We start from the raw sequence: 287,898 nt of genomic DNA, 5'->3' as shown, positions 1-287,898 counted from the left end.
AGGTTAGAAAGACTACTTTAGAGGTAAGAGGAGATTTACCTTAATATACCTGTCTGTAAAATGGGGATAACTTGTTTATCTACCATCTAAGAGGTACTGAGGTTCAGTGTTTGTAATTTGTAAAAAGCTTTAAATACTTAAAGCATTCTAATTAAATTATAAGAATTATTTAAATTCCAAAACATTCCATTTGGAAATAAAACAAAATGTATGTGCCTTCTTTTAGTTAGGATTAGTTATTAACTGTTACAATATTCATCAATTTTTATCTTCAAAACATTGTTCAAGCTGTAAATTGAAAGGGAGGTTATTTTTAGATATTACATTATTAAATATTATATCTTTGTAATTACTAAAAACTAAACTTCAAAAAACAAACTGGACACTATTCAATTTCTCCTTCTAAGACTAGGGAATTCTGATATGAAAAAGTGCCCTGACTTCAGTTGGCTGGCCATCTTGTCAGAATGCAAATCACATGAGCCAGCTTGAATAGGCAGCAATTAAATTGCAGGTATATCAGGACATGCACTGTCATTCTGTTTAGGAGTATTTGGCCATCAGCTTACACTTTTCACAAAACAATCGTTGCTAATATCCTTTAATCAACTATCCTCTCTAAATTTGCAATACTATAGGATTCAGACTATACACATGTACACCTGCTGAAAGGCAAGCCATGATGATAAAGGCCAGAGAAATGGATAGCAGATACAAACTCATTCCCAAGTTCATATGGCAGTTTGTACAGATTCCTCTTTAGACATGTAACGTATCCTGTCCAGTTTGAGGGGAATGTTTTACTGATCTGTAGTTGAGCCCTTTGACCTACAGAAGCACATGAGCCAAACAACAAGGCCAATGCAGTGTGATATTACCCCCAAAAAATTGGCTGGAATTTTTTTAAAAACTGGTTCAGAACTGAACTCAGGGTGCCATTCATCCATGCACATCTTCTGTTGTTCCTGTTTATATAAACAGGAGTTGTGAAACTCATTACATTCCACTTTAAAAATTTACCCATTAGTATGAAACTTCAGGGGTTTTTTTTACCTCTTCTTGTCCAAATTGTTCCATAGAATCACAAAAAACTTCACTGTCTGAATCACTTGTCAAATGCTGAATTCCTGAGACCTCTTCAACACTGTCTTCATTTGCACCTATACATAATCGATACACGCCCAAACAATAAATACAATAAGGCCAATTCTGACAAAGAATAAGGAAATGACTCAATATTCAAGTGAGCTACACTTGACACCATTTTGAATGTGGTAATCTTGTACCACAGAGTAAAGATTAAGAATAAGAGTTACATAGTTACAGGTTATAAAACTACTTTTATTGAGGAGAAAAAATAAGTTCAATAACTGGATGCTGCTTCTTTGAGTAGATGCAGCTGTGTATTCCACTTAGGTTGTGCACATTGGGGCTGGAGAATTTTACACAGCAGTACCCATAGAGGGGTGGTGCTAGCTTCTCGTGGCCATAGCCCCTCCCCTGACTAGATGAGGTGGCTCTGCCCTGACCCCCCCCTCAGTTCTTTCTTATTGTCCGTGGCTGGAGTCAAGGCTCTGAGGTTTGCAACCTCACCATACTCTATTCAGTGACTTCTTTTCCTAGTAGTATATAGTTCATTAGTAATCCTAGTATAGGATTAGTTAGACTTAGTGTTACTTGTAGTTCCAGTGTTCCCTCATGATACCCTCACCAGGGTTTAAACATGGTCCGTCACGTGTGTGGGGGCAATCCCCAATAATGAGCAAGCGGTGCTTGCTGTGTCTAGGTGAAACCCACATCAAGAGGTGGTGTTCAATTTGCAGATTGTTCACGAAGCAGACTGAAGTGGCGAGGAATCTTCATCTGAAGCAGCACCTGCTCGAACAGGCCATGAAGTCTGCTTTGGCACTGAGCCCCTCGTCAGATCACAGGTTGCCCTCTGGTTCGGAGAATGCTGCCACTTTGCGTCCTAGAGCTGGCGCCTCTCTGAAGAGACAGAGGAGTCATTCCCCATCGAGTTTGCCAAAGTCGCATAAGACCATCTGAGTCCACTCCGGGTCCCATAGGGACTAGTCTCCCTCCTCCAGAAGGAGCATGGATCAGCACAGTTGAATGGTGATGCATGGGATGGAGCATCAACCACTCCCCAGCACCATGCAGGGAGGTCAGAGATCCTGTACCTCGATTCCAGTTCTGGCCCCAGTACTGACGAGGGTGATGCCAGCACCAGCTGCTTCCCCAGTGGTGGCGTATCAGGCAGAAGTGGGTGTCCTCTGCCTTTCTGTCCCAACTTCTCTCTTGGCCCAGAACTTTTTCAGGGCTGTGTCCTTTATAGCCCTGTTGGCAAGGCAGGCTGCTGAACCTATGAGTCTGTTGGCGATGTACCCCGATGTTTCCCTAACACACTCAATAGAAATGGGGCCAGTACCGGAGCTGGCACAAGGGACCTCCTCAGCACCAAGGTACTTCTTCAGTACCCCCTGGCTGGCACTGCCAATGTTGCTGTGGCAGCAGTCACCACCCTCCACTTTGGCACCATCAGTTACTTGGGTACCGATGCTAACTTCGGTACCCAAGTTCGGTCAACATCGCTCCCAGCACTGGAAACAACGAAGGCATACTCAGTGCCAGCATTACTGTTTCCACCATCAGCACCAGCCCCCTCTTTGTTCTGGGCTACGGAAAAGTCAGAATGGCTACTCGCACCCTTAGGGCTGGCCCCACCACAATCCGCCAAAGGCTGGGACTCCTTGGCATCTGAGTCAGGCTCTTACTCTTCCCACTCTCCATTGCCTGAGCGAGGGCCGTTCATGGAACACTATGGAGCACTATGGGTACCAGGACTGGTTCTCCTCTCATGGTTGGGACACAGGCTCTGGCCTGGCACTTACAGGTCACCAATGCCTTATCCATAACAGTCGCCTTCATGGAATCCATGGGCCACTCCTCAGTCACAGAGGTCCTACTCCTTATCCTGCTCAAAGCCAAGATCACTGGCCAGGTCTGTAGTTGTGACTGGCGAACCTTCCCCTCAAGGAGCCTCGAGAGTCATCCCACCCAGACTCAGTCCTGGAGCAGGATCGGCTCTGGCACAGTTTACACAGTCAAGATGTGGCAGTTTTGCATCAAGGAGAGTATCATGCCAATAGCCAACCACTTGCCTGGGGTTCAGAATCATCTCACAGACCATCTCAGCAGGAATTTTTCCCCAAATCATGTGTGGTCTCTGAAGACAAGCATCCTCCAGACTATCTTCGTAACCGGGGCATTCTGACGATCGACCTGTATGCTAAAAAGGGACAACAGGAAATGTCACCTGTTCTGCTCTTGAGGAGGCCTCAGTCCAAGCTCCCTGTCCTATGCCTTCCATCTCTCAGCTGGCAAGCGGCTCCCTTCTATGCCTTTCCCTTGATCCCAATCATCCCACAGGTCATCCTAAAGCTGAAAGTGGACTGGACTAAACTCATCCTCATTGCCCTGGCATGTCCAAGGTAGTGCTGGTTCTCCAACTTTCTTGTGCTGTCAGTTCAGCCTCCCATCCCTTCCTCTCTATCCCAACCTACTCACTCAGAATCACAGCCCACGTTGCACCCCATGCTCAGCTCCCTGCATCTCACAGCCTGGCTGCTGCATGGCTGAATGAGGATGACGTGCAGTGTTTAGCAACTGTTCAGCAGGTTCTACGCAACAGTAGGAAGCCCTCTACCAGGATGGTCTATTCGGCAAAATGGAAACAGTTTTCCATGTGGTCATTGACATGCAGAATTCAACTGAAGCTGGCTTCCATCCAGAACATCTTGGAGTACCTGCTGCACCCTCAATTGTCAGGACTTGTGCTTCGTTCATTGAAAGTGCATCTGGCAGTAATATCGGCATTTTATCCCCCTATTCAGAGGAGATCAGTCTGCTCCAATCCCATGGTAGTAAAATTTTTAATGGGGCTTTTTTGCCTGTATTCTCCGGTCCAAGAGCCAGTTCCTCTGTGGGACCTTAACATGGTCCTAGCGGCACTGATGGGACCTCCATTTGAGCCCCTAGCGTCTTGTCCCTTTCCACTATTGTGTCAAAAAGCTGTGCTCCTGGTAGAAATAACATTCACAAGGGAAGCGTGAAACTTGCAGGTTTTGATGGCAGGGCCTTCTTACACACAATTCTCCAAAGTCAAGGTGACTTTATGACACATCCAAATTTTTTGTCTAAACGTGGTTTCTCAATTTCATTTGAACCAGGTGGTATAATTACCTTCGTTCTTTCCTAAGCCGCATTTACCTCTGGAGGAGCAGCATCTCCATACATTAGACATCAGGTGATGTCTAGCTTTTTATCTGGACAGAACTAATCTATTTTATGCTTTGTCTCACCTGTTTGTGGCATATGCAGATCATATGAAGTGTCAAGTGTCTCTTCACAGACAAACTCTAGATGGATAACATTCTGTATCAAGAGTGCATATGAAACAGCTTCAACTTCTCCCCCTCAGCAGGCACAAGCTCATTCAGTGAGAGCACAAGCAATGTCAATAGCATTCCTCAGTGACTTTTCCATATTGGACATTTGTAGGCCTGCTACCTGGTCATCCATCCATCCACGAACCGTTATACCATTACTGATTCTTCTAGGGTGGATGCAACCTTTGGCAGGGTGGTCCTACAATCCTTGTTCAGGCAGACTCTCTGCCCTGCCGGGGGGGGAGGGGGTGGAGAGAGGAGAGGGAGTGTACGTACTGCTTGTGAGTCACCTAAGTGGGATATGCGGTTGCATCTACTCAAAGAAGAAACATGAAAAATGTGCATCTACTTAAAGAAACTGTAAGCGTGATTCTCCAAGATGTGATGCAGATATTTGCTGAGAAGCACATTAAGCTTTCATGGGGCCCTGGGCCAGACCAAGTGGGGGCCCCTCCCCACACCTTCCGCCGGCAGTCCCTCCCACCCTCTTGCAAGGGAAATGGAATTGGAGCACGGGGGGCTTGCCCCACTCTGCATGCCCGGCACTCCTGCCACGGAGCGGGGTCATGGCGTGGGGGCTTCCCGAGCACCTGGCGGGCAAAGGGGGTCAAGCTGCCGCGCCCTGACCCCACTCCCCAACCGGAGCGCCGGGCATGCAGGTGGAGGGGGCAAGCCCCCGCACCTTAACCCCACTCCCCAGCAGGAGCGCCATGTGGGCAGGCGGATGGGGGCAAGCCCCTGCACCCTGGAAAAGTGTATATAAACCTGGACTTTAATTTTAATCACATTTAATTTTCTTTCTTAAAGGTTCTGTGGTTAAAGAGCACCAGCTGCAGCTCTCCAAATCCCTGAAGTAAGCTTTGTTCAGAGAATATGCAAATGACAATGTACTCATGCGAGGACAATACCTTGGTGACCACTGTTATTAGTTTTTCCCATTAGTTCTAGGCTTTGCTCCACTTTCTTTATTTCTTCCTCCACATTTAAGCCATTCAGGACAGATTTAGTCTGGATGCCATTCTGCATTTCTGGAATAAAGTTGTCCTTATAACAGCCATTAGTGACAATACTTTCCAAATCCTTAGTTGCTGCTGATTCCTGCTTTACATTCTTATAGTCTGTGAAAGAACAAGGAAACCTTGCAAATAAAAAGCCATGTGACTTATGGTACAAAACACATTTCTCCAGATAGTTGACTTTCTGATCTGCTGTGTATATCTTGTATGGTCTGAATCAGATTTAGATTACATTTTTACTTGCAGTTAGGTTCACAGGGTTAGTTCTGTGCCTTTAAAAAAATAAGCTTAAATGCAAAAAAATCCTAAACTTTCATTCTACATAGCAAGCAAAACAGGTATTTTTAAATATAAAAGTAGCAAATCCACTGTAGCCCTCATCAGTTAGTAAAACTAAGAGGATTATTAGTTTTCTCATAGAAAAAAATATTAACAGCTAAGTTCTAAATGCATAGTTTCTCTTGATTTTCATATGAGACCTGTATTTTCCTAAAATCCCCACAAACACACACACACAAAATGTCCTAACTGAAAAACTTTCCTTTTATCTTTCGTTGAAGAAGAGGAATAAATAGGATTTTTAATTCTATGGTTGTATCCCATGCGCCTACATGCACTCACAGCCACCCACAAGATAAACAGGTCCTAAACATAAAACAGAATAACCATACACAGCACACCTTAGGCCCTCATCTTGTAAGCTATGTGCAGAGACACCCCTAATGAAATTAATGAGGCTCTCTATATATGTAGGGCTCTGCCTGTATGAAACAGGTTTTAGGGTTGTTGTCCTTAGTCCTTCACCTTGTAGTTCAGGTTGAAAGGTGATCCCATTCTTCATATGTATTCTTCCGTGCACTTTGTATAAAACAAAATAAACCTACTGATGTATCTCACACATGACATTCAAGATTTACAGCCATTTAGGGGAGTAATACAGCCCTTTGTGTTTGAAAAGGTATAATAGTTCAGGACTAGAAACTACACCTTTTTCACTTTGTTGTATTTCTTTTTCCTCTTCTTCTTCATGACCCTCTTCCTCTTCCGATTCTGCTCCACTGTCACTGCTCTCAGCTTTACCATTCACAGCCTTTGAATTTGGTGTGGAAGTCATAACATTACCAAGGTCTAAAGACAAATTTTAAAAACACAAGAATTTTAGTATTTCTTTTAAAGCCACAGTTTAGAATAGTGTTCTTTAATAGCTATTTATAGAATTTTCAGACTAGAACATTTCTCCAATATGCTCAAATTAATTCCACCCTATCTTATTTCATTTTTTAAATTATCATCCTCCTTACTGTCACTCACCACACAACGTCTGTGTGTAACTGCAGATGAATTGCTTCCTCTGAATCAGATCAAAAATAGACTAGGAACTAACTGGCAAAAAACACTATTCTTGCTATGCTGCTAACATCAAAGAGGTGGAAAATATTACCCCGTGTATAGCACTGCAGCAGTAAAGATATAGGGAAGACTGAGATGACCATTCTGTTCTAAGCCTATGCTTCTATATTTCTCTAAAAGTTCCCGTTGGGTTTAAATGTCTCAAGTTTTCTCTCAGCCCAAAAGTGAATTTTGGAAAGAAGTTTAGTAAAACCCCATTCACTCCTATGAGTAGTATAAATGTGAAGAGGATACAGTTTTTCACATTTATTTTGGCATTCTAACACAAATGGCTTATCTTTACTACTTCAGCTCTACTATACAATAAACTTAGACATCAGTGAAATCAATTGGGTATTCTCTTTTAAAAACAACAGGAAAGTCAATTGAGAATATTCTCTCAATTCTAACACACTGGACATATATTAAGACATACATTGATGTCAGGCAATAAAAGTACAAAATAATAAGGGGACAGAGTTACAGTGGGACCCTTAAGCTTTTGAACTTAACATCAAGGCTGAATTCTTGTCTGTTTTAATTGTCAGCCTTATCACTATATTAGCATAGTTTTTACATTAACTTTGTCAGAATCATGAAGGATTAATTCTTTGAGTTGCATAATATACAATTACATTAGACATATTAAACCTGCACTAATATTTTCTTTGCTGCAATGTAATTTAGCGTTCAGAATTTTCTACATAAACTAACCTTCAGGTGGGGAGGGAGGGAGGCAGGCTGGCTAGCCGCACTCCTATAGTTTCACGAAACTATGGCCTAATTTGATCACTGTCAAGAGTGAGTGAACATATGATCTCTTGCTCCCCATATTCCTATTCAACAAAACTCGCTTGTAAGGAAACCTGTTTTGCAAAATGGAAAGTCCCAGCATTTCCCCAATATATTACTGAGGAACTGTGCCCCATTTACAGTGAAGTACAACTGAGGATATTTTATATTGGGGCAGGGGAGATAGGAAGGCTAATGACATTTCTCAGGTCCCCTGCAATGTGAACAGGAGCAAAAGGCAGGGAAGCTTTCCTGCTACCACCTTTCCCCGTGAAGTAAAAAGGTGCAACCAAGTACCCTGCCCAGTCATGTAGGATCTAAACAGGGAATACATGGGTAGGAGGTGACTCCATGCATCATGTTTTTGCTGAGATCAGGAGAGGGAGAACTAAAATCTGGAACCTTTGACCTATACCAGGATTGCTGTAAAGCCACAACCTCACCATAATGACAGGTTTCAGAGTAGCAGCCGTGTTAGTCTGTATCCGCAAAAAGAACAGGAGTACTTGTGGCACCTTAGAGACTAACTCTAATAAATGTGTTAGTCTCTAAGGTGCCACAAGTACTCCTGTTCTTTTAACCTCACCATAAGTGCATTCTATGGTATTTACTCTTTTCTTTTTGTACTGTAGAGGCTTGCCATAATTAAGCATACTCTCTCTTCAGTGAACTCTAACCCCAGCCAGAACAAATACTAAGGAGACCTTAACCACTTGGGATGGGGGTTAATTTGGGCAGTATGTTATCAAAGCTGGAATTAGGGAAGGACACCCAGGTAATAGCTATACTCTTATGAAAAATGCTATGGAATATCTGAATGATCAGGACCTTTGTTTACTTCTCACCCAAAAGGTCACGTCCAGCAGCATAGTGCTCCCTAAGATCATGCTGAGGCAACAGTTCAATGCTGAATCAGAGGAAGAGCACCACACATGATAGCTGGTCATCACCAATACTTCTGTAGTACCCTTGCTTTGCATGCTTTTCATCAGAGGTGTCCCACCAAAGTCCTGATCGGGTCCAACACTATTTAACTTAATATATCTCACAAGATCAGAACCCAAAATAGTATGGCTGCTGGCATCCTCCACCTTATCCTGTACCAGCACCAATGTAACAATACTAACTTTGTACATGATAGACTGAAGAATATAATGCTATTCAGTAACACTGGCCAGAGCCACTGGACAGCATCCGGGGCTCACATGCCATAAGAGGGTCCTGGCTACCTCTTGAGGAATGTGTTTTTATAGTAGAGGGTGAAGTGGCAGAGAGCTTTTTAAACCTGTAGGTCACTTTGTGCTAAGTTTGAATTTCCCCCCTCCCACTTTTGCATTCTCATTACCCCAGTCAGACTATTAGTAGCCCTTCATGCTGCTCCAATGCCCCTGGCTTGGGTGACAAAACTCCTCCTGATTTATTTTCCTCTTCTCACTCTGCTTATAGTACCTATAGTTGGGTGAGGAGAATCAGTCAAGTAGGATGTGAACCAGCAGTGCAGGAGCAGCATAAAGAACTACAGGAGGGGCAATGGCATAGAACAATTGGGAGGGAGTATTTAAGTGGGGAGCAGGACTGTAATGAAGGGAAGAAAGGGGAAAAGGTATACGAGTACAAGAAAAAGGCACAATGTCTTGCCAAACTTCCTGAGCCCTACACATTCTTCTGTCAGCTATACAAAACACTAAAGCAATTTTGGAAGAGTAATACAGTGGGCACATTCCTAATAGGAACCCCATTATGCTGCTGTTTTGGGATGGTGATACAAGCCAAGATTCTGGCTTAGCATGGGCAGTGTCCTTTTATCAAGAGGACCTGGTATACCTCTATTCACATCCCATCCTCTGGATTTTTCCATGCATCATTTCAAAAAGCTTAAATAAAATATTTTGTCTTCTAGATTGGTAAATTTTTCTCTCATGAAACTATGACAGTCATAAAGGTTGTTGGAAACCCATCAATGGCAGTTTGTGTAATACTGCACGTGCTCATTATTGTCATCTCATTAGCATTATCTTCATTAATAACTGGCTGTGTAGGCCCCACACCTTAGACGACAGTGTTTTTATTATTCCCTTGGGACAGGCCATAAAATATCTTCTGCTTCCTCATACTATAGCACCAGGATGTTAAATAATCTTTGATATGCTAAGTTATGTGGCCTGCAGTCATACCACCTTATGAAGTGACCCCTCAGCTCTCCTAAGCTAAGCAGGTTCAGGCCAGCTCAATTCTTAGATGGCAGACCTCAAAGAAACACCCAAATGCTGCAGGATGTGATCTTGGTAATTGAGTACGTGGTATTGTTTTCTGACCTTTTGCAATCATTACAGATCACATAGCACTTTGCTTCTGAAAATGAATGCTTAATGGTAGTGTAATTGTGTAGCTTGGAAGTGAACCAGGACATTTTGCCAACTTAAATTCTCTCTGCATTGCCTACAGAATTGTTTGCTTCCTTTCCTGAACTGCATCCTTCTAATGTCTTTCAATGAAGGGTGGTGTGATTACAGTGTCTATCACTTCTCATGAGCTGTTGTGAGGCTTAGCTAATCTTTGTAAGACCGGTGGATCTTTGGATGAAAAGCATATAAAAAGGTAAAGGTAGTATTATTTGTGCAGTCCATGGGACAGGAACAACTGAAAATTTGACATCATAGATGATGGTGTCAGAGTGATACCTAAGCATGTTGTCAGAGTGCAACTCAATCTCCTTCAAGCTCTACTAATACAACGTGCAACTTACAAAGGAAGTTTTCATGGTTGTGCTCTCTGCCCAACACATGCACAGTGTAGCAGCTGGCTGTGCAATCATCTGCTCTACTTATTGCAATTGTCACCACAAATAAATGAGAGACAAGAGAGGATTTTATCAAACAGAGACAGAACAAAACATTTTGAGCTCTAGCTTTACATTTACCAGTGTTTTATCCACTCCAGTTTTAGATGTGGCTTTACATTAACCAGAAGTGCCTTCAACACTTCCCATGAAAAATTTATCCCAAAGGTTGCTGGATCTTCTTGACAGTAAAATTTCCCCAATATTCACCCTAATTTTTCCCTTTTCTAATTTATTCTTCCTAATCTTAGTTATACGTTATAAAGTGGTTTTCAAACTGCGGGTCACAACCCAGTACTGGGTCATGGAATGTAAGGCACTGGGTCACGGCGGCTCTGGTCAGCACCGCCACCCAGACTGTTAAAAGTCCCATCAGCGGTGCTGGCCAGCTAAGGCAGGCTAGTCCCTACCTGTTCTGACACTGCACTGTGCCCTGGAAGCGGCCAGCAGCACGTTTGACTCCTAGGCGGCGGCGGGGGGGGGGGGGTCATGGGGCTCCGCGTGATGCCCCCACCCTGAGCACTTGCTCCGCACTCCCATTGGTCAGGAACTGGCCAATGGGAGCTGGGGGAGGGAGGGGACGGTGCCTGCAGGCGAGAGTCGCACACGCACCTCCGCTCAGGAGCCAGACCTGCTGCTGGCCATTTCCAAGGCATAGCGTGGTCCGTGGTGCCAGGACAGGCAGGAAGCCTGCCTCTGCACCCCCACTGACTGGGAGCTGCCCGAGGTAACCCTGCCCCAACCCCTACCCTAATCCCCCCCAAACCCAGAGCCTTTTCCTGCACCCCAAACCCCTCATCCCCAGCCCCACCTCAGAGCCTGCACCCCCAGCCAAGAGCCCTGACCCCCTTCTGCACTCCAACCCTCTACCCCAGCCCTGAGCCCCTCCCAAACCCCAAACTCCTCATCCCCAGCTCCACTGTGTCACAGGCATCAACAATTTTCTTCAACTTGGTTGCCAGAAAAAAAGAAGTTGGAAAACTACTGCCTTATAATATAGTAAATAATCACTCTCTCTCCTTGGTGTTTATACCCTTGAAATCTTTGGAGACTGATCCTGTCCACACTCCTCCTGCACCGGAGGCACACCCAGAGCGGTTCTTATACTACACACAAAAAAGGGACTTATTTGAATTCCAAACAGCTATTTGGTCAATCACATTCATGTCTTTTTAGTCACTGTTTTTGAGCATTCACAAACAGCTTTTTGTTGGTATGAATGCTGTAGGAATGGCTGTTTGTTATACAAATACCTGTACTAATATGCAACAAAGCTATTCAGAGGAGATATCTGAGTCTGTGTCACCTTTCTGCTTTTAGTCTCACCAAGTGCAGAGAATAGGGACACCCACTCCTCCCTTACTTGCGCCATTCCCTCTCATAGAAAGAGCCTTGGACTTTCAGAAATGTCCCCCTCCCCCAATCCCATTGAGGGCAGACTAGTACCAAGTAGGTACCTAAAATCCCTTCTGGGTGGGAAAGATGTGATCTGTGTCTGGAGGGTCCACTGCATCCAGATGGGCAGGGGGAGAGGCACAATTGCACTCCATGTTTTGCACCAGAAAAACTAAGGAATGAGGAGGAGGAAGAGAGAGTGTAAAGTCTGTTTTAAAGCAACAGAAAACTGGATCTCTGGGTCACCTACACCCCAGTCACTTCAATCTGTAATGACTGAGTAGCCTGTATCAAAAGTTGTTCCCCCTGCACTAGGTGAACAAAGGGGGAAACAAAAGTCAAATTACACGTTTGTACATGGCTATCCCAGGCTTACTAGCTAAAGGGCTTTTTACAATGCGCAGATTAATCACAGCCTCATGGGTTACACAGATGATTTCTTTTCCATACATATTTGAGGCCCCGCTTAGAATCATGTTTTTGCTTCTACAATAAGGCTTATGTGCATGAAGCACTTTACCTCATGCTGTCTGGATACATTTCTAACACCAATCAAAGACAGAACTGTTCTTTTCCATTGCCTATTATACATAGACCATTTTACTATTTGGTCTTTGTTGCTGTCCTTCATAAGCACAGCCTTTAGAGAAACCTATGCTTTCACATCATGCTACCAGAGCTAATTAAGTACAAACCTGATCTGTAAACTATAATGCTCTGCACTTACACTATACAGCATATGCACAGGTTCACTAAACCTCCTTTATTAATGTTAGATGAAGGGGCTTTTGACTATCAGCCTCTCTTGTAGTGGGCTGAACAGCTGATTCTAGACAGAGAATCTTGGGCCAGTGACGGATTATTAACAGTGACACCAATTGTTGACTCAGCATACCCTGAAGCAGAAAACAGCCAGGCAACTGAGGCAAGACAGAGGAAAAGATTAGGTTTTTCTTTTAAACAAGGCAAGAGAAAGGAGGAGGAATGAAATTTTCCTCTTTGCACTTTCTCCAAAGCCGTTTATTTTAATATTTTAACATATTGTTATAGCACCACAGTGCGAGCAGTGAAATATTCTCTAATACTGCACAAGAGAATTGGCGTGTGTGAGAGAGGGTGGGAGGCTCAGTTTCTCAGGCCTTACTACACTGGAGCCATTGCTGGTTGGTCACCCTTGAAGCTACATCAGTGCAAACTCCTAGTGCAGACAAGCCAAGATGAGATTTGCACAATTGGTGCCCTAAACTGGGATATACCATTCTGATGTCCACTAATCATGCCTTTAATCCTTTGTTTTGTAATAAGCTCATCCTGCAGAGAGTAACAGCATAATAGTGGAAGGTTTTAATTCACATATTAAATGCTAACTGCCTTCCTACCACTACCCCAGTGACAAAACATACTGAATACAACTCTAAAGCATAAGAGGAAACAGGTTTAAAAGACATCCCTCACACACCAATCCTAAATTTTTATTCCCACTCTGAAGGTGTTACTCTGCTGTGGTGCAGCTTCCCATCCAACCCACTCTGTTAAAGCATCTATAAACTCCATGGTAACACAGGTTGCAATTTCTCTTATCTTCTGGCAAAGCTTTAGCGCCATATAAATACTTCTTTCTTGGGTTACATGGTATAGCCACAGGGTTGTCATAAAAATCCTAAGAAAACAATTATAAACAATCATGTTTGACGGCAAACACTGCAGAAATAAATCAAACATAAAACAAAAAAGATGTGGAGGATGTTTCACAATGAAGAAAGCAGGGAAGAGTGCAACACTGAAAGCACCACTACAAATAAAGACTGGTGCAACTGACATGAAAGGCTTTCTGAAAAATACAACTACTTAAAAGCAAAACTTAATCATTATTACTACCTTCTGAAAGCAAGTTTCGTTAGAAAAAATAAATACATGTTATGAAAACAGAATCACTTTTTTCAAGTGGGATTTGTCTTCCCAGGCTTGCCTACATACACATTTCTGCACCAACAACTGTCTTCCAGACAGAGATATGCTCTCCAAGCATACCCAGGACTTCAGTGAATACTATTATTACTATAGCACCTAGGATCGTTAAAGCCTAAATACTGAATGAAATGTAGCTGAGAAAATAGCTTTACAGCCACCTCTGTAGTTGCATCGATGCAAATTTCTAGTACAGGCAAGGGTAGCTGTGATTTACACTAGTGTTCCCAGAAACTTGGGTATATGGCAACAGTGCAAATCATGACTTCCCTTACCTACAGTAGGAGCTTGTACTGGTGCAGCTGTCAATGGTTGGTATCTGGACAAATTCCTGAAGACAAGTACCCTTTAGGATGACAGGGCTTAACAGTACTACAGTGGTACCATGTTCTGCTTCTAAGGGGCGTGTAAAGGTGAGTGCACTTCATAATGTTATACAACCATGTGGTGCACAACCTCTAGCTGCACTGAAGTCCACACCAAATTTTCATATAGGTTTATATGGGGTTTTAATTAAATGTAAAGGCACACAGTTATTTTTAATTTATAAAGCACTGTAAGTGTACAAAAATAGCATTTTAAACAGACAATGTGTTGCAGGGTACAGGGAAAATTCTATCAATTAGGAGACTGCTTCACTGAAGCTAATTTCTTGCGGGTCTGGCTAAAACTTTGAGGTGGCTATGAACATTATGAAATTGAGCTGATTAGGTGACTGCTGTTTGGATTTATTCAGATTCACAATAAGAAGTCTTGTTCACAAATAAGTAGTCTCAAAGAAGGTTATAGAAATGAGCCAGCTTTGTAACTCGGAACATCTGTCACTTGCCCAGCATTTACAGAAAATAAAAAAAAAATTCTTTCATGAAACCTGGATCAGATAACTGTAATTGAATCAATTCTAGCTAATTTTTGACTTCAGTTCCTTCAGGCTCAGCTGGAAGCGAATCTTCAAAAAACTTGAACTCTTTTGTCCTTCTAAAAATCTCTGAACCATTGATCAATGTTATTTTAAACACTAGAACATAAGAATGTCCATATTGGGTCGCAATCAATGGTCCTTCTAGTCCAGCATCCTGTCTTCCGACAGTGGCTACTGCCAGATGCCTCAGAGGGAACTAACAGAACAGGCCAATTATCGCATGATCCATCCCATCTTCCAGTCCCAGCATCTAGCAGTAAGAAGCTTAGGGACATCCAGAGCATGGGGTTGCATTCCTGACCATCTTGGCCAATAGCCATTGATGGACCTAGCCCTCCATGAACTTACCTAATTTTTCTTTGCACTCAATTATACTTTTAGCCTTCATAACATCCTCTGGCAACGAGTTCCATAAGTTGACAGTGCATTGTATAAAGAAATGCTTCTTTTTGTTATAAACCTGCTGCCTATTAATTTCATTGGGTGACCCCTTGTTCTTGTGTTATGTGAAGGGGTACTTCCTTATTCACTTTCTCCACACCATGCATGATTTTATAGAAACTTCTTGATCTATTCAGCATAGGGCTGACTGTCACATTTTTTGAGCATGTTAGGAAGTCAGAAAATGGAAAAAGTCATTTATCAGAAGCAGTAATATTGCAGCTAAAAACAAAGACGTCCTTCACCAATGTCTGCCCTCTGCTGCTACAGCAGCTGCAAACAAAGTTGCTCACTCCCTTTTAAAACCTTAACAGCTGCAAGCAAAGGGTTCACATACTTCTTTGAAGTTTAGCATTTTTATATAACTGAAAATATTTTGGTGAACTGTTGATAGTCAAGAAGTGACTTAATACTTGCAGAGGAAGGAATACTCAGAGCCCTGCAGAGTTAGCGGCAGAATGAGCCTTCAACATAAACAAACTTCCCAGGATAAATGTTGCTAAGACTCCTTGATCTGTTCAGACTATCTACTTTTCAGGTAGAGAGTCTGGTTGTCTACTTTCCTCCCACTACCCACGCTGGCTGGTATTCCACTTCTCCAGAGGTAAAGGGTACTAGCCCAAGGCTGTGGATTGTATTCCACAGACCTAATAGGTTGTCTTCTGTGCTGTCCAAACATATTAGATAAATGTTGATTAACTATATTACTACTGGTCATTTAAACAGAAATAGCCAGTTTCAGGCTTCAGAGTTAACTCTTCAGTTAGATGAGATGAGGGAGTTCACACAGTTCAGAATCCTCTGTACACTCAGGAAGACAGTACTGCAGCAGTTCACATTTGGAAGGTTTCCTTTGCAAGCACAAGGAGCAGAAACTTCAATGAGAAAAAAAAGTCAAAAGCTTAAATTCTGCAGTAATCAAGGCCATCAATGAGCTACAGGAAACACCTTGGCAAGCCAAAGTTGAGGACCATGATTCTGCTGCAAGCTTTCACTAATTCAAGAGTTACATTGATGTGCCTTTGAGGGAGACATGTCCAGTTTTTAGGCAAAGATAACTGCCTTAGTACTGAGATTAAATGTTGTATCTAGCTAGGTGAAGATAGCTACCCCAGTTCGTATTTCTATGTTTTTTTCTAGGTAGTTCCTGTAGCTTTGAGTCCAGGAACTACAATTCCCAGGAAGCACTGGGGACAGGGAGGAACAAAAGGAGAAAGAGGAGAAGAAAGGAACAGTGTGAGCTCTGTGAAAGAGTGAGGGGAATAAACCTCACCTTTGCCGTTATCATAGAACCATAGGGTTAGAAGGGACCGCAAGGGCAGGGAGTTAGACTAGAAGACCAAGATGCTGGATTTGTTGAGTCTAAACCATCGAAGACCGATGGCTATCCAGCTTCCTTTTGAAAACCTCCAGCAAAGGAGCTTCCACAACCTTCTTAGGCAGTCTGTTCCACTGTCCTTCTGTTCTTACAGTTAGGAAGTTTTTCCTGAGATTTAATCTAAAACTGTGATGCTGTAGTTTGAACCCATTGCCTCTTGTCCTGCCCTCTGTGGCAAGAGAGAACTCCCCCCCCCCATCTTTTTTATGGCAGCATTTCAAGTATTTAAAGAATGCTATCATGTCCCCCCCCAATCTCCTCTTTTCCAAACAAAACATACCCAGTTCCTTCAGCCTTTGCTCATATGGCTTGCATTCCATCCCTTTGATCATTTTTGTCACTAGCCTCTGGCTCCTTTCCAGTTTCTCCACCTCCTTTCTATACAATGGTAACCAAAACTGGACACAGTACTCCAGTTGAGGCCTAACCAGTGCCAAGTAGAGCAGTACTATTGCCTCCCATGACTTCCATGCTATTCCTTGTTAATGCCTAAAATTGCATTTGCTTTTTTTGCAACAGCACTGCTGATTCATGTTGAGGTTGTGATCTACCACAATTCCCAGATCCTTCTCAGCAGTGCTGCTGCCAAACCATTTTGTATTTGTGCATTTGTTTTTTCTTCTCTGAGTGTAGAACTTATATCTGTCTTTATTGAATTTCATTTTGTTGACTATAGCCCTGTTCTCCAATTTATCAAGATCCCTGTGAATTTTAGCTCTATCCTTCAAAGTGTTGGCAAACCCCCCTTAGCTTTGTGTTCTCTGCAAATTTGATCAGTATGCTCTGTATTCCTACATTCAGGTCATTAATAAAGATGTTAAACAGTACTGGGCCCAGAACAGATCCCTGTGGATTCTCACTTGAAACCTCCCTCTAATCTGACATCATTTCATTAATAGTTACTCTTTGTTTGCAGTTGTTTAACCAATTATGTATCAAGCTTCCCGAGTTTTCCTTAAAGAGGTTCAGGTTCAAAAGAAACTGGCGATGAGCATAGAAGACCCACAGATAAACAGAACTCTGATTTATCTAAGTGCCTCATGATTCCCTGCTGCTCTGACATACTATTGCTGCTCTCAATGAAACTCCACTGGCCTGTAGCCTGCTGCTGTCTGCAACTGCAACTTGCTGAAAAGACATACAGTAACTCCTCACTTAACGTTGTAGTTATGTTCCTGAAAAATGCGACTAAGTGAAATGATGTTAAGTGAATCCAATTTCCCCATAAGAATGAATGTAAATAGGGTTAGGTTCCAGGGGGATTTTTTTTTGCCATACAGTACAGTACTATAGTTGGGAGGTGCCCCCGCCTTACCCCACACAGGCACAGCCCACTGGCACTGGAGACAACGAGGCAGGCAAGGAGGCTAAAGGTGCTGTAAGCTAGGAGAAGCACATTGCACAGCAGCAGCTTCCCCTACTCTGCAAGCACCAGGGGTGGGGGCTCAACCCTTGGCCCACCCACGCCACCCCTTCCCCCAAGCCCCCACCCTTAACCCGCCTCTTCTTCCCCCCCACCCTCCCCCTTTACTCCACACACCGCGTCCTCTCTCCTCCCCCGCCTTCTGCCCGCGGCAATCAGCTGGCTTGCCCGTGTTCAGGAGGCAGGAGGGAGGAGCGAGGACACGGCGCGCAGGCTCCCCTCCCTCCTGAACACGGCAAGCCAGCTGATTGCCGTGCGTAGGAGGCAGGGGAGGGAGGGGGGAGGTGCGCCGCATCCTTGCTCCTCCTCCCTCCCTCCCGCCCGCGGCAGTCAGCTGGCTTGCGATGTTCAGGGGGGAGGAGCGAGGACTCAGCGCGCTGGCTCCCCCCTCATTCCCCCGCCTCCTGCCCGTGGCAATCAGCTGGTTTGCGGCTTTCAGAAGGCAGGAGAGGGAGGGGGAGCCTGCGCACCGAGTCCTCGCTCCTCCCCCCTCCCTCATTAACGCTGCAAGCCAGCCGATTGCCACGGGCAGGAGGGGGAAGGTGCTGATCCGCGGGGTCTGCCAGCAGACGGGAGGCACTGTAGGGGGGGGAATAGGGTAGCTGATAGGGGGCAGCCAGCTGTGGACAAAGCAGGCAGCCAAACAACATTATAACGAAGCATTGCACACCTTTAAATGGAGCATGTTCTGTAATTGAGCAGGGATGCAAGATCGAAATAACGTTAAGCGAGAGGACGTTAAGTAGGGAGTTACTGTATTTAAAGGGGCAGTGTCTATTTTTTCATAGTCCTCATTTTTCTCAGCTAAAGCATTCCTCTGCAGTTCTGAATACCCGCAGCTGCACAAAAAACAAGTACAGGTCCAGTCAGCCATTTCTGTGACCAGCATTTCTTACCAGCTGGTTCTTCTCCACGTTTCTTGCTCAATTCACTTGATGTCTCCAATTTGCTTCCACCACACTTATTACCATCACGCAAGTTTTGCCTCCACCATTCTTTATGCCTATCCCAAAAGATCCTCTGCTCCCATGGAAACAATGGAAGTCTTACTTCAGCAACTATACGCTTGCTATAGAAACTTCTGCTTACATACAAGAAAAGCGGAAAAGCTTACTGCTTTATTGCCTTGGTCCTGATGGGCAACAAATCTTCAAGCATCTCCCTCCTCTTACTGACATACTGCAAGATGTGACTCCATATGATGCTGCTCTCTGAGCCCTGGATGATCATTTTGATCTTCTACTAAATTGTTGAACAGTTCAAGTTCTACTCCTGCATAAGGGATGTTTCACGAGCCCATCAACCACTATGTAACTGCATTACATGAGCTGAATGCAACCTGTAAATTTGCCAGTTTTACAGATGAAATAATCAGAGACCAAATTGTCATTAAGATGAACAGTTCCAAGATTCGTGAACAACTCCTCATGATAAAAGGCCTTATTTGGAGAAAACCATAGAAACTGCCTGGCAAGCGAAGAGCACCATACATTGTGCTAAATCACTTTCCATGACACCAGATGTCTTCCAGCCTGCAGAGGTTAATGCAGTCCAAGATGACAGCACGGAAAGCTTCTTAGTCTGTACTCTCAGTGCCTATTGCCCTCCCACACACCACACTGCTACCAATGCTACAGGTGTGGTGACCCTGGTCAGAGGCAGATTTTCAAGCGTATTCTGCCAAGAAATCAGGATGCAAAGGGGGGGGGGGGAAAAAGGACATTTTTCTAAAGTCTGCTGACAATTTTGTATCTAGAATTCTCACAGTTGAAGATGATGGTAAACTGAATCCCAAGGGTGTTTTGAATATGACAGGAGATCATTACACCACTCCACACTGAGTTGATGGCCATGTAATGATGACGTTAGTGGATTCTGGTTTGCCTTACACTGTAATTACCAACCAGCTCTACCATGTGCTTTGCGCCAGCTCCCAACTCGAACTGCATCCTCCAGACACATACCCCAGAGGGTATGGTGGATCTCCCATCCATATCAATGGCTATTTTACAACTATCCTTGAGTCCAAAGGCCATAATGCACAAGGGAAAAAATCTATGTACCCCAAAAGGGAGTTTCTATTTTAGGATGGAATCAAAGGGATCTTCAGATGACATTAGATCCAAATAGTAGAGAACCTGTCCTACAAACTAAGGATAGGCTACAACCAGAAATCATCTGACTTTCCAGAAGTTTTCACCGATACCAAAGATGTTGCCAAAAAGTTCAAGGACAAGAGCCTGCTAAAAAACAAACAATGCAATGCCTATGTAGCATAAAGTGCTAAACATACCAATTGCACACAGACAAACAGAGGAAATTCCCAAACTATATAAAGCAGATATCGTTGAACTAGTTGATTTATCAGAATGAGTTTCTCTTCATTCTCATGAGGAAGTATAACGGTGCTATCTCCATATTTGTGGATTTGATAGATCTAAACTTCAGCACTGTTGTGGATTGTCATCCTCTGCCCAACCTTGGTGAAATGCTGCTCAACTTAAAGGAGGCAAGAGTCTTTATGACCCTTGATTTAGTCTTAGCTTACCACCAGATCCCCTTAATGGAAGAATCCCACAAGTACACATCTTTCATCACTCCAGAAGGTCTGTTCCAATTCAAAAAAAGATGCCATTTGGGTTAGCCTCTGCAGCATCTGTATTCCAGAGAATGATGCATTGGATCTCTGAAGAGACAAGGGGCATTACTTTCAAGATGATATTGTAATGTATGGTAAAGATGAATCCAAATAAGATGTCATCCTAAACAAGGTTATAGAAAAACTTCAATGACATGGACTTACCATCAGCAAGAAGAAAAGTCAATTCCATACCAACTCAGTGACATAACTCGGACATACAATCTCTCAGAATGGCGTACAACCAAAACCAGACCCCATGAAAGCCGTGATACAACAGAGCCCAACAATAAGGACAAACTTTGATCTGTCTTGGATTGTGTACTCAAAGTCTACACAGCAATTTGCTATGAAAGTAGTTCCTTTGCATCATTTCCTAAAAAAAGGATGTTATGTTTGAATGGGATGAAGTGTGCAAGAACAGCTTTAACAAGATCAAACATGCAATTTCAACCAGGCCAACTCTAAGACCCTTTGATTCTGAGAAGCAAACGATTGTCACAACAGATGCTTGTGAGTATGGTCTTGAGCCACACCTTATGAGGATGCAAGAGAGAAAGATGAATGGATTATCATTGCACAAATCTCAAGGAATGATCACAGTCTCAGAGTGAGCAACAGCCATGAGAGAAGACAAGGCACTTCATGATCTAAAGACTTCCACAGTCCATGGATGGCCTTACAGGAGGATGACATCAGAACACTTACAACCATGTAGAAACATATCACATGAGCTGCCCCTTATAAATTAATAGATTGAGACTTCACCATCTTTTGTGCCTACACTTCTGAAAGAATGATTGATTTTCCTGGCACATGAAGGAAACCTGGGAATGAGTACAACCAAAAGACTACTGCAACATGACTTCTGGTGGCCAGGGATGGATGAGCAGCTTGAGGAAATAATCAAGAATTGTATGGCTTGTGCTAGTACTGATAAGTTATAGAAACCTCCAGCATCCCTCTCACACCAGTTGACTAGCCCAACTGTCCATGGGAGAAACTGGCTCAACATAATGGGACCATCTGACGATTACCCTGTTATGCAAAGGTTTCCCATAATAATGGTAGACCATCATTCAAAGCAGCTGGAAGTTACATTCACTGGAATGGTTACTGCTGAAATAGTGGTTAACTTCATGTGATCAGTCTTTGGCCGAGAAGGATTTCCCAAGGAATTGATAATTGACAACAGAATGCAATTAACCTCTGCTGAAATGCAACACTACTTCAGTAGCAATAATCTCAAGCACAAAATAGGGTTGTTTTTTTTATACCAGCCAAGAGTCAATGGTGTAGTTGAGAGAATGAATAGACTGGTGAAAGAAAGTCTATAATTTACCAGTTTGCAAATGAGACCATGGAAAAAAAGCTTTACGTGTAACACTGTTTGCTTACAGGACCACTACAAGGGTGAAGAGTATCACCCTTCAAACTGTTAGAGGATGTAAGGCCAATACGTGACTTACTATCTGTCAAATGCTTATTCGGTCTCCTTTTTCAACCAAACCTTCAGGTGAAACTATTCATGAATGTGTTAAGAATAAAAAGGAGAAATACAGACAGTATAGAGATCATAAGAAAGATGCTAAACCTCACAAGTTTTAAACTGAAAATTTTGTTCATGTGACGCTCCCATGCAGAGTCAAAAAATGGTGCTCTAGATATTCCTGTCATCTGCAGGTAACAGAAATCTGAGGAGATTCTGCTGTATCCATCGATGGAAAGAAATGGAATATTTCAAGATTATCCACAGCTCATCAGCTAGCTGCTGAAGAAGAGAATCACGATTTCCACCTTGGACCAGAGAACATCAAGGACACTGATAGCGATGGACAATCTATACTAGTAGGAATTGCTCCCTCACTTAGTCTCATTCCTGCCTCTCTGGTTATTAGAAGTGTTAGACAAAGGAGACTGCCGAAAAGATTGGAAGACTTAGTTACTGGACTTAAGTGATGGTTTGGAAGTGACTGTTAAAAGTTTTACAATTATTATTTTAAAGGGGACTGTGTGTTGTAGCTACCCAGGTGCACATACAAACACTATCTGGGGTAGCTAAGTTTTGTTCCTAGGTGGGTCCTATAACCTTGAGTCCAGGAACTACAATTCCCAGGATGCATGGGAGAAGTGGAAGGAGATGGAAAGACCGAAAGAATGTGAGCCTGGTGAAGAAGTGAGGGAAATAAACCTTTGCTGTTATCAAGCTTCCTGAGTTTTCCTCAAAGTGGAACAGTACAAAAATTAAAATGGAAGAAAAATGGAGTGGGGGGGACGACAGGACTCAAAGAAGGCAGAGTGGTCCAAAGGCTAAGACACTGGACTCAGATTATTGAAAGAATAGTATTGTAAGTACTAATTGGTATTTATAGCTTATTACTAAAATATTAATTTCTTCAGTGGACTGGGGAGTGAGTGACGGAAGGATTTCTTCACATCCCCAATGTAATCACTTTGTGACAAAATTGAAAAGAAATTCACTATTAAGATTCTGAATCTAAACCTATACTAAAGTAATTCCACGTTACAGAGCTTCAGATTTGTGCATGCTATGTACCACATCTGTTACAATATTAATAGAGCCAGATAAGGCTGAAACTTGAACTTCAATTTTGAATTTTCTTGATATGGTTAGTTTGCATCAATAATGTTATTTAAATGAAGATACGTTTTCTGATGTTAACAAAATATACTTGTTGGAGTAACAAATTTAGGATCCATTGTATTTTGGTCCAGGTGATCTAATTGGTCTTTTTTGTCTTTAGTTTCTATGATTCTCTGTTAGTTTAGATTTAGCTACTTTTTAAAAAGTGGCTTTTGGCACTCTGTACCATAGATTCCAAGTGAGTCAATCCTTATTATGCAGATCACTGACCTGAATCTGCAGATATTCTGTTACAATCTTGCCTGTCAATCCAGCTGCCAGGCAAGCTCATTAAATACCAGACCTGAAGCATATGCAGTTTTAGTTGAAAAAAGTGACCCTGCTTTTAAAGTGGCCATTTAAAAATTCAGCCATTATTTTTTTCTCTAAAAAATGAAAAAACTATGAACATATAACTGATTGGCTTAAACCCGGGCAATTAAAGCCATTTTTGAGTTGTAAAAATGCAAAAAGCACTTAAAACCAGATTGCCAAGTTATTTTAAAAATGTATATAAAAATTAAACTATAGAACAGATCAATTTTTAAAAAAAAATTCCAAACATAGGCTACATATATCCAACTTTATCTTGAAACTTTAGCCAGGTTTAAACTCTTAAACCAAGATGGAGACAGACAACCTTACCTGTAATGTTTCAACAGTCTAATTATCAAAACATTTTCATAGAATCAACTATGAACTACAACAATGTTGCAAAATAATAGTTTCCACAGTGCCTTTTTACATAACTGAAATTACTAGGTTTGCCACCTGTCAGATATTCACAGACTGTTAGACTAGTCCCTTCTCCCTTGAACTCGAGCATTGGGCAATGCAGACTGCAAGTACAGGGGAGGAGATTACAGGTCCTTTATTATTTGTCTGTGGAATCCCATGCATACTTGTACTGAGGTATAAATAATGATTTAAAAATTTGCAGGAGAGCAAAAAAGGTTACTCAAGCTGGATGAAAGAATAAATAAATAGACTACCAACTACAGCCCCCAGCTTGCCTGCACAGAATTTAAAAGGCCGTTCTTATAAATAGAGAGGCAGAAACTGGATTTTTTTTAATTCTCTCACAGCAAACAGAGGCTCTGCAGTGAAGTTTTCCTCTCCAGCACCGAAAACATTTGGTTAAATTCCAAACATGCTATTGGACCTTCCTGTAGTGTTTTTATTTTTAAATAAAAATTAATGGTGACAAACCCAGAAGTCTCAAGTGTTGCAGGGAATTACAGCACATAAAACAATGAAACAGATGGATTTACACAGAATTTATCATTCCTACCTTCTAAATATTTAGAAACTTTCTCCAGTCGGACTGGCATATGGTAAAGGAATGAAATAAAAAGATGCAACATTTAGCTTTAAATAACTATTTATAGAAATTAAACTGAGAATGAAAAGTAAGTTAGTTAAGAGAGTCTGAATTTTTGATTATTATTTGCAGTACAAAATAAGGAGGAGGTATTTATTCAAACCTGATGTTAGGCCAGATCCTCTGTTCTTTTTATCCTCTACTATTTCATAGAATGGGCCTATCACTTGTAGTAATTCTTCAACTTTCTCCGTCATTGGCATACTCTCAAGAATCTGTACGAGTCCAAAATACAAAATGTCTTGTGAAACAATATATTAATGATTCATTTTATTTTACTTGGTGCCAAATTTCCTGATGTTCACTGCAATACTCATATAGCAATAACATGTAACAAAATAAATTTTATAACACCCTGTGCAACTCTGCATTTTAACATTATATAGCAACTCCATTCACCAAATAATAGACCATAATCTCAACCAAAAGCAAAACAACTTCAGGATTTTTAAAGCACTGTTTATTGTAGTTAAGGGACTCCATCAGCATATCAATTACAAATTCCAACATTCATTATCTCAGCCATTTCAAACTAAATCAGGCAGAAGTTTGAGACAGGTGGGTGTGATCATGTGCAATGTGCTTTTTAATCAGTTTTTCTTTGGAGAAAATGAAACTGAGGGAGCTCCTTCCAAACAGAATGTTCTTTTCATTTGACACATCCCATCCTCTTTTGACTGGGTGCAAGCACCATGTTATGAGGTGCCCATTGTGTCCTTCTAATTTACCAACTGCATATATAAAGAAAAAAGTAAAGCCACTGTCCATAGCAAAAAGCCCCCAAATCAGAGGGACAGAATCAAAGTAAGGACAGTCCAAAAATCACATGATCAAGACAGAAAATTAGGGTCCAACCCTGCTCCCTTGAAGTCAGTAGGAGCCGGAGCCGGTTTTCAGTTTACTAATCCAACACACCCTAGCACCAGAGCAGGCATTCATATCACAGCAAGGTGTGCAGTCAAACAGACATTAGACAGAACAGAGATGGCAGAGAAGATGCTGAAACTGGCAACTAAAAGTAATAAGCCTGCCAAATCTTATCACTAATTTTCAATTTTCTAATTCATTTGGGTGGCTTTTGCTGATTCCCCCTTTTAAGCAATTGTGACGTTGCACTCTATAGGATTTTATGAAAATATGCTAATGTAACTGGAATATGCTTCATGCAAAAGGTCTCTTGTAAGATATCATTACTAAGTTTATAATCTACTGAGTGTGATCATCCTATTTGTATAAATGTATCACTCTTGTATCTGAAACTAGAAATATGAAATATAACTCTCAGGGCCTATTGTAATTATGCAAAGTGTGGGCCATTAATGGTGGTTTGGAATCTTGACTCCCATTAACCAAGACAATTGACTGCAGATGGGTGTGTTTTAACTGTAAGTCTTCCTGTATACGTGTGTGCTGGCAAGTGGGTAATGAAGTCTTACAGTGACATGTGATCATGTCACCTGAACTGGAATCCATCTTTAACCTGGTGCTTTTCCATTGAGGAGGGGGGCGGGGTGGAAACCCAGAGGGACAAAGGATTCCCACCTTATGCAAAAGATATATAAGTGGGTGGAACAGAACAAAGGAGGGCCATCATGAGGAATCCCCTAGCTACCACCTGAGCTGGAACAAGGACTGTATCAGTGAAAAGGATTGTGCCCAGACTAGGAAGGCATCCAGTCTGTGAAAAAGACTTATTGAAACATCTTTCAGGGTGAGATTTTATCTGTACTCAGTTGTATTACTGTATTAGGCTTAGATTTGAGTGTTTTATTTTATTTTGCTTGGTAATTCACTTTGTTCTGTCTGTTACTACTTGGAACCACTTAAATCCTACTTTCTGTACTTAATAAAATCACTTTTTACTTATTAATTAACCCAGAGTATGTATTAATACCGGGGGGGGGGGGGGAAACAGCTGTGCATATCTCTCTATCAGTGTTATAGAAGGTGAACAATTTATGAGTTTACCCTGTATAACCTTTATACAGGGTAAAACAGATTTATTTGGGATTTGGACCCCATTGGGAGTTGGACATCTGAGTGTTAAAGACAGGAACACTTCTGTAAGTTGCTTTCAGTTAAGTCTGCAGCTTTGGGGCAAGTAATTCAGACCCTGGGTCTGTGTTGGAGCAGACTGGTGTTTCTGGCTCAACAAGACAGGGTGCTGGGGTCCCGAGCTGGCAGGGAAAGCATGGGCAGAAGTAGTCTTGGCACATCAATTGGCAGCTCCCAAGGGGGTTTCTGTGATTCAACCTATCACAGCAATAATTCCAGGAAAAGATGCAGGCAGTAGTGGCAGCAAACCCTCTTCCTGTAAAACAGCAGCAGTAGCTATGGTAAGCCCTCCTCAGTCAAGGCACCAGGCAAGGTAGCAAGTAGTGGCAAAAGAAGCTACAGCAAACCATCTACAAGCAAAAGCCCCACACAGATCAGCAGCCATGGCAAACCCTTGACATGCACAACTCCAGGCTGACTGGCAGGTGGCAACAAAAGCAATCAAAGCTAGTTTTGCAAACCAATCACAAGTTATCAAAAAAGCAACACTCCCATTAAAGAGTAGCTTCAGCAAGTTTCCAATCCATTTTGAGCATAAACAGAACAAATTATTCTATATTCTGAAGGGGGAAACATGTAAACTGCTCAGATACACTGCTGGAAATTAGCAAGAGAGATCAGATACCTTTTACCACCTTTTCTTTTATACAGCTGTAGAAAATTAAAACTTTGTCACAGCCTACCTTGGTTTGCAGTGCATTTACATCTACATTCTGTGCTTTCAACTCAACTGAAAAAATTGCATCAAGCTTAAATATAAATGTCACTGCTGCTCCTCCACACACCTCGCAAAAACCACCCACATAATCTGGACAGTTCTCAGAATCATACTGGGCTTTAGCCACAATAAATTTGAATAGGAGTTGTGTGGTGAAAGTCCTTTTGAAAATGTATGTATACAGGTGAGCACTATTGGGGTGGAAGGACTATGGCTCTTGTCTCAGTCTTATTTCAGCCTTGGCAGTAGGGAAGCTACAAAGTAAACCCGATCACTAATCTTGTGTTTGGGTCAGGTGGGTGAATTTCACCTGCCCAGCCACTCCATACTCTTTCTGCACAGAGCCAGAATCAAAGGCTCTTCCTGGTGGGTGGGAGTGGGGGGGTGAGGTGGGCTGCCCTATACGACTTGTGGGCACACATACATGTGTGTTTTATCAGGTTATCCTCAAAAGGGAGAATAAAAATATATAAGATAGATCCATTTTAAACTTCAGCTATGGCAGCTCACTGGTGCAACATTTATTCACAGAAAGTCAACAGGAAACAAAACTAAGCCAATAAATAAATAAACTAACAACCACCATCACCAACAAATGCAAACTTCTGGAAAAAGAATTACTGGTTAAACAATACTAATAGCTAATTACTTTAAATTGGAGAATGTACTGTTATTTTTAAAATACCCTTTTGCACACAGCAAAGTTGGATATTTGGAAGATTTGGAGACTCAGAGCCATAATACAACAATTCACACTGCAGTCATTCCAGAGCAGGGGGCCTCAGTGCTAGAGAGGGTTAAATGAGCACAGGTACTGTAGGAGGCATTACTGGGATACCTTTGACTTAGGGTTGCTAACTTTCTGATTGCAGAAAATCAAACACCCTTGCCCTGTCCCAAGGCCCCACCCCTGAGGCCCCGCCCCTGCTCACTCCCTCCCTTCTCCCTCTGTCACTCACTCTTCCCCACCCTCACTCACTCATTTTCACCAGGCTGGGGCAGGGTGCTGGGGTGTGGGAGGGCTCCAGCCAGGGCTGCGGGCTCTGGGGTGAGGCCGGGGATGAGGGGTTTGGAGTGCAAAGGGGGCCCCGGGCTGAGGGTTTTGGAGTGTGGGAGGGGGTGCAGGTTCTAGGAGAGAGTTTGGGTGAGAGAGGGGACTCAGGGCTGGGGTGCAGAAGGTGGTGTGGGCTCTGGGTAGCACTTACCTCAGGGGGCTCTCGGAAGCGGCCGGCATGTCCCTGCGGCCCCTAGGTGCAGGGGAAGCCAGGGAGGCTCCATGCGCTGCCCTCGCCCGCAGTTCTCATTGGTTGCAGTTCCCGGCCAATGGGAGCTGTAGAGCCAGTGCTCAGGGCAGGGGCAGTGGGCGGAGCCTTCTTGGGGACTGCAGGGACATGCCAGCCACTTCTGGGAGCCACGCCTTACCCCTGCTTCACCATTGACCGGACTTTTAACGGCCCAGTCAGTGATGCTGACCAGAGCCACCAGGGTCCCAGTTTTCGACTGGATCGCCCAGCCGAAAAGGATGCCTGGCAACCCTACTTCGGCTCTGTCTTCCATCCTTAGCAGCAACTGGAGGAGGCATTGGGCAGGAAGAGGGATGGGTGTTTAGTTTATTGCATGGGTGGTGATGAAGCTTCCCCTGGGGGAGGCTAACTCCCTGTCCTGCCTCTTCTGCTGTGGCCACCACTCACACTCCACCCCCGCTCTGCCATAGGTCCCCACCCCTCCCTCAAAGCCCACTCCCCTTCCCCCGCAAGACCCCCTCACCCCTTCCCCTCCCATCCCAACATCCCTCCTCACTTCCTCTACCCCCATTATAACTGCTGCTCATGTCTACTTTAACTGTGATTCCAGAGGCTAGTAAGGCACCTGAAAAGTCTAGGGTTTTTGCAGATAATAACTTAGAAATTAGCTGACAAGAGTACCGTATCTAATTCCTATATAAAGAAAGAAAAAAAATATACACAAACACCAATTAAAGCCATATTTTAAGTTTATATGTAAATTTAGAACAATCAGGAAATAATACAGTAAAATATTCCCAATCGTAAGCCTTGAGGTATCAGTTTTGGAGCCTTAACACAGATATCAGAAAGACAAGTTTGATACTTTTTACACTATCTTTAGTAGAGCTAAATAAAAATAAATAAAATCTAATTCCTTTCTCTAACAGACACACTGTATTACTGCCATTATCGCCTCTAGTTTAGTCAACAGTTTTTCACTCCACTAAAAACTATTTTAATTTTCACTTACATGATTAAAATTTCTCTCTTTTATTAAGAAGGGAATTTATTTTTCTACTTATTTTGGCATTTATGTTTGCCAATCACAATCATGTAAGTGACTAACATTTAACTCCATCATTACTATTAGTGTCAGACTTGTAACCGCATTTATTTTGGTACAAATTTTAAGTTACTATACAGTGTCTAAAGTTATGTGTTTAGATCAGTTTTTTCTTTTTTAAACTGGCATTGCTAAGGTGAGTACAAGCTAAATTTACATTCTAGAAGGATGCTATTATTGGACTGTACCACTTTAAATAATGAATGACAAAGCATAATATGGCAATAAAAGTAATAATGATCATTGCTCCAGCCAGGACAGGGTTAGGCATTTTAGAAATTACTACTCAAAAAATAAAATTTAACTTTGAAAAGAATAAAATTACAGAGAATATATATTTCAGTAGGAAGTACCAAGAGATTACAAACAACAATTATAATATTACAAGTGAGAGAGCATGAGGAGGCGGGAGAGTGGGAGACGGTGAGAGACACATAGGGAGAGTGTGTGTGAAACTGTGAGTGTGCCAGAGTGAGTGTGTCAGCGTGCTGTCTCTTTAAGCCGAGCACCCAGGAGCATGAATGCTTGTTCAGCAGCAGCCACAGCTCCCATTCCTGACCCAAAAGGAACCAGCACTGATAGGCTCCTTGTCCCCCCACCCCAGTTCAGCAGACTCCCACTCGGCCACAGCCACCTCTAGCAGCAGGTGAGCTCCCCCAGCACCCTGCCACCCATGAATCAGCTTCCCAAAGAAATGGAGACTGGCAAATTTTGAGGTGGCTATAGCCCCACAAACCCCCGCCCCCAGCAGCATGCCTGGCCAGAATTCTTGGGCTTTATGTGGATAGAAGGGATTTCACCCTAAGAGATTGTTTGCTATCAGTTTATCTTATGATAACCTTCAGAGGGCAGTACTTTCATTTAATTTTACTATTTACAGTACTGTTCGTTGATAGTTATTTTGAAGAGAACAGGCTACTTCTATTAGTTATTTCAGTGGGTCTTTTGACAGTTAAGATTATGAAGTAATGAATGGCCAAATTCTGCATTACTCGCTCAATTAAAACTCCCATTAAAATCAATGAGAGTTTTGCTTGAGTGAAGACTACAGAATTTGGCCCACTATCCTTAAAAAAAAAAAAAAGTAGTAATTAAAGAGCAAGAATAACATGGTGGTTGGTAGAACAGAAATAAAATGTTATAAAAACGCTTTAAAGGAGGTTAATAGCCTGACTTAGAAAAAAAGCTAGCATAGTCTGAATGAAAACTGCATGCTCTGTCCTTAATACTAACCTGGCTATAGTTACATTAAATTACATATTTGTCCATACTGCAGCTCAAAGTATGTAAGATCGTTCACTGTTTCAGAAACCTCCTAAAAGGGCTGCAGTCAAAAGACAGGATGAGTTAAGGACAGAGTGGCAGTCTTAACTCTGAATTTGTCCAGCTACTTTAAGAATTTATATTATGCTCATTAAGATAACTAGGAACAGTTATAAAAAAAATTTAAAATCTCTATTCCCAACACTAGACCAGAAACATTTGTTTGGGTCTAAATCAGACTCCTATACACTATAAATACAGGCAGTTTCAAATCTAGGTTCTAACTCAATGGCCTCCAAAGTTCAAAGATGTTCAGATCCAGAGTTTTGGTTCGGCCCATTTTGTTAATTAACTCGTTCATTAGCCCGTTCGTTTATAAGCTGAACCCCCAAGATGGTTAGGTAAAAATAGCAAAAACTGTATGACCCTTTCATAAGCCAACCCTATATTTCAGGGGTTGGCAAACTTTGGCTCCTGGCCCATCAGGGTAAGCCGCTGGTGGGTCAGGACCCAGCGGGTCGGGACGTTTTGTTTACCTGGAGCGTTCACAGGCACAGAGGCCCTCAGCTCCCAGTGGCCGCGGTTTGCCATTCCCAGCCAATGGGAGCTACGGGAAGTGGCACATTGGCTGGGAACGACGAACTGCGGCCACTGAGAGCTGAGGGGCTCTATGCCTGCAGACACTCCAAGTAAACAAAACGACAATGTATTAGATATTCAATTCAGTGATTCCATAGAGTTTAAAACCATCAAATTTTGGTGTAGACCCATTTATAAGCCAACCCCCGCTCTTTGATGAGTCACTTTTTTACCAAAAACATTCAGTTTATGAACGAGTATACACGGTACTTTAAGACTCTTCCATGCAAGGGTCCCACCAGATCTCAAACTAGAATTCAGATGCAAAATTTACTGCAAATTCAGCTTTTTTCCTTTGGGATCTCTCTCTCTCCTTCCCTAGTTTGTTTGAATCTCCTGCAGTTTCAGTTCCAGTCTTTCACTACAGCTCACTTGCCAGAGCTGCATTGTATTTGGGCCTGTCATTTAAAACATTATGTCAATGGGTTCCCTAGAGCTCTTAAATGTCAAAACTATCACCATCAGACAGTTTAGGGTTAAGTTAATTCAGCAAACTCACAACAGAAATGAAATCCGATCTGGAGCTTTGCTAGCAGTTAGTGAAATATTTTCCTTATTTTTCTAATGTTCTAGAAATAAAGATACTTTAGAAGATAGACAGATTTGAATTACTCTTACCTTTTTCATTTCTTCAACATATGCTATCATGGCTTCTTCTTTGGGCATATCCCCCAAAGCACTCCAAGCATCCCTAGGAATGAAAACCACGGACATCTTCAGAACACCCATGGTCTGCCTATATTTTTCAGTCCAACGTTAAGGAAAGTCTCTCTTATTATGTCTGCAATTTTGTGTGTAAAAAAAAAAAATTTAACTTGCTGATTTGGGAGCATAATCAGGTAATTGGGCATCTACAGAGAGACAGCATGATCCAGTGGATAGGGGACTGGACTGTGAGTCAGGAGACAAGTTCTATTCCAGATTCTAACACCGACCAACTCCTTGGCATTGGACAAGGTCAGTTTTTAAAAGATATGGGACCTTCAAAAAGGTATTTTTATATTAGCCATATACATATTGCTGCTGATGTATAAATACAACTAGAATTATGTACAGGTCTATTTAATCTTTTCTATTAAGCCTTATTCCAACAGGAAAGTAGCAGCCTAAAAATAAAATCGCTTACTTATCTCTGACACAATATACATTATGGGTTTGGGGCCATATTGTATCCATTCATAAAAAACACAGGTGTACCAGGAAACTTTGAAATTCCAATGTCAATTTCCTTGCAAGCCTTCCCTGGGGGGATGGGAAGAGGTTTGCGGAGTGTTTTATTAAATTTAAATGGAATAGATGGGCTAACCTAATTAGTTTAATTTAGTTACTGTTTAATGTTAAACAGTGCTGAATAAGATTGGTTTACAGAGACTTTAGTCTGCTTAGTACTGTGGCAAACACACTATTAAAAATTAATAAAAATTTAAAAGAAAGATAAAGAACAGTAGGAAAAACAGTAAAAATATTTGAAATGTAACGTATTGAATAAGGCTTTTATTTTAACAACATCCATTTTTCTTTTTCTCTTTAGCTGGAGAAAGTTTTTAGAAGGAAAAACAAAAAACAACACCCTTGTTTGACAGTCTTAGATAGTAGATCAGAGATGGTAATAACTGTCCTTTGGGGGAAAAGAAAAGAAGTTAGTTGAGATGGATTGGAGCTGTTGTAGTTAAAGTCCAATCTTATTTTATCCCAGGTGGTGTTCATCCCAGCGGGAGCCAGTGGTGATATCATCTGGGTCCCCCTCTCTGGCCTGATCAGGATCTCTCTCAAGATCAGGATAATGGAGGCCCAGAGTCACAGGAGATGGTGGGAGTGGCTGTGAGGATGGTGAAGCTCATTCCAGTAGCCAATTTTTTTACCTAAAGTCTCTTTCCTTAAGGACCCAAAATAGGAGTGATGGGTGAAAATTATTTTGTCCCCCACCAGAGGCCTAATTTTTGACACACCAGTTTTGGTTCACTGATTTCTGGTTCTACATTTTTCTTATTTATCCAGCATGATCTTAACACAGTCCTTCAGTTATATCAGTATGCCTTGTTGCTTGGACTAATTCAATCTGGCTGGCTAGCTCCCTTTCATAACTTTTCCCTGTCAACAGTTGTTATATGTTAGTGACATTTTATTCACTTAAGCTCATAATTAGAGTAAATTTGTAGATCCAATTATTACAGCCGAGGACAGGGAGGAGTCTCCTACCTCCAAGGATCCCTGAGATACAGGAGGAAGAGAAATCCCATCGTATGCAGAGCTGGCCTTAGCATTTTGGGGGGAGGGAGAGGGCGGGGGGGGGGGGTGCATACATGTCACTGTACACAGGGAGGGTCAGCAAAAGTTATTCAGAGACATTTCAATTTTAACTAACTAACTTTAAATAAAAAGCAAGCCAGGGAGTGGTTGATTTTTAGGCCTCTTGCTATAGAAGTGGACCTCAGATGTTTGAGCTGGGGTCCATATATAGTTGCCAATGTTTTTTTAAAAAGCCTTTCAAGGTATGATTGTATCAACGTAGGTTTGGAGACCATAGTTTCCCTCCCCCCAAATGCCGAAGAGCTTGGTGTGCACATTGATTAACTTTAGGATTTGTAAAGCGCTTTACCAACATTAATCATCATGATTGCCTGTGAACTAGGCAAGTAGTATTATCTTTATTTTACACACTGGAAAACTGTAAGGTACTGCAAACATAGAGTGATCTGACTAAAGCCACAGAGGAATCTATGTCAGAACTGGGATTAGAACACAAGATTCCCTTACTCTCAGTCCTGTACTTAGTTCATTTGATCCTGTCTTTCCTACTATTAAATTCTCCATCCAACTTGTAGTAAGAGCCCAGATTGTCTGTTCTGTAATGGAACCATCTCAGGACAGGCAAACAGAGGGAAGGAACTTGTTGCCACAGCCCTAAAAGCACTACCCCCCTACGGCTGCAAACTGATTTGAGCTCCCCTAAATTCTGGGGAGAGGAGGAAATGGACAGATCTCGTTGTAGTACCTCTGCAGTAAGCAGCATCCTCCTCAATTTTAGAAGCAAAGGGAATGTCCTCTCCCCTATTTCTGAGATACCATACATCATTTAAATGTAAAGGCTGGAACACACGGGGAAAATCCACAATATACATACCAATTTCATTATCAAGGGAAGGGACTTTTTGAAACACAAACACACACACACACACACACGTACGTAGGTTTTGTTAACTGAAGTCTTTAAAAAGAGAGAAGATGCTCTTAGACAACGTTTCAGTACAAATAACCAAACAATCTCTCATACACAATTACCATTTATATCTACCAATAGGATCCCAGAATCCAGGTCTTGGACTGTTACAGGGTCCTTGGGTTGCTTGCTTATAAAAGCTATAGAACTTGAGCATCATTTCATTCGTTGGCTGGAATGAACCTAGTGAAAACATATTTTAAAATCAGTGGAAAGTGACATTAAAGCCATTTAGTCTCTTTTACGCATTGTTAATATTTCTGTGGGAAATTAACCTGCACTTCTTATAACTCACAGTATGATAAAGGGTCAGATCCTCAAAGGCACAATTCCCCCTGGAGTCAATGGAAATGGTGTGGTTAATACATTTTTGGATTAGGCCCAGAGTGAATATTTACTGATTGAGGGAAAATTTCAGACCTAGTTTAAGGGGCTGCATGATCAATGACATTGGACTTTAAGCTCCACGTTCAGACAGAGGATCTACTAAATAAGTCACCTTGACCACTTTAAAGAGACACAATCAACTTCACCACATTTGTCTGGATTTTGAAAAACTATTTTTACTTAGAACAAATAACATAATTGACAGATCTGAGATCAAAATGTTTCACTATTTCTTCAGTTTGTTTACTTTAGGCATTTGACAACACTTTCTGTACAGTCACTGTTTTCTCAAAAACTGAAAACACTTGTACAGACAGGAAAATCTGATTATTTGGCTGAGGGAATTCATGCTCAGGCATTTCTCCTGAAACAACTTTTAAGTTGAAATCTATTCAAGTTTTTTTTTTTTTTTTTTAAAGCTGATAATTATCCTTTAATTTTTGCCCTCACAAAATCAATTATAGTTTAAACCAGTATGTGGTGAGTTTTTGGCTTCTCTGTTAATGGAAGATAATCAGTGTCTATCTGATAATAGCAACAAAGAAAAACTCTAGGGGGGAAAAATGTCTTGTCCTCAATTTTTGAAATTCTTCAAGCACATTTAATAACTTTCTTTACTCTTCAAACTAACAAATTCACAATGATCGCTGTGAAGTCATAGAATCATATTAGGGATTTCAAGAAGGCAAGTACTTTCTCCTACTTTTGCAACAAAGGTGGAATGGGAATGAGTAGGATAGTAAAAGCTACTTTGTTTACATCAACAAACCACCTCCTACACAAACAAAATGCAGGCTTAACATGCTCTGGAGGGACAAAGAAATTTGTTCCATGGCATCAGGAATGATTAAACAAATTTTGAACTGATCGGGAAAAAATATTAAAAGCAAATTTTAAAACTTGATCTGCTGGGCCCCTGTAAACCCTTACAGTACAGTATTTATTGAATCACTAATCGCAAATATCAGAAAATTGTAGATGATGCCATGTCTTTAAGTGGCTGAACAAATAAGTTATGAATAAGCTTTTGGGCCTAGAAGGCCCATGTAAGGGACAACTCTGTCACCATGTTTAATGGCTGGTGTCACTCATCTGTCAGTAATTCCCTAGCCCTGCTGGGGACTCCCTTGCATTCCGGCTGCCTGCCAGGTACCCTCGTTTAGAGCTCTAGAGGGGGCAGTGGGGAGGATGTGGCTGCCCTGGCAGAGCTGCAGTGAAGGGGGTCAGGTTTATCTTGTCCTGGCGGGGAGAGGGAACAGCCAGTGATTGCTCTCCTGGGAAAGTGGCAAGGCTGTAATCGACCTGCGCTCCAGACGGCAAAAGAGCAGGCGAGCGTCCGGGTCCGCAGGTTTCCTCTCCTCCGGCCGGTGTAGTGAAGGATACTGCTCCTCGTAGGAATGTGCTACCGGTAGCACTTTCCTATACTTGCACTGACACAAGCCTTCTAGCCCCGCTCACTTACCATTTTTGGGCAAGCTCTGAATCACCTTCACGGCCGCCTCAAACCTGGTCTCATGCACCGAGCCGGTCTCCGCCATGCCCCCCTCCTTCTCCTCAGCCACAGCCGGGCTCGAGATGTGTCAGCTGGAACCGTGCAGCAGCAGCAGCAGCTTCCCCTCCCCGAGGCGCCTGCATCCAACTGACCGGAGACAGGGGGGAGCGGAATGGGCGACTGCTCCGCTTGCTCCAGTGCCGCCACCCACGGCAGGAGCAGCCCCGCTCGGGAGAAACTGACTGGGGAAAAGGGTCCAACACTCCCCCTACATCTCAGCCCCTCATTCCCACCACCCCTCCCCATCCGCCCGACCCCCTTCCATAACCCAACACTGCCCATTGCCCCCTCCCCACCGCAACTACCTGTGACCTCCCACCTGTCCTCTGCCCACCGCCCCGAAACGCGCCCCCCCCCCCAGCACTACCCCTCGGAGCTCGCCCCGCCCCGAAACGCGCCCCCCGCTACCCCTCGGAGCTCGCCCCGCCCGCACTGCCCCTCGGAGCTCGCCCCGCCCCGAAACGCGCCCCCCGCTGCCCCTCGGAGCTCGCCCCGCCCGCACTGCCCCTCGGAGCTCGCCCCCGGCACTAGGCACAACCTGGCAGTTGAAAAGGCCCACAATAAATAGTCGCCCTTTTCCCCAGCTGTTAAGAGCAAACACGGTAGCCAAGGCAGTGGCAGCTGGTCCTGCTCCTCTTCCCCCCACCGCGCAGCCCCCGTAGCAAATTGAGAGCGCGCGCAGTTTGTCACACACACTACATGGGCACCTACCTTTGCCCAGGGATCAGGCCCTCTTGTAATGTCTCCCAGCAGCGGATCTCAACTCAGCCTTCTGCTTGCTCCCGCCCCGAGGCATTCTGGGAAACGTAGTCCACTCTGCTGCTCCACTTCCGGTCTGGGGCCTTGCCGTGGGCGGTAACCCTGGCTCTGAGTTGTGGTCTGACCAATCAGAAGGCTCTCTGGAAGAGGACAGGAACCTCCCTACTTCAGGGAATGAACGGATGGTACCTTTCAGACTCGCTGTGAGACTAATGATGATGTTACACCGGTTCCTGCGAGGGCGGCCGCCGGTCCCGTAAGGCAGGGTACGCCGAATCCGCGGGACCGGGGACCTCCCGCAGGCCTGCCTGCCTGCCTGCCGTGCTTGGGGCGGCCAAAAAGCTAGAGCCGCCCCTGGACCTTTTGGTCCCAATCACAAAGCCCTTTAAAAACACAACCCTCTCATATCTCAGGTACATACACAAGGCTCACGTCACTGCCTGTACCATCAGTGAATGCTTAAAGTGTGCAGCCGGACACAGCAGCACTTTATACACACCCTAGTTTAGAACAAATAGTAGATTTATTTATTATATTATCTCTGGATTGATAATATTGTAATTTTAATTATTTTTCCAAACCTATTCTGAACAGTAATGATTTAAGTTGGAGGTCCAAACATGGAGCATCTGAAATGCTGATCACGTTGAATGTTGCAAGCAATAAGACAGCAATAAGATTACATGGGCTGAGGAACCAATTTTCTCCTCTCTCCCATACCTTTTATCTTGCCCAGTTTTCCCTTTTGCTTTCCTTCTTTCTTTCTTTCCCTCCTCTGGTGCCCAAACTTTGCTTCCTTTATTTTATTTTTATATATATAATGTGTTTATATATATAATTGTGTGTGCGTATAATATATATATTATACGCACACACAAACACACACCATATCTTGGCTGCCTTACATAGATACCCTAGACGCACTCAGTTTGTTTAACCGCTTTCCACTCTCTCAAATACAGTCTTATTTACACACACACACACACAGGTTCACTGATTAACTTTAAACACATTTATTCATCCCAAACTGCCAGTGTACATACATGTAGCTTTAGAAGTATTAAAGGGATACTGTTAAGTTAAAAATCTTACGGTCAACATTTTCAGAAGCAGGAGCCTAAAGTTAGACTTCCAAATTCTTATTTAGACAAGTAAATAAACTAAACAAGATATCAGTAGAATACCCTCTTACAGGTTAAATACATAACTAAATTACCAAAGTGCTGAGCATCCAGTACTTTAGAAAATCAGGCCAAAAATATACCAAAGCATCTTGTCTTTGTGATAAGAGAAATAATTTATCCACACAGTTGTATGATCAGTCTACAGCCCTTTTGACCTGACTTTGGTATTAAAATCCTCGAACTCCTGTTAGTTCAATTTCCTGATTCAAAACCAACCAAACAAACAAACAACAACCTAACCCACTCACACCCACACCAACTATTGGAAGATAGTTGTCTGCTCACATTATATGCCCTCTGGTGGGAAAGAAAAAACTCCACAGAGAGGGAATTAAAGTAGATCAGCCTTTGCTCTGCTGAGCCAGTACATTCCACTGGATCAACAGCCTTCTGGGCAGGTTAGGGCTTTGCTGGAGAGAAGCTTGTACTTTCAGAGCTACTCAAATTGGACTATTGATATTGGATAAATGAAAATAAGTGTCATGAATAATAACACCAGTGCCAGACCATGTGATATAAGTGGATTTGCACATACAGTTAAGAACGACAGAAGCCCAGACCAAGGGGAACTGTTTGTTTACATATTAGTGGAACTCCGCTTAGGGAGATGTTACGTATACTCTCTCTACAAAGAGAGTTAATAAAAAAAAAAAAATGTGTCCGTTGTGACCCAGGCTGATGCAAAAATTCTATTTATCTGGAAAATCTAAAATGACTTCTGCCATTTACCGGTAATTGATTTGGGGGAAATGCTGTCCAATACTTTTGAAATGAATATTACTCCCAGCCTCTTGCATGAGGTAAGTAAAAGTGATGTTAATGACAACCTGGTTTTTTTGGTAGCATGTTGAGGGTGTAGACCAGGCCACAGACACAGCAATCTCTGCTTTGAAGAGGCATTGTGTCACTGAGAAATCTGGGGATTCAGAATGGGGCACTGAAAGTGAAATAAGGTGAAGGTAACTAGTAACACCATACCCAGAGATAAGGATGAAATAGTAAATTGTTAGAGCCCATGAGAGGCATTAATTCAGCACTGGTGATATAAGCATGGTGTGTGTGTGTGAAATAGCATTAACAATATAATTTTAATTAACAGCACATTTCCACTAGTTTGTGCTATATTTCTTTTATACTTTTGTTGCATACTCATTGTAATGACTTCCAGGTTGGGTGAACAATTAGTAGTTTGGGGGAGCCCAATAAATGTTAATTAGAATCTTTCCCTGCTATCCTCCTCTCTATATTATTTAAATAATATAGATATGATACTTTAACCAACTGTTCCTTTAGGGAACAGTACTACAGGACCTTTTATCCCAAAGGAGCACCTTAGGCTTGGCTACACTTGCAGATGTAGAGAGCTGGGAGTTAAACCAGCCTTCGGAGACGGTAGCAGGAAAAACGCTGTGTGTTTTGGGGGGCATGTTGTCTTGTCAGTTCAGACAGCAGCAGGCCCCCTTTCCCCCCACCTCTCTCGCTCATACACACTCACAGCAGCAGCATTCCACAGTAATGGTTTGCTTTGTCTCGGAGAAGAGAAGCATGCAGGAATGGAGCTTTGAAAGGGAATATTCACATACCTGCAGCCAAGTTCAAAACAATGACAAGAGTGGCCACTTGACTTCCGGGGATTATGGGACATTTCTGGAGGCCAATCACAGCGCAGTAATGCAACACATCGTCCACACTGACACCCATGCATTTCAGCCAGGGTGCAGCAAGCTTTATGCTTCTCATGGAGGTAGATTACCAGGAGCGCTCCAGCTGCAGAGTTCAGGCGCTCTAAGTGCCTTGCCAGTGTGGACAGGAGTTAGGGCACCCGTGGCTGATTTAATGCACTCTAACTTGCAAGTGTAGCCAAGCCCCAAAGGACTGACCCAGGAAGACTGCCCAGGTCAACCTTACTTCTCTTTAATTTCCCATGGACTCCCCTCTTCCATAAGGGAGGGAAGAGAGGAAATGACTTTTCTTTTGTTTGTTTGCTCCAAGAACCTCTATAGGTGTTGAGGGGAGGGGGAGTAGAGGACAGTATAAGGACCTTAAGGAGGACTTGAGGGGACTTCCTGCCCCCCCATAAATGGTGGTGAATGCAGGCATAACCACACCTGATACAAGGGGTTAAAAAAAATCCTTAGAGGGAATAGAACTCAGCTGCTCCATGCAAGATGGAACTGGAGCACTGGTATAAGTGTTTAGCAGACATGCAGCAGCAAGCTGCTCAGCAAGAGCAGTTCCAACAGCAATTGCTGAAGCAATGGACCACCCAAGTTCAGGCCACACAACAACAACAGCTGCTGAGGGAACTGATGGCCCAGCAGTAGAAGTTTCAAAAGGAGATGATATAGCAGATAGTGCCAGCCCTATAACCCCATGAGTCCCAGCAGGTCATGCATCCACCAAGGGTGTTCCCCTGTTAGTACCAATAAAGCTAACCAAGATGGAACTGGATGTGTGGGTGGAGATTAAAGGGGCATGGGGGAGTGTTGCCCCCAAACTGGATACATTGTAGAGACCATGCATGGGAGTGGGGTGCCCAGATTTCTCTCTTCTATTTGGCCCTGCTTCCTCCCCGCAGAGGAACTTTGCGGGAGTGAGCGATGATGTGAGGCATTCTGTGCGTCCTACTCAGTTTCCCCACATGGGCTGCTTAAGCAGAGAGCAGGAGAGCATCTCTTGACCTGCACAACCCAAGTGGGGAAACTGACCTGGATGCACAGAGCGCCTGGTGTTGTTGCTTGCTCCCAGCCACTTGAGGGAGCACAGGAATGTTTGGGGGGGGAGGGGTGACGCCAGGCACTTGGTGCGTCCAGGTCAGTTTTCCTATGTGGGTTGCTTAAGGGGAGGGCAGGAGAGCATCTCCTGACCCTCACAACAGAGCTCCAGCTTGGGGCCATTTCAGTTTTACTAGCCTATAAAATAAGAGATTTTCCCCAGAAACACAGGCGTCTAGACATAGGGGCCACATTCTGATCAGTACTGGTAACATTGTAGCAAGTGAACATAAACTCTGAGCTGCTTCCCAAGCATCTGTGCAATGTACAGCACTGAATATGTCAAGCCCAGGTGATTGACAGAGTGAACAGGGAAGGTTAAATGTTAGTGGAATGCGCTAACGCAGATGGGCAAAGGGGATAGGCTTTAGTGATGGATTTGTTTGATGTGTGCTTTGCATGTTTATGTATCTCTAAAACGAGGGAAATATGATCCAGATTTCATATTGATTCACATGAAAGTGCTCAGTTCTGTTTAGTCAAGAATTTTTTTATGCTAAAATTGATTTTTTTTAAGTGCTAACATGGAAAATAATTAAGTTAAACAAAAATAAGTTTGATTAAATAATGAACATAAACTGAATTCGTGATTTCAAATACACTGTAATTTAAATACCACTAACAACCAGTAAATCTAGAAGTTAGACCTATTCCTATTATTAATAGTATTAAGCCCTTTGCCTCCCCAAATGTAGAAGTCAAACGACGCCTATGGCTGGACAATGACCCTGAAACCTTCCTAGTTACATTTGAGATGGAGGCACTAGCAGCCCAGTGGCCCCAGAACAATTGGCTTTGATCCTGGCCCCATACTAGATGGGTCTGGCCCAGGCATCCTATCATAATCTGGACTTGGAGAGGGCAAGGCTACAAACATGTTAAATTTTGGATTAGCTGGGTATTTCGGAGGAGACCCACTGTCAATGATTTAGAACTGAGAGCTACCCCAGGGGGGCGAGACCCTGGATAGTAGCACAATGGTTGTGAGAACACTGTTGGAAGTAGCTCCATCCAGAGGAGCGATCGGGGCCCTGGTGGCCGAGGCCATTGTGATGGAGCAATTCATAAAAATATTAACCGTGAAAGACAAGGAGATGTTGCTACGGCACCGCCCTGGGACGTTATCTGAAGCTGTAAGGCTAATGGAGAACTTTGTAGGAGCAAAAGGAGCATTAGGGGCAGGATCACCCAAAGCCTTGATGGGGCAGGGGACGGAGCAGCAAGAGACCTATGGGGGTGAGCCAAAATCAGCAACAACTTCCCTGTGTGACGGATTCCCCCTGGGGTGCCATCTGGAACTGGGGTACCACTGAGCCCCCTGACCCACCAGCCTGGGCTCCCTCTCACACTGTGCTGCTGTGACAAGCTACAAAGCCCTCCAGCCTGCACTTTCACCAGCATTCATACAGGTAGGGACACTCCCAGCTGCAGTTACACGCAGGCTCTCTAGCCACCAGCTTCCCAGCCTGGGACCCCAGAGCAGTACCATCCTGCCCTGGTCAAATCTGGCCAGTATACCCGGTCCACCTCTCCTTCAATGTGAAGAGAACAATGCACATTTGTGGTAACCAAGCATAGATTTTTCCCAAGCACTCCAGTCAAAGCTCACTGGTTTAGATTAAAACATAAAATAAGTTTATTAACTACAAAAGATTTTAAGTGATTGTAAGTGATAGCAAACAGGTCAAAGCAGATTACCTAGCAAATAAACAAAAATGCAACCTAAACTTAATATACTAAATAGATTTGATATGAATTAGCAGATTCTCACCCTAAGAGATGATACAAGCAGACTGCAAATTCTTAAGGGCAAGCTGCATTAGCTTTACAGCTTGGAATCCCCAGGTGTTTCATACACAGGCTAGAAATCCCTTTAGCCTGGGTCCAGCACTTCCCTCAGTTCAGTCTTTGTTCCTCAGGTCTTTCCAGCAGTCTTCTTGTGTGGGAGTGAAGAACCACAGATGATGTCACTCCCTGCCTTATATAGCTTTTGCATATGGCGGGAACACTGTGTTCCAAAGTTTCATTCCCAGGCCAGTCTGTGGAAAAATACTGACATCCCAAGATGGATTCCAGCATCATGTGGTCTGGTCACATGTCCTTGTAGAGTCATAGCAGCCATCACTCACAGGCTGTCTGTAGCATTCTCAGGAAGGCTCACCAGATGGGAGATGAGCTTCTCCTAAGGCCTATTGTTTTCCCTAATGGCTCATTGCCCTGAATAGGCCCTTCCAAACCATCTGTCTAGACTGAAAGCATCTGGTCTACTGGGCGTAACCCAGGTGTAACTACATTTGAAATACAGATACATAGTCAATATTCATAACAAAAATGATACATGCATACAAATAGGATAATCATATTCAGCAAATCATAACTTTTCCAATCACATCTCACATGACTTATCTTGTACAAAATGCATCATAATTATGCCATAAACCTGTCATAATAATTTCACTGTGAAGAATATGGGTTGCAGTGTCACACCATGAGGGGCTTTGCCCTGAAAGGGTTCTCCCAGATGATCAGACCTTGGACCAGGGGTAGTCCCAGGAAGACACGGCATTCGGGCATAAACACAACATCATCCGTGAGGCTGGCAAGCACCTCAAACAATGGGAACAGAATCCATAGACCAGGGTCCAGCTGCCACCCCACGACTGGACCCATCCTCACGTAGGAAAGATGCAGGCAGCACCAGACCATTAACATGCTATTCCTATGGGCAGATCGGACACACAAAGAGGGAGTGTTCTCTTATGGAATGCAAATATGCCTAGGGCTAGACAGCAGAAATCCAGGCACGGAAAAAAAATCCCCCTAAGTTAATGGTACCAGTGGTGGTCCAAAGGAAGATGGTTCAAGACTCTTGGATTCTGATTGAAGCCAGATGGTGGTTCAGACTAAGCATATGATCCACCTGTAGTGTGTATATATACGGCAATGTCAAATATATCCCAGCCAACAGGTACAACTGACTGTGGGAACCCATACTGCAGTGGTAACGGTCACCCCAGCCAAAAAATTGGCCTATCCCATAATCATAGAATGAGACTGGCCTTTTTTCTGGCAAGTCATTAATGCACAAGTCCAGATAACAGGCAAGGATCTGGGTCCATCAGTACAACCAGTTCCCCAGAGCTTGGTGAGTCTGGGAGAAGCCAACAACCCTGAAGAAGAAATATTCTGAGCAATTTGGCTGCTGACACCCACAGGGAAAGAAGAGGTAAGCAGTTGGGATCTGGAAGCCATGCTACACAGCGTGAATTTTGTATAAGAACAGAGGAATGACCCTATACTGAGCCATGCATATGAACAACTGATGAGGTAACAAAGCCTCAGCAGGGTGAGTAGTATCCGCACTTTGCGCTCAAGAAGGAGTGCTTGTACCAGTTTGAAAGAGAGCAACAAACTGAGGTGGTGAGGGCCCAACTGCTGGTGCCACACAGTTACCACCGGGTGGTGTTGCAACTTGCACATGGTATCCCATGTGCTGGACAGCTGGAAAGGGAGAATAGTTTCTCTCAGGTATTATCCCGGTTCTACTGGCCAGGTATGCATCATGGGATAAGAAAATACGATTTCTCCTGCCCAGAGTGTCAGCTAGCTAGTAGCAAAGGGGCCCTATGGTACCCTTGGTCCCTCTGCCCTGTATGAGATGCCCTTTGAGAAAATCAGTGTGGACATAGTTGGGCCCCAGAGAAAACTGCCATGGGGTGTCAGTACATATTAGTGATCATTGACTATGCAAACAGGTACCTGGAGGCTGATCCTCTGCGCTCCGTGAAAGCTATGGCAATAGTTCTGGAACTCTTGAAGCTCTTTGCACGCGTGGGATTTCCCCACAAAATTTTAACAGATCAAGAGATCAACTGCACCTCCCAGCTGATGAGTGAACTATGCTCTCTTCTGAAGATATGTCCCTGAAAACCTCAGTGTACCACCCACACAGTGACAGCTTAGTAGAGCAACTTAATAAGATGCTGAAAGCAATGTTGAAATGCTTTGTCAGTGACAACCCAAACAGAGGGACCGGCTACTCCTGCCACTCCTGTTTTCAATAAGAGAGGTGCCCCAAGCCTCTACGGGGTTCTTTCCATTTGAATTGCTTTATGGTAGTCAGTCACAAGAAATTTTGGACTTGCTAGGTGAAGGTTGGGAGGAACAAGATGTAGGGGCCTTAAGCAGGACCCAGCATGCCTTACAATTAAGAGAACAACTCCAAAATAGTTGGAGTAATAGGGATGTTTGCCAGGGAAAATTTGATAAAGGCCCAATGCACACAGGACAGAAATTATAATGGGGGGATGACTATGGACTGTCCACCCAGATGACTATGTCCTGCTACTGCAACCCTCAGCTGAGTCTAAATTAATGGCCTGATGGCAGGGTCCATTCCAAGTGGTCAGGCAGGTGGGGCCAGTGGACTATGAGGTAAGACTACCAGGGAGGAGAAAAGAGATGAATATCTATCATGTGACTCTTCTCAAAACTTGGAAGACATGGGAGGCCCTGATAACTCCCCCTCCATTGGAACCTGAATTTGGATCCCATGTACCCAGCACCAAGAACCGACAACAGTACCAGAGGCTGAGGGGCTCTCCCCTGCACAAAGGAAGCAGCTTTGCCAATTAATTGAAGACTTCACAACAGTATTCTCCACCCACCCAGGGAGAAGGCAGTTGACCCAACACCATCTGGAGACCACCCCGGTCCAGTTGGTCAGGGAGAGCCCTAGGCCATTATCCCACATCCTCTGTGGCACAGTCCAAGGGAAAGTGTGAGAGATGCTGGATATGGGGGTAACTGTTGAATCCAAAAGTAAATGGAGAAGCCCCATATTTCTCATTCCCAACTGGACAATTCAGTTCGATTTTGCATCAGTTTTAGAAAGCTTAATGCCATCTCGAAATTCAACACCTACCCAATGCGAAGGGTATATGAGTTACTGGAGTGGCTGGGACCAGCAAAACACCTAAGCACTATTGAGTTAACAAAAGGGTATTGGCAAATCCCTTTATCCCCCTCTTCAAAAGAGAAGACAGAGAAGAGAAAACAGTTTTCTCCACCCCTTTTGGGCACTTCCAGTTCAAGACTATGCCTTTTGGTCTCCACAAAGCTACCACTACTTTCCAATGGCTTACAAATAGGATCCTCAGCCCCCACCATCTGTATGTTGCAGCCTATGTAGATGACATTGTCAATAGTCCTGCTTGGAAAGACCACCTTAAGCACTTAAAAGTGATACTAAAAGCCCTACACGATGCAGGACCTACAGTCAATCCTGCAAAATGTAAGTTAGCTGTAAGTGAAGTAACCTACTTGGGGTACCACGTAGGAGGCAGTCTGATGAAACCAGGTACAGGCCCTAACAGCGTATCCCATTCCCCAGATGAAAAGGCATGTAAGGCGTTTTCTTGGCCTGGCAGGATATTACAGACCTCATAAAAGGCAACAATGCTAAAAGATCCAATGGGATAAGGAATGTGAGGGCGCTTTTAAGAAGCTGAAAACATGACTATGCTGGGCACCTGTGCCCTTCAGCCCTGATTTCTCCTGGGAGTTCATACAGCACACAGATACCTCAGCTCCGAGGCCAACATCTGAACTCTCACAAGGCTTCAGAAAAGAAGTAGAATAAGAAGTACTTCCCTGAGTAGGAAGCTCTTTCCGAGAGAAAAGATTAACTCAATTATTGAGAAGGAGGCATTAGCAATTGAGTGGGCCATGGATTCCCTCAGGTATTATCTGTTGGTTAGCCCCTTCTCCCTGGTCACAGATCATGCTCCCCTACACTGGATTCATGTCATGAAAGACACAAACCTTGTGCTATAACCCTACAGTTTCAGAGTACAGCACCGGGAGGGGAAGGACTATGCTAATACCGATTTTGTTTCACAGGAGATCAGGGATGGTGACAAACCACCCCAGGGCAACCTTTCCAGTTTGAGGGGTGGGGTATGTGAAAGGGCATGCCCTCGGTCTCCTCTCTGTCAAGGTAACAAGCTCCTCTGGAACTGCTCAGCACCAACCAGGCACACCTGCAAGTCTTGTTCTCTCTGGAGTGTGGGGGAACCTACCACAGGAAGGTCCAGGAATCCCCTTGAGTGTCTGCCGGGGGGAATTTGAGGGCACTCTGATCCCTACACAAGGGTCATGGTGGATTTTCCATCACAGGCAATTTTAAAACTGAGACTGTATGGGTTTTTTGTTTTTGTTTTTTTGTAAAATATATACTCCTAGGAGTTATTTTTGAGGACGTTCTGTGGCCTGTGTTATGTGGGAGGTCAGACTGGATAATCACAATGGTCCCTTCTGGGCTTGGAATCTATTCATCGGTTTCAAGGTCTTCTGCTATATGCTGGATTGGGCCCACAGAGTCTAGAGGAGTTGGAGCAAGAGGGACAGCCAGCTAGCATGGGTAGCCAGCTAGCATGCCAGCCCTCTATGGCCACCTAACAACACACACCTTGTGCACCCTTGGAAGCTTTTGTTGTCCCTGCATATTTTGTTTTTTTGTTGGTTTCCATCCTAGACCTAGCTTAGTTTTCTAACAGATGGTGTCAGTGGCATGCTACATCAAAGTCCAGCTTGAAGATGCCCCTCATTTCATTCATGAGTCAAGAGGTTTAATTAAATTATGTAAGTAAAAGTCAGAAACGAAAGCGTATATGCCTATTGCTCCCTTAAAGGTCTAAAGGTTAGAAAAGACACACAAATGACTCTCAAGAAAAGTGGACCATAGTTTCAGGTGCCTTGTAAGCAAGCTCTATATGCAACTAGTTCCAAGAGTGTTATTTTAGCAAAGAGAACAGGAGTACTTGTGGTACCTTAGAGACTAACAAATCTATGCATCCGAAGAAGTGGGCTGTAGCCCACGAAAGCTTATGCTCAAATAAATTTGTTAGTCTCTAAGGGTATGTCTACACTACGAAATTAGGTCGAATTAATAGAAGCCGGTTTTATAGAAATCGGTTGTATACAGCCGATTGTGTGTGTCCCCACATAAAATGCTCTAAGTGCTCTAGTCGGCGGACCGCGTCCACAGTACCGAGGCTAGCGTCGACTTCCGGAGCATTGCACTATGGGTAGCTATCCCACAGTTCCTGCAGTCTCCGCCGCCCATTGGAATTCTGGGTTGAGATCCCAATGCCCGAATGATGCAAAACAGTGTCGCGGGGGGTTCTGGGTACATGTCGTCAGGCCCCTCCCCCTCCGTCAGAGCAACAGCAGACAATAGATTCGCGCCTTTTTACCTGGGTTACCTGTGCAGACAACATACCACGGCAAGCATGGAGCCCGCTCAGCTCAGCTCACCGTCACCATATGTCATCTGGGTGCCGGCAGACGTGGGACTGCATTGCTACACAGCAGCAGCAGCTAACTGCCTTTTGGCGGTAGACGGTGCAGCATGACTGGTAGCCTTCATCGGCGATCTGGGTGCTGTCAGCCGTGGGGCTGGCAGCCGTAGGGCTGCATTGCTCCAGCCCCTTGCCTTTTGCCTTTTGGCAGTAGATGGTGTATTACGACTGGTAACCCTCAGGTCTTTACCTATTACAAGTTGGATCATCGCACATTAGCAGAGTCTTCCCTGAGCAGCAGATCGTGCAATAGGCCTGAAGGCCATTGTCATCATACAGGAAAAATGTGGCTATCAGTCTTAGTACACTAACTGCCAAGTGCCCAGTATTTGCTGCCAAGCACCCAGAAGATGCCGAGGGCTATCAGTCATGCTGCACCGTCGTCTTAAGATGTAAAAAATAGATTTGTTCTGTATTCATTTGCTTCCCCCTCCCTCCGTCAAATCAACGGCCTGCTAAACCCAGGCTTTTGAGTTCAATCTTTGGGGGGGGGGCATTCTGTGTGACAGTTGTTTGTGTTTCTCCCTGATGCACAGCCACCTTTGTTGATTTTAATTCCCTGTACGTGTACACCATGTCGTCACTCGCCCCTCCCTCCCTCCCTCCCCTGGTCCGTCAGATACTAGTTTCGCGCCTTTTTTCAGACCAGACGCCATAGCTAGCACTGGGATCATGGAGCCCGCTCAGATCACCGTGGCAATTATGAGCACTATGAACAGCACGCGCATTGTCCTGGAGTATATGCAGAGCCAGAACATGCCAAAGCAAAACCAGGACCAGCCGAGGAGGCGATTGCAGCGCGGCGATGAGAGTGATGAGGAAATTGACATGGACATAGACCTCTCACAAGGCACAGGCCCCAGCAATGTGGAAATCATGGTGTTACTGGGGCAGGTTCATGCCGTGGAATGCCGATTCTGGGCCCGGGAAACAAGCACAGACTGGTGGGACTGCATCGTGTTGCAGGTGTGGGACGATTCCCAGTGGCTGCGAAACTTTCGCATGCGTAAGGGCACTTTCATGGAACTTTGTGACTTGCTTTCCCCTGCCCTGAAGCGCCAGAATACCAGGATGAGAGCAGCCTTCACAGTTGAGAAGCGAGTGGCGATAGCCCTGTGGAAGCTTGCAACGCCAGACAGCTACCGGTCAGTCGGGAATCAATTTGGAGTGGGCAAATCTACTGTGGGGGCTGCTGTGATCCAAGTTGCCAGGGCAATGAAAGACCTGGTGATATCAAGGGTAGTGACTCTGGGAAACGTGCAGGCCATAGTGGGTGGCTTTGCTGAAATGGGATTCCCAAACTGTGGTGGGGCCATAGACGGAACCCATATCCCTATCTTGGCACCGGAGCACCAAGCCACCGAGTACATAAACCGCAAGGGGTACTTTTCAATGCTGCTGCAAGCCCTGGTGGATCACAAGGGACGTTTCACCAACATCAACATGGGATGGCCGGGAAAGGTACATGATGCTCGCGTCTTCAGGCACTCTGCTCTGTTTCGAAAGCTGGAGGAAGGGACTTTCTTCCCGGACCAGAAAATAACCGTTGGGGATGTTGAAATGCCTATCGTGATCCTTGGGGACCCAGCCTACCCCTTAATGCCATGGCTCATGAAGCCGTACACAGGCAGCCTGGACAGGAGTCAGGACCTGTTCAACTACAGGCTGAGCAAGTGCCGAATGGTGGTGGAATGTGCATTTGGACGTTTAAAAGCGCGCTGGCGCAGCTTACTGACTCGCTCAGACCTTAGCGAAAAGAATATCCCCATTGTTATTGCTGCTTGCTGTGCACTCCACAATATCTGTGAAAGTAAGGAGGAGACATTTATGGCGGGGTGGGAGGTTGAGGCAAATCGCCTGGCCGCTGATTACGCGCAGACAGACACCAGGGCGGTTAGAGGAGCACAGCATGGCGCGGTGCGCATCAGAGAAGCTTTGAAAACAAGTTTTGTGACTGGCCAGGCTACGGTGTGAAACTTCTGTTTGTTTCTCCTTGATGAACCCTCCGCCCCCCCCCCCCCACCCGGTTCACTCTACTTCCCTGTAAGCCAACCACCCCACCTTCCCCTTCCCCCTTCGAGCACCGCTTGCAGAGGCAATAAAGTCATTGTTACTTCACATTCATGCATTCTTTATTAATTCATCACACAACTAGGGGGATAATTGCAAAGGTAGCCCGGGATGGGTGGGGGAGGAGGGAAGGAAAAGGACACACTGCAGTTTAAAACTTTAACTCTTATTGAAGGCCAGCCTTCTGATGCTAGAGCAATCATCTGGGGTGGAGTGACTGGGCGGCCGGAGGCCCCCCCACCGTGTTCTTGGGCGTCTGGGTGAGGAGGCTATGGAACTTGGGGAGGAGGGCTGTTGGTTACACAGGGACTGTAGCGGCGGTCTCTGCTCCTGCTGCCTTTCCTGCAGCTCAACCATACGCTGGAGCATATCAGTTTGATGCTCCAGCAGCCGGAGCATCGACTCTTGCCTTCTGTCTGCAAGCTGACGCCACCTATCATCTTCAGCCCGCAACTTGCTCTGTTCATCCCGCGATTCAGCACGCCACCTCTCCTCTCGTTCATATTGTGCTTTTCTGTAATCAGTCATTGACTGCCTCCACGCATTCTGCTGTGCTCTGTCAGCGTGGGAGGACATCTGTAGCTCTGTGAACATGTCATCACGCGTCCTACGTTTTCTCTTTCTAATCTTCACTAGCCTCTGTGAAGGAGAAACATTTGCAGCTGGTGGAGGAGAAGGGAGAGGTGGTTAAAAAAGACACATTTTAGAGAACACTCTTTCACGTTAAATTTTGCTGTTCACATTACACAGCACATGTGCTTTCGTTACAAGGTCGCATTTTTCCTCTTATATTGAGGGCCTGCCGGTTTGGTGTGAGAGATCACTCACGCAGTGCCAGGCCACAGATTTCAGCTTGCAGGCAGCCATGGTAAGACACAGTCTTTTGGCTTTTTTAACCTTCTTAACATGTGGGAATGGTTTCAAACAGTAGTGCTCTCATTTCCCATACCAAGCACCCGTTGGGTTGGCCATTTAAAATGGGTTTACAATGTAAAAGGAGGGGCTGCGGTTTCAGGGTTAACATGCAGCACAAACCCAACTAACTCCCCTCCCCCACACACCCAATTCTCTGGGATGATCACTTCACCCCTCCCCCCCACCGCGTGGCTAACAGCGGGGAATATTTCTGTTCAGCAGAGCAGGAACGGGCACCTCTGAATGTCCCCTTAATAAAATTGCCCCATTTCAACCAGGTGACCGTGAATGATATCACTCTCCTGAGGATAACAAAGAGCGATAAGGAATGGATGTTGTCTGCATGCCAGCAAACACCGGGACCATACGCTGCCATGCTTTGTTATGCAATGATTCCAGACTACGTGCTACTGGCCTGGCGTGGTAAAGTGTCCTACCTTTTGCAAAGGCTTTGGGAGTACATCCAGGAGAGTTTTCTGGAGATGTCCCTGGAGGATTTCCGCTCCATCCCCATACACGTTAACAGACTTTTCCAGTAGCTGTACTGGCCGCGATTGCCAGGGCAAATTAATCATTAATCATTAAACACGCTTGCTTTTAAACCATGTGTAATATTTACAAAGGTACACTCACCAGAGGTCCCCTGTGTGCCCTCAGGGTCTGGGAGCACGCCTTGGGTGAGTTCGGGGGTTACTAGTTCCAGGTCCAGGGTGATAAACATATCCTGGCTGTTGGGGAAACCGGTTTCTCCGCTTCCTTGCGGCTGTGAGCTATCTACATTTTCTCCATCCTCATCTTCCTCGTACCCCGAACCCGCTTCCCTGTGTGTTTCTCCAGTGAGGGAGTCATAGCACACGGTTGGGGTAGTGGTGGCTGCACCCCCTGGAATGGCATGCAGCTCCGCGTAGAAGCAGCATGTTTGCGGCTCTGCCCCGGACCTTCCGTTTGCTTCTCTGGCTTCGTGGTAGGCTTGCCTTAGCTCCTTAATTTTCACGCGGCACTGCTGTGCGTCCCTGTTATGGCCTCTGTCCTTCATGGCCTTGGAGACCTTTTCTAATATTTTGCCATTTCGTTTACTGCTTCGGAGTTCAGCCAGCAGTGATTCGTCTCCCCATATGGCGAGCAGATCCCGTACCTCCCGTTCTGTCCATGCTGGAGCTCTTTTGCGATCCTGGGACTCCATCATGGTTACCTGTGCTGATGAGCTCTGCATGGTCACCTGTGCTCTCCACGCTGAGCAAACAGGAAATGAAATTCAAACGTTCGCGGGGCTTTTCCTGTCTACCTGGCCAGTGCATCTGAGTTGAGAGTGCTGTCCAGAGCGGTCACAATGAAGCACTGTGGGATAGCTCCCGGAGGCCAATAACGTCGAATTCCGTCCACACTACCCCAATTCCGACCCCCTAAGGCCGATTTTATCGCTAATCCCCTCATCGGAGGTGGAGTAAAGAAACCGGTTTAAAGGGCCCTTTAAGTCGAAAGAAAGGGCTTCGTCGTGTGAACGTGTCCAGGCTTAATTCGATTTAACGCGGCTAAAGTCGACCTAAACTCGTAGTGTAGACCAGGCCTAAGGTGCCACAAGTACTCCTTTTCTTTTTGCGGATACAGACTAACACGGCTGCTACTCTGAAACCTGTCATTTTAGCAAAGCTTACTTTTTGAAATATGAAATCCAGAAGGAAGAGACAATGAATTTTTTAAAGCATGATAGTCATAATTACGAGGAACTAGATCAGCTTTATGATGAGTCAAATCTATACAGATGAAAAATGGAAAGAAGTTGCCTAAGATATATAGGCCTTTCAATGAAGAGTATATTTCCTTACTGTCTAGAGTACAAAGGCTAATGTATCAAATCTGACATTTACTTCTTAAAATTAATTTCAAATTTTTTATTTAAATTGTGAGGGGAAATTTGTGCTGCTGAAAGGTACCAGATTTGACATGCCAGGAGAAAGAATTCCCTTTGCACAAAACTAATCTGGTACCACCAATAGTTAAAGCTTGCCCAGTCTACCTAAGCCAATCTCTATTCGGAAGGAAGCACCCTATAAGTGAGAGAGTAGTTTAGGCTTCATGAAACTGACAAAAAGGGTGCCCTGTGTGACTGTTTTCCTGTGAGGTTGACATATGTTCCTTAGTAATTGGACTGAAAGTACCAACTAATTTCAGTCAGGTATCCGATAATTATTTGCCGTCTGTATTAACCTGGGCTGGTTTGACTAGGGATTGGGCTCCCTGGTATCCTAGAGTTAAAGGCTCTGTATCCAATTTCAAATCCCCTTTGAGCCATCCAATTCAGATATTCCCTGTCTTTAGACAATCAGTGTTATTGTTTTTGTTTTAGTGTTTTAAAAGGTGGATCCAGTAACAAAATGTAATGTTAGATCTATTTCAAATAATGCTCTTTGGAAAGCAAACATTTTAAAACTTAATTTTGTACAAAGCATAATAATACACCCTCCCTCCCCCAAATAAGTTTAGCAGCATTTGACTCTGTACTGAATCCTATAGTGCTTCTGGAGGTAAAACTTATTTTTATAGCCTTGTAGTGCTCTACTGGATATTGTATTTTGATCCTCACGTTATTTTCTACAAGATGCAAGCTTACCATTGAGTTCTTTTATGAGATTTTTAATAAAGTTAAATTTCTTTCCTGCCTAAAGATATTATTCTTCTACAGCCAACAGATAGTTATACGGGAGCTGCTTAGCTTTTCGCATATTTCTAGAAAGAATGTAAAAAAATCCCAGAAAGTGTGTAATTTCTTCTTGGAGCAGCATAACAGGCCTGGACAAATATTAACCATGTCTCATTTTGACCAGATAACAGGAATGGACTGCTCATAGCACACATTTATTTTCTCATTGGTATAAGCTCCAATATTTCAAGGTCAAATTCTGCTGTCAGTTGTGCTGACAAGCATAATCTGGACTAAATCTGGAGTAACCCATTGCGTCCAAAGGATTTACAGTATTCTGTATTTACACCAGTGGACTTAGTAGAATTACAGTAGAAGACCCCTAAAAGTCTAGCCCATTATGGGGTTAATTTTATGTCAGTTTTGATGTTTGCAGTTCCCATCTTCATATACCACTGCTACTAAAGCTTCGAAAAGCTGATACTTCATGTAATTTTGCCTTTGGGGAATAGCAAAATGCTGTAACTGAATGTATTAGTGTGCTTATTCAATGGCATATTTATAGCCTCAGGAATCTTGTAATACTTCTTTTCAGTAATGACTTGAAAAAAAGTCAGACTAGTATTCTTATTTTTAGCCATGCTCCTTTGAAATGCGAGCAAAGGATGGTTATTGTTCTTTCAAGACAATCTTATAAATGACACCATGGAAATGTTTTCATGACACGTACTTGCCAAAATACAAAACCTGAAGTTTAACTGACAGAGTGGGCTGAACTCAAGAGATTCCCTGCCTATATTTATCATTCTTCATATTTATTCAGGCAGAAAATGTACTACTGAATTTTTTCTGGGAGTTTCAACAACCTAATGTATCAGATTGGGGGCGATTTATTGGAATAAATGCTCCTAGGAACAAGCTCTCAGAAGGATTTAAGACTCAGCTTTAATTGGGTGTCTCAGCTCACCACCACCACCATCTATTCCCTATGGTCACTAGAAGTGTTCTAGCTCTGACACTGTGTGAGCTCTGGTAAAACATCAGACCCCGTCAGAACTGGTTACCAACTGAGCCACTGTTGTCAGCTTTCTACCATAGCCTTTGCACTTGTATCTTATTCACGTGTAAGGTCTAGTACTTGCCTTTATCCAGGAAAGTATATCTGGGCATCTCTGTCAGGAGAGACAGATGACATTTTGGAAGTGTTTCCGTTCCTATTACTGGATCATTTTTGTTTAAGTCCAGTAAAGGAATAGTCTTTGCTGGAGTGAAGTTTGCAGAATAAGGCATTCTCTTTTGATCTTATTTCACTCTGATGTGGGTGGCTAGTAAAATGGATTTCCATGAGAGAGTCATTTAAACCATCTCAATAACAGAAACTCCTAGTTTGTTATTTAAAATCAGGGATGATTTGTAGAGGAGAGAAACGCCTGGCTGGATAGAAAGCTAGAAAGTTAAGCATGCACTATTGCTTTTTCTTTCCCTTGGCATTGAACTGCCCTAGTTATTAGGAAATATATTCAAGAAGAGAGGAAACTTGGTATTTCTTTTATGGCTCTTAATAGGAGATATAAGGTTAATGAGGAAAATTTGGCTATCCTTGTTCCCAAGAGTGGAAAAAAGAGTTCAGTGGATTCTTCAGTTTTTAAAGTAGTGTCCTACTAGTTACTAACGATCAAGAAACAAAGATAACTGAGCTGGAAAGTGTGATAGTTGTCTTTGAATTCTTAATGAAAGACAATCTTTCATTCCAAATACAAATAGAAATAATAGGGTCAAGTTTACTCCATGGCAGATGTGCACTTAAGTTAAGCCCTTAAGTGGTGTGTAGAGCTCTGACCTAGGGGGACTTTGAAGTCAACAGTTAAATCTATAAATGTGCTGGATACAATACAGTGAGAGGATCCAGTTAACAGTGTACTGGAATCAATGTCTGATCTGCTAATTTGGATGGAAAAGGATTCTGAATTCTAGACCCAACTATATAGTTGAGGCTTGTCTCAGGAAGAAGATGTAAGAACCATCCCTGATCCAGGCCTAAGACGAGGAGTACATCCTCAAGCAGGTAGAAGGTTGACATACACTTTCTCTGGCCTTCTCTACGCTGAGAACTGTAGGGAATTCACCAACTGTTGGTCTAGCGGAGGTGCAGCTTGATCAGTATGCACAACAGTGGGAGTGCTGGTATAGACCAACTTCCTGCATTCCCCACCTTCAAAATCATCTAGACCTGCTCAGAGGAGGTTTAGGCAACAGTGGTAAAAACACTAGTGCCCGGCTTACCATTGCTAGCACTAGTAGAGCTGCAGTGGTACTAGACTGACAGTGAGAGCATTCCCTAAAATTCTCAGTCTAGATGTAGTTTCTGCATAAAGGAAGGATGACAGCTGTACATCTTAAGAATTAGACTGGCCCCCTGTAGTGAAATTGCTTTACAGCAACCTGTGAAGGATATTTTAAAAAATTGTCTTGTGCATGGATGGTGATTCTGTTTGTAAAGGCTTTGGGTTTTTTTAACCTCTAGAATAATAGCAATTATAAAAGGAATAGGACCTTTTATTTTCCCTCGCTTTGTTCAAGGATTTATCGGAAACTCAGAGAATGGATAGTTAGCTCTCATTTATAAATAGAAGGAAAGGGGTATTGAATCTTTAGGAAAGATATTTTAGCTCTAATTTAGTAGTCACTGAAGTAAATGACAACAGAGTTTTAAACACTGACTAAAAATCCCTTCTTCTTTCCATTGCTCTTCGCATGTTTCATTTCACTAGCTGTCCAGAATCCTCCAGGCTAGACAGGACCTGAATTTCTAACATAACAAAAAGAGAGTAGTTCTTTGTTATTACTTTGCAGATCACCTATAACTTGTAATGACTTTGAAAAAACGGATTGAATATTAACATCCCTGTCAAATTACAGTGTCTTAACATTGTGTGTTTCAGTCTACCTTTTATTTATTTATTTAGACAGAACCTTTAGCAAACATCCCAGTGTTATATCCCAGGTCTTTTACCTGATATTTCTTTTGATTCTTCAGTCCAACGATCTCATGGTTTTCATAACTGTCTTTCATGGTTCATTTCCACTAAGAAACACTACTGTTTCATTTCAATAAGTTTTCTCAGGCTTTTTAAAGATAATAGATTTAACTTAATATAGCTGTCCTCCCCCTCCTCGCCGCTTTCACTTTGGGCTTGTCTACACTTAAAATGCTACAGCAGCGCCATTGTTGTGCGTCAGCGTAGACACTACCTATGCAAACGGGATTCCCCCATCACTGTAGGTAATCCACCTCCCTGAGAGGTGGTAGTTAGGTCAAAGGAAGAATTCTTCTGTGGACCAAGCACTATCTACACCGGGCGTTAGGTTGGCTTAAATATGTGTCTCAGGGGTTGTGGATTTTTCACACCCCTGAAAGACGTAGCTATGCCAATGTAACATTTCAGTGCAGACCAGCCTAAGATCTTATTTTATTAAATAGGCTCTGTGGTGTACTTTGAACAAGGTGTTGATTGTAGCAGAGGGAATGTGCCTACAAAAAGACAAAATGGTACAGTTTCATGAGCCTTGATATTGAAAGTACAGCAAATTGCCCCATAAATTACTTCACCCCACATTCCTTGTAAAAGGAATAGTGGGTGTGCAAGGAACGCAAGATCATTCCCAAAGTTAAATATGGAATTTAAAGGACAGTTTTGTGAAGTAAACACATTTTGTAAACCTCTCTTCCTCTATCCATTAACTCCCCCTCTGTGCAGCTTCGCCCCCTCCTTTGTGTGAATTTCCACTCCTTTTCAAAGGTTGCATGGGCAAGATTCATTCTGGCATTTCCTAATTTTTGAGTCCTTGACTTCTGAAACTTTAACATTCTTTTAACATAGGTTTTTGTATGTAATACATATATCCACATATATTTACAGAGAAGTGGCACTTGGAAGTCAAAATGAAAGATGTTTCATAAATACCTGAAATGGATAGTGTAGTAAGATGCGGCCCTGAAACATAAATCCTTGTATCAGAGGCCCGGTATGAGGCCTAAGGACTGAACTAAAGTAATGGTCAAGACTTTGTTAACATAAAGCAAAGTTAAACTGTGATCAAGAGGCAGGCCCTGCTCAGAGTCTGGCAAGGAAAGGGTTGATGTTGCAAAAACACACATACCTAAAAGGTACAGGACACTAGAGATATAAATATGTGCCAGGATGGTACCAAGAACACTCTGATACTAGTACATTCCACACAGATAACAAGGAACATGCTGACCCATCCTAAAGGGTCAAAAGGATAATATGATGGATGGAGTTGTTTTGTTTGAACCAACATGTACCAGGTGAGAGGCGGCACCCTAACATGTAGAGGGGTTGTACCTCAATACATCAGGAGTGATGTGTAACTTGTTTGTACTTGTGGATAAGACTGCACCCCTCAGGAGTTGGCTTTGTTCGGCGTAGGGGGCAGTGGTAAATCCTGCCACTGACTGAGCCGGTCCATTGTCAGGGAGCACATATGTACTAGCAAAACTGTAGACATCTGATCCGGGGAGCTAGAGACTGTGTTTTATTTGGCAATAAACCTGGCCAGGTGCCTTCATACCTTATAGGAGTCTGTGGTCATTGGGCGGTTCGCTCAAGATCTGCTGTGCCAGCTATCTGCGCAGAGCTGGGACAGCACACAGGGAGAACACGCACGCACGCACACAGCCGACTATTATCACCATTGGATAGAGCAGAGCACCACACGGTGCTGGTGACGTCTGACAACAGATAATAATTATACATATCATCTCCCCCAGTTCTCTCATCCTAATCCTGACATCTCAATGTTTACCTAACATGGCCCAACTTGACCAATAGCTGTTGCAACATTTTAGGATAAAGTAGATTCCATTCCTTTTTCTTTTCCAGGCATGATGTTCTGAAATAGTTGAGTACAAAATATTTTTTAATTATTTCATGAGTAATTTGAATTAAGTCCATCCTTGAATTAACTATAAATGCATAATATACTTTAAAAAGTTACTATTTTAATATTTGTGTCACAGATGAGGAGAAAATACAATGTATTTTGGGGACTCAAAGTCCTCCAGGGAGTATTACAAATCTGCACAATTCCTTTGAGTTCTGGATATAGTATTTTGATCCTTGATTTAGCTGAAAGATGCATAAAAGCTCATATAGCTAGAACTCTTCCTACTTGCTGCCTGAGAAGGCTGAAGGAATGTAAGCATTGGTGATCACAAGCACAGAAGAAATATGAAGTTGATGATCCTCAACTTTCTGAAGGTTTGGCAGAATAAGGGTTACCTTCATGGGAAAGTTATATGGCATAAGCTACAGGTATGAATTTAAAATGATATGGTTTTACCAATATAACCCCACATGTGGACAGTCATTCCAATCAGAATGCCTTTTTAAATTTGGCTTATGTCTCTCGGGAAGGGCTTCAAGCTAACCTGCAAAAAGCCACTCATATTGGAATAAGTGTCCACATTGGAATAAGTGTCCCGGAGCGGAAGGACCCCCCGCCGCCAAATTTCCGCCAAGGGCGGCAAAATGCCGCCCCCCAAATCCTGCCGCCCTAGGCGACCGCCTAGGGTCGCCTAGTGGAAGCACTGACCTTGGTTCAAATGGTTAAGCCAGTAAAGGAATTGTTAACTACTTGAGTAGTTCTGAAGTATTCCATCCACACATGGGAGGATAGTAGCATTCACAACTACATTGCTGTTTCAAGCCACCAGGTGGCTTTCAGCAGTAACTGCAGCAGCAGAATAAATTACGTTGTCTTGCAGATTGATGTAATTTGCCTCTTTCCCCATTCTTCCTCTCCTCCCCTGGATCCCTGAGGCACAAATCCTAATGGAAGGTCACATAACAAGATGTGTCATTGCTGTGCATAACACTAAGAGTTAATTGAATTGACGCTCTAGTTACCTATGGATGAAATCTTTAAGATAGATGCTGTATGTAAACCTCGCTATTCCTCTGCTATATATGACAAGCAAACATAGGGATACTGAACTCTTACAAGGAAATAAATCTTTATGCAGCCTGAGGCAGATACATGACATGAAAAATTTGAGCCCACAGAGTTAGTTTCCCAAAGATATTAACAACTGAAAACAGGGTCTTATAATGGGAAGTATCAGGCAACCTTCACTATATTCAGTGCTACCAGCTACACCTATAATATAGTGACCTCTCTGTAGTATATCTACTGTATAAAACTTCATCCTAATTTTATTCCATGAATCAGTCAAGATTTTGGTTTTTCTAATATATAAGATATGGCCAAATATTTTCTTTCTTTATGAACAAAGATTACTCACAGCAATGAGTATGATCAGGTACTACGGTGATGGGTGTAGTATTAAGCCTAGACAGACTCCAGCTATATAAGCAAAAGGAATTTTCAGGAGTGTGAAAGTTTCAGTCTATCCAGGTAGAGTGCAGACAATTCCATTATTTTACTAAAAGAAATGGTAGGCATATTCTAATTTCTTTTGCTATTTTGAGAAAAAGAAGAAAATGTAAGGCTAGTAGCTATTTCCATATGTGCAATAATTTTAATTTCATGTTACAAGGATTTTTTAGACATAAGATAGTTTTGTATTTCACTGGGTGCCAAGTTTGTTTTTAAAAAATCCATCCCTCAACTAACTTACAAAGAGAAAAGGAACACACTATCCATAAAAATATATTGTATGAGCCTGTTGGTTATGATCAGATAAATCTAAACATTCAAAGCTGAAGCTGCCATCCAGTAGCTGAACCCAACAGGAGGGCTCTCCGTCACTAATCTGTGCATGCACCATTGATTGTGCCTACATATCACAGAGGAGGTCCTCATTTGCATTAGCTGCCCTCACAACCAAGACATTTTCCCCACGGTGTGTATTCTCTTCTCAGTACAGGTAACTCCCATTAATGTTAATTAAGGGATCATCTCTATTACATTTTGCTACAGGAAGCAATAAATGGTTGCTGAGATTGATTAATATCTGAACCAAAGCTGAGAGATGTAATCACTCTCAGGGTATGTCTACACTACGAGAGTAGTTCGATTTTACTTAAATCGAATTCGTGGAACCGATATTACAAAGTCGAACGTGTGTATCCACACTAAGGACAGTAATTCGACTTTGTGAGTCCACACTAACGGGGCAAGCGTCGACATTGGAAGCGGTGCACTGTGGGCAGCTATCCCACAGTTCCCGCAGTCCCCGTTGCCCATTGGAATTCTGGGTCGAGCCCCCAATGCCTGCTGGGGCAAAAAATGTGTCGAGGGTGGTTTTGGGTAACCGTCGTCATTCAACCGTCACTCCCGCCCTCCCTCCCTGAAAGCGCCGGCGGGCAATCACTTTGTGCGCTTTTCTGGTGAGTGACAGCGCGGACGCCACAGCACTGCGAGCATGGAGCCCGCTGCGACCATCGCTGCAGTTATGGCCGTTGTCAACATCTCGCACCTTATCATCCACCTTTTTCAGAGTCGGATGCTGAGAAATCGGGCGAGGAGGCTACGGCTGCGCGGTGAGGACATTAAGTCTGAGAGGGGCACAGACCTCTCACAAAGCACGGGACCCCGCGTGGTGAACATCATGGTGGCAATGGGTCATGTTGATGCTGTGGAACGGCGATTCTGGGCCCGGGAAACAAGCACGGACTGGTGGGACCGCATAGTGCTGCAGGTCTGGGATGAATCACAGGGGCTGCGAAACTTTAGGATGCGTAAGGGAACTTTCCTGGAACTTTGTGAGTTGCTGTCCCCTGCCCTGAAGCGCAAGGACACCCGGATGCGAGCAGCCCTGACTGTCCAGAAGCGAGTGGCCATAGCCCTCTGGAAGCTTGCAACGCCAGACAGCTACCGGTCAGTCGCGAACCACTTTGGCGTGGGCAAATCTACCGTGGGGGTTGCTGTGATGCAAGTAGCCAACGTAATCGTTGAGCTACTGCTGTCAAAGGTAGTGACCCTTGGAAACGTGCAGGTCATCATAGATGGCTTCGCCGCGATGGGATTCCCAAACTGCGGTGGGGCTATAGATGGAACTCACATCCCTATCCTGGGACCGGACCACCAGGCCAGCCAGTACATTAACAGAAAGGGCTACTTTTCAATGGTGCTGCAAGCACTGGTGGACCATAGGGGACGTTTTACCAACATCAACGTCGGATGGCCGGGCAAGGTTCATGACGCTCGTGTTTTCAGGAACTCTGGTCTGTTTAGATGGCTGCAGGAAGGTATTTACTTCCCGGACCACAAAATAACTGTTGGGGATGTGGAGATGCCTATAGTGATCCACGGGGACCCAGCCTACCCGCTAATGCCCTGGCTCATGAAGCCCTATACAGGCGCCCTGGACACTGAAAAAGAACTCTTCAACTACCATCTGAGCAAGTGCAGAATGGTGGTGGAGTGTGCTTTTGGACGTCTCAAGGGGAGATGGAGAAGCTTACTGACTCGCTCTGATCTCAGCGAAACCAATATCCCCATTGTTATTGCAGCTTGCTGTGTGCTCCACAATCTCTGTGAGAGCAAGGGGGAGACCTTTATGGCGGGGTGGGAAGTTGAGGCAAATAGCCTGGCTGCTGATTACGCCCAGCCAGACAGCCGTGCGATTAGAAGAGCACAGCGGGACGCGCTTTGCATCCGGGAGGCTTTGAAAGCTAGGTTCCTCAGTGAGCAGGGTAACCTGTGACTATTAAGTTTGTTTAAAGAGAAGCTGAACCTGCCCCCGTTTCTTTACCCACTTAATGTTGACTATCCTCTGCAGTTACATACCCCGTTCACCCCGTTCCCCCCCTTCCAACACACTTTTAAAAATAAAATAAATGGAACTTTGTTAATTAATACCGTTTTCTTTATTACGGATTTCGCGGTAAAGTGTTGAAACTGGGACGCAGACTGTGGTGGAAGTGATGGAAAGGACACTTCTAAACTCGAGGAATGACAGGCTCCTGCTCCTAGAGCGGTCCGCAGTGGTGGACTGGTTGTTTCAACGGAGCCTGCCACCCCTCCTTTTCGGGACTCTGTGTGGGGGGACTATGTGACTTTGTGGCGGGGGAGGACGGTTACAGATCCCCTGCTGCGTGGCTCTGTCATCCAGGCTAAGGACCGCTGCATAAGATCTCTAACCGCCCTCCCCCGCCACAAAGTCACATAGCCCCCGCCCCCTCCCCAGAACATGAAAACCACCTCCCAGACTGACCAGGGTGCCTAGTGACTGCAATGTGTGTGTGACCTTCTGCTGAACCTGCCCCCGTGTCTGTACCCTGGTAAAGGTGACTGTCCTCTCCAATTACCAACCCCCTTCCCCCCCTTCAAACACACTCTCCTCTAAAAGAACATGACGGAAACAGTAATTAACAGAAACGTATTTTTTATTAGCAACTACACAGTTAGGGGATGAAACTGGGATGGGGGCTTGGGTGAGGCGGGAAGGAAAGGACGTATCAAATTTTTGGGAATGAGAGCCTTCTGGTACTTGAGCAATCTGCAGGGGTGGAGTGACAGTTTTCATGGCCCCTGCCGCCCCTCCTTCTTGGGACTTTGGGTGAGGGGGGTATGGGACTTTGTGGCGGGGGAGGGCGGTTAGAGATAGACTGCAGCGGGGCTCTGTCCTCCTGCCTCCGGTCCTGCAGAACATCCACAAGGCGCCGGAGCGTGTCCGTTTGCTCCCTCATTAGTGCAAGCAGCGTTTGAGTCGCCTGCTGGTCTTCCTGCCGCCACCTCTCCTCCCGTTCGCTGTGTGCTCGCTGGTATTGCGACATGTTCTCCCTCCACTGGGTCTGCTGGGCTGCCTCGGCTCGGGAGCAGCCCATAAGTTCTGAGAACATGTCGTTCCGTGTCCTTTTCTTTCTCCGCCTAATCTGCGCCAGCCTCTGGGAGGGGGATGCCGGGGTAGGTCGGGAGACATTCGCAGCTGTGGGATGGGAAAAAGGGAGTGAATTCCTCACAAAGATACATTTTTGTGAACAATGAACATAGTCTTTCTCTGTGAAGAAGACCATGCACAGCACCTATCACATGCGCACTCAGGACAAGGTCGAATTTTCACCCTTCGCATTCAGTGCCTGGGGTCTTGCAGTGGAGATCAGACAAACAGGGCAGGACAGCGGAATTCGGGTAGCAGGCTGACATGGTAAGCCGTAGACTTTTGGCTGCTTAAAACTTAATTTATAGCAGTGCCCTCCTTTCACGTTCAAAGCAATGCTCCTAGCGTTGGCCAGTTCCTGCTGCCGGCAATCCAGCAAGCATGAACTCTGCCCCTGTCCCACCTCCTCGTGGCTGTCCCCGGGAAAGATCCCTGTATGCTGCCCCTCTCCCGCCTCCACCGCGTGGCTGTAAACCGCCAGTTACAGTTATGTAAAGGAACAGGCAAGCAGTCCCAATACTAACATTCCCCTAATTCAAAGCAGGTCACCATGAGCGACATCACTCTGATGAGGATTTCTGACACAGAGAAAGACCGCATGCTGCGTGAAAGCCAGCAAAAACCAGGGCCGTATGCCGCCATGCTCTGCGAGGCAATGATCCCAGAGTACTTGATGATAGCCTGGCGCGGAAAAGTTTCCTACCACGGAGGACGCAATAAGGCCGCTCTCCACAGGAACCTCATGCAAAGGCTTTCCAATTACCTCCAGGAGAGCTTCCTGGAGATGTCCAATGAGGATTTCAGCTCTGTCCCCGGACATATAGACCTTATTTTCCAGTAGCTGCACTGGCAAGGACTAAAAAGTAGAGCGCCTAGGGCAAACTAATCATGATAAACCGGACATTGTTAGATTCTTTTGCAGTAGTTGCACTGCCAAGGACTAAAACGTTAAGTGCCTAGGGCAAAGTAATCATGAAAAACCCATTGTTAATATTCCTGTTCTGTTCAAAATAAATGTTTACATGTTTAAAACACTTACCGACTGATCCTTCCCCTGATTCAGGGTCCGGGTTAACGCCTGGGGAGGGTTGGTAGGGGATCTCCGTCAGGGTGATGAAGAGATCCTGGCTGTCGGGGAAATCAGCGTTGTAAGCGCTGTCGACTGCCTCGTCCTCCTCATCTCCTTCCTCATCTTCCCCGTCCGCTAACATCTCCGAGGAAGCGGCCGTCGACAATATCCCATCCTCAGAGTCCACGGTCAGTGGTGGGGTAGTGGTGGTGGCCGCACCTAGAATGGAATGCAGTGCCTTGTAGAAATGGCATGTCTGGGGATGGGATCCGGAGCGTCCGTTTGCCGCTTTGGTCTTCTGGTAGCCTTGTCTCAGGTCCTTGATTTTCACACGGCACTGCGTTGCATCCCGGCTGTATCCTCTCTCCGTCATGGCTTTGGAGATCTTCTCGTAGATCTTCGCATTCCGTTTCTTGGAGCGCAGCTCCGAAAGCACGGACTCATCGCCCCACACAGCGATCAGATCCAAGACTTCCCGATCAGTCCATGCTGGGGCCCTCTTTCTATTCTGAGATTGCATGGTCACCTCTGCTGGAGAGCTCTGCATCGTTGCCAGTGCTGCTGAGCTCGCCACGATGTCCAAACAGGAAATGAGATTCAAACTGGCCAGACAGGAAAAGGAATTCAAATTTTCCTGGGGCTTTTCCTGTGTGGCTGGTCAGAGCATCCGAGCTCGGACTGCTGTCCAGAGCGTCAACAGAGTGGTGCACTGTGGGATAGCTCCCGGAGCTATTAGCGTCAAATTCCATCCACACCTACCCTAATTCGACATGGCCATGTCGAATTTACCGCTACTCCCCTCATCGGGGAGGAGTACAGAAATCGAATTAAAGAGACCTCTATGTCGAACTAAATAGCTTCGTTGTTTGGACGGGTGCAGGGTTAATTTGATTTAACGCTGCTAAATTCGACATAACCTCCTAGTGTAGACCAGGCCTCAGACACAAAAGAGATTATTCCTGATTTACAACAAAAAGTAACATGAAAAATTAAAATAAGCATAAAAAAATCTTGCTTCTGAATAGCAAATTTTCTGCCTTTGAAATCTGTTGGATTGTACCAAATGGCCTGAATATTTTTTTTAAATGTTCCCAGTGGCAAATCCCCCCCAGTCTCTCAATCAGGGCTTTGTACCCACATCATCTGCAGATTCCTCAGTTTGAACAAGGGGTTGGGGAGTGTCAATAAGGGTGTCAGTGGTAATTTGAGAGGGGATGATGTTCTATTTTTCTGAACTGTCTGGTTGAAATTATTTTCTAGTTTAGTAGGAGTGATCCACATCCACAAATGAGAGGAGACTATGCACCTGATCCCATACCTGTTGTCTTCAGTGGGAGTTGAGGAGACTCTGTGGCCCACAACATTGAACCTTATAGGCTCATTGTGACTGGTTCCCCCCAGGGAGCCACCTGGAATTGGGGTACCACTGAGCCCCCCTGACCCATCAGCCTGGGCTCCCTTTACACTGTACTGCTGTGTCCAGCCTGCACTTTCACCAGCACATATACAGGTAGGGACACACCCAGTTGCAGTTACATGCAGACACTGCGATCGGTTCTGCCTGGGAAGGCTCCAGCTAAGGAACTTCCCAGCTACTCGGGCGTGCACCCCGCCTCTGGAGTGTAAACCCAAAATTATACCATCTTGCGCTGCACAGGGAAATGTATAGCATAAGCTCATGAAATTCATCCCCTTCCTCAATGCGGAGAAGAATATACAACAGCTTTCTGCCCCGAGTTATGACTCCCACACATACTGGTTTTAGATAAAGCAAAAACAAGTTTATTAACTAGAAAAGATACATTTTAAGTGATTATAAGGGATAGCAAACAGATCAAAGCAGATTACCTAGCAAATAAACAAAACACACAAACTGAGCTTAACATACTAAAGAGATTGGATATGAATAGCAGATCCTCACCCTAAGTGATGATACAAGCAGGCTGCAAATTCTTAAGGGTCAAGCTGCAGTGGCTTACAGCTTAGAAACCCCACATGTTTCATTCACAGGCTAAAAATCCCTCTAGCCTGGGTCCAGCACTTCCCTCTGTTCAGTCTTTGTTCCTCAGATGTTTCCAGGAGTCTCTTTGGGTGGGGAGTCAGTGAAGAACCCATCACAGTGGTGCAGTGTAAAGGGAGCCCAGGCTGGTAGGTCAGGGGAGCTCAGTGGTACCCCAGTTCCATGTGGCATCCTGGGGGAAACCCATCACAATCATGCCTGTTCCAATTGCAGTCAATTGGAGATTTGCTGTTTCAGTGGGAGTAAGCACAGGCCCTATATACCTGATGCATTTTTGGTTAATGAAAAAATATTAAAGTGTGAAATATTACACTGACTTACTATGTCATCTCAATATTGTGCCAAGAATTATTATTAACACTGCAGAATTACTGTCGAATATGTACCTTTTACTGGGAAAAATACCACACTACTTTTGCAGTAATGTAATGTTATTTAATTATTTTTTCTTTTCTGTTTTATGATGGAAAGCTACAATTCAATATACTATATATTTAAACACAAAAGTGGCACATCAATTAATCAGTACAGAATTACAGGTGCTTTAAGATTGTTAGAAAATTCTGGGCTGCTTAATTTGCTCTGAGGACTTGGGATGCATTCGCGGCCAGTACAGCTACTGGAAAAGTCTGTTAACGTGTCTGGGGATGGAGCGGAAATCCTCCAGGGACATCTCCATGAAGCTCTCCTGGAGGTACTCCAAAAGCCTTGCCACAAGGTTTCTGGGCAGTGCAGCCTTATTCCTTCCTCCATGGTAGGACACTTGACCACGCCATGCTAGTAGCAAGTAATCTGGTATAATTGCATGACAAAGCCTGGCAGCATATGGTCCCAGTGTTTGCTGGCATTCAAGCAACATCCGTTCTTTATCTCGCTGTGTAATCCTCAGGAGAGTGATATCGCTCATGGTAACCTGGTTGAAATACGGGAATTTAATTAAGGGGACAGAGGTGGCCATTCCTACTGGGCTGTTGGCCTGTGGCTGAAAAGAAATCCTTCCCTGTAGTTAGCCAAGCGGGGGGGGGGGGGGAGGGGGAAATTGGCGCTGAGCTTTTCACGTTTGGCTAGCAGGGATCTTCCCTGATACCAGCCACGCGGTGGGGGGAGGGGTAAAGCGATCATCCCAGATAATTGGATGGGGTGGGGTTAGTTTGCTTTCTGCTGCTGCAGGTTAACAGGAAAACCGCAGCACTCAACGGGCTTTGCTTGGTATGTGGGAAAGGAGGGCGCAGAAGCCGAAAGACAATGGCTTACCATGGCCGCATGCAAGCCGAATTCTGTTGCCCGGACCTGCATCTGTGATCTCTAACACCAAAGCCACAGGCACTCAATATTAAGATGCAAAATGCGACCTTGCACTGAAATCACATGTGCTATGTAATGTGAATAGTGTTGTTCACCATGAAAGAGTATAAGCATTGTTCTGTAAAATGTATCTTTTTAAATACTTCTCTCCTTTTTTCCCTCCCTCCAGCAGCTGCAAATTTTTCAAGCCTCCCTCCTCCGTCCTGAAGGCTATCTCAGATAAGGCGGAGAAAAAAAGGACGCGAGACGAAATGTTCTCGGAAATCATGGAATCCACCCGCAATGAAAGAGCTCATTTGAATGAGTGGAAAGACACGGTATCAAAGTACAGGAAAGATGCCAGTGAACGTGAGGTCATGAGGGATGCTCGAGAGGCGGCAGGCTGCAACGCTGGGGCTGCTGCGTGATCAAACAGACATGCTCCGGCGTCTGGTGGAGCTTCAGGAACGGCAGCAGGATCACAGAGTGCTGCTGCAGCCGCTGTATAACCTCCCTCCCCCCTCACCATGTTCCATAGCCTCCTCACCCAGACATGTAAGAACGTGGGGGGGGGGAGGCTCCGTGCACCCTCCCAGTCCACTCCAGTGGACAGCCCAACCAAAAGGCTGTCATTATATTGAATTTTTTTAGTGGCCTTTTCCTTCCCTCCTATCCTCCTCCCAAACCCCACCCGGGCTACCTTGTCAGTTCTCTCCCTATGTTTATAATCAATTAATAAAGAATACATGATTTTTAAATGATAGTGACTTTATTTCCTTTGAAAGCAAGCTGTGATCGAAGGGGGGAGGGTAGTTTGCTTACAGGGAATGAGACAATCAAGGGGGTGGGTTTTCAACAAACAAAACTTTCACACCGTAGCCTGGTCAGTCATGAAACTGGTTTTCAAAGCTTCTCTGATGCGCAGTGCTTCCTGTTGTGATCTTCTAATCACCCTGGTGTCTGGCTGCGCATAATCAGCAGCCAGGCGATTTGCCTCAGTCTCCCATCCCGCCATAAAGGTCTCCCCCTTACTCTCACAGAGATTGTGGAGCACACAGCAAGCAGCAATAACAATGGGGATATTGGTTTGGCTGAGGTCTGACCGAGTCAGTAATGTGCGCCAGCGACCTTTTAAACGTCCAAATGCACATTCTACCACCATTCTGCACTTGCTAAGCCTGTAGTTGAACAGCTCCTAACTACTGTCCAGGCTGCCTGTGTATGGCTTCATGAGCCATGGCATTAAGGGGTAGGCTGGGTCCCCAAGGATAACTATAGGCATTTCAACATCCCCAACGGTTATTTTCTGGTCCGTGAAGTAAATCCCTTGCTGCAGCCGTTTAAACAGAGTAGTGTTCCTGAAGACGCGAGCATCATGAACCCTTCCCGGCCATCCCACGTTGATGTTGTTGAAACGTCCCCTGTGATCCACCAGTGCTTGCAGCACAATTGAAAAGTACCCCTTGCGGTTTATGTACTGGATACCCTGGTGCTCCGGTGCCAAGATAGGGATATGGGTTCCATCTATTGCCCCACCACAGTTAGGGAATCCCATTGCAGCAAAGCCATCCACTATGACCTGCACATTTCCCAGAGTCACTACCTTTCGTAGCAGCAGCTCAGTGATTGCTTTGGCTACTTGCATCACAGCAGCCCCCACAGTAGATTTGCCCACTCCAAATTGATTCCCGACTGACAGGTAGCTGTCTGGCGTTGCAAGCTTCCACAGGGCTATCGCCACTCGCTTCTCAACTGTGAGGGCTGCTCTCATCTTGGTATTCTGGCACTTCAGGGCAGGGGAAAGCAAGTCACAAAGTTCCATGAAAGTGCCCTTACGCATGCGAAAGTTTCGCAGCCACTGGGAATCGTCCCACACCTGCAACACTATGCGGTCCCACCAGTCTGTGCTTGTTTCCCGGGCCCAGAATCGGCGTTCCATGGCTATAATCTGCCCCATTAACAGCATGATCTCCAAATCACCGGGGCCCGCGGTTTGATAGAATTCCATGTCCATGTCCTCATCACTCTCGTAGCCGCGCTACCGTAGCCTACTCCTTGTTGCCTGGTTTTGCAGGTTCTGGTTCAGCATAAACTGCACGATAACGCGCGAGGTGTTTACTGCTGTCTTGAGCTGAGCGGGCTCCATGCTTGCCGCGGTATGGCGTCTGCACTGTTCACCCAGGAAAAAGACGCGAAACGGTTGTCTGCCGTTGCTTTCCCGGAGGGAGGGGGAGGATGTACCCAGAACCACCTGCGACAATGTTTTTGGCCCCATAAGGCATTGGGATCTCAACCCAGAATTCCAATGGGCAGAGGAGACTGCGGGAACTATGGGATAGCTACCCACAGTGCAACACTCCAGAAACAGACGCTAGCCCCGGTACATGGACGCACACCGCCAAATTAATGTGCTTAGTGTGGCCACATACATTCGACTTTATACAATCTGTTGCCAAAAATCAAATTCTGTAAATTCGGATTAATCCCGTAGTGTAGACATACCCTTAGTATTAAAGCTACCTGTGAAACGTGTTAATAAGGATCACTGCTAGAAGCAGTGGCGTAGCCAGCTTCTAAGAGGAGGGGGAGCAAACATAAAAAAGGCGCCGCCCCTTGGCTCCTCCTCTGGCCACGCCCCCCTTGGCTGGCTCCTCCGGCCGCACCGCCCCTCCCCTCCCCATGGCTCCTCCGGCCCTGCCGTGCCACCCCCGCAGCCCGCCCCCCCCCGCTCCTCCGGCCGCCCCCGCCGCCCCCCCCATGGCTGCCGGCAGCGCTGCGGGCCACCATGCTGTGCCCCCCCCGCTCCTCCAGACGCAGCTGCGGGCCACGCTGTGGGCTGCATGCTGCGCCCTCCCCTCCGGCCGTGCCCCCCCCCGCTCCTCCGGCCACGCCCGCCGCCCCCCCATGGCTGCCGGCCGCGCTGCGGGCCGCCAGCCTGTGCCCCCCCTCACTCCTCCGCCCGCAGCTGCCAGCCGCGCTGTGGGCCGTATGCCGCGCCCACCCCGCTCCTCCGGCTGCGCCCACTGCCCCCCCCCCATGGCTGCCAGCTGTGCTGCGGGCCACCAGCCTGCGCCCCCCCCCCTCACTCCTCCGACCACTTTTGGAAAGGCGCCGCTTTTGGAACATGTGCTGAGGGGAAGCAGCTGCTTCCCCTGCACCCCGCTAGCTACGCTACTGGCTAGAAGGCAACCACTCTGCTTTAAGTGGCTGCTTTAAAATATCCCAATGTTTCCATTACAATATTGTTCAACCTCAGTTCTGGCAATTTACCACTGTCATATGAGACTGACCAGCTCACCCTTTCACCACACAAACACTCCTCATCCTGATTAGAAGCTGAATAGGAAGAAGGAGCAGTCTGCCTTATGTGGTTGACTCTGCAGAGTCCTGGCTCCTTTTTTCTCCCCACATGACAAGCCATCTCTTGGTTTTCTCAAATACTGCAGACTGCACTGACTTGACCCATTGGAGGACTTCAGTCACAAGTACTCCTGTTCTTTTTGCAGCCTTTTAAAATGACATTATGAGGGAACTTAGGAGGGGAATCTACCTTTTCACTGGAGACATCTGGGAGTGATAGGAGGAGAAAAACCAAGAGGAAGGGTAAGTATGGAGGGAGGTAAGGCCAGGAGCTGGATGAGGTAGGAGTGGGGAAAGATCTCAGTGATAAGATGGAAAATGGAGGGGCAAAAGCCACTTGGCAGGAGAGTACCTAATTGTGTGAAGCCAGTGAGGAAAGATGAAAGGACGGGGGAGGCAAAAACAGAAAGGAGAATAATGGGCATGGGGAGCAGGAAATACAGTGGAGTAGAGAATGTGAGAATTTGAGAGGACAGAGAATGGGAGGAACAGAGTACTGGGGATTTAGTTGGGGATTGGTCCTGCTTTGAGCAGGGGGTTGGACTAGATGACCTCCTGAGGTCCCTTCCAACCCTGATATTCTATGATTCTATGGTATTGGAGAAGGGAGAAAATTGATGGTGAACATTTGTGGGGGAGCGAAGAAATGGGATAAAAGACAAGACTAGCATGGAGGAGGGATGGAGAGGAGCAAGACAAGTGTGAAAAAAGGATTGGGATAAAAAGAGGGCAAATATGTTAGGGGAGAAAGGTCAAATCAGAATAAAATACTGTAGAACTGTTTATTTTTGTACCTCTTATTTTGTGCATTCTGAAGCCAGCAATTTTATGTTTTATTATTTTTGTGCTCTCCAGCAGCTCAGGCTGCCTAGCAATGACTGGCTTGAGTATGCTTGATCTGCCATTGCAAAGCACTCCTGCTGCCTAGCAACAAGCAATGTGAGTGTCAGTGTTGTGCAGTGGACAGGGCACTGGATTCCAAGTCAGGCAGAGCTCGGAAACAGTGAGCAAACAGTGGTATGATGTACGGGCACCTCTCTGAAGCTACTTTTGTTCTCTGGAATCTCAGCTTTCATTAATGAAGTCTCTAGCTATTATAGTTGTGAAGACAACCTAAAAATATGAATTGAATGTAAGCCAATGCAGAGGTGCCTGTGTGAATACTTAGTGAATACTAAAAGATATCAACTGCCCCACTCATCTCAGTGTGATTTCTAACCCAGAGGCCCACTCATAACTGAAATATCAATATTGTTAACTATTTAATTCCTCCTGTAAGGTGTTGTCCAGGAAAGATTTTTTTTGGTATAACATAAAATCTGAATTTAAACAAATATAGCATTGCTGGTATAACCTTATAGGCAGACACTCGGATTCTTGTATGAGTCCCATTTTTTTTTCAATTTAAACTTTCATTATTTTGGAAGGGTTTTAAACTAACCACCAAAATTCACTCTTGTACCAGAATCAGTGTGTTTACATGGAGGGCGGGGGCAGTTATCCAATGTAACTACACCTGTATAACTAGTAAAGCTTTCCACTATAGGCAAGTCCTAAGAAAGGAGACAGAAGGTCACAGATTGGGACAAATTACTGGGGGTGAAGTCTCATTTTGGTGCCACAAGCAGGTGCTGTTTGGACTATAGTGCCACTTATTCCCTCCCCCCCACCCAATGAAAAATGAGCCAAGCCCAAGGATAAGCTTGTGGGTGTCTTCAACTCCCACTGAGGGGGAATCAACATCGAGAAACCAGATGGAGCTCAGAGAAATGCATCAACATGTTTTAAACATCTACAAAATCTACTGTGAGAACAATCTCATTTAGACAACTCACAAGGACAGAATTTATTTTGTGGGTAGAGCCTGAAGATACCACTACTCTTCCAATCTGACCCCTGGAGTCAGGAGAGGTGTTCTGTCTCCTCAGCTCTGCTGCTGGCTTGCTTTGTGATCTTGAGTGAATCACTTGCCCTTGTTTTCCCTGTCTGTAAATGGGACTAAAATAGTGTCATGGCAGGTTGGGCCTTCACTCCTGTCTTCCTTACAGAAATTGTGCAGACTCCAGTGGCTGTGCATTCACAGCACCCGCTCATTTGAAGTTCCCTCCACCACTACCACAACACTTCCTATGCAACAGTCTATTTACAATATCTACAGTGCTTTTGGCCCTATCCGCTGGACCTGAGAGGAAGAGCTGCCTTCCTGAGACTTCTATGTGACATAGCTCAACTAGCCCTCTGCCACATCCTTCCTGTGCCTCTTTATCAGACTTGGGCTGATGAGCTAATTGGTTCCTTATCCCACCCAGCTGGCCAACCTATCTAATTACCTCTCTCCGCTTTCTCTGGGGAATTAAGTGGCATCTAAGTGACAAGAGGGCTGGCTTGCTCTTTAGTCTATAGCACTCTGTCACACAGGTGGTCCTATAAACATCTTCTTCTGCGTTATTTTTCTTAGTATGCAAGCAAGTTTTGATTCTTGTAAAGACGTGCTGTGTTGTTGGTAGTGTTGGGTTATGCAAGGTTTTTTCTGCATAGAGGCAGATTGGGGAGAGAGGAAACTGTTGTGAGGCTTTTTGCCGTGAGCTCTGACTAAAGTACATTCTTGAGGCACAGGTTGTTCCCTCGGAATCAGCTGGGCATTGGTGTTGAGCTAGGATCCCTAGAAGCTGTGATTGCCCTGCCTGCTCTTTAACTACCTCATTTCACTCATACACTCTAATCTAAATATATCCAGACCTCACATCATGGATTTCTCTTACATTTGTAAAGTCAACCTGCAAGTCCCCAGATGTCTGATATCTTTTGGCACAAGGGCAACACTATGTCAGAACAGGACACTGATACCAGAAAAAGGAGCAACAATAGTGTTATGCTGAAAAGTGTTAATGGCTGCCATCAAGCAGCCTTGATCTGTAGACAATATCAAGCTTTGTTAAAGCGGATGGATGTGGTAATCTCTTTTCTTTCAGGCTGAATGGAAGGAGTGATTAAGTGGCCCTTTTATAGTGATAGCTGGAAACAACAGGAAGCCACCATCCAAGGCAACGGACTGCATTGCAAGGCTGATCAGCTGAGCTGTGACATCTCAGGGGTTTCCCTGATATTGGTGGTAAAATACAGGGGTAGGGATTGATTAGTTGCTGCTACATGGAAAAGACAGCCTGCAGAAAGTGAGAGTAGTATTGAATATGGCCCCAAGAAAGCGGAGTGATGCTGCTTCTTTTGGGCATGGTTACTCGTTGGAAGGTCCAACTTGGATTTTTGAGCAAGGAAACTGCTTGTTGTTTATTTCTACTGTATTCATGGAAACAAGGCTTTGTGCACATTCTTTGAAAGAAAACAGGATTGCATTATAGAAATATCTGACTCATACAATCAATTTCTCTTTCTAAGAGGGATATCCCAGCATCAAGGCCCCCAATATTGGCTAACCACATGGGCTAAAAGAGGGGCAAAAATAACATATTCAGCTGTTTAATATTTTAAGTGCTACTTAGAAAAAGAACCATATGAATGCTGATTTTATTCATTGTTATTACTATTAGTCAGGCAATCTTTTTGTTTGTTTGCTGTTTCAGTGTACTTTAATCCCAACAGAGTACTAGCTCCATCCTACACAACTTCAGTACAGTTCCTTCAGATCTACTGCTGAAAAGCACTATATTCATTCTGAGTATTATTACTATCACAATTGTCACTAATTGGCATCCCTGCTGGCAGTTTCTACAGAGAAGCTGTACTGGATGGGCCTTGAGACTGAACTGCCCTCTGAACTGTTTGAAGTTCCCTGCAGCGGAGAGGGCAATCAGCATGAAGTGAAAGTAAAGTAGCTCTTGAAAAAGGTCTGCTTGAAAAAGGTCTAATCTAGTGAGGCCGGGAAGGAGAGGTGGATGAGGGAGGGATGGGTGGGAAAAAGGTGTTTCAATATCTGATTGTCAGCCTCAGCAGTGGCCCTTTTGTCTCTCCCCGTGTTGTAATGCAGAGCGGATCTCGACCAGACACTGAGGAGCTCGCTCGCCCGCTGCTGTTTTCATTTCCCATTGTTGCAGCGGGCCCAGCCCTACCATGCTTTGAACCAAAGCCGGTGGAAATGAGCGGGGCTGGCAGCTCTCCCTCGAGTGAGAAACTGTGTGAGTGACAGTGGTCACAGGGCTCAGTCTATCAGCCACGGCCCGGCCTTGGCGGGGGAAACCACCCCGCGCCTCCACGCGCACAGCTTCGCCTGGCGCATGTCCAATCCAGGAACTCAATCGCCGCGGGGGGGCAGCGCAGACTACAACTCCCAGCGTGCAGTGCGACGGGCATTTCGGGGGTGGGTGGGGAAAGCACGGCGGCCTGACGAAAGCGAGGCGAGGAGGAATCCCACAATACCAGGCGGGCTGTGTGGGCTCGCCGCCGCCGCTGTCTCTTTAATGCAAGAGGAAGCGATGCGGAGGGGTGGAAAATGGCAGAGCTGCAGATGCTGCTAGAGGAGGAAATCCCTTCAGGCAAGCGGGCTCTGCTCGAGAGCTACCAGAACCTCACCCGCGTGGCCGACTACTGCGAGAACAACTACATCCAGGTGAGCGCGCCGCGCCGGGCGCCTCGCGGCAGGGCGAGAAGGGAGGCGCTGGTGGCGGGTGCAGGAAGTGGGCAGCGAATGTTGCAACAGCCGGAGAAGCCTCCGAGACACTGTATCGCCCGGCAGTAGCGGCAGCTGCCTCTGCTGAAGCGCTCTGATACCTCCTCCCTTCCCCATGCCTTTCAACTTTCTAGCCAAATGCCTCTTCCCCCCCCCCCCCCGCGCCTGTGTCTGGGCGGGGGGTGACTACTCTGTCAGTTCAGCACAGAGGGTGTGTCTCTTTTATTATTTATTTATTGTGACTCACAGCGCCCAGATCTCCCCGGGGTGGGGGAGAGGGTAGATTGTACATGCCTCTTACGGAGGGCTTGTAAATCTGCCTGTTTCAGTCCGAATTCCTCAACCCTCCTCTTCTCCTCCTCCTCCTCCCCCCTTGCAGTTTTGGTTTTGTAGCTGCTAGTGATATCTTAAAGAATCAAACCAACCATTTAAAAAAAAATCCCTGAAGTGCTGGCTTCGTAGGTCACTTGAAATAGAGACCTAGGCATCGCCTTTTTTACCTTTTCGGGGTGTGTTTTCCCTCCCTGTTAGGTGTGTAAAGAGGTGAATTTCAGAAAGGATTTAAGAGTGAGGTTGGCAAATGCTGAATTCTGGGTAGTGTTGAAATACAAATGACACAAACATAATTCTGCATTTATGTTGTGGGAGGGAGGAGGGACCCCCCCCACACACACACAACATATAACAATCCAAGTGGAAATTGTTTTAATATTTGGCATCTAATTCTCACTAAGACTAAATGAATTACATTCCTGGCATGCTGCACTGGCGATCCTGAATTGTTAAAATTAACAGTTTGCATGTATATAGACAGTAATGTGAAAGCATGATATGGTATTTCAGCATGGCAGTTTCTCCTTCTGAGAGGGCAGGGCTGCTTGCTTCATAATTCAAACATCCTATAGCAATATTTTTAAACTGGGTGTCTCTTGCTGCAAGATACAACCCGATTCACTTGTCTTATATCTTTCAATTAATTAGGAGAATTCTTCTACAGCTTGTTCAGTGTTTCCTAACTTCTTTTTTTAACTCTTTTGTGTGTGTGGTTACTTTAAGTACATTTTTATTTTGGCCTTTAAAAGTATTTTCATAGTAATTATCTATATAAATCTGAATATAATTGTGTGCATACAGCTGAATTGAAGTAGACACAGAGCTCTCCCAGATGCCCAAATTAGTTCATGGACAAACTTACTTAAGAAAAGACTATTAAAAATTATGCATTCTAATTTTATGACTCCTCCTTTATAATGTAAATAAACCTATTGACTGTAATATACCAATGGCTAGGACTAGCTGTAACCTACACTTAATTTAGTTTTTAATGTCTTAATATTTAGCATTTATCTGAAACTGGCAGACTGTTTTATTTGTGCAAGTGGAACAATAATTTGGTGGTTTTACCAAACTTTAAATATCCCTCAATGTCCCTTTGTGAAATTACTCTTTTTCAAAATGTGAGGCAATGCTGTTGATATTCGAATTAAAATTGAGGTAGCAAATCAGTGTTTGTTTTGGGAGGGATTTATATCCTTTTCACAATTTGAGGCGATGAGGGTTAAACTGTTTTTATTCTTCAGTTACTTGCTCCACCCAAAGAAAGCTGGTTATATAAATGCTTCAAAGAGGCGAGGTTGCATTTGGGTTTACTCATGGGAAATATGACAAACACACTAGTGTGGTAATTGCAGCACATGTTTTGACCTGTCGACTTTTTTTTTTATATATGTTTCAGGAGAGTTGTGGAGAATCTTTCTGGCATTACATGTTGCTTTCAAATAGTCTTAAACCTTACTGTTTATATAAAAAAAAAATGAGACGTCCTCAGTCATTTGAAATCCATCTAACCAAGAATCACCTTAAGAATCGAGGTCGGCTGTATGCAGAATCAGTATATTTTAGTTTATCCGCATACAGCTGTGTATATCTCTGTCGGAAGGAAGCAGTATATACTAAGGTGAATAAACAGGAGTTAAGTAGTAGTTTTGTGGATTACATACCTAGTTTGTATTCTGTGTAGGTTTAGCCCAATTCATTAAAAGTGGTAAATGAGATGATACTCATCTGATTTTTAGTGCAAAACAGCTTTCCAGCGGTTGTGTAAAGCCATCTGTTCTACAGTTGGAGTAGTGTAGATATAATAATTACAGTCAGTCTCCTGGAACAGTAGTGTCAATGGGGGAGAGGGGTGGGGGGAGGAGGGGCTGCCTCAGGGTTAGAGGATATGACACACAAGGCAGTGTAGGGTTATGAAAATGGGGAGCTATCAAAACAAAACATGTGGTGTTTGTCAATTCAATGGTACTTAATACAAACAGTCAGTATTTTTAGAACTAGAGAGGTATTGCTCCCAACTGCCCTGGATATCACCGGGAAAAGGTAGAGCAGAACTATACATTGAGTACAGTGTTTAAAACACTTCAAAAATGGGATGCTTTATAATTTGACTTTATGTATGTTTAACTGACTCAAACCAGGCTCTTTGAGATTTCTAATAGAACCATGACTACTGGTATCTTTCTTTTTTATGAGAACATTGTGCTGCTTACTGCAGAAGGTGTTACTCTCTTGCCACCTCCTCTGCATTTTGTACACTGTCTGACAGCCTTTTTGACCAAAGCACACAAATATTGTTGCAAACGCTTTTTTGATGGAAGTTCTCAATTTGATATCTTGCATTGTTCCTTCACTGTGGCAAGAATGTAACCTTTTATAAGATTACTGATTTTTTTTTTTTCCCTCTGAAAAGTCTTTTGAAATTGTATGTGTATTAAAAATGCCTGTATGTTTAAGTCTGGAACAATTGGGCTTGATTTCTAGTCCCCCTCCCTTTCTCTCCTTCCTACTTTGCCCTCAACAGCTGATGCTAATCTTTGGATGTCAATGCTATAAGGAACTGAGAAATCGCTACTGGCTACCATGTGCAGTGAAACAAACAACAAAGCAGAAATCCAGAGAGTAATGTATCTAGTCCACCAGGCCGTGTATATGCTGGTTATCTGATAGGAAGGAAGGAAGAAGAATGCTGTGAGACGGCACTGAAAGGAGCCAATGAGGTTAGGAGAAGATTCAAAATACTAAAAGGAAATTTTAGTGTGGTGACTGTTGGGGAGAGAAAAGGGAAAAGACACTGAATGTAGAAGTAGCACCAACTACCTCTTATTATAAATGTTGGGGGATTTTAATGATTTGATTAGTAGGAAACAATATATAAATAACTGTTACATTACTGGTTTCAATTTTTAAGTAGATTTAAAATTTATCTTTAAACTTCTGGTTATGCTTGGAGGTGTTAGTGATTTTGGAAACAGCTAGAAATGTAGTATCTGATCTAGAACCATGGTTCTCAAACTTTCCAGAGTACTGTACCCCTTTCAGAAGGCTTTGTCTTGCATACCCCAAGTTTCACCTCACTTAAACTACTAGCTTACAAAATCAGACATAAAAATACAAAAGTGTCACTGCATACTACTACTGAAAAATTGCTTACTTTCTCATTTTTGCCATAGGATTATAAAATAAATCATGACCTCCAGGTTGAGAGAAACTGAAATACTATATAGAGCCGTATAAAGAAATCATTGTATGCAATTTTAGTTTGTACTGACTTCGCTAGGGCTTTTCATGTAGCCTGTTGTAAAACTGGGCAAATATCTAGATGAGTTGACATGCCCCTCGTTGAAACCACTGATCTAGAAGACATTGTAAACCATTTATTAGCTTGCCACATAATTTTAAAGATGAGGCTTTGATTCTTCAGTTGGGCTATGTGATGTCTTGCCTCTCCTTGTGAAAGGAGCTATCTTAATACAAATAGCTTCTTGGGGATCAAATCTTGTTGTTCTTAGTTGCCTCTTAGTGTTATGTTGGCATGTGTTTTTAAAGTGAACAAAACAAATTCCAACATCAGTCTTATGATAGGTAGCACGTTAGAAAAGGGGACATTTTGCTTGTGAATAAGTATGCTTTTCAATGATGTGCTGTATGATATGAATGAGGGAGAAGGATTTGGCACTCCTTGGTAAGTCCCAAGCTAGGATTGCCAATTTTCTAATTGCAGAAAACCAAACACCCTGTCCTGCCTCTTCTCTGAGGGCTCACCCCCTACTCACTCAATTTCCCACTCCCTCTGTTGCTCACTCTCCCCCACCCTCACTCACTTTTGCCAGGCTGGGACAGGGGGATGGGGTGTGGGAGGAATGAGGGCTTCGTCTAGGGGAGCAGGCTCTGGGGTGGGGCTGGGGATGAGGGGTTTGAGGTGCAAGAGGGGGCTCCAGGCTGGGACTGAGGGGTTCAGGGTGTGGGAGGGTTCTCTGGGCTGAGACGGGGTTGGGATGTAGGAGGGGGTAAGGGTGCCGACTGGGGGTGTGGGCTCTGGGGTTGGACTAGGGCTGAGGGGCTTGGGGTACAGGAGGGGGCTCTGGGCTGGGGCCGAGGGGTTTGGAGTGCATAAGGGAGTGTGGGCTCGGGGGGGGGGGAGTTTTGGTGTGTGTTTGGGGGGGGTTGGGGGTGCAGGCTCTTACCTCAGGCAGTTCCCGGAAGCGGATGGTACGTTCCTCTGGCTCCTAGGTGGAGTCGTGGCCCCGCAGCTCCCATTGGCCATGGTTCCTGGCCAATGGGAGCTGCGGAGTCGGCACTCTGGGTGGGGGCAGTGCACAGAGACTCCCTGTGCTTAGGGGCCACAGGGATATGCCACTGCTTCTGGGAGCCATGCAGAACCAGGGCAGGCAGGGAACCTGCCTTAGCCCCGCTGACCGGACTTTTAACAGCCCGGTCAGCGGTGCTGACTTGCTCTGCCAGAGTCCCTATTTGACCGGGCATTCTGGTCGAAAACCGGACGCCTGACAACCCTAAAGGGTTTGCTTCATTGCATACTCTTCTCTCTTTCCCCCCCCCCACCCCCAAGGGGAAAAAAACCCCAAAACCAACAATAACCCTCCCCCCTTCAAAAAGTGTGTTTTTAATTTAACCCAATTTAACTGTAAAAACACAGCAATTAGGGTTAGCAACTCGAGTTCAACTCCAGGATCCCCCTATAGGTTTTAATTTGGCTGCTAACCAGAGTTAAACATTGTTGCCATGTCTTCGGTACTGTTTGAATCTGAGTTAGCTAACCTGAGTTAAGAACACACTTTTTTTTTCTTCTTCTTCAGTGAAGGCATAAATTAAAATACAAGCCTCAGTTTTTGATTCTGTTCCCTTTCCCATAATCCTTCATGACTGCAATTAAACTGCGAAAATATTGGTGGCGTTGTGTAGCAATTTGGGGATTGTGATTGTGGTGAAATCCTTCTTTGGCAACATGATATAGAAATAACATACAGAGTTAAAAAATACTCAGAATTAAAACTACTGTCTAAGTCCCCAATTAGAAATACTAACTTACCATAGATGTCTCCGACAGTTTCTAGTCTGACTGGGCTTTATTGCTTAGCTTTAGTGAACATATCTGCATTAACTTGCTTATTGGGTGTGGTGATGAAAAATAGAAACGATATAGGAAGCTATGGTCTTCAGTGTTGTGTTGACATCTTCCTTTGAGTTGCTGCAGTTGATAGCAGTACAAGAACTAATGTAGTGAGTTTCCTTCTGTAATGGGTCTATAAAATACTGATTGTAAATGCTGACAATTTAAGTCAAGACGGTGGAACAGTACTTATCTCATGGTCTGGTTAAGTGTAGACAGCTGCATTGTTTACTTCAGTGCTTTTCTGTTAGACTGCTGTGGGAACATCTAGTAATTAAATCAAATGTGATTTTAAGATCACATTCAGAGCCTATAAACTAATGGCTTGAAATACCATGTGAATCTTGTAAATGATGATGATTCTGAGTTCTTTAATGCTGGGGTCACTTTTTATTTTTGTGAATGGACTCTAGCTTTTGAAAGTCAATTGCATAAATAATAAACATGAGACTTTGAGAAGTATGTGCTGAATTGCTTAAATGTGCCTTTTTGGATGTGTTATTTCCTACTGTAACTTCAAGTGTGGTATGTGGAAACCATAGTTCATGCTAAGCTGACTGAGCTATTCTGGAAGAAAGGCAGAAACAAGGGCATAGTTTTTTTAGATTGACCCTTGGAATTCACCCTATTGGAGGAAATTGGAGGTTTCCTTCCTGCTTTGGGGGGGGGGAGGGGGGCAGGGGAAGCTGTACAGATCAGATGTCCTATCCTTTTGGTAGGATGTTTATTGATATGGAAGATCTGATCAAGATGTTCCACAGTTCTTTAGGAAGAAAGTATCTACTGCGTGTCTCTTTTTTTGTTAGTCATCTAACTCTTGTTCTTGTATTTGTGTTCTCTTCTTTTTGGTGTGGGTGACCTCATGCTAGACTTGCTTTGCTTGAAAGAATGGTGGAACATGGCACAGCTTATTTCAGTACAATCAAGTTCACTTAGGAGTTTTGATACAGGAAATTACCTGTTTTAAAGGGATAAACTTCTTAAACAGTCATTAATACAAATCTTGTACTTTCTGAGAGAACTTCTGAACTACTTTTGAGTTCATAGATTTAGATTCATGTTTTCAAAAATGGTTAAAGGGCAAAAGTAAATTGACTGACTTATTATAGACTTTCAAAATGTGTTACAGTAAGACAAAACAAACAATCCACTTTCCATTACACTTAACTATTCAGCACATATATTATAAAAGACTTGAGTCTCAGAACAAGGTGCAATGTCCAAGACACAACTCCAGGAATCCTTCATGTGGCTTAAATTGAAGTACTTGCATTTTTTTTAAAATGCATGTTATACTGTGTGCAAAATATCTTTTTAGAGAGGATAGGAAACAGGACAAAACATGCCTTGCCCAAGTATTAAATGAGAACATAGACTACGATGTCTGTCTTGTAAATAACATATTTGGTGATTTTTAAAATATGGATTATTGGCCTAGTAGATGTAATGGCTCTTCTTGTGTCAATGAGACTCTACATTTTTGCAAAACACGGTTGAATACATACAGTTCTAAAGTGGATATGAGCATTATGGCCATAGTGTAGTTTCTTATTAAATATTTAAGTGGTTATTTAGCATGCACAGGAACCACTTTTCTAAATATAGCATGATCATTTTGTGGGCTCTTTTCTTTTTTCTTTTCTTTTCGGAGGACTGGTTCAGAGCATGGACAAGTTGTCACAAACTTGAAATGTTTATACTTGCTCTTCTAAATTATTTGAAGTGGGGTGGCAAGATTTCCACTTCTGTTCCAGTACTGTCCCATTACCACTTCAGTAGGGGTTATGTCTGTGCTTCTCTATCTAATAATTCTCTACTATTACCAGGCAAAGCAAAGTGAATTGGACTCATTTGTCACTGGGGTTAGGGCCTGCTACCTCTGCTGCAGGAGATGCTCTGGAGAGGGGATTTGAAACGCAGAGGCCTAGTAAAAACATATCAAAGGCTTAGCTTGATACCTTGCTCTCAAGGCTGGAAGGAGCTAGATGCTCTGGAGAGGGGATTTGAAACGCAGAGGCCTAGTAAAAACATATCAAAGGCTTAGCTTGATACCTTGCTCTCAAGGCTGGAAGGAGCTGGAGCACTGAAGTTGGTGTAGTTGGTAGTTCTGAAATCTTGGAGGAAAGAGAAATGCTGAGTGAAAGAGGGAATCAATCCTGCCCTTTACCTCCAGAGCCTGAGGGAAGGACCCTGTGAGGCTCAGAGCCTTTTAGGGTGGGAATGAAACTGGGGTGTGGATTCAGAGTATGAATAAAAAATATTACTTGTGAAAGTTGTGTGGTGAGGCTAGAGAGATGTGTGGAAATGGTCTGTTGTTGAGTACCAGCAGAAATAAAATGTGTGGAAGGGGATGGGGGAAGATGTGGGTGATGAATAGAGAAAATGTAGAAGTAAATAACTTAATAAGCATAAACAAAATATGTACCTATATAATGCCAGTCATTCCAACACTGAAGTTTTATAAGTATTGTTACCTCAGGTCCCCTAAAAACCAACTCAAGGTCACACTTGTATTAGTTTTATTACGATGCCGCTGTTGCGTCAGGTAGAAAAGAGATGGATACTCACACATTCACCGCATTCATACCCTCATGCACCCACACACTTACACAGGTGGAGTTACCGGAGACAGCGTGGAAGCCGAGAAGCCAAAGCATGATAGATCTGGTGTGTCCGCCTGCGGTCATAAATCCAGGCTGGTGAGCAGGTCAAGGAGCAGCAGCTTGTGTGCATGCCTTCTTCCTTTTCCTGGAACTGAGTGGCTCCTGTCACGTACACTGAGTTTTTCTTCTGTGTCAGTCACTGAGAATCATTCCCAGACCAGTTTGTTTCATGCATACCAGGTTCTTCTTTTCTTTACAGCACCCCATGATTGCCTTCTCAGGGCTGATTACATCAGGCACCCCTGGCTCCTGTCTCTGGGCTCTTTTCTCCTTTCAGTTCCTCTCCGCTCAATCCCACATACACTCCCTTGTTCACACACTCTCTGATTGGGTGATGGGATATTACAAAGCTTGGAAGTTCATACAAGTGGTTACTTGAAAAGGTTACAGAGCTTGCAAAGGTTACAAAACTTAAAAGGCTATGCTAACAATAACTGAAGTTACAAAGTCTGCAAAAAGGTTGCAGAACTTAATGATACAAGTTACAGATCTTACAATCGCATTTGAGCGGAGGCTTTACATAACACTAATGAAATCTACCATTACCCCTTTTTGGTAGGGTGAATTATAATCACTTCACAGATGAATAAGTGGAGGCAGAGAGAGGATAAGAAGCTGAGGTCACGCAGGGACTCACTGGCAGATTTAGGAACAGAATCCACTTGTTCTGACTTAGTACTGTGCTCAGAGGGTTCCCCCCTCCCCTCAATAGCCCCCATTACTCTCTCCCTCAGCAGAAATTTTGCATTGCTCTGAAGCATTAACAGACAATGAAATGATACCCCTGGGAAAACACATGCCCCTGAAACTATCATTAAACTCTTTAGCAGTAGTAATTCCTTAGTATCAACAGGAGCCCTCTGAGAATAATTTCTTATCAACAGTGTGGGCTACAGATATAAACTTGTTACTATATTGTGTAGGTATTATAAAAACAGGTAGGTATTTTTAGGTATCTTGGCCCAACTTGCAGTGTATTAGTGAAAAAAATTTTAAGCCTTCAGTTAGACAACTTCCAAGACTTGTACATCAAAATACTATAACATATATTGGTATGAGATGTAATTAGTAACTACTAACATGGTGGCTAGTCTTACAAAAACTTAGTGCAGATGAAAAATCGCTATTTATTAAATTCCTATTTGGAGCACTATATTTATTGTGTTTCAGTGATTCCAGTTCAAATCTGTTCCATATATAAGTTAAAAAAAATGGCTTTTCTAACTGCTAGCTTTGAAAAATTAGCCTGGAATCAGAAAGTTAAATTGGGTTTCTCCTGGCTCATGCCTTCTCAACAATAGTTTTTTTGCAACTGGACCACAGTTAAGAATTCTGTTTGAAGATGTGCCAGCCACCTGCTTTTTCATAGCTATATTTTATCTGCAGAGCCAAATGGGAGTAAAATGTACTACGGATTTTAGTGAAGTAAGTGGAGATGCTTCTCAGTACTTACAGGGAGCAGGCTTATAAAATAAGATGCTAAGTTTACGTACGTTGAACTCTGGCGTGTATCTATTATTATTTTTGGTGGTCCTAATGCTAGGTGCTGTACAAACACAGAATAAATGAAATCCTTGTCCCCTAGAGCTTGGAGGATAAGTTAATATCAGGCTCTATCTCAACACTGTCCATTTTTAAAACCTTCCATGAATTGATTATAGCCTGCCTCGTGGACTGTCTCTTCCTACTCCCCTCCACTTGCTTCCATGAAGTCCTTTTCACCATTAATATGAGAGCGTTCTTGTCCATGACTCCTGGAACAGCATTCTTGTATCTAGGCACCTCATTGCCTCTGCGTTTCATTTTAAAATCTCATCCAAAAATATCTTCTCCCTTGCCTATTTCTCTTAATTACACTCTCTCTCTGCTATTATTTAACTGTAAATCATACTGGGATGCTGTTTAAATTATATGACTGTTTTGTATGGCATCTTTGAGGCAGACTGTTTTTACTACAATGAATTTGAATAATAGCTCATCACATGGGCCAGCAGCTTCTAAAGTGATATATGTTTAAGTGGTGTAGGGATGAGGCTGGGTCCAGACCTTTGCATGGGAACAACATGACACAAAGGGTCCCTGAGGAGCAAACTGAGAGACACAGCATGCTGGTGGAGAGCTTGTTTGTTCATGTACAGCAAAACCTGTACAAAATCACTCTTTATTAGGAAACTTTCCATTTTAAGAGGCAGCTCCATATATTTGGAATATTTTGTGTAAAGGTGGAACAGAATTTACTAGAAATCCATCTTTCTTAGGCAGCTACTCCTTTTGTTGTTGGCCCAAGGGATGGTAGTGACTTAAAAGTAAAACTTACCTTTATTTCATTTGTTTTGCTATGGAGGATCTGGAAGTAATGATCCTACTCTGGCAGTGGCTTTTCAGGTATGATGTTCTCAAGGAGAGGGGGAGAGGAACAGTATTCCATCTTTGTTTCAGTGGGAAAGTCTTGACAGAATAGAGGGTTGAGACTAATCCAAAAGGGATTTTATGCAATATGGTTCTGGCTCACTTGGATTTCCATTGTGAATCCTTATACCAACTGGGCTGGCTTGGTAGTTTGAGATGTGAGGCTAAATGTCAGGCTCAGCTAAATAGAGAGAGGCAACGGATTAATAGGCTTATCCTGGTAAATATCCTGGAGACCTGAATGGTGGGGGATATTTGCAAGTCAGGTTTGGCTGATCCAGTCCTGATAGGGTACTGCTGTTGGATATCTTTATTTTAATGTTTTTACCTATAGAAGATTGCTATGTAAAAGTTTTTGGCGTTAGCTATTCCAGAAGTGCTCAGATAACACATTTAGGGGCTCCCTAAAATAACATGGGATACCAGATTTGGTATTTGGGATCCCTTGAATATGTCTCTTTAAAACATTACTATTGGGCAAGGCCTTATAAAATTCCCTCGGTGCATTTTCCATTGCAATATGTACTGGAGTCTCTCTGCGCTACGCTCTGTTCATTGTTCTTGGAATCTTGAGACTCATTACTGAGGCAGTACAGTTGCCAAGTGGAAGACTTGACTGCATGCTGTCCGAGGCTGTGAGTCTAAAAGAGATGCTTCCTTATTTTTAGAGCCCAGAATTCTTTGAGCATGAGTGCTGGTAAATTCACTATTATTAAAGATATAATTGCAACTTGGGTGCACAGTGGGGTTTCTGGTATTAATGGAAACCATATCACTTGATATGACACAGCTGCTATTCTAGATTTTTATCCCATTCCTTTTTGCTCTTGAACAGCATGACCTTTGTTTTTCTTCTCCATCAGTGTATAATCAATGAAAGCTCTCTAGCACAGTCCTGTGTGTCTGTGAACCTGTGGTGCATGAACCAGTCAGTTAAAAATAAATAAATAAAAATTCTGCTCCTTTGTCATTGTTACTAGTGCATAAAGCATATTAAGATAAACTTTCAGAGTCTTTGGCTACATCTACACTACGGGGGGGGTCGATTTAAGATACGCAAATTCGCGTAGCTGAATTCGACGTATCGCAGCCGACTTACCCCGCTGTGAGGACGGCGGCAAAATCGACTTCCGCGGCTTCCCGTCGACGGCTCTTACTCCCACCTTCGCTGGTGGAGTAAGAGCATCGATTCGGGGATCGATTGTCGCGTTCTGACGGGACGCGATAAATCGATCCCCGAGAGGTCGATTTCTACCCGCCGATTCCGGCGGGTAGTGTAGACCAGGCCTTAAAGTACTATTTTGTTATGCATGAAGGAGGTCTGAAGAGAAGAAGTCAAACAAATGTGCAGCTATACGGTGTCGAAGGGCTGAGTAAAACAAAAATATAGTTGCTGAGTTTTGTGCAGTTCCATGTGTGACATTTCCTGCTGTTGAGGAAAAAGTTGCCGGTTCTCTTCCCTCCCCCCCTCCAGTTTCCCCTCCCTTCCCCCAAGCATGGAAGACCATGTGGGGGTTTCCAAGAGCTTTATCCCTCACAGCCCCCAGACATGCTGAAGGGTTGGAAGGGAGCCAGTGGGGACCAAGGCAGCTGGTTAACCCAGTACTTCACTGACTGGGAGCCTATGGGGTTGTTGGATAGTTCCTAGATGGAGACTAGGAGGTGGGCGGAGTAGCCCGGCAGGAGTTAATGTGTAATAACCTTGGAGGAGTGGGGTAGAGTTTAGAACAGTCTCCTCTTCTCATTTTTTGTTCTCATTGGTCCATGTTCAGTCCCTCAATCTAGAACCTCACTGGCATGGTGATATGACAGATACTGCAATTGAATACAATGTCTTTGGGACCATATTTTATTAAGTTTGAGTGGTATGTATCATTGTTGACCAGGGATTGCATGCTGCTCCAGTTACCAAGTTCTAAAAGCGGTGGGGCATGATGAAGGCTAGTTGATGAAATGTAAGTGCCTACAGAGCAGTACACTGCCTGGGGAGGCTTGGAGGTAATGGTTCAAGCTGGGTTTTCCAGGGTATGCCCACACTGCAGCTGGGAACAAGCCTCCCAGCCTGGGTAGACAGACTTGCACTAGCGAGGCTCAAGCTGGCATGCTAAACGTAGCTATGTGGATGTTGTGGCTCAGGCTCTGAAGCCGGGTGGGGTGGGGTGGGTCAGGTGGGCTTGAGAGCCTGAGTTTCCACCACAGATGATTAGTGAGCTCGTGCGAGCCATGCTCTCACAAGTCTCTGTCCTGGCTGGGAGTCTCTCTCCCAGCTGCAGTATAGAGACCCCCCCAGAGACTGTCAGACAGGAAAAGCTTTTAGTATAAAAAGCCTGAGTGTGTGTGTGTGTGTGTGTGTGTACTGCAGGTGTTAGTGACACCTGGTAGTCCTGTTTTAAAAAAAAAAAAAAAAAAGACCTTAAAGTTCCCTTGTGATGTGTAAGGGTGGGTCAGCATGAGGTAGTCATGAGTGGTTTTGAAAACAGGAAGGGTGGGGGGAGGGGGAGGAGAATGAGCAGAAGATATTAATGGTTTTTAATGGAAATTAACCATAAAAAAAATTTAGAAGGAAAATGCATCCTTTTGAAGGCTGATGAACAGAGTCTCTGGCCATCCATGACAACTAGAAAATCCTTCCTGTGAATAGGAAGTCTAATTTATGCCGTTCTCTACCATAGAAATCTATTTTTGCTAGTCACTTTCAGAAATGACAAGATATAAAACTGGAAAGCAAAGATTTACTTATAAAAGGTGGTTAGGAGAGGGAGTGTTGAAATCCTTGCCTGTCAGCTTTGTTTTGTGTATGTTTTCAGTGTTAAGAACTTGTTTTATAGGAATGTCTTTTTTCTCTTTTATGTAGTACTTAATTTGTATGTTAATACCACTCAGGCTGGCACATTCTAAACAAACACTATGATTTGGTTTGATAACATTTTCCATATAATTTATTTTGCTACCAATATAGTTATTTATTCCCAGTCTACAAACAACCCTGCTTACAAAGCTGTAACAGAGTTTGTAATGGGTTAATTTAATTTAGTACCAGCCTGGCTTGCATCCATTCACATCAAGATAATATTCTCTATCTGTGGTAGCTACCCTTGCCAGCAGCCTAGGCTGGCCTGTCATTGTTTTCCAGTAACGTGTTTGGCGCTCTTCCCCCACCTCTATTGCTTTGTAGGTAGGAACTCCCAGATCTCTTGAAGTAGGACATGGCTAGAGTGTGCTGCTCTGTTTGCATGATCTTTGAGCATGCTATACCATAATGAGGCGCTACATTGCCATTGCTCAGATTGTAGAGAGATTAATCTAGCAGCATAGTTCGGATGGGTGGCTGACCTGTGGTCCTGGGGGAGGGGAGGCAAAAAGCTGTTTGTCTGAACACAACTCATCCATGTTTGTAACCAGACAGATGGGTGGGGGGAGAGGGGGAGGAGAATGAGCAGACTTGTTACCAGATTTGCCCATTACTTTGGGGTACGCTCATTTATTAGGGTTACTCTTCTGGGGGGGTGGGGTTCTGTAATTCTATCAATGTACTGCTTGTGTCACTTGTGCTTTCATATGGAGCTCTACTTCTCCCTTCTGCAAGTCCCCTCCCACTGGAGCGATCCTGCAGGACCTATTTCCCTAGGGCTGGGTTCCTCCAGCCCCAGAACCAGATGAACATACACATATATTAACAGAGCATGTCTGAGTGGACTGGGTCAATCAGCACTCTCTAGCTGACCCTTTATATGCCACAGGTACCGCACTGGAATAGAGTAAGCTTGAGCAGGCTGGGTCGAGCAGCACTTCCAAGCTGCCACCCTCATATGTCACAGGTTCAGCACGTCCCTATCCCCACTTTCACGTTACAGTTGTTCTGGTAGTAACCCATTTGATGAGCAAACCGCAGAGTATTTTTGGGTGCTACAGGGATCTTTAGCTTAGGTAAGAGGAGTGTTGCTGCAGAGTAAATGGGGAAGCCAAAAGCCTGAGGTAGAAAAGAAAATACAGAGAGAAAGCTGGGGTCTCGCCACTTCATGAAGCTTGAACTGGTCGGGGTTCCCAGGTGATGGTGGTAGCTCAGGGTCCTAAGTGCTGGAGACAGGCAGAGCCCTCCACATAATCAGTCAGGAGAAGATGGAGTCCCAGTGGAACTGATGCAGAGTTTGGATCCGTGCATCAGAACACTTACTTGAGTGTGGGTAGGGGGTTTTTTTGTAGGGAAACAACAATGGTTCAAGGGAGAACAGGAGATTTGTGTATGGGTAAACTGATGACTCAAGGGTTTTCTTTAGGCTAGACAATAGGAGCTGATCACTCCTAGCTATGGGCGGTGTTCCTTCCAGGGAGCTCACAATGCAATTAAGCTGCTTTAATATTTTGGTAATCAATCAAGGATTCATCACTAGAATTGGTCTGATAACTGCTGAGCTGGGTGTGTGCAGGCATAAGTTCATTAACATCTGGGGCAGAGACCCCCATCATGCAATGCTTCCCTGCTTTTCTGGTCCCAGAGTTCAGTGCGGTTCTTGCCTTGGAATCTCTGTTCTCCATTCTGTATGCTAATGGAGATGCCTCCTTGTCCCATCTTTCTAGCAGATGAGGCTAGGGGAGTTGCCTTAATACTATCATCCTTGTCAGGAGAGGTTTAGTTGTGTCTCCCACTGCCTTTTCATTGCTTTCTGTAAGTCTTTCCTCTGATTGGTTTTGGTTCAAGCAGAGGCTGCGGGGGCGGGTGTCCTTCATGAGTCAGACAGGCTGGATACTACGCCCTGGTTCCCCAAGAACACAGAGCTGACTGGTATTGGACTGGTTGCAGAAACATAGGCCTGCTTCCAGTATAGACAGAGCGTTACAGGTGTCTGCCATGGTTAGCGACGCTTGTGTTCTAACACTTAAGGGCTCTTTTTGTTGGTGTGGATGGGATAGCACTTTTATAACCATGTGAGGTAGCAGTGTGACAGCCTAAGTCAAGCTCTAATGAAAGCTACCGTAACTCCCCACTTAATGTCCTCTTGCTTAACGTTGTTTTGATCTTACGTCCCTGCTCGATTACAGAACGTGCTCCATTTAAAGTTGTGCAATGCTTTGTTATAACGTCGTTTGGCTGCCTGCTTTGTCCACAGCTGGCAGCCCCCTATCAGCTCCCCAATGCCCCCCCACAGTGCCTTCTACCCACCGGCAGACCCCTATGGATTAGCGCCTTCCCCCTCCTCCTCCTGCCTGTGGCAATCAGCTGGCTTGTGGCATTTTCAGGAGGGAGGGGGAGGAACGAGGACTCGGCGCGCAGGCTCCCCCTGCCTCCTGAACGCCGCAAACCAGCTGATTGTCACAGGCAGGAGGGAGGGAGGAGGTTCCTGCCCCCTGAATGTTGCAAGCCAGCTGATTATCGCGGGGAGGGGGGAGGAGTGAGGACGTGGCGCACCTCTCCCCTCCCTCCTGCCCATGGCAATCAGTAAACTGGAGGATCCCTTAGTGGTTGTGACCAGGCTACCAGGGGAGGCAGACAGTGTGAAGCAGAGGCATTTCAGAGTCAACTGGGCTCCGCAGACTGCCATGGGCCCAGCCTGGTGACCACTGCTAGGAGGCCGCTGCCATCACTTGACTGGAAATTTTGCCTGGGCTTGGGAAGGGGGCTTCACTCAAGTCTGGGTCAGATGGGCAGCTTTGAGGCACCGGTGCACTGCAGGGGCACCAGATATGGTGGGAGGGGTCAGCATAGCTGTATCCTCATGCTGTCAGAAAGCAACAGCATGGTGGAGCAAGTGGAACCTCCCCATCAGCTGCACAATGATTTCACTGGGCTCAGCAGCAAGTAAGAGATGGAGGCGGCTGGGCACCTGGTACCCACTCCCGACTGGAGTGTGCACATGGGAGGGGATGATAGTGAACTGAGGACACCCAATTTCCCCACCCAGAACCTGTCTCTCATACAATCCCCCTGCTTCTCAGTCACCCGGCGTCCATCCCTTCTTGCATCCTCCCAGGCACCCTCCACACCCTACCTCCTTCTCTCCCCAAAATTGTCAGTTTAGCTGGCTGGGCTATCCCCCTCTTGTCTCCTGTGTTGGGGGTACATAAGGGGGTGCATGTGGGACAAGAATCTCCAGAGGGAGGCACAGCTTGAAAGGTTTGGGAACCTCTGCTCTAAACTAAATTTGCTAAATTTTGTGATCATAAGAGAAAGTGGAGGGAGAGAAGAGGGCTACAGCAAACAAAGATTATGGGGCCTGTTTAGTTTTTGTGTTTGCAACTTAGTGTCCTTCCCCCTTTTTATGAGAATAAGGCAGGAATGAATAGTAATGTTGATTAGAATTGACATCAGTGGTGCGATTTGAGGTAGGAATTGAAGGGGAAGTAATACATTTAGCACAGTGGAAAAGGGAGGCTGCCCCGGGCATATGGGCAATGTGATGATGAGTGGCAGAAATCAAAACAGTCATTGCTCTGAGTTGAGAGAGTACACATGTTTATTGGTAGAATAATCATACTTTCCCAGTTACTATTGCGTGATCTATTTTCACACTTCATTCTATACACAGATCCCAGTAACCAAAATATCAAGAATTTTATTGTGCCAGTGTGTATTTACTGTTTCTTTCAAATGTCCTCATTTGACTGCAGTTGGCAGGAAGGTACAACTAGAAATTGTGCTACATACTATCTATATAATATAAAAATATTAATATGGGGAGCAATTTATTCCAGAGCCAACAGGACCACCATTTGCTGTATTGGGCAGAAGATGCATTAACAGAGTAGCTGGCATTGAGACAGTGAGGAAGCAATCTGTCAGTGTCACTTCGTAGATCACTCTCCCATTGGGTGGATCAGGTTGCTGTTGTAATTCAAACAGCCTGGATTACAATGGAACCACTTCTTTAAAAAGGTGACTTACAGTAGAGATCAAAATATCTATTGAACTCTTTAAAGAAGAGTAAGATGGTTTCCTGAACATTGTTATGCCAAATTTTGCTCTCCATTGCAATCCCATTAAGATCCATGGCAGAACTATTTGTATACATAGATGTAAACACTGTATTTTGAACCAACAAGAGGTGATGCCATTTTAGATCTGGTATTGGTGAGGAGTGAGGACCGCCTAGAGGAACTGGTTGTAGAGGACAACCTTGGTTTGAGTGATTATGAGCTAATTCAGATTACCCTAAATGGAAGGGTAAACAAAAATAGGTCTGCAACTAGAATCCTTGATTTCAAAGGGGCTAACTTAAAAAAATTAAGGGAATTAGTTAAGGAAGTGGACTGGATTGAAGAACTCAAGGATCTGAATGTGGAGCAAGCTTGGAATTACTTTAAGTCAAAGTTGCAGGAACTATCTGAAGCCTTTATCCCAAGCAAGGGGAAAAAATTTGTAAGGAAGGGTTGCAGACCAAAACAGGCGATTAAGAGAAAACCGCCTACAAGGAATGGGAAGATGGGATGGATCATCAAGGAAAGCTACCTCTTGAAGGTCAGAAAGTGTAGGGATAAAGTGAGAACGGCCAAAAGCCAAACAGGGTTGGACCTTGCAAAGGGAATTAAAACCAATAGTAAAAGTTTCTATAGCCATATAAATAAGAAAACAAGGCAAGAAGTAGTGGGACCGCTAAGCACTGAGGATGGGGTGGAGATTAAAGATAATCTAGGCATGGCCCAACACCTAAACCAATACTTTGCCTCAGTTTTTAATGAGGCTAAGGAAAAGCTTTGGGTTAGTGGCAGAGGGATAATGGGAGTGAGGATATGGAGATAGAAATTACCACATCTGAGGTGGAAGTCAAACTCAAACAGCTCAGTGGGACTAAATCGGGGCCTGAATAATCTCCATCCAAGAATATTAAAGGAACTGGCACACGAAATTGCCAAATAGTAAGGATTTTTAACAAAACTGTAAACTAAGGGGTCTTACCCTATGACTGGAGAATTGTTAATATAGTTCCTATTTTTAAGAAAGTGGAGGGCGTGATCGGGGAAACTACAGGCCTGTTGAGATTAAACTAATTGTATACAAGGCCTTTGAACAAATTTTAAAAGTAGTTAAGGACGTAGCGCTAAACAGTAATTGAGATTAAAATACAACATGGTTTTACAAAAGGTAGATTGTGCCAGACCAACCTGATCTCCTTCTTTGAGAAGATAACTGATTTTTTATTTTTTTTTTTATTTAGACAAAGTAGTAGATTAATCTACCTAGATTTCAGTAAGGCATTTGATACTGTTCCATGTGGGAAACTATTAGTTAAATTGGAGAAGGTGGGGATTAATATGAGAACTGAAAGGTGGAAAAGGAACTGGTTAAAGGGGAGATTTCAGAATGGCTCATTGTAAGGTGAATTGTCAGGCTGGAGGGAGGTTATTGGTTGAGTTCCTCAGGGATCAGTCTTGGGGACCAATTTTATTTAACTTTATTACTGACCTTGGGACAAAAAGTGGGAGTGTGCTAACAAAATTTGCGGACAACACAAAGTTGAGAAGTATTGCCAGTATAGAGGAGGACCAGAATATCATTCAGTAACTCCTCACTTAGTTGTCCCGGTTAACTTTGTTTTGTTACGTTGCTGATCAATTAGGGAACATGCTCGTTTAAAGTTGTGCAATGCTCCCTTCTAATGTTGTTTGGCAGCTGCCTGCTTTGTCCACTGCTTGCAGGAAGAGCAGCCCGTTGCAGCTAGCTGGTGGGGGCTTGGAACCAGGGTGGATCGGCAGTTCCCTGTGCTGCAGCCGCCCATCAGGCTATCAATTGTTGGCAGTTCATTTGTCCCTCCCCCCACTGCCATGTGCTGCTCCTGCCCTCTGCCTTGGAGCTGCTCCCAGAGACTCCTGCTTGCTGTGCGGGGGGGGAGGGGCTAATGTCAGGGTGTCCTCCTCCCCCTGCTCCTGCACCCCACTTACCCCTTCCCCATATAGAGCAGGGAGGGGACACAGACAGAGAGAGACCGAGCGCTTGGGGCAGTAGCTGCTCTCAACTTCCTGAGCCACTTAAAGACAATGCACTTAAGAGTGGGTCAGCTTACTTAAAGGGGCAGTGTGCATCTCTCTCCCCCACACACAACCTGGGTGTCTGTCTGTCTGCTATGTCGTCTCCCCTCCCTAGTGTTCATGCTGCCTTGTGTGAGAGGCTACATTAACAACAATGTGTTAATGCTTGAGGGCTCAGCCAAGTGCTAGTTCATCATTTAGCAGCAAGGCATTCCCTGGGAAATATCCCACCCTCTGACTTCACCACCTCAACCAAGCTTCACAATCATCATAGTTGTGAACAGTATTAAATTGTTTAAAACTTATACTGTGTGTATATCTATATAATATATAGTTTTTTGTCTGAGAGAAATTTCCCTGGAACCTAACCCCCCCCCCATTTACATTGATTCTCATGGGGAAATTTGATTTGCTTAACATCGTTTCGCTTAAAGTCGCATATTTCAGGAACATAACTGCAACGTTAAGCGAGGAGTTTCTGTACAAGAAGATCTGGATGACCTTCTAAACTGGAGTAATAAAAATGGGATGAAATTTAATAGTGCAAAGATGGGCTAAGAACAAGAATGTTGGTTTGCTATAAGCTGGGAAAGTATCAGTTGGAAGTGACAGAGGAGGGGAAAGACCTGGGTGTGTTTGGCTGTCATCCTGTGATCAGCCATGTGGTGCAGTCATGAAAAAGGCTAATGTAGTCCTAGGATGCATCAGGCAAAGTATTTCCAGCAGAGATAGTGAAGTGTTAGTACCATTATACAAAGCACTGGAGAAACCTCATCTTGGAATCCTGTGTGCAATTCTGGTCTCCTGTGTTTAAGAAAGGTGAATTCAAAGTGGAACAGGTATAGAGAGAGGTTACTAGGATGATCAGAGGAATGGAAAACCTACCTTATGAGGGGAGACTCAAAGAGCTTGGCTTCTTTAGCCTAACCAAAAGAAGGTTGAGGGGAGAGATGATTGCTCTCTATAAATACATCAGAGGGATAAATACCAGGGAGGGAGAGGAGTTAAGCACCAATGTGGACACAAGAACAAATGGATATAAACTGGCCAACAAGTTTAGGCTTGAAATTAGGTGAAGATTTCTAACCATCAGAGGAGTGATGGTATGATACTGCCTATAATGACATGTAGCCGATCTGCGACTGCTTGCACAAGTATCTCCTAACAGCCAGTGATGGGACACTAGATGAGGAGGGCTCTGAGTTATTACAGAGAATTCTTTCCCAGGTATGTGGGTGGTGGGTCTTGTCTCTATGCCCAGAGTCTAAGTGATTGCCTTATTTGGGGTCACAAAGGAGTTTTCCCCCCGAGTCAGATTGGCAGAGACCCTGGGTTTTTTGCCTTCCTCTACAGCATGGGGCACAGGTCACTTGCAGGTTTAAACTAGTGTAAATGGTGTATTCTCTGTAACTTGAAGTCTTTAAACCATGATTTAAGGACTTCAGTAACTCAGTGAGAGGTTAGGGGTCTGTTACAGGAGTGGGTGGGTGAGGTTCTGTGGCCTGCAATTTGCAGGAGGTCAATCTAGATCAGGCCTGCACAACATGCGGCCCGGGGGCCGCATGCAGCCCGCGTGGGCTCACTGTGCGGCCCGCGGGGGTTGAGTAGATGGGCTCACTGTGCGACCCGCGGGGTGGGGTGAGTAGGCAAGTGGCGGGTGCGGGACGGGGGCTGAGTAGGCGAGTGGGCAGGCAGTGGCGGGGAATGAGTAGGCGAGCTGGGCGGGTGGAGGGCTGAGGAGGCGAGTGGGCGGGCAGTGGCGGGGGGGGGCAGGTGATCCGGTGGCGGGGGAGGGGGGGGCTGAGGAGGCAAGGGGGTGGGCAGTGGCGGGGGGTAAGTAGGCGAGCCGGGGGGGGTGGGGGGCTGAGGAGGCAAGCGAGCAGGCAGTGGTGGGGGGTGAGTAGGCGAGCCGGGGGAGGGGGGCTGAGGAGGCAAGTGGTGAGTCGGTGGCTGACCTATTCTACTGATCTGATCTGGCTCCCATCCCCTCTCCCAGGGCCGGCTCCAGGCACCAGCAAAACAAGCAGGTGCTTGGGGCGGCACATTTCTAGGGGCGGCATTCTGGCGCCAGCCATTATAGGTGCCGACTCCGGGGCATGGGGAAAAAGTGCCCTCGCCGCCCCAGCTCACCTCCGCCTCCACCTGCTCCCCTGAGCACGCCGCCGCTGCTCCGCTTCTCCACCCTCCCTCCCAGGCTTGCCACGCGTGAAACAGCTGTTTCGCGCAGCAAGGCTGGGAGGGAGAAGCCGAGCGGCGGGGCACTCGGGGGAGGCGGCGGAGGTGAGCTGGAGCGGGGAGTGGTTCCTCTACCCCCCCATTACTTCCTGCCCCCCACCCTAGCTCACCTCTGCTCCGCCTGCTCCCCTGAACGCGCTGCTGCTCCGCTTCTCCGCCCTCCCTCGCCTGAGAGGGAGGGGGAGAAGCGGAGCAGCGGCACGCCCGGGGGAGCAGGCGGAGCGGAGGTGAGCTAGGGCGGGAGGTCATGGGGGGGCCCGCAGGAAGCAATGGGGGGGAGAAATGCGGCATGCCGGGGGAGGAGGTGGGGCTGGGGATTTGGGGAAGGGGTTCGGAAGGGGTGGAGTTGGGGTGGGGCCGGGGGCAGAGGGGCACGAAAAAGAAAGGGGAGGCGCCCAAAATTTTTTTTGCTTGGGGCGGCAAAAATCCTAGAGCCGGCCCTGCCCTCTCCAAGGGTTGCAGTTGTCTGGAGGTGCTGCCTTCCACGCCTTCCTCATTCACACCTCATTCATTCAGCAGGGCAATTGATTACAAAGTGGGGGGAAGATCTTATTCTACTTCTAGCAAAAAGACATTTTTCTTTTTCCTTAATTATACTACCTTAGGGGCCCGCTATAACAAATTACCGAGGTTCAATACTGCTGTTTTGGTGGGGCGGCGCTGGGGAAGGAGGGTTTGTTTCCGCGGGGCAGGTGGTGCGGGGCGGGGGGTGTTTTGGCAGCGCTGGGGGGGGGTTGTTTCCGTGGGGTGGGCGGCGCTGGGGGGGCTGGGTGGCGCTGGTGGGGGTTGGTGGCGCTCGGGGGGGTTTCGGCCCTCAGCTGTTTTCTTTGGAGTAATATGGCACTCGCCGCTTTACGAGTTGTGCAGGCCTGATCTAGATGAACATGATGGTCCCTTCTGACCTTAAAGTCTGAGTCTGTTTTGTACCTCGATCAAAGCTGGAAACAAAGTGAAACAAATCCCTTTCTGGAGTTCAGTTTCATCCTAGACCCTTCAGTCTGGCTTTCACCCCTTGCATTCAACTGAAACAACTTTTGCTAAAGTCTCTAATGACCTTGTCCTAGCCAAATCGCTGAACCAATGCTCCAACCTTATCCTCCTTGATCTGTAAGCTGCCTTTCTTGAAATCTTGTCCTCCCTTGCCTTCTGTGACTGTCTCCTCTCAGTTCTCCTACTGCCTCTCCAATCACTTCTTCAACATGTCCTTCAGCGGATCCTCCTAATGTCCCTCCAAGGCTCTGTCCTTGGTCCCCTTTTTTTCTTTCTTTCTCTCTCTGCCTCTTATGTCTGAGCAATTTAACCTGCAAACACAACTTCAACTACAGTCTCTCTGCAAATGATTCAAACGTCTACCTTTACTCTAGACATGTCTCCTTCTGTCTAAACTCCTTCAGCCCATCTTTGACCTCTTCTTAAATATGTCTAACAATCAGCTCAAGCTCAACATGGCTAAAACAGACCTCTTAATTCCTGCCCTCCCTACTACCTTTTTTCCTGATCATTGTGGACAACACCACTATTCTACCTGTCATTCAGGCCCATAACATAGGTGTTCTCTTCAACTTGGACCTCTCTAGGTCCTCACATCCAGGCTACATCCAAGTCTTGCTGATTTTGTTCTCCATAACATCTCTCAGCTATCTGGATGGATCGGAAACACCATATATCTTAAACTGTGATCCAGGCTCTTGTCTCACATCTTGATTACTATAATGTTCTTCTCTCTGTACTTGACAAATGCCATCTTGCCCCACTTGTATCTATTCAGAATGTTGCTGCAAAGATAATTTTTCTAGACCAGGGGTCGGCAACCTTTCAGAAATGGTGTGCCAAGTCTTCATTTATTCACTCTAATTTAAGGTTTTGCGTGCCAGTAATACATTTTAACGTTTTTAGAAGGTCTTTCTATAAGTCTATAATATATAACTAAATTATTGTTGTATGTAAAGTAAATAAGGTTTTAAAAATGTTTAAGAAGCTTCATATTAAATTAAAATGCAGAGCCCTCTGGACCGGTGGCCAGGACCCCAGCAGTGTGAGTGCCACTGAAAATCAGCTTACGTGCTGCGTTCGGCACATGTGCCATAGGTTGCCGACCCCTGTTGTAGACTGTTGCTTGGACTGTATAACCCCTCTTTGCATCCCTTCACTGGCTCCTTCTTTATCTTACGTTTGATAAGTTACTTGTCTTCACTTTCAAGGCCCTTCATGATCTATGCCCTACCTATCATCTCTCATTAGGGTGACCATACGTTCCATTTTGGCTGGGAGTCCCCTTTTCAATCCCTCTCCCAGACATCCTGACTTTTTGTGTGTGCGCACGCAAAACTGGGCATTTGTCCCGTTTGCTCTGGCCAACTGATGATCAAATGCCCAGTTTTGCTAAAAAAAAAGTGGGGTGTGCCCTCCTAAGGGGGTGCAGAAGAATGCTTGTTGGGGGGATTGGCGACTCAAGGCGCTGGGCTGCGCGGTGGGGCTCGGGCAGTCAGCCTGTTTTTATTCTGGGAAAGATAAGGCCACCCTCTTTCCTTCAGTATTGAAGGTCAGCTCCCTCTGTTCCTGGTGCCAGGCTCTCTTGCATACTTGTTTAAACTTCTCCTTGTGCCTGGGAGAAGCTCCCCATAAACATCCACAAAACTAACTCATTCTCCTCCTTGAAAACCCTCCTTAAAACGCTGCTCTTCTTTGCTGGTATGTGTACAAAACTTCAGGCTGCTGTTGTGCCTGTTATGCTAACCAGTAGTATCTTGCTGTTTCCTTGTGGTGGTCTCCCTTTGGTCCGTCTATCCATCTGTCATCTAGTCTTATAATTATAATTGTAAACTCTTCACAGCAGGGACTGTGGGGGGGGGGGGTTGGTTCTGTATTTGTACAGCACCAAGCACAACAGGGTTCTGATCCATGACTGGGGCTCTTAATATTTATAAATAATAAATAGTGTTACTGTCCTTTTGGGATTTTTATATTTTTAGGAGGTGTTCTTCCCCCCCCCCCCACCCCCTTTTTTGAGGGAAATGACTGACCAAATGCTAACATTTTCTTTCTGAAGAAAAATGTGCTGGCATCTTGGTTCCAATGTGATTGTGACCGTCTGAGCCTTCCAGTGCTTTGTGGTACACAGGACTGGGGGAAACTTAGTCTGCACTGAGTCAACATTAGCTGTGGTATGCAAGGTATTTACATGGAGGGAGGAGACTCAGGTTTCATCAGTTTCTTTTGTGTAGTGTAGATTTGAGTAACACACCTTTATCTTAAAGAAATTTTATCTGCAGTATTGAAGCAGCAGCTATTATTTCATGCCAGCATCTCTTGGGAGTTGGAAGGAAGTTCAGTGGTGTAGTGATATTGAATGTGCTGTTTTTACTGGCTTTGTTGGGAAGATTTCTTGCTCCCACCTCCCTTTGGTATCTGGACACTAATTCTCTTGTCTTTTGAAGAGTTTTTTTTGTCTGTCTGTCAAGAAAAAAAGCACATCTGAATGCCCTGGGTTTTAGGATTGTTCTAGAATGGCTTTTTAAAACCCTTTCTCCCCCCCCCCCCAGCCATTCCTTTGACATAAACAGTTAGTTATTTCAGTGGTTAAGAGCTCTTGTAACTGCATTTCAGACTTTACTATGGTATCTGGTGGATGGATATATTAGATCAGTGGTCTCCAACCTTTTTTACGCCCAAGATCACTTTTTGAATCTAAGGGCTACCCAGGATCTACCCCATCCCTTCCCCAAAGCCCCATCCTGCTCACTCCATTCTCCCCCCACCCTCACTCTCACCAGGCTGGGGCAGGGAGTTGAGGTTTGGGAGGGGGTGCAGGCTGTGGGCTGGGGCTGAGGGGTTTGCAGTGTGGGAGGGGGCTCTGGGCTGAGCCTGGGACAGGGGGTGAGGGGTGCAAGCTCTAGGAGGGAGTCTGCCCCAGCCCAGAGCCCCCTCCTGCACCCAGAGGTTTGGGGTGCAGGAGGGGGTTTGGGGTGCTGGCTCTGGGAGGGGGTCAGGATTTGGGGTGCTGGCTCTGGGAGGGGGGGGGTCAGGATTTGGATTGCAGGAGGGGGTTTGGGGTGCTGGCTCTGGGAGGGGGGTCAGGGATGGGGGTTGGGGTGTGGTCTCCCGCTGGGCAGCACTTACCTCCAGCGGCTCCCGGTGGGCACAGTGAGCTAAGGCAGACTCCCTGCCTACCCTGGCCCCACATCGCTCCCGGAAGGGGCCAATGCGGAGCTGCAGGAGCGGCCGTGCTTGCAGGTAGGAGCAGTGCACGGAGGGAGACCACCAGCTGTGGGAATGTGCTGGCTGCTTCCGGGAGCAGCGTGGGGCTGAGGTAGGCAGGGAATCTGCCTTAGCGGCAGCCACACTACACCGCTGCAGATCCCGATCGACTGGGAGATCCTCTAGGATTGACCAGTCGATGGTGATCAACCAGTTGGTGACCACTGTATTAGATCAAGTCCATTCTCTCTTCCCCCTTTTCCCTGCCTCCCATGCAAGGGCAGGATATTAGTCCCCTGGAGAGGGGACACTGGATAAGAAACAGATATTACACAAGTGTAGTTAACATACTTATGCTATATTAATAGCTTACTTAACAATTAGTCAATTAATTAGTGTCTGCAGCTTTCAAAATCCCTGTTCTCTCGTTTACCCCTTGGGATGGGCAGAAAGTACAGCAAAATGACAAGTTGTCCTCAGAGGAGAAATCACTTTAATAAAATACTTGAACTTTTCTACTATAAATATTCTATTGCGGAACTCTAAATCACACTGCTGAATTTGTACAAGTTTATGTAAGTCTTTCTAGTTAGACAAATCTCTTTAATTGTGACTTGAAATTTATATGTGCTTTGGAATGCAAGTGTTTATCTTTTTAGTATAGAGAAGCTGGTTTGCTGTGCCTACACTAGGATCTTTCCTCTCCCCTCCTCCCCCCCGCAACAAACAAAACGGACTTCCAACCATTTCTACTACTGACTCAGATGCACTAATGGGGGAAGAGCTAGTATAGGCTGCACCAGGCAGTCATCAGAATTTCACTACCATGTGACCTAACCTTGTTTTAAAGGAGGTCTAGCTAAATAATGGCTATATGATGCTGGTGGCCATCTGGAGTCTTGTCTACATTATGCTTGATGGGACATTTTAGTATAATAGCATTTTATACAAAAAAGGAGGAAGTGGATGCGTAAGGTTGGGTTCCTAAAGCCATTTTTAGGTACCTAAATGTGTCTCCTGATTGTTCAAAAGCGCTGAGCACTTGGGAGCAGCTGTATGCTCAGGACTATTGATGATTAGGTCTTGTACTTAGGTGCCTGAATGTGGATTTAAGAATCTGACCTGGAGGTCTCTTTTTAAAAAAACAAACAAAAAAACCAAAACCCATATTTTGGCCCAGGTCTGAGATGCAGTGCATGTGGAAACCAGCAGAATTTCTCAAATGTAATTCCTATATGAGCACTTTAGTAAATACTTTCCAGGAGTAGTCTAACATATCAGTTTCTCCTGTCTCCTTGTTCCCACCTCCTCTGTATAATATCACTACAATTGTAAATAACCCCTATTTGTAAATGAAAATTAGTCTTATCCAGTTCTGTGGATAATTCTTTTGCCCCTTACTCTGCTTTTAGGACTTGCATCCTTTAAGTCTGTATACAATATGAAGGGGAGGAATACCCTATTCTGTCTGGGAAGCACTTTTTTATTATGCTGTTCAAATCCCTTTGAGCAGCTTCCAGTTAAATAGCTGCTGGAAGTTTCCTTTGGTGCATAGAGACTTGTGACTACTACCCTTGCAATGGCTGACCTGGCTTTCTTCCCCCTTTTTTCCATTTTTTGTGTGGATTGAAGTGATACTAAAATAACTTACTGGCAGCAACAGCAAAACTTAATCACCCACAGAGCAACCTGTATGCAAAGTGTTTTAAAGAGCTTTATGAATAAAAACAAGCCGATATCCACTGGCCACATACCTAATTCAATAGGTAGCGCCTCAATACTTATTTAAAAGGACCTCTGGATTTATCATTCTTAATACTCAGTGTGAATTAGACTTTTGGCTCATAGTAGGTAAACATTATCTAGCGTGAGTGGGATAACTAAACCTCCGAGACACATTACTACAGCTCAGACTCAGAATGCTTAGACCAAGCTGACCATAAGCTGAGGAGAGCTCAGAAATACCAAGGCCTGTTGCCAACAATCATCAGAATCAAAGAATAAATTCTTAAAATTGTAGTCCAGCCTTCCAAGTTCTTAAAAGTCTGATCAGGGAGATGAAGAAGCGATTTGATTGAGACTTTCAAGCTCATTATGGAGACATGTGAGAGTGCTATATCATAAGAAATTCAGTGCTATTGGGGGCTGCATAATGAGCCAGTGTTTTCATTTCCTGGGTGGGGAAGCTATTTGTTTTCTGTGCCATGTGGGATTGCCACCTTGTAGATGTCAGGGTTCAGTATTGATGGGTAGGAGTCTCCAAGCCAATTGCCCAGATATACCTCCTTTCCCATTCTACTGACATTGCAAGTGTATCCCATTCCAATAGAAATGGGAATGTAAACTACAAGTGAGCCTCTCTTCTCCTCCCCCCCCCCCCAGGGTTTAATTTTTAGTGAGTCTTTCAAAATATCTTAGTTAACACCGGCTACCATATTAACAGGTGCTAGCACCAGTTCAGTGTTCCTTTCTCTTCCTCCTGCTTTTCTCTCTAGTCCTTGTATCGTATCATTGCTGCTATTTGTGTGTGGGACCAGGATCTATGACCCAGAGAAGGCGGGTGAGGCTGTCAAAGTCCAGCTATGACCGAACTATTGGAGCTAGGTTGGGACTTGCTTTTTGGTCCTGTCAGGCCACCAACATATGCCATACTAAATTGGCTTTTCTGAAGGAGGCCCTTGCTGTCAAAGCTTAGACCCAAATCTCAGCCCTCTTGAATTCGCTGGCAAAATCCCTTGTGGGACCAGAATTTTGGCCCATAATCTAGAGTGAACAGATGAGTCAGAAAAGGGGCGGAAGACTCTGAAGCTTTGATCTAATCATCTCATTTGTTAGGAAGTATAAATTGTATTCTGTAACTTCCCAAAAAGGCTAAGTAATAGAGGGAAGTGAGTGAAATTACATAAAATCTGGTATATTGACCATTCTTTGTTCCTGTTAGACTAGAGGTTGCAGCTAAGTAGTACTGTGTGATGAAGACCGATTACTTTAGTCAGTTTACATGTGACTTAATCTAATTTGCCTTTAACTGGTTGATGCAAAGCAGGTAGTTTTATAAAGCTATCCACAAAGCTAAAAAAATACCCTTGCATTTTCTTTCGGCAAATACAAATTTGGCACATTGTATTAACTTTACAGCAAAACCATATAAAACTCATATAAATCTACAGCATTCCTATAAATCAGTGTAAAGAGGGTCTGGGCTCTTGACTAGAACACTAAACAACTGACAAGTTACTGGGCACTGAATAATTAATGTCTCTGTATAACTTAGTGATTGGTCAACTGATGTAACCTTGCCATAAGCAGTTGTCCTGTTTTCTTTCTCCCTCCCCCCCCCCTTCTTCTTTAATTGAGGTTGCATACACTCCAACGGATAAAGATGAAAAATACGAAAGAGTACACATTGCAGGATGGGGAAGCAAAATCCCCACTGTCTTTAAACTATCTGATATGAGCCAACTATTCCTTTCCAATGCTGCCACACTTATTGAATCCTGCTGAGCTGCTGACTTCAGCCAAATTAAATCAACTGTGCTTGGGGGAGTGCTTCCTCTTGCTGCAAGTAGTGCCTCTATTTAGTCATTGCTTATTTATGGTAGAGAGATGATGTGGCAGCAGCCTCTAAGTTTTGTTCATAAGGAAACTGGTAGCATTTTGAATGAACTGAAATGGGGAGAAGTGAGAGACTGGGTCTTGAGAAGATAGTGAAGGCATGTGTGACGTTACATCCCATATTCTTCATGGAAATATGGCTATGATTTGGATGTGACATAACGGAGATGTACTTTATGCAAGATGGATCTTAAGATATCATTGGAAAGTTTATAATTTACTGAATGTGTTTATCCAATTTTTATGCATGTATTATTTTTGTATCTGAAGCTGTGATTATTGACCATGTCTCTGTATTTTAAATATGCTATGTAGGATGAGGCCAAACAATATTAGTGGCTTATTGAAGAAATGCACACAAGCAGGAACTGGGTGCAATAGACACCTCTCAGAGAGAGCTTTATACAATGGGGACTGTTTGACCCAGGTCACAGCAAATGGGGGGGAAGATATAAAAGAGGGACAATGACATGAGGTTGCTTGACTCTCCCCACAACAACACACCCCAGAACACCTGAGAAACAAAGACTGAACTGAGAGAAGTGATGGTCCCAGGCTAAGATCTTTAGCCTGTATATGAAAATCTGGGAAAGCCAAGGCAACTTGTGCCTTAAGAATCTGCCAGCCTGTTTATCCCTTTGGGTGAGAATTTGCTAATTTGTATCCTACTTATCTAGTGTGTCAAGCTTAGTTTGTGTGCTTGGTTTCATTTGCTTAGTAATCTGCTTTGTTTTGTCTGCTGTCCCTTGAACCATTTAAAATCTGCCTTTTATAGTTAATAAAATTTGTTTATTAAGCCCAGTTTATGTAACTTCTACGGGGGGGTGGGGAAGTCGTGCACATCTCTCTTCACATGGAGGAAGAGGGTGGATTTTTATGAGCTTGCACTGTATAGAAAATCTGCACAGTGCAAGACAGTATTATTTTGGGTTTATCTTCCAAAAGGGGTGTGCACCTGAGTACTGAGGGAGTCCTCTCACACAGAGCTGACTTCAGTCTGTGGCTGCAGCGGGTGTGTATGCATGTACGTGCTGCAAGAAACCAGAGAGCCTAGTTCAGCAAAGCAGGGAGAGGGAACCCAGGCTGGTTGAGCAGGAGAGGCTCAGTGAAATCCCAGTACGTCAAGTGGCATCCCAGAAGGGGTGTCCAACTAGGCACAGCATGCACTAGTGTTTTTGCAGTAAAAGTGAATGAATGCATTTCTGAGATGCTGTAGAGGGTCACCTGGCAGGATTGGGAGAAAGGTTGGCTGTGTAAAGGATGCATGCCTAAAATTGTCTCAAGGTTGTGAGCTGGAGTAGCTAGGAAGATGGTGGGAATCAGATGAAATGGCGAAAGTTGGGAGAGGAGATGGTTAGAATACTGCAGAGCCCAGGGCCGGCTTTAGCAAGAGCGGGGCCCGATTCCTGGGGGCGGGGCTTGCTGCAAGCCCCACCCCCAGGAATCGAGCCGTGCTCCGGCCGGGGTTGCCGGGCTTGGGTCCGGCCCGAGCCGCGCCGCGGGGGCCGGGCTGGAGCCAAGCCGGCCCAGAGCCGCTGGGGCCTCTGTGCTCGGCCGGAACCGGGGCCGGACTGTGGATGAGGATGGCATGCCCCCAGTCGCTGCTAATGCTTTCTATTAAACCATTGCTAGAAATTAATTTTCATATAAATAAATATTTAATGTAAAAAAGGGTTGACTTCTGACGCTATCTTTAATAGTGTCATCACTCCTGAATATTAAACAAAAATGTGGAGGCAAAAGAGTTAATAATGCAAGATTTTAAGAATGATACTTAAGCAAGCTGAAGTCAGGAAATGCAGGGCTGAGGTGGAGTGCAAACTGAACTCCGATTCCCTGATTTTTGCTATGCTTAATTTAAACTTACTATTGCAAGGAATGTCCTCCTTTTTCTTCTTTCCTTTATTTTCAACTTCTTTAAAGAATAACAAACAAACAAAAGGGGGGGGGGAGGAGAGAAGAGAAGAAATCCAGAATTGAAAGGAAGGGTTTAGAAGAATAGAAACCTTTCCCCAAAAGCGAGTGTAGCTGTTGTGATTCGGTGCTCTATAAATCAATAAAATACAAAGAAACTTGCATTTGCAGTAGGTCATCCTTCTGATGAGACTTCATTCCTTCCCTGCACATTTCACTTTGTCAGTAGAAAATAATTCCTCCTTTTGGGAGGGACCAGGTAGGCATGAATTGCTGCTCTGAAGGGGGATTAGGGGACTAATCTCAGTTTGGCTTTGAACCTCACCCTATTGAGGTGTGGTGTAGGGAAAATTCACAGCTCTGCTTCTCATATTGCTTGTATACAAACACACTTGAAAAGGCAAATGTCACTGTAAGTGCATCATTGTGCTTGTGTCCTCTGTCTTCTCTTCTCCCTTCGCGCCCCGATGTTTAGTTTGGGAAGTGAGCGTTAAGGTGGGTGGTGGTGGAAGAGGCAGTTACCACAGGTAACTGGTGAAGGTTGTCATGGGGAGGGAGAAGCAGCAAAAGTGTAACTGCAATAGCCACTGGGATACTTGACACTTCTTGTTTCCTTGCAGGGAGAAGTCTGAGGGAGATATTTTATTGTTTTGGACCAGGGGTGGGCAAACTTTTTTTTGGGGGGGGGGGGGGGCTGAGGGTCACATCTGGGTATGGAGATTGTATGGCGGACCATGAATGCTCACAAAATTGGGGTTGGGATGCGGGAGGAGGTGAGGGCTCCGGCTGGGGGTGCAGGCTCTGGAGTGGGGCTGGGAATGAGGGGTTTGGGGTGCAGGAGCATGCTCTGGGCTGAGACAAAGGGGTTCAGAGAGCAGGAGGGAGATAAGGGCTGGGGCAAGGGGTTGGGCGTGGGAGGAGGTTAGGGGTGCAGGCTCCGGTTGGTGCTTACCTCAAGCAGTGGCATGGTCCCACCCCCCACCCCCCCGGCTCCTACGCGGAGGCACAGCCAGGTGGCTCTGCACACTGCCCTGTCCGCAGGCACTGCCCCTGCAGCTCCCGTTGGCTGCAGTTCATGTAGGAGCCGGAAGGGGGGATATGCTGCTGCTGCTTCTGGGAGCCGTGTGGAGTGGAGCAAGCCCCCGACCCCACTTCCTGGCTGGAGCACAAGAGCAGGGCAAGCCCCAGACCCTGCTCCCCAGCGAGAACTCAAGGGCCAGATCACGACATCTGACGTGCTGTATGTGGCCTGCAGGCGTAGTTTGCCCATCTCTGTTTTAGACCCTCTACCCCCTCCACATATGTATGACTCTTCCCTTAGTTTGGGACTGCTTCCCCAGCTGAAGGAAGGTTTATCAAATCCTCATTGGAACAGGAATAATTTCACAAAGGCTCTTGGATGCAGGAGCCTTATGTATGCATGTCCTCCTGACGCTCTGCGTTCTCTCCTTCCCCCACTGTGGAATAAACAGCCAACACAGCTGTAGAGTTGGCTTCATAGTAAAAATTTGTGCACTGGGGGACACCCAACTGTGGGAAAATGCTTTTCCCTTTTTTAATTGGCTTGGGTACTGTGAAGAGAGAATTCACTCGTCAGAGGAATTGGAAACTTCTCTCTGGAAGCGAAAGATAGGCGGGTTACAAAAACCCGGCTCCAGAGAATTGATAGTAGTCGTGTCTCAACTTAGAGAATCATTTCTTGGCATAGAACATTTTTACTTAAACAAAACCATCATATGTTTTTAGAGTCTTAGTGGGTTTTTTTTTTTTTTTTCCTCTTCATGTAAGTTCTTGCTTGATGTAGATTTGTTTGTGCAGTCAGAGCAGTTACTCAATCAGGCCTTTTGGGTGAATGAAATTCTAAAAGTAATGTTTTTTGTACTCCTCTCTTCTGGCCTTACAAAAATGACATCTTGTTTGTTTTTCAGGCTCCCGATAAAAGGAAAGCATTAGAAGAGACCAAAGCATACACAACCCAGTCTCTTGCTAGTGTTGCTTATCAGATCAATGCACTGGCCAACAATGTACTCCAACTGCTGGACATTCAAGCATCCCAGCTGCGGAGAATGGAGTCCTCCATCAACCATATCTCCCAGGTAACCTTTTACATATGGAATTGAAATGCCACAAAAAAACTACTACTTTGGGGAACCGCATCTAAAAACTTTCTGGGGTTTAAGGAAACTTGCACTTGGGTGGGTCTTCATCTTAGCAAAAGTAATAATGTTATCTGTGAGTCTTGTAATTTTTCCTCTAGTAATGATTCTATTTGTTCTGCCTCTGTAAATAATGGTTCTAAAGGTTGAGAGTTGGGTAATTATAGGTTTTTTTTTTTTTATTATTTTTAATAATCCCTAACTTAGTTATTAACTCCACAGAAAAACTTTAAAGTTTAAAAAGCAATGTTTCAACTCTAGCTTATGAAATCTGCTAAAATAGTAAAATACATAATTAAGCTAGTTTTCGTTCTCTGGACTCTGAAGAGAAGAGTTCAGTCACTGAAGCTTTTAATCTTCAGGTTTTAAATGGGAAATAGGGTGAGTCTCCTATTCTAGAGCAAAACCGAAAGAAACAACTCTAAAATACTTATTAGTAGCAAGCCAATATTGTCTCATGTTCCTGTTGCTATGATACTATTAGACTCTGCTGGAAAGAGTCTCATTCGTATCCCAGCATTAGCTTATTCATGTAATCAAATACAGTTAACTCAAATATGGGATTTGGGTTGTGCCTTCGCCATGACTTTGGGACCCTCCATAAATTACATAACACATTTTTTGGTGATTTCCAAGACCAACCCATCTCCTTTTAACATTTTGTAACATTGAAACACACAAAATGAAGCACCCACCAACCCCCTTTATTTAATTTATGGACTGTCCATTTCATAGTCTCCTCTTGCCTAGCTGCTTCCCTTGGTTTTTTCCCACATCTTTTCTTCACTCTCCCTGCCCCCTTCGTATATCTTGCTGAGGATCCAACTTCTTGTTGTTGCTAGTTGGTGGGAGCAATTTGCAGTTGCCACCGTTGGAATGGCTATTTGGCAAATATGGTCACGAGGGGGAAAAACAGAGCACTTCTAAATGTGGAGTATTCCTGCAAGTGAGGAGCGTTTGAAAGGTGTGGGGGAGTACTCTGAGGTCCTAGTTTTGGGTTACTTCAGCAGCAGGATTAGTGAACCTGCTGTTCAGTCAGCTGAAAATCATTAATTGACCCAATATTAGAACTATTCAAATATTCTCAAACCCCCCCCCCATCTTGAGCCTGCAAGAGGTGAAGGGTCCATGTGATGTGCATCTAAAGAGTAAGTGGGGGCTTGATAGGTGAGGCCATAGGGATGGTAGGAAAAAGCAGCACTACGCTGGGATTGTCAAGACAAAAGAGTTGGGTTTTGGGGATGACCAAGTGCAGGAGGGAGGATGGGGAGGGATAGCTCAGTGATTTGAGCATTGGCCTGCTAAACCAGGGTTGTGAGTTCAATCCTTGAGGGGGCCACTGAGGGATCTGGGGCAAAATCAGTACTTGGTCCTGCTAGTGAAGGCAGGGGGCTGGACTCGATAACCTTTCAAGGTCCCTTCCAGTTCTATGAGATAGGTATATCTCCATATATTCTATTTGATAGAGTCTAATCAAACACTTCCAGTCCTTCAAAAAGGTCTGGTTCTTGGGAGTTAGTTCTTTACCCAGACTAGTTTACCCAGCTCTAATTATGTATTCACTGCATAGCTTACCCAATAATAGAAGACTATGGAGTGAGACAGCAAGGTCTTGTTCAAGTCAGACCTTTCCCATATACCAAATAAAAAAACTTAATGTTTTTGGCAAAATGAATTTTGAAGGGGTCTCTTAAACTACTCAATACTTCTGTGTCTGTGGGGATTTTGAAACCCTTAGTTGGCCAAACATCCCATATTAGCTGTATATCTTCCTGACCACGCACTTGAGATCAGAACTTATTTCTTCTACTTCACCTCTTCTATCTCCCTCCTCCACCCTCTAATCAACTTCTGGTTGTATTGAGCTTACAAAATGGTGTGGCAATTGATTTTAAAATCTTCCAGCTGCGAAGGAGTTGAACTGTACACTGCCGGAGGTGATGGCACTTCATGGAATATGTAAATACACCTTGAAAATAAAAAGCCTTTCATAAAGTTGTTCTAAAACATTTGCTTAGTTTTAATATGTATTTTGTATGTTTTTTTTTTTTTTTTTTAATTTGGCAATATTAAAAAAGTATCTCCTAATTGTCATCCAGACAGCTAACTACTAGAAGTAAAATTGCTGTAGATATGTTTCTAGTTATATGAAGGATTTAGAAAGATATTTCTGGACCCTCAAATCTCACTTACCTCCAAAAAGAACTGAATGGGGAATAAAAATGTACTAACCTTCTATCTCAACATTTTCTTTCACCACCATATACAGAATACCACACTTTCATAACTTTTGGACACACTCATGTCATCTAGAGCAAAATACTGGTGTATAAGAAAAGCAGTTCCCAGTCAGTATTCGGAAATTTGTGTTTAAACTGAAATTGTTGATCTCTTCTTGATCCATTGATAGGACTAATAGTGTAAAAGCTAAAATATTTGATACTGGCACAAAAGGTGTAACCCTCTGCATTTTGAATTGAAGGCACTATTCTGAATGTATTGAGTCACCTGATACATGAACTGTTTGCTAAAGACTGTGAACAATCAGTGCTTTGTGGAGCTTTGTAAGAGTCTTTAGCAAGATCTCTTGTAGTTTCCTTGGCTGTTGGGTCTTTCCTGAAACGAATTCCAATTATAAAGGAATCTTTTCAGACTCATTTTACAAAATTAAAACTAGATACCAATGATGCAAGTTCAAGTGTGTGTGTGTGTGTGTGTGTGTGTGTCTGTCTTTTTTGTTGTTGTTGTTTTTTTGTTTTTTTAAGATTTTGTTCAAATTCAGTTCTTCAGTTATGTATTTAAAAAAACAAAACACCACACTGTGCAGTCCCTTACTGCCCATTTCAGAAACGGGTCTTTAGAATTTGTCTTCACTTGCCCCACTTGTATCACTCTTGAATATTTCCATTGAAGCAGATCAGATGTATGTATTTAAATTGGATAGTTTTCTAAAGTTCCTTGGAAAGACAAGAGCCAGGCTAGTGTACCTAGGGCATGCATTGTGAAAGCTTCTGCACACAGCTTTGCAAATGTACCTCAGTCATTCTCGGCAACACTTCAACTAGTCATGCGCTTCTCTGGAGCATTGACAATCTGTAGCTTCATTTGTAAAAAAGGTATGGTTCTCTAGTTATTCTGTTCTGTGGGCCAATCATCTCCCCCCAGTCCCATATAACACACAGTGACCATGTTCTTTTTCCAGTGCATGTTTCTGAACTTCTGTAGATCAGTTTGAATATTGGGGCTAGAGCATTATCGAAGTATCACCTGCCTCCTTCTAGACTTTTTGGGTTAAATGGCCTGTTGTGTAATCTTGACTTTAAAAGAATGGTTAAAGTATTAAAGCTACAGGTTTAAAATAAGCCTTAATAAAATATTATCCTGAGCTGTCTTCCCTGTAAGGAAGATCCATAAGCGTAAAGTGCACAGTTTAATAGAACAGCGTCTCTGAAGAGCTGAGTTCTGCTCATGGAGAATTTGATCTCTTATTATGAAGCTTCAGTTCAACTTAAAGGCAAACCAAAAAGAGGGCTTTACACAAACAGATAAAAGCCCTATTTGAGTGAGACTTGACAGGGCTTCTCAGAGGCTCTTCAGTGAGCTGCTTCACTGTTGCTTGTTGTTCCACCTGACTATGGAGATGTGTTTATAGAGCTCTTTGTTTTAACCCTTGACACATGCTTTGAGCTTTGCCACATTACTCCAACCCTTCCATGCATGCTGAAGTAGTAATGCAAAGCTTGTGTAGCATCTTTGGAGATGCTTGCAAAGCCCTTCCAATGCAAGGGAGTCTGCCATGATCACAGTACTAGGCAGAGGGCTGGCCTGAGGATTTTGGGGAGGAATAGTGAGAACACTTTGGGACACACCCAAATTTAACAAATTTACAAAAACACCCACAAATGTAAAAGTATCTTTAGGTCCCCATCCCACAGACTTTCTGCTGTAGAGGCGGAGTCCAGCTGCTATATTTCTCTCAACCTTTGATTGGTTTACTTTGGTTTATATTAGCCTTGAAAACATAAAACCATCTTCTCAAAGGAGAGCTAAAATTTACTCGTCTTTAGAAATGAAAGTAGAGACTTTTTTTCTTTTGTAGTTCTAGTTTTTCCCCAAAAATAACTGGGTCCCTTGGCTATGGGCTTTGGAGACCAAAGGGCAGCTCTCAATAAAGGAAACACTTTATTAGTGAAATGCATTTAATTATGATGGAGAACTTTCTACCATTGCATTTCCACAGTCTTCAAGACCAGATGAATCTGGCTCTTGCTAAGAAGAGTTGGGCTGACAGGGACATCCTTGTTTACTGCGTCAAAACTAAAAAAAAAAAAAAGTAGCTTATCAGAGCTCACATTTATGCAAGGGCAGCTGCAGTATTGGGCGTAGCAACTAGTCTTCCCCCCCCCCCCCCGAATATAAACAGTTTTAAAATAGCTCATTATTTAAATCAGTGCCTATTGAAGTGTAGAGGAAGAAATTGAATCCCTTTCAAGAGATAAACGCATAGGGCCAAAAAATAAAATTAATTCAATGCACAAATTCTTCCTTGACTCTAAAGCTGACTTCAAATGTGTAGAGATGTGACAAAATGGAAACTTCTGACAATGTAATTCCCTGGGCTATGCAAGAAATAACTAGTAGGTCTTCTGATGGCATTAAAAATGTTGCAAGCTTTTAGAACTAGAAATTGAAGGCCTAGATCTGGTTTAAAAGAATAGTGCCTGTTAACCTCTCTTTCATCATTTGTGTACTTGGCTTTTTACTCATATGGTGTTCAGACTCCTTCTGTTTTGTAATGTTGCCTAATTAAAGCCAGTAGCACTAATGGAACACACAGATGCTATTTTTTTCTCTTAAGGCTTCTTCTCAGACTCTCAGCTGTTGGCTTGAGCTGTTCTGCAAATGATATAAATGCTTGGAGGTTGATTTTTCATTTTAATGTATGATCAGCCAGGATTAGCATGGACTTTAAGTTACAGGTAACTTCCCAAGAGGTTCCAGGACTTTAAGCCTACCCAAATGTCCAAAACCCCTCCAAGCAGTAGCAGATTAAGCATTGATCCATTGATTTGTGGATCCAAGTCTTCTTGTCTGTTAAGGCATAAAGCCCAGCTGAACTTAGTTTCTTAGACTCTGCTGGGAGTGTGCTGGAGAGGAGTGGAACAGTCCCATAGGAGATAGGAATTTAAGGTTGAGGGCTGGTTTTAGTTGTACTGTTGCTTCTTGTATGTTTGAGTCAATATGATGTGTTTTATGTATTATTGGGCATGATCCATGGCACAGAACTCAATTTCAAACACCCAAAGCAACAAATGGTAGGAGGGCGGCGCATGTGACAGACCACCTGCTGCTGTAGCTGTGCTTACCACAAATAGCAATGCACAGTACTTCTAAGACCCTTATCTTAGGAAAGAAGAAAGAACCACTTCCTCAGGCTCCAGCAGTGGTGGGCAGACTGATAAGCCACAGCTCTTCAGGCCACACTCTGAGGCTTTTGCCCTGGAACCTGACATTGGGCCAGGGTTACTTGCTAAAGGGGAAAGGATCTCACTTTACTCAAAATCTGTGTTTACCACTTTTTCTGGCTTTTACATGGAGCAAGGAAGGACGATGTTTCCTCCCCATCCCTAAGTTAATATAAGTATGCTGGTATGACTGAAATCAAACCAACAGCCTTTAGGTACACAAGCTTTCTCTATCCATTTATTTAACTAAAAGTAAAGCGAGGTGTTCTCCATTGTGAGGATATTGGTGTGTGAGAATTATAAGGGCAAAATTGAATCTTGCCTCATTTTCCCCACCAAATGAGTAATGGTGGGATTATATGCCAAGTCAAGAGATTCACAGTAGCTTCTCTAGTCTCAGAGGCACTGATTTCTATATCTGCAAGGGGTTATGACCAGACAAAGTATGAACGTGGAAGCTAGTGCATCACAGAGCCTTCCACGTTTCTCTACTGCAGACATGACTACCTCTATGGTTCCCTCTTGAATGCCTCTAACTCAAGTCAACACGTTCTGTTCTATATAGGTTCTCCTATCTCACATGTCCAGTAAGAGTTGTATCACCAAGAACAGCACCTCTTTGCTTGACGTTCTCTTGGGCTAGTTGGAGGGGGACAATGGGATGCAAACTTCGTCTGTTGCTCCTGCACTGTTCGGGGAAAATCCAGTTTTTCTTAAAATCCCTCTCTGGCACAGTAGTCACCATGCACATCTCTGAAACAGCATCCACTGACACTACAGATCCAGATTGATGCCCAATTGGTGGATAACTGTCAGGCCAGCAGCAATTGTGCTGTGGAAGCTACCCAATCTGTTGAAAGTGTATTTGTATTATGGCAGAGAGATTTCTATCTATTGTCACATTTGTTCTTTCCTTCTCCCACCCACCTCTCTCTAATTAGAGCATATTATGGGTTTGGTAACTGTTCCCACTAATGAAGTAATCTTGATGTTGTCACCTACTGAGATGCTATCCAGAACAGTGAGGGGTTGTCACTGCATGCCTTGTAACCCTGGGTGCTTAATTTACTCTGTGCCTGTAGCGCCTTTGTCTGGATGCTCCCAGACAGCATACAAGCTTGCACTAACTCTGCTGGATTCACAGTTGCTGAGTCAGCTTGGCAAGATGACCCCCAACACTCCCAGTTATGAATTTTCCTCAAACCATGTGCTCTGCAATATCCAGCCCTCCACTGGGAGTAAAAATTTTTTTAAAAGATACAGTACCCAGCAGCTTTCCACATTAACGGCTGTTTGATTTAAAGTAAATGTTAACTCCAATGGGTTGGTTTAGATGAAAAGAAAAACAAGTTTCCTAGGATTTTAAGTGTGTTCAGGTATAAAGAAGGAAATTAGAAATGGTTACAAGCAAATAAAAGTGGAAAGTGCTTTCTAGACACTAAGACTTACCTTAAACCAAGACTGTAGTTTTATTAAGCTTCTCATCACGCTGCATTACAGCAAGATGGATGCCCAGCCCCTCTGCTCAGGATTTCCCATTAAAGTCCAAAGTATTCTGTTCCTGTGTCCTCTTAAGTGATGGATAACATGGGGTTCTTTGCCCCTCTCTTTTTTTACTCCTGAGGGCATTCTGCACCAAAAAAACTCAATTGTGCACATGGTATTTTAAAACTTTGCAAAATTCTGCAGATTTTATTTGTGAAATAAATGTGGAGGCTCCAGCATGGCTTTGGGGAGCACAAGCCACTGGCTACACAGAGGTGGGCGATCACTTGCAGCTCCCTTCCGCCCCAGGACATGGAGTCAGCGGTGAGGCTGCATCCAACTCTGACACAGTGCAAGGACTGGGCCTGCCCCAGAAACATCCTAGGGCCCTGCCACTCCATGCCAGGTGTGGGCAGGCAGGCTCAGCAAGGCAAGATCCAAGTGGGGAGGGGCTTAGTGAGGGGGGATCCAGGTGGGGGTTCATAGGGGTCTGTGTGGGGCAATCTGAGTGCAAGTGTTTCAGTGTGGGATCTGTGTGTGGAGATCTGGATGCACAAGGGCTTGTTGTGGGGGTTCTGGGTGCAGAGTGTCCTTCAGCTGTGGGAGAAATCTGGGGGTGGGTCTGACCCAGCCCCATATGCTGTGCAAGAGAAGAGGAAGTTCCATCCTCCCCAGCTGGGACTAGCAGCTGAGCCTGGTGCAGGGTAGGAGCCACCAGCAAGGTCTTCCCCAGTCCCACCCCATAGTGATTTACCTCTTTGCCGGCTGCCCTGGGCACCTGAAACATACTGCTGGAGAGGGTTGCGATAACCACTCTTATGGTTTCCCTGTGATGTTGTGAGGATATTTGGTGTGTGAGAATTATAAGGGCAAAATTGAATCTTGCCTATTTTTCCCCCCACCATTTTTCTGCAGGAGACATAAATTCTACGCATGCATAGTGGCGCAGAATTCCCCCAGAAATATCTTTTATAGTCTAATGAATGTTTGACATAGATTCTTTGGAAAGTTTTACCCCCCACCCCTCCCAAAGTAAAGTTCATTCAAGCTGTGAGGAAGGCGGCATGGAGCTTCCTGGTGAAGGAAGTTCCATGCTAGCTTCTTCCCCGTAGGTGTTTTCAGGAACCAGATCAATTTGCATTTTGGCAGTCTCCTCCCCTGGCCATGATGTGAGTGGTTGTCTTCTCCCCTTTTATGTAAACTGCATTCCCATTGTCTCTTAGTGTACCTTGGAAATACCTGCCACATGGCAGAACTGCATTCCTTTGCTTATAGCGGGGTAACTTCACTCCTGCCTGGCAGACACACTTTAATAACATAATTTTCAATGTTTGTATTTCTGAATTTGTCCTCCATGCAGTAATAGTAACTATCAGTAAATTGTTAGCTTTCTGTTGATATCTTAGTTGACACCTTTTTAAAGAGAGGTTATGGCATTAGTGAGCTGGGGTACACTGAACTGGTCAGGCCTGCTGAAACTTACTATTAGATACCAGTGAGTTCCTTGCCATGCCATGATATAGCAGAAGGTTACATACACAGTTTTGGCCATTACACCTGTTTCTCCACTGAAGAGCTATAAGCTTTTGACATATTTCATATTAAATTCAAAAGGTTGATGGAGTCTTTGGTTTCCTAAAATGAAAGCCAGAAGCCCACTACCATGAGAATTGCCTTGAAAGGGTTTTAGCTGGTAGGTTTTGTGCAGCAAATGAATTTAAAGATTCCATAAACACCTTAATCTTTAATGAAAATCTCTCATCTTTAGAAAACCACAAAAATTGAATGTCTCATAAACATGCTTTTAAGTCAAAATATTACTCTTCAGTTGGTTACTCTTTCTTTTCATGTATCTGATTTGGCTGTTGCTCAAAATTAATTTCCCTTCTACTTCAAGTCTTTAAACAAGTGCTTTTCAAATTTGAACATTGTAAACACCACTAATTTTATATTGGCATGTGTCTTTTTAAAAAACTTTATAAATGGTTGTGATATGGGGTAGAGGAGGAAGGAAATGCTAGGTACCAAGTGAGTGAAATGAGAACTTACCCAGTATGCTATTGGACTTTTTAACAAATAGCCACACTATACCATGCAGTTAATCAGAGGAGCACTATATCTTTCTTGTGCTAATTACAATAGTCTTATGTTTACACCAATCATTTGGGGAGGGAAAGAAACCATTTTGTGAAGCAGTCAACACTTCTGCATTACTATATCATCCAAAATGACCACCCTTCATGACCTGTTACTCAAACAAGTCAACGTATGCTATCAGATGCTTGTGGTCTGAGATGTTAGTAGTAAGGAAGTATATGCAGGGATTTCTATTTGCACAATTCAAAAGAGAATTCTTTAGTGCACCTTGCAGGCTAGTTATATATGGATAAGAAATATTTTTCTGAGAATTTGAACTATACTAAAGAAATCGGTTACTATTGAAGTAATATGATAGGCATCATGATTTCCACAAGATTCCTCACTTCAGTCCCTGGAAAAATCATGGAGCAGGTCCTCAAGGAAACCATTTTAAAGCACTTGGAGAGGAAGGTGACTAGAAACAGTCAACATGGATTCACCAAGAGCAAGTCATGCCTGACCAGCATGATTGCCTTCTATGATGAGATAACTGGCTCTGTGGATATGGGAAAAGCAGTGGACATGATATATCTTGACTTCAGTAAAGCTTTTGATACGATGTCCCACAGTATTCTTGCCAGCAAGTTAAAAAAGTATAGATTGGATGAATGGACTATAAGGTGGACAGAAAGCTGGCTAGATTGTCGGGCTCAACAGGTTGTGATCAATGGCTCGATGTCTAGTTGACCGCCAGTATCAAGCGGAGTGCCCCAGGAGTCGGTCCTGGGAACGGTTTTGTTCAGCATCTTTATTAATGATCTGGATGATGGGATGGATTGCAGCCCCAGCAAGTTCACGGATGACACTAAGCTGCGGGGAGAGGTAGAGACGCTGGAAGGTAGGGATAGGGTCCAGAGTGATCTAGACAAATTGGAGGATTGGGCCGAAAGAAACCTGAGGTTTAACAAGGACAAGTGCAGTGTCCTGCACTTAAGACGGAAGAATCTCATGCACCGCTACAGGCTGGCGACCACTTGGCTAAGCAGTAATTCTGCAGAAAAGGACCTGGGGATTACAGTGGATGAGAAGCTGGATATGAGTCAGCAGTGTGCCCTTGTTGCCAAGAAGGTTAACGGCATATTGGGCTGCATTAATAGGAGCATTGCCAGCAGATCAAGGGAACTGATTATTCCTCTCTATTCGGCACTGGTGAGGCCAGACCTGGAATATCATGTCCAGTTTGGGGTCCCCCACTACAGAAAGGATGTGGACAAATTGGAGAGTCCAGTGGAGGGCAACAAAAATGATCAGGGGGCTGGGGCACATGACTTATGAGGAAAGGCTGAGGGAACTGGGCTTGTTTAGTCTGCAGATGAGAAGAGTGAGGGGGGGATTTGATAGCAACCTTCAACTACTTGACAGGAGTGTTCCAAAGAGGATGGAGCTTGGCTGTTCTCAGTGGTGGCAGATGACAGAACGAGGAGCAATGGTCTCAAGTTGCATGGAGGAGGTCTAGGTTGGATATTAGGAAACACTATTTCACTAGGAGGGTGGCAAAGCATTGGAATAGGTTACCTAGGGAGGTGGTAGAATCTCCATCCCTCGAGGCTTTTAAGGCCTGGCTTGACTAAGGCCTGGCTTGACAAAGCCCTGGCTGGGATGATTTAGTTGGGGTTGGTCCTGCTTTGAGCAGGGGGTTGGACTAGATGACCTCCTGAGGTCTCTTCCAACCCTAATCTTCTATGATTCTATGAAAAGAAATCTGAGTGTTTTACAAGGTTGCCTGTATCTCATCTCATATATAATTATAATTGTGTGTGTGTGTGTGTGTGTGTGTGTGTGTGTGTGTGTGTGTGTGTGTGTGTGTATATACTACTGTTGAATTTTTTTTCTTTAACAGTCAGTGAGTGTCATTACATATTTTATAAAAATCAAACTGTCCTTGTACAATAGTTCATTATAGATGAACTCCTGTGATATAAGTTTATATCTGATGCTAGCCCCATTCTGCACAAAATGATTCTGGTGAATTCACTATTAACGAAATCCAGAAATATAAAGAAGCTTAAGGTAAATAGGGCAGAACTTGGCCAACTAATCTTTTGTCACTGATGATGTTTTGATATCTTGAGCAGAGGTTCTCAAACTTAATTGCACCATGACCCCCTTCTGACAACAAAAATTACCACACTCCAGGTGGGGGTGCCAAAGCCGAAGCCCAAGGGCTTCAGCCCCAGGCAGGGGGCCTGTAACCTGAGCCCTGCAACCCAGGATTGAAGCCCTCAGACTTGGGCTTCCACCATAGGTGGTGGGGCTCAGGCTTTGGCTTCAGCCCTGGGCCCCAACAAGTCTAACACCAGCCCTTGCGATCCCATTAAAACAGGGTCGTGACCCACTTTGGGGTCCCCAACCCACAGTTTGAGAACTGCTCATCTGGAGAACAGATTTGATCCCATCTGACTGGCAAAAAGGCATTATTGGACTGGTTTGGAAACAAGGGTAACAAACTAGACTGTAATTATAGCAGTATCTTTTTTTTTTTTTTTTTTTTTTTTTTATAAATCCATTCTGGGTAAAGTTTGTGGTGTGTGGTTTGGTTTTTGTTTTCTTTTTTCTTTTTTTTTTTTTGCGTCTGTCTTTTTGGCCTGAGCTGCTGATATCTTAAGGAGCAAGAGAAGACCGTAACAGGCTGGCTTTGTTCCTGGCCATTGCATGACAGAGCAAATCTTCAACTTACCATGAATGAACAAGAATTCAAGTACACTGTTCACATTGCATTTGTTGATATCTAGGCCACATTTGACCCATTGACAGGCAATTGCTTTGGCTGAGCTTGAAACTCACAGATCTCCTTCACAAGCTCTGTAGAATGTTGTGTCTCTTATGATGATGACTCTCGCTGACTTTTTGTAGCTGGGAAAAGAAATGCTTATTTCAGATTTAGGTTGGGTATTTGACAAGAATGCGTTGCCACCCCGGAATGCTTTAGTGCAGTGATCACACGCTAAGTAAATGCATTTTAGAAATATGCCTTGATAACATCACCAGTGTTAGTTATGCAGACGACATAATGCTAATTGTCAAATCAATGGATGAAGCAGTAACGGCACCTTGAAGCCCTGGAAAGCTCAGCACCAAAAGTTAGCCTGAAAATTGATTAGACTAAAACCAGAATTCTTCTAGTTGGCAATTTCAGACGTGCTGCAGGCTTTAGCATCTTAGTGGACAGCTACCTAGTCGCAATTCTGTGACTTCACCTGCCTCTGTTTTGTTGCCAATAATATGGGTGGCATTGTGAGAGAGAGAGAGAGAGAGCGAGAGAGAGAGAGCTTGAAACCTGCACTGCAAAAGTGTGTCGTCAATGGGGCACCTCCATCAAGAACATCATTTGCAAACTGAACACTGTTTGGTAAAGAGAAGAAGCTGAGGATATAGAATGCTTTGGTCAATATTCTGACTTATGGGCCTGAAACATGCTCCTTCACTGTCAAGAGTGAGAAGTTGGACACATTCAGAAAGGCAGTTTCATCTGAATGATCAAAAAATTAAGCTTGAATTTATACCATTTGATAAAGAAACATTTTCTAAGTAAATGGGTCCCATGCGCTCAAACAGTCACCCAGTGCTCTCTAAGATGGTATAGTCATCTGCCACAAATGCCTACCAACTTCAACTTTGACCCAACGAAAGCAGTATGGAAGACATGCTCGCCCCCCTCCCCCTGGGGTACCCCTCTTGGGAAAACATGATTGGCTGGACGGCATCAACAGACACCTGTCCCTCACAAGCAGCCTACCTTGAAACGTGCCAGATTTGGCTCAGGATAGAGCATCATGGAGGGGCAAAACAAGTTCAGTGGCCTTACAAAGTTCAAGGCTTGTCTGTCCCTCTGATCGCTACCCCATGCTGCTCATCCATGTGGGCACTAATGATACTTCCAGATCTGACCCTGAGCAGATCAGCTGTGACTCCAGGGCTCTAGGAACTAGTGTGAAGGGGTCAGGGTGCAGGTTAAGGACACAGGCAGGTCCACACGTATCTTAGAGAGGAAAGCATGGGTGTGAAGGTTGTGTTAATGTAAGGGCTTCAGCTTCCTTAACTATGGGATGCTGTTGGAAGAAGGTCTGCTGGGAAGAGATGGGGTCCACCTGATAAAGAAGGGGAAGAGCATCTTTGCACACTGTCTCTCCAACCTAGTTAGGAGGGCTTTTAAAGTAGGTTCAAAGGGGGCAAGTGACAGAAGTCCACAGGTAAGTATAAAAAGAGGGTTAGCTGTTGGGTGGGGGACATGGAAAAATTACAATAGGGTCATAAGAGGAAATCAGTGGGGGAATCTGCTCACCATCTTAGATGTATATACAAATGCAAGGAATGTGGGGAATAAACAGGAAGAATGAAGTATTAGTACATAAGCTAAATGATCACTTGATTGGCATCACAGAGACTTGGTGAGAAGTCTCATGACTGGAATATTGGTGTAGAGGTACAGTTTGTTCAGGAAGGGCAGGCAGTAAAAAAGGGAGGAGGTGTTCCATTGTACATCAAGAAATCTATACACTTGTTTTGAGATCCAGAAGGAGGTAGGATGCAGACCAGTTGAGCATCTGTGGGTACAGACAAAAGGGATTTAAAAAAATAGCGGTGTTGTCCATGGTAGGGGTCTATTACAGACCACCAAATCAGGAAGAGGGAGTGGATGAGGCACTTCTAGAACAAATAACAAAAATATCCAAAACACAAGACCTGGTAGTAATGGTGGACTTTAACTACCCAGACATATGTTGGAAAAGTAATCCAATAAGTCATTAGAATGTATTGGGGAATAACTTTTTGTTCCAGAAAGTGAAGAAAGTAACCAGGTGGACAGCCATTTTAGACTTGATTCTGGTAGCAAATCTCAAGGTAGAAGGCAATTTGGGTGAAAGTGATCATGAAATCATCATGATTCCTAAAGAAGGGAAGGAGTGAGAGTAGCAGAATAAGGATGTCTTCCCCCCCCCCCCCCCACCAAAAAAAGTCTTGAACAAACTCTGAGAAATGGTTGGTAAGACCCCATGGGAAGAAAACGTAAAAAAAGTTGTTCAGGAGAGCTGGCAATTTCTGAAGGAGACAATATTAAAGGCACAATTGCAAATGACAAGGAAAGGCTTTTTTTTGTTTTTTAAAAAAAAAGCTTAATCTTGAGTGAGGGGAGACCTGATAAGCCTAAACATATTAAGGGTCGCTATAAAGAGGATTGTGATCAATGTGATCTCCATGTCCACTAAAGGTAGGACAAAAAGTAATGGGCTTAATCTGCAGCAAGGGAGATTTAGGTCAGATATTAGGAGACGCTTTCTAACTGTAAAGGTAGTTAAACTCTGGAATAGGCTCCCAAAGGAGGTTGTGGAAGCCTCATGATTGGATGTCTTAAACAGGTTGGATAAACACCTGTCTAGGTGGTTCTGCTACAGCGCAGGGGGCTGGACTTTGTGACTTCTTGAGGTCCCTTCCAGCCCTATATTTCTGATTCTATGAGCTAACCTAGGTAATCCTGGACCAACCCATTCTAGGGCTTGTAGTTCCCAGAGCGATGGATGGGAACTCGAGTCTGAGAGCAGGGCCTGCGGGGGACAAGGGGAGATGTGATGAAAGAGAAGCTTATTTATATCCTAAAGAGAGAAGCAGCTTACGGGTGGGCTCCCTAGTACTGGGATTTGGGCAAGCCCTAAAGATAATGGGAGAAGAAGCTTGGGAATCGCTGGCAGGAGAGAGCCTAAGTGGTAGGCAGAAAACAAGCAAACATAAGTGGTAGCCGTGTTGTGGGAAAATGAAACAGTTGGAGACTAGAGCAGACTGTGGCCTTAGGGCTGGGGCTTGTGGGAAAGGGGGAGCCTGGGCTCTCCTTTACATTAATGCCACCTTGAGTGCTGATACCCTTGTGTGAAGAGGGGTGGTTCCCTACAACTGTAGGTGAAGGTCTAGTTGTGGACCCTGGAAAAGGTGAAATTTCCTCAGAGGCTTGAAAGAGCGTTGTGACTCAGAGTGGAATGAGTTGAAAGCTTTTTGCTTAGAATTTTGCCTGAAGGACTTTTCTTCCCCATTGAAAGGGAAAAGTTCTTAGTTTAGCCCTTTAGCCAAAGTATCTTTGACAGCAAAAGGTAGGTGGAATGACTGGGCAACTGAGGCACAGCTGCATCCTGACTGGGAGGGGTCAGCAACTTCTTTTTTTTTAAGTTGTGGCAATCTCCAAATAGTGTGCACCCTGCTCTGGTTCCTTTTTCTAGCTCAAGTGTTTAATGAACTAGGAAACAGTGGTATAATATATCCTAGGGGTTGGCAACCTACGGCACGCGAGCCGATTCTGAGTGGCACGCTGCCTGTCGGGTGAGAGGAGGAGGGACGGAGGGGGGGGAAGTGCCACGCTGGGGGAAGAAGGGGGAGGAGGGAAGCTTGGCTGCTGCAGGACCAAGCTTCTGCCTCCTGCCCCGGCAGGGGAGAGTGGTGGTGGGGGGTGGAGGTCCCAGCCCCCCCCCCCCCACCACTCTGCCCCGCCCACCGCTCTCCTCTGCGGGGGCAGGAGGCAGAAGCTTGGTCCTGCGGCAGCCAAGCTTCCCCCCCCCCCCGTTTCTTCCCACAAAGTGGTGCATTCTGGCACCACCTCCTCCCTCCTCTCCCTGCCTGCGACGGCCCTTGCGAGGGGGAGCGGAGCAGAGCCGAGCGGCAGCGTGCTCCCTGCTCTGTAGAGGAGGCAGAGAGGGGTAGGGATGGGTCTTGGGGAAGGGGGTGGAACAGGGCATATCCCTCCCAGCCCCCTGCCATGAGCCGCTCTGGGCAGGGGGCTGGGAGCACCCCCACGAGCCAAGCACCCCAGCCCTCTGCCCTGCACCTCCCCACACACACAGCCTTCTGCCCTGCACCCCCCACACACACCCCAGCCCTCTGCCCTGACCTCGAGTTGCCCCGCTCAGCCCGCTGCAGGCCTAGGTGAACAGAACCCCAGGCTGGAAGTGGGCTGAGCAGGCTGGTGGCGTAAGATCAGCATTTTAATTTAATTTTAAAGTAAGCTTCTTAAACATTTTGAAAACCTTGTTTACTTTACATACAACAATAGTTTAGTTATATAATATAGACTTATAGAGAGAGACCTTCTAAAAAACGTTAACATGTATTACCGGCACGCGAAACCTTAAATTAAAGTGAATAAATGAAGACTCGGCACACCACTTCTGAAAGGTTGCCTACCCCTGATATATCCTTTCCTTTTAACTATCATTGTTTACTTTAATCGAGGTATCGGCAACCTTTGACACGCAGCCCACCAGCATAAGCACCCTGGTGGGCTGGTTTGCTTATCTGCCACGTCCGCAGGTTTGGCCGATCGCGGCTCCAGGCCAATGGGGGCGGCGGGAAGTGGCGGCTAGCACATCCCTTGGCCTGTGCTGCTTCCCGCCGCCCCCACTGGTCTGGAGCAGTGAACAGCAGCTAGTGGGAGCTGCGATTGGCCAAACCTGCGGACGCGGCAGGTAAACAAACCAGCCTGGCCCACCAGGGTGCTTACCCTGGTGGGCCGTGTGCCAAAGGTTGCCGATCCCTGCTTTAATCTCTGGTTTCTTTAAAGAATTTGGGTGGGCAAATCACCCAATGGCTTCAGTATGTGCCCTAAAAATGGGCAAATTTTCATTAAATAATGAATGTTATTTATTTTGGGTACTTTCTTGAACTGAGTTAAAGGGTGTTGGGGAGGGAACGGGACGTTTCTGGCTGGAAAGGCATATGGTAAAAAACAAAAGCCATGGTGAAACCCTGAGTTTAGGATCGCGGCAAGCCATTGGCCAAACTGTACACTTAAAACATAACTCTTCTTTGCTAAACCATTTAGAGGTTTTTACTGCAGTACTTGCATATAATCCCAAACTAAACAATATTTCCTTTACAGAAGCTGCTTTTTTTGTGGGTCTGCAGCGTTGCAGAGACTTTGAACATGTCTCTTTACCAGTGCCTGGCAGAGGCATCTCAATCTGACTGGGGTCTCTGGGTGCTCCTTTGATACAAATAAAATCTAGGACCATGTATCAGGGGGTAGCCGTGTTAGTCTGCATCTACAAAAACAACAAGGAGTCTGGTGGCACCTTAAAGACTAACAGATTTATTTGGGCATAAGCTTTCATGGGTAAAAACCTCACTTCTTCAGATGCATAGAGTGAAAGTTACAGATGCAGGCATTATATACTGACACATGGAGAGCAGGGAGTTACTTCGCAAGTGGAGAACCAGTGTTGATGGGGCCAATTCAATCAGGGTGGATGTAGTCCACTCCCAATAATGGATGAGGAGGTGTCAATTCCAGGAGAGGAAAAGCTGCTTCTGTAATGAACCAGCCACTCCCAGTCCCTATTCAAGCCCAGATTAATGGTGTTAAATTTGCAAATGAATTTTAGTTCTGCTGTTTCTCTTTGAAGTCTGTTTCTGAAGTTTTTTTGTTCAATGATAGTGACTTTTAAATCTGTAATAGAATGACCAGGGAGATTGAAGTGTTCACTTACTGGCTTATGTATGTTGCCATTCCTGATGTCCGATTTGTGTCCATTTATTCTTTTGTGGAGGGACTGTCCGGTTTGGCCAATGTACATGGCAGAGGGGCATTGCTGACACATGATGGCATATATAACATTAGTGGATGTGCAGGTGAATGAGCCCTTGATGGTGTGGCTGATGTGGTTGGGTCCTCTGATGGTTTTTACCCACGAAAGCTTATGCCCAAATAAATCTGTTAGTCTTTAAGGTGCCACCAGACTCCTTGTTGTTTTTATCTAGGACCATGGTTTCATCTTATTTAGTCACAGTGGTGACTCCAGACTTATACCTGTGTGATCAGAATTCAGACCCGCTGTGAAAATTAAAAAAAACACTCTATTTTCAAAATGACACATGGATTAATCTAGCTGCGAAAAATACCAATAAAATGTATTGCTTGGCTAAATTAAATACAGAAAGTAGGATTTAAGTGGTTCCAAGTAGTAACAGACAGAACAAAGTAAGTCACCAAGCAAAACAAAATAAAATGCGCACATCTATGTCTAATCAAACTGAATACGGATAAGATCCTCACCAGTTCCAGCATGCTCCCTTTTACAGACTAATCTCCTTTTAGCCTGGGTCCAGCAATCACTCACACCCCTTGCAGTCACTGCCTTTTGCTCCAGTTTCTTCCAAGTATTCTGGTGGGTGGAGAGGCTCTCTCGTTAGGCAGCTGAAGACAAAATGGGGGGCAGGGTGTCTCCCAGGGGTTTAAATAGACTCTCGTGGGTGGAGACCCCCTCTTCACCCCTATGGAAAGTCCAGCTCCAAGATGGAGTTTAGGAGTCACCTGGGCAAGTCACATGTCCATGCATGACTCACTTTTTACAGGTAGCATTCATTGTTTACATGCTACCTTGAACATCCCCAGGTAGACTTCTTATGTGGATTGGAGCATTCCAAGATCCATTGTCCTTTAAGTGTTTCTTGATTAGGTACTTAATTTTAACATTCCTTTCTCCAGGAACTGACCAAATGCTCTACTAATGTTATTTAGAAATCAAGCCAGTACACAGCCAACATTCATAACTTCAAATACAAAAATGATACATGCATACAAATAGGATTAATACATTCAGTAGATCATAACCTTTGAGATATGTTACATGGCATATGTAGCATAAAACACATTCTAAGCATATTTCCATAAAGCCTTATGGGAAGTACTGTCACAGTGATCTTTAGAAAAGTCTTGTTCCTAGTACTGACTGCAAAGTCTGAAATACAAATTGCATTCAGCTCACCGACATACAGAGCTGGTTAATGCCAGTTTTCTTCCAGTGCTAATAGATCAAATCAACACTGATTTCAGGTCACAGCTAGAATCTTAAAAAGATTAATTCTTCTTAGCAAACAAATGAAAGTGCATGTTTGTCTGTCTTGCTACATTGGTTGTGTACTGTAGTTAACGTCAGGCAATGGTGCTAGCATTCATGGGCAGGCATTAGCCAAGCAATACATTTTATTGGTATTTTTCGCAGCTAGATTAATCCATGTGTCATTTTGAAAATAGAGTGTTTTTTTTAATTTTCACAGCGGGTCTGAATTCTGATCACACAGGTATAAGTCTGGAGTCACCACTGTGACTAAATAAGATGAAACCATGGTCCTAGATAAAAACAACAAGGAGTCTGGTGGCACCTTAAAGACTAACAGATTTTTTACTTATTAATTAACCCAGAGTATGTATTTGCTCCCCCAGGTATTAACAACTGTGCATCTCTCTCTATCAGTGTTATAGAGGGCGAACAATTTGAGTTTACCCTGTATAAAGCTTATACAGGGTAAAACGGATTTATTTGGGTTTAGACCCCGTTGGGCCTCTGCGTGTTAAAGACAAGCAAACTTCTGAGAGCTGCTTTCAGGTAAACCTGCAGCTTTGGGGTAAGTAATTCCCCCAAAAAACCTGGGTCTTTGCTGGAGCAGACGGGTGTGTCTGGCTCAGCAAGACAGGGTGCTGGGGTCCTGCGCTTGCAGGGAAAGCAGGGGTAGAAGTAGTCTTGGCACATTAGGTGACAGCTCCCAAGAGGATTTCTGTGATCCAACCCATCACAATCACATCCTAAACAGTGCTACAGATTCTCATGTTGGAGTAATTTTCTGACTCCTTAATCTATAGAGGAAAACAGCATTAGGAATATGATAACCTCAAAGAAATAGGGACTTAGCCTTTTGGAGGCTTTTGGAGCCTTGCCAGCTTTGTTTTGTGTTTATAATCTCTACTGCTGTTGGTTATTTAAAAAGTTATTTACTCCTCATAACACAAGAACTATGGTTCACCAAATGAAATTAATAAACAGCAGGTTTAAAATAAACAAAAGGACATATTTCTCCACACAATGTGAAACTCTTTGCCAGAGGATGTTGTGAAGGCCAAGACTATAACAGGGTTCAAAAAAGAATTAGATAAATTCAGGGAGGATAGGTCCATCAATGGCTATTAGCCAAGATGGGCAGGGATGGTGTCCCTAGCCTCTGTTTGACAGAAGCTGGGAATGGGCAACAGGGCATGGATCACTTGATTACCTGTATGTTAATTCCCTCTGGAGCACCTGGTATTGGCCACTGTGAGAAGACAGGATACTGGGCTAGATGAACCTTTTGGTCTGACCCAGTATGGCCGTTCTTATGACCCTCATAACAGAGAGCCTAATATTGTACATGAAGCAGCAGAGAATTCACTAATGATCACTTGGTTCTCCTGTGAGGGGGTGCACATAATTCTTGGCATGATGGAAGTTGTCCTTTTTAAAAAAAAAAAAAAAAAAAAAAAAGAGAGAGAGAAAATGAAAAATCCACATTTTAACTTGAGCCATGTTTTGAAATACAGGGAAACACTTTTTGGTTAAAATAACAGGAGTACTTGTGGCACCTTAGAGACTAACAAATTTATTAGAGCATAAGCTTTCGTGGGCTACAACCCACTTCTTCGGATGCATATAAATGGAGGCTTTCAAGAGAGGCAGACAATGAAGTATAAAAATGGAAAGTTTCATCTTCTTTTAAAGAAATGAGTGATTTTTATATAGATATTGAATGTGCCTTTGGCAAAAAAACTTGCCTTGAGTATTACAATTACTTCCATAATTGCTCATTCCAGTGGGGAGAGGTGCTTTGTGTCTTAATTAACTAACCTAGTGCTGATAGACTGAAAAAATCATTTGTTTTTATTTGGTCAAGACTCTAGGTAGAGCCCTAGGTAGACTTCTGTGGAAATAAGTTTGCTCTGATTGGGGGGAAAAGAGTGGCAGCTCAAATAGATGCTATAATTGTTTGGTTTTTCAGTTTTATTTTTCACTTGGAATGTGGGGAGTACACCTCTACCCCAATATAACGCGACCCGATATAACATGAATTCGGATATAACGCGGTAAAGCAGTGCTCCGGGGGGGCGGGGCTGTGCACTCTGGTGGATCAAAGCAAGTTTGATATAACGTGGTTTCAACTATAAAGCGGTATGATTTTTTTGGCTCTCGAGGACAGCGTTATATCAAGGTAGAGGTCTATATGTAAAATAGAGAGGTCTCTGGGCATATTTGATTTTTGTTTGCAATCCATTCTTATCCCTTTTTTCTTAGCTTATAACTTTTAAATTTTACAGAATCAATAGCCTATAGACCTAAAAATTGAAGCCATTTATTGTTCTATATATAGTCCGAGGTAGAGATGTTAGATTTTTAGTCCCCTAGAAATTGTGGGGGTGTCAGAGAATGAATAAAGGGACATCTACTTCTGAATAGAATATTGTATGAAAACACACTACTATAAAGCAATTTGATATCATGTTAATGGCTAAAAGTCAACCTCTTCAGGGATGGAATCTATGCACTCCCTTGATACTCTGTTGAAATGTGCTGCCATGTGGGGATCAGAATTCATGAGTCAGTTCAGTACTTCTAACTCATCAGAATTCTCCCTTCCCTCATCACCTGAACGTAGTACAAGTTTTGTCATCCCATCTGAAGAAAGAGCTAGCAGAAATAGGAGTCCCAAAAGGGGTGGGGTGATGAAAATAAGTAGCAAGATTAAAGAAAGGATTGGATATTTGAGAACCACTGATCTACATAATCTGTTTATCACTGTGGGCCACAGGCCACAGATTGATGGGTTTTGGGGGGTGGGTGGGCACTGTGGTTTTCACAGTCCCCTATGCCCAGGGCCCCACACCCACAGTGGGGCCAGGAACAGAGCCCTAGGCTGGGCAGCGGAACTGAAACCTCCCCGCATGGGGCCACTCCTAAAACCTGGGGGTGCTGCAGCACCCTGGGAAAACTCTCCAGTTTCCAGCGCCCGCCACAGACCCACTCTCTCGCCCTCTGCAGCACTCAGCAGCCCCCTGCTGGCAGGAGCGCTCATGCAGGCTGCAAGATGCTGTCTCCCCCTCAGCCAGCCCCATCCCCTGCCAGAATAGCAAATTTTGAATTTTTATTAGCACACAGCTGGGCTGCAGCTGTGTGCTAATTGGGCTGCAGGTTGAGAACTGCTGATGTAGATAGTCAAAGAGTACTCTTTTAAATCTAATGTGATAGACCTTCAGGCCATAAGCCAACCTCTGACTGATCAGGGTTTGGAAGAAAGGTCCCCGGTGGGCTAGCTGTCTATTGTAAGATTTCTGAAGAATTCAGTACTGATCAGTGTCTGAGACCGGATACTGGGCTGACAGAGCCGTGGTCTGATGTGCTATGGGTATGCATAAAAAGGATGGTGTTGCCAGAGATGGGGATGGCCCTTACAAAACAGCTGTCTCTTCTTCCTCCACCTAAACCAGACCATAAGAGGTGTTGGTGAAGCTTCATCAGCAAATATTTCAGTGTAGTTCAGGTTTTTTTTAAAAAAAAGCATTAACAAGACCATTTGAAATGGCTTTTGATTTGTCTGCATTAGGTAATGTTTTGTTTATGAACTAATATCACCACCAAGCCCTTTCATCTGTAAGCATCTGTAAAGTCTGTTTACTCTTGTAGTTACTGTATCAGACTTAGGCTGGAGGAAGTATATATGCAAACAACCCAACTTATTTGCATGTGTACATTTGTGGAAATAGTTTAAAATTGTGCAATATAATTCTTCTTGGCCTCCATGAGTAACAGAAAGAGAAACTTGTACTTTTGTGCTTTTTTGGTTTGGACCAGCCTAAGTCACATTTAGGGTTGCCAGCTTCCTAATTTTACAAACCAGAACACCCTTGCCTTGCCCCCGCTCACTCTCCCCCACCCTCACTCACTTTCACCCAGCTTGGGTAAAGGGTTGGGATGTGAGGAGGGGGTGAGGGCTCCAGCTTGAAGTGTGGGCTCTGGGGTGGGGCCAGGGCTGAGGGGTTCAGGGTGCAGGAGGGGGTCTGGGCTGGGGCCGAGGGGTTTGGGTGTGGGAGGGAGCTCAGGGCTGGGACAGGAGGTGGGAGGGGGTGAGGGGTGTGGACTCTGGGAGGCAGTTTGGGTGCGGGAGGGGGTTCCGAGGTGGCAGGGGGTTAGAGCATGGGAGGGGGGTTCGGGGTGCAGGCTCCAGGTGGCGCTTACCTCAGGCGGCTACCAGAAGCAGTGGCATGGCCCTGTGGCTCCTAGGCACAGGGCAGCCAGGTGGCTCCGCACGCTGCCCCTGCCTGCAGGCACCACCCCCGCAGCTCCCATTGGCCACCGTTCCCAGCTAATGAGAGCTGCGGAGTTGGCACTCAGGGCGGGGGCAGTGTGCGGAGACCCCATGGCCGCCCCTGTGCCTAGGAGCCAGACATGCCGGCTGCTTCTGGGAGCCTCACAGAGCCAGGGCAGGCAGGGAGTCTGCCTTAGCCCAGCTGCGCCACTGACCAGACTTTTAGCAGCCTATTAAAATCTCTCCTGGATTGCTTTCAATAGTTACCAGGAGATTGATGCCGATTCTGGTAGACTCCCGGCCAATCCGGGAGGGTTGGCAACACCCTAGTCACGTCAGTCACTTGAACATTTTTAATGTTGGTGCCCATCTACCATGGTGATGGGTACTGCATGGAAGCAACTAGAGTGGAGCATTAAACGTGGGAAGGTAATCCATAATTCAGTTCAAAAAGTGGTGGTATCACTTAGGAGCCATCATTTTTCTACCCTTTTACATATATGGCGTACACCGAGCAGCCCAAAATAAAACTAATCTTTTATTTTCAATTGCTTGAATGGTCTTGGTTATGCCACTGTATATTTATGTGAACTTAGGGTTTCTGCATGTGCTTTTAATCTGGTTTTACAAGCAAACAATATTGCCTGACTGCATTATAGCATGACTTGTTAAATCCAATACTCTGATTTAAAAGAAGAAAACTTTTTTTTTTCTTCCCTGAATGTTAGGGCTGGTGTAAACTCAGTTTTATGTACCACTGTCATTTATTAAGAATATCGGCTTCTACTGTTTCTGAGAGGTTTTTAAATGGGGGGTGGGGTGCAGAGGAACATTCAGAGGGCAAGTGGTGACACCAGGCACTTGGGCTTCAGCACCACCTGACTGGGCTTGGGGAGGGAGTGCCACTTCCGCCTCCCTCTTTTTGTCTGGGTTGGGCAGGGGCACAACCAAAAATTGTAACTCAAAGGTAGGGTGTGTGTGTGTGTGTGTGTGGGGGGGGGGGGGCTCAGCTCAAAAAGTTTGAAAACTATTCTCCTAAGTTAATATAGGTATAGTGGTGTGTAGACAAGCCCTTAAGAAGTATGTGACCTCAACACTCTGTTTTGGCAGTAGCTTGACAGCTGAGTACAGGAATACTTTCTTGTCTTTCACATGATTACAATTTTGAAGTGTTCATGATGGCATTCAGTGCAGTGGTTTCCCCAGGAATTGAAATTGGGAGTGTGTGTGTCAGGGCCGATGAGGGGTGAGACTGTGAGGGTGAAGGTGGGCTGTATGGCACCATAGTAAAAACTGAAAAATGTTTCATGACCATTTTATTAGTTTTAACTCATGTTTTAAAATCATCACACAAATTAGAGTTGGCTACTCAAGCCTTCTATGAAGCACTACGTCCTTCTTGGTTTCTTGTTATAATTTTGCACAACTCTGTTAATGAACTTCTTGAATGCGTTCATCTTTGGTGGCTTCTCGTGTGTCCAGTACTGCCATTCCTTCAATTGATATGCTCATTATCAACTGTAGCTGTTGTGACTGGGAGTAGCAAGAATTCCTACTTCTGTTTCCTGGGATGAAAACACACAGATCGGGTCGAGCCACTAGTGATGATAAAAAAGTTGAAGTCAAATCTTCATTCATTCGTGGTATGATATTCCACTCTGTGTTCAAATTCTCTATTCTGTCCTGATCGCATGGCAGCCCCATTACTGGTAGTGCCTCACTCCACTCAACTGTTGGTATTTTATAGGACAGACATCTGTAAAAGCTACGTAGAGGTTGAGTAGAATCGAGAAGTCGCTGTTGTAGATTTTTAAGAATCAAGTCTGTGTACTTTTTCAGTTGTCTTAACAAACACTTTGTTGTCTTCACTTAAGGATTCAATATAAATGCCTTCATTAGTCAACTTCTGGACTGAAGTCTTTTTGCTTCTTCCAGTACTTTTTTCAATGGATAGCTCTCTGATCCAAACATAGCTTCTATTGCTGGACAAAGATCTACTACTGTTGTAGCAGATGCCTGGATGATATTGTTTAATGACCCAAGTGGTTTCAACGGTAGACTTACGAGAGAGAGAGAATGGTAATAGTCTTCTCTGAACGTAGTAGCAAAAGTAATCCACCAGCCTCACTACTTAGATCCATCCCATCTTTGTAGATACTTTCCAAAGCCAGTAATAACGGCTGGAGTAACTTTAAGACAACAGCCAAGGATCGCTCATGAGAGAGCCAGCGGCTTTTCCCAGGTTGGACTAATTTGAACTTCAGTCCCAGTGTATCTTCTATATTTTCCAAGATAGTCTTTTTGGACTCTTGCTGAAAAAAGAATATAATGAAGACATTAAATTTATAGCTTTTTTAAAATGTGTGGGTTTTTTTTTTTTTTTTTTTTTTTTTTTTTTATTAAAGAGTCTGCAGCTCGTATTAGTGCTAGTTGGAGTAGATGGCCTCTGCAGTGTGTATAGGAGAGATTAGGGTTACACTTTTTTTCTCTGAGCAAAGCTTGTACTCCACCATGTCTTCCAGAGAAGTTTGCAGCTCCATCAAATACACAAGCAGCCATCTGTTTGGGGTCCAATTGACAAGCATTTAACTCTTCTAAGATGTGGGTTGTCACAGATGCAGCCAATGTGTGTCTTCTATAACTTGAACATCTAGAAATGCATCTACTGGCCTACCCCTGACATCAAGATAACGTACACAATGACTTAATACTTGAATGCACCGATGCAAATGGGCATCATCAGCCATGTATGCAAATTTTTGAATGTGGTGAGAGTTTCACTTTTTCAACTGTTGAGTCTTCCACTGTTGTACCACATGCTTCTAGCCAGTCAGTTGAGTTTCTTGCAGAAAGATAGCGAGCATTTGCTGGTCTTGTTCGGAACAAGTGTTCAACTTCAGGATGAACAAGTGACAATGCACTTAACATTGGCCTTCAGTTTGTAGTGTGTGGTATCTTTCTTAAATAGAAAGTAGGATGCCACAGATATGTTTGTTCGCATGAACTGTGTTGTGTCTCCAGCATTCTTAACAGCCTCATTAAGTACTTCTACAATTGGCTTTGAAAGTGGGCTTATAAGGCTTTCTGCATGTTGATGCACTCCAGAGGCCTTGTGTTTTGCAGCCTTTTCACGTAGTTTGTCAGCATTGGCTTTGCTGATCGGTTTGACAAACCAAGCTCCTCCACTTTTACCAATTATAGCATTGGGATGCTTTCCTTCTTAAGCTTTTTTGCAAGAGGTGCACTAGTAGCCAACTTTTGTAACTTCAATAAATGGGAACACTTTGACCGACAAATATCGGGAACTGCCTTTAGGTTTTGGAGACACTGTTTCTTCAGTAGGTAGCTGTATTTGTGCTTCGGGCTGATCGGATGTAGATATACCATTTGAACCTTCAGATGACATGTTGATATATTCTTGGTTCTTGATGTGTTCTTCACCTTGGTTAGTTTTTGAGGCTTTTGAGTGGAAAAATTGTTGTTTTTTGTCTTTTCATTTTCACTTTGACCTGCAACATATAAAAGAGAGATAAATAAAATGTATGTTTTGTTAGGATAATGCAAATTTAACATAAGGATAATGCAAGTTACACCAAAACACAACAGGTCTAGATTTCTAAAAAATGTGTGTGTTTTTTTTTTTTAAAGTATTCAATTTAAATTGACTTTTGAAAAGTAAGCCATCATGGGATAAGAGGGAAGTCTTCTCATGATCAGTAACTGGTTAAAAGATGGGAAACACAGGGTAGGAATAAATTATCAGTTTTCAGAATGGAGAGAGATAAATAGTGGTATCCCTGAGGGGTCGGTACTGGGACCATTACTGTTCAACATATTCATAAATGATCTGGAAAAATGGGTAAACAGTGAGGTGGCAAAATTTGCAGATGATACAAAACTATTCAAGATAGTTAAGTCCCAGGCAGACTGCAAAGAGTTACAAAGGGATCTCACAAAACTGGGTGACTGGGCAATAAAATGGCAGATGAAATTCAATGTTGATAAATGCAAAGTAATGCACATTGGAAAACAATCTCAACTATACATACAAAATGATGGAGTCTGAATTAGCTGTTAACACTCAAGAAAGAGATCTTGGAGTCATTGTGGATAGTTCTCTGAAAACATCCACTCAATGTGCAGCGGCAGTCAAAAAAGCAAACAATGTTGGGAATCATTAAGAAAGGGATAGATAAGAAGACAGAAAGGGATAGATAAGACAGATCTGGTCACCCCATCCCAAAAAAGATATATTGGAAAAGGTACAGAGATGGGCTACTAAAATGATTAGGGGTATGAAACAGGAGGAGAGATTAAAATGACTGGGAATTTTCAGCTTCGAAAAGACGACTAAGCACGTTTATATGACAGAGGTCTATAAAATCTTTGCTGTGAAGAAAGTGAATAAGGAAATGTTATTTAATCCTTCACATAACACAAGAACTAGCAGTCACCCAATGAAATTAATAGGCAGCAGGTTTTAAAAAAAACAAAAGGAAGTACTTCTTCACACAACATAAAGTCAACCCGTGGAACTCTTTGCCAGGGGATGCTGTGAAGACCAAAACTATAACAGGATTAAAAAAAGAACTAGGTAAATTCCTGGAGAATAGGTCCATCAGTGGCTATTAGCCAGGATGGGGAAGGATGCAACACCATGCTCTGAGTGTCCCTAACCTGTTTGCCAGAAGCTGGGAATGGGCAACAGGGGAGGATCACTTGATGATTACCTGTTCTGTTCATTCTCTCTGAAGCACCTGGCCTTGACCACTGTCGGAAGACAGGATACTGGGCTATATGGACCATTGGTCTGACCCAGTATGACCATTCTTATGTAAAAATGAATTATAATAATGTTTAGTACAGAAACTCCCCAACATAATGACCTCTCAAGATAGCAACGATGTGAGATAACAACCTTGGCAAATAATGCATTTTAAAAATCTTGGCCTACTAGAAAACATATTTATATAAGTTTCCATTCCCAGTCACAAATCAGGCATTCTGGAGCAAAGTCACTAAAATATAGTCCAACAAACAAATGTTTATTAACGTGCCCCTCACTTTTCCCTCCACCGCATCCCACTCACCGGTGTTGTCCTTGGTCAGTTCAGAGGTGCTTTCACGTGAGTACACCTCCCAGGTGGGGGGCAAGAAGGCACCTTGCTCGTTCCTCCAGCTGCTCACTGTTCGCTCTGGCCACTGCTGTTCGTTGTGCCACCGTTCACTCCACCACTCTGTTGCCAATGGCCCTGCACAGTCACCTTCTGCTGCCACCTGCCACTGTGACCTCTGCGAGTTGGTCTCTTGAGGTTCCACCAGCTCTCAGTGATTTCAGCTGAGCTCTCAGTGGGGGAACCTTGCTGCTAGTGCAGTCTGGGCTGTCTCTTCCACAGAAACACTGTCCTACAGCAGGACTAAGCACGTAGACCTGATTATCAGTGATTTCAGCTGCAGTTTCTCACTGAAGGACTGTCTGGATATGTGGACTCCCTACTCAGACCCTACGCCACCAGCACTCCCAGCTATCTCCGTGACACCACAGAATTCCTGAGAAAACTACAATGCATTGGTGACCTCCCAGAAAACACCATCCTTGCCACCATGGATGTAGAGGCTCTCTACACAAACATCCCACACACAGATGGAATACAAGCTGTCAGGAACAGTATCCCTGATGATGAGACAGCACAACTTATTGCTGAGCTCTGTGACTTTATCCTCACGCACAATTATTTCAAATTTGGTGACAATATATACCTCCAGACCAGTGGCACCCCTATGGGCACCCGCATGGCCCCACAATATGCCAACATCTTTATGGCTGACCTGGAACAACGCTTCCTCAGCTCTCGTCCACTCACGCCCCTTCTCTACCTACACTACATTGATGACATCTTCATCATCTGGATCCATGGGAAGGAGACCCTGGAAGAATTCCACCATGATTTCAACAGCTTCCACCCCACCATCAACCTCCGCCTGGACCAATCTACACGGGAGGTCCACTTCCTGGACACCACAGTACAAATAAGCAATGGCCACGTTAACACCACCCTATACCGAAAACCCACCGACCGCTATGCCTACCTTCATGCCTCCAGCTTTCACCCCGGACACACCACACGATCCATCGTCTACAGCCAAGCACTGAGGTACAACCGCATCTGCTCCAACCCCTCAGACAGAGACCAACACCTACAAGATCTTCACCAAGCATTCTCAAAACTACGATACCCACACAAGGAAATAAAGGAACAAATCAACAGAGCCAGACGTGTACCCAGAAGCCTCCTGCTACAAGACAGGCCCAAAAAAGAAACCAACAGAACTCCACTGGCCATCACCTACAGCCCTCAGCTTAAACCTCTCCAATGCATCATCAGTGATCTACAACCCATCCTGGACAATGATCCCTCACTTTCACAGACCTTGGGAGGCAGGCCAGTCCTCGCCCACAGACAACCCGCCAACCTTAAGCATATTCTCACCAGCAACCACGCACCGCACCATAACAACTCTAACTCAGGAACCAACCCATGCAACAAACCTCGATGCCAACTCTGCCCACATATCTACACCAGCAGCACTATCACAGGACCTAACCAGATCAGCTACAACATCACCGGCTCATTCACCTGCACGTCCACCAATGTTATATATGCCATCATGTGCCAGCAATGCCCCTCTGCTATGTACATTGGCCAAACTGGACAGTCACTACGCAAGAGGATAAATGGACACAAGTCAGATATCAGGAATGGCAATATACAAAAACCTGTAGGAGAACACTTCAACCTCCCTGGCCACACAATAGCAGACGTTAAGGTAGCCATCTTACAGCAAAAAAACTTCAGGACCAGACTCCAAAGAGAAACTGCTGAGCTCCAGTTCATTTGCAAATTTGACACCGTCAGATCAGGATTAAACAAAGACTGTGAATGGCTATCCAACTACAGAAGCAGTTTCTCCTCCCTTGGTGTTCACACCTCTACTGTTAGCAGAGCACCTGACCCTCCCTGATTGAACTAACCTCGTTATCTCCATACTGATTTATACCTGCCTCTGGAGATTTCCATTACTTGCATCTGAAGAAGTGAGGTTCTTACCCACGAAAGCTTATGCTCCCAATACTTCTATTAGTCTTAAAGGTGCCACAGGACCCTCTGTTGCTTTTTACAGATTCAGACTAACAGGGCTACCCCTCTGATACTCAGCTGCAGTGGTCACTTAACAGAACAAAAGACTATCTATGGAGCCTAATCAGCTCTGTCTTTTAAACAGTGGAGAGGGACAGGTCCCTGCCCTCTCTTGATGCTCTCAATCAGCACAGGCTAAGTACAGTTCTTCTGCCCTTTTACTCATATAATAACAACATCCCCCCCCCCCCCCCCGGCCCGCATTCAAGTGATTTGTAACCCAACCCCAGCCAAAATCTATCACTTGGGCAACACAGCTCTGTTTGCTGGATACCTAGGTAGATTAGGTGTGAATGTAAAAATAGTCTGGTCCTGAAGCCTTTCCCCCGTAGCCCCAGCTCATCACTAGCTGTCGGGGGAGCTCATTTAGACTTTGCTTACAAATCATCATTTGAAATTATTAGGTTGACCAACATCACCGAAATGAATGCACTGACATTGTCATAAAAAAACCCAGCTGTATAAGGAAGCTAGTCTATGTTCATACTTTTCAAATCTATTATACTTTTTTCAGATACACGTATTTGATCATACACTGTATATGCTTTTAAAGGGTGTATTAATGTTTCAATTTCAATTCAAATTTCCAAACAGTCACTAAATTGGCATGTAACTAGTTCACAAAACGGGGTGTGTGTGTGTAGGGAAATCACTGATTCAGTGTCTGATTTGGTTTCTGCACACTGTAACTCATAGTGGGCATGTATTCAGAGTATGATGCATTCTCTCTTCCACCTATACAGCATACTTCTGTCTGGGGTCAGATTCTACTTGTTGAGACAAGCAATCTCACTGTTTATCAACATTATTTTCCCCCCCCAGTCTTTGGCTAAATTTCAGGGTAAGCCCTCCAAGGTTGCATTGACTAAGTCTCCCACCCCCACCCTGCCGCAGTGCTCCTCACTTTTGACAGAGGAACATGGAGCTTCAGTCCTCTAGAGCAGTGGTCTCCAAACTTTTTTGATTGCGCACCCCGATCAGTAAAAATTTTTTGAGCACGCACCCCCTGCTGCGCACCCGCAAGGATCCTCTTGCACACCCCTAGGGTGCATGCACCCCACTTTGGAGACCACTGCTCTAGAGCTTGGACTGTGTTGCTGTGGAGCTTCATACCTGTGGAACTTAGATGCTCTCCAGGACTGAAGCCCCCTGTTATCTGAATTCCAATTTTACAAAGGTTTAGGCAGTCCTCCGAGACCTTCATAAAATTGGGTTGATGCATTAGATTAAAATTTTTTGAAAGCTGAAATAGGAAACTATATATCTGAACTGGATATTAATTACTTGAGCCAAGTGAACTATTCATAGCTAGTATATTTGCATTAACTTTTTTCTTTTGGCACATTGCAAACACTTATTTTTTTTTAAAGATTTATTCATAAGAAATGTTTGCATAAAGTGATATCACTGTCACTTGCTATTCATTGTGGTGTAATACAATTGGTTGCCTAGCATATGATATTGGTGTCTGCTTATTGATGAGATGTATGCAGTGTTTTTGTAGCCATGTTGATCCCAAGGTATTAGAGAGACAAAGTGGGTGAGGTATTATCTGTTGTTGATACGTTGGTCCAATAAAAGATACATCACCCACACTGATTGAATGATATTCTTTTAAAATAGGAAGAAAATGCAGTGCTCCTTCTGATGTGAAGTTGCACAAACACTTACAGAAAGCAGAGGTCTTGCAAACATTCACATGGCTTGGACAAACAAATAGAAAAGATCACAAACTCAGATACAGTGAATTTGCAGATTTTATTCAAATGGATGGGTGAATATTTCCCCCCTACTCCTTGATAGTATTTGCTTAGCTCTCATTATGGTATTTCTTAAAAGCCAATGCTGAATTGCCAAATGCACTAGTGTTTACTCTGTGTGGATTAAATGTGTTGCGTATTGCTGGCTGACTGTACACAACCTGCAGTTCAAAAATGGAGTGACCTTGTTTGCAAAGGCAAAGAATTGAAACAGTAAGTAGAAGAGACCACAGAAGTTTGCAGAGCTTTCATTTTATATTCCATTCATTGAGCCCAGACATGCTCCATAGTTCTCTTATGAAAGTGTTTTACTTTTTTTTTTTAACTGGGCTTGCATAAATTTAATCTAAGGGTTTCTCACTCTTTTCTGAGCAGTCTGATCAACTGCCTTGGGAAATAGTGTCTTCTATGACTTGTGGGGATTCTTTAACTTTTTTGTTGGATTTCAGTGTTGTACAGATTTGCACGTCATCCATACATGAGTTTTAGTGACGCATAATAATGTAGAAATATATTGGCTCCTTTAAAATGTCACTGTGCAGCACTCGTGTCTAGAACACCCCCAATACTAGGAATATTTTCAACAGGGACACACATTGTTTCCTCATTTGCTTTTAGTAGTTCACGGTTCAATTTTGCCAAAGCTTCCTTGTAGCATTCACTTAGCTTTGCCTAAGTGTCTTAACCAGCTTGCTTGTCTTTCCAGCAGGTAACTTTTACCGATCCATACTTGGTGCCAAGCAGAGAAGTAAGGTTTAGGTGTCTTCAGCATATATATTCTACAAGGATGTGTCAGTGTGACTTTCTCTTCTTTATCATTAGACTGGTCGTTTAACAATTAGTGTTATTTTGGAAACCAAGGTTATGCAAACTACAAAAGACAATTTTTCCAAAGACTAGTGACTGTCAGCTCCTGGCACACTCCCCTCTACTTGACTCTCCTCTTCTAAGGGTTCAAATTCCTCTCTACAGTGGGCACCTGAGGGTGAGGGAGAGGTTTCTTAGTCCTCATGGAAATGTGTGCACCCAGAAAAAATGATTAGAGTTTACACTTGAACCCATCTTCAGACTTACTCAGTTCCCCATCACTCTTAGAGATTAGCTATTTCACCATAAACACAGGCCAGATACATTTTAAGTAATACACTGGGATAACAGGGTTACCACCTGGACAGCCTTCTCTTCATGCTTCTCCACCTAGGTGTATCTGCAGGATTTTCAGTGGCAGTTTTTTCTTTCACTTGATAACAAGGATGGAGTGTTACAATATAGACACAGTTACATAGGATATTGTTTTAGAATACTTGATTGTGTGAGTGAATGTGGTAGGGGATTGGATTCTAGCTCTTGGGCCAGCAAGGACTAGAGGAGCTGGTGAAGGAACACATTGTTATGGTCAAAAAGTGATTCTGGTAATCTGAAAACCGTGTCCAGGTTTTAGCTGGAAGAAAGATTGGCTCAGTGTAGGATGTGTTGTATGCAGGCAGTGCTGCTGAGGTACGGTGACCATATTTCCCTATGCTGAATATGGGACACCTAGTAAAATGACTCGTATTCGAGCAAGTTCAACGGCAATCCCCAGAACTATGCAGTACAAACATTCAAATTAACATCAAGTTGACTGAGTCCTTGTTAAAAAGAAATACTGCGTAGTTGGATTCTTTTTATTTACATTCTTATCTTTAAGGCTTTAGGGTTCACACAGGGAGGGGTGACCAACACTCCCCTTCCCCCCACAGCGAGAGGTGTCTCTCTCTCTCTCTCTCACACTCATACGGTTGGGGGGGGGGGAAACCACAGATGATGGGGACACTGTCCGGCCCGACTGTCCCTGTCCGGCGCGCTCCACCCTCCGTGCCTGGCTGCGCCCCTGGGATGGACCCGCCTCTCCTGGTACCTGGCGCCACATCTTCCCGAGGCAACAGTTGGGGGGACACACAGGGTCACATGCCCCCCTCCCCAGATTTCTGCCAGGGTTCACACCAGAATGTGGCCAGCAGCAGCCTTTCAGCCCTGTGCAGGAGGGAAGGGAGCTGCTTCCATCTGCAGGGGAGTGGGGACGTGGGGTTGGGAAGAGATGATCTGGCCTGGGTCTTTGCAGAGCTCATCTCTCCCCTGTCTCGCCCCCCTGCAGCTGGAAGCTGCTTATTCCCTTCTTGCCCGCACAGTGTCGAAAGACACCTAACACCTCCATGCTGCTTGATTTCCCCCACCCACCCACACAAAATAAAATACAGAAGTCTCCCATTACATTCACTATACATGTCCATTTACCTCAGCAGAGGGTGATCAGACTTCCCATTTTTAAAGGGACAGTCCCATATTTACGCCCACCTGCAAGTGTCCCAACATTTTTTTTTTTTTTAAACAGGCAAATTGTCCTGTATCTTCTCCCCCCCACACCTCCCATCAGTACTGGCGGGTCCTGCTGCTGGCTGAATCCCTGCTCGCCAGCTGCCCGCCCACCAGCAGTGAGTTGGGGGGTCCAGTGGCGGACGATGGGGGAAATCAAGATTTATGGGAATGACTTATGAAAGTGTTTGAAGGTGGCAGTATAACTTCCCTAACTACTCTTAAGTTTCTATTACCAAGTGTTTGCAAATTAGAATGGCAGTGGAAAACTTATAAAAGACTTAATGACAAAAACCAACCCTACTAGACTCTGATATAGTATTGCATGTGCACCCGTGATCCAGCTGGCCCTCTCCATATGTCTTCCACTTTTCTTGTAATCTAGCCTATAGAGTGGGTCTGCGTGACCCAGTCCAAGGTAGTAACTGCTGCCTTGTGAAATGAGTTTGAGGCACTGTTAATTGCTCTTACTTTAACTATACTTTTTTTTAGTATAAAAGTGCAATTTTTTTATACATAACGCTGTGCAAGTGGAGTTTTTAGGAGTGGTTTGAAGTAGATGAGGGTAGAGAAGTGAAATAGGTTTTGGAAGGTTATTCCAAGCACCCAGGCCTGAAAAAGGCACAGACTCTTCCATGAGCCAAGAAGATAGAAGGGGTATGGAGGAATATAGGGCTGGCGTTACTGGTAGAGTGGAGAAGATGAGTGTTGGGGTGGGGTACTCAAAAGCAGACCAGGTCAGAGAGAGAGAGAGAGACTGGTTTATGCTTGATAGGATCCTGAAAGCAACGGCAAGAAGTTTAAAATAAATATGCAGTACAGCATGGAGCCAGTGAAGTGACATGCATGAGGAGATTTTAGCTGAAGTGTTTGGATTGACTGGAGAGGGCTGGGGTTAGTATTGCAAAGACCTTGTGGGAAGAAGATGCAGCAGTTTAGGTGGCCAAGGCATGGAGAAGGAATTTGGCTGTTAGGGATTGAGAGGAAAGGGTGAATTTTGTGAAGGCAGAAGCAGCAGGGCTTAGTTACAGCCCAATTGTAGGAGGAGTCTAAATACCCTGAGCGTATGAGTTTAGGCCACCTAATAGAGAAGGAGGGTACTGCAGTGGCTTGGCTGTTAAAAATAGGAATTTTTAATTTAAATTTTTCTAAATTCACTGGGTTTAGTGAAACTTAAACTCTTGAATGAAACCTCTATATTGAAAACCTTTACAAATTGAGAACTTCTAATAGTTAAGGATTGTCTCACCCTTTCCATAACCTTGCTACCAGGCACCAATATTGCAAGCCTCCAGAGACAAGAGATTTAATCAGTCAGAAGTTCAGAACCAATTATATTTGCATATGACAAGTTTCTTAAGTGACACATTGTGGCCACATTACTCATGCAATCCTGGATGGTCCTACCCAAAATCTTGCAGATATTCTGGTATGGAGAAAACATGTTTAATTTCCTAACCAAGCTTTGAAGATTAACTTTTCTTTACATCTTAATATACTTTTTAAACTAGGGGACTGAAACTAGAGAATTTGTAATGGAGATAATGGAACCTTTCATCTTAAAATATCTGATTCATTTACACCTCAATAAGCCGCAAAAGATACACTCTGATGGTTGTTTGGATGGCTTCCATAACATGAGTTGATGTGAGTACACTCCCTAATGCAGGACCTATCACAAAAACCACCTCCAAATCTATTAATATGCATCCCCGCTGGCAGTCTCAACAGAGAAGCCAACAATTCAGTAGACATAGTGGGTATGTCTACACAGCAACTAGAGGCTCATAGCTGGCCTGTGCCAGCCAACTCGGGCTCATGGGTCTCAGGCTGAGGGGCTGTTTCATTGCAGTGTAGCTTCTGGGCTTGGGCTGGAGCCTGTGCTCTAGGACCCTGTGAGGTGGGAGGGTCTCAGGGCTTGGGCTGGAGCCCAGTTCCAGCACATCTCCACAGCCTGAAACCGCCCCGCAGCCTGAGCCCCTGGCATGGGCCATTTGCGGGTGTCTAGTTGCTATGTAGACATACCCAGAAACAACACACTCCCATCCCTAAAGGCAATCCTTGCAATTTCAAGCTCAGGTTACATTGGCCGGGCATTGTAGGAGACTTCGAATTGCTTCTGCCTGTGCTATACCTGTTCCATGTGTGACTGGGGGACTTTTCCCCGAGAGCTGTCTCTCCAGGACCCCTCACAAACACTACATTTTATTTTATTTTTATTTTATTTATGTGAATAATTACAGAAAATTTATGAACAATTGTGTAGATAACAAATTAGAACTGATTGCATCATTACATATAGTATTTTAATCAAAACTATTGTAATGATACCATGCACTGTTGCATCACAAGGGTATAATGCTTTACTGTCACTGTTCAAAGTGGCGGAGAAGACTGGCTGCTGTATAGTATTCATAGTTCATTTCTTATTTATTACTTTAAAAAATGAAAACCAACCTTTTAAAAAAAGCTGACTATTAAATCTTATTTCTCTGAACATTCTGGCTCTTCATCTTTGCAGCTCAGTGCTGGTTCTTTCTCTCAAGCTCTTTCAGAAAAAGTTCAGTGAAACTTGTACTCAATCTATTTCCTAAGTTTTTGAGCACGTTTCCTTTTCAAGCACCTGCAGTGCTTTTGCAGTTGCACATGTTCATTTTCTGTGAAGTTAATTTTTTAGCATCCAAAATATTTTTATAGGACACAGACTTTTGATATCACAATGAAAGCAGAAGAATGTTTCTTTAATGAGTCCAAACCATCTTAGAAGCCTTATCTATCCTTAAATTTCTCCTGAGTGAATTCCAAACAATGAAAATTAGATTCTCATGTTTTATTTAATTAGAATATTTTTCTATTGATGTTATACTGCCAGTTAGACTGTCATGCTAAGCCTCTTATAAAGGCTGAAATTTCTCATGTTAAATCTCTGACCAGGCATGATCTTAAAAAAAGGAAGCTTGGGGGGGGACACCTCTTGGCTGTTTTTGAGTTAATAAAATGTGAGAAATCCCCTTGTATGAAGACAAATGTTCATTTCTGAGTAAAGAGCTTATGAAAGAAAAAATGTGGTACTTCATGTGCCTTGCAATTTTTTAAAAATCTTCCTAGAATGTGGCTATCAAAATATCAGTGCACATCCTCATCCAACTTGCAGATCGCATCCCTGGTGGACTATTGGCTATTGGTGACTTTCTGCTCCATCCTGCTTCCTGTAATTTCCATTTGAATCTTGAACACTTTTTTTAATGTTTGTCCAGCAAAGGTGAAATGAGTGTACAGTCTAATTTCAGAACCCTGAAACATTTGAATATGCAATCAGGATTTTGACTATGTGCTATCAAATGCATTGGTAACATATTTCCTTGTTTTACTTCATTGTTTTTTCCTTAAACAGAAGTAACTTAGTGTATTATGATTAATCTTAAATGCATTGAAGTAAGGACTTTCAAAGTCCTGGTTCCCACAGCAATGGTAACTCTGAATTTTCCAACTTTTAGTGCTTAAATTTCAAACATGATATTGGGTCAACAAAGACTTAAGTCTTTTCTGTTAATATTTTATGGAGTAACAATCACAAATCAAAACTATATTAGCAGTAAATACCAGTTATACAAATTCCCCAAAGAACCCCATTTAAACAAAACTGTTAATCAGAATATCCACTAGTCTCACTATGTGAAGTTTTTCCTCCTAACAAATCTTATTTATCAGAACCTTGTTTTCAGTGAGGGGTGGGGTAAAACAAAGAATAAAAATTAGCATGGGTGGCTTCCATACAGCATAAAACTGGAGTTAGCAAAACGTCAAATCTGCTCATCATAAATTATTGTGCTTGATTACATTTCCTTTGTGGTTTCAATCTGATATGACGGTGATCAACACTTCCTTTCTTAAACGGTTGTGTAGTGTTGCTGTGCACTGTAACACAGGGCTATGTTTGAGTCATGGCTGAATTTTCAGTAGTGATTGAAGAACATTATAAGGTGCTGTGGGATTTGCAGCAGCCCAGAAAGAGGCTGTATGATTGACTCTCCCATGTCCTTCTGTTGGCAGAAAGCTGTATGTGTCAGAAGGTAGGTAGAAGACCATCTCAAACCATCTCTCTACTGACTCTTTCCTGTATGCACCTGATAGAATTTACATTAGGCTTTTTATTAGCTTATTACACTCACCCTGAACTAGAGAACATGAAAACATTTTATACCAAAGAAGTTAGTTGCCTGCCAAAACTAATACATTTTAATCCTCTGATGGAAGGTATAGAAATGCAAGGTGTTATGCAAGCATTAAAGAGGTAAACCTTGTACTTCTATTAAGGAGGTGCTTAAATTTTTTTTTATCTGCTTTATGAATGGTGAAAATGAGCAATAGGCCTTACCTAAGCTAGGAAAACTCTGACCCATAATTCACCTCTGGTGCATTTCCACCATTGCTAACAATGATGGAAGCTGTACCATATCTTTCCCAGTGTGTTATCTAAACCTGCTCAAAGCACGTTTGATGCGGTACTAAAAATGCCTGTCTATCTGAAAGTTGTCTGTTATGGATACCACCCGTAGATAACTTTGTCACTGAAAAATAAGCCAAAGTTGTTAAGTGATTTACCTAAAAACAAACAGGAAACCTCACGCAGTCAGGAATAGAGCTCAGAGCTACTGTCTGCGTTTCTTGTGCATCAGACACAAACCATCCCCCTTCTTCCTCTCTGCAGGCTGACATCTTCACAGACATTGTTTCATTTGATTTCAAGAAAACCAGCTGTGTCTGCAGCACTGTCAGGCCTCCATATTCCAGATGTTTCAAGTTCCATTTCAAGTCCCTATACTAAAATGAAGTTTAGCAAAGCTCTTCTTGCATTTCACCAATGCAGGAACATAGTGGGCAGGGAGGAGAGAGGATTCTGGCTTTAAGTCCTTGGTATTCCAGTTGCCTTAGCCATTTTTTTTCTGCAATGCAGATCTCCATAGACTTACTAAAATTTCTTCTCGGGATATCCAGGACTGAGAGTTATCCTGTTGCCTCCAGTCTCCAGCGAGAGGGAGTCTTTCTTATGGTAGCTGGATGTCAGTTCCCTGGCACTGCCAGCCTTTCAGCCACTCAAGCACTCTCCTCTAGGCTATGCCAGCCCTCACTTCACCTTGCAGGTTAACAGTAGGTGCACCCCAGTCCCTGAGTTCCCTTGCATTGTTCCCCAGTGATACTCAGCCACTAACACTGTACTACTCCGACTTTCCAGATCCTCTGCACCTACAGGTACCCAACCATTGCTCCTGTAAACCACACCGCATTTGTGAGCACTTAGGATAAAATACAAGTAGGTTTATTTTAAGAAAGAATAAAGATTTGACTAGAAATAAGAGGTGGAAACGAGTGGTTGCAATAAAAACAGTCATAAAACACGAACCTGGGTTTGCCCTTTATTAATAATTTCCTTCCCCACATTCTCAGTGAATGGCTAGAGTGTCCTTCCCCACACTGTAAATTGAGAAGTCTTTTTTGTTTCTATTCACAGCTAGGGCAAAGCTCTGTCCTGTTGAAATTTTCTCTTTTACTGTTAAGTGGCTTTGATTGTATATTGTCTGACAGTATTGTGTAAGGTTAAACGATTGAAACTTGTATTGCTGGCCAGACAGGATGAGATGACAACTTCCTCTTGCTCAAATGGTATGTTACTGAGACATCCTGGTGATTAATCTTTACTTTTAGTCCAAGTCCATAAATCATACTTTCAAATAAATGTTATTCCTTAAATATTATCCATACATACATCTCATGATGATTTTCTGTAGATACTTTACATATTACTCTTCATGGATAAATGTCCTGCAAGATGTTTGGTGTGATTTCCTCAAGTCTGAGGTGAGAGGAGTTTGAAGAGACCTGGGGACCCTTTGCCAAAGGGTCCGTGTCACTCTTCCTTTACAGGAGCTGAGAAAATGGTTTTTAAATGAGTCATCAAGCAGAGGCAACCTAAGTGGCACAGTAAGATGCAGCTGACCTTAACTTTTTAATGGAAAAAACACTATTAAGAATCTGTCTTCCGATCACAACCCATTTTATTTTTATCCTTCCCCTTTTCTTCCTCTCCTTGCCTCCCCCACCCCACCCAGAAGACCCCTCTCATAGGCTACATGTTGCAGTGACCTGCCCTCCAGTGGATGAGGGCTTGATGTGACTCCTTACAAAACCTGCTAATGTTGTTGATTGTTATAGTGCAGTCCTGCAATGCACTAAAAGCTGCCAGTGAGGAGCTGAGGGCCTTCAGCCTCTATTGAAGTCCAATGAGAGCCAAGAGCCCTCAACCTTTCACAAGTGGGCCCTGAGATGGTCACTAGGGAGCAACTCAAGAGACTTTGTTCCCCTCCCTGTTTAGTATAAAGGGGGAGGTGTGCAACCACCACAGCACCCAGCTGACATAGGGAGTGACGGATCAAGCATGGTCTGAAGTTCTGTTATTAGACAATTGGACCAGCCTCCTTCAGTTTTTGCTCCTACAATTCAACCTCTCCATTCTGTCTCTGCATCAGCCTCCCTTTGGGAGTGTTCCATCTTGGCTCCTGTTCCATTTGTCCAGAAGAGTCTAAATTTAGTAGGATTTCTCTATGGGGAATTTTGAAATGTGAAAATGGGGAAATGATCCTATGCTGAACATAACACTCCTCCATCCACCGTCTCCGTGTGACCCTATTGTATGCTAGTGAAAGGAGCAGTTTGTTTAGAGGAGGGTGAATTTTTAAGATTGTCTTCAGATTAGGGTCTGGTTTTTGTTTGTGTATATTGGGATCGGTATGCCCATGCCTGCTGAGGGGGAGCAAAATTTGAGTTGAGACTGCATGGAACAAAGAACCTGCTATTGACCTTCTTAGTTTTAAGAGTATGGGCTAGATTTTCAGATCGTCTGCCCAAACCCTGCATTTACATGTGCCTATGGAGGGGTGTATAGTTTCACAGATTGTTGGTTTGAAAATTTGGCCCTTTTAATCTTCAGTTTGCAGTGAAGTCTGTTCTTCAGCATAGAAAAAGATTTCTCTAGTTTCATAATTATAATAGGATTACAACTAGACCTTTCTAAATTTCTGGCAAATAAGGCTTCAGGCATATCTTTGTAACTTTTTGTTTTTAGCCTTTTGATTTTAATGAAGCTTTTCAACATATCTAAAAGCAGCATTTTCTTTAATTTAAAGGTTTGCCTGTATTATTCCTCTTACTCTTTAAAACACATTCTCTGACTGCTATGGAAGACAAATTTCCAGTATTTAAGGCTGCTTTGGGAAAAATTTGTCAAAGTGAGTAACTTAATGCTGATACAATATGCCAAGTGGGACATACCACAGTCATTTTGGAGACTATTATAATTCATCTAATTAATTGTTATATTCTGTTTGAGGCTTACCAAAAAAAAAAAAAGCCATTTGAGGGGAGCAAGCAAAGTGGCAGAGTGAATTTCCCTCCACTTTTTTCTGATACCAAGGAAAAACTTTGCAAATAAAGAGAATGCGTCTTGCTTCAGAGCTTCAAGATCGTAGTTTAGCTGCTGCTCTGTGCATCAGGCTCCAATCTAATTTCTGTTAAGTAGGTGGGCATCATTGCAAAGACAGAAAAATCTGCTGCTGTGCATCTCTGCATATACACAACAGAAGATTTTAACTGTGAGTGGCCACCTGTAAAGTGGAGACTAAAGTTTAACCATTAGCCTTCACAGACGGTGCTTGTGAAGCTCAAAGATGAGCCATTAAAAGTCATTAATTATTTAAGACTTTTTAAAAGGGGGAGGGATCGGACAAAATTGGATGAATTAAGCAAAATGCTTTATCAATATTTTAAGATCATTAAATGTGGTTAATTTAAAAAGACAAATAGGATCTGCTAATTGAAGCCCTGGTAAGACTGTTCTTCTTTTGGGAATATGTAATGTAAGAAATGCTGAACATTCCCCTCTTAACAGGTGAGGGTTATATGTATTCTGCTGACATTACACAAGCTACTACATATTGATGACTTTGGTTCATCATGTTAATCTGTAAAAGCCTCTTGACCATAAGTGCTGTCTAAAGGTAGGAGCATGTGTGTGACTTTTATTTCAAATTAAGTGAGACGTGTATCTGGTTGCTCTAGCCTTTTACCTTAAGGGGTCTGTACTTACCAGGACTTCAGGAAATGAGACTAACTAGCCTGTCTCTTGAGAGAGTTCTTTCCCACCCTGTGACTTGTCGGCACTGTGGGAGGAATGTGTCTGAGGGATGGACTTCAACTGTACGTTTTTGTTTAAAGCTACCAGAAATTAAGCTCCTGAATAACAGTCTGCCTAACTTTGTTTTAATTGCTGTGTGCAACTATGGTAGGACATGTATAATGCAAACATTTATTGTTGCGAAATTCTTTTGAGTACATTTAACAAAAGTAAACAGCAACACATCTTCCCATATTTTTAAAATAGTTTAAAATGTCAAAAGGGAGAAGGGGCATTTTTAGTTTTTCAAAAGTTACCCTGCTTGTTGCTAGCACTTGTCCTCTCCTGTGGATTCAGTGATTATAGGCTGCATCTTCTTAGGGTACGTCTATACTTCCCTCCGGGTCCGGCGGTAAGCAATAGATCTTCTGGGATCGATTTATCGTGTCTAGACAAGACGCGATAAATCGATCCCAGAAGTGCTCGCCATCGACGCCGGTACTCCTGCTCAGCGAGAGGAGTACGCGGAGTCGATGGGGGAGCCTGCCTGCTGCGTGTGGACCCGTGGTAAGTTCGAACTAAGATAGTTCAGCTACGTTATTCACGTAGCTGAAGTCGAACTATCTTAGTTCGAAGTGGGGGGTTAGTGTGGACCAGCCCTTAAAGGTATACCCTCCCTTTAACAGAGTGGGCTCTAGTGACTGTCTAAATGGAAGTCAGATCCCTTGAACATGGCCCTTTTTTTTGAGGATAAAAGGATACAGGATAATCTTGCTATCCAGGAGACTGCTGCTTTTCTCAGTAAAATTGTCTTCTGTCTCTAAATTGAGACTTTTTTCCAAAGCCAAGTATGGGAGTTAGCCAACACGTTCTTTATCATGTCACCATCACCAGATTTATTTCAATGGGTACCTTGGTCTGCTTGCAACTTGGGGGCAGAACCAGATCTGTCAGTAAAGCAGTACCCAAACACCTCTGAAGTTTTTTCCAGTCCTGTCTACCTCTGCAGTGGCAGGCAACTCAGATAGGCTAACCTGGACCTTGCAAAATGTGCGTCTCTGAGGAAGGCTGTTATTGCAAAAACAGGTCCTCCATCCCGGACCGCCCAGGTTCAAAATGGATACTAAGGGCTGTTCCACACTACAAAGTTAGATCAGCTTAACTACATCGCTCAGGGCTGTGAAAGTTTCCCATCCTGTTGTTAAGATGACCTAAGCCTCAGTGTAAACACTGCTAGGTTGATAGAATTTCTTCTGTCAACCTAGCTACTGCCTCTCGGAGAGGTGGATTTACTAGTGATGGAAGGCCCCTTCAGTTATTGTAGTATGCATCTACGATACTGCGCTACAACCGCACAGCTGTGGCAGTGCACCTGTGCCACTGTATTGTTTCTAGAGTAGACCTAAACTAAGAGGAAGTAATTTTCACTCTCATGGACCCTAAAACGTCATCCAGTAGAACGTATTGTATGGGCTGGTGCAAAGTCCATAGTGTACCTACCATATTAAACAAGTGAAACATAGCCTTGAATTTCCTCCAGGAGATCCTCATTGGGGGTGTTTGACCAAAAAGTGTCAAGTCTCTGCTGTATAACGTTATCAGCATATTCAACCAAAGTTTTGTACAAATCCCAATATTAAATGCTTCCTTTAGGGAAACAACGTGTATTGTAGCTGCACAAGGTCATAGAGCCCAACCTTGGAACTCCATTCTGCTTCTTACAGCACTGTCCAGATTTGACCCCCTGCGGGAGGTGTCGTCATTCTGCCTGCAAAGAGTCCTGTGGCACCTTCTAGACTAACAGACCTATTGGAGCATGAGCTTTCATGGGTGAATACCCACTTAGTCTGGATCTGTAAATGCATCCGACGAACACGGCTACCCCTCTGATACTTGACATTATTCTGCCTGTCTGCTAAAGTAGACCTAATGACTACCATCTCCAGTCAGAGGAGTTTGTTTTTTTTAAAGCTGGGAGCTTTCTCTGCGACCCACTATTATACATTGAATTCAGACAAATAATCATAGCATTAATTTACGAAAATAAATTGAAGAAATATTCTTGTTTGGTTACTCATCAAAGTCCCAGGGAAGTTATGCCTCCTGTCTGAGGCAGACACATGGTCAACCATATAAAAATTCACCAAATTCTACATATTGATCATCAAATGTTTAGATAATGCCATTTTCTTGGCAGAGGTCTTCTCCATGCTGTAGTGCCCAGGGGAGGATGGAGGGCAGAGGACATATACACCTCATTTTGGGCCTTCATATTTAAAGGATGAGCCTGGTTTCCACCCTGGAGGCATACTCCTGTGAAAATCCTATTGTAACAGATCTCTGTGTAGATTTGGGAAAACATATTTGTGCTCACCTGAAAATGTACTTTTGTCAAGGGCTATGGTCCACTGTGAAGACAAGTGGATCATTGAGAATAGAAATGGAAACTGACCTCCAAAGATTTGGGGTTGTTTCATTAGGAGGAATTCCCCATGCTCTGCAGTAGGAGAATTTGTGCATTTTCCTCAAAGTGTCTTTAACAGAAAGATTTCTAATTTACAAAAGTAGAATTGAATTATCCTGGCCATAAAATTTGTCTCAGCTGGAGATAATTTCAAAAGGTGGTCATTTTCCTGCTTGCTTCCCATTACTAGGAAGTTTGGGTCTGCCCCCAACCTGCAAGCAAGCTGAAGTACCAGTTGTAATGGTTCTGAGGCTCTTATTGCCCCAAGAAAGGAATTTTTCACATAAGCACATCTTCCTATTCCTGGTAGCTTCAGTGATAACTGCGTGGCCAGAGCTGCTGGTTGTAGAGCCAGTGATTGCTGAAGCAAATGCAACTACATTATGCAAATATGGAACTCATTGCTTTTATGAAGCACTTCAAGACCACTTGAGTTCAAAAGTTATGAGACAGTATGCTGCCTTTTTAGTAGAGACAAACAGCTCTGGTCTCAAGCAATACATATACAACAGAGGGTTTGAAAATGTAATTTATTCAGTTACTTACCAGAGGCAAGTAGGGAATTTCTGTGGATTTGAGGGGGAAAAGTGTGCACCTGGGCACTGCAGTTGCTTATATATTTACCAAACAAAACCAGAGTGGCACTAACAAGAGGCTCCATTTCACTGCTGCTGCCTGGGGCTCTGTGTGCATCAGTGAAGTCCAAGTATTAGACTCCTTTCACTCTAGAGAATGCTATGGGAAGTAGTGGAAACTCAAGCTAGTCACTGGAGAGGAGAATACCAAAACATGGAAGCTGGGGAGAAGGGTAGAGAATCGGATTCTTCCTAGCAGCAGTAGCCAGGGAGAAGAATAACAGACTTCCTCTTGGCCTTGCAGTAGACTGGAGGGTAGTAGGGTATTCCAGTAGCTGGGGATTGGAAGCTGGTGGTCTCACCAGGATATTCACCTTGAACCTCTGGAATAAAAGTTTGGGAGATGGAGATTGGTGTTATCAGCCTCTGGCTAATGTGTGATTCTCTGGTTGGTTCGCATCTGCTAAATTTTTTAAAATCCTGTTGAAGTGGTTGTTTCATGGTCTGTCTTTGGGGGTGAATAGGGAGGGGGAGAATTTTTAACTACTTTTCATAAAGTGACTGAGATGCTCCATGTCTTTCCTTGTGGGTCGTGGGCTAGACCAAGGGTAGGCAACCTATGGCATGCATGCCAAAGGCGGCACGCAAGCTGATTTTCAGTGGCACTCAAACTGCCAGGGTCCTGGTCACCTCTCAACTCCCCTTTGAAATAGATTGGAAAGTGTGCGATCTCCCTTTTACATGGAGTAGCTGCAACTTCTCCATGAAATGACTTTTCATAAGGTTACACAATGAGTCAGGGGCCAAGCCAGGGTTAGAATCAGAACGTCTTGACTCCCAGTTCTGTGCTCGTTCCTCCAGACTAGTAACAATATTTTAAAGCATGATACTAGCCTTAATAATGGAGCTTTATAATAGCAATTGTGGTGTTCTCTTGGTAAGGATCCCTGTGATTTATGACCTACCATTCCTAGGATTTTCCCGTGGGCTGTATTACCATTGCAGTTCCATGTTGTTTATAACCGGTTCTATAGCTTATGCAGCATACTGTGAGGCTTCAACTTAGAATATTGCTACTTTATCAGTTTACAAAACTAGCTTTATCTATTCCTGTGACTTTTTAAAAATATTTGAATAGTTGTTCAGTGAATACAACACCAACTTTGATGTGGAAAACGGATATAAAAATTCCACAAGTGACCAAGCCATTAAGTATGATTGAGTCACTCTAGACACTCCTGAAGAGGGGGGAAAAGGTTATAAATCTGTTACACAAGAGGCAACACTTTTTTCCTATGCAACTCCTAAGAACTTTTCCCTTTGTGCCTAAACATCTGTTCACACAAAATCCATTCTGATCTAGTAATTCTCATACCTGCAGAACGATGCTTAGCATGTAAATAGTGCTTTAACTATCCAAAGCTCTGTGCAAACATTAATGTAGTTGTGTTTTTAATAACTTAAACCCATTCCAAACTTTTATTCAGCCACAAACTGATTTTTAAAAAAAGTGTGTGTGTGTGTGAGACTTACTCACAAAAGCAAAAAAGAATCTGGAATCCTGGCCTCTATTGTTAATCTTCTCTCTTCTCCTCCTCCCTCCCTCTCTCTTCTTCCTCTTCTCCCCCCCCCCCCCCCCCCCCCCCCCCCCCCCCCCGGTTTGGCTCTTCTTCTCTGGAATAGTTGTGTTTTTGAGGTATAGCTGAAGTATCAGCATGGAGTTTCAGCCCTGAATTTCCATGTCTGTATGAATCAAGGGCCCAAATGTAATGTTACTTCTATGTAGCTCTTAAAGCTGCAAAGACATTTGTCTTAAAAGAGCAAGTTGGTGATGTGAATATCATGCTAAAGGTCTAGAAATTGCTGTGTGAAGTGACTCAAGAAGCTGTCAAAATAAAATTACACAAACAGTAGCAGCACTATTTTAGGTGGGTTTTTTTCTTCAGTTTAATGTACCTATTTTATCTTTTTTTGTGGTGGTGGTGTTTAGGGCAATTCCTTCTCTCTCTAAAGAGACCACTATTCGAGAATGTGTTGATCAAACACTGAAGTTTTTGTTAATGTGCTCACGGGTTTATGTAACTTGAGTTATTTTCCTCCCCTTTTCCCCAGGAATGGATAGTGCACAGATAGTAATTGATAACCATTCTTCCTGCTAGAGCCCTGAGCATTCAGTGATCTTGCTTTTTTTCCCCTTCAGCCCCTCCTCATTCACTTTTTCTTTCCTTATGCTCTACTAGGATTCACATTGCAGCCACCATTCTTACAGTTGAGGACTGGCCGGGACACCCTTTCCAGAGCATGTAAACGCTACTCATTCTGCTGGAAAGGTTGCTGTTGAGCAATATGAGGAGCTCTTTCCTCCCCTCTTTTCCCCCAGGTTGAGTACACTCCTTTATTCTCTAATTCTGCATTAATATTGATGGTAGGAAGCCTGTGAGTTAGCTACTCTGCACAGCATTTCAGGAGTTCCAGTTCATTTAGCACATAGACACCTAAAAGGCAGTTACTTTGTACAAATCTGGTATTCTATGTAGCTGCACTTTCTTTTCATCAACCTAACATTAAGGCCAGTTAAAATTTACCAGCACCCATGTTCATGAGTTTATTTGCTAGGGGTAATTTTACTTGCTGTACACCAGCAAGTACATCTCAGTTAAGTTGTCTTTTCTCTATTACATGTTCTTCCTTGTAGCAATTGGTGTAGGTTCACAAGCATAGCGGGTGGATATAGATACATTGGGGCAGAATTAAGGTGATGCTTGGAGCCTTAAATGCAGGCATCTTTAGCTTAAAACACTTAAAGCTTAAAAGTAATGGTCACTTTCTAGAATGATTTATACAAAAACACACTGAATTTTCATTCATCATTCTCCAGTACCATGGGGGGGAAGGGGGAAGTTTGGTCTGCGAATATTTTATAGCTCTGTCTGTTTTACCCATTATGAAGTACAAGGGGAAAAAATCAGGCTGTTTGATTGTATTATTGTACTGGGCATGGCATCTACCCCACTTCTGAGAAATAATAATCTCTTAAACTTGAACTTCATATCAAGTATGTGATAGCCTGGAAGAATGTGACAGTCTAACACAGCCAGATATTAAAGGGGCAACTACCCACTGACCTTTTAAAAACTACTTAAAGCTTTGTTGACAGTTTCCTGATGTTCATTCGCATTAAGCCAATTATGTTCTTTACCATTTACTTTCTGAGGTTTTGTCTTCACTGCTTAAAAAAAGTGTTACCGCTGGATAACTAATGCACATTAGCTATCCTGCTGTAAAACCCAAGTGGAGATGAGTCATTGTAATATTACTGCAAGGTAGACTAGGTGAGGCTAACCACTGGTGGGGGTACAGTGTTGATCTCGCCTAGTTATCTTGTGATAATAATATGACACTGCCTTGTCTCCACTGGGATTTTACAATAGGATGGCTATGCACAGTTGTTATCCTGCTGTAAAACAAAATGAGCCCAACTTTTCTTGCAGTGAAGACATTGCTTGTGATTAAGCAACAAGCTACCACTATATCACTGGTATACTTGCAACTTATGTGCCTAACAGTATTGGTTACAGTACAGATCTAATTCTCTGTTGCTTTACACTAACAGTAGTGATGTCCGATTTCACAAACCACTGGTCTGCATTTCGCAGTAAGGTGAGTTGGCTTCTTCATATTTATTATATACCACATCACTTTACTGTTTGTAGGATTTTCCCAACAATGCTAACACACAGGTGAGCTATGCATTTGTCAGGGTTCAGTGAGGCCTAGGGGCCTTGGCATGAGCTGGCAACTGGTCCGCCAGCATCACAGACCTAGATATTGCCTCTCCCGAAGGTGGATTAACTACAGCGGCAGGAGCACCCCTCCCATTGTGGTAGTGAGTGTCTACAGTGCACAGCTGTGCCGCTGTAACATTTATTGAGAAGACCTAGCCTTAGTGAGCTGCTGCTCTTCACCTTTCATCTTGTAAAATTGGCTGCTAGAGCATGTGTGTGGGTACTGTAGCTGATTTTAATAGCTAAGGCCTGCATATGTCTAGAAGTGCCTAGGTCAGAATGTTGCCTTAACTTAGACTTGGTGACTATTGAGGATTTATGTCAGAGCATAAACATCTCACTCAATGTTTTACATGTTCCAAAGCCGTGCAGGGGATGTAGCCACATCTTCTATTTGAGTTTATTGGAAGATATGTGGCTAATTTTCCTGCATTGCTTTGCAAATCTCAACCAATGTCTTCAAATTCAGTTTTCCTTGTTTTCTAAAGTAAAGGAATGTCACAGAATGTTCTTCTTAGAGTGATTCCTCATGTCCATTCCACAGTAGGTGTGCGTGCTCGCCACGTGCACTGGTGCCGGAAGTTTTTCCCTTAGCAGTACCTGTAGGGGAGCGCCCCTAGTGACCCTTGGAGTGGCACCGCTATGGTGCGGTATAAGGGGTGCTGCGCGCTCCCCCCACCCTCAGTTCCTTCTTGCCGCCAGTGAAGGTGCTTCGGAACTGCTATGCTCCAGCTCTGCTGTAGCTTTCCCTCTTTGGACTTCGTTTAGTTCGTAGTTAGTACCTGTAGTTACCCCCCCCCCCCCCAAAATAGTTAGAATAGATAAGTGCGCCTGGTTCGGAGCATGCCCCACACCCGGGCTTAAAGTCGTGGGACACTTGTAAAAGGTCTATCATAGAATATCAGGGTTGGAAGGGACCTCAGGAGGTCATCTAGTCCAACCCCCTGCTCAAAGCAGGACCAATTCCCAACTAAATCATCCCAGCCAGGGCTTTGTCAAGCCTGACCTTAAAAACTCCTAAGGAAGGAGATTCCACCACCTCCCTAGGTAACCTATTCCAGTGCTTCACCATCCTCCTAGTGAAAAAGTTTTTCCTAATATTCAACCTAAACCTCCCCCACTGCAACTTGAGATCATTACTCCTTGTTCTGTCATCTGCTACCACTGAGAACAGTCTAGATCCATCCTCTTTCAACTACCTGAAAGGGGGTTCCAAAGCTGCTATCAAATCCCCCCTCATTCTTCTCTTCTGCAGACTAAACAATCCCGGTAACCCTCAGCCTCTCCTCATAAGTCATGTGCTCCAGCCCCCTAATCATTTTTCTTGCCCTCCGCTGGACTCTTTCCAATTTTTCCACATCCTTCTTGTAGTTTGGGGCCCAAAACTGGACACAGTACTCCAGATGAGGCCTCACCAATGTCGAATAAAGGAGAACGATCACGTTCCTCGATCTGCTGGCAATGCCCCTACTTCTACAGCCCAAAATGCCGTTAGCCTTCTTGGCAACAAGGGCACACTGTCGACTCATATCCAGCTTCTTGTCCACTGTAACCCCTAGGTCCTTTTCTGCAGAACTGCTGCCTAGCCATTCGGTCCCTAGTCTGTAGCTGTGTATGGGATTCTTCCGTCCTAAGTGCAGGACTCTGCACTTGTCCTTTTTGAACCTCATCAGATTTCTTTTGGCCCAATCCTCTAATTTGCCTAGGTCCCTCTGTATCCTATCCCTACCCTCCAGCTTATCTACCACTCCTCCCAGGTTAGTGTCATCTGCAAACTTGCTCAGAGTGCAGTCCACGCCATCCTCCAGATCATTAATGAAGATATTGAACAAAACCGACCCTTGGGGCACTCCGCTTGATACCGGCTGCCAACTAGACATGGAGCCATTGATCACTACCCGTTGAGCCGAGGATCTAGCCAGTTTTCTATCCACCTTATACTCCATTCATCCAGCCCATACTTATTTAACTTGCTGGCAAGACTACTGTGGGAGACCGTATCAAAAGCTTTGTTAAAGTCAAGTAATAACACCTCCTCTGCTTTCCCCTCATCCACAAAGCCAGTTATCTCCTCATAGAAGGCAATTAGGTTAGTCAGGCATGACTTGCCCCTGGTGAATCCATGCTGACTGTTCCTGATCACTTTCCTCTCCTCTAAGTGCTTCAGAACTGATTCCTTGAGGACCTGCTTCATGATTTTTCCAGGGACTGAGGTGAGGCTGACTGACCTGTAGTTCCCTGGATCATCCTCCTTCCCTTTTTTTAAAGATGGGCACTACATTAGCCTTTTTCCATTCATCCGTGACCTTTCCGGATCGCCATGAGTTTTCAAAGATAATGGCCAATGGCTCTGCAAATACATCCGCTAACTCCTTTAGCACCCTCGGATGCGGCGCATCTGGCCCCATGGACTTGTGCTCATCCAGTTTTTCTAAATAGTCCCGAACCACTTCTTTCTCCACAGAGGACTGGTCACCTCCTCCCCATGCTGTGCTGCCCAGTGCAGTAGGCTGGGAGCTGACCTTGTTCGTGAAGACAGAGGCAAAAAAAGCATTGAGTACATTAGTTTTTTACCCCATCCTCTATCACTAGGTTGCCTCCCTCATTCAGTAAGGGGCCCACACTTTCCTTGACTTTCTTCTTGTTGCTAACATACCTGAAGAAACCCTTCTTGTTACTCTTAACATCTCTTGCTAGCTGCAACTCCAAGTGTGATTTGGCCTTCCTGATTTCACTCCTGCATGCCTGAGCAGTATTTTTATACTCCTCCCTGGTCATTTGTCCAATTTTCCACTTCTTGTAAGCGTCTTTTTTGTGTTTAAGATCAGCAAGGATTTCACTGTTAAGCCACTGTTAATATGGTCGCCTGCCATATTTACTATTCTTTCTATACATCGGAATGGTTTGTTCTTGCAACCTCAATAAGGATTCTTTAAAATACAGCCAGCTCTCCTGGACTCCTTTCCCCCTCATGTTGTTCTCCCAGGGGATCCTGCCCATCAGTTCCCTGAGGGAGTCAAAGTCTGCTTTTCTGAAGTCCCGGGTCCGTATTCTGCTGCTCTCCTTTCTTCCTTGTGTCAGGATCCTGAACTCGACCATCTCATGGTCACTGCCTCCCAGGTTCCCATCCACTTTTGCTTCCCCTACTAATTCTTCCTGGTTTGTAAGCAGTAGGTCAAGAAGAACTCTGCCCCTAGTTGGTTCCTCCAGCACTTGCACCCGGAAATTGTCCCCTACACTTTCCAAAAACTTCCTGGATTGTCTGTGCTCCGCTGTATTGCTCTCCCAGCAGATATCAGGGTGATTGAAGTGTCCCATGAGAACCAGGGCTTGCGATCTAGTAACTTCTGTTAGTTGCTGGAAGAAAGCCCTCGTCCACCTCATCCCCCTGGTCTGGTGGTCCATAGCAGACTCCCACCATGACATCACCCTTGTTGCTCACACTTCTAAATTTAATCCAGAGACTCTCAGGTTTTTCTGCAGTTTCATACCAGAGCTCTGAGCAGTCATACTGCTCTTACATGCAATGCAACCCCCTGACCTTTTCTGCCCTGCCTGTCCTTCCTGAACAGTTTATATCCATCCATGACAGTACTCCAGTATCCCACCAAGTTATTCTGTTATTCCAATCACATCATAGTTCCTTGACTGTGCCCGGACTTCCAGTTCTCCCTGCTTGTTTCCCAGGCTTCTTATATTTGTGTATAGGCACTTAAGATAACTTGCTGATCGTCCCGCTTTCTCAGTATGAGACAGGAGTCCTCCCCTCTTGTGCTCTCCTGCTCGTACTTCCTCCAGGTATCCCATTTCCCCACTTACCTCAGGGCTTTGGTCTCCTTCCCCCGGTGAACTATGCCCATGAGTGATCCGCACGCTGCCTGTTTACACTGTCTGGGGGAACCCACCTCAGCAACCGCTGCAAAATTTGCGGATCTTTTAAGTCTCGTACTTCCATATTCACATATTCAAGGGCCACAGGCGTTTCCTCCGCTTCACGGTAGGACAGGAACACTACCAGTTCACTGTTCTCTCGTTTGGCCTCTTGATGGCACCCAGAGTCTTCACAAAGTGTATGTCTGTGGTTGCGGCCTACCTCAGGCATCCAGGGGTCCAGATTTTTCCCTACCTCGATGACTGGCTGGTCAAAGGCAGCTCCAGATCACAGGTACAGAACTATGTAACACTCCTCCTGTCCACGTGCACCACACTGGGGCTGCTGGTTAACAGCGCCAAATCCACAAAGCCCACCACTTACCGGGCGTCTGAAACTCTTGGCAGATCGGCTGAGCCAGGACTCCTCCTCTCAGCACGAATGGTCGCTGCACCCGGAGGTGGTGCACAGGATTTTCCAAATGTGGGGCACCCCTCAAGTGGACCCCTTCGCAACCAGCCAGAACCGCTGGTGTCCTCGTTTCTGCTCCAGGGGAGGGCTGGGCGTGATCTCCGATGCCTTCCTTCTGTTCTGGTTGGATCAGCTTTTGTATGCCTTTCCCCCTATTCCACTGATTGGCAAGGTCTTGGAAAAGATCAAGACGGACAGAACTCGTGTCCTTGCGATCGCCCTGGCGTGGCCCAGACTGCACTGGGATTCTCATGAGCTTGGCAGTCACCCCCCCCCCCCCCATGGCCATTGTCAACCCGCCAGACCTTCTCTTTCAGGACCAAGGTCGTCACCTCCACCCCAACCTAGCAGCCCTCCACCTCATGGCGTGGTTGCTCAATGGTTAGGCCAAGAGGAGAGAACTTGCTGGGAGGGAGTCCAGCGCATCCTCTTGGAGAGCCGGGGGCCCTCCATGTGTCAGGCCTACCTGGCAAAATGGTCTCGGTTTTCCCGGTGGGCCACTGATCGGGGCATCTTACCAGTGGCTGCTCCGATCCAGTTTATACTGGATTACCTCCTTCATTTCAGAGCCCGGGGCCTAGCGCCCTCGTCTGTCAAGGTGCATTTGGCAGCCATGTCGGCCTTCCACCTGCCAGTATAGGGCCACACTATATTCTCTCATGCCATGACCGGTCGATTCCTTAAGGGCTTGGATCGCCTCTTTCCTTATGTTAGATCCCCGGTCCCTCAGTGGGACCTCAACGTTGTGCTGGCCAGGCTAACAAGGCCTCCATTTGAGCCACTTGGTACATGCTCCTGGTCCCATGTCTCATGGAAAGTAGCCTTGTGGTGATCACGTGTGCTAGAAGGGTCTCGGAGCTCCGGGCCCTGACCTCTGAACACGGTATTCCATAAGGATAAGGTCCAGCTCTGCCCACACCCTTCTTTCCTCCCTAAGGTGGTCTCCGCCTATCATATGGGCCAGGACATTTTCCTGCCGGTGCTCTGTCCCAAGCCCCACGAGTCGAGTGAGGAGCACCGCCTTCACATGCTAGATGTGAGACGGGCTCTGGCCTTTTACGTGGAACGTACAAAACTGTTCAGTAAGTCTTCGCAACTGTTCATCGCTACTGCCATGCGCATGAAAGGTCGGCCGTTTCCACTCAGCGGCTCTCCAACTGGATCACTTCATGTATCTGTACTTGTTATGACCTGACGGGGGTTCCCCCACCGCCGATTGTGAGGGTGCACTCGACCAGGGCGCAAGCCTTTCAGGCTCGTGTCCCTATTCAGGACACTTGTAGGGCTGCCACATGGTCATCGGTCCACATGTTCACCTCGTATTATGCGATCGTCTCCCAAACTAGGGAGGACGCTGGGTTTGGCAAGGCAGTGCTCCGTCCTGAGTGTCTGAACTCCTACCCACCTCCAGCAGATGTAGTTTGGAATCACCTATTGTGGAATGCACATGAGCAATCACTCGAAAAAAAGTTACCTTTTCCATAACTGGTGTTCTTCGAGATGTATTGCTCATGTCCATTCCACATCCCGCCCTCTGTCAGAGTTGTCTGGCAAGAAGGAACTGAGGGTGGGGGGAGCACGCAGCGCCCCTTATAACATGCCATAGCAGTGCCACTCCAGCGGTCGCTAGGGGTGCTCCCCTATGGATATTGCTAAGGGAAAAACTTCCGGCACCGGTGCACATGGCGAGCGCACACACCTATTGTGGAATGGACATGAGCAACACACCTTTTCCATAACTGGCATTCTTAAAGATAACTGTCTTTTGCAAACAATCTATTATTCAGTCTGAGGCTGTGAAAACAAGCCCGCTACACTTTGCTTCTTTTAAGTTCCTCCTCCACTAGTTTGCGATTTTTAATAGGGTATAGAAACTGCTACTATAACTCCAAAGAGCTCAAGATGATTTAAGCACATACTAGAATTCAATTGACTAAATCCGTTCTTCTGTTGCAAGCATTTGAAAATCACCTCTGTATGCTTAGTCAGCAAAGAGTTAAGGTAAGTCTGCAATATTAAAAACAACAACAACAACAAAAAACAACCTTGGTGTGTGCTCTGAAACTTGGCAGTGGTGGGAGGGTTTCAGCGCTCAAACTTCAGCCCAAGCAGGAATGTCTACACTGCTATTTTTAGCCCTGTAGCACAATCCTGAGTGAACTGACCCGGGCTCTGACACCCACTTCTGTGGGGGAAGTGCTGTTTTTTGTTTTACAGTGTAAATGTACCCGTGTTTTCTTAAGATCTGTTGACTTCCTGGGTGCTTGTGTTGGGCATGATTAGATGGTGAAAAATTGCTTTTGAATACAAACTAATTTTATGATTCATCTGGGTGCTTGTTTCCACTTTACTAAATAAAGACTATGCAGCCCAATATTGGTTTTGATTGGGGCAGATGGCTGTTTCCAGAGACTGATCGAAACAAGTACTGACAGACCAGGATCATCTTGCGCGCGCGCTCTCTCTCTCTCGCTCTCTCTCTCTCTCCTGGGTTCTGATTGTTGGTCTATATCCTTGGCCTTTTAATTTGGTTCCCTCAGCTAGGAGTTAAACAGTGCCCAACTTATGTGCAGAGAGACTTGTTTTATACCATCAAAATTAGTTTGCTCCTTCAAATTGCAGGGTCAGGGTCCCCTAGTCTGTACTGCCTCTACTTATTTGGTCCTTGCCCTCTAAATTGGCAGAGCACAGTACAGGTGTAACCCTTTCCCCCCCATCCCTTGGAAGTTAATTCCAGGGGTTGTATCCACCAAACTAAATCTCCATTCTGAGTAGAGATTGATGCCCTATTTAAGGCATACAATAGACAGTGTTAAGCTTTGGATCCATTTTCTTTGGTAAAGACAAAATTTGGAGCAGGCACAGAAGGTAGCTAAAACATTAGTGGCAAGGAAACTGTCTTTCTGGTGTAGTAAGTGGGTGGCTTGAGAGTGCGTTGGTGGCTTGGGGCAAGTCACTTAATCTTTGTCTTGGTTTCTCATCTGTAAAAATGGAATAACTGATCACTAATGTCAATTATAAGGGTGTTGAGGGTGGTTAATCCAGTAATATCTATAAAGTGTGTTTGAAAAATCAAATATTTTATAATAGATCACTTTACTACTATTCTTACTTGGAACTGCATTGTTATTCCGCAGAGTGTAATTATTTTTTTTAGAACAAGGATCTTGTTTATTACTCTAAATTTTTTTTGCAAACTTTTCCTTATTTTAGTGAGGTTAATAAAGTAGTTTGTTTCAAGTGCTATTAATTTAATAATTCAGATTAATTGATTTTGACTTGAATGTTTAGGCATGTCTTTAAATAAAACATCCTTTTCTGTTTTAAATTTAGACTGTGGACATCCATAAAGAGAAAGTGGCTCGCAGAGAGATAGGTATTTTGACAACCAATAAGAACACATCAAGAACTCATAAAATTATAGCGCCGGCGAACATGGAGCGCCCTGTAAGGTACATTCGAAAACCTATCGACTATACCGTGCTGGATGATGTCGGCCATGGTGTAAAGGTGAGAATCCATGTAAATTTTGAAGACCTATTTGAACTGAATGCGGTGGGAATTTTAGTTGAGATTAAAATACTTAGTGGTTGGTGCTGCTGTGAGGAGTGAGGGGTTGATACAAACGTACCCAGGAGCAGCACAGGCACAAAGTGAGATTTTTATGTTGAGGTCTTGAGCAATTTCTGCTTATAAACTTGTGACTGCCTGAAGTAACCACAAACCAGGAAACAATGGCTCACGATTCTGATAATGGTTATTTCATAACAATGCAATTGCACTAATGACTCGTTAGAAAAAGGGACATGACTGACTTGTTATGAAAAACATTCCTTATTTTAAAAAAGTGCTGCAAAAGCCCTTTTATCCCTTTCTTCTCCTACACTCCCACTTTAGTTTAAATTAAAAAAAAAAAAAAAAAGTTTAGGTCATGGGCAAACTTGATGGCTGGAGACTTCATTAGGGAGAGATTTTTTTAAAGGCACGAAGGGCAGCCCCCATTGAAAAATCAGTAGGAGTTGACACTTCGCTGTTCATTTGGAAATCTTCCTCCATGTATACAAGTGCCTTGACCAAACTCAACTTTTTTGGGTACAACAGATGGCCGCAGGAGAGTTAGGTAAGACTAATCAACATGGTATCTTTTGCCACCTGGGAATCTTTCCTTGTCTGGTAATAGCAGGTTTTATTTTTCCTTAGCTGACATGATAGTACATTCAGTTAATTGCAGTCTTCCCCCGACTTACCTTCAAAAGCTTTTATTCAGGACCTTGTATCCAAATAAGGATTTGTGTGTGCTAGTCAGTCAGGAAAGCAGCTGCATCAATCTTGAAGTGCCTTTCTGTAGTGCTCAGCTCTAAGGACTAGATCGTTGTCTGTGGCAGAGAAGCAATCACCACAGATGGAGGGAAATGAAGAGGTGCCAAGGTGTCCTTGGCATTTCAGTGATCCTGGGGTTGCTTAGCAGCGGCTAAGCACAGTGAAGAAGGCTGCTTTAACCTGTGACAGCTGTCGCCAGCCTCAGGGCATAGGAGCTGTTAGGGGGCCCTGTAGTGCCTGAGGATCTCACTACACAGCAGAGAACCTCTGAGGGGATGTCTACACTGCAATTAAAAACCTGCGAGCTGGCCCATGCCAGCTGACTCGGAGTCGCAGGGCTCGGGCTAAGGGACTGTTGAATTGCCGTGTAGATGTTCAGACATGGGCTGGAACCTGGGTTGTAGGACCCTGTGAGGTGGGAGGGTCCCAGAGCTTGGGCTGTAACCTGAGTCTGAACACCTATACCACAATTAAACAGTCCCTGAACCCGAGCCCCGAGAGTTGGCACGGGCCAGCTGTGGGTGTTGAATTGCAGTGTAGACTTACCCTGTGAGCAAGATCCACTTGGCTTCGAGCTGCTCTATATTGGTACAGTGATGCAAAGCAGATGAAACGTACAGTGTTGGAACATAAGAGCAACGATGCAAAGGAATCCATTTGACCTCCATAGAAGTTAGTCACCTTTCATTTAGGGCCCCTTGCATATGAGAGAAGGTAGCTTGAGTCAGTAGAGAAGTGTCAGAATCCATGTTTCCAATGCCAGCTCTCAGTTCACCGTTTAGATGCCAGAGTGATGGTCTTCTAGATAGACTATAAAATAGACTAATCAATTAGCCGCTGCTGCATTATTGCGGGGTGCGGGTCCTCGAGCCTCATAAGCTAAATGTTTGGTTTAGACTCCAATGCTGTTACATGGTAATAGCAGCTTTCTCCAATTTGTACACTTTTATTTTGGCATGTTTATTTTAATAACATGTTCAACTTCAGTTAGGAAAAAAAATAGCCTGCCCTTTCGAACTGATAATCTTCTGTTCGCTGGGCAAATGGCTTTTTTCTAAAAGGCTCTTTGCAATTTTATACCAGTTTCAGTGGTAGCTTTTGCCATCTGTAAACTAATTAACCTCATTATGGAAAATTGACTTTACTAGAAACCATTCCAAAGAAGAAACCTGAAGTTTAGTGGCCTTGATTTGTAGTGTACTATGTTAACTATATCTTACTTTTGTTTCTTCACTGTGTGATTGGCCTACTGCCATGCTATCAATTCGGCTATAGGCGATGGGACAATGGCTGTGTGAAAAGATGATGCCCTTGTCTCTACCACATGAATTCATTATGCAAATACCATAATTGCCAGGTAAACCTTACACACCTGCTGTTGGAAATGGCATCCATAGCCTTCCACTCTATAAACATAGACCTCAACCCAACCACTTCAGTAGCTGTATGTATGTCACCCAGAGAGACTGCTATTAATCATAGACACCTAACTGGGATGTCACACGGTCTCTTAGGATGTGGTACTGATTGTAGCTGTAAAGGAGGTTGCTTGTTCTGCCTTCAGTCTTAGATATAAAGAGGATAGATGGCTCAGTGCAAAAAGCTTTCCACTTCTGGGTCCCAGTTCAGATTTCTACTTGAAATTAAATTGACAGCCTCAGATCACTTCCCAGTCAGCAGGAGTTCGCATAGTCAAATGGCCATTGATATTTGACATTGTTAATATTTATTTGTTGTTAAAAGCTAGAAAGGCTCTGTGTTGGGAGCTCAAGTTATGTCTCAAACCTAACCAGAGTGGTTCTGTCAAATTGGGGCTGACATGGTTAGTGGCAGGAATGGAGAAAGCTGCATTGCAAATTCTTCAGCATACCTGTGACAGGGCGTGACTCACCGCTGCGGCGCTTCCTGCTGGCCTTTCAGGGAACTAGCTTTTCCAGCCTCCGGAGCGCCCTCTGCAGGCCGATGCCCTGCTTGCCGCTGGCCCCCATGTCCCTCCCAGACCCCGGTGCCCCTTTGCATAGGAGTTCTGCCCCCTGGCAGTACCCCCACAACTTGGGGTCTCCCCTCCTCGGGGAACCCCCAACTCTCTATCCCCCACCTTGCCTCAGTCTATGGCTGACAGTCACTATCTAGCCCCCGCTCACTGGGACTGACTGCAGCGTACAAGCCATTCATCATCGTCATGGAGAGTTTGGACCTGCTGCCTTTGCCTCCTGTGGGCTGCCCCTCTGCAACCCCAGTACCTTTCCGGCCTTTATCAAGGCCTGCAGCCTGGGGAGTTTCCAGGCTGGAGCTCCCTAGCGCCTCTCACCTTTCCCCAGCCCTGCTAAAGTCCAGGTACCTTGCTCAGCTCGCAGCAGCCAGGCCTGTCTCCCTCAACAGCTAGAGACTCTTGAGCTCCGGCTAGCAGCCCTTTTATAGGGCCAGCTGTGGCCTGATTGGGGAAGCAGCCTTAGCTGGGGCCATGCCCCAACCATCCTTTCCCCAGCCACAGCCCTCTCCAGGGCTGTTTTTAACCCCTCCCGGCAGGAGCGGGGTGACTACCCTGCTACAATACCCAATATGTGGATAAAGAGGATATCAGACTTTACTGCTGCCAACCCTATACTCTTGACCACAAATTCACCCAGGTTAAAGTATTGATGGAAACTGTCTAGGGCCTTGGAGGTAGCATGATTTCCTGACAAAACCAGAAATTGTAGTTCTAATCCCAGCTCACCCACAGATTGACCAGCTGTAAATTTGCCCTGTTCATACATTTTTTCCTCAATAAAATGGGGCATAATATTTACAAATGAGGTAACTATTGAGTAAGTGTTAACTAATGTTCAAACAGTGCAACAACATCCTTTATAAGGGCTAAGTTATCACTGTTTGTGTGACTTCATTTTGTTTTGGTGGAGGTAGGAACAAAATGGGGAGATGGTAAGGAAAACATGAGAGGCCACCAGAATAAATGTGGAACCATAGCCTGTACAGTTATGATTTCTAATGTCTGTGTGAAAATATTTTTAAATATATTTAAATGCCTTAAAAATTATTTCAAAAGTATATTGCAATGAGCAATACCAGAACTGTTTTGTTTAATAAACATAAATTCAAATTGACTCTCATTTATTCAATTAAAAAAAATGATAGAAACGAAGCTGGTACTGGAACTACTCAAATACTCCTCTCTCCCAAAGTATTTGTTCCTGAATTCCCTTCCCTAATGGGACAAAAGTTTCTCACACTTTATTTTGAGTCTCACCCTGGGAATAGGGAGTGGATCGTCATGCAGAAGGAGAGAAGCAAAAGCAGGAACATGTATGGAGGGGCATGAGGAAGGGCTCTGCTCTGTGTATTTCTCCCTCCCTCTGAGCCCACGAGATCAGCAGCTGTTGTGTGGTTGATGCTCTGCTGATGGGGGAGGGAGAAGATAGGCAGCAGCTGTTCTCCATAGTATATTTCCCTCCTGCTGGGGAAATCGCTGTGGGAGTTGATGATGTTTCTAGTAGTAGAAACTGCCCACCACAGTTTCTATGTACCAAAAGGCTACACTACCATTGTAGGGAGTTAGTCAGCGGCAGCCCAGATCCTTAAGGAACCTGGGTGCTGTGTGGGATCCAGAGTCCACAGTTAGCACACAGGGACAGGCCACCCCTAAAATGGCCCAGGATCTACCTAATTATACTCTTATTGGCTTGTGGGTCTGAGAGTTTTTCAGGCTGTCCCCATATCTCTACTCCACAATGCTCAAACCTCTCCCTTTGGAGGGGGCAGTGCTTAGTATTCTGTTCCAGTTGTAGGATTTTTCCTGGGATGGGAACAGTGAGCCCAGGGATACCATAAGTTTGGTTTTGATGCATCATATGTGGGCAGTGGATTTTTTTTAAACTGTTGCACTTGTGATTAGACTTAACATGGCTCACTTCCCTTTTCATTGAACAAACATTCTGTGTAAATGGCTGCAAGAAATGTACACACAAGCAGATTTTGCCAGTCTGTTAGATACTAAATAATCACTCAGCGACCATTCTCTGGGGATGAGGACAGGGGGACACAACTGAAGTCATTCCCTCCTCAACCCCATGTAAATCAGAACCTATCATGACATGAAATGCTGCTTTAATGTATGAAGACTCTGGCTTAGTAACTTAAAAAAAAATTAGACACAAGCTAATTTAACCATTCTTCCATTCTCTTCCTTTTGTTTTGTGAAGGAAAAAATAGGTCAAATGCTGTTATCCATACAGAAAATCCAGGGCTTAAAGAATGTTGCTGAAAAGAATTATGCCTGTCTAGCAGCCCTGCTAGAATTTTAAAATATTCTGTGTGAAAAATGAAAGGCAGGTAGAATTGGCGCTATCAGGGTGTCTCAGTCCACCTGATTGTAAAATGAAGGTTAAAGCAGAAATGGAAATGATTTCTTATGCTAAATGTAGATAATGTGTTTAACACTCACTAAATGAATTGTCCAGTAGTTACAATTGATTGAGTTTATTGTATGAAACTAGTAATTATTTTTTAAAAATTACAGGAAGACTGAGCACCTTAAGTGGACACTTTGGAAGAATTTTAAAATCTCCTAGATATGAGGCACTTGTGACAAGGTGAAGATTGATTAATCAGTCATGGACCCAAGAAAGATGCAGGGGATAGGGAAAGGAGAAAATTTAAACTGGAGATGGAGGCTCCAAATCCCATAGTACTTAAATATGAGAAGTGGGTTTGATTTTCAACATCTATGAATGCTTGCCATGTACCAGCTTAGTCACTTATATTCTTCATGTTTATATCTACCACATAAAACAGAACAAAAGGCAAGACTATGAGGAAAAGATTTCTGTGCACCTGCTGTTTTTCTCCCCTGTAGGGAAAGGCCTTTTATGTTGGATCCAGCTGAGCGTTAACTATTTTTGTGGAGACTTATTAGAAAGATTTAAATAGGCACTTCTACAAGCAGCCAATGATTTGGAGCCTGAGACTCTGAATTCTCCCTGTTCCTGGTATTGGTTAGTGTCGGACACTAGAACTTCGTGTCATTTTGCCAATTGCATTGCTGCCATGTTATTCAGAGGGTCACTATCAAACAATACATATTGCTGTAGGGTAAAGGACACTGAGGTTAAAAATAACCATGAGTATTGCCAACGCTGATAATTTTATCATGAGGCTCATGATAGCTGGTGCTTTAAGAAAAACACCAAATTTAACTTTAAGTGAGAATCTCAGCTTTAGATTTATTTTTTAAGTAAGTTTCTAGAAAAAGTTCATTGTTGCAGAGAAAACCTTGGAAGCGTGAATCCTGAAAGACAAAACTAGAAGCTAATGTGCCTCCCTCCACCCCCCAAACCCACCCCCCAAACCCACCCCACCACCACCCTATTTTAAAAAACCTATTGCTTTGTAAGCCAAGCTCTTGAGTTTTGGAGCCTGACTCATGATTTTGAATGCTTGGAGTCAGTGATACTGAAATATTTAAAAAATATAAACGTAATGTAATGTTCCCCTAATAGAGGACCCTTCATCTGAGTATCTCAAGCCAAACATTTATTTTACATGTTTTACAAACATTTCAGAGACATAAAAGTTGAACATAATTCATAAACAAATTTTCTTACTTGTGCTGCTAATAATAGCTTAGAGTAATAAAAAGGGAAAATCTAAAAAAGCTAACTGGATTTTTGTTTACTTGGACAACAAAAGTACTATCCCTTTTGTTCATCGTCTACATCTGCTTACATTTCACTTTCTGGTTACACGGCATTAACAGGAATGTGTAACTACTGGATTGCAAACAATATATGGCATATTGCTAATCTAAAAATAAAGTTCCATTAAAATAATAAAATATTATGGAATCTTTCTACTGATGTTTACTTTTGTAGAAGATTTGTTTTAGAGCCTGACATTGTCTCTTTGGGTCCCAGAACAGCCTGTGAGGCAAGAGCTAAGTATTATCCTCCATTTTACTTATAAGGAAACTAAGACACAAAGTGTGATTTGCTTAAAGTCCCAAAAGTTAGTGGCAGAACTGGAACTAAAAATCCCCAATTCCAGAATGCAGATCACATGTAGGAGTCAGGAAGAGAACCCTCTGGGTTGTTACACATATCTTTTTCTAGGTTCATCCCTGAGTTTTCAGGAGCCCAGTGAGAAGCAATGTGTGAGAGCCTGTTCATTATGTCTCAGTTCCCACCTACCAAGATAGCCCCTGGCTGCTTGTAACTCTTCTTTAATACCAATACCATATCAAGTGATACTCCAAAATTGATCCAGGTATTCCACCAGAAAAATAGGGAGGGGATCCATGCATACAACGTGCTACTTAGGGAAGATTCAGAGGTCTGTAGAAGAAATGGGTTCTTTGGCTGCAGAGGTTCCCCAAAATGTGTCTCAGGCTATACTTTTGCTGTTTTGGCATAGGGCTGCTCCTGATATTCTCATTTGAGTAATAAGGAAAACAGCTAAAAATGGTTAGTTGAGTAGTCATCAAGAACAATCTTGGATTTTCTAGTGCAAATGACTGATTATTGGTGAAAGGAACATCTAAGGTTAGCTAATCTGTAAGCTTTTTTTATTCCTGTATTCTTAGACAATGTGGCTACAATTTTTAGTGTTTGAAATAAAATGCAGCTCCCTGAATCACTGCTAGATGTCTGCATCCACTCTGCAGAGGAGGCGGAGCATGATGGAACAAAGTGGTGCGGGGGAAGAATCATTTATTTGTAGATAGTCCTGACCAAAAGAACTAAATGATCTGGGAGACCTGGATGGGGTGGTGGGACTGAGATAAAAGCAGGGGTTAGGTGTTCGAGAGACCTGGGAGGAGTTCTGAGCTAAAATGCCATGCTTTCTCTAAGTCTTCAGCTGGAAGGTTAGGATCTATGGCCTTCTTGATCTCTTAGCAGAATTCCTTGTTTTACACCATTGTCCTTAGCAACTGGAAAAATTAAAAAGGGAAGGAACATAGTAGATGGGGAGACAAAAGCAGATTCATTGCTAAAAGCTTTGTTTTCCAGGAAATTAATAGCTGTTATAAAAATATAGTGCTCGCGGATGATACCAGTCTGACAATCTTGGAGACTGAACTTCTGTATTCATCCATAGAACAGGTGCATCAGAGACGATAGTAGCATAAACATCCTTAGTCTGCCTCTTGCCAATAAAATTCAGTCCAGACTTAGAGTTGGAGGGACCCACTGTAGTTCCACTTCCTATAGCTTGACTACTGCTGAAACTGCCAACAAGGATGCTAGATTTCTCATTATGTGGACAACTTTCCTTTAGGGATTGGTCAGAAAATGCCAAACTGCTTCCAAACAGCCAACAAAAGGTAATGACTTTTTACCACTATCAGTATTGCTTCCCCCAGCCACTCAAAAATTGAGGCAGGTATCTTTTCCCTCTCCCGCCCCCCCCAATAATTAAAAAAATACATTTTGTGTTCTTTTTATGTTTTCTGATTTTTGAGCCTTTAGGATAACCTGAAGTCACATTTTTATGCTTTCCTTTGCAACCATGAGGGCTAGAAACATACTACTTTTTAAAACAAAAGCGGAGATCATCATCTGACTCCAAAAGTCAGAACTTCAAGACAAATACTAATTATTTTGATGCTGGCAATAAAATCATAAGAGCTGGCACTGCTGCATTACTGACCTGGGTTGGATTTCAAGCAGCAACCTAGAGCGGTGAAAGGCTCTGCTGCATATCCAGTCTGAGAATTCCCTTCTTTGAATTCTTTTTTGCCATTCCGTGAAGCAGGTAGGACTTCTCCATTCTGGGTTCTATTCCCAAAGTACTGATGGTTTAATACATTCTGTAATGTGTGATAGAGATTGTATAGAGAATGTATGGTTTTGATATTTTATAACTATAAAATGTTCTTGGTCTTGGATTAGTGTCAACCAAACATTTTAAACTGGTGTTAGAAACTTAAGGCTGGCAAGAGGCATGTGTCCCTTTTGCTGGCCACGAGGATAATAAATGTAAGTTTCTTAAGTGTTTCGTTTGGAGATGCCTATTAATTGTGATGCTTGTCCTGTGACTGCTTTATGAGCTCATGAGGTCTTTAACAGCATACCTGGGATGCAATGTAAGTTGTTAGGGAAATGAATTACTGTTGTTGTTTTTTGTTTTAAAAAGTTGTCCTATCAGTTGTGATAGATCTGCTATTAATTTCTGCTTTCCCCCCTTTTTTTTGCCAACGTTAAGTGGCTAAAAGCCAAGGTAAGAAGAATCATTTCTCATTTGACCCACAGTGCCTCATTGTATTGATAGTTGAGGCTGCAGAGCCATTAAAACTGAAAGCTAGAACTCTCCTATACTTCTCTCTGCTTTTTCATAGGTTATTTAGGTTAAATAAGCTCTACTTCAGTGCAGATTTGCAACATTTAGCCTGGATGTGTTAATATATCCGTGATATATTGACATTTGCATTTATACATAGATACATTAATTTCTCTAACACATGTAGCGCTTTGCTCTGATTTGGTAGATGCCTTGATCCTATTGACTTACATTTTTTTATAGGAGGTTTCCCAGACAATATGCTTGATTGTGCTAGTCAAATAGCTGAGCTAAATTGAGTGAGAAATTTTGAAGGAAGACTGACAGTTTTGTAGAGTCAGCTTTAATTTTTTATTTAAAATATTCATAGTGGAACTGACACACAAATGGAATGTAATAGTAATTTAAAGAGGGAAAAGGGGAAGACTTTTGCATGAACTTGTCATCTGCTTAATTTTCAGATGTACTTCAGCTGTAAAATGACAGTTAAAAACAATATGAAACTTACGTTTAGGGTTTGTTTCCTTTTCCTGTTGTCTTCTCTAGTGTGTAGATAAAACCAGCTGTTCAATAGCTGTCTGGGAATCCTCACTTCCTATTCTTACATTAAAAAATAACTCTCAAAAGTAGAGGCATTTAAGTATAAAAATAAAATCATGTTCCCCTCATTTCAGCATGGAAATAACCAGCCTGCAAGAACTGGCACCTTGTCAAGGACAAATCCACCTACACAAAAACCACCAAGTCCTCCTATGTCAGGCCGGGGAACTCTGGGGTAAGAATGAGACTTTCATCCAGCCTCTATAAGAGAGAATTCTAATTGTGCAGATATCAATATTGCCTGGATAAGTGAGTATGTGAAGGCTCTGAGTACCCTCTGGGCTCTAGTGAGTTAGACATATCACCTTTCCATACAAAACATTTGAAATGTTCTGATTTTTTTTAAATGAAGCCCCTTTGAAAGAATATCTTTTCATGGCAGTATTTTTATATTACAGATTGAAGTGGCTGAGGTTTGTTTTCATTTCTTATAGTAATCAGGCAGAAATATTATTGCATATTTAATAAAAATGAATTTTGATTAAGGTTCTCATTTAAACTAACAAAGCAAAAGGATTTCAGTGTTAAGAATCTTATTTTGTTGCTAACTCACTCTTGATTCCTTGACAGAGGAGAGTTGTGAAAATGCATTCCATGCTTTGTGCAATATTTAAGGAAAATGTGTGTGGAGAGAAGTTAAGGATGTACTGGCAACACTAACTCTCTCATTTGTTTGCTCATTTGAATGAAAATGTTAATGCTTAATTGAGGGAACTGCACCCCCCAACACAACCACTTTCTACTTCAGCTTCTGTTTCACTGCTGTTTGACCTCCGTACATCAACAGATTATTATGAAATGGATTGAAATGGTGATACTTGAAAACACTGAGCATATAGAATGCAATTCTGTTTGGACTATTGTGTGAGGCCTTTTGGTTGAGATCTTAAACAGAAACTCCTGTCTAGGGATGTTGCTGTTCACAGTCACCTGAATCTTTGCCTTTAACATGTAGGGTACGGTAGATGGAACGTGAGCGCTGGTGGGCTGGCACAGATTTAGCAGCTACGGATGAGTTAGTTTTCCAAGTTGGGGAGCTGAGTAATAGTGGGATTGGTTACAAGGCAGCTCACAGTGGGGATCAAGAGAGCCAGGCAAGAAAAGTGGGGGGAACTACAGCCCCCTTTAAGAGTGTTGCAGGGCTCTGGAAGCACTGAAGACTTTAATCCTGATGCAGCGCTTCAGTGCTGCACTGTCACTGTTTATATATCAAAATGTAATAATGTACTGTTTAGTTAAAAAAAAAAAAAAAAAACTCTCTAGGGTTTGTTTGCTTGGAGTGGGTTATGGGAATGAGAATCTTGACCCACTGTTGATTAGTATTGCATAGGCTCCAGTTACCTGCTTGATTGATACCATCCCACCAGAGAGTGTGCTGTATTTCAGCTGTGGGTAGAGTGAAGTGTGATGGGATCCTTCAGGAAACAGTGGATAAAGATCATGGGTGAAATCCTGGATATTGAGGGGAAGAGATGATTGGTTGGGGGAACAACCAAAATACACAGCAAGGATTACATCTTTTACATCTACCTCTTTCTTTTTGAGAGAGTGGTGTGTGCCGTCTTTTATCTTTTGGCATCAAAGTGCATGCATCTAGAATATTTTCTGCTACTTTACCTCAAGCATGCAAAAATATTGCCAGAAACCACAAAGATTGCTTCTTTTTCTTTCCATTTGAAAACTGTTGATAGAAATTTAAAACCAACACAAAATATGCAATTTTAGGAGTGTAACAGAGCATGTTAGCAGCACACTTAAGAGTAGGCACTGCCACCTGGCCAGTTGCTGGGGCTTGTCCCTTTTAAGGCAAAGGAATTCTGGGAAATGTAGTTGGGCCGGGGGGAAGAGGAGAGTCCAAAGATCAGGTAACAAAGAAGGAACCAGGTGATTGTGGGAGGGATCTGTAAGGAGGAGTTTGAGCTCAGTATAACAGAGACCTGGAGGGAGCAGGAGGTCTAGGAGAACTAGAAAACAGCTTCTCCCAGGCAGAGTAGGAAAAGCTTAGAAGAAGTTGGACCAAGTAGAAAAAGCATCACAGGAAAAAATGAAGCAAGGGTGTGATGGGAAATGGACAGCCACTGCCTGCTTAGGAGCCCTAAATTAGAATGTAGAATAGCAGGAGGGCTTGAGATCCTTTGCAGTTCCACCTGAAGGTAGTAGGTATTAATACCACATTGATAGAAAAAGGAATGACTGAGCTCTGTGAAAGGAACTACTGAGAGAGAATGTTCAGAGCCTTGAGAGCAGTGGAAAGACTACTTGCTTAACTGGATTCTGTCCATTAGCCAAGTCAGCTCCGAGGAACTGGAGTAGGGGGAATTATATATGCAGATTATATAAGAGAGTCATAATAAAACAAAGCTATAGAAACATGGGCTACTCCATTTCCTCCCCACATTTTGTCCAGAAGTGGAATACCCATTGTTAACATCCTATTTTTATTTTTTTTTTAATTGTGAGGTTATTCTGTGTAAAATTTCAGTGAAGTCTTTTTACTTTGCAGTTTCAATCATATTTGTGTTCTAGTTGATTAAGATGCACACACTACTTTCATTTTCTGATGACTGATCTTTCTGACACAACAGAAGCCCAATGGCAGCTCATATTTTAAAACTTTCTCTAGTTCTGTGTATGATAGAAACTCACTGATTCACAAATCCCCAAATCCATACAAACAACTGGGCTATTGTTTATCAGGAATAGTTTTAGTAATAGTGAGGTCTAGTGCTCCTGAGACATTTTGTAAGAATTCTAAGTGTAACACAATATGTTCACTAGGATAATATAAAGTAACTTAATTAAAACTAACTACAGCAGATTACTGAATATATCATAATTTTTGTGATGCATTGGCCTTGATTTTTTGTGTCTTGCTTACCAAATTCAGAACCTTGCAATGGGCCCCCTAATAATTAGTAAGGTTCTACTATATTGCTGAGTCATTGAATTAATATAATGTATGTTTAAGTGGTAATCTAACAAGAAGCAGCACAAATGATTAAAGATGTTCATAGTCTCCCATTTCCTCCCCATCTGTGAGCTCCCTCAAAAAAGGGAACAGGGCAGGGACTCCAAACATGCTCCTGGTGTGAGAATGTGAATACTTTTTAGCAAAATAATGTTTAGGACATTTGTACCTCCCTCAAAATGTTCTATGTAAACATTATCTTAACTACTGTTGAAGGGCACTACTGTAATAGATAAGTGTGCATTGCATAGCATGTGCATACAGTTGTTTGTAATCTGAAGAGTGTTTTGTGGCCATGTGTTTGATGTTTTTGTTTTTAAATTAGCTTTTAGCTTAAGGGAACATACAGCTTGGCCTTAACTGTATGAAAGCATTTTCAAAAGAATTTTTTTCAGTAGGTTTTATTTCATATATTGCCTAGACACTGAAATTTCCCTTTAACCCTTTAAAATACAATTTGTCCTGGAAAGGTGACTAAAATTAGTCCCTTTAACATGTTGAGAATGAAACACCTATTTAATTTGCCACTTTCAGAGATGGTTTCTATATTGTAATGTTGGGTCACTGTGCAGTGATCTTAAGTGAAGGTTTAGGAAAACAAATGGTTTCATTACTTTAATTAAAGCTTTTTCTCTTCTCCAACCCACTTTCATTTGACTAGACGAAATACTCCTTACAAAACCTTGGAGCCAGTTAAACCTCCAACTGTTCCTAATGATTACATGACCAGTCCTGCCAGACTTGGAAGCCAACACAGTCCAGGAAGAACAGCTTCCTTAAACCAGAGACCAAGAACACACAGGTAGAGTACATTGCTTCTAATTCTATAGTTGTGTCTTGACTGGCATGCTGACACTCACCAGCATTGCAGCAAAGCTTTATGCCTGGCTTCTTCTAAGGTGGATGGAGAAGACTGATGTAGTTTAAATACCTTAGATTCTTCTTTATACATGGTGCTGTCTGGATTTGGTACCTCTAGATCTGTTAACTTCACTAGCATCTGTATCAATTTTTCAAATTTAATGCTACAGAAGCTTTGTTTGTTTGTTTATATGTACATACACACACAGAGCTTTGAATGCACGACTTATTCTCTATCGTTTTTTGCCTCATCAGAATAGGCAAAATTTCAGAAATTATAAGAGTGAATAGAGAGATGGAATATCTGTCAGACTGTTTAACTTATTTCAGACTTTAGGCCGGAATAGGTGTACAGGTAAGTGCTTTCACTGCTGCTAATTGTATAGGGAAAGCCGTTCCTGATTAGAAAATACTTTAATGAAGTTTGCCTGTCAGAAGTGTGGTTTGCTTTTATTGTTCAGAGAAAAATTCTGCTTGTGACATGGTAGATTGACAGTATTGGAAGCTAAAATTTATCCACAGAACCAGTTCAGCAGTGCCAGTCAGCTTCCACATACTGAGGCACATTGGCAGAACAGTACTTTCTCTGGGGAGATCATCTCTTGGGATGAGAGAGTAGTGCTGTCTCTATACCTATTGACTATTTGCCCTTTAAATCTGTTTGTTTGAGGCTTCAATACAGTCTCTGGTCAAACTGCAAGAAATAAATTGACAATGGCTACCTGAATACAGACAGGATTTAGACAGTGGTTTATTGTCCCAGGGATAGATATGATGTGATTGTTTCAATGACTCGCACCAATCTGTGATGTTTAAATGTTTAATAGCATAATGGCAGTTCTGGGGTTCAGGGAGTCCTTATGGATTTTGGGAAAACATGTTAACTTCATCTTTGAGCAGCTTTCTGTCAGTTGAACAATATTGTCAGATTAAAGTATTTTATAAACCAGGATGCAATCTGTTTAATTGGCAGCCATACAATCTCCCTTTTTTTTGTCTGACAAGATCTTCTTTGTAGTTAATCTTCAGCATACAGAACACCAATATTGAAGGAATTATCTTGGCTCCCAGTTCAGATCACTGATTTTCTCTTTTGATAGTAAAGTTATTGTCTTAAGATATTTTTTGAATGATCTGTGCCTGACTCCTTGCTAGCAATTTATACATGGTTGCACAGAAATGGTAAATAAAGTTAATTGAGTGCTACTATATTTTTGGATGGATATGTAGAAATGGCTTTTTAGTTACAGGGCACCACATCTGTTTAATTCTCTGAAACTTTGTAAATACAAGTCTTGGCTAAAGGCATATTTATTTAATTTGTCCTTGGATTCTTACTCTGTCCCCTAGTTTCCATTTGGTTGAAAAATATGTAATGACCTCTAAGATGTCTGCAGGAAAAAGTTATCAAAATTATTATTATTGCTCTCACTGGCTAGTGGCTGGGCTAGTTGCAGTAGAATTGTTAATGACTCAAAATAAACTTGAACACAAGTATTCATTTAGCAAAAGGAGACTTCTTCAGCATTATAGCACACATCACTGGAATTAAAAATAGGTTATGCTTGAACCCTTTTCACACCCAATTTATCATTACAGTAACTCCTCACTTAAAGTTGGCCCGGTTCATAGAGATCATAGAATATCAGGGTTGGAAGGGACCTCAGGAGATCATCTAGTCCAACCCCCTGCTCAAAGCAGGACCAATCCCCAATTAAATCATCCAACAGATTTTTGCCCCATATCCCTAAGTGGCCCCCTCAAGGATTGAACTCATAACCCTGCAAGCTAATGCTCAAACCACTGAGCTATCCCTCCCCAACGTAACCTCCCTGGTTACGTTGCTACGTTGCTGATCAATTAGGGAACGTGCTCGTTTAATGTTGCGCAATGCTTCCTTATAATGTTTGGCAGCCGCCTGCTTTGTCCACTGCGTGCAGGAAGAGCAGACTGTTGCAGCTAGCTGGTAGGGGCTTGGAACCAGGGTGGAGCGGCAGCCCCCCTATCAGCTCCCCACTCCCCTAAGTTCCCTGTGCAGCAGCTGCCCAGCAGGCTATCAGTTGCCGGCAGTTCAGCTGTCCCTCCCCCCACTGCCATGTGCTGCTCCTGCCTTCTGTCTTGGAGCTGCTCCCCGGAGCTTCCTGCTTGCTGTGGAGGGGAGGGGGGAAGAAGGGGGCTAATGTCAGGGTGTCCTCCTGCCCCTGCTTATCCCTGCTCTATATAGAGCAGGGGGGAGACACAACAGGGCTCAGGACCGAGAAAGCTGGCCGCAGCTGCTGTCTCAACTTCTTGATCTTTTTAAAGGCAATGTACTTAGTGTGGTGTCAGCATACTTAAAGGGGCAATGCACATCTCTCTCTCTCTCTCACTCACAGGATGTGTTTCTGTCTGTCTGCCATGCTGTCTCCCCTCCCTCCATTTGTGCTGCCTTGTAAAGTGTGAGGCTACATTAACAACAATGTGTTAACCCTTGAGGGCTCAGCTGAGTGCTAGTTCATCATTTAGCAGTAAGGCATTCCCTGGGAAATATCCCACCCTAACTTCACCACCTCAACCAAGCTTCAGTCATGATTGCTGTGTACAGAATTAAATTGTTTGTTTAAAACTTATACTATATGTCTATGAAAGATATAGATATAGATAGAGATTGATTGGGGGAAAAAATTCCCTGGAACCTACCTCTCCCCCCCCCCCCCCCATTTATGTTAGTTCTTATGGGGAAATTGGATTTGATTAACATCGTTTCGCTTAGTCGCATTTTTCAGGAACATAACTACACCATAAAGTGAGGAGTTACTGTACTTAATTTAAGGTGCCTGGAACCATTACAGTATTCACATTGGACTGACAGCTGTCTAGATCTCATATAGTTGCTTACATTTGTAGTTATAAGTAATTAAAAGCCATGGCTGTATAAAAAGTGGCTAACAGCTTAGCTAATGATATCTGTATCTACTAGAGTTTTAATACATTTTGATTTAATGATCTGAGGGCGGTAAGTAATAGGGGTTTCAGGAACAGTCAGTCTACAGGGGTTTTTTCCTCACGCTTTTATGTAATTGAGCTAATTTATTTGGTCACTGTTCAGATAAGTGATATGAATGTTGGTGAGGCTGTATGGAAAGCAGTGCTGACATGTCGTCTTCTCCTCCTCCTCCCCTTTAGTGGTAGTAGTGGAGGAAGTGGCAGTCGAGAGAACAGTGGAAGCAGCAGTATTGGCATTCCCATTGCCGTGCCTACACCTTCGCCACCAACTGTTGGGCCAGGTATTTGAGATTCTTTTTATGATACCTAATACTGCAATGTGGCTCATTCAGATGTTTTCTCATAAATGTCAAGGGAGCCTTGAAGTTCTCATCCCTTCCCTTTTGAAGAGGTTGGAAGAGAATCACTCCCAAAACAAACAACAAAATGACAAAAATGGTCAGCTGCTATTTTTTTCATTCATTTTTATTAATTACATTGTAACATGATTTTTAAAAAAATCAGGACTATCTTTTCTTTTTAAGATATAAGGAACAGGTGGAATCCATGCTGTCAAACGCATGTTGACAAGTAGACATTTCTAGATGTCCTGAGAAGAAGAAACAGCCATTCTGTATGCATATGATCGGAATTGTTTTTTTGAAATAGTCTAGTGATTTTTTTATCACTTACCATTTAGAAAATTATTTACAATTTTAAACAAACTTCTTCCTTCGATTAAACCACTAAAGGAGATTGAAAGAAAGCCTAGGAATAAACAAACACCATCAATAGTGAAATTCAACATCATCCACCAGTGTGATTAAAACCAAAGTGAATCGTAGTGTGAAAATCATTTAAAGCTTATCGCACAGCATCAAAAGCACATGCCTCTACCATTTGAGTTGGAGAACTCTTTTAGCGATTTGAAGGTGCTGTAGTTGGCTGTTACAGTCAAGAGCTAAGACAGTAAAGTAAGACATGATCACTGGCCTAGTGAATGTGTGTCACATAGGCACGGTAAGCTATTTTGGACAAAACATTGACCATCTAAGGGCAGGTCTTCACTACGGGTGGGGTCGATTTAAGATACACAAATTCAGCTACGCGAATAGCGTAGCTGAATTCGATGTATCGGAGCCGACTTACCCCGCTGTGAGGACGGCGGCAAAATCGATCTCCGCGGCTCCCCGTCGACGGCGCTTACTCCCACCTCCGCTGGTGGAGTAAGAGCGTCGATTCGGGGATCGATTGTCGCGTCCCGACGAGACGCGATAATTCGATCCCCGAGAGATCGATTTCTACCCGCCGATTCAGGCGGGTAGTGTAGACCTAGCCCTAGTCTCATAAACTAGAGTGGTGGTATTCACAAGTCAGATTTTTACTCTGAGGTGGAACTTTGCTGTTGTATCTTGTTCCTTTGTTTACAAATGTTCACTTCTTACTAAGTCTTAAGGCCCACTGTGTGTTCTTGGCATGCATAGGGATCTGTATGCATGGATCTTACAAAGCACCCCAGTAAAATCGATAGGTACTCCCTGCAGGAGAAAAGGTGTGCAATTGTAGAACCCTTTGCAGGATCAGGGCCTGTGTGTATAATGTTGAATATTTTCTTATACTGTAAAGTCTCTGCGTTCCTTTTGTCTTTTAAAATGTAGCTCTTTTGCCATTAGCCTAACTGGCAATATGAACTATTTTATTAGCACAAATTTCTGTTCCTCCTCCTCCTGGAGTCCCGCCAGCACCACCACTGCCACCACCTCTCCCGATGGGCAGTACGATAGGTGAGACTTGTGTCAGCGCTGGCGTGATTGCAGTTTATTTGACATAATCAATAATAAACTCCTCCTAATGGATTTATAGAAGCCATTTGCCTTTTGTAGTGGGGTGTATGTGATCTGGTATAGTCATCAATGTTAGTGGTTTTTTGTTTTTTGTTTTGTTTTTTTTAACAAATCTAATCCCAACTAATTTCCTGTGGTGAAAGCCTCTGAAGGTAAATAAATAAAATATGGAAAAACTATATTCGTTGCTTTGAATCCTAATATTCCCACTAAAGCTAAAATCCAGTTAACAATGTGAGTTCAGATTGAGTGTAGTCCTTGTTCATGCGTTCTTGTATTTGGGAGGGGGGGGTGGGAAAACAAGAAGTTCATCAATAAAGTACACTGTAGTTTTGAAAACAGTAGTGGGTAGAGTGGAGATGGTGCATACAGGGATTTCTCTTGTGAACTGATTATGAAGGAAAATGTAAAAGGAAAAGCAGAAATGTCGTCTGGCTCAGTGGCTTGGGTACAATTCTGTGATCCTTCATGGAGATACAAAACCAGGAGACTTCAGGAATTCTCCTGCATGAGCCAATGAGAAGATACAAGTGACTTGCTTCCTGGTAGATTTGGGTGGGATGGTGAAGGAAATCAGTTTTCATTGCTCTTTGGCACTTTGAAGCACCTTGGATTCACAAGCATTAAAGTCATTATTAAGGGCCCTGTCAGTTTGTCTCCTCAAGCTGCTCAGCAAATGACACGCATAGCTGTTAGTGAGGGGTTTTGAGAGCATTCCTTAGAGAACTTTTAGTTCACCATCCCAACCAAGGACAATTATTAAAATTCATTCTCTTACTACAAAACTAACTTTAGAGGCTTTGACCCATATAATCCTTGTACACTTTCTCTTATCTGAAATAAGTGAAAGTGACTTTGAATAGTGTTATATTAGTCTGTAAACTTCAGAATGTACTGTGTGTGTGTGTGTGTGTGTGTGTGTGTGTGTGTGTGTATATATATATATATATATATATGGTATGTGTTTACATCTATATGCATGTAGTAATATTTTACTCCAATACTGTTACTACATTTGGAATCTGAAAAGAACTTGTACATTGGCAAAAAGAGTTCAAGCAACACAAGACGCTCATCGGTTTGCATAGTGTGAAATTCTGACTTTTGTGACACGCACACATGAAATAGCAAAAATGAAAAAAGATGGACTGTTTATTCATTACTAATCTGCAATATTGAGAATGTTGCAGACCAGATGTGAGGCAGGTAGGAATTGGTGGTGTTCTCACAGAAGAATGCTGAAATATCTTGTGTTGACTATTCTAGTTTGTTAATGCAAGTTCCCTATGTGGAAGCACAGTTGTTAAACAGTAGAAATTATAAATGTGGAAAGTGTCTTAGAATCGTATCACTCTGATTTTTATGCTTGATTGAGCACCCAATTTAAAAACTTTGTTCTGGTGGTGATAGTGTCCTTTTCTCCCCCTATTTTTCTTAACCTACACAAATATGCTCTTTTTCTTTGGCTAGATTGAAGGCATCTGTTTCAGAATGCAAAAATGTTTGCTTTCAAGAAGATACGCACACTTTGAGAAGGTTGCGTTTCTTTCTTTTTGTTTAACAGGTAGTGCAACAACAAAAATTCAGTTAAATTAGGAAACAAGCTGATCCAACATTCTGTATAAGTGGGTTAAAATAGCCACAACATTTCAGAAAACATAAATGAGATCTTTTTATGAATGTTATTTATGTATTTTACATGGCTGATAGCACAGGACTGGTATAACAAGATGTTTCTTTTTTGTTTTGTTAATATCTCGCTGCTGACCTCAAGGTACTGGAGTATTGGTTTCAAGTATTCACCATGTTCTGGGTCTTTTTTCTGTTTTCTGCATTCTGTCCTAAGTAATACTTGGCTTAAGTCTTCTTGTTGGTTCCTTTTGGCTACTGCTTTTCAGCTGCTCCTGGTTCAGCTCCTGGTTCCCAGTATGGCACAATGACCAGGCAAATTTCACGACACAACTCTACCACTTCTTCAGCATCTTCTAGTGGATACAGACGGAATCCTTCTGTGACTGCCCCATTTTCTGCTCAACCTCATGTTAATGGCGGGCCTCTCTATTCTCAAAACTCAAGTAAGCCTCTGCGCTTTGCCGTTATGCAGCAATCATAGAATGTTTTGAGCTGAATGATTTGAAGTATGATTTCTCTGTGATAGGCAACAATCAGAATCCAAATGCTGTTTGGTTTTCTCCCTCTACTTGAGAAAAATAGCAAAAAGGTACACTTTGCCTCCTTCGAATTATACACAACACTTTTTCCCTAGAAAGTGATCAAGCAGTTAATGTAATGGGTAACACCAGGCTTACCTAATTAATTATAAGCAAACGTTAGTTAGCATTTCAGGTGTGCTGGGTGTACTTTTGTGCACACAGTCCAAAAATATAAGCTCTTCTGAAGGGAGAACTAATTTGGTAGGATCTGGAATATTGGCTGTAGAGAGCTATTGTTTAAAACTGGACCATTAATATTTCAAGTACATTATGAATGTTCCTGTTCTACTAAAAATTTAGATGATGAGGAGAAAAATTGTTGACTACCACTGTTAAATGTCTTACTGTCTGATACTGAGACCATGGGATAAAATAGCTGGAAATCATGTTCCTTGCATAGCATTAATATTACCTGCTTTCCTCTCATTTCATTTAATAAATAACCACAGTATTATGGGATTTCTCCAGTACTTGAGTTCCCTTTAGGCCTTTCACTTCTCAGCACTAACTGCAATAGCATGATTCGAAGAACTGATTAGGGGACAGAAATCTATCCTCACAATGTTTTTTTTTTTAATGGTTTAAAATATTAGCGTAGTCATTACTAAATCCCCTGTTTATGTTTAAAATATTTAATAAGAGGGGAATTATGAAAAGACTGACGTGGAATGAAGCCGAGAAACCTGTGGCTGTACAGCTAGCATACCCCTGCACTCACACACCTAGTGGAGTCACCTAGGCAGCAAAGCAAGAGCACAGATGCCCAGACTACACCTTTCCCATCCCAAGGCTCCCAGCTGTAGAAATTCACTGTTACACCCCGGCTCTGCCTTCCAAATGTCCAGCTTCTCCCCTCCCTCCTGCTCATCCCAAGCACCCCGTCCTCCAAATTCCTTGCCTGAACTCGCGCCTCTCCTGGGTCCTTCTTCCAGAGTCTCTCACTCTCCACCTCCCCCTACCTGAGTCTGAGGTGGTGGGGGAACAGGACAGGGGTGATTTGGTCTCTTCTCTGCAGCAAGCTCGTCCCCTTCCCTGGCCTGTCAAGCTGGCCGCCTCCTGCTCCACACTGGGGTGGGGGAAGCAGGCAGCAGAAGAGATGAGCCCGTTCCATAGAGCAGCATGCCACCTGCCCAACAGGGCACCCCTAGAAGCAGGGTGCTGCAAAGCAGGACCTCCTCCCTGAGCAGCTGATTGGTTAGCTGGGGGAAGTGGGGGAAGTGCTGACTGCTGAGCACTGCTGCACTTAAGCAGATTTGGTCTGTGCCTCTGCTGCCTCCCTCCCTCTACTCCAGGTGAGGGCCTGAAATGTAGGTAGCAAACCAGTGTTCCCCTCGCCTCTACTCGCAGCTAAATTATGCCCATCAAATTATGGTCATGCACACACAACCCCAAGATGGATTAATAATGCCCTACTGCTTGTCTCACATAGTTTCAAAGATACCTTTCTGCTAGCTGCAACTTTTGCTACAACATCATCTCTGATATTTTTGCTCTGCAGTTGCAAGAGAATCAAGGAATGTCTTGGTGCTGCTCTAGCATTATGTATGTGATATGTGAAAAACATTTAGATTAAGAACTTCCCCACTGATCTAGAGTTCATTTTCAATGAAAAACAATTTTATATAGATGGAAAGCTCCTGGGATGGTCAATATTTATTTATTTATTTATTTATTTATTTATTTAAACTAATATTTACCTTCCTCTTCTCCCCCAGGCCCCTCAGACACACTCAGTCCCCTTCATTTCCTCCACACACTTCACTGCAAAAATAATTCGTTGTAACTCAGAGAAACTGTTCATTTTCAATAGTGGTGTTCAGATGCCAAAACTAGATTTAATTTCTAAAATGGCTGAATTGCCTCAAATGTTATGTAACTGATTTTATTATTGAAAATTTAGATTCCGAATGCAATTTCTTTGTTCAAATGCAAGTATAATCCCTTAATCTGGATTGTATACAGTGCTTCAAAACATTGATTTTAGATTTTTTTTAAAAGGTATTGTGATGGGCATATTTTTTCACTTGAAACTATTTTCATCCACTTCCAAAATGGGTGGTTTTGACATTGTTGTCTTGACAAGACATCCAGTTTTTCCTGTTTCCCCTGGGTTACACTTTCATGTTTACGAACAGTAATTTTTTTCTCTGAAATGTTTACTTCAGTTTTGTAAACAAATCTGCTTTCTTTTTCCCCTTTCACATTTCTACATTGATAAATTATATGGGGGAAATAGTTGGTTTTGGAATGCTGCCTTTATTCAGCAAACAATGTTAATTACGCCTTTGTTTTAAAACTGTTGCTTGCTCAGAAGAATAGAACCTCTTTCAATTTTGCGATTCCAGTTAAATTACTCTGCTGAATTCACACCTCGCAATGTTTTCATTTGTAGTTAAATGTAAAAGTTTTAAAACTGAAAAAAATGGCTTAATTTGTTAAATGAGTTGGTCTATTTTTATCCTCTTGGGGAGATGTTACACCAGAACAGATCTTTGATGGCAGTCTCAACAGAGTTCAAGACTTAAATGTTAATGGAGCTGAACTACTGTCCCCTTCCAGCACGAGTCTGACACACTTTGGTCAGTCAGTGCAGGGGAGCTTGTGTTGCTACTGCCTGTGCTTTATAAAGAGAGGACTTCAGTTTCTAGGCAGTCAGTCCTGTGCCTTTTTAATGAGCATTGACTGCACATACACACTTATAAAGAACACTAAACCCTTTGCTCAATAAAATGAATGGATCAACAGAATACAGTTCAGAGGATGTGCACTCGTACATTTCAACTAATTGGATGAGAGTTCTGCATATGCATGGGAAGGCCATTTGTACCATTGGAACGTACACCCGCCTTCAGATTGCTTGGTGGCTCGTATTTATAGAAGGCTTTAAAAAAATTGAAAACAAAATTTTATGCTGCTGGAAACCAATTTACAAGCTATTGTGTGTTTCAGCCAATGGGAGAGCAGGTCTTTCTTGTAAACCAATAAAAATACAATAGATCCACAGTAGCATAGTAAATAGTGAAGCACTTAAGTGACTATCTATGAGAAAATAATCATTGGCCATTCAGTATGAAATAATTTATAATAGCTGGAGTTGCAGGATTGTCTGCTCCTATAAACACATTTTTGCTTTGCCTCAAATTTATTTTATATATTCACCATATGTGTCTGCTATTATGTAACAGCAGGAGACCACCATCCTCTGAAACCTTGTATATCCCATTAATATTTCTCTTTAAAGATAATCACAGAATTTTGGAGTAATCTTTTTTTTTTTTTTTTTTAACATTGAGAATAAGGAAGTTCTGTTTTGTGCGGTTTCTAGGTGCTAATGAGTGAAATCCTTCGTTCTCATGTCCTCTGAACTATGAACATTCAGACTGGACTTTGCCTCTCAGTCAGATAAATATATTTTTCTTGAGTCACTAATTGGCTAAACATGAATTCAGCTTTAGCTTTGCTTTTGGGAAAACAAACTTGAAGAAGGTTCTTGTGTGTGTGTTCTTGTTCTTTGCATACTTTGTTTTGTGGTCCTCGTTACTGACAGCTGCTCTTGTTTTGTTTCCTTTTTTTCTTTATCTGTTTGACTTCCCCAATATGGTCTCTGTTGCTACCAGTTTCTATTGCTCCACCCCCTCCCCCTATGCCTCAGTTGACTCCACAGATACCTCTCACAGGCTTCGTGGCCAGGGTGCAGGAAAACAGTAAGTTTGGACAAGCTGAGCTGTCAAAGAGTAGAGCCTGTTTTCTTCTAGCATGCATGGCTGGCAAGTCAGACTCTATTTTGTTTCCTTTTCAGAAGCTAATACCATCTTGCATTCTAGTGCCACTATGCTATTGGAGCTGAAGGGCGCACACTTCAATTTTTTATAACATGTGCATGATTATTACTGACCCATTGAAGGTTTGAGCTGCAAATTTATGATAGAGATAAAAATGTGAAATATGTGGCATCTGCTCAGTGTGGATGTAGAAATATATATTAAAAAAATTAATTTAGTGTTGCATCCTCCTGCCTACCACTAGTGATAATTACTTAGCTTGGATTAGAAAGGATTACATAGCCTGTTAAAATATGCACCTGGGTAATTAACTCATAAATTGTAGAAGTTTTTTAGAAAGTCGTGTAGCCAAACAAAAGGAAAGGTGCGGTTTTACTATCTAATGCAAATAGAAGGAGCTTGGAGTTTGCCTCAATTCTTCCCTTTTCCTCCTGTTTTCTACAAGTGAAAACATTCACTAGAATCTGGACATCTTCTGGAAAGTTGAGCAATGATAGTAACAAAGGATCTGATCCTGAGAGGTGCAAAGTGCCTGCAATTTCCTATTAACAGTGGACGCTCCGCATGTCTTGGGGGAGCCTTCAGGGCACTGATCCTGCAAGGAGCTGACTCCTTACAGGGTGCTGAGCGCCCATAAGAACACTTGAGCAGTCAAGTTTTCACCTTCGCCTTGGGGGTATTGTGCACTTCTCAGAATCAGGGCCAAGACAAGGGGCCCAAATGTGACAGTGAGGAGCACGCTATAAACCTTGTATAGAATAAAATAAATAGCATGGCTCAAGTTTGCATTTAAAAACCTTTCCAAACCCATTCTCTGTCATAGTGGGCTAGCAATTGCTAGAGATCAAGGTTACAAAATGTTAGAACCCCATTTTTACATATTAATTTTTCAGAAAGTTATTAGCTTTTTGGACTGAAATTTTCCATGCTTATAGTCCTCCTGAAGGTGAATCCTCTCCACCCAAAAACAAACAAAAAACTTGTGTGTGTGTATATATATATATGTGTGTGTGTGTGTGTGTGTGTGTGTGTGTGTGTGTGTGTGTGTATATATATGTGTGTGTGTGTGTGTGTGTGTATATATATATATGTGTGTGTGTGTGTGTGTATATAAAACCAAAGGAAGAGAATCTGAGCTCACTTTTTAACAGGCCTACGGCAAAAATGACTAAAGTTTGAAACCTGGCCTGGAAAGGGTGAACTTTCCCAATCAAAACTTTACTCAATCAAAATCTATTTTTTTTTTTTTTTTTTTTTTAAGTGAATTGCATTTGAAAACTGGGTAGTGAACATCCAGAGTGGAAAATGGAGTTTTAGGCAGTGGTGCAAAAACTGCACTTTACAAAACTGGGTTTGAGTTTTGCCCAACTGCTGGGTTTTCACTTACCCACTCCCCAACGAACCCCATTAACAGTATGGCGTGAAGGCCACAGAGCAACATAGGCTGGACTTCCATGGCATGAGAGGTTCCCGTCCTTATGGATCCGAAATACTTGGAAAGTTGCTTCCTCTGTGGACTCCTAAACCCTTCTTCTGTGGCCCCTGAAAGAAATTCCACAAGACCTACTCTCTTTTTTTTCCTGCACCCTGTACTCCGACTGTGGGTATCTTCATAGAAGAGGATTTTATTCAGACTTCCTAATACCTCTGTTACACAGACACAGCTGATACAATACAAGTAGGTGTGCTGCTTGTTTAAAAAAAACAAAAGCGAGGGGTGGGGATTGCTATAACCCATCTCCACCTGAACAATAGCAGCAGCACAGGTGCAGGAAGTCGCCATGCCCTTGCGTTGTACACCCCCAAGAGAGGGTTTGAATTTGAAATCTGGATTTGAAACCATTTAAATGTTAATACTGAGAACTGGCCATTTCTGCCCTTCCTCCTCTCCCATTTTATTTTTAAAAAGAAAAATAAATGCAACAGAACAAAGTTAATGTCCCTTTACAGTTGCCCAGTTAAAATCAGTGAGGAAATGTAAAGGTTAAATTTCCAAGAACAGGGTTAACTCTGCTTAGTAGCACATATATAGTACTTTGTTCCCATTTCTCCCATTAAATGAGAATTTGTATGTTTTAGGAGAAACACTTAAAACAGACTTGTATGCTGCAGCCAAATCGGTGTATCTGTTGGCACTTTGTTCTTTTTAAATAAGCAACCTTATTGTTGAATTAACATACTTTTGCAGTTAATAAGATGAGGCATTTTCACTGGTTGGAACAGGACAAGAATTGATGAGCATGATTAAATAGAACAAAATCCAAAATGCTCAGAGAGATGGAAATTGTGGGAGATGTTCAATTTGAATTGGAAATACATTTGTGAAATGTGTGCCCAAGATACTGTATGAAACAGATCCAATTCCTATATTGTTTCATTTATTTGGGTGTGCATGTTTCTATGTCAAGTGAATTGGGTCAATAAACTATGCCTACTAGCAAGTCCTATTTCACTGTGCAGACAATGACACCTACAAGACATTACTCTCTTATAAAATAAAATGTTTAGTTGGGCAAAGGATTTTGGAAACAGTCCAATTCATGAAAGTAGCATAAGTGGAGGTTTGTCTGGGAGAAGAATCACTAATGGCTTGGAGGTGAAGAGTAAGGTCTTTTTTTTTTTTTTTTTTTTTTTTTTTTTTTTAAATCTTAATTTCTGTTAACTTCACACACATCCAAAGCTTCACTCATGATCACCATGTTGTCCCTCCCTGTCCTTTATTTGCTTGTTACCATTAGCATATTACACCCTAAATGTAGGGCTGTAGAATCCTATGGTTTGCGCCATAACATCTTGGAGCTGTGGTTTCATCAGATCTGTCCTATGTTAAGCAAGGTCAGAGTGGGATGGTACTAGGACTGGAGACGTCCAAAGAACGTTACTGATGTTGGCGATTCAATCGGTGGCACTGATCCAGTGCCCCCAGAACAGTGCAGTGGGACGCGATGCAGCTAGTGGTGCTATAAGGTGAAATTTCAAAACAAGGCCCAGACACTTGTATGGAATTATTACACTTTTTTTTGTGCTAACTCTGGTGTTCTGCTCAGGTTCTGGCCCACCAATTATATTACTCCTAACTAAATTATTTCTATAGGAGATGCCAAATATATGGCACATGGGCTGAATCTGGGGCCAGAAGCAAGTGCCCCACTGGCCAATGTTCATGAAAGGGATTTGTCCCACAGCTGCTTGGCTGCAGCTTGTTCACAGGAACTGGAAGGAAATCTGAGTGGGAGGAGGGAGCTCCTGCCAGACTGGGCACAGGTTCCATCACTGAGCTACTCAGTCAAGGCTCAGAGCAGAGGCTTTCCACCCTCTCTCTCTCTCTGCTGTTGCTGCCGAGCATGCTGGGCTCAGAACTTCATCTGGATACAGTGTTTTTCATTTTTTATCCTAAACTGTCATGTAGATTGTTGTGCATTGTTAAATAGCTGTCATACTCCTCCACAGAGGGGACTGCATATGTAGATTTGATTGGATACAAACAGATCTTTGGCCTCTGTCCTGGTTGGCAGGATGATCAGTAGCAGGGAGTGAATGGGGAAAGTGTAATGAAATGTTTCATGTTGCAGAGGGGCTAAAGTGAGGTGTTTGACCTAGGAGAGTAGTTGGGGGATGTCTGTTGCCCATATATAGAAGTTAAGATGTAATATGTTGTGGCGTTTCCCATGAATGGGGAAGATGGATCTCCAGCCCTTATTTGCTGGCTGGAGGAGAGTTTGCAAGCCAGTGTTTAGAAAAAACGGTTACTCACCTTCTCCTAACTGTTCTTTGAGATGTGTTCATGTCCATTCCAATCAGGTGTCTGACCCGGCCCCTCCTCAGTTCCTTCTTACCGCCAGTGACGGTCATTGGAACTGCTGTTGCTTGCTTAGCAAGTGCTTCCCTTAGTGTTTTCATATAGTTAGTTTAGCCTAGTCTTAGTTGTTAGTGTATATATTGTATATAGTAAGGTTTGGGAGCGGGGTTTCCCTAATCCCAACCCCACCCCACCCTCTTGGGCTCCTAGGCATGACTAATTGGAGATAGATTGGTTTGAGCAATAATTTGTACTTCCATTTTTTCCTTTCTCCCTATCCCAAAGCCACTAGTAATTGTGCTGATATGGGAATCTTTTTAGAGATTGAATATTTTGAATCATGCATTTAATTCCTCATGTATCTCCCCTGAGAGCAGTGGCTGCCTATCCTCCATTTGCATTAATTCACTAATTGAATCCAGGGCGTGTGCTCATAGACTATCCTGCAAGATAAGGGTCTGTACAAAGCTTTGCCTCTGAATGTGTATTATTCTGTTTTCTCTTACCTAGTCAAATCTGATATACTAATGACTTCCCTCCCTTCTTGTCCTACACCAGATTTTGTAAAAAGATAATTCTCAAAGTAAGACAGAAGCAAATAAATTAGTGCTCAGAATAACAGAAATGAAGTATATACAAAATGCATTAACACAGGATTTGCAAAACCATGTCAAACCACTGATTCATCATGGTGCCCAATTACCTCCTGGTTCTGAGGATGCCTGTCATCCCCTTGCATATGTGTATATTGCATCTAGTCGCTTGTCATACATGGAGATGGGACAAAAATTCTATCTGCTGGCAATCAGCTTATGGCCCCTGGAGCATGTGCTTTGACTCTAGTAGCATTTATACATAGATTTGACCACTAATAACATAGTTGTGTTTTGTAGCTTTAACATGTAAAGCCTTTGTTTCTAAGCAGTGCATGGTATTGTAGTGCATGCTCTCTTTCTCTACAATGCACAGCCTAAGGTTTACTTTACTGTTTCTGATGCAAATCTTCAAACGTTTTTTTAGTTGCTGATAGTCCAACTCCTCCTCCTCCACCACCTCCAGATGAGATGCCTATGTTTGATGATTCTCCTCCTCCTCCTCCCCCTCCCCCTGTGGATTATGAGGATGAGGAAGCTGCAGTAGTGCAGTACAGTGATCCGTATGCAGATGGAGACCCTGCTTGGGCCCCTAAAAACTATATTGAGAAAGGTAAGAGTTCAATCCATACATTGACATGGTGGCAATACATAACTGCAATTTAACTTGTAGGCTCTGATGAAAGGAAACCAAAATCTCCCTGCTCAATCCAAACTTATAACCATTCTTTCCTAACTTCTCAGTGGCTGTGTCCAGTGTAACAAATAGAGTCCTTGATACACTCAAGCACTCTGGAAGGAAGTGGATAAGTAATCCATCATTACAAGAAATAGCTGTAAATTGGATTTAATTCATCTTCAAAAAGAACAGGAGTACTTGTGGCACCTCTTAGAGACTAACAAATTTATTTGAGCATAAGCTTTCGTGGGCTACAGCCCACTTCTAGACCAGCAATGACTGTCAACCCTGCTGGATGTCTATCCAGAAATAACCTCATTGAAAGACCAGTAGGGCCAAAAAGCCTGATTATTTGTGGGATTTTTCCCTTAATGATGTTGAATAAATGAGATAACAAAGTTGGCTTACATTAGCCTTTTAACGGTAAAATTATAGTGGTTTTGTTTGAGAAATGTCTTAAGAGTATTTTAAATCCTATTTGCATATGGAACTCTTTACCTCATTCATAAGACTGGCAATGTTTGTTTCTGCAAATAACTGACATGCCAATTTCCTAGCTGTAGGGTCAATCTATGCTAAGAAAATAACCAGTTTGTGACAACTGCCAGCAACAAGTTTCCTGTGACCTGGTGTTTAAAATGATTTGGCTGCCACTGTCGAGAGGGGAAATGTTTCACAGTTAGGGAAAATGTGATAGTGATCGATTTGGAGTTTGGAGTATGTTTTCTTCCCTGTAACAGTTGAACTATTATGTTCCATCTTCATTAGTTGCTAAACTGTTTTCAGCACGAGTTTATAGACATTTGAGTGATGCCAACATTGGGCACATTAGTAAAATGAACCTGACCGTAAGTCACTCCCTTCTCCAGATATCTGCCACATGTACACCCTTGGAACTGACTAAGGAGCATGAAACTGATCAATGCTACCACTGTAATTACTCACTGTGGAAAGTTTTTTGTTTTTTTTTCTTCTTCTGCCCGCCCTCTGCCCCCAACATAAATCCATCTTTCATCCATAAAAAGTACATTAAGGTTGAAATGTCAAGCACTCAGCACTTACGAAATGTCAGAATTAAGGCTGTTTGTGCAACACTAATTTGGCCCTCTTGTGCACATGGCTTGTCTTCATTTACATAATCACATGCTATTTTTTTCCATAGGACCCCTGACTCATTGAGTGTACAGGATGAAATGTGCTCACTGAATCATTACTACTTCCATATTTTTATGCTAATCATTCAATGTGGGGCCCCAGGCATTATTTGCTGTGCACCCTCCAAACCGTGAACTGACTACAGAATTGTTAATTTTCCTCAGTGGCTTCTCTTTTGTGCTCACATCTTAGTTCTTGACAAACAGTTAATTTTGTCTTTGTCTTTTTGTCACCTGTGAGGTGATGGTATTATCTCCATTTTATACAGGGGGAAATGAGGCACAAAGATTAAAGCAAGAAGTGTCCACTAACTTTAGGTGCATAATTTGAAAAGCCTAGGGCCTTATTTTTCAGAATTCTTAACATTTAATAGCAATAGTATTGAAGCAGAGTACTTAGCATTTTATGTTCTGAACACAGCTCCCATTGACTTCAGTTGCATCCGAGTGCTCAGCACTTCCATAAATCAAACACTAGCATCAAGTTTAAGCACCTAGAAAATGAGGAACACAGTGGCCGCTTGTCAAAGCTTTGGTTTATGTGACTTGCCTAATATCACATAGGAACGCGTGGCAGAGGGAGTGATAGAAGGAATCTAATTCTCCAGAGCAGCATTCAACAATCTTAACCACCAGACCTTCCTCTCTTTGATGCAGTTCCTTTCCTCATGTGCTACATACCTTCCAACTTTTGCAACAGTTGAGGCAGGGGCCCTACAGCCAACAGCCTCTTTCACTAAACAACCCTGATTTATTACCAGAGCACAGTTCAGCCTGCACCCTGAAGGTCTTATGGAAACATATAGGATGTGGTCATGTGTTTAAAAACTATCAAAATGTAAATTGGAGGCTAATTTAAGGTTGTATAGGGAACCTCAATTCTGGAATTTCCTAATTCTTGAGTGATTGCAACCTTAATTTATTTTGGACCTAAAAATCTCCTAAATTAAAAAATTGAAAAAAATCACGCCTGTGCTGGTGAATTTAGTTCTAAGATTAATCTGCAAGGTTGGAATCTTTAGATCCACAGCACTGTTATATGCCACTTATAAGTAGGAGATGTGCCTTTTAACAGCTTCCCTTTGGATCTGATTTCTTTAGGATTTTCGCTAAAAGCTGCACTACATAAACATGGCCAGCATTAGTGACTAGCTGATTTTATCCTTGGGAAGGTTCTACTCTACAAAATTATATAAATAGCACCTTAACAGATGTGTGTATTTCAGGTGCTATCTGCTGTGACACAGTGTTGTGGCTGCCAGGCTAACAGTTTACTTTTTTTTTTTTTTTACACCTCAGTGAACTGGATTCTGTTCCTTTTCATGTATCTCTGAAACATTTTCTACATTCCGATCAATTACACCTGTGCAAGCCAAAAGTTTAATTGAGGGCCTAACTGGGCCTGTACACCTTCTTTACTGGTGGTAATGTTAAGAGGAAAATTTATCTTGACTCTCCAGATTTCATGTTGAAAGGGGGGGGGGGGAGAGTTGGGGGATGACTTTATTTGTAAACTGAGCACATTAGATACAGGAATCACTGAGACCAACACTGAAAACCCTGAGATGTCCTTACTAGTCACTTAAATGAGACCTGCACTTTAAAATGCTGTGTATTGTGTAATAGTACATGCCAAACTAATTTGTCTGACTCTTTTCATCCCCAGTTGTTGCTATATATGACTACACAAAGGACAAGGATGATGAGCTGTCCTTTATGGAAGGTGCAATCATTTATGTGATAAAGAAGAATGATGACGGGTGGTATGAAGGAGTTTGCAATAGAGTGACTGGCCTGTTCCCTGGGAATTATGTTGAATCAATCATGCACTATGCTGATTAGAATCTTTGCTTTTCAAGTTGGGTCTTGTATTCAATCATACCATGATTATTTACAAGAGGTAACTAAAGGTTAACAATTGTCTTAATACACTTTAAAAAAAAATGTGCCCATCTTTTCAGGCCATACTGTTTTAATGGTATGATTGAAGAATGTCCATCTCCATAAGCATAAATCTTTGGAGACAGTTTGTCTTACCTGATAGCAATTTGTAAAACAAGCAACTGTCTTATTACTGGTTATGCTTATTTACTTACGCGTTGTTAATTTTATGACCAGCCTAAATATTCTTGGGAAGTAGGGTATAATATTTAATGAACCATGATTCAGATTGTGCCATTACATTTTTCAGTGCAGCATGGTAACTAACATTAAGTTAGACTAACATATTAAAATCTGGGTGAAAAGTTTAATGTCAGTGCTGGTCATATTACTTTTTGTTAGACTCTTGCTCATTCTTGAACTATAATTGTTTAAAGCATGCATACAAACTTATGTATTGAAATATACTTTTTTAAAAATCCAAGATGCTTCCAATTTGTTGTAATCTTTACCTGGAGAACTCACTAAAATCTATTGCAATGAATTGCTTGAGTCTCTACGGTGTCCATGTGAATCAAAAATGGGTGGTCTTATGTATGTGTAATTTGTACCAAGTTTTTTTTAAATGAGTAAATTTGCATTACAACTTTTCCATTCATAAATATATGTGGAACCAAAGGTCTTGTGCATTACTTTGTCAGCACTTCTAATTGCTTTGCCAAGTAAGCCAATTTATGATTGTGGTATCACTAGCAATGTACTAAACTAAGGACAAGTGTTGTAGCCTTATTTTTAACATTGACATTAGTGGGCAAACAAATATACCAAACCTGAAAATTATCCACTTATCAGAACATTCTTTCAAAATTAGTGTGTAAAGGGTTCAAGTACTGCTAAAATTAAGTACTTAAAGGATTCTCAGCTGAGTGTTGAACTCACTGTAATTTAATAATTAGTTTCAGTTTGCTGCAACTGACATTACTAAATACACACTGTATGCTGGACCAGCAGGAGAAATTTGTATGTTTGAAGCTGATAATTCACCCAGTAGGCAGTCAGAGCTAGCAGTCATACAGAAAGAGGGGGACAGACATTCACATCCTGTTTATTACTGGAAAGTGACAAATGCACTTTGCCTCTCCACTCCATTATGGGAAATTGGGCAAAAAGTCAGATGGGATGTTCACTTCAGTTTATACAAAACTGTATTGCTTAGCTTATCTGAAGTAGAGTATGTAGTATGCTCTATTATTGTATGTAGTAAAGATTTGTTTTGGACTTTAAAGTGCTGTCCTAATGGGGTATTAAATGTACACTTCTATAACAAAGTGCTAAAAGACTGGTGGTTGGAAGCTTGATTGGTTGCTGCATCATTTCTTTTCTAGTGTAAAATTAGAAATATTGGAACTCCTTCACCTTCTCCCTAAAATCATTGTAACTTCCAAATGCTTTCTGCTTTAAGTGTTAATATCACCTTCTGAAAAATTAGCAACCAATAATTTACTTGTATTTTCTTTATAAATTGGAAAGTCTTCACTTAATTTGTATATAACTTGTTAAGTTTATGTACAGTCTTTTATAATAAACCATTCTCCTATATAACATTTTGGGTACTTCTGAAGTTTAACACACACAGCTGGGAAAGCAATCAAACCATGTTTTTGCAGTAAACCTTATCACTTCACACTTACAGTAATATTTAATGTTGTTTGGAACGCATTAATTTTAACTGATATTTATTCTCATTGGCATTGTACATCAATATTAAGTGTAAACAATACTTCCCCCAACATAAACGCCCTTATTAAAACACATTTAGACAGAATTAGTACAATTTAACAGATTGTTTCATAGTTGTATGGCTTCCCTCAAACATCTTCATAAACTTAAAGTATATTAATTTCAGAAAATATTTAAAAAATTTTTTTTGGTAACCAGCACTGGAAGCAAACCAAGATGTTTTGAAATGTAGTTTTATAGGCACAGTCTGGTAAGTAGCTGCCAGTATGAGTGGAAGAAGGTGTCTCACTTGTCTCGGGTGAGTACAGTTTCTGTGAGCTGAATGAGGGCATCTCGTTCAGGGGATGGTCGCAGTTTACTAATCTCTTTCATTGCTTCATGGCAGTAGTGTTGGGCGAGGTAGGTTGTTTGCTGTACACCATCACTCTTTTAATAAAAAAAAAAAAAAAAAAAAGTAATAGAGTAGCAATTATTTCCATTGCTACATGTAAAACAAACCAATGCTGTTGGAAGTGAGTTAGTGTCTTTAACCCTCTACATTGGCTCTAGTCATGGTAGATTGGATTTAAATCAGCAAGCAAGAAAGCTTGATTTTAATCTTGTTTTACATTTACACTTCAGTTATTTTCCTGAAGAAAGGTTGATTTCCTTCATATAATCTGGTATGACTTGCTAACCAGGATACAGTATTCTTAAACAATATAATGGCATAACATACCATCAGATTCTGGATTTTAAACTTTTGATTAGAAATGGGCCAATGATACATTTCTTAGGTGATTAATTATTGAACTCATGATTTGTGTCAAGTTGCATTTGAATGGAAATTGGGATTCAAATGCACAAATAGTAATTGTTTCTCATTGTTAAACTACCTTAAATGTGCAGAAAAAACCTCAAAACATTTTGCATTTAAAACTGACTTATTAAACAGGAATATCTGGTTAGTGAATTAAACTGACTACTTCTGGTCATCCATGTCCTGTGCTAATGTCCAAATTCTGCAAGTTTTAAATTTGACAAAGATGTCTCATTACACAATACTCTAAAATTAGAAACTAAGATTTTAGGGGTAGACTATTAAATTGAAAATTTTCTTTTAGCAGGGCCAGATTTAAACTAAGAAGCAATGCAAGCTTTCTTGACTGTACCTATCTGGTGGTGTGGTGTTTGTTTTTTTGTACCTCTGAAACATAGCTACTCTTCAGTACCAGCAACTGAGTTCTTAGAAACTGACCCTCTTGGATCCAGTGCATTAACTATGTTGCTACATCTATCTAATCCAGTAACCTGCCTCTGCTGTTCCTCTTAAGTGCTGTGCCAGCAAGCTATTTTTCACCCCAGGAACCAGCAAAGTTTGAATACCTTTGCAACAGTATCTTTGATTACATCTTATAGTTCAGTATTCTCAACCTTTCTAAACTCTTGTATCCCTTTCAGGAGTCTGATCTGTTTTGCATACCCAAAGTTTCACCTAATTTTAAACTACATGCTCACAAAATCAGGCAAAAATACAAAAGTGTCCCAGCACACTATTACTGAAAAATTGTTTACTTTCTCATTTTGTCTGTATGAAACTTTAGTTTGTACTGACTTTGATAGTGCTTTATGTAATAAAACAAGGCAAATGTGTGCTCCCAGGGGTATGGGTAGTCCTGGCTGAGAACCACTTCGAGTTAGATGCTAAACTTTTTAAAATACAGCCCTGCCATCTGTGGCTAATTCATGCAATGAGTTCTAGATTGCCTATAACTGCTACAACTAATTTGAGGAATTAAATAAATTTATACTTCATACTAGTCTTACCTGAAATACATATTGCCGAGCACGTTCAACATCACCTGCCAAACTGAATCTCCTCATGATCATGGCATTCATTTCTGGAAACTAAACATGAAGGAGAAAATTTAAGTATTGGCTGTTTCTTATGAAGCGTTTTCTCTGCATAGCTGCCTGTTATACTAGCTCCAGGGACCTAGTACATTTTTATCTCCCCTTTGTTTATATTAATAGACTGTCAGTCTAGTGGAGGCATCTACTCTAACCAGATCAGGTGTCTTAAGGGTCACTTTGTACAAGAAGGATAACTTACCTGCTTTGAAATAAATGCTTTAGAGCTCCTCTTATGAAAGTAGTAAGAATACAAGGCATTGGGTGGAAGCTTCTCACTTTCACACCACCTCCAGTAACTAGGTTATTCCTCATCCCCATGCACATATTACTTGCTGCATATCAGGTTTAAATTTCTATGTGTAGGTTTTAAATATAGCTGCAGTAGGGATCAATGTAGTGTAGAACTTGTCTGTCCTTTCAAAATAGTTGAGTAGAAACCAACCCTTTAGACATCTTGAGGGGGTGGGGGATGAAATCATAGTAAATTTGGATGTAGTGGAAGTTGGATGTGTTCCATTTCTTGGGGAGAGGTAAGGTAAGACACAGCAATTCAAACATAACTGAACCTGTCCCATTTGATGTGCATCTGACTTCCCACTGTGCTAAATATTTAATTAGAATTGGACCCAAATCAGATCACCACCATTCCTGAACATGGTTGACTTGAATTAAATGGGCAAAATAAGGGCTAGTTAGAATCTGGGTCCCTCTTCTACTTGTAATCATCTCTGTGGGTAGTATCTAGCTAACAGTTCAATACCAAACCACTATCCTCTAACCAACTTTGTGTCTATACTGCAATAAAACAGCTGCAGCTGGTCCAGTCAGCTGACGTAGACAGGGGCAGGGGGCTATAAAATTGCAATACAGAAATGTTGGGCTCGGGCAGGCTGATCCAGACCAGCTGTGGGTGTTTAAATGCAGTGTAGACAGTATAAATGTTCAGAAATGCATCTTAGACTCTCCCCATCACTGTTTACATCGGGGTAGGCAACCTATGGCAAGTGTGCCATAGGCAGCACACAAGCTGATTTTCAGTGGCACTCACACTGCCTGGGTCCTGGCCACCGGTCTGAGGGGCTCTGCATTTTAATTTAATTTTAAATGAAGCTTCTTAAACATTTTAAAAACCTTATTATAGACTTATAAAAAGAGACCTAAAAACATTAAAATGTATTACTGGCATGCAAAACAAATTAGAGAGAATAAATGAAGACTCAGCACACCACTTCTGAAAGGTTGCTGACCCCTGGTTTACATTCTAGGATGATAGCATAGGTATTTATCTGAATACTTAATGTAGTTAATCACCTTGGCTTTTCATATAAAATCTGAACATTTAAAATGTAGGATATTTTGTGTTCTCAGCCTCTCACTCATTAACTACACTTTTATAAGTCTTACTCTACAAGTCAGCCAGTCTAAAGTGCATTGTCTGGGTAAATCACTATCATAAATCCAAACAGCTACTAGCCCTTACTTCCTCCAGATGCTGTATTTTAGAACACATTATTTCTCAGCATCAGTATGCTGCTTTATAAAAAAAGAGCTTTTTTCCTCATCAGGCGACAGCTAGGATCAAGCAAAAATTTAACTTGCTATACATTTGTAAAGGATGATCAGCTTTCCTTATGCAGCCTTCAGTATCAATGTATGTTGAATTGAGAAATTTTGTATTGGGGACCTATTTCTCTCTGACAATGTTCCTCCCACTGCTTTCAAACAGTTTTCTTAGGCAGAACCTACAAACAAATGTTAGTGCTCACTGGGTTTTTTATGGATTCCAACTTTTACTGTATTATGGCAATTTTAATTACAATTTGCATATTATACATCTCTGCTCTTAGGTTATTTATTAGTTAGCTGCATTTAACTTGCAAAAATATAGAAAAACCAGACCTTTCACACAAAGCTATTCTTAGCCTTTAACTTTGCACATAACAGCTAATGTATAAACCTTTGAAAGGAGTGCTTATGTTAATTCTAAAATCACTTCTTAAAAATAATAGGATTGAAAATGTATGAGAACTTTAATGTTTAACTATTCTGTGCAAATTGGTAAATTCTCTTAAGGGAACCAATATCCAGCTTGCAGCTTTCATTTCAATTGTTAGAGAACCTGAAAATACAGTCAGATTATGCTGAGCAGGGGCTGATTTTACATTTATACATATAAATTTTAAAAAACTCCCACTTAAGTCAACTTTAAATGCATAAAGGTGTTGCTCATTTATTTTATATAACTTTTCTGTGACAGTGGAAAGATAGAGGCATTTCCAAAGCCATAATGTTGTATGTGTTTGTAAAAGCATCTTCAACATATGGAAATAACAGACTAACTGCTGGCCAAAATGGTAGGAGGAAGAGAAGCAGATGTATACCTTTTCCCAAAGAAAAATTAACCTTCAACAGAAAAACCCTTTACATGTTTTAGATTGAGTTTTCTTCTTCAAAGGGCTTATCTTACCCAGCCCGGCAGTTCAGACTAGAGGGGTGTGAATAGCACTGCACCAGCACAAACAAAGATTCCTAGTTCGCATTAATGTAAGCCTGTTGCAGAGTCCACACAGGAGAGTTACAGTGCTGCAGTTCGTTGCCCATTGCTAATTCCTGTCCAAACTGTGGGGCTGTGGAGACACACATCTATTTGCACTGAGGCTAACGTTTATTGCTAGTAGTACAAGTGTCTGATTGCAGTCCCAGATCCAGTTTTTAAAACTTATGTAAACAAATAATACATAAGTCTCTAGTGTGGCTCAGTACTAGTTTCTTGTAAACAGTAGGAAATTGTCAATGAAGAGGCCCTCCCCTGGGCACAAAAGGCCTTCCAAAATGTTCTGTGGAAGGACAGCTTGATGAAGCACTGACAATTGCCTTCCGTCATCAAGATATAAAGAGTGTGAAAGGGGGAACGCTAGTAAGTGGCCTGTAAACAAAACACTGGACTTGTGATCAATGACAATCCTAAAATGTTTGTCAGGTTTTTTCCAGCTTTATTTTAATACTGGAAACTCAGGTTTTGTCTACTCTAGAACAATTAATAAAATGCAAACATGGGAGTCGAACCAAAAGCTGATTAACTGAGAACAGACAGCACAATTTTAAGATGGATATATGGATAAGAGAATGGGTCTTTTACAGCTAAACCATTTGATCTCCTCCAGTTTCTTCCATTACTAAACGGTGGCCCGAACGAATAATTACAAAGCTGCTAGTGGCACTTAAACCCAGATGATTTGAGAATAGAAGCCTACTTAAATGACTAAACACAAGCAGTAGTGGGAGACTACTGATTCTTGGCATGAAAATAACAACATGCATTGACCATAACAGCTGTTAAAGTATTTAAATAATGCTCCAGCTAGACAGTAATCAAAATTCATTTTCAGCTGGGAATTTTGTTACTAACAGATGAACAAATCTGAATACCAAGAATAATGTAACCTCCTTCACCCATGAGTCCAACTAAAGTCAATAGGAACTAGCCCATTTATTTAAGATGATACAGAGAATCTATAGTTTTCAGCCTCTGTATGGCCATTTACCACAATAATCCTTACTCCTTTAGGATCCTTTACTAAACTTTTTTTTTTTTTTTTTTATTAAACAAAAACGGTGGCACTACCATTGTGTACCTCGTGACAAGCAGAACCACACAACCTTAGTGTGTAAACTTCCTCCTTTGCCAGATGTCACCTCTCCATGCCATTTCTAGCTTAGATTCTAAGCGGCTCAGGCACTGTGTCTTTAGCCACTCAGTAGAGCAGGGGTTCTCACAACAAATTTTTTGGTAGCTGCAGAGTGGGGCCACCAACTCTTGCTCTGACAAACCTGTCTGTCTCCCGCAGCTCTTCACTGAGAGCCTGCCCCAGGCTCCCCATACCCCAGCCGGGCGGGAGCAGGGGAGCTGCCCAAGGGAGTGTCCTGACACCTGAACACTGCAGCTGCCTCCAGAGCCACGTCCAGCACTGCACACACAAGCCCCACCTGGCTCCTGAGGCGCTGCCCAGAACCCCCGAGGAGGCTGAATGGTGCAGGGTACTGATCCCCATTGGCAGTGCCAGCGCAAACATCAAGGTGGCACATCTTGCTGCCCTTGGTAACAGCTAGTCAGGAGCAACAGCTGGGTGGTGCAGGGAGGGGCTGCTGCTTTGCTTCTCTTGTCCCTCCCCTCCCCCAAATCTCCACCTATTCTTTTGAGGCTGTCCTGGCTGCAAACAAATCCACTGGTGGCTGCATTTGAGAAACACTGCGTGCCATGTGCACCTACGATGTAATATACAAATGTAAATAAATAAAATACTAAGTTAATAAAACAGGTTCTGGGTTGGACTCATCAGCACTCTACAGATCAATCAACTACACAAATTGTTGTAATAGTGCAGTGCACTGTCTCTGCCTCTGCTGTGTCCTGTGTCAGTCTGCAAGTATCTTCCCTTTTCTGTGCACTTGCTGTTCATTTCTACACTGCATCCTCTTTCTGTACTTCTGCCACTCTCGCTGTTCCTTTTTTCTGTTGTATCTGCTTCTCTTCCCTTTTTCTCTAGAAAATGATCATTAAGTAAGGAGAGATCTTACAGGGTGTGAACGAGTTCTCGTGACTCCTAGGGGATTTCCCATTGAAACAAGTGGAACATGGAGGGTTTTGTTCTCAGGGGCCACTAGACATCACTCCCTTTCTATGTAGCCAGTACCATCCCTGCCTTCCTGTCTTTTCTATATGGCGGCTCTCTTGCCATATCGTCCTTCCCCTTTGTGCAAGGGTGTACCCATATTAGTCTCTTACTCTATTTTTGTTCTGGGGGATGTAAGGAAGGGGAAAAAAACAAACCACTTATCTAAGCTTGTTCTAACTTATTTCTCTTCAAGCCCTCAGTAACAGTCCACTCTCAAATGGAGGAATGCTGAACGCAGCTCCCGCTGGAGCCAGTCAATGCCAGTACATGTTTCATTAGGTACAGAGGAGAGGAGATCCCTCCTAGCTATGTCCCAAGCATATTTTAAATTGACTAGATTTCAAGTTGAGAGTGTCCCTTTAAGCCAGCAATGATTTTTATTTTTGGAGAATGTTCTTTAACCCTACCTGTTGGCAAGCAAATAAAACAGGGCCTGTGGCTAATCCAAGTTTGAGATCCGCTGATGCTGGTTTCCCCAACTGGTCAGCACATGATGTAAAATCTAGCACATCATCTATTAGCTGGAAGAAGACAAACACAAAAGCAAATTTTACCACATTAAAAAAAAAAGAACAAAAAACATGATACAACACATTTTAATTGCTGTGTCTAATTAAAAGAAAATGTATACAGAGAATTACAGCAATCCAGTTTGGTTTCCAATGTAGTTTTGAGAAGTGTGCATTTTAGACTTCCCACTAATTCCGTAAAAGCAACAGAAAACACTACCTGAAAAGCTATGCCAACATTTTTTCCATACTGGTATGCAATCTCATGAACTTTTGGATCAGGGCAGCCTAGTATGGAAACCTGAAAGGAAGAGGAAAAAAAGAAAAAGGACAGCTCTAATTATTCACCTGAAATTTGTTTGATTGTAGGTGCAACATAATAAGCACAGTAAACATCTGGGAGAGGGGAAAAAGCCACATCTAGAGCATTTTTCCCCATCCCCAATTCCCTGTTTATGCACACACACACAAATATCCAGGCCCATTAGAAAACACAAAACCCAATAGAACTGCAGTATTAAATTCTGGATAGAGATTAACTTTATTATGGTTACAAATTATACTGTAAGGAGAGGGAATGCAGCAGGATGAGAGGTGTTACACATGTAGGTTAATTGTCTAATGCAGCTCAGCAACACAGGGCCTGAATCTGTTTACATAATTGTTAGGAGGATAGGGCTCAAGTAGGTAGGTGGATCTTACAAGCCTCCCATAAACAGAGACCATGGAGTTGGAAGAGTGGTGCTCAAACTAGGACAAGTGAGAGAGGGAAGGTTATTTTCATGGGAGATGTTAACTGTCCAGAAATGAACTATCAATAGAGATGAGCTGATGAAATTCCCACTGAATTATTGGGGAGCGTTAGTGGCAAAGGGGGCTGGGATGGGAAAGGGCACATAATACTAGACCAAATCATCACTGGTTCCGAACAAGCCATAAGGAATCTTGAGGTTCAAGAACTGTTTGAACTGCAGCTATGCTATGGTAATGTGGCTCTTTGTCCATGAGTAGCAGGCAGAAAAAAATCCCCTATGTAATCCTTGGGGAAAATACATTAACATTTTACTTAAGTGCACACAAAAGGATGAATTACTCTGAAGACAAATGTCTAGAGGCATGAATTCTGTATAATTAAATGAGGGGGTGATGAGGGAAATTTGGGAGTTGATGACCATGAGAACCACAACACTGTTTAAAATAATGTTTTAGAATTTTTTATGTGCGCTTGTAGATAGATTATTTTTTTTTAAAGGTGCACAAACTTGGTTCCACTTGATACTCAGATTTATTTTAGTTTTCAACAAAACTACAGTTGTTGGGGGGAAAAAATATCCATCCTGGCTTACTATAGAAATTAAAACTAATGTTCTAAAAGAGGAGAGGAAGCAGTGAAGATTCATTTTGATTTATCAAGTAAAAATAAGAGTAAAAATGCAATAGAAGAGCAGCATGGGAATATAAAGATATAAGGAACAAAAATGTTTTTCTCTTAGGTGGGAAAGTTGTAGGATCATTTAAAAACAGTAGCAGGAGCCTTGATGGGGACTGTGAAGATGGAAAAGAAGCTGAAAAAAGTAATTTTGATAAGGTATTCACACTGAAGAATATCTTCAAATCAACATGATGCAAGCATGCACTCACATAAGTAGTGCCCTACCAAATTCACAGTCCATTTTGGTCAATTTCATGGTCATGGGATTTTAAAAATAATAAATTTCATGATTTTAGCTATTTAAATCTGAAATTTCACAGGGTTGTGATTGTAGGGGTCCTGACCCAAAAAGGAGTTGGGGGGGAGAGGGGGGGAGTGTCACGGTACTGCTACCCTTACTTCTATGCTGCTGCTGGCAACAGTGCTGCCTTCAGAGTTGGGTAGCTGGAGAGCAGCAGAGGCTGACTGGGATCTTAGCTCTGAAGGCAGAGCCGCTGCCAGCAGCAGCACAAAGTAAGGATGGCATGGTATGGTATTGCCACCCTTACTTCTGCACTGCTGCCTGCAGAGGTAGGCCCTTCGTCAGCAGCTGCTACTCTCCAGCCGCCCAGCTCTGAAGGCAGCAGCGCGGAAGTAAGGGTGGCAATACCATACCATGACATCCTCACTTCTGCACTGCTGCTGGCAGGGCACTGCCTTCAGAACTGAGCGCCCGGCCAACAGCTGCTGCTTTCCGGCTGCCCAGCTCTGAAGGCAGCTCAGAATTAAGGATGGCAATACCGCGACCCCCCTAAAATAACCCTGTGACCCCCCGCAACTCCCTTTTGGGTCAGGACTCCCCAACTTGAGAAACACTGATCTCCCCCGTGAAATCTGTATAGTATAGGGTAAAAGCACACAAGACCAGATTTCACGGGGGAGACCAGATTTCACGATCCGTGATGTTTTTTTCATGGTTGTGAATTTGGTAAGGCCCTACACATAAGAAATAAAGATGAAAGAACCTCTAACACTGTGCTTTCCAAACATAAGAATACTACAAGGACCTAAAAGAATCTGGATACTTCTCTCATCATCAGACAACATCTCACATTGCCTCAGTCTATAAAAAGAGGAAAGATGTTAGTAGCCTAGTTTTCTTGCTCAAAGTTTGCCTTTAGTCAGACAAAATTCCGGAGACCATCAAAGGATAAACTGAATTGAGATACAAGAGGGTTTTAGATGGGAATAAGCATGGGGTATCAAACTAGAACCTAATCTTTTATCCTCCTTTTCAGGCTTCTCTCTTTAGAGAGTAAACTCTTTGGGGCAAGTCCTACATCATCTTATGCCTCTGTACAATGCCTAGCAAATTTTGGTTGCTATTGTAATATAAATAAAATATAATCAGTAAGACAAGCTGAGTGTGTGTGACACTATATTTTTTGTAAAGTTTTTGAGTAGTGTCAGGCTCTTAGGGTATGTTTACATTGCAATAAAAGACCCAGATCAGCTTATTTAGATTCATAGATTAATAGATTCTAGGACTGGAAGGGACCTCGAGAGGTCATCGAGTCCAGTCCCCTGCCCGCATGGCAGGACCAAATACTGTCTAGACCATCCCTGATAGACATTTATCTAACCTACTCTTAAATATCTCCAGAGATGGAGATTCCACAACCTCCCTAGGCAATTTATTCCAGTGTTTAACCACCCTGACAGTTAGGAACTTTTTCCTAATGTCCAACCTAGACCTCCCTTGCTGCAGTTTAAGCCCATTGCTTCTTGTTCTATCCTTAGAGGCGAAGGTAAACAAGTTTTCTCCCTCCTCCTTATGACACCCTTTTAGATACCTGAAAACTGCTATCATATCCCCTCTCAGTCTTCTCTTTTCCAAACGAAACAAACCCAATTCTTTCAGCCTTCCTTCATAGGTCATGTTCTCAAGACCTTTAATCATTCTTGTTGCTCTTCTCTGGACCCTCTCCAATTTCTCCACATCTTTCTTGAAATGCGGTGCCCAGAACTGGACACAATACTCCAGCTGAGGCCTAACCAGAGCAGTGTAGAGCGGAAGAATGACTTCTCGTGTCTTGCTCACAACACTCCTGTTAATACATCCCAGAATCATGTTTGCTTTTTTTGCAACAGCATCACACTGTTGACTCATATTTAGCTTGTGGTCCACTATAACCCCTAGATCCCTTTCTGCCATACTCCTTCCTAGACAGTCTCTTCCCATTCTGTATGTGTGAAACTGATTTTTTCTTCTTAAGTGGAGCACTTTGCATTTGTCTTTGTTAAACTTCATCCTGTTTAACTCAGACCATTTCTCCAATTTGTCCAGATCATTTTGAATTATGACCCTGTCCTCCAAAGCAGTTGCAATCCCTCCCAGTTTGGTATCATCCGCAAACTTAATAAGCGTACTTTCTATGCCAATATCTAAGTCGTTAATGAAGATATTGAACAGAGCCGGTCCCAAAACAGACCCCTGCGTTAGGCTTGGACTGTGGGGCTATAAATGGCAAATGTTTCAAGCTGGAGCCTGGGCTCTGAGGTCCTGCAAGGGGAAGGGTCCCAGAGCCTGGCCTCCAACCAGAGCTCAAACATCTACACTACAATTTTATAGCCCTGCAGCCGAGCCTGTGGCTCTGAGACTCCGTGCAGTTTTGTTTTTTTTTAAATCGCAGTGTAGATGTACTCTTAGTTTGCCAATCTACATGTAAAATACAGGTATAAATGGAATGTTTAAACGGGCATTAGTAAAATTCACAGTAAATGGCAAAGAGCGGGCATGGAGACAAGTCACTAGTTGGGGAGCTTAAGGGTCATGCTGAGACTGTAGCTTTTCAATTTATTCAATGATCTAGGTCAGGACACGACTGTGGCTGCAGAGTGATAATTTACTATGGACCAACAGGAGATATGAATAATTTTAGCAGCATAAATAGAAAGATTTAGATGCACAGGAGAGGGCTATGGAATACATTTATGTAAGTGAAGTTCACAAAAGGAAAAACAATTATTTTGTCATTGTGAAATTAGAAAACTTCTTGTCTTTTTGCAAGTTACATACATTCAAGTAACAACAAAAATAAAAACCCAGGGCTTTAGGCCTACATAACCTCCTAATGAGTATCCCTCTTACCAGGACCATATCATGATTTCTATAAGAGAGAAGCACAATATGGGATGTCTACATGGGAAAGTTATACCATTAACATATAAGTTAATGTGTGAATTTAAACTGCTATAGTTATACTAGTGTAACTCTCCATGGAATAACCATAGTGGAAACGGTGTTCATGAACTAGCCCCTCAGAGCTGATGGCTATATATAATCCCTTGTTATTTACTACTCATAATTAATACTTCAAATTCCAGTTACTATGTTGAACGTTAATCTCTTCCACTGAAAGTAGATTATCAAAAGGAAATGACTTTAGTGGATTTTTTTTTAAATGAATGAGGGGATTTATCAAACATTCTGTAATAGTGTCTGATGCACCTGATACAGTAGTTCTATTAGCTCAAACCTGTTACCGGACTTTACAGTTTATTTTAATGTGTATGCAAAGCCTGAGGTGGTTCCGTATCATCAGTGACATTACATTCTTTAATATGTCAAGAGGAGCTAACACAGTTTAGGCCCCAATTCTGCACCGAGTTCTGTGCAAGTGGACCCCCATGAGACATACCCAGTGGAAATTTAAACTTAATTAAATTTGGAACCATTGGCTAGATAGAGAAGTACAGACTTCTTTCATTGTACTCCCTATGACAAATCCTTATCGCCACACGGAGCTCTGTTGAGGTCAGTGGGTCTCTTTGTGGGTGCAGGGATATGCATGCACAGATCAGCTTGTAGGATCAGAGCCTACGTCCGTAAAAACTGAAGTCCTGCTAGATGAAGCCCGAATATCTGATGCAACTTTTATACTCATTTCAATGAAGAAATATTTTTTTTAAATCCTTATTTTGAAAGTATCTTATGAAGAATGTAAATCTTTACCTGGCTTTGAAATCTAATTATAGCAGGAAAAATAGGCAAGAGAGGGAGAAGCTGCTAAGCTTATTTGGTATCTCAGATTTCTCATGACAGCTGGGAATTCCATTTGTGCTTCATTGCTGTGAATTCCTGAGCAGAAATCCTCCACTCCCATATTGTCCTTGAAAAATGCCTTTCAGTAACTCAGGCTACAGTGACTCTCAGGGCCATCTGCCACTATTTACTGTGGCACACATATACTACTTTGGCCGTAGCTTAAGCACACATCTATCATGTAGTTATTATACACTGGAGACTGACAGCTTTAGCCCCTTGATAGACTTTTTATAAAAAGTGTATTTGGTTACCTCAATGGCATTTTGGTTCTAATGTAATGCTTTGGAGATGCAGATGATAACTAGTGCAATTACAGGAAAAGACCATCCGTATCCTGTTTAGGCACTGTCCCAGGAACACACCAATCGTCCTTCCTCTAGATTAATTCTAACTAAAATCCCATTAGAATTAGTTTCTGTCATTTTTTTCAGCCAAAACAATGAGTGTCTTTTCCTTCCCTTAACAAAAGAACTGAATTGGCTCATGCTAGCAGGACTTATCCTAACTGATATTCTCAATCACCAATAATATAGCCTTAGTTTGCCCTTGAGAATGAAGTCATCTTCATCTTGGACACTTAAAAGAACCCACTTTTAAGCTACAGATAATGATTCTGATGACCATTTTTCTGGCTACAAAGAGCAGAACTTCTTCTGAACCCATCAGCTCTCCTTAAATAGCCCAAACTGTCCCAAGAAAGTGTGCTCCAGGCACTTTCTGCCACTCATGCTATCAGTACCATTCTTCCCATCCTTGCTAACCTATGAAAAAAGAAACTGAGGGAAAGACTAAAAAATGTCATTGTCATAGTGTGAAAAGCTATAGTTTTGCCCCCAAGGATAATCCCCTCTCCCTCACTTTTATTTATAAACATGATTTTGCTGCATCTGAAATGCTAGATTCCCAGTGGTGGTGAAAAACCTAATTATGCACAGTACAAGTACCGGAAGGCAACAGTAAAACAAGCTCTCTTTCCTGTCAACTGTACCTCACTTTAGATGGATGCCCCTGAATCCTTGGCTTTTGTGCAAACTCTCAGAGAGGCCAATAAGCAAACTGAAATGGTGGAATTTGTAATGAGAATCTATCTAATGGGAATGGAAGACCCTGTGAATTCTTTTCTTAGGTTGTCAAAATTGCTATCCAATAGCAACAGCTTTCAGTTACACTGAATATGTGGTGAGTCTGAAGCTTGATGTGACTGTCTTTACTTAGGCAAAATTCTCACTGAAGATTTGAGCCTTAGAGAGGAAAGCTCTATCACACATTACTATTCATATGAACCATCCATGTCCTGATCTGTTTCTATAAAGAGTTGCCTAAGAAAATACATCTGAATCCTTTTTGGGAAATAAAAGTCTCTACTTCCAAAATATAAGACCCCACTGAAGTTTAGATCCTTGGATACTATTGCATAAAGTTAGTAACTCAATTGAAAGCATGACTGTTTTGAAGGTAGGTGTAGATCTGGTATCAATGATTGGTGGTAGCCTTTTTTCAAGGACCCCAACTTTGTTGCAACATTAGGTCTAAGTGAAAAATTAAGAAAAATAATGCTTCATCTGTGTTTTGTTGCCAGTGGATATTCCCAATCTGCTTCAGAAACACAAAAGAAACTATCATGAATTTAAGAAGCTTGGGAAATAGATTACTCTTAGTTAGAAATGAAACCTTTATAAGATTTAGGTATACCCAAATGTTGTATGCAACTGCGATTGGAGTGTTTTCTATTTTCCTTAAACTGGTCAGATTTCCAGATTCCTCTGACACAGATTTTTATGGAACGTATACTGTACTGAGAGTGTTCCAATAAGGTATTACAAGATTGGAAATAATGTCCTGGTTTACATAATCCACTTTATTTAGGCAATTTTCAACTGCTCTCTATTGCAAGAATGTACCACTGATTTCAGAATAAAACACTTAACAATAACAGTGTGTTAGACTAATCCTTTTTGAACTGCCTCTTATTGCTAAGGTTAGGTTCCAGCTACACTTCCCTTTCTGACAACATTATGGCTCTCTTGGGGGAGGGGAGGGGGGAGAAAAAGAGGGGAGAAAAGCATTTTTGCCACTTTCTGCATTTTCTGAACTGGTAAACTTTTTTTTAAATAAGAACTTGTCTGTGCAAGTCAATATTCATTTGTTGTGTAATGAAAGCAGGGCCGGCTCTGGCTTTTTTGCCGCCCCAGGCAAAAAAGCCTCCCGCCGCCCCCCGCTGGGGAGGGCGCCGAGCCCGGCCTGGGCCCCGCTCTCCCCGGCCGGCCGGAGCGCCGGGAGGAGGGCGGCCCCGCTCTCCCCGGCCGGCCGGAGCGCCGGGAGGAGGGCGGCCCCGCTCTCCCCGGCCGGCCGGAGCGCCGGGAGGAGGGCGGCCCCGCTCTCCCCGGCCGGCCGGAGCGCCGGGAGGAGGGCGGAGAGCCCGGCCGCGGCCCCGCTCTCCCCGGCCGGCCGGAGCGCCGGGGGAGGGCGGCGAGCCCGGCCGCGGCCCCGCTCTCCCCAGGTGAGCGCCACCCCCCTCCAGGTGCCGCCCCAAGCACATGCTTGGAGGGCTGGTGCCTGGAGCCGGCCCTGAACGAAAGTAACAGAATTTGGTGGTAAATACAGAGAGTACGATATAGCAGGGTCTAACTGACTGTCAGTTTGCTTGGGACTCAGTCCTTGAATTTATGCTTCTGTCATTTTACAATAATGGAACTAGACATGATTGTTTTAGTCACCCCTAACCAATGCAACTAAAAACATATTCAATTCATAAGACTTAATGAGGAGCAGAAGAGAATGTATTTCCTATTTAGAGCAATGCTAAATAGGAAGAACACAAACTGTTTAATTTTTTTGCACTGTTTTCATGTAGGACTCTGAATTAGTTTACTATGCTACACAGTAACAGACAACAGATGTGAAAGGAAACTTATATTCAACAAATTATAAGATGAATAGTTCTCGGACATGGATTTTAAAAATAGGCTCAAACTTCTAACATTTTAGAAATCAGCTCAGGAATCTATAGTGGATCTTACTGTGAAGCGAGTGAGGAAAGAGTAAAAGTCTGTCTCTGCACGTAAAACAGAAAGGAAAGAATGAAAACCAATAATGGAGGCTGCACAGCTGAATTGGGATAAAAATCTCAAACAAAGATCCATTAGGACTGTGGCACAATACTAACTGAAGAGTCTAGTTTGGAGCATTTCCAAAGAAAATAGCAAGTAATTGGGAATTTAGCTGTGAAGCTTACAGTAAGGTATGTTAACTTGAGGAGAGACAGAACGTACATACTGCTTTACAACTGTTTGCGATAAGACTTGCAGTCTTCTTAAAGGTCTTCTCGAGGTAGTGAGCAAATCTCTCATTTTCATTTTCTTTGGAGCCCAACTGAAGGAATTCACCTATAAAGATGCAGGGACAAAGTCTTTATTTTTTAGGTTTATTGTTTAGACAAAGAAGTATAAAGATACAAATAGAAAAAACCTTACCACGCACCAAATCTTCTATCACCTGGCTTAATACCGATATAATAGTAGTGTTTCCAATTCTTGCTAAAGCAACAGAAGCTGCTGAAAGGATAAAATCACCAGCTAAAACAGCCTGAAAAAAAACCAAGAGAAGATTTTTTTTTTTTTTTTAAATGTCTCTTCATGTAAAAAAATACTAGGGACAATCTGATTCCCTGTATATTTTCCAGGTCTAGTCACATTACATCATTTTCCTCATAAAGTGTACATTTTTTACCAAAAATTGGAAAAAGGGAAAAATAGTTACAGTATTTAAATTTGAACCATTTTGGAGTTCCCATTTTACAGTGATCTCTTTTTTCCTATATCTGAACGTGTTTTACTGCGAGGTAAAGAAATAAGTTTTAAACATTATATACTGTATTGTATGGTAACTGTGCTACTGTTATTGTGTAATGTCAATTAGTTCTAAAGTGTCTTAAAAATCTTGGAAGTGTCATTGATCTTTGTCATCCCCCAGGATTTCATAAAGCATTTGGAAAAAAAAATTATTCAGGAAGAAGCTTAGTCATCTTACATATTTCACAAGAGAATGATAACAGCATATATTTAACATTTTAAAGCCTGAAAATTCTAATGCTAGCGTAAAAGCTCTTTTGGTTTGTTATTTCAACAGGGGAAACCAATACATGAGGTGCTTAAAAGGAGGCATATTTTCATAGCATTTCAACATGATTTTAGCTACTGTATGCAACTGCCATTAGAGTCTATAGGAATCACATAGTAAAAACATCTTCCCACTATACTTTGAAAATGTACGGTTAGAAAGTTTATCCATTTTATCCCCTGTATATAGGAATTTATAACATGATCACAGTATGTGATCAGCTCAGATTGTACCTCTTTTTCTAAACATCCCCAGCTTCTACCATAGCCACACGCTACTGCCAAGAAGACACACACTAAATACAGTAACTCCTCACTTAACGTTGTAGTTATGTTCCTGAAAAATGCAACTTTAAGTGAAACGATGTTAAATGAATCCAATTTTCCCATAAGATTTAATGTAAATGCGGGGGTTAGGTTCCAAGGAAATTTTTTTGGGAGCAGACAAAAGGCACTATCTACTGTACTGTACTGTGGTGGGGAGTATCAGAGGGGTAGCCGTGTTAGTCTGGAGCTGTAAAAAGCAACAAAGAGTCCTGTGGAACCTTATAGACTAACAGACATATTGGAGCATAAGCTTTGGTGGGTGAATACCCACTTCTTCAGACATGTGGTGGGGAGGTGCCCCTGGCTTACCCCTGGGGCTCAGAGCTGGGGGTGCAGGGTCTGGGAGGGAGTTAGGGTGTGGGAGGGCGCTCAGGTGGGGGTGCGGGAGGAGGCTCAGGGCTGGGGCAGGCAGGAGGTGCAGAGCACTTACCTGGGGCAGCTCCTGTTTGGTGCAGGTGGCTCTGCACAGCGTGGCACCGACCCATGGTGGCGATTCTGGAAGTTCCCCCTTTTCCCCCCGGCAGGCAGGGCCACACAGAATGCAGGGGTTTTAGGGGCTGCAGGGCCCTGCAGCTCTAAAGCCCCTTTAGGAATGTGGCCCTGCGAACACAAGCCGGAGGACTCAGGAGGAGCAGGGCAGCTGCGCAGCCGGAGAGAAGCGGCTCTTTCCCCTTCAAAGCGCCGCTTCTCTCCGGCCGGCTTTGAAGGGGAAAGCGCCGCTTCTCTCCGGCCGCTGGCTGCGCGGCTGCCCCTGCTCCTCCTGAGTCCTCCGGCCCGTGCTCGCAGGGTCACATTCCGAAAGGGGCTTTAGAGCTGCAGGCCAGGGCTCCAGGGCCCCTTTAGCCCAGGGCCCTGCAGCCCCTAAAGCCTCTGCGTTCCGGGTGGCCCTGCCTGCCAGGGGGAGGGAGGGGCAGCTTCCCCACTCGCTCGCTCCCTCCCTTCCAGAAAGTCCTTCCCCACTCGCTCCCTCCCTTCCAGCTGTTTGGCGGCGGGGGAAGCACTGAGGGGGAGGAGGCAGAGAAGAAGAACTTGTGCAATGCTCCCTTGTAAAGTCAGCCAAATGACGTTATAAGGGAGCACTGCACAACTTTAAACAAGTATGTTCCCTAATGGAGCAGCGACGTAACTTCAAAACAACGTTAAGCGGGAGGACATTAAGTGAGGAGTTACTGTATTAGCAACATGACAAATACAAATCTCCACTTTACCAGTACTGTATAAAATGACAGACTCACCTTTCTCTCCCCCCAGATTTGATTAACAGTCATTTTTCCTCTCCGAGAATTTGCATCATCAATGACATCATCATGAACTAGACTAGCAGTATGGATCATCTCTGCAATTATGGCCACAGAGCGTTGGCTTGCTTGCACCTCCCTAAAATTATAAAAAACCCACACCTTTAAGTGTCAATCAAGTATACTATGTGCACTGCAATATGCTCATGAAAAACCTCTATGCAAACTAAGAGAAACTATTATTTTTCAATAGCAGTGGTTCTCAAAACATTTTCATGTTCTGAACCTATCGTTGACTGCCAACCTTCTGAACTTTGTATAAACAGACAAGAGAAAAGTCGGATCATTTTAATACAATGAGTGAAATTGGTTGGTTACATCTCCCCATTTTGTAGCAGTCTGTATATAGGCTTGTTTCTGCAACTCGAAGTTAATGGGAGTTATGCCATTAACTTCAATGAGAACTGAATCAGGCTCTATATATCTCTGGATATAAGGCTTCAACATCTTGCCTCACTGCTTGCAACCCTCACTGCTCACAACCTTCACTGCTCCAATATCTGCAAGTCAGGATACAGTTTGGTTCTGTCTTCCTGTGTTTGTGCTACTGTCCTTCCCAATTTTGATGTTTCCCGCAAATTTGATTGTGACTGAATTTACACCAAAGAAAGACTTGGACAATGATACTTGAAGGAGCCACAGAATGCAGATACACCTCTACCTCGATATAACGCTGTCCTCGGGAGCCAAAAAAATCTTACTGCATTATAGGTGAAACTGCGTTATATCGAACTTGCTTTGATCCACCCGAGTGCGCAGCCCCCCCCCTCCCCCCGGAGCACTGCTTTACCACATTATATCCGAATTCATGTTATATCGGGTCACGTTATATCGAGGTAGAGGTATACTTGTGAGTTCTGCTAGTCAAAAACATCTGAAAACCTTTAGTGTTCCCTGGGCTGGGCTACATTTAGCAAGAGGCATCACTATTTTAAAATTGATATCCTTCCCTACTCTAACAGAAGCAGATTTCAAGATCATGTGAAAGTGCCCTGTAGACCATAGTTTGAAAAACCACTACTCTAAGAAAATTACATTAAATGGTCCTGGGTTTTACTGTAGTATCCTTTCTTCTGTTTATGTTATTTAAAGAACAATTCCGCCACCACCATCCTGACTCAGGGGTTCTGATAAATTTAGTAAACTTAAATGGCAGGTTCAAGAAAAATAAAAAGGCTGCAAGCATGAATATATAGCTGAGTATAGGTTTGGAACTGAAATTTAAGTAAATTTTGCTGATAATCCATGAGCCAGGATACCAGATTACTCTTCCATAGGAGTGCAGGGCCACCACAGCTAAGTAGAAAAACACCTAAGACTCAATGAACATAAGGAACAGATTTGTTCTACAATAAGTTGCATTTTTCAGTCCCTTTTTTGACCATATTTTATAAATTTCACCTTACTCTTCCCATGCAGCCCTAGCAATGTTTGTGTAATACAATGGCATACTTTACATGCAAAACATTCAAGAATCAGTTGAGGTCAAAGTTTGCAAGAAAAAAAGACTTTTGAAAAATATTATTGGCGACTTTTAGACATTAGTTTTCTTTCCCCATCCATACTTGTGGGTGAAACATACATACAGTAGAACCTCAGAGTTACGAACTAACCAGTCAACACACACCTCATCTGGAACGGGAAGTACACAATCAGGCATCAGCGGAGACAAAACAAAAACAAAAAAACCCGCAAATACAGTACTATGTTAAAGGTTAACTACTAAAAAAAAAAAAGCAGCATTTTTCTTCTGCATAGTAAAGTTTCAAAGCTGAATTAAGTCAATTTTCAGTTGTAAACTTTTGAAAGAATAACCATAATGTTTTGTTCAGAGTTATGAACAATCTCCATTCCTGAGGGTGTTCATAACTCTAAGGTTCTACTGTAGGTCTAATTAAGAGCAAAATAACTGCATTAAAGGAATATTATTCACAGAATGTCCAGTTCAAGTGCAACCCTGATTTTTCCAAAGCATGGTCATGACCCCCAGGATTGTATTGTACTCTCCTATTTTAGATTCTGCAGCATTTCTCAAATGCAGCCACTGTGGCTGCATGAGGTCACCAGAGGCTCTTCTTGCGGCCACAGCCTCCTGGGCTGTGATTAGGGGAAGGGGGCAAAGTAGCGGCCCCTCCCCTCCCTGTTGCTCCTGGATGCACTGCCTTGGTGTTGGTTGCTGGAGCCACCAGCAAGGGTTGGGTCCTGCCCACCTCTGGAGATACCTAGGGCACAATGCAGGAGGACCAGGCAGCCGGTGAGTTCCCCACCTTCCCAGAGGCGGTGGGGCTCAGGCTTTGGGCTTCAGCCCTCAAGTGGCAGGCTCTGGCCGAGGTGCTTCAGACTCCATCCCCAGGCTCCAGACGCAGCGCTTCAGGTTCCAGCCCCCCCACTGCCTCCCCCGATCCACCATTCAGGGCTTAATTTGTCCCCAGGCTTGGCGGGGCTGAGTAAGACTGCTGTGAAAAGTGATACTTGTATGTTTGTTAATATCACTTTTCACAACAGACTTACTAGTTAGCAATAAATAAATTACAATGATTTGGACACATATATATGCATATTTATTTGTTTTTCCTAAAGCTAATTACATATTTTAGGAAAAAGTATGAAAGTGGCCATCAAAAAATTTGTCCTGAGAACCCCTGATCTAGAGTGAAGTAATGAGGCAACAGACTACATCATGCCCAAGGTCATCTGGTTCCAAAGAGACCGCACTTTAGAACATTGCAAAGTTGATTGGCATCCTTGTTGCTGAGGATGGTTTTAAAGGGATGCCTGAACAGCTGGACTGCAGACCCTTAAAGTATGCAGACCCTTATCTTCACTGTGCTCCACACATGGGAGGTCTGAATTGCAGACTCTCCAAAGCTGGTTGACAACTCACTAACATCTGGAGACATGACCAGCAAGCTTAGAAATCTGTATTCTAAATTTGAAAGACACAGAATGCAGCCTCCAACGACTGTTGAACTGACTCTCTTGATTCCTCTAAGATTTTGGGTGTCTTCAGAGACTGAGATAATTGCGATTGTATTGCATCATTCATTCTGTCAGAATATGAACATGAACACTTATCAACCAAAGCCACACCTTGATTGGCCAATTAAGTCTTTTGGATGATGTCACACCAGTGATTTAACTCAATGGTTCATAGCTGCTTATTTATTTATTTTTTAAAGAGGTGGAGGGGAAGTAATGAGGGAACATATATGGGGTTAGCTGGGGTATAGAGGACAGCAATGAGGGAGCAGAAAAAGCAACATTTTCAAATCATTCCCTTCCTCAGAAGCGCCAACCTGCTCTTCCAGCAAAAGTCTGAACCCTTAAAAATGAGCCAATCATGCTAATTTCCAGCAGAATCAGAATAAATTAAAGAGAAAACATAAAATCTTGAAATCACTTCAACTAATTACAAAAGGAATTTAAGTCTTGTTGCACATGGTTTAAATACATTTAAATTTAATAATCAGCAATGAAACTGGAAGGTGACATCTTGCCAGTCTGCCGACATAGGTGCCAAGATATGACCCTATTTTTATGCAGAGCACTTCATAGCTTTTAGTGGGGAATTCTGCATGCAAAACAATGGCAGGATATGGCTTGTAGTTTGTGAAAAAAGGAATCATTGCTCAGTATAAGAATAAAAGCTGGACACTTTCATGGTTGTTTTAAGATAGCTCTAATATGCATTAGAAACTTTGTTAGTTCAACACTTCAGTATAAATTTTTTTCCATAAAATTATTTTTAGTAAATCATACAACTTACCTTAAAACAACTGTAAAAGTTTCCAGCCTCTTTCATGCATTCAACTGCTCATTGGAATTCCCTTTGTCATAAACTATGTCAGCAGACTGGACTTCCTGCTGGAAAGTAGCAGTAAAATGGCAGCGCTCATTGACACACCAGAACCATTCAATGGTATGAAGATAGCACAATAATGACAGACATTTCAAAAGCAAGTTTTGAAAGTTCTGTTTTAAAAAGTACAGTTCTTCTCCGAAAAGTGACTTTAAAAATGGCATTCTAGGGTTCACATTTGTGGTGTCTCTGATTTCTGTACAAAATGTGCCAATTTTACAAGGAACTTTTTAAAAAAAATTAGCTAATATTTCTGAAAACTCAATCTGGGCATCAAGCAAGGTCCTTTCAATCTCACACACCAGTAACAGTAATAAAGATTCTGCAGGCAAAGTTATTCCCTCTGTAATGCTACTGGAAGCCCTGATAGAAGCATAATAAATTTTGTTGATGATGCTCAAGAAATAATAGGAACTAGGTCCTTCTCTCTTAGCAGCTTCCACTCCGCCATGCTAACAGAAGGAAAAAAAAAATTTAGTGATTAAGGTCAGCAGATAATGCTGGATACACACAGACTGGCTGAGGATGACGGTGCCATTTTTACAAAGTTCTCAGAGTAGAACCACACCAGCATTTTATATATTATTTAGTAAATATGTGCAACTTTAACCGCCTTTTTGTGTATATGCATTATGATAGCCTTTAATTACACGATCACATATTGTTTTGTTAGCAGGCCCCTTGCTTTGTTTTGTGCACATACTGGACAGACAACAAGACAGGTTTGTATAGTAAATTGGTGTTGGGACTGCAGTACCCTTGACCTTTTCTGCTAGTATGGTGTGCAGTCGACAGAGGCCTGCTGCAAGAGGCAGAACGATGTTTTGGGTAAGGCAGTATTTCTGTATGGAACTCATTATTTACAACTTCATAGAGCTTTGTAACACCCTGCCAGGTAGGTAAGTACCGCTATTCTGACTTTAAGGATGGGGAAAAACAGCAATGGGTGGGCTGACCCCCAGTCCTATGCGCTGACCACACCTCGCAGGATAAGCTTCCACTCCCTGCTGGGAATCTGTTGCTGGGGAGGAAGTGTGTACGTTCAGGAGTGTAAACCAGAAGTTGCGAGGGTGCAAGGAGTTGGGGAGGCATGGATTACGGAGCTGTCAAGATAGCTACCTGATGTAAACAGCTGAACAATAAGCAATGTACATGATGATTGTGAGGAAGTGAAGATGCTGTCAAGTAGTCCTATACTATAGTAATGAATGGAGTGTCAGAACCGATATAGATTGGACAGCGACAGAGACGTCAGCTTTGTTTCTGTTGCCCTTCGAGGGGGTCTATTCTCCCTACTTTGTTTCTAAGTCTCTTGTGCTCACCCCATTTTTCCTCCTTTGATATTTCTATATCTCTTCCTCCTTCTCGTTTGTTTCAGTCGCTCTCTGAATTATGGCTACAGCAGAGGACATGCATATTTCTAGTTACAAACTATAGGTGGTGCGTCGGGGAAACCAATAAAGTGCAGAAGCACAGCTCCCGTCAGGCAAAGGGATAATTCTCTTTAGTGATAATTCTGTGAGATTCTCCCATTATGTGTTGTGAATAACTCCAGGAGAATGTGTGAAAACACAGGATTCACACAATCCCAATTTAAACCCCTTACCAGGACTCCAGCTCTCACACGCAGAGATAAATTTCAACAGTTAAACAACAGACAAAAAGCTATTGCCCAAGGGACCTAAACACTTAGGTTTGTATTTACAGCACTACGATCTTTAAAAGAGAAGAAAAATTATACCAGCGCTGAACAATTTGCATACTTCATCCACTGATCTTGTGATGAGGACACAAGGGATCCAAAACATTAACTGAGTGTGTAATTTTCCTTGCAGTGGCTTGGATAATGTGAACTTGTTGAAGGGGGGAAAAAAGCTAATTTACTGAGAATAGCTTGGGGACCCATTTTTTTATTGTAAGAAACATGACCATGCCATCAATCCTGCAAGCTGTTCTGTGTGGGTGGATTCCTGCTTCTGCATGGAGCTCCAATAGGATTCTGCATGGGCACCGGGGTCCATCCATGCAGAACACATACCAGAATTAGGGCCTAAGATTGTGTAAACTGATGTTCTGCTATTTTAATGGATACAGAGGGAGCATTTTCCTTTCTACTGCTATTTACACAGCAAACAAGATTTTAACGGGAAAATATGTTGGCTGCAGAAGGTTGTACAAGAGTTGGGACTGGCAGTTGGAGAAGAAGAAAATGAAATGCAGTGTCAGTAACACAACCCCTGGAGGCAGAGAGAAGGAGGGCTCAGCTGATGAAAAGCAGAGCAAACTGTCTGAAGAACAGTGCCAGGGAAGAAAAAGGATGAAGAACAAAAACCAGTAAAAGGGACCACTGAGAAAATGGCAAAAAGACCAAAAAAAAAAAAAAAAAAAAATCCACCTGAAAGTGGGAAGTTACTTTTCTTTAAAAATTGTGCTTTTCTGAAGAGATCATCTGGCAGGAGTCACAATCCTATATCTTTGTTTCTTTGCACAAGACTAGCTGAACTCTCTTAGCTCTCAAGGGTTTTTGATCTTTGAGGGCAGCAGTAGCATGGTGAAGTATAATCAAGGCACCCTATTAATATTTGTGGGCTCTCCCCCCCTGCCAGATATAATGCTGCCCTCCAACTGTTCCCGTCAATTTCTTTGATTGCACAGAGGGGTGAAGCTCCTAGAAAGAAAAGTAAAGTAAAAATGATCATTAAGATAAGACAAAAAAATGCTTCAAAAGGAAAGATAAGATCCATGAGAAAAACATCTCAAATAGGTAAACTCCAAACATGAAGGGGAAGTGGATGGGTGAGTGAGACTCACCCATAATGATATTTTCAGAGAAGCAAAATTATAGATGAATAATGTTCCCTTCTCCATAGGTAGCATCTGTGCAGGATTCTCACTCTTGGATAGTAAAAAGAAATAACTTGCCAAAAGGAAATGAAAGCACAGCTGTAAAGAGCCTCAACAACAAAGCTAATGACAATGTGAACAGGAAATACATGTTTGTGTACATTTATCATATAGTATACAATGACTAAGAGACCTCTCAAAGTTCAGCATCAGATCAGGTATATGGCCTGCTAGAAAGACCTCAACACTAGAGAAAAGATCCAGGCAAAACTTGAACTCATAAGCCAGTATCCCAAAATAAAACAAACCTTAATTTTTGGTTTGACCTCCCCTACCCTGGAAACATGTATCAACATGAAAAACAGTATACTGCAGACTTGCATAAACATACATATATACATTGTGTAAAGTCATCTAGATTTACCTAGAGAGAAAGGGGGATGCAGCAAGGAAGAAGAGAAGAAAATGAAATCCTGGTATTTCATTCCTTTTCCCCTTCCAAAGCATTTCATTTTTCTCACTACCCAGCATTTCATTTCCAAAACTTAGACAAAAGGGAGGCAGTTATTCAGCTTGTCTGGACACAAACAGCTGGAATAGGGTAGGTGACAGAGAAGCCTGAAATATCAAAAATGGTTCAGGAAGCACTGACACTGACTGCATGAAAACCAACAAGCAAAAGATGCCAGGGACACCAGTCTCCATGCCAAAGCTTTTGCACTGAGAAAAGAAGCATCTGCCTCAGCACAAAAATCATTCCAGTGTACTGATAATCATACTCCTGCTGATACGGGGGAAGGGAATGCCCGAAAGCTGGTACAGAGAGTTTAATGAAGGCATCCTGTCTAGCCACAGAGGAGCCTGCCCATGTCTAAAGGAGAACACACACACACACACCCCACCCCACCCATGTTTCTTCAGGACATTGAACAGATGGCAAAGCCCACACCAGATCATCTGAGTTCATCTTCAGAGTTGTCAACCCAGTTTCCCAAAATAAATAAATAAATAAAAATAAAAAAATAAAAATCAGCACCCACTTTGATAAACGATTTTTCAGCTGCTCTATTCTCTGTCAGGAATAGAGCATTAAAAACATTGTATTGCCACCACTAGCTGAAGCAAGGGAAAGATTGAAATTAAACGTATTTTTAAATTAGTAAAAGTGGAGTGGGGACAATAAAGCATAATGTTAAGATGAATACAATTATGTAACTGATAATAAGGGTTTAATGATAAAGATAGTTTTGAGCAGTTGCAGCCAGGAATAACAAGGTGGTGATCACAGGGAATCATAGCCAGTGAAAATTAAAAGGTGGTCTTGGAGCGATTTGGCCAACAGCAAACAGGCAGGCTGAGGTGAGATAAAGGTCACTCCAAAAACCTGGAGGGAGGAGTCAGTCGAGCATGGCATAGGTTTTCAATCAGGTCCTCCTTTGATTGACAGATGAGTTTAGCAGCTATGATTGGTTCATAAGAACAAACCAATCAGGGAAAGCATAAGGATGATGATTGTGGATGAGTATGCTAATGATAAGGATTGAACAATCAATCAATCAGAATAGGCTACAATCTGTATACAAGGCAGGTTGCTGACAGGCTTCATTCACTGTGAGTGGGAGGCGCTGGAGTGAGTAAACATTAGGAGAATCATCAGAAGCTGAAATCACTGAAGAAAGAAGAACCAAGGCAATGCAGTTGGAGCAGTGGCAAAGAGCAGAGGGACAGAAGACTGTGGAGAAGTATGACGACACTCACATAAGAAATTAGAATGTATGAATGTATATGCCTGAGATAATAAAGCTGGATGTTTGTGTACATACATTTGTTATTTTAAGTTGTAATAAGAACTTGCTGTCAGCATCCTGTATGTGATTGGCCATCACATGCAGAATGTAACCACTTAAAGCTATTTCCCATTGTATAATATTGCAATGTTGGGTACTTTAATGTGTATATGTGCCAAGGAAATTTATTTTACCTTTTTGATGTATGCCTTTTGGAAGAATTTAATGTTTTAGATTTATTGTATGAAGACATATTGTGTCAAATAAAGTTTATTTTTGTTTGCAAAGATTGCTGCCTGAGTGTCGATCCTTTGAGCAGAAGGCAGTATCCATGTCCTCCCAAGGGTCAACACAGTTAGTCTGTTCTGGGAGTTCTCCAAAGGTCAAAGGGAAACCCCTGGTAAAACCCTGGCAATTCCTCCATAGTGGGCCACCCCCTTTCAACTACCAAAAACAGACAAATTGAGGATTAAGTTACTGATATAGGCAGGCCACTGTGGGGGTGCCTTAAGTCTCATTTTGGGGGTAACAACTTCTTCTAGCTGTAACTCATCAGTAAGTTCAAAGATATCTCATCATGGAATAGGGATTATAAATTCTAATTCTATAGTATGAGACAATATATTCACGTGATGTTTAAGAAAAGTTTTGTAAATGACTTCCAATAGTTCATGGATTAGGGACCTAATCTTATGGGGTTCCAGGGGCTTCTATATAGCTTATTTAGGTTAATCTTTCTATCTACCCAATGGGACTCAGTGCTCAGTCTAGAAGATACCATCAGAGATGCTTAGTTTTGCAGTTCTCAAACTGTGGATTTGTGTCTCCAGAGATAACATGCTTGTTAACAGCAAAAACGTTTTAAAATAAATAAATATGTAGAGGTGAGAAATAACAGACCTCAACCCTATTGTCCCTTTGCAAATTCGCGTACACAGAGTCAATCCCTTGCCTCTCTCTAAAAGTGCAAAGTTTCAAAAAGTTCAATGAATAGAAGATTGTTGGGGGCGGAATAGATCTGGACAAGGAGAAGAAGTCTGGAGATAAACGTGAGAAGTGAGAGACATATGCTTGTTTTGTTAAAATATTATACGTTTGTTGTTGAAGAAAAAAATCCAGAATACTTAACGTTGTTGTTTTAGTTAAATAAAACAATTTAAATGTCTGTCTGGTGATATTCTCCTCCTAATACAGCATGGCAAGAAAATCCTCCAAATATTAATGATTAAACTGTTGAATTAGGGATAGTTCCCAGTGATTTCATAAATATCTGCTTCAATTACTTTTGGTAAATGAAATAACCAATCATTCATTTTCTGATATAGCTATAAAACTAATCTGAAAAATTTTCAAAATAAATCACTGTTTAAAAATGTATAGTGTGTACCTTCTAAAAATGAAACCTACATCTATCTCTGAGTTGTGAGGAATATGCATTAAGGTTATAACAACCAACAAGAATGCACTTTTATGTAGAAAACCATGATTAAATCGAGTCTTCCTCACTAGTGATTTAAATCATGATCTAAATCAAATCCACCCTGTCACCAACCCAGATAGGCACTGAACCACAAAACAAAAACAAGCAAGTGGCTTACCAAGAACTAATGTGCTCAGTAGCCATAAAACTGCCTAATAAATTTAGATGTCGAGGGGTGGGAAAATAAAAGAAACCGTGAAAGCACTGCTGAAGTACACAAAAGTGCCTGAACCAAAGGCCTCAGAAATTTAGAATACTGAACTGGAGTTGACTAAAGGCTGGAACCGAGAAATCAGGTCCGGCTCCAGGCACCAGCGCAGGAAGCAGGTGCTTGGGGCGGCCAATGGAAAGGGGCGGCACGTCCGGGTCTTCGGCGGCGGGTTCCTCTCGGAGGGAAGAACCGGCTGCCAAAGAATGAATGAAGCAGCACGGTAGAGTAGCCGCCGAAGTGCCGCCGATTGCGGCTTTATCTTTCCCCCCCCCCCCCCTTCTTCGCCGCTTGGGGTGGCAAAAAAGCTGGAGCCGGCCCTGCGAGAAATGATATCTAAAATGATGGGGGAGGGATATCTAAAATAGGGGGGAGGCATAACTCAGTGGTTTGTGTATTGGCCTGCTAAACCCAGGGTTGAGAGTTCAATCCTTGAGGGGGCCACTTAGGGATCTGGGGCAAAATCAGTACTTGGTCCTGCTAGTGAAGGCGGGGGGCTGAACTTGATGAACTTTCAGGGTCCCCTCCAGCTCTATGAGATAGGTATATATAACCCTTCCCCCTTTTCCAAGCAACAGTCTCTGTCCTTTGCTGAATACAGACAGGAGGATCTGTCTGGAAAATTGGTGGAGGGCAGCATTTACAACCAGTAGGGGTAATGTGAGATAGCCTGTACAGGGCCTGCATCATGTTCTACCTCAAGGGCCAAACAACCTAAAGGAATTATGCCAGTTTTGAGCTAATCCTAATTTCTGGGAGTGAAAATCCTGAACAAATTATATCTTTAGAGAAAATAGTTTTTTCCTCCTAGTTATTGTTCATCTTGCTGCATAGAGTGTATGAAAGGTACTAATTGCTTCCAGGCCTGTCGTGTTTAAATATAAAATACTATTTCCCTCCCACAATGAACAAGTTCTTACTTAGTAGCTATAGAGATGCTTATAAATAGAACAATAGTTTGGGTGAAGTGTAAACTGGTTTACTGGGTAGTGTGTGTAGTAACAAACTATTTATGTTACAAGATGTGACTATGACCAAAATCTTCACAAATACCAGAACTGGGGATTGTCTCTTTCCCTTCCATAACTACAACCGTACATTTCACAATTCTACTGGAAAAGTTCACCAAAACTATTTATTCAGCTCCACAATAGAGATCACTGTTTTGTGAGTGTAAAATGTACTTAATGATACAAAATAAAATTGACGTTTCATGGGTCACCTTATTGTTTTGATGAAGTCACTAGACAAATTTTGTGAAATTTTAAAGACTGATAGGTCTATTTGTCCATACCAATATATTTCAAAACCAGGGACTCACCCGGAGTTATTATGGTGAATATTGCACGCTCTTGCCATTAGCACCACAATCATTGGTCGAAAGGCTTTCCCTTTTCCATCAAAGTAATATTCACACATTTCCCTAAGTTCTGCTGTAGATACAAGTAATTCCTGTAAACAGAACAATGTATTACTTTCAAAGATACATAATCAACCTGGATTACAGGTCAGGAACATGCATTCAAATCCTTTTAGCTAGTTGTTTGGTTTTTCTCCCTCCAATTTATGTTAGAACTGGTTTTAAGACTATTCTTAAGACTATTCCTCATGATAACTTGGGGGGAAAAAAGATTAAGAACAGTGAAGTACTCTAGATAGTGGAAACAGAGAGTCATTTTTCTGCTTCCATCAGTTACGTAATGATTTCCTCTTCCCCTTCATTTTAGATTTAGAGGAGATCACATGACAGCAATACACGTAGACTATCAAGAGAAATCTTCCTTCAATTACTTTGCTTAGAGTTTTGGTAAACTTTAAAGGGAACCAGATGGTAGCATTAACTGTTTTCAATGTCAGAATCATTACATTGTCCTAAAGCATTCACCAAAACCTCCTACCTTTTTAATATCTTCACATAGATTCTTCAAGTCTTTCCGACCAAGTTTAAAAGGGTCCTTGAATTTTTCATCAGTAACTGTTTTACTACAGCTACATGTTCGTGAGGTTGTTGTATGATGAAACCTGGCAACCGTATGATCCAAAAGAATTAAGATTGTTAAAAATGGCTTTTTTTCTGACTTTACACAACAGAAACAATTCATGAAGGCTCTTGCCTCCCCAAAAATACTTTCAGACAGCACAGTGAGACGTTTAGCATGGCTACATGTCAGGATATGTTAAATGTGACACAGATTTTAGAGTGATGTGTAAAATGCAGCATTTGAGAAAATGTGTTCAGTAAACTAGAGAGGACTTTTTTAGCAATGCAATTTTTGTTTTTCTTTCCTTGACAGCCAATTTGCAGGTGTAGTCAACACCTGCAATTTGGTGTCAACAGAATGACTTTACCATCCCTTTTTTTCTTAAAGAAAGTGGTTTCTATTTTGGAGTTGAATATACTCTACACTCTATGCAGCTAGTAACTCTGGCCAACCATGTCTACATCAAATTCAGTCCTCCGGGTAGGACAAAGAGTCAGAGCCTCGTTCTGGATATGCCAGGATCGATAGGGAATGAGCCTAATTTCCTTGAATTTGAGGGTTATATCCACACACTAGGTTGCCTCTATTTCAACCTCAGGACATTACCTGAGCTTTTTTCATTGCTGCAAGTTTTTCCATGATGGGAGCATTTCAGTCTACCTTCATGCCACATCAACAGAAAATGTAATATGACCTATATTAAATTGGTCTTGTACACACTAGGGTGAATAATCTCATTTTACAGTCTGTTGTAATAACCAAAGCATTACAGTTTAAAATCCACAACTTCACATATGCAATCTACCTAATATAATTACTTTACCTACTTTCGTTGTTACCTAGCAATATGGAGCTTCAACTTACCGCAAAAATATACTACGAATTTTTGGAAATGACAAAACTGAACTTCTCCCCAGAAAATAATGCATCTGCAGAAAGAAAAGACTACTTTTACTCTAAAATCAAAATTGTTAAATTCAGTGGAACTATATGATCATTAATACTTGTTCATTAATATTTTGTTCCAGTATTTCCTCATATAGATAGAGAGTTGTAAAACCCAGTGCAAAGGCAGTATTGCAATTGTTTCCTTACACGATGTGGTATGTACATATATATAGCCAGTTAACTACTTGATAAGCTGACTCCTGCACACAGGAATGCCGAACTTACTCCTTCTAGTCACTAGGAAGAACCAGGGAGGCACCTTTTATCTAACTGATATCTGAAAGCTGTACTAGCAAGACCCAGTTTGTGCACTCAGGGGAGGCACAGTCTCCTTTCAATGGCTCATTATCTTGCAGGTAGATTTGGGTTGAGCTGCCAAAGGACAAGAACTACTGGCACGACCCATGTTGGTATTTCCAGGAATTGCTACACTAATAAAAAAAAAAGTGTGCATCCTCTGCTTTCCCCTAAAGAGGTTTTAATTCAGCATGCCTCCTACCTTAGTCCCTTGTGCACAGAGAGTAAGGCTTGGTCTACACTTGGGAGGGGAGGGGGAGGAGAGAAGAATCAATCAAAGTTACGCAACTTCAGCTACGTGAATAACGTGGCTGAAGTTGACGTACTTAGATCTACTCAATGCGGTGTCTTCACTGCGGTAAGTCGACTGCTGACACTCCCCCGTCAACTCCGCCTGCGCCTCTTGCTCCAGTGGAGTACCAGAGTCGACTGGAGAGCGCTCAGCTGTCGATTTATCACGTCTTCACTAGACACGACAAATCGACCCCCGCTGGATCGATTGCTCTGGAGGTAAGTGTAGACATGCCCTAAGAAAGAATACTGCACAGGCTTCAAACCCTCACCATCCACCCATCCTTCCTGGAAAAGTTAAAAGATAAAGAAGTTAGGCCTAGACAAGAAGTGAACATTCAAATCAGCACAATTCCCGCTAAAGATCAAAATACTAATGCCACAGGACTCACTGTGAATCCTGCCCCTTCATAAAATCTCGCTTGGGGAGGTACAAGGACAATTCATTGGGCATTTGCAGATTACAGTTGCAGCAGCTGGAGCTGCTACTATGACATATCCATGATTTCAGTCTCTTTCAGTGGACAACTGGTATCCCATTTCCTTGTAAGTGCCACAAAATGTCTGATGGGAAAAGGGAAGTTTTGCTCCCCTAACCCCCCCAACTGCACTTCAGGAACAGTGGATGTAGCTAATTACTTAAGTGTTTTCCTCAAAATGCAGCATGAGACGCAGTGACTATTTGGTGGTTTATATGAGAAACTGAGGCACTGAAGGCAATTTTTTATTTTATTTTTTAACCTCAGGTCACGCATACCAATCAATCAATACAGCCAGCATTTCTTAGTGCAGGTCAAGCCAACAACCCGACATTGAGAAATAGACCTAAAACACAACCATAATTTAAAAAAACAACAAAAGAAACCCTCTCATTTGGACTACAAAAAATGTGAAAACTGTATTTTCTTGCCAAACAAACTCAAATTATAGGTGATAATGAAAACACTGGTTAATTAGCCTAGTTCTCCTAACACAACTATAGGAAAACCTTTATAGGGTCTTCCCCCCAACAAAACAAGTCCCGACCCCATAAAGACTTTAATTTAGCAGGAGTAGTCTTGTTTCAGGGCATACTAAGGAGGATCAAGGACGAGGGGAAATGAAAATCCCCCATCCCTTTGCAGGGAAAGAAAAGCTGAGAGAAGCTTAATTCAGGCTGTGATTGCAGTGGGACTACTCGTGCTTAAAGTTTCATATGTATGTTTGCAAGACCGGGACCTTTGCATTTGTGTCTAATCTATTAAACTACTTTAAAAACAATCAATCAATCTAGTTTTATATTAATTATAGATGTAAGAAATAAATTCCACTTGTTCTGAATGCCAGAAAACAACATTATTTTTTACAGTTTTCTTCTGCATTTCCACCTTTGTTGAACTCTGGTCTATCTCAATTTACACATTTAGTTAAAGTGATCAACAGTGTCTTGAGGTATGTCTACACTTATGGCGGCATATAGAGTACAAGACACTGCATGCCCAGCTAGCACGGGTGAGGCACCACCAAAGCGACAAGAATGCAGACATACCTAGAGTATATATATACCCTATGTGATTCTCTACACACCCAAGCAATACTTCCCACATCTACACTGCTATTTTTAGCAGCGTAGTGTCCCACTTCCAGAGCCTTAACCCACTGCAGCTCTGGCAACTCCCTGCTGCTGGAGCCTTTCCCTGCTGCTTTCCTGTGGTGTGTAGCTACATGTACCCTACATGCCTCTGTCATTGTAGACAAGGCCTTAGATTCTGGTTACTTCACCAAGACCCCTGCTGAATTACAGATACAGTACCAGCAAACAGACCATTTACTTCATCAGTTCTGTATAAATCTAATCACACCCTCATATATTCACAAAAGTAATAAAAAAAACCCAAATCAAACATGTATTTGGGTCACTGCACAGTATTTAAAATCTAAACAGTCATAAAGCAAACATAAAAAATGTCATTATCAAATCAAGTCTTATGACATTCTCTAATTACCCTTGAAACTTCTTTTTAAGCAAATGAAAGGGATACTATCAGGTTGTTTTTTAAAGAAGTTCCTTAGAAACTAATATTACATTAAAAAAGTAAAACTAATTTAAAACTTCTAATTTCTCTCACTTGAGCACTGAAAATACATTAGTCACTTTTTTCGATCAATTTCACTTTCAGGCATTACTACAATTAAGCATATATGCAGTGCAATAATGCAGGGGAATGTTAATTTGTTAACAAAATTTATTAATTTTCATTATCTCTCAATACAGATCAATTATAAATAATTCTGTAAGTACAGAAAGACCTACATTTTGGGCCAGAAGTAAAGTAGTAACAGGAAGCTACTTTCACGTGGAAGGTTACAGCACATCCATTTTGAGAGCTTTTAGGCCTGGAAGCTATCTGCAGTTCCTCGTGGATACAATAGAAGCTGTCAGATGCCTGACTAGCAGCATTCTCCCAGAAAAGGTGAGGGCTTGAGATTACCATGTTGCATATTTCTGCACACGTTCACGTGTCTTTCACTGACTGCAAACATACCCACCACCCTGGTACCCCAGCCCTCACATACCAACCCCCACTCTGAACATCCCTGTCCTCTGTACCGTATAAAACATTAATATATTTCCTTCCCCTTCTGAACCCCATAGACATGCCATCCATGTCCCCTGCACTCCACATGCTCCTCCCTCCTTACCTTGCACTTCATGCCCCCAGCCTACCAGCCCAGTACCCCTTACACCCCATGAGCCCCTTAACCCGGTGCCCCTCACACCCCCATGCCCCTTAACTCGGTGCCCCTCGCACCCCCATGCCCCTTAACTCAGTGCCCTTCGCACCCCATTCCCCTCGCACCCCCATGCCCCTTAACTCAGTGCCCTTCGCACCCCCATTCCCCTCGCACCCCCATGCCCCTTAACTCAGTGCCCTTCGCACCCCCATTCCCCTCGCACCCCCATGCCCCTTAACTCAGTGCCCTTCGCACCCCCATTCCCCTCGCACCCCCATGCCCCTTAACTCAGTGCCCTTCGCACCCCCATTCCCCTCGCACCCCCATGCCCCTTAACTCAGTGCCCTTCGCACCCCATTCCCCTCGCACCCCCATGCCCCTTAACTTAGTGCCCCTCGCACCCCCATGCCCCTTAACTCAGTGCCCTTCGCACCCCATTCCCCTCGCACCCCCATGCCCCTTAACTCAGTGCCCTTCGCACCCCGATGCCTCACACGCTCCTTAGCCCGGCGCCCCTCCCACCACACGCCCCACCCCGCGCTTCCCATTCATTCCCTGTGACCTCTAGTTGCCCGCAGCCCCGGCTCGCTCACCTCGGCTCCCCCCACGGCCCGGCCCGCCCGGGACCCGGAGCCGAGTCGCGGCCCTACGGCCTCCAGCAGGCTCCGGAGGGAGCCGAACGCGGGCGCCCGGGAGAAGCAGCAGCGCCGCCACCACAAGGCCATGGCGTCTCCCAGCGATGCTGCCGCCCGCTCCGCCTCCCGGCCCCGCCTCGACCCGGAAACGCTGCTCAGCCGCCCTTTCCCCCGCGGGCCAGGTCCGGGCAGGGCGCAGCCGGGGGAGGGGTGGAGCCTCCTTCGGGGAGGGGGTGGTGCCGTGGCGGGGATACGTGGGGAGGGTGAGGAGCAGGGGCAGCCAGGCCCCATCTACAGCTCTACGGGGAGCCGCCCACCCCTGCGCCCTCGGCCCCTGCAGCCAAGGGGGTCCCCGGAAAAAGACACCGCCCAGCCCGGGATAGGCACAGCCGGGCAGAGCGCCCGCCGCCCGGAGCGGGGCAGACCGGGGAGACGCTCCCCGGCAGGGGCAGACAGATAATTCCCAATCCCAAGTACTCCCTTGGCGTGACAGGACGTAGAAGTGCAGCCAAAGCGTAGCGCTGCAGGCTGCTCCTGGGGCAGGGCTTGTGCCGCCTTCCCGTCTGTGAGCCATCGTGCACCCTGGGCTGTGAATGAGTCACACACTCTCCGCGGGCGCCTTGCCTGTTTTCTGAACTGAGCCTGAAGACTGTTGGGTCATGCAGCTGAGCCCGGTGGGATGGTCAGGCCGTCAGGTTTTTTAAATGGTTTTTGAGAACCTTCTCCAGACCAGACCGTTTCCCGGCACAACCAAGTCACCTGAAAACCAGTGTTGAGCAGTTCTGGAAAACCCTTTCAGAACAATAGGCAACTTGTCACTGTAGAATAGATGGGGCCAGAGAGATGAAGAGGGAGGGAAGAAAATATCTCTAGTTTATAAATTAATATATATGAAGGGACCATTGTGATCATCTAGTGTGACTTTAATGAGCTGTTTCCCTGGTTGAAGGATCTTTCCTGCAGAAGAAGAGCCTCGGTCACATTACTACTGTTTTGACTCCTGGGTCTATACTGACTGGCAATCTTAGTTTAAAGCAAAGTTCCAGTGTCAGTATGTCCAGGCGCCATGGAGTCCCCTGGTTGCTCACCTGGGTAGTGCTGATCTGTCAGGCTGGATGCTGCCTCCTGGATTCCATAGGAGCAGCGGGGAGTTTCAGCCATGTGCGTCCTTTCAGCAATAAATCAAACCTTGACCAAGGTTATTGTGAAAGAAAAAGAAAAACAAATAGTTTTAGGGTGTGGAGCCTTTCTTCAGAAAGCCTCATAGGTACATTATATAGTGCACAAATATTTTTGTTTGATGGACCGTGCTCTTTGTTAAAATGCTTATTAAATTTGCCTGCAGCTTTATTTGGAAAGAACTGGATTTGGCGGTTAGGGAGAGACAGCGTCAAGCTCATGTACTACTTTAAAAATTACAGGCAACATTGGCCACAGCAAGCTATTTACTCCTTCTATCTTTGTATTAGAGATTTGTAGCTGTGTTAAACAATACCACTTATCCAGTGAAGGGCCAAGGCTGTCCCAGTTGTGTATTAATGCAAAATTGGGTGTGTCTACAGGATTGCATGCAATAATATACTGTAACATTGAACTGCAGGGGTAACCTACTCAGATACTAAAATTGCATGTGATTGTAAAAACAAAAACAAAAGTGCATTTTTGACGGCCACCCTAGATTTGTTTTGGAGGGTATAAGTAGTATAAACTACTTGTCTGCTTTACACTGTAGACAGATGAGGATCCAGCCCTTACTATCTAAAATATGGATACATTTCAGTTCTGCTGTTTATTTGGCCCTGTGTTGTCTATTTTTATTTTGACTTTAGGGGAAATAATATATCTATAATAATGTGGTTAATTCATAACATTTTTTAAAAGGTGCATTGGATTTTTTACAGCTACGCTGCCTGTTGATACTATTCCAGAAAACTCAATTCGTAAAGTACGAGACTGCATTTTTTCAGTAGCCTATCCTACTCCTTTTATATCTAGAGTTCTTCTTGTAGCAGTTTCAAAGGTTAGATTTTATTTATTTCTTAGAATATAGTGTTCCTGTTTTATTAATATGTATCTTTAAAATTAATAGAAAATTTTGAACACAAAATGTATTATGTATATCGTGCACCTTCATTTTAGTGGTGTCTCTTATTAACTCAAAGAATAGCGTGAACAAAATCTCACTGCCATCGGAACTTCGGTAACGTTTACGTAATTTCTGCTTTTCAGGATGTTCTGGAAGGTATTTTGGACCTTGATGTATCTGTCAAAGAAACAGATGATTTTCTCCAGCTTGTCAGTGGTGGGAAAGTGGTTTTAGGGTCTATTCCTCTGGCCCATAGGTATGGAGGCCATCAGGTAACAATAATACCTGTTCTTCCACATGAAAATATGCATTTATGTGCAGGCCTTTACCATTTGAATTATGTTTTGAGAAGCTGTAAAAAACTCAGTGCTCGTTGAGGGCTAGATTGTAATTTTACATTCTGTCTTGTGTAAGGGGCAACAGGCAGAAAAGGGAGGGAATTGTAAATCTTGGTTAGTTTCCTCCTGTGAGTAAACCCATTGACTTAAGTAAATCTTCAACAGTAAGCAAACAGTAAGCATGTGCAGGATTATGTTGAAACATGTTTGTGGAATCAATCCCTTAATGATTACCTGAGCAACTATAGCATTATTTGTATCATATAGGTCATGTTAAGATATTTGTTAATGATGTCCCAACATGTAAATGATAGCAAGAAGAAAATGACTTAATTTTTTAAATTTCTGTTCTTGTTAGTTTGGTAGCTGGGCAGGTCAGCTGGGTGATGGAAGAGCCCACTTGATTGGAGTGTACACAAACAGGTACAGCATGCTTTATTTTAAAATGATCGTATAGCTCTTTATGTACCGTAATATTAAGTTGACATGTGGATATCCCAATATGTATCATCGTAAATACTACTGTTGTTTCTGTAGGTATGGTGAGAGATGGGAATTACAGTTGAAAGGTTCAGGAAAAACTCCATATTCAAGGTACAGTACAGTTAATTCACACAGACAGAAGTTTGATGTTTTCTCTACATATTTTAAAACAAAAGACAAAATATTCCCAATCCATTTGTTCTCTGTAGAAATGGTGATGGAAGAGCTGTGCTTCGCTCCTCTGTGCGAGAATTTTTGTGCAGTGAGGCCATGCACTACCTTGGAATTCCTACAAGCAGAGCAGCTAGGTATTACCCATCTTTTCTCTTTTGCAACATTCAAGTTTATGGAAACTATGAAGTTGAGTTTTGGGATTGGGCTTTTTTGGCTTGAGCTATGCATCAGTGAAGTGGAGTAGCTAATCTCTTAGGGCTGGTCCACACTGGGGCGGGGGATCGATATAGGAAACGCAACTTCAGCTACGAGAATAGCGTAGCTGAAGTCGACGTTTCCTATATCGAACTAAAAGTACTTACTTCGGGTCCACGCGGCGCAGGCAGGCTCCCCCGTCGACAGCGCTTCCTCCTCTCGGCGAGCAGGAGTTCCGCAGTCGACGGGGGAGCGCTTCTGGGATCGATCTATCGCGTCCAGATGAGACGTGATAAATCGATCCCAGAAATCGATCTCTACCCGCCGAATTAGGCGGGTAGTGTGGACCAGCCCTTAGAGATTTTTTCTAAATGCAGAGTTACAACTAGTGCCAAAATATACCCCTCCATTTTTTGAGATTGGTAAAACTGCTTAATGATTGCTAGGTTTGAGAATTTTCATTACGAATTAATTCACTTTTGCCTCTGAAGTAATCTGCAAATACATTTTTGTTGATGCTACTATTTGCTATAACTTTTCTCTGTTATGGGATGAACAGCTGTGCATGGATGCAAGGGAGGGTGAGAGACGGTTGTGTTTTAAAGGGACACCATCAACTTGAAATCTACTCAGTTCTCAAAAATGAGTTAAAATTAATTTGAGAAATGACACCTGCCACTAACTTCCCCTTCCATTGTCTGGTATTACTATCACAATTTCTATTAAAAAAATTTTTTTTTTTTACTCTCGCCTGTTGCTGTATGAAAGACCTGTGCAAGGAGCAGGGTGAACTAACTGACTCAAATCCTGATCCTATAAGTAATATGCCCCCACTTTATGTATATGAGTAGTCAGTGGGACTACTCATGCATAAAATAAGCACCTGTGTAAGTCTTTACAGGATCAGAACCTAAATCACTACGCATGAAAAAAGGTGAAAATGACAATCTGCAAATATTATCATATACACAAAGTAAACAAAATGTCTCTGGTTAAAATTGTGACATTTATTTTATGTTCCACATGAGTTGGTCATGTCTGGGGGCTCATGTGTTTCAGAGTCCACAGAAAGTAAACATTCTGCAGCAAATGCATTGTACTCAGCTGTCACAATGCAAACTCTCGTGGTTTCTACCGTGGCAGAGTGCCTGCAAATCTCTCTAGCATTAGTTTTAACACATTTGCTCTGCTGGAGTGCAATGTTTGTAAATAACATGTTGGAAGGTCTGTTCACTCATTTCAACAAAAGGTCCCAAAGTGTCAGTAATTGATGCAAAACCACAAATGTGTGTGGACATCAGTGTGAGAGCCTATGACAAGGTTATGTCCTTCCTTTACTGTTGTCTTGACAAATTGTTCACTTCAGAGATACTATCAAACATTATTCCTTAACTGTGTGCTAATTCTGCTATGTACAAAATATTCCTTAGCCCACGATACTTGGCAAGTTGGTAAAGTGTCACTGAAATGATTGTATAAGGCTGCTCTGTAGACTCTTTCCACCAGACTTGTTTTATAAAGTTTTCACTTGAAGAAACCCAGCTGATATCCATATTCTTCCCAATAGGGAACTGTTGTCTCAACAATTTTAATTCATTTACAAAGTTCTTGCTGAGTCTTGGCGGAAATGTCGGAAAGGGCCATATAACTCAGTCAAGAAGAGCATCCTACAGATGGGTTCATGCCGTTAACTTCATGTGCTATGTTCCCAACTGGAAGTTGCAGTCTACATCTGCAGTAGTGCCAGATGAAGAAAATAGCTTTATCTGGTACTACTGCAGTCATAGTCTGGGGCTTCTAATTGGGAAAACAACACATGAAGTTAGTGGGGTGAACCCACCTGTAGGGTGATCTTTATTTTTAATAAGGATTCAGGGTGAAATTCATCTTGCCTATATAGCCTCAATATTCAGAATGTAGGGCAGTGTATATAAGAAGCCAGAGGAGGCTAAGCTTCCCCAAAAAAGGCTGGCCATGCAGGGGGGAAATCCCATAGATGCGGCGTGAGTCACCCCTCCGTAGGCGTGCCTGCCCACTGCTATCTTTGAAGCGCCGAAAGTGAAGCTCCATAGAAAGGGGCGGGGCTGCGCTCTGTGCATCCCCACTCTGCCTCTTTCCCCAAGGCCTCCCCGTCCGCTGCTCACTCCTCTCCTCCTTCCTCCCATCACTCACCTAAGGCAGGAAAAAGTGATGGGGCCATGGCCCCATGGTGGCCCCCCCTGTTCTGGGAAGGGGGCGGGCAGAGAGAAGCAAGCTGTGGATGGGCATGGCCTCAGGGGAGGAGGCAGAGAGGAGCGAGCGGTGAGTGGGGGGACCTTGGGGTAGAGGGAGGAGAGGAGCAAGTGGCGGGCAGACAGGGCCTTGGGGGAGGAGGTGGAGAGGAGTGAGCAGCGGGTGGGTGGGGTTTTGGGGGAGGGGGCAGGAAGAAGCGGTACAAGGGTGGGGCCTTGGGAGAAGAGGCGGGGTGGGGCTTCTAGGTTGCTTCGGCTCTTGCATATGAGCCTCCCCAAACGGAGGACATGCGCTGCCTGTGTCTGGGCCTGTCCCCAAGTGGCCTTACCCACCAACTGTGGGAGCCAGTATGAAGGCTGTTTCCATGATGCTCATTGGGTGCGTAGGGACCCTTGCTGCACAGCCAGCCAATCCTTGTGTTGGCCATCCCACCAGGATGAATATCACCCTTTGTAAGGAAGTAACCATTCGCTGATATTCCCCTTTCATTAAAATGGCAGATGCGCCATCAGTAGTAAAGGAAGTCCTATTACTGTGTAGGACGTTTGCAGTAAACCTATTAGCACTCAGGTAATCCAAAAGATCTAATGAAATCTCTGCAGCTGTATTTCTGTTGAAGAAAGTAGAACTGGAGATTCTCCTCCACTGCTTTGAGGCACATAGTCAGGACTGACCATTTGCTTGCTGGCTTCCCTATTGCTATTCATTCCCTGTTACTGAGATTTTTGCCAATTTCTCTTGAATGCTTGAGATTTTCTCCTTTTCATTTCTGCTAAAATCTGACTCCTACCAGCGCACATTCCCTGACTAATGTACTCATCCGATATGGCTATGTCCAAATCAGTCTTTGTTCAGCAAAAATTCCCCCATGTTGCTAATACCAGTACACCTCCACTAGTGTCAACAATACTGGGAGTGGAAAACAAGGCTCCAGACAGCCGCTGGCATTTTATCTACTGTGACTTCTAAACTTGCTCAGAGCAGATCTACCCAACACAGTGGTTAAAACCCTGGCAGCTGCTATCTTTGCTCATGCTCTCACTGTTGCTACTGCTAGTGGAGCCATAGGCGCCAGCTTCCTCCGGGCCCGGGCGGTGCTCAACCCCCCGCTCCACCCCAGGCCCCACCCAATTGCTTCCCCCAAACCCCCATCTCCATCCCGCCTCTTCCTGCCCCCACTCTGCCCCAGGGCCCGCCCCCACCCCATCCCCCAAGTCCTCATCCCAGCCCCACCTCTTCCCACCCAGTTCCGCCCCCTCCCCTGAGCATGCCACGTCCCCTCCCTCCCAGAGCCTCCTGCATGCCCTGAAACAGCTGATCGCGGCAGACGGGAGGCACTGGGGGGGGGGGGGGGAAGGAGGGAACTGGCTGCTGGTGGGTGCTAAGAACCCGCTACTTTTTTTTTCCATGGGTGCTCCAGGGCTGGAGCACCCACAGAGTCAGCACCTATAAGTGGAGCTGTACTAGTTTTACCAATAATGGAAATTTTTTCTGAAAAAAGGCTAATGTAGACATTGTCTATGTAAAATCCACTGAGTTACTGTACATAAAAGGTCAGCAAGGAACTCCTGACAGGGAGCTCACCATGAGGGTCCTTTGACTTTGAAATTGACTCCCTACAACCCTTGTCAGAAATAATCCATCTTGTTTTGCCTTTAGGGCACACAGCAAAATCCATTTATATGGCTAGAAGGAGGGTTGAGTCTTGTAAAGCAAATGAGGGAGTCTGGATTTTTATCTGAAGGGGATAAGGTTTTTCAGTAGCCGAACTGGGGAGATTTCAGTTTTGTGGATTTTTTTTTTTTTTAATGTGGAGGAAAGTTGGTGGTGAGACTACTAGTATGGTAGCACTGGTTCGAATGAAGATAGAAACCTACATTGTGATGTCAGATTTTGGTTTTTAATTTTCTTTCAGTCAGCTGGGAGTCTGAGACTATTGTTATTTATTTTACAGCAGAATCAGTCAATAATCGGAGTCCCAACCATGCTAGGTGCTGTACAGCACGAATTAAAAAAAAAGACAATCCTTGCCCCAGAGCTCACAATTTAAGATTATGACAAGATGGCACAGATGAAAGAAACAGACAGAGGATGGGTTGTGGGGTTGGAGGATAAGGTAAAGGTGAAACAAACACATTTTGCTAATAAGCTGTAGCCTCATCTTGTCACCTGCCTACATCATTTCTAAAGACTTAATCATACCAGCACACTAATTATTCATCTTTTCTTTCTTCTTTAAAATGAAATACGATCGTAAAATGTGACTTGCAAAATATTTTTGCTGAGACAACTTTCATGGCTTTTTATCTTCTCTTACAGCTTAGTTGTAAGTAATGATGATGTGTGGAGAGACCAGTTTTACAATGGAAGTGTTAAAAAAGAAAGAGGTAATCAATGCATTTAAAATATTCTCCAGTGACTTTTTACATTGTGTACTTGGAAAGTGCACTATATTTTTAGAACGAAAATATGCACCAAATCATCTCATTTCCAGAGAGTCCTTATTTAGATACTATACTTCCTCCTGAGGAAATCAGCCCCCAAATGTTTCTTAATTTAAAATTCCTGTGGTCAAGGCTGCTGTTGGTGTGGCATACCTGACTTGCGTGTGTGTCTTCTCTTTCAAAATTTGACCACAACAGCCACAACAAAAGAGGTAAAGGGGGAATTTTGATAGAGCTCCCCTCCAGCAGTGTCCTCTTTTTGGGAACCTGAAATATGGTAACCTTAGTCTTAACTTAATTATTGCTACAAAATACTTGCTCTCTAACTGAGGTAGGGAGAGGGCAGAAAAGATGTTAAAGGGAGAAGCTGAAATTGCTTATGATTTTTATGCCAAATAAAAGTGGATGTGTTGGAGGAAGAGGGTGTGGGGGCAGGGCAGGAATGGAAGGGGAAGCAACCGGGTTGTCTCAGTATCTTCCCCTGGAAAAGGTTTAGAAGAGGGAGAAAGGAGTCCAGAAGAGCTGGCTGTATTTTAAAGAATCTTTATTGCGGTTGCAGGAACAAACCATCCTGATGTGTAGAAAGAATAGTAAATATGGCAGGCAACCAGCTTGGCTTAACAGTGAAATCCTTGCTGATCTTAAACACAAAAAGAAGCTTACAAGAAGTGGAAGATTGGACAAATGACCAGGAAGGAGTATAAAAATATTGTTCAGGCATGCAGGAGTGAAATCAGGAAGGCCAAATCACACTTGGAGTTGCAGCTAGCAAGGGATGTGAAGGGTAACAAGAAGGGTTTCTAGAGGTATGTTAGCAACAAGAAAAAGGTCAGGGAAAGTGTCGGACCCTTACTGAATGGAGGAGGCAACCTAGTGACAGATGATGTGGAAAAAGCTGAAGTACTCAGTGCTTTTTTTGTCTCAGTCTTCACAGACAAGGTCAGCTCCCACACTGCTGTCCTGGGCAACACAATATGGGGAGGAGGTGAGCAGCCCTTAGTGGTGAAAGAACAGGTTAAGGACTGTTTAGAAAAGCTGGACATGCACAAGTCCATGGGTCCAGATCTAATGCATCCGACGGTGCTGAGAGAATTGGCTGATGTGATTGCAGAGCCATTATCTTTGAAAACTCGTGGCGATCGGGGGAAGGCAAATATAGTGCCCATCTTTAAAAAAGGGAAGAAGGAGGATCTGGGGAACTACAGGCCAGTCAGCCTCACCTCAGTCCCTGGAAAAATCATGGAGGAATCATCCTCATCCTCAAGGAATCAATTTTGAAGCACTTCGAGGAGAGGAAAGTGATCAGGAATAGTCAGCATGGATTCACCAAGAGGAAGTCATGCCTGACTAACCTAATTGCCTTCTATGATGAGATAACTGGCTCTGTGGATGATGGGAAAGCAGTGGACGTGTTATTCCTTGACTTTAGCAAAGCTTTTGATATAGTATCCCAAGTATTCTTGCCAGCAAGTTAAAGAAGTATGGGCTGGATGAATGGACTATAAGGTGGATAGAAAGCTGGCTAGATCATCGGGCTCAACGGTAATGATCAATGGCTTAATGTCTAGTTGGCAGCTGGTATCAAGCGGAGTGCCCCAAGGGTCGGTCCTGGGGCCGGTTTTGTTCAATATCTTCATTAATGATCTGGAGGATGGTGTGGATTGCACCCTCAGCAAGTTTGCAGATGACACTAAACTAGGAGGAGTGGTAGATACGCTGGAGGGTAGTGTGGAAGAAACGAACTGCACTCTCAGGTTGGAAGCAACAAAATCAGAGACAGCTTTATTCAGGACATGCAATTGCAAGGGAAGAACACAGCTGACAGAGAGCATCTCTGCCTCAGTTTCCCCAAAGTACAAGCAAAATCACACAAGCATTTATACTTCTTTGTGATGTGCATTAATTAAAAACATCTGCATTTTATTTAGGCTATTTGCTATCTATTCCAGTATTTTCTCACTTTCTCTTCTCAAACATCGTTATCTCAAGGCTAGGTCACACTGACTATTCTGCTGTTTTCCACTCGCTTCTGATGTGAGCCCTGCTTCTACAGGTCTCGCGATATTAGGCTAAGTCTTAAATGGCTGCACTTAAACCCTCTCTTTCTTTCCCTGCTTCCACAGTAGGGATAGCATACAGAGGGACCTAGACAAATTGAGATTGGGCCAAAAGAAATCTGATGAGGTTTTAAGAAGGACAAGTGCAGAGTCCTGCACTTAGGACGGAAAAATCGCATGCACTGCTACAGACTAGGGACCAAGTGGCTAGGCAGGAGTTCGGCAGAAAAGGACCTAGGGGTTACAGTGGATGAGAAGCTGGATATGATTCAACAGTGTGCCCTTGTTGCCAAGAAGGATAACGGCATTTTGGGCTGTATATGTAGGAGCATGGCCAGCAGATCGAGGGATGTGATCATTTCCCTCTATTCGGCATTGGTGAGGCCTCATCTGGAGTACTGTGTCCAGTTTTGGGCCCCACACTACGAGAAGGATGTGGAAAAATTGGAAAGAGTCCAGCGGAGGGCAACAAAAATTATTAGGGGGCTGGAGCACATGATTTATGAGGAGAGGCTGAGGGAACTGGGATTGTTTAGTCTGCAGAAGAGAAGAATGAGGGGGGATTTGATAGCTGCTTTCAGCTACCTGAAAGGGGGTTCCAATGAGGATGGATCTAGACTGTTAGTGGTAGCAGATGACAGAACAAGGAGTAATGGTCTCAAGTTGCAGTGGGGGAGGTTTAGGTTGGATATTAGGAAAAACTTTTTCACTAGGAGGGTGGTGAAGCACTGGAATGGATTACCTAGGGAGGTAGTGGAATCTCCTTCCTTAGAGGTTTTTAAGGTCAGGCTTGACAAAGCCCTGGCTGGAATGATTTAGTTGGAGATTGGTCCTGCTTTGAGCAGGGGGTTGGACTAGATGACCTCCTGAGGTCCCTTCGAACCCTGATATTCTATGATTTTAAGAGGTATGCAACTTGCAATATATCAATGGAAAAATCTGGAACATAGCAATGCCCAAAGAAGACTTTTCTCTTTCCCCCCTTTATTCTTTTAGTATGTTTGTCTTATTTCTCTGCTTTAAGTTAGTTGATTAGGGCCCTCCATAACAATCCTGCTCCATTCCTCCGTTTGAATTAGCATTGAGTGACCAGTGATGCTATTTCTGACTGGATGCTTTTTCTTGAACCTTTAATTTGTGTGCTTCTAGGCTTAAATTTTCAAAAGTGAATAGGGACCCAAAACCACTAATCACTTTTGAAATTTAGGCCCTTCACTCCTCCTGTTTCATTTCTTTTGTCTCTTCCATTTTCCTCTTCATTGTTTGTTTCTTACTCATTTTTCCCTTTTTCTTCTTGGAATTAAATGCACAATTTTCTATATCATATAAGCTCCTGTTCCTTTTTTAAATGGGTTTATATATGTCAGTCATTTTCAAGCAAATTAAACAGTGTTAAAATATTTGTGCAGGATTTAATGTACACACACTCATATTTGATTTTTAGTTGTTTTATCTGTTTATTTATAAAAATGCATGTGTATGTTAGTGTATATGTGCATGTGTGTGTATATATATACATGCACATTTGTGTGTGTGTACATATATATTCTTGTTGCTGCATTGGTTGTCTTAACTTGCTGATACTCTATTTAAATTTAACATATATGTTTATGTTTAAGGTGCAATAGTCCTGCGTGTTGCCAAATCGTGGTTTCGTATAGGTTCCTTGGAAATTTTAGCTCATTCTGGGGAACTGGACTTGCAAAGGTTAGAATGAAATCTTCATAGTAATATCAATAAAACCTATTCAAACATGTATGTACAGTAGTAATTTAGGAAGATCACTTATTGGACTGATTCACCTGATTTTGCTATTTACTTATAAGGAAAGAAATACTATTTAATAAAGATTCAAATGCCAGATATTCATGGTAAGGGCTGCATTTAGCTGTTTGGCCTTGACCTTGCAAAAACATTCTCACGGGCTTAAATTTATATACGAGTAGTCCCATTAACTAAGCAATTGTATACATTTTTTAGGATCAGGGCTTCAGTATGTAAAAGTTTTTATAGAGGCCTGTGTGTGCTACTGTAATATAAATATGAAATATAACAATAACAGAAGTACGTTCTGCAATATGTATTTTCCAGCAGCATGCAGGATTAAAAGGGAATAATATATGTGGGTAACAAACTATTGCAGAACTATTATAGGCTTTTTAACAATACTATAGTTTTCTCATCATTAAAATATGTTGTCCCTTAAGCAGTTTTGTTGCTCAGTTTGAGAGAGCTGTTCTGTGATCTTTAATCAAGTAAGATTCCTCGGATCTTCCTCCTTTGAATCTATAGACTGATTGCTAATCACCTACAGTAGGGACTCATGCAGGTAGTGCTCAAAGAAGAAATAGCAGTTACTTACCATAATAAGCAGTTCTTAAGATGATTGCCTGCCTGGATCCATGCTTCCTGCCCTCTGTCCCCTTTATTTTGAAATCTTACAGCAGATTTTTAATTTGTGGAAGGAACTGAATTATGGTTGAAGCTGTGCTATATAGGATTTTAGTTTATATGTGTGCAGTCCCAGTCAACAGTTTCTGAGAAAGTTCCAAGCTAAGGCACCTAGGACCTGCATGTCACTTGCTGTCAGGACCCATATAGGCAGTTCTTGGAGAACCGTATTATACTGTGGTAAATAGCTGTTTTTTATAAGGGTTTATAATTCAGCCATAAAAATGTTCTGTGTGGAGAAACTTGGCTCAGAACTTTGCCCGGTAGTGATTTTTTTCTTATAACCAAACCAGTTTGTCAGAAAATGTTATACAGGCATGTAACCAAATATTGTGCTCTAGTCAGAGAATTTAATACTTGGAGTTGTTTTAACATAACGTGACTGCTTCTAATCATGTTCTATGTGTGAAATATTAAGTTTTATTGCTAACGGATTCCATTAGGGTCTTATCCATTTCAGTTAATGGGTATTCCTTTATTGACTTCACTGGGCTTTGATCAGCCCTTTAATGTGGAGAATAAGAATGATTAGTCATCTCTTTGGCACATCAGTCCTAAAAATACTGGTTTTGCTTAAAGAACTCTTGATTTTTTTTTTTCAGGACACTGCTAGACTTTGTCATACAAGAACATTTTCCATCAGTAAACATGAATGATTCAAATAGATATTTGGTGAGTATAAGAGACACTTTCACTTTGCATGCATATTGTCAACAAAACATCATTTGTATTAACAATATAAAAATAAATTTAAAATGTTGCAAATATCACTGAAGTGGGCTTGCAGTTTTTAATCAAACAGATGTTTGCAAATATTATTCTTCAACATTCTCACAGTTCTCCCTTCAAGTATGAAGATTGTCTTTTCCTGCCCTGTTACTTTACACAAACATTTTCATTATGAAAACAACGAGGAGTCCAATGGACCTTAAAGACTAACAGATTTATTTGGGCATAAGCTTTCGTGGGTAAAAAACCCACTTCTTCAGATGCATGGAGTGAAAATTACAGCTACAGGCAAAAATATATATTGGCACATGAAGAGAAGGGAGTTATCTTACAAGTGGAGAACCAATGTTGAAGGCCAATTCACTCAGGGTGGATATGGTCCACTCCCAATAATTGATGAGGAGGTGTCAATACCAAGAGAGGGAAAATTGCTTTTGTAGTGAGCCAGCCACTCCCAGTCCATATTCAAGCCCAAATTGATGGTGTTAAGTTTGCAAATGAATTGTAGCTCTACAGTTTCTCTTTGAAGTCTGTTTTGAATTTTTTTGTTGAAGAATGGCTACTTTTAAATCTGTTATTGAATGACCAGGGAGATTGAAGTGTTCTCCTACTGGTTTTTGTATGTTACCATTCCTTATGTCCATTTATCCTTTTACGTGGAGACTGTCCGGTTTGGCCAGTGTACATGGCAGAGGGGCATTGCTGGCACATGATGGCATATATCACATTAGTAGATGTGCAGGAAATTGTTGAAATCCAGGTGGAATCCCGTGGATCCATATGATGAAGATGTCATCAATGTAGCATAAGTAGAAGAGGGGCGCTAGGGGACGAGAGCTAAGGAAATGTTGTCCTAAGTCAGCCATAAAAATGTTGGCATACTGTGGGGCCATGAGAGGCAGGCCAGTCCTCGCTTACAGACAGCCCCCCAACCTGAAGCAAATGCCAGCAGCTGCACATCACACCACAGAAACACTAACCCAGGAACCAACCCCTGTAACAAACCCCATTGCCTTCTCTGTCCCCATATCTACTCTAGCGACACCATCATAGGACCCAACCACACCAGCCACACCATTAGGGGCTCATTCGCCTGCACATCTACTAATGTGATATATGCCATCATGTGCCAGCAATGCCCCTCTGCCATGTACATGTTCCGCTTGTAAGGTAACTCCCTTCTCTTCACGTGCCAATATATATTTATGCCTGTATCTGTAATTTTCACTCCATGCATCTGAAAAAGTGGGCTTTTTACCCACAAAAGCTTATGCCCAAATAAATCAGTTAGTCTTTAAGGTGCCACCGGACTCCTCGATGTTTTTGTGGATACAGACTAACACGGCTACCCCTCTGATATTTATTATGGTAATATCCCATTCTCCATTAATGTTTGTTCCCCTTAGGCCCTTCATATACTAACCATAGACTAGTGATGGAGTGCAGGATCATGCTGTACCCTAAATAAATGCAATATCATTACTATAACACTTTCGTTTTAGCATTATTGCTATTGCAGCTGAATTTGTGCATTGTCACACAGCTCTGGGTGTTCTTGGATAAGATCATCATGCAGCCAACTCATTGAGAGTGCCATGTAAAAGTTCTGACAGGCATAAAAAAGATGTGCCCAAATATTAAAAAGAAAACAGTATAATGTGCCAACTGTTATTTTTAAATAAATTATATATTTGATAACATAACATCCGTATTTATTAATGAAAGGGTTTGAAGTGAAAAATGTATTTGATTTCAGGACTTTTTCTCTAGAGTGGTATTGGAGACTGCAAATCTGATTGCATTGTGGATGTCAGTGGGCTTTGCTCATGGTAAGCAATGATAGCTCAATTAAATTATTGGTGTGGTAATTGTAAAATATTAAGGTCTGTTAAAAGTCCCTTTACCCGTAATAAACTCAAAGCCTTTTGGTTTTGGTATTTGTTTTGTTTAAATTCCCTAGAATGTATCAGTGTTTATTAAAAAAATTAAAAAACGAGTTAAAAATGGTGCAAAAAACTAACTTCACAGTTTTTTGGGTAATTATCAGGGTTAATATTGGGGGGGACAGGAGGATGGAAAATAGCAACAAGTAGAGAAAAGTAAGAGTATTGAAAGTTTAAAATAGTTTAATGCTGTGGTTTATTTCATGAATTGTATATTAACAGTACGTACGTATATGCACGTGTGCATGCGTCCGTGTGTGTATCTTCCAGGACATTGCCTTACTTTAACAGACAGCCCCACACTTACACTTATATTAATTTATTATTAGCATTAACACATTTATCTAATATAATGTATTGGATTTTCTTAAGATAATTAGTATTTTCATGTACTTGAAGGGTTCAAAGTTCAGGTGAAAATCGGTAAAAAAACAAAAAAAAATTAGCTTTTGTAAAACCTGGGGATTTTTTGATAGAGATCGGTAAAAATCAAAAATGAAGGTCCTTACATATACTTAATAATGGCTTTTGCTTCGTCATGTTTAATTCTTCTCTTTTTGTCCTTTATTTCAAACTTTTTGGCATTTTTGCCTACAACAATACCCCTGTTGTTGTTTAGCACTTCTGCAAGTTTTCTCTGACAGAGTCAAGAGATGTTTTGATTTTCAAAGTGCAGACAGATTAGGAAGAGGCAAAAGACTGGCATAGTACATGGGCTTCTCAAAAAATTCTTTAAGAAGGGTTGCTGGTTAGTGGCAAAGAACACAGTTGTATCAATATTACTTATTTCGGTCAGTCCACTGGATTTTTTTTAAAGTGAACACTTTAGATGATACAATACAGTGGTTGTTTTTGAAAGACAGTTGCACTGACGTAGCACTAGTGCATATAATAGTGTTTTGTAATATATGCAGAGACCACATGTTGGTGTCATATAATTGGCATGAGTTTGTGATGCCTTCATTAGATCCTATCTTATATAGTCAGATACCGCAGTGGTGGGGCCATATCAGTACCTAAATTCACTGATACATGAATTTATTGGTACAGCATCATGGGAATACTTGTTTATTTGGAAAACCACTGTACTATCAATGTGCTATGAAACTTTGTTTCAGAATTATACCCCATAAGGAGAATCAGCATGATATTGCTAATATAGCGCACACACAACTCACAAGGAAAGGAAAATAATTGATCAAATGTACATGAGGTAGTCATAGTTCCTCAATGTTGCCACTGAAAGTAAAAGAAGACAGTGCCATATAGGCATAGAAACCAGATGAGATATCACAGAGACATCAGATGTTTTCAGTTTTGATATATAAAATGCCTGCAAGGTTGGGAACAAGGGATTTAGCTTAAAATCCAGACTCTCATCTGCTGGGCCCAACTTTAGATATTGTAATTTAGATCCACCGTAATCTAGGCTTTTCAGCAAATTTTCTGCTTTTGATAAATCAGTAGTGTCTAGACTAAACAACTTTATTGTTTTGATAGTTGTATTTTTGTTGTTGATTAATTCTAGGTGTGTGCAATACAGATAACTTCAGTTTGTTATCCATAACAATAGATTATGGTCCATTTGGTTTTATGGAGTCCTATGATCCAAGTGAGTATAGCACATGTATTTGAATATACCTTTTGTGTTGGACATGAAATTCCTTCTTATTGTGTTAAGTTATATAATTTTTGTTTGCTCAGAAAGTTATTAACATTATTAGCACATGGATTCTGCATATGTGTACTGCATGTACATTGGTCAGAAAATAAATTTTGTGCATCTAGTTGCATTTTAGATCAGAGAGTAGTTTTACTGTGTATTATACAAGTTATATTTTAAACTGTACACTAAAAAACTTGCAGATAATGTATATTACTACTAAACCCATTTCCATGAAGAATCTCTCATACTGACATTCATCAGATTCCCAGATGCTATAGCAGAAATCAAGAAAAATCTGTAAAAATTGAATACAGCTAAAAGTAGCCAAAAGCAAAATCTGTCATCTTTTATCATTTTGACTTTACAGTCATAACTGTTAATCCGGGGGCGGGGGGAGGGAGTCAAATCTGCCCAGTTATGACACTTTACTGTAAATCTTTCATTGAAAGCATGAATTACATTACTCTCTCCATCTGTAATAAATAGACATAGGTCCAGAAGATGGTGTTCAGATGTACATTACATTTAGGCTGGGGTTTGGAAGTCAAATCATGGCTGGGGGTCAGGCTCAATGGTGTTGAAATCTCACTGTCTATTTTCATAAGATTTCAGGCTCAAATGATGAAAATCTCCTGAAATCTGATCTTGTACACCTTGGGCATATCTCAGCTGGAACCTTAAAAGAGGCTCTTCTAGTTTTCTTTTTTTCCCTGCAGCCAGACCAGAGGAGTGGATGTAGATGTGGGGATTCAGATTTGAACATGTGCCTCAGCTCCCAGAATTCACAGTTATGTAGGTGGGCTGGGGAGGAGAGTGGGGTTGCATTTGAAGTAGTGTTTTGGGCCCACCTCTAATAACAATTAATCAAACAAAGTAGAATTCCTATTTGACACCAACTCTGAGATGCTGTTCCTAGTCACAGTCCTTGTTTCCTTCTGAGTGCCGGGGCTGATCCCCATTAGTATTGCTTCTGGTAGTAGCTTCCTCAGAGAGTACAAAGGAGGATCCAGGACGACAGCCTTTCCCCTCATAGACACCGACCAGCAGAGCTGGCCCTGTTCTGGACAAGACGTGCATGCTGCATCCTTTCTGAGGTTGATGCTGTGGCCTTGCTTACCCTTTGCTCCTGGCTGCATTATGCCTTTCATGAAGGGTATGCATTTGCCTATTCGCCACTCCTCAAAGTGAACTTTCTTGTGCTGGAACATTTTAGCCCTAAATATTTCAGAAGCAAATATATAATTATATACATTTTGAAATAATCTTTATGTTCAGATAATTCGTGTCACTAGGCTACTTAAAAATATATGCATCTCATTTACTTAGATTACATCGTAAAAATATATTGTTGTTTGGAAGACCGGAATCCCTAGGCATCTAACCATATGATATTTAATAGTAGCATTATTTATATTAAAGAATACTGAAAAACATTATTCAGAGTGTAAAAAAAAATGGCTGTTTAAATATCTGAATTTATTCTGTGTCTTGAAGTAGGAAAACAACACTTGTGACCATCTGGGAACTTGTGCTCTAAGAATGTATTCCTTACTCTGGCAAATGTTAGATCTCGGGCTAATCCAGTGTAAATAAATATTCTTGTGTTTGGAGTACTCTGAGTTAATATTTAGTGCTTGCAGGACTTCTATTAGTTTGCTGTGTAAATATGAAAAATTAGCCTAGTTTAATATTTTAACTTTGGTTGTTTATTCTAATTAATCTGTTGTAGAAATGTGATGCTTTGTTTCAAACAGATTTTGTTCCAAACACATCTGATGATGAAAGGAGGTATAAAATAGGAAACCAAGCAAATGTTGGGATGTTTAATCTGAACAAGCTGTTACAAGCTCTAAAACCTGTATTGGATCGCAGACAAAAGCAGCTGTAAGTTATCCTTAAAAATATCTTCACACTTAAAAGAACTAGAGAGATATGCTATAATGGCCATATGTGTAGGAGAAAAGGGGGCTATCTTTTTAGGAAGTTTGATTTCTAAACAGAAAGTATTTTCTGGATATGTTACAGGCCAAACAAGACTGTTTTAAAAAAAAAATTAAAAAAAATACCAAAATGGGGTAAGAGGGAAGTTTTTCATAAATAGGTACAAGCCAGAGGAAGGTTTCACACTTGAATGTGAAGCTGAATTGTGTCTTTGGTATTACTGTTGGTCAATAGGATTTGATATTTCCTTACTTTTATAGTGCTTTCCAGATTCTGGAGGGATACTCTGAGCTTTATTATACCCGGTATGTACTTCCATAACTCAGATTTTAAAGAAGCATATACTATAGAATATGTTTTTGGAACAATTTCTTTGCCTTCATAATTTCTGTTACTACTTTCAGTTTTACAGAACTATTTAGAGCAAAATTGGGTCTCCTTGGGGAGAGTGAGGATGATAACTATTTGATTGCATTTCTCCTAAAAGTGAGTTTATTATTGGTCATTCTTTTGGGGATATTTGAACTGATGTCTAATATTTTAAAAACACTGATAGAAATGTATTTAATTTCATTAGCTCATGGAAGATACAAAGGCTGATTTTACAATGGCATTTCGGCAGCTCAGTGAGATTACTCAAGACCAGCTAAAAGAGCTCCGTATTCCTCAGGTATTAATTAATACATGATATTTTAGGAACATCTTACTGGCCTTTGAGCTCACCTAGGCAAGTATGGAATGAATAAGTGAGTAATTAAGGGTACATAGTGAAAACTGCATGCATCAAATTTTCAGTTACAGGCATAACATGGACACTCACAGAACTATATCCACACACAACTTCACTTGCATGAATGCCTGCATACATCAAATATGTCTTCTGAGCACCTTCAGCCACATTAGATGAAAGGATTGCTAAGAGAACTCCATCTCCTAACATGTTTTATTGCTTTTAAGTGTATATGTTTAAACAGCAGAAATATTAATGGGAAAAAAACTACTTTTGTTAATAAAGAGATAGCTAAAAGCAGTTCTTCATAAAGCATATATGGTATCTTCAAAGTTTACATTCTACAGCCTTTACAGATAAGGACCCCACATCTGCCAACTTTATATTTCTTCTTTGAGCAGTGTCCACTTCAGGTGAGCTCACACCCTTGCGCCTTTAATCAGATTTTTGGTGGTAGTGCCCATTTGGCCTGTGCATGTGACCTACGCTTCCTTGGGCCCCGACTTACACAAGCGTTCTGTTCCAGAACGCCTTGCGTAACTCGAATTTTGCGTAAGTCGGGAACGTATACCCGACCATTACGCGCAAAAAAAAAAAAAAAAAAAAAACTTTCTAGCTTACGGAATTTACGAAACTTTTCCCGTAAGTGCGGATTTGTGTAAGTCGGGTTTGTGTAACCTGGGGAGCGTTTGTATAGGGCTGCATGGGTGAACTGGCCCAGTTCCTTCTCAGCCTCCTGGGCCTAACACAGAGCATTAGTGTGCCTTATTTTTGAAGTTTCTGAGCCTGGTTACCCTTCTTTAGTTTATTGTTTTTTCTTTAGTTATTTTATTTACTTTTTATTTAGGGGGACTTTCTCTTGATCCCTTTCCTCTTTGGGGAGGGAAAACTTCCCATATTAAATTCCTTTGCCCTGGGGTATGTCAGGCTTTCCAGGCTTCAAGCAGTGCATCTCTTACCGGGAGGCCATTCCATTCAGTGACTGGCATTCCCGTTGTCTCTGTTGCTTGGGGGTGTCTCGTATCCCGCATAAGTGCTCCATCTGCTCAACTTTTAAGGGCAGGGCAAGAAAACATTGAGAGCTAAAACTGAGACTCTTAATGATGGAGCATTCCCTCCAACTGGCCTCAGATCCAGGTCAGGAGACCCCCTGGATGTCAGTCACTTAATTAACACAGTGCCCCGTCAACTTTGACATGTTTACCTGAGGTAGATCCACAGAGAAGACCCATAGAAAACAAAGTCATTCTCCAAAGAAAGAGTCCACTTCAAAAAGACCTCAGTCTCCACAGAGTAAGACTTCTGCGGAGACCTTGCGTCCCACCTTGGGTATGGCTGAGGCTCCAGATGCTCTCGGAATCGATCCTGTACCTCAGGCGCCAGGCTCAGCAGAAGAAAACATGCTTCATCGAAGCATTCCAAGGCTCAGAAAACGGTACCCGCAACTTCTTTGATAAAGTCTATATCTAAGTTGGCCACTAAGATGGCGTCAGTACCGGGAAGACACCATGCCTCTTATCCAGTCTCTGCACTCCCCAAGGCATCTTCATCAGTACCATGTATTTCAACTAGAGTGGACTTGCCAGAACAGCATATACCCTCAGTACCAACAATGGAATGGCGCCCCACTCTTCAAACCAACCCGGTATCATAGGAGTTCAGATTCTTAAGGGATCTATTTGTTTCAGAGAGGCCGGAGTCTCCCTTATTGATCGGTACCAGGAGGTTATCAGTACCAAGAAAAACACAGTCACTGAGATGCAACCTTTCCCCAGTACCGCTTGACTCGCCAACATCTTCAGAGAGTACCGGTGTTTCCCTTCTTGAAGAGGAGGAATTTTCCTCCAATTTGAATATTTTGATCCAGGGATTTCTATCCTGACACTTCTGATAAGAGAGTTGCATCAAAGGCCCTTGTATCCCAGACCTTGTTCAAGCACACGTGGTTGCCACCCCTGTCAAGGCTGATTCCCCACTCTGGCACTTCGAGTGCAGAAGGTGGGGGCCTGCAAGGACTCTAAAAATTAATACTTGCCACTCCAGGCTTGTATTAAACTCCCAAGGTTGCAGCTTTTCTCTGACCTTGGATGGGTAGATGCTGCCACCACTCAACTGCAGAACCTCTTTGAGAGACCAGGAAGGCTCACTTGGGAATTCCTTCCTGTGGGATACCCTCAAGCCTTTTCACCCCCTTCCCCCCCCCCCCCCCCCCGGGGAAGAGATGAAAAAAAGAACAACAAAAAAAAGGAAATTAGCTGTTGCCACCAGCTAATTAAACAACATGTGCAAACCTCTTAAGACACAAAAATCTTAAGGTAAATTTGATTTAAAAAATAAAGTAAGGAAAATACATCGGGGAACTCAGTTATTGCTAGATTTTAAAAGAGCAATTACAAGGATCTTAATTGTACTAAGAATAGTTTTTTTTTTTGAGGTCCAGCTTAAAGGTTACAAGCAAAACAAAAGCACCGGGGTTAGCACAGCGGAATCCACAAGCCATAAAGAAATAAAGGGATAAACCTAATTGCGTCTTCCTAGACATTTCCTGATCTACTTACATATCTGGGGTTTCAAATGAGTAGTTTCTAGGTATGATACTGATGATTTTTCATACCTGGCCCCAAGCTTTTTACAGCATCGCAGCTCTGTCCCCCTCTTCCCAGGAGAACAACCACAGACAGACAAAGGGAAAGTTTTTTCTCAATTTTAAAAAGTTCAAGCATTCCCATTGGCTCTTTTGGTCAGGTGCCCACTCACTTCCTTTTACCTATGCATAACAATGAGACTTTTTAAATCTTTACAGGTAAAGCAGTAGAGAACAGCTACTAAGAGGAATTTTATAGCTAACTGGCTGGCTGGGTGTCCATAAAAGGGAGTTACCGCCCCCCCTTCATTTATCACAACACCCGATGCCTTTTGGTCCTTCTCAGAGGCCTACTGGGATCCATCAGCAGTTTTACCATGCCCCTAGTCTCTCTTTCAGGAAATACAGGGGAGAAGCTCCTGTACTCCAACTTCTCCTCCTCTCTTACCTCAGGCACCTTTGAGGGGCAGGAGGCCAGGGCAGATAAAGAGGTCACTCCCCAACAAACATTTCTTCATCTTCCCCAGGTGAAGCTGTTATACCTCCCACATTGACTGTGGCTGACGACTTTGGACACTTCTAAAAGTTAATGAAGTGCATTGCAGATTCCCTCCAGATCAGGGAGTCACAACATAAGCTCCTGGACATCCTCCAATGGACTCCCTCTACCTGAGTTGACCTGCCTACTAATGAGGCTCAGTTGGATCCTGCCAAATCCATCTGGGAGAACCCTGCGATGATTCTGCTGAAGTGCAAATGGGCCTATAAGAAAATATTACATCCCGGCTAGGGACTCTGAATTTCTGTTCACCCATCCAACACCAAAGTCCTTGGTTGTGGAGGCAGTAAATGAACATGGCAGACAATGTTATGCGAAGGCCACGCAATATGATAAGGACCAAAAATGCTTTGATCTATTCAGCAGTAAGATCTATTCATCCATGACTCTTCAGTTTAGGATTGCGAACTATCAAGCTCTCATGGCTAAATAAAATCACTCAAATTGTGCCAAATTCACCACCTTTATTGAGCATCTGCTGGATGATCAACATGACCAGTTTCAGGCTATTGTTAATGAGGGTCATCTGTTAGCTAGAATATCACTACAGGCCTCTTTGGATGCAGCCGATACTGCCGCTCAATCCATCTCTGCAGAGGACTTCCTGACTCTAGCTGTCTGGATTCCCAAGGGAGGTCCAAATCATCGTTGAAGACCTCTCTTCGATGGCCTCAAGCTGTTTGCTGAGTCCACTGATGATTCACTATGTACCCTTAAGGATTCCAGAACCACATTAAGATCCTTTGGGATTTACACGCCTACAAACAAATGAAAATTTAGTAGATCCCAAACTGCACAAAGATCCCTTCCCACTTCATTCTCAGGTTTTCAGAGACCATATCAACCACCCAGGAAAAAGTCAAGGTTCCAGAGGAAGAGATCACCTGCTCCTTCTGCACCATCATTATCATCTAAGCGTCAGTTTTGATGGACTGGTCAAGGGCCCGGAACTATCTCTCAATACCAAGCTACACATACACCATTTTACCCATCTTCCGCTCTATGGAAATTGTTTCTCCCATTTTCTTTCTGCATGGGAGAGAATCACATCAGACAAATGGATGCTAGAGATCATAAGATCAGGATACGCTATCCATTTTACCTCCCTTCCCCATCCCTCTTCAGGGACCTCTCTCCTGAGCACCTCTTAAAGCAAGAAGTTAACTCACTTCTGCAAATGGGTGCAATAGAACCAGTTCCTATTCTGTACAGAGGGAAGGGGTTTTATTCCAGCTACTTTCTGGTCCCGAAAAAGAACAGACAGTGGAGACCAATTTTAGATCTAAGACTCCTAAACAACTTTTGTCAAGTCTCAAAAATTCAGGATGGTGTGACTTACATTTATAATTCATAGAATCATAGAATCATAGAATATCAGGGTTGGAAGGGACCTCAAGAGGTCATCTAGTCCAACCCCCTGCTCAAAGCAGGACCAATTCCCAACTAAATCATCCCAGCCAGGGCTTTGTCAAGCCGGGCCTTAAAAACCTCCAAGTGAATTCAGTGATTACAACTGGGGGATTGATTTTTAGGCCTCAACCTTCAGGATGTCTATTTTCATATCGCAATTCACGCATTTCACAAATGATTCCTGTGCTTTTCAGTAGACCAGGATTACTTTCAATATTGAGTGCTCCTGTTTGGCCTTTTGTCTGTCCCAAGAGTGTTCTCAGAAGTGCTGGCGGTGGTCGCAGCTTATCTTTGATATCTGAGGATAACCATTTTTCCGTGCCTCGACAAATGGCTACTCAAAGGCCAGTCTTACAATGACATTTTTGACACCATAAAGAGGATGAGCTCCCTGTTCCATGAGCTAGGGTTGCAGCTCAACATTGAGAAATTCAAGTTGAACCCGGTATAAAGAATAGAGTTCATAAGAGCCTCCTTGGACACTATATCAGCTAGGGCTGATCTTCCCTTCAACGGATTCTTGATGTTAGCGAATCTTGTCTAAAAGATTCAAATCAGCCCATAGATATCAAAAAGAAGCTGTTTTCAATTGCTCAGACACATGGCAGCCTGCACTTTTGTGATGCCATGTGCCAGGCTCCACCTTTGATATTTCCAGGGCTGGCTCAGGACTATTTGTACTCCAAACAAACACAGCTTGAACAAGTTAGTGTCGGTCCCTCGTCAGGTAGGAGAGTCTCTCAGTTGGTGGAGGGACACCGACAAAGTCAGTGCAGGGATTCCGTTTGTTCAGCCTTCTCCCTCTATCACTATAACGACAGATGCAGCCCTGAGGGGCTGGGGGATGCACCTGGGGGGACCCTCACAGTACATGGCAAATGGTCTTCCCAAGAGATACAACTACACATCAACCTCGTTGAACAGAGGGCAGTCAGGAATGCATGTATCCACTTCCTCCCTTTAATCAGGAACAAATCCATAAAGAGTCTCCTGGACAACATAGCTTGCATATTTTATGTTAACCGACAGGGAGGGGCCAGGTCCCCTTCCCTTTATGCTGAAGCAGTAAAGCTCTGGAACTCGTGCATAGCCAATTGCATCCTTATTTCAGCAACTTATCTTTCAGGGATATAGAACCAGTTAGCAGATGACCTCAGCAGGCACTTCTCCCAGGACTACAAATGGGAGTTGGATCCTCAGATTCTTGATCAAAATTTGGACTTGGAGAGTTCAAAAATAGACCTCTTTGCCACTGTTACTAACAAGAAATGCAAACGTTTTTGCTCAAGGGGGAGATTGGGTCCTCTCTCTTTTGGAGATGCCTTCCTCATTTCATGAACAGAAGGCTTTCCATATGTGTTTCCCCCAACACCCTGATTCTGAAGGCAATCAATAAGATCAAGCACAGCAAAGCCATAATAGTCTCAGCGTGGCCCAGACAAATATGGTATCCTTTCCTGATTCACCTAACCATCTGTCAGATGATCAGCCTTCCATCCATTCCTCATTTTCCCCCAGGATGCTGGCTGCACTCTTCATCCTAACCTGAGTGTACTTCGTCTCAGAACTTGGCTCCTTGATGGTTCATGGGACTACAGTTGACTTGTTCTAAGGAGGTATGTAGCGGGGTGGACACCCTCTCCTGCCCTGAAGGGTAAAAGCAGCCCTGGAAAGGGCTTCAGCTCTTAAAGCTGGGCTGATTGGGGAAGCAGCCGCAGCTGGGCCACTCCCCAATCAGGCCTCAGCTGGCCCTATATAAGAGGCTGGGAGCCAGGAGCTCAACAGTCTCTCTCTGCCTTCAGAGAGAGAAGGGCCTGGCTGCTGGGAAGCTCAGGGTGCCTAGAGTGAGGCAGGGCTGGGGAGCTCCAGGCCAGCAACTCCCCAGGCTGCAGGGCCTTGTCCAAGGCCCCAGAGAGGCATTGGGTTCCAGAGAGGGGCAGCAGGTCCAGACCCAACCTTGCCAGTGATGAGTAGGCTGATACTGCAGTCTGCCCCAGGGCGTGGGGCTAGACGATGACGGGCAGTAGCCTTATACTGAGGCGAGGTGGGAATAGTGAGTGGGGGTTCCCTGGGGAGGGGAGACCCTAAGACTGAGGGGTTACTGCCAGGGGGCAGCACCCCAGGTAAAAGGGCACCGGGGTCCAGGGCGGGACACGGGGGCCAGAGGACAGGCGGACCACCGGCCTGCAGAGGGCGCTCCAGGACGCTGAAAGAGCTAATTCCTGGAGACCAGCAGGAGGCACCGCAGGGGTGAGTCCGCTCCTCTACAAGGTACAACAAGTATTATTGGACAGCAGAAAAGATTCCATGAGATATGCTTACCTCCACAAATGGAAAAGATTCAGCCTGTGGTGTGTCCAGAGAAGTTTTCCACCTGTTCATTCTTACCTCTTGATGATCCTTGATTACCTCATAGAACTAAAAAAACAGGATTGTCTTTCAGCTCTGTCAAGGTCCGCTTGGAGGCTATAGCAGCCTTCCATTCAGCAGTTGAAGGATTCTTAGTCTTCACCCATCCTACAACTGTAAGATTTCTGTGAGGACTGGGAAACCTTTTTCCCCAAGTTAAGGAACTCACTCCTATCTGGGATTTGAATTTAGTACTTAGATGCCTTATGCTTTGAGCCAAACCTCTTTCCTCATTAATTTATCTTGGAAGACAGCCTTTTTGGTGGCAATCACCTCTGCTCGCAGAATTGGAGAAGAAGGGGGCTCTAATGGCAGATCCTCCATTTACAGTATTGTTCAAGGACAAGGTTTCGTTATGTCCACACCCGCATTTTGTACCCAAGATATCATCTGAATTTCACATCAACCAGATTATGCACCTTCCGTTTCCCCCCCCCCTCCCCTCCCCAAGCCTCATCGGTCCAAAGAGGCCATTTTACATGCTTTAGACATTAGGAGGGCGGTAGCCTTTTATTTGGAAAGAACCAAGTCATTTGGGAAGTAACCCAAACTGTTTGTGACTATTGTGGATAAATCCGAAGATTCAGCAATTTCCACCAACAGACACTCCAGGTGGATTTCTGATTGTATCATATTGTGCTATAAATCTTTAGCTATACAGTCTCTTTCTAGGGTGTTGTCCCATTCCATGAGATCTCTGTCTGCTTCTATGGCATTATTCAAGAATGTTCCTATTCTGGAAATGTGTAAAACTGCCACTTGGTCTTCTGTACACACTTTTCCTAAGCATTATGCACTGGTCCAGTTTTCTAGATTAGATGCTGCAATTGGAAATGCTGTGGTGTCTTCAATCTTGGACTTGGCACAAAAGTCTCCCTCTCTAGCTGGGGTTACTGCTGGTAGTCACTGGAAGTGGAGCACCTATAGGGACACTACTCAAAGAAGAAGAGGTTACTCACCTTATGCAATAACTGGAGTTCTGTGAGATGTGTCCCCCTATGGGTGCTCCACTACTCGCCCTCCTTCCCCTCTGCTTTGGAGTTTCCTCTGGGGACTTTATGGTACATAAGGAACTAAGGGCAGTTTGCCTGCACAGCCCTATATAGCCTTGCAGTGAGGCATGAGGAAGCTTAAGGCACATATGTGGGCTGAACGGGCACTACTACGAAAAATCTCCAATTAAAGGTGCAAGTGGCATTAGCACACCTGAAGTGGAGCACCCATAGGGATACACATCTCAAAGAACTCCAGTTACTGCTCAAGATGAGTAACCTCTCTGTGTAAGTAATCCCATATCAGTGTAGTGGGAATACTCTCATGCATGAAGTTACTCATCTGTGTAGATCTATGAGCTAAAATGTGAAAAAATTATCTAATTTACTGGATTGAGGTCTAAATTTTCAAAAGTAACTAAGTTGTGTATGCAAAATATGGTCCCAATCCTTAAACATTTTGAGTGCTTCCTGTGAGCTTCATTGGGAGTTGAGCACATCGGTGCAAACAGGTAATTATGCATGCAAAACAGATAGTTTCCTGTGCAAAATGGATTACTGCATGTTCATTTAGCCATTTACATTATGCAGTTATCTGCTACGACACACATATATTGTGTACATGCAGCATAGGCACCTAATTTTGCAAATGTGATAAAGGGAGTATTTGGATTCTATAATGCATAGACTATATGTGATGGGACTGTCACCTGATGTGCTGGAATTACCTCTGAGCCCATTTTCCACTGCCAGCTTGGGACTCCAGAACCCTGCCTTGTTAAGCCAGACACGCTAGTTTGCTGCAACACAGACCCAGGTCTGGTCCACACCCCCAAAGTTGCAGACTTTAACCAAAAACTGCTCAGCAAGTCACCTATTTCCAGCACCCAAACACCTTGTTCCCAATGGAATCCAAACCCCAAATAAATCCGTTTTACTCTGTATAAAGCTTATACAGGGTAGACTCATAAATTGTCCGCTCTCTATAACACTGATAGGGATGCACAGCTGTTTGCTCCCCCAGCTATTAATTACTTAGTCTGGTTAATTAATAAACAAAAGTGATTTTATTAAGTATAAAAATAGGATTTAAGTGGTTTCAAGTAATAACAGCCAGAACAAAGTAAGTTACCAAGCAAAATAAAACAAAACACGCAAGTCTAAGCCTAATACATTTAAGAAACTGATTACAGGTAATATCTCACCCTCAGAGATGTTCCAGTAAGCTTCTTTCACAGACTAGACCCCTTCTTAGTCTGGGCTCAATCCTTTCCCCTGGTACAGTTCTTGTTAGTTCCAGCTCAGGTGGTAACTAGAGGTTTTCTCATGACTACAGCCCCCTTTGTTCTATTCCACCTCCTTTTATATCTTTGCCACAGGCAGGAATTCTTTGTCTCTCTCTGGGTTCCCACCTTTCCTTCTAAATGGAAAAGCACCAGGTTTAAGATGGATTTCAGTATCATGTGACATGTTCACATGTCCTGTGAGACTTCATTACTCACTGGCTGGAAGGCTTCATTACTCACGCATGCAGGAAGGCTTACAAGTAAACAGAGCCATTTACAACCAATTTTCCTGGTTAATGGGAGCCATCAAGATTCCAAGCCACCATTAATGGCCCACTCTTTGCATAGTTACAATAGGACTTCAGAGTAATACTTCATATTTCTAGCTTCAGATACAAGAATGATACATTCATACAACTAAGATGAACACACTCAGTAGATTATAAGCTTTGTAATGATACCTTACAAGATACCTTTTGCATAAAGCATATTCCAGTTACATTATATTTACACTCGTAAGCATATTTCCATAAAACATATGGAGTGCAACGTCATACTATAGTTGGGGAAATTAGCATTTCTTGCACTCTGTCTCAGGGTTGGAAGTCAACAAAATAGATCAGCTACTCAGGTAGCATAAACTGGCATAGCTTTGTTGTCTTCTCTGGAGCTGCACTGATTTACATCAGCTAAGAATCAGACTTGATATTTTTTTCTTTAAAAAAAATGTAAAGTCAAATAAAAATCCCCATAAGATTTACAATAGTCAAAATAGTAATTTGAGGTAATATATAATATTGACAAGGTTTCTGCTAGTTTTGGAGGTAGCTATGGGTTTCATAGAAATCAGTCTAATATAATTAAATTTCATTTTAGTTTAATTAGATTAATTAATGTTTGTACAGAACTTTGAATATGTAACACACAAGAGAGAGCTAAGTATTCTCAAGTATTAAATTAATGTTGAAGTGATGGAAACAAGGTAGGTTGTTTTAAGTTAAGTATTGTTTACACAAAACCGGCTTTTCATAGTGAGGAGGAGAATGGAGTTTGTGAATCAATTGTTGCTTTAGAGTTGCCTGTTCTATTTTAGGCCTTTCACCATCTGTTTCCATGGCAGCAAAGCATTCAGGAATCTGGTATATTTCAAAGACAAAATACAGGAAATTCCATTTTCACAACAGCAGTAACAGACTTAAAAATCCAAAAGGCTCTGAAATATTTAGTGTGTTTAACCCCAACCCAGCTCCACAAACTGGTAATAAACAAAACTCTAGTCTAGATCCACAAATTAGCACCTACTTTAACCTAACATGGGCCCACCAATAGGTACTAAGCCTGGACCCTACTTTGGGACCATTGGCCCACCCCAATCCAATCTTGTTCCCACTTGCCTGCATTAACCTTAACCCTAGCCAAGGCCCACTGGGTTTTACCTAACCCTGACTTCAATGTAGCAGGCTGCACCCAGCCTGGAGCTACTAGCCAGTCTTCACTCTGAGCCTAGCCCTGGTGCTTGCACCAAACCTAATGTTAGGTAGGGCTTATTAGGTCACACTCAGATTTAGCCTTAACATGTCCACTGAGCCATCCCCAGCGTGGCCCCCCAGATGACCTCAATCTCTGTTTTTATTTAGGCCATCTAGCTGGCCCCGAGACCTAATGCTAACTGGCCCATGGACCATCGCCAGCCCTAATTTGAACCTGGGCCCACCATGGCCCCATCCCTCATCTGGTCCCTCTCCAATCCCAACGTGGGCCTAGGACTAGCCCTGATCACAAATTAAGAACATGGGAACACATCTTTGTCCCTGTCCCCTGCCCAGCCCATAGTCCCATCCCATCCCACAGATAACTCAAATGAGCCTAACCTCCAGGGCTAAATAGCAAAATAAAACAGGTAAAAACAATCTAGCAACTGTAAAATGAGGTAGAAAAATATACAGATTGCATTTAATGCTGTCCTCAACAGTGGAGGATTAACTGAGGTGTTGACTGTGTGGAGGACGCTTAGCAAGTAATAATTTAATAAACAATAAACAGTATAGACTCCCCAAAGGGGACTCATGGAAATCTGGAAGGAAACACACATATTTTTACAAAGGATTACTATGGCTATTTTCTTTGTGGGGAGCACATTTCATCCTGTCCAGAAAACTCATAGACCCTCTTTATTTTTTGACCTTTTTGCTTCTCTTCTGAATCCAGCTCAGGACAGGCTAGCAGATATACAAATGCATCCTTGTGGGAGGCAAAATGCTCTTGTGCATAAGGCTGAGTGTGAAAATCAGGAGATATGGATTCTGTTCCCAGCTATGTCACAGACGTTTAGATGATCTTAGCCAAAGTCTCTGCTTTTCAGTTTCCTCATCTGTAAAATGAGGATACCTGCCTCAGTGGGTTGCTCTGAGGTTTGATTTGTTAATATTTGAAAAGCTCTTTGACAGCCTCAGATGGCAAATGCTGTAGATGTGCAAAGTACTACTATTTTGGAGAGACTCGTGTATACCAAAGGGATGACTGAGAAGAAAAGTGTATATACGTAAGAGCAAGAATAGCTTTGTAAGAGACAAAACCTCTCCCTGGCTCTTAGCCGATGGAATCCTCCCAAACATGCAGTGGAGTTACTCCTGAGGCTACAATAGCAGCTGTGGGCTGCAGTTGTGTTCTTGGTTACTGCATCTCCTCTTCTGTGAGGGGCCAGGCTGGTGAATCAGTTTAGCGGTGTCTGTCTCTCTGAGGTACTTATATGCCCCCCATTACCATAGTGTCTGAGCGTCTCACAATCTTTAATATGTTTATCCTCACACCCCCTACTTGTAAAGTAGGGAAGTGCTATAATCCCCATTTAACTGAGGGACAAGAGATTAAATGTCTTGCTCAAGGTGACCTAGGAAATCTGTGGCAGTAAATCCTAGGCCAACACCTTAATGCTGGATGATCATTCCTTTCCTTGTGTAGTAATCACACCCCTTCACCAGGCCGAGGGCCTTCTGCAGCCCTTATTTGGGCTGTTGCTGTTTGAGTAGCTGAACAAACTGTTTCAAGCATGTCAATTTAGGCTTTTCTAGGAGAAAGTGTTCTGTTCAAGGTAGAAAATAATTTAACCCAGTAATTCTGATCCCCCAAACCTTGTTTGAAATACCAGATGTAATTTTATGCTGTTTAAAAGATTCATATGCATGCAAAACAGATAGTTTTATCTATGCAAGAATGCTTTGCCAGTGGCAAGGTATGTTCTTACAAATCAGCAGACCACTCGCATATCTCCCTCCAGATGCACATATAAACACATGCCAAAACCCAGCAGGAATATTGCAAGAACAGCAACTTAACACCATTGTATTCTCAGCTAGGAGTATCTCTTTTCTCCCGCTAAAGCCATTTATCCTCATATCCACACATAGGAATACCGGACTTCCACATTCTCCTCCTATCCACAAGCTGGTTGCTCAAGCCAGTCCTTCTACCCCATTACTTTCCCTGACTCCCTTGTTTTTCTTTCTTTTCACGTCCCTTTCTTTGTTTCACTCTTCGTTTCCTTCTCTCGTGTACTGTGGTGTATCTCTTTATGCATATCTGTGCCTGTTTCCTCTTAGACTTCTTCTGTAATATTTATCCATTTTTGCTGGCTTTTTTTGTCCCACACAGACAATGCAAAGCAACTGTAAGCACAGTTTAACCAGCTTGTGAAACCTGATTTGTGGCTGCCCTGAGTCTGCTTTCTCATCTTGCTCCTTTATCAGACTTCTTTCTCCTCCCTTTCCTTCCCTGTTTCCTCTCTTATTTTCTTTGTCTACCACCTCTTTTCCCATTCATTTTCGTTCCCTCTCACAAATATTTTTAAATAGCTGTGTATTTTCTGTAAAAGAAGTGATTTATAAAGGGGCCTCACTTGAGGCACACAAAGCTCAGACACAGGTAGCACCGATATCCTTGTAGCATCTCTCTGGGTTAGCATGAAACACAAAGCAAGCACACTAAAGAAAAGTTAAGTGCCAAGCACTGTGGCTTCTTCCTGCCCTGCTTATGTCCTAGAATTTTTTACAAGCAATGAACAAAGTGAACAGATTTATAAGTAACAACCTGCAGTGTACCTATCATTAACGGTATTTTTTCATTTAGGAATTCTGGGCTCTGCAGGACCTTGCTAAACACAAGTTCTTTTCAGACTGGGTTACTATATACCTCTTGAGATTAGGACGGTAAGATAAATACAGTTTCAAATTAAAAATAACAAGAGTATGTTTGCCAGTGGAGTTTAGGTGGGGTAAACTTAATCTTATCCTGGTCTGGGTCAGATATTGCATGGTCTTTAGCCAATTCTATATATTGCTCCTGGGCATACTTTTACATGCGATTTTTCCCTGTGTGCATGGGGATCTCACTAGCTGCCATGATAATTGCATGGCTGGAATGTATATTTATTCTATCTAATTACAATCTGGTCTATTCTGAAACACAACTTTGTAAAAATGACGTTATGGAGTTCAGCATTGAAGTGTCCTTCAGTGACCCCATAGCATATTTACTCACTTTACAATTATGGTTGTTTTTTAAACTGACAACCCAGCAAACTCAGTCTGGGATTTGAAAGTCAAGCTGTGTTCTCTCACTAGTAATCTATATGCTTCTGGTCAGGTGCTCTTCTCATATACACTTCTGCAACCCTGTTGCCTTGGACTTAGGGGACTGCACAGATGTGACTCAATGTGTAATTGAAAGACAGTGGATTGCATAGGTGTCTGCTTCACAGTTGGAACCAGCTAAAATTCTGTTGTTTCATAAGCCAACAAGGAACCCTGTTTGCTCTTACATAGTTGTGTTGACTCTGCAGGGCTGATAGTGGTAAAACATGAGAAATCAAACATTTTTAAACTCACGACAATTCTCATTCTCTTTAAAGCTACAATTCTCAGGGAGCAAATGTACATGAGGAGCAAATCTGCTGAGAAAGAAAATGCCATTTTCACATAGTCATTTTTCAGAGTGTAATTGCACTTAGGGGGTTAATCCTGCTTCCATTGAAAACAATGGCAAAACTCCTATTAACTTCAATGGAAGGAGAACAAAATATTTTAAAAAGTAAGTAAACCCCACAAATGCATGGCAAAATTATGTGCCTAATTTGCACATACATTTGTCAGAGCTGCAGCTACAAATCTGAGATATTGGTAAATGTCCAGTAAGATTTGTAATTTGGCATTTGTGCCAGTGAATAAGTATTTGCCACTTGCATTTGATCATATGCAGTTTAGGAAATTAGGTCAATAGTGTCAAATGGAATGCATTTAGAATATATTCAGTACAGGAATGAAACTCAGCCACTTTGTACTGGATGCATTATCTTCTGAGAAACCTTGAGGGAGTATATGTACTAAACAAATGTAGAATGAATACTTTTTGAATGATGTCTTGGGAAAATGTTAGGAGAGGGATAAAAGGGAAAGTAGATATGCCAGTTAGGTTTGTTTAATTCTTGCTGTTCAACTAATGGAATTATTGATTTTTTTCTATTTACAGTAGGATAGGAAACTATAATGAAAGGGAAAAGAGGGAAATGTGGTATCAACAAGAGAAGTTAAAGTGCACAAAATTCATGTAATATTTTTTTTTGGTTTTCCACATATAGTGACATGGGTGATTCAGACAGTACAAGAAAAAAAAGAATGACAGGTAAGTAAATCAATTGAAGAATTTAGAACTTTTCAGGCAATTGGAAATCGTTAGGTAACAGAAGTATGCTATCCATGCACTAGGTATTCAATTAAATAATTACTGTGGTTGTGACATGTCAGTGGTCTGAAGAAAGTATCAAAATTGTCCACTGGGAATAGAAATATGTACATTTGCTTTCCTGCAGGTTATACAGAGCCTGAGTCTGTGACTGTTAGGGTACTGTGCCAGGTACAGCTTTTTTTGTCTGAGGAGAGAGAATGGGTAATTGTATTTCATGGCAATTGTATTTGTTTCATTTTCCAAACAAAATCCCCAAACAACTCAAAAGCACTATCACACTTGTACGTGGTGTCTCGCTGCACAAAACATGGTTCTTCAAGGCTATCAACCCCTTCCTTTCAGGAGCACTAAAAAGTACCATATTTTTATGAAGAAAAGGAAACAAGGGTCAGATTTTGGTCTTAATTACACTGCTGCACATTTGGAGTAATTCTGTTAAACTTCAATAGAATTACTTCAGATTTATACCAGTGTAATTGAGATCAGAATCTGGCTAAATGTACCCTGACAGAACTGTATATACATACTTCAATTGAACAAATGGTCATGAAGTTCATGGCTTAAAATGAAGCTTTATTCCTTCAGCAGTTACTGTTTTCACTCCTGTACTGCGTTTACATTAATTAAATTAAAATGATCCCCACATCCTCTTCAGACTTTTTCCTTGTGTAAATTATCACAGTTTCAGTTACTTTAATTTAAAGTATCTCTTCATAATTACTTAGAATGTGAACAACTAATCTCATCCTGTTGCTGTGGCAGTTTAATCTAGGTGAAAGATATTCATGAACAAACATTATTAATTGATGTTTCTAATCTTTCAAAGGTCAAGATACATCACATTGTTCTGCATTTCATTATTTGATTAAAGCCAAATATACTTCTCTATGAATGCTTATCTAAAACTTGTGAAGTACAATTTACTTTTCTGCACCATTTTTTCTGTTGAGCAGGTATTAAAATGCAGTACCAAACCTGTTGCCATTTTCATACAAAAAAGCTTTGAACATGTTGAAACAAAAAACATTCTGTTTTTTAAAACTTGTTTTTATCCCTTTCCCCCAACAGTCTCCATAAAATAAAGTAGAAATTAGAAATGCTCATAGCTGGCTTTTGGGACCATGGATGTGGAATCCACACTTCCTCTGGTTTTTACATTCCCTGAAAGCCAAGACTAATTTAAGTTTTCATTTAAAAATCTGGTGTCTCTAACCCTTTCCATTGTGGGGGCAGCCTTCTGAATATAAATTGACTCGTAGGATTGAAAGTTTACCACTGATTGAGATAATGGACTGAAATCGCTTCTGCTGGTTCAGAGAGAGGACTAAATTGCACATCTCTGCACCAGCAAGGGGAAACTGAGGCACATAATTTAAATGACTAGCTCAAAGCTCCAGAATGAATCAATGGGTGGAGTTGATAATTGACCCCAGAAATCCTAGCTCGCAGTTCCTGATAATCACTAGACCACACTCATCACTCTTTCTCACTAGACTTGCATTTAACGTTATTATAACTACAATACCGTTTTATATCAAAAGATCAATTTCTGTTGTGTACATAATATTGAAATCTCATTTACGCATTGTTTAAAGATGACATCGCAATACTGACAAAACTTTATTATTTCCTAATCAACATGCAGTTATTAAAATCGTATAATCATTTCTTATCTTAGCATAGTTTTATACTGTTGCTTGTCATCATATATTACTCCTGGGGGAATTCTGTGCCAAAAATTAAAAATTCTGCACATACTTTAAAATTCTGCAAAATTATACATATTTTATTTGTAAAAATAACACAATATAATCAGACCAGTTTCAATTATTTCGATAATTTATTTCAAAATATCTGTCAGGAAGTATGTCTGTAACAATAGAGACAAAAAAAAAAGATTCAGGAAATGTGTTTTTGATAAATAGATTCCTTACTAGGCATATTAATACAGAACTTTGAGTAATGCATTTAAACTACAATACAGAAACGCATTTCCTGCACTCCTCAGAAGCAGTGCAAAGGCTTGAGGGCTTGGAGGAGCTGAGGGAGAGGGAAGGAGCCTGGGCGTGAACCCGGAGGGTTGTTGGGTGTGGGTGAGAGAAGTATGGAAAAGGTTTTTTTTGGGTGGGGGAGGAATTGTTAGGCAATTGGGGAGCTTCCCCCATGCAGACCCTGGCTGACCCCTAGCTTCGACTATTCAGTCAGGTACATCTGCCCCTGTCCCTGCACCCCATATCCCTTTGTTCTACACTCCCCTACCCCCTGCCACATGTGTCCTGCAGCCTCCCTCACCCATCCCCATATGGCCCTGCAGCCCTATGCCCCCTGTCCCCTTGTGGCTGTGCAGCCCACCTTCCATTCAGCCCTTGGCTCAACATTGTCACTCCACTAGCTCCTGAGTTGCTTCCCTCCCCCCCACTAGCCCGTCTAAATCCCAGTCTGTGACTGCCTAGCAGCTCTGTGTGCCCCACTCTGTCTGTCTGGAGCCTCCTCACCTGGCCCTGCTGTGAGGAATGCAGCCTCGCCGGCTGTCTGCTCTCTCTTCTGGTGCCACAGCAACCCCTGGTGGATGAAAGGTGTAACTGCAGCACCTCTTCACCGGAATCTATATTCTGCAGAGAAAAAAATGTGCAGGGGGACATGAATTCTGCACATGCGCAGTGGTGCAGAATTCCCCCAGGAGTAATATATCTGAGCGCCATCTGTGTAAAATCATTAGCAATACCAAAATCTGTAGTGGACTTCATGGAGTCTTTATCACTTTTTCCTTTTCAAGGTAAAATCTCTACTAGGGGTAGGGTTTGTGGTTCTGATTGTTTAGACTTTATTAACTTACCTTTTTTTCATAGAAGAGGGTGGTTCAGTGTTGTGAATGTCATATGGTGGAAAGACCTTTTCAAAGAGGAAGGTTTTGCAGCATTTCCTAAAGACAATCAGACTCTGGATTTGCCTAATCTCCTCTGAATCTCTATTCAGTAGCCATATCTCCTCAACTCTCATGCACTGTGTCCTGGCCTTTGTGATCTACCTTGTTCCAGAGCAGTGCCACTGTCGCATCAGTTATTATAATAGGTCAAAATTCAGTCTTTAATAGATCAGGCCCCAGCTACATTAACTGCTTTGAGGATTAGGACCAAAGCACTAAACTGATATCAGAAACTGTTTGGGAGCCAGTGGAGGGATTTGATCATAGGCCTGATGTACTCATGATGGCCTACCCTGTGGAGTAGTTGTGCAGCTGTATTATGTATCAGCTGGAGCTTATGCATTGTTTCCACATTCTGCTTCAGATACAGTAAATTACAGTAATCCATCCTGAAGGAGACAAGTGCATGGATCACTGTGGCCAAGTCCTTATCCTCAAGGAAAGAGCCACATTTCATTGCAAGCTGGAAGTAAAAGAAGGTAGTTTTAGATACTGATGCTATCAGGTCATCCACGCTTAGTGAAAAGTCAAACTGAATCCTGAGGCTTGACACTAATTTGGTAAATGGGGGTAGTATGCTATGAGTGGAAGGTGGAAACAGTGTCTTGGCTAGCATTCAAAGCATTTTCCTTCTCCAACTAGCATCACGTTGGTCTTGCCTTGGTTCAGCTTGAGCCAGCTGCTCATCACCCAAGAGCTGATGACTTGCTGGCATTGTGTTATCATAATAGTGGTGGTGATTGCATCAGATGAGAATGAGCTATACAGTTCACAGCTGAGCCCATGACGCCTCACTATCTCCGCCGGTTGTCTGGAAGATATTGAAAAGAAGAAGGAATAGTATGGATCCCTGCAGGAAGGGAGGTGAGGGTCTTTGGAGAGGAGCAGTTAATCATCACCACTCTTGGAGTTCTGCTGGAGAGGAATGATTGGAGCCACTGTAGTGCTTGAGTATCAGGGGGTAGCCGTGTTAGTCTGTATCTACAAAAACAACAAGGAGTCTGGTGGCACCTTAAAGACTAACAGATTTATTTGGGCATAAGCTTTCGTGGGTAAAAACCTCACTTCTTCAGATGCATAGATGCATGTCTCTATGCATCTGAAGAAGTGAGGTTTTTACCCACGAAAGCTTATGCCCAAATAAATCTGTTAGTCTTTAAGGTGCCACCAGACTCCTTGTTGTTTTTGTAGTGCTTGACCATCTGTCCCTCCTATGTCATGTAGGCTGGTTAACAATACCACCTGGCCCACTGTGTCAAAAGCTACAGAGAGTTCCAGCAGCATGAGCCTGGAGATCTTACCTGTGTCTGTGGCCATAAGAAGGTTGTCTTTTAGTGCCACTAGAGCTGTCTCTGTGTTGTGCCCTGGTCTGAGCCCTTGGAAGGCATCCAGCATGTTAGCTGATGTCATGTGTTGGAGCTTGGTGGTTACTATTTTGTTCATGAATGGGAAGTTAAAGCTGGGACAATAGTTGGAGAGGTCTTCAGAGTCAAATGATGGCTTCTTGGGGATTGGGCGAACTTTGTGTTTTTGAAAGAGTGTGGTTGGTATGCTTCCCTGGAGGAGGCTTTGACTATTTCCATTGGTAGTGGGCATAGTTGTTCTCTGCTGGCTTTCACTAGCAAAGGAAGGGCTTTTTTTAAATGTCAACACTTAATAATGTTAAAGTTATGAGCATCAAAATTACTAAATATGACAACCATTGATTTATTTAGGCACATTATACATTGTATGCTTGATCAAGCCCTGTGGGAGAAATGTTTTTTTGACATTATCCACTGTTGTTAGTGCTGCGTTTTCAGCTATTTTGTTACATATTGAGAGCCAGATCCTGAGATCCTTCTTTAGAGAGAGATTTTGCCTGGCCATTTTGTGGCTCCACAGTAAATTCTGCGAAATCTGTGAAAAGTTTGCATATAGAGGACCTTGAACTACTGAAAGTCTCGAGGCACAGATGGTGCACAGTCAATAGGGGATCTGATCTTACTTTGCACCAAAAGTATTGTAGGCTTCGTCCTTAGTTACCATGCTACTTTGGGAGCTGTTGGATGAAAGTTTTATTCACATGTGTAATTGCATTTGCAGCAGGTAGCCATAGTCCTTTGTGAGATATTGATCAGGTACTTCTTTCAGAAGCTTTCATTGATTCCAGTGAAAAATTGAAGGAAATTAGACTGTGGTTTATCAATAATTTTAAAAAACTAGGTGTGGCACAAATTCCCACTACTACTGGGGTGTTGACCATGATTATTTTGACCTTCGTATTTTGGATCCCCATGTTCTAGCTGAAGTTTTATCCATTTTAAAGGATAGTTCTTATAATTTTACATGTGGAAGATTAATGTTAAATAGCAGGCAATAATGTTGCACTGAGGTGTGAGTATCACTGACTTAGACGCTATGGCAATAGGCACATTTAATATAGTACATAGATAGGTAGCTGTAGGTTCCTACCATGCAACATGCTTGTCGCAGCTTATTATAGTGCATTTTTTATTCTGATTTTTTATCTTTTACTGTTTATTCACATAGGCATTTTGGGAGGCTGGGCGTGAGCACCAGAAGCTCCCTAGAAGTAGGAGGGGCCACCAGTGCCTGGACCATGGCCCCACTCTGCCCCGAGGCTCCACCTGTGCCCCATCCCCTCTCTGCCCCAAGACCCTGCTCCCACTTGGGCTCTTCCCCCAACACCCCACTCCGCCTCTTCCTGCCCCTGCTCTGCCTCTTCCCCTGAGGCCCCACCCTTGCTCCCCCTCTTCCTTCAAGGCCCCCCCACCCACTGCTCACTCCCTCCATCACCTCCTCTGAGGCACCCACCACTTATTCCTCTCTGCCCCCTCCCTTGAGCCCCCCGCTACTCGCTCCTTTCCACTCGCTCCTGTCTTAAGGGTGAGCAACGGCAGGTGCGGGGGAGGGGGTGGAGGGAGCGAGCAGTGAGTGGGGAGCCTTGGAGGAAGAAGGGGAGCAAGGGCAGGGCCTTGGGGGGAAGAGGCACAGCACGGGCGGGGCTACAGGGGAAGAGGCCAAGTGCGAGTGGGGCCGTGGTCTGGGCGCTGGTGGCCTCCCCACTTCTCAGGAGCATCCAGCGCTCCAAAGGCAGTGGGCCAGTGTGCTTCCAAAGGGAGGTGCACCACATCTGGCATTTCTTACCCTGTTTGGAGAAGCTAAGCCTCCTGAAGCCTCTTATACCCCCCACCTGTGTTTATATAGTTTTCATATAGCGCTTTTGAGTATCTGTGGTGGTTTATTACAATAGATGCCATGGGTACAAAAGAAAAGTGCTTACCTACAATTCTTGTTCTCCAATGATATAAATTGCAACACCTAGATTATCAATATCCTACTCAAATTAGTCAAGTGTGCATTACTTTACATGTATCCACATCAAATTTCATCTATCAGGTGCTGTGCATTCATCTAGCTTGGTTAGATCCCTTTGAATTTCCTCACTGTCATCTCTAGTCTTGAATTACCTAAATAATTTTGTGTAATCAGCAAATGTTGCCATCTCACTGTTCACCCCCTCTTCCAGATCATTAATAAATGATTTAAACTTCACTGGTCCTACTACATAACCTTGGGTCATGTTGAAAATTAACCATCTATTCCTACTCTTCGTTTCTCTCAAATAGCCAGTTTCTAATCTGATTATACTTTATCTTTCACTCTATGACTGCTTAGCTTTTTAACAGCCTTTTATTACAGAGTTTGTCAAAGAATTTTTGAAAGTCCAAATACATTCTGTCATGTTCTTTTATTCAGTTTCATAGACCAGCTCAAAGAATTCAAGTAGGTTAGAGAGGCACAATTTTTCTTTACAGAAGCTGTGCTGGTTTGTTCCTTTCATATCCAGTTCATCTAGTTCTTTTATAATTATCTTCTTAATTGTCATTTCAATCAATGTACCTGATACTAAAGTAAGGGCTTGCTGATGTAAAATTCCCAAAACCTCCCCATTAACTTCTTTAAAGATCAGTATAATATCTGCTCCCTTCCCATTCTCTGGTATAAAAGCTGATTTTAGTAAAAGATTGCACATTTTTGTTGGCAGCTCACCCACTTCATTCTTAAATTCCTTCAGAACTCCTTGATTAATACCACACTGGACCCCCGCTTGAACGCAGGGTTTTGGATCCATGCGCAGGGACCACGTTACCGTGGATCCCAATGTAATTAATTAAATTCGGGATCCATGCGCGGTCCTGCGCTATAAGCGAAATCGCGCAATACAGACGCGCGTTCAAGCGAGGGTCCGCTGTATTTAATTTTAATTCTTAACATTTTTTTCTATACAGAAGAGATAATCCACTGTCAAACTTGTCAGTTTGCTATTGTTCAGGATATATGTGCTTGGGACTAATATTATTTAATAGAATTTGTATTGCCTCCTGGTACTGTGAGTCCTTGTTTCAATGTGAGTTGTCATTTTAGTGTGAGTCATGTTACTTTCCCATCTGTTGCAGTATTCTTTGATATTGTTACTATATTTTTAGTTTATTCCCGAAAAGCAATGTAATGGATTAGATCAAATGCTTGGACAAAGTAGATCACATTGCACTGGAGGGAGGCAGAGCTTTAGTGGTTAAGGCAGGACTCTGGATATTGGCATGGCTGAATTCTATTCCTGACCCTACCACTGAGTTGCTTTAGGATATTGGGCAAATTATTTCTCCACTCTGTGCCTCAGTTTCTCTATCCATAAAATGAAGAAACCAACCTCACTGGGAGAGTGTTAGGCTTACTTGATGATTGTTTCTAATGGATGAAAAGCACTGAATGCATACAGAGTAGTACTATCTTGTTAAAATAAAAAAATACTGTCCGGAAGGAATGTTGTTAATAACTATATATTTTTAAGTCTTAAGGAAAACGGTAGTTGAGACTTACCTGAACACACTGATGAAACGTACATTTTAGTAGCAGTATTATCTCTGTCTAACAATGTGTTTATTTGTGGGGTGAAAATCATTTTGAAGCTGGTTCACGAAATGCAGTGCCTGAGATTTCAGACTGCACTTTCACTCTGAAGGAGAGCTTCACCTCTGCAGCATTGCTAGTCTGCTTTGGCTTGGGGAGCCTGTAGAGCTCAGAGTTCAAAACCAGAGTCCCAACTCAGTTGTATAGCTCACTCTCCTTTCTAAATAACATAAAGTATCAACCTCTTCTGCTGTGTTGCCTATAATGAGTCTTGTTGCTTCAAACTGCCAATGTCCAATTCCCAAAGTAAGGAATGTAATAGAATTATGAGTCACTGCGTAGTCATACAAGTTCTATTTAACCTACTGCATAGGCAGTTAGATCTTCAAGAAATACTAGCTATTAGCTGGATTTGTTGTGCTTTTTATAAATTGTGCATATTACCAGAGAAGTATGTTTATTGTCCTAGGCCCTAATTCTGCAAAGGAAACCATCAAAAGTGAATGCAGTTCTACCGTAAGGGTGATCCCCTTGGATCTCTTTGCAGGATCAGGGCCATAGTCTCTCTCTGATGTGAATTCTTAGGTGCTGACCTGCTGCCTACAAGGTATACATTTGCAAGCAAACAAAAGCATTCCATAGTATCAATGCTTTTGTTTACAAAGGACAGAAGAAAATGGCATTATGTGGAGAAGAGTTAAATTTTAATCTGAAATAAGGAACATAATGAGGGACAAGTTGAGAGATGATTTGAGGGTTCAGGATTTTATCAATGGTATTTTGTCTGTTTTTTCCCCCTCGAACAATATGCCATAGGACTATTTCAAAGCATATTTTATAAGGTTACATGTTTTTTTTCCCCTCAGAAATATTTTTTATTCTTTAAACATTTTCTATGGCTTGAAACAAGTGTTATTCACACTAAAACTACTGGGACATCTACTAGAACAGCAGTTCTCAACCAGGAGTCCGGGGCCCCGTGGGGGGCTGCGAGTAGGTTTCAGGGGGCATGAGATTTGCTGGAGCCCAGGGCGGAAAGTTCAAGCCCCACCATGTGGGGCAGAAGCCCGAGGCCCCGAGCCCCACCACCCGGCGCTGAAGCCAAAGCAACTTAGCTTTGCGGGGCCCCCTGTGGTATGGAGCCCAGGACAATTGCCCTGCTCGCTAGCCCTTAACGCAAGCCCTGGCTTTTAATCTACTGGATATGCAGAAAAAGAGTTGTCGTGGCACGGTTGGGCCATGAAGATTTTATAGCATGTTGGGTGGGGCCTCAGAAAGAAAAAGGTTGAGAACTCCTGTACGAGAACATCTCCCCTTTCAAAATGATTGGAACAAATGAGCCTTAGTTGTGTGAGCAAAAACCATAGACCCTTCATGCCAAGGCTAAGGCTAATAGTGCGTCTAGTACTGCTGATTGATCTCATATAAAGGAATAGTCAGGTACTGACCCTGGGAAAATACACTGCTCCTGTGTCATGTAAAGATTTATACTGGGAGTTTAACAGGTTTAAGAAACCGATTTAATCGGTAGATATTCTTTTGGTCATTAATTGAAAGAAAACATACTGAACCAGAAGGCCATGCTTTAATTACAGAGGAAAATTAGGACTTGTCTGAGTGATATCAGCCAGGAATTTGAGAATTAAAATCTGTTTGCTTATAAGAGTTTTCCTTGATCCCAAGATGCAGGATAAACTCCTTTGTAGTCTGTCATTTGTTCCTTCTGGAAGAGCAATGGTGAACTAATAATTCAGCAGTCTCATTTTCAGAGTCCATTGGACTGCCCCTTATTAGATATAAACAGCCTGAAACCTGTCAGAGAAGAAATGTGGCTCTCATGGATGCTTCCAACAGGTTTTGGAAAAAAGCTGTTTTTATGATTATGATGCTTCCATTTGCCAAGTTGTTTGAAGCTGTTCAGGACAGAGTGCTGATTCCTGAGCCCACTTATTCCCTATTTTAATGTGGCAGGTTTAGAATTTTAACTATCTTAGGCTTCTTATCCTCCCCTTTGCCTTTATTCAACTTCTTGGTTCATAGCAACATGACAACAGTGGAAAGCAAAAGATGGTTTTATTTACCCACAGTAAGAACAGAACAACTGTATAAAGCACAGGAAAGACATACAAGAATCACAAACCAAAAGTGTAGGTTGAAATAATTGCTACATAAAGCTTTGAAAGCTTCTCTGGTCAGCATCTTGATGTGTGAACCTCAAGAAAAATTCAGAAACTAATGTCTAAATATAATTTTATTCTCATTAATATTATTCAGCCCTTTTGTCATTAAGCTATATCATGATTTATTATAATAATAAATATTATAACCCTTAATAATACATTGACAATGGCAATTTGTGTCCTTACTGTTGCAGACAGCAGAGGCACCTGAACTGGATCCCCCTCACTATAAAAGGGAGGAGAGCAGTTGGGAGGGCGTTCTCTGAGAAGGCTCCAGGACTCTAGAACTTGCTCCCCCTGCCTCCTCCCTTGCTCTGAAATAGTCAAAATTTGGCAACCTCCTGGGCACACAGCACCACACAGCAAAAGAAACCTGTTTCACTGGGCTTTTAGAGAAGGCTGAGGGTGTGCATCCCTCAATGGTAAAGGGGTGGAAAGAGTCTGGATGGAATGATTATTTCAATACTGCTGGAGTTTCATTGTATTTCATAATTATTGAAGGTGTAAAGGCACCTAAGACCTTGGAGTAGACATCTTTTTTATAGTTTTAAATCTAAATAAATAATTTCCCCCCCAAATATATTAGCCTATAAAGGATCATTTATGCAGAATCACCCCCTCACTTGACTCCAGAAATCTAGATTTCAATATGCTAACCACTAATGAAAAGTGAATTAGTGATCCGCACTGAGAAATCTTCTTTGCATCATAGTATTTAATACCACCCTTTTCTCTCTGTTTGTAGCCTGGTTGCTTACAAATTGGTCAAGTACACACTTCACATTAAGTTAATTTTTCTAACATATTTCAAACCCCCATTAAAAATAAAAAACATCTAAATATTTGTTTAGTAATAAAAAATACTTACAAAAGAAGAACAATGGTACTGTGGCATCACTATATGTAAAAATATGGCTAATTAATTCTTTTCTTTTCCTGTTATGCCACTGTTTTTTTGTTTTGTTTTTGTTTTTTAATTGTGTACTAAACCTTTTAAGTGACCTTTCAATTAAAATATTCAAGAAATATGGGTTGCTTTTATATGGTATGTATTCAACTTTTTATAACCAAATTCAACTGGATTTTCCTTTGATTTCAGCTATCAATCCTAGATATGTACTTAGGAATTGGATGGCAGAATCAGCAGTACAAAAAGCTAAAATGAATGACTTTTCAGAGGTAAAACTGTCTACTTACGTACTAATTACATTTATGGAGCTAATGAAATGAGTGTTGTGTTCATAACACTTTTGACCAGTACTGCCCTCCAATAGTGGTAGTAATAAACAGTTAGAGGAGTAATTCCCTGAGTGAGTTCAACACTTAGTATGTTTTGCCCCAGGGAATCTGCAAAACAATTTTGTGTGGAATGGCTTCTGAATTTTAATTGTTTCTAGGTTCATCTCCTGCAGGAAGTTTTACAACATCCCTTTCAGAGGCAAGCAGCAGCAGAGAAAGCTGGCTATTCACTACGCCCACCTTCTTGGGCCAAAGACCTTAAAGTCAGCTGTTCATCCTGATGAAGAGCAGCTGAAGCAAGAGAAAATGAGTGGGGTCAGAGCTCAAGCCTTCAAACTGGTGTGGGGGAACTAGGCAACACTACCTGCTTTCTCACTGTAGGCGTGGTTCTCTCCGATCTGCTGTGTGAAATTTTGACCAGGTTTGTCAAGAGAAATGGAGCTCTGCATGGTTCTATCAGTAGATAATTTGCTGGCATTTCTGGCTCTGACCCACATACCTATTTATGCATTAATTTGTGTCCTAGAGAAAATAGAGTTCAGTCAGGCTGTCACATTAACCTCCCCAAATCCATCCTCTTAGTGCTGTGTCTTGATTAGTTGCTTCTAGATAAGTTTAAAATTTGCCTGACATAGTTTTAATCATGGAATATTTTAATTAATGTCCCCACTAGGTGTGACACACTGTTCAAATATAATTATATTCTGTTCTGAATAAGGTATTTGGAGATTTGAAGCAGGAAGCAAATCCAGATCTTAGCTGGACAGGATTAGTATTGCAAAACGGTTCCTTACTAAGTTTTATGTAGGTGACCTCATTGCTTCCTATTAAACTGCCAAATAGGTTTTTAAGGAAATTAAATTAAATGGTGAGCAAATTTATCTATGGAATGAATTGTCCAAGACTAAAGTGGGATGTTCTTTGTATACCCAGATATCTATGGGCTTAGCTCACCCCACTTCCAATTTTTAGCATTTGACAGCATTGAGATTTATTTTGTACTGGTGTAATTCCTCAGGGAATGTCTACTAGCTGGACATGGACTCTTCCTGAAGATAACTCAGTATATAAATTTAAATTAGATCAAGATGCCTTTCATACCCACTTTCCAGCTGTGCAGTGGAAGTCTAGCAAAAAAACGCTGGAAAAAATGGAGATATTGCTGAAAGTGTGTCACTTAACAATCCAATGGATAAATATGTAGAGATGCTAGTCTTCCCATCCTTAGAGATTGAGATTGCCTTCCATTATGAGCCTTTAATTTCATAATTATAATGTTATGGAAGGGTAGTATTTTTCTAGAATGTTTAAGGTAAATTAAATTATTTGGAAGATCTGAGGGTTCAAGAATGAGGTGATCTTGTTACCCTAAAATTTTAGACCCCAGTTATGTTAGCCTACGATAGCGCTTATAATTTAACTAAAGGGTAACAAGGTTGTGGTTGCCCTAAAAGAATTGCCAGGATGTTACCAGGGGGCTTGTCTCAGATCCACAGAGGGCTCCCCAGAGAAAGCTAGTCTTACTAACCCCTAAAAGGACACACATACAGCCTTCCGCTCAAGGATGGACACACAAGCAGTAATTCTTTGAAAACAAAAGAATTGTCTATTTAAAGAAATAAGTGGTTATTTCAATGTATTTAATGAAGCAAGAGAGAATACATAGACTATAGTAAAATGCAACAGAATTACATTTAAAAGCGACGCAATAAAATGAAAGACACAGACTATATAGGATAACTATCACATACAGGAAATACAGTAGTTTCAGTGTAACATGCACATAGAGATTCCCGTATACACAAAGGTTTTTAGCTTTAGTGATACAGTTTTACCCTGTACTTAATACCATGTGGTATACGTGTCCTCTGTACACATATGAAAAACCATTACCGTATTCACAGATGAAAAATAAACATTTACTTGACATCAACATTAACTCTTAACATTAAACATTTAACATGCTGTAAGCGCTGGCCAAGCGGTTACAAGACGGGTAAGGGAGATCTCACTCAAGATGCAGGCATCCAGCTTTATTTACAAACAAATCTATACACTCTTAAATAATAGGTTGGAAAGAAGATCAGACTTGAACTTTTTATTCAAAATTTCCCTCTGACCCATCTAATTGGTCCTTCTGCTCTGTCTGATTTCCAGAAGTATGGGCTCCACAGCTGTGCTGTTGCTCAGTCGGGCTGCAGATGCAATGGCGGTTGCTGCTCTTCTGTTGCTGTTGGCAAAGTAGCTGCTAGCAGGCAGTTGCTCGTTGTCACGGCAACCTTAGAATTCTACTGCTGCTGCTGTTTTTCCATGTAGTTGCTTTTCAGGTAGCTGCTTTTCAGGCTGTTTAGTTCTTCTTTTCAGGCAGCTTCCGTTCTTATGCAAAGCTTCAAACCCACTACCTTCAGCCTGTTAGCTGAAAGCCTCCTACAATCTCAGCCTGCTGTCAAACCCACTACATACTCAGCCTGCTGGCTGTCGGCCTTGTATACTAGTTGCTCTCTCAAGTTCAGATGCTCTCAGCCAATCAGCTTCTAGCTTTTCAGCTCCTCCCCACGACATCATACTTATTTTTAGGTAGGAAAGCTCCTCCCCGATGCCATCTTAGATTCTAGACCTTTCTAAGCTCCTTTCTCTAACGCCATCTTGTTTGCTGGAACTTTCCCCTACCTAAATTTGAACTGTCATCACCATCCCTGCCATTTTGATCAGCCATGTTGGATTTTCTAAATTTAAACTGTCATTAATTTCTACTTAATTAGAGCCTTAATCTTAAAACTAATTACTCTTTTATGCAAACCAAAGTGTTCTGATACTGTCGCTACCTTAATTATATCAATTGGAAGAAGTGAATTCTACAGCGTTTTTAAGCCCCTTCCAAGGGTTTTCTGTAAGCCTCTATTAAGGTGCTGCAAAGTACTTTAGAACATTCAAAGCAGAATCTCTCACTACAGTCTCACTTCCTGAACTATTATTTAACAGTGGGGTTTGGATTTTGGATAGATAGGACTAGAAACTCCAATTTTCTTTAACGTCTTTTGATTCTGAAAAAAGAGGCAATTTAGCAGTATGATGACCATTCTAGAAATATATCCATTGTATTTTCCCCCTACATTAGCTGTCTCCCAGTGGTCAGAAAAGAAGATTTTTACATCTATTCACTGGTGACTACCATCAGGATGGTTGGTTATTCAAGACAATTTCCCAAGATATGCAGGGTTTATAACAGTGGTGGGCAACCTGCGGCCCATCAGGGTAATCTGATAGTGAGCTGTGAGACATTTTGCTGACGTTGACCGTCGGCAGGCAGCACCCCCCGCAGCTCCCAGTGGCTGTGGTTCTCTGTTCCCGGCCAATGGGAGCTGTGGGAAGAGGCAGCCAGCATGTCCCTGCAGAACCTTCGTCTGCAGGCGCCGCTTCCCACAGCTCCCATTGGCCGGGTTTATAAGGTAAAAGTGTTATGATGTGAGACATAATATAAACATGTAGCCATAAATCTCTTAAGTCCAGATGAAAAATTAGACATCTTACACGATAAGAGCTCAGGGTAGGAAGAATGGGGAACTACAAGCGTAACAGTTACATTATGTACAAAACCAAAGCCAATAGTTTCTCCATTCAAGCAGCAAATTATGCATTAAGTAGATTTAATGTATTTAAGAAATCCATAGGCCAAAGCTGTGAACTTCTTTAAACGTTTTCCAAAATATCTTTCCTCAAGTGTCCTTCATCAAAATGTCTCTGTCTTATAAACAAGGTGCAGTAATTGCTGGTGGTGGCAGATCTGTGAAAGATGGGAGTAATGCTAGGTCATTTTGGTGGCCTTCACTGTACCTTTCCATATGTTCTAATAATTGTGAACCTAAAAATTATCTCTGCATTTCCAGAACTTGTGATGTGTGTGCTGTTTGTTTTTTAAGAAGACTACATTGTTAAAGATCTCTTATTTTAAGTAATTGATAGATATTCACAAAATTTTTGCCTGGGAATTTAGAACCAACATAAGTGCCAGTAAATTTGTAGTGGCAGGAATAACAAAAATAACAGAACTGTTTCCGTATATGTCATAAGAATATAAAAATGGCAAACCTGGATCAGATCAGTGGTCCATCTAGCCCTGTATCCTGTCTTCCGACAGTGGCCAGTGCCAGATGCTTCAGAGGGAATGAACAGAACAGGGCAATTATCAAATGATCCATCCTCTGTCATCCACTCTCAGCTTCTGGGAGACAGGGGCTAGGGACACCCAGAGCATAGGGTTGTGTTCTGACCATCTTGACTAATAGCCATTGATGGACCTATCCTCCACAAATTTATCTAATTCGTTTTTTAACACAGTTATATTTTTGGCTTTCACAACATCCCCTGGCAGTGAGTTCCACAGGTTGACTGTGCATTCTGTGAAGAAGTACTTCCTTATGTTAATTTTAAAGCTGATGTCTATTAATGTTATTAGGTGACTGCTAGTTCTTGTGTTATGTGAAGTGGTAAATAACACTTCCCTATTCACTTTCTCCACACCATTCATGATTTTATAGACCTCTATTATACACCCCTTAGTCATCTCTTTTCTAAGCTGAATAGTCCCATTCCTTTTAATCTCACCTCATATGGAAGCTGTTCCATACCCTTCATCATTACTGTTGCCCTTCTGTCTTTTTTTTCCAGTTCTAATATGTCTTTTTTTAAGATCAAGCAACCAGAACTGCATACAGTATTCAAGGTGTGGCCATACCATGGATTTATATAGTGGCAATATGATATTCTCTTATGATCTATCCCTTTCCTAATGGTTCCCAACATTGTTAGCTTTTTTGACTGCCACTGCACATCAAGCAGATGTTTTCAGAGAACTATCGATGATGACTCTAGGATCTCTTTCTTGATTGGTAACAACTAATTTAGA

The 287,898-nt window shown here is 42.9% G+C and overlaps 4 protein-coding genes across 8 annotated transcripts; 2 read left to right on the top strand and 2 right to left on the bottom strand.

Moving 5' to 3' along the window:
- Nucleotides 1-13,473: 13,473 nt before the first annotated feature.
- Nucleotides 13,474-37,629, bottom strand: ACBD5 (acyl-CoA binding domain containing 5). The gene is made up of 6 exons (XM_065397937.1): nucleotides 37,569-37,629; nucleotides 36,768-36,944; nucleotides 34,981-35,101; nucleotides 32,317-32,389; nucleotides 24,778-24,889; nucleotides 13,474-13,539 (listed from the first exon to the last, which is right to left on the bottom strand). Exons 2-6 carry the CDS (start codon nucleotides 36,841-36,843, stop codon nucleotides 13,529-13,531), a joined length of 393 nt encoding a protein of 130 aa, XP_065254009.1. The 5' UTR covers nucleotides 36,844-36,944; nucleotides 37,569-37,629; the 3' UTR covers nucleotides 13,474-13,528.
- Nucleotides 37,630-76,503: 38,874 nt separating this feature from the next.
- On the top strand, nucleotides 76,504-201,747 carry ABI1 (abl interactor 1). 5 transcript variants are annotated; one of them, XM_065399228.1, is made up of 11 exons: nucleotides 76,504-76,726; nucleotides 110,176-110,343; nucleotides 167,558-167,734; nucleotides 177,493-177,593; nucleotides 181,048-181,188; nucleotides 184,413-184,513; nucleotides 185,915-185,995; nucleotides 187,954-188,130; nucleotides 191,886-191,972; nucleotides 196,870-197,055; nucleotides 199,942-201,747. In XM_065399228.1, the coding sequence occupies exons 1-11, from the start codon at nucleotides 76,610-76,612 to the stop codon at nucleotides 200,115-200,117; spliced, it is 1,512 nt and encodes a 503-aa protein (XP_065255300.1). In that variant the 5' UTR covers nucleotides 76,504-76,609; the 3' UTR covers nucleotides 200,118-201,747. The 5 variants fall into 5 exon arrangements, with proteins under 5 accessions (XP_065255300.1, XP_065255301.1, XP_065255302.1 ...); XM_065399229.1 differs by lacking the exon at nucleotides 185,915-185,995; XM_065399230.1 differs by lacking the exon at nucleotides 191,886-191,972.
- A 434-nt stretch (nucleotides 201,748-202,181) lies between these two features.
- PDSS1 (decaprenyl diphosphate synthase subunit 1) lies at nucleotides 202,182-237,372 on the bottom strand. Its single transcript, XM_065399233.1, has 11 exons — nucleotides 237,241-237,372; nucleotides 233,261-233,325; nucleotides 232,313-232,436; nucleotides 231,736-231,866; nucleotides 220,174-220,315; nucleotides 217,967-218,078; nucleotides 217,770-217,879; nucleotides 209,195-209,275; nucleotides 208,873-208,986; nucleotides 203,703-203,783; nucleotides 202,182-202,322 (listed from the first exon to the last, which is right to left on the bottom strand). Exons 1-11 carry the CDS (start codon nucleotides 237,370-237,372, stop codon nucleotides 202,182-202,184), a joined length of 1,233 nt encoding a protein of 410 aa, XP_065255305.1.
- Nucleotides 237,373-238,335: 963 nt separating this feature from the next.
- Nucleotides 238,336-283,273, top strand: LOC135875083 (protein adenylyltransferase SelO-like). The gene is made up of 19 exons (XM_065400063.1): nucleotides 238,336-238,549; nucleotides 239,184-239,302; nucleotides 239,512-239,640; nucleotides 240,065-240,129; nucleotides 240,244-240,300; nucleotides 240,399-240,497; nucleotides 245,110-245,177; nucleotides 248,911-248,998; nucleotides 250,345-250,414; nucleotides 252,228-252,300; nucleotides 253,943-254,026; nucleotides 255,835-255,964; nucleotides 256,282-256,326; nucleotides 256,426-256,507; nucleotides 256,599-256,691; nucleotides 270,117-270,196; nucleotides 271,624-271,667; nucleotides 282,853-282,932; nucleotides 283,151-283,273. The coding sequence occupies exons 1-19, from the start codon at nucleotides 238,336-238,338 to the stop codon at nucleotides 283,271-283,273; spliced, it is 1,743 nt and encodes a 580-aa protein (XP_065256135.1).
- Nucleotides 283,274-287,898: the final 4,625 nt, after the last annotated feature.

The sequence above is a fragment of the Emys orbicularis genome, chromosome 2 (assembly GCF_028017835.1).
Source record: "Emys orbicularis isolate rEmyOrb1 chromosome 2, rEmyOrb1.hap1, whole genome shotgun sequence".
Lineage (NCBI taxonomy): Eukaryota > Metazoa > Chordata > Testudines > Emydidae > Emys > Emys orbicularis.
Note: the sequence above shows the minus strand (reverse complement) of the source record. Positions and strands in the feature narration are given on the sequence as shown.

Bases quoted from the DNA above. Each gene is read 5' to 3' on its own strand.
- PDSS1 (XM_065399233.1), bottom strand. From the start codon at position 237,372: ATGGCCTTGTGGTGGCGGCGCTGCTGCTTCTCCCGGGCGCCCGCGTTC. The intron at 232,437-233,260 runs GTAAGTTGAAGC...TACGGTTGCCAG, and splicing joins ATTCGTAGTATATTTTTGCG to GTTTCATCATACAACAACCT. The intron at 203,784-208,872 runs GTAGGGTTAAAG...CTTCATGTTTAG, and splicing joins TTTTATTTGCTTGCCAACAG to TTTCCAGAAATGAATGCCAT.
- LOC135875083 (XM_065400063.1), top strand. From the start codon at position 238,336: ATGTCCAGGCGCCATGGAGTCCCCTGGTTGCTCACCTGGGTAGTGCTG. The intron at 245,178-248,910 runs GTAATCAATGCA...TTTATGTTTAAG, and splicing joins AAGTGTTAAAAAAGAAAGAG to GTGCAATAGTCCTGCGTGTT. The intron at 255,965-256,281 runs GTAAGTTATCCT...TTACTTTTATAG, and splicing joins GATCGCAGACAAAAGCAGCT to TGCTTTCCAGATTCTGGAGG.
- ABI1 (XM_065399228.1), top strand. From the start codon at position 76,610: ATGGCAGAGCTGCAGATGCTGCTAGAGGAGGAAATCCCTTCAGGCAAG. The intron at 76,727-110,175 runs GTGAGCGCGCCG...TTTGTTTTTCAG, and splicing joins GCGAGAACAACTACATCCAG to GCTCCCGATAAAAGGAAAGC. The intron at 197,056-199,941 runs GTAAGAGTTCAA...TTTCATCCCCAG, and splicing joins TAAAAACTATATTGAGAAAG to TTGTTGCTATATATGACTAC.
- ACBD5 (XM_065397937.1), bottom strand. From the start codon at position 36,843: ATGGCGGAGACCGGCTCGGTGCATGAGACCAGGTTTGAGGCGGCCGTG. The intron at 32,390-34,980 runs GTAATTGTGTAT...TTTCATTCCTAG, and splicing joins CCTATTGGTAGATATAAATG to GGATGCTTGGAGTGCTTTGG. The intron at 24,890-32,316 runs GTAAGAGTAATT...GGACTCGTACAG, and splicing joins ATGTTGAAGAAATGAAAAAG to ATTCTTGAGAGTATGCCAAT.